Consider the following 288,358-nt stretch of genomic DNA (forward strand, 5'->3'; position numbering starts at 1 on the left):
CTGTTGACACTTAAAAAATGAACCATACTTATTGCCTAAAGAATAAATAAGCACTGTTTCATAAATGTCATTAAGGTTTTATTTTTGTCAGTAAGCATTAAAATGAATAGAATGAAGTGTTAATTTTCTTAAGATTATTTTAAGATTTCATACAGGTGAGTCTCCTGAGTTAGTGGGTATACAACTGAGAATAGCCACATTGACCAAATCCTGATAACAGTTCTGTGTTATCTGAAGTGATCATCTAGAAATGGAAGGAATAAATATGAGAAATAAATTGTTATTTCCAAAATGAAAAACCCGTGGCTAAATTTAGTTCCAAGATTCATACTGTACCTTGAAAAACATGTCTCCCCAAAAGTTTGTGTGCTCAGTCTTTGTATCCATCATCCTGAGTGAAGATAAAATGTCTGGGGGGCACTCCTGATGAGGGCTTATGCCATCAGAAAGGAATAAAGACTATTATGATGACAGATTGACATTTGTCTGATTTGTCTCATCCCTGTGACCTTCTGCATACCATCATGTGAGAATACAATGACATTTCCCTCCAAAGGACACAGCCACAAAGGGCTATGTCAGAAAGGCCCTAAATGATACTAACTCTGTTGGTGTGTGGATCGTCAACACCCAGCTTCCAGAACTATGAGAGATATATTTCAATTGTTTAGGCAACCTCAAACGTGTTTGTGATTGCAGCAAAATGGACTAAAAGTTTTCTAAGTATTGTCACAAAATTAGATCTTTCACAGATGGAAAGCTAAGATTCTGTGGTTACTTGCTGTCGAATTCTTATATTTAGAATTTAACACAATGTTTATACTAAATAAATGAATGTTGGAAGAGGAACAAGCGACCCTTTGGCAGTTTCTGGCATATGTCCCGGTCTGATCAAGATCTAAGCAAATCACCTCTTATCCTGTCAGGAGTCAACTGTAACCCACATACATTTTAAAATATCAGAGTCAGCTAGTGTGCATCTACTGCTCAAGAGCATTGAATCTTGGCAGAATTGAACTGAATTTTAATTAATTTTTAAAAATTAGGGTGAAATTAACCACTTTTCTCCCTCTAATCCTCTCACATCTCCCATATTTCTCCTTTTAAATTATATATGCATATATATTCCTAAGTATATATACACATTATATTCCTAAATATGTAAGTATTATATGGACTAAGCATAGTTAGGAGTTAGGGAGCATGATAAAATATATTGTATGAAAAAATTTTAATTAAAGTACAAAATTTTAATTAAAGTACAAAACTTTGAAGATTAGCTGAATTCTCAGTAACATTCACATTCTGACAGAATGTGTTTTAAATTTTGCTCATGATTACAAAATAATCATGAAATAAACTTACTTTATTTAAAACAAACTTAGTTTTTATTAGTTAAAGCATCTCTAGTCTGCTTTACACACACTAAGGAATGCAGTATTTTTAGATACAGAAAAAAAGTTTCTTTCTTTTTTTTAATTCACAAGTACCGCTAGAGGGACTGGCCACAGTTGTTCCAATACTCTCTCAAGTTACCTTCTGTCCTGGATGAATGTGGACATTGTCTTTTAGGTGAGTAGAGAGTAACCATTATAAAAATAGAATTGTTATCTTAAAAAAAAAACCCAGGAGTTCTTCAAAATTATATAAAACCTTCAAGATAAATGATATTGACCGTATTGATGGGGAAATCTCTGGGAAATAGAAACAGGTGGAAGTCAAAAATCGAAAGGAGCACCTTCATTGGCAGAGGGAGGAGGATTCTGGGGAAACCTTCTGGTACCTCGCTAAGGGTACCAGAAGCCACCAAGGGGGGAAAGAAACAAAAACAGAAGAGTGAATTGGAGAAATTGGGGAACTTGTTGAGTCAGCCTCTAGGTGGCTCTAGAGGCAAAGAAAACTCACTTCACGGCTCTCTTGGATCCAGAGCAAGACTCCTAGGATTATACTGAGACAAAAGCCGCTAAAGGCTAAACTCAAGCAGAGGATAAAACCGTGAGTCAGCGCCATACAGAATTCTAGGAGGCAGAAATTGCTCTGAGCCATAGTCTAGAGTGGGAAGTGCCGAGAGACAGCCCTGCAGCCATGCCCCACAGTGCAAGCCCCAGTCCCCTAAAGCAGGCCTAGTGCCCAGTGCCCAGTGCCCAGTGCCCAGTGCCCAGTGCCCAGTGCCCAGTGCCCAGTGCCCAGTGCCCAGTGCCCAGTGCTTGTGCTGCCTTGAGAAAACACCTAAGAACCACTCCTTCACACAGTGAGAGACTGCAGAGGAATTCCAGCCCCCTAGTGCAGACCTATAGACTAGTTGAAGCTCATTTCTCTTTCCCTCACCTCTGCACTTCTCTTACTATCTAATTTAAATGTAGAACTAGCTTAGTTGTGCCTTGTCCCCCTTAGCTTTTTAGACAAAATCAAACAACAAACACTGGTGTAGAGTTGAGGACCTTCTTGCAGCAGCCACCCAAGCACTGATTCTTTCAGTTGTCAGATTACATTTCTTTCCAACTTTCTCTTTTAACAGTTAGCAGGGGCTAACATCTCTTTGCAACATCTTTATTGTTCTGACTTCGGTGTACTTTTCCCTCTTGTGTTGGATTTTATTATTTTGTTTTCACTGTTCTTACACTGCTTGCTGGTTCCCATGGTAACTTGCTTTCCAATCCTATATTTGATGTTCACATCCTGAGAGTTCACTGAACTCTCCCATCTCTTTCACTCCTTCAAAATTATTGGAATTGAATGGGATACTATTTTATTTTTCCCTTTTATTAAAAATAGATTCTTTTCTCATATGGCATATTCTGGTTACAGTTTCTCTTGCCAGCTCCTCCCCACCCCCTCCCTTCTAGATCCACTGCCTTTCTGTCTCTCATTAGAAAATAACAGGCTTCTAGAAGATAACATCCAGACATAACAAAATAATAAGATTAAAAAAGACACATCAAGTTGGATAAGGCAAATCAGCAGAAGGAAAAGAACCAGAAGAAAAGGCACAAGAATCTGAGGCCTACTCATTTAAAATTATGAAACTGAAAACTATACTGTATATACAGACAACATGTGCAGACCCAAGATCAGCCCTACGCTTGTTTGTTCGCTTTTGGTCTCTGTGAGGTCATATGAGCCTTCCTTAGTTGATTTAGAGGGCCTTGTTCTAGTGTCCTCTGTCTCCTCTGGCTCTCACACTTTCTGCCTCCTCTTCTGTGGGGTTTTCTGAGCTCTGAGGGGAGGGATTTGATGGAGGCATGCCATTTGGAGTTATGCATGTGTGTGTTCCAAGGTCTCCATTTCTCTGTGTAATGTCTGGTTGTGCGTCTCTCTGTTTGTTTTTATCTGCTGCAGGAAGAGGCTTCTCTGATGCTGGCTGAATAAGGCCCCAGGAATCCTATTTTAAAATGACTATCACTGAATTTTTATAGTGCACCTACACATCAGTTATCATTGCTTGTGCTGGAGATTGAAGCCGACAGCCTGAACATGCGAGCTGAGGGTTAAGTTACGGAACTATACCCTAGTACAGTAAGGAGAAACACCAGCTCAACCTTTTTACCATTTAGTTCCTCTTGAACATTCTAAATACTTCCACTAAATGAAAGCTGGTCATTAAAAACAAAGTCAAAACAATAACTAGCCCAGATACAGCAATGACCAAACAGAAGCATAAAAAACATAAAAAAAATCAAACCAATATGACTTCTCTGATAATAACTAATTCCAGAGACTCCAATGAATTAAAGGAAATTTCTGACAAAAATTTCCAAAGAATAATTATAAGAATATTTAATAAAATAAACACACACATAAATTCCTTGGTGGATTTAAAAGCAATACAAACAGATGAAATAAGGAAGTCAACACAAGATATAAAAGGGTAACTCAAGAAGGAGAAATAAATTGAAAGTTTGAAAATAAAACTTCAATAAGTCACACAAAAATCCAGTAAAAAATCTTGTAAACTAGAAGATAGAATGTGAGGTCTTTAAGCCAAGGTAGGTGAGTTCAAACACTCAGACAATGAAAAGGATAAAAAAAAAGAAAGCACAAATGGAATGTATCAACTTGAGAAGACTAAACCTATGAATCATAGTCATGCAGCAAGATGTTCACGACTGATGCAAAGAAAATATATTTGATAAAACCATAGCCTTTTCCTTAAATACAGGGAAAGACACAGCCATCTAGATACAGAGGACATACAGGAGACCTTTAAAATTATAGACAAATATGACTAGAGAAGACCTTTGCCACATCATATTAAAATTGAACTACTAAAAATGTAGAACATAGAAAGAACATAGAGAGATACAAGTGAATTATCAAACTGCATCTAAAAGCAAACCCATCAAAATAACATTCGATTTCTCAACAAAAACTATAGAAGTCAGGAGGGAATGGAATTATATATTTTCTTCTTTGAAAGACAATGTATCTGACACACACACACACACACACACACAAATGCACAACCCACCACAATGATAGTATGTGTATTGGATATATATATATATATATATATATATATATATATATATATATATATATATATCAATTTGTCATAGCCAGGGTCATCTGAGAAGAGAGAACTTCAATTGAGAAAATCTCTGTATTAAATTGACCTGCAAAGGGACAAATCTGTGGAGGATTTTCTTAAACTTTTTTGAGATTACATCATTTCTCCATTTCCTATCTTCTCCTCAGACCTGCCCACATACCCGTCCTTGCTTTCTTCAAAATTTATGACATGTTTTCCATTGTTACTGCCTACATATATTCCTAAATATAAGCTACTCAGTCTGTATAATTTTAATCATATTTGCATTTTCAGCATTGGCCATTTGATAATGAATAATCAAAGGGTGTGCTCTTCCCTAGTGGGATTGTTTTCCCACTCCCAGCCTTCATTAGTTGTCTATAGTTCTTTCCTCCCCAGCACAATGCACTCCAATCACCCTCTCTTCCCATTCCTCCCAGGTCCACCCTCCCACCCCGTGCCCTTTCCCCCTACCCCCACAAAGAAGAAAACGCACCAAGTCCAATTTGAGTTGCCCATATATTCATTAAAACATGGTCAAGCTTCCAGTGTACAGCCTCGTAAAGATAACTGAGTCCTTCCCCACCCCTCCAACCCCGCCAGAAGCCATCAATTCTGAAGAGCTACACTTCAGCATCTTTCTTCTTCTTCTTATTGGATATTTTCTTTATTTATATTTCAAATGTTATCTCCTTTCCCATTTTCCGCCCAGGAACCCCCTACCCCATTCCCCCTCTCCCTGCTTCTATGAGGGTGTTCCCCTACCCACCCACTCACTCCCCACCTCCCCTCCCTGGCATTCCCCTACACTGGGGCATCTAGCCTTCACAGGACCAAGGGCCTTTCCTCCCATTGATGCCAGACAAGGCCATCCTCTGCTACATATGTGGCTGGAGCCATGGGTCCCACCATGTGCACTCTGGTTGGTGGTTTAGTCCCTGAGGGCTCTGGGGAGTCTGGTTGGTTGATATTGTTCTTCTTCCCATGGGGTTGCAAACCCCTTCAGCTCATTCAGTCTTTTTTTCTAACTCTTCCACTGGGGACCCCATGCTCAGTCCAATGGTTGGCTGGTAGTATCTGCCTCTGTATTTGTCAGGCTCTGGCAGAGCCTGGTCAGTGGCTTCCTATCTGGATTGTTTCTTTGTTCTTTGTTTTTATTTTGTTTTGTTTGGTGTAGGTAGTGGGGAGAAATTGACTCAAAAGTCTTCAATGTCTTTCATTCTCAAGTATGAGTCGGCAGGTCATTTATACTACTGCAAAAGAAGCTTTCCTGTCTATGACAGCCAGCCAGCAGCATGGACCATGGTTTCCAGTAGCAGCACGGACCAAGGACATCAACATTGCCCTCAAGTGCATCACAGACCACGTACCTCAACATGGCCTAAGGCAGCAACCCAGGCTATGAACATTCACATGTTCTCTGATGGTAACATGACCATGAACATCAAAATGGTTTCAGGCAGCAGTACAGACCATGGATACAAACATGTCCTCCAGAATCTCAACATCAACATGGCCTCAGCTGGCCCCAGGCCACAGACATCAACCTGGCAGCAACATGAATCACTGAACATCAACATGGTTCCTGGTGACAGTGTGGACCATGGACACCAGCTCAGCAGCATAGGACACGGCAGTCTTTCAAGGGGGCCTAATTCAGAAGATATCTTCATCTCTGATATCTTATTTTTGCTCAGAGCTAAGGTGATCCTGTGGCTGGGTAGGGCGTTTGTAGGAAAAGCCTGTATAAACTCCAGGCTGCTGCACACTACCTTGCTGACCCCTCTCAGCAATGATATGCTCCCTGTCTACACCTGTCACCACAGCATCACATCTCTAGTTCTGCCTTCCTCTGCTGGGTAGACTGCTCCATTCCACCCTTGTTCCCACCTCCCCATCTCATTCATCCCTCAAAATGGTTTTGCAAAAACTCATCTTGATATCCTGCTGTTATCCAGAGTCAGGTGACCTTGAGGATGGGGAACACATCTTGTGGCAGAATCTGCTTGACCTCTAGACTGTTGCAAACCTACTGCCCTTGGTGCCAGCCTCCATTGTACCACCATGCATGACCATCATACTTGCAGCCTGTAGGCAGTGCAAGCTGCAGAAACTCCATGCAGGCTGAGCACTGGAACCACTTAGCAAAAACATATTCCCCTGTCCTCCGCTTTGCAGCCACCACATCTCTACTTTTGCTTCTCTTTACCAGGTATATGGTCTTGCTCCGTCTTCTTTTTCTTCAATTTCAAGAAACCACTTTTGTTGTTTTTGAGACAGAATTTCTCAGTGTAGTTCTGGCTGTCCTTGAGCTCATAGACCAGACTAACCTCAAACTCAGAGATCCACTGGCTTCTGAAAGGCTCATGGAATGCCCCCCGCCCCCAAGGGGACCCCACTCGAGTCTCAGGATGGCGCGCACCCAAAGGACACACGAGAGACCAACTTGCTGCAAGTACATGAGATAGTTTAATGATGGAGCGCTCTGGGCTGACACATGTCTCAATGCAGGAGACAGGAGTGTCGACACCCCTGGCCCCCCCAGAGATTTAGGGTTTATATAAGCTCTGGGTGCAGAAAGGAGAAACTTTCACATAGGTGCACACGATTGGTTGTTTTACTATTTTTGAACATCAGCAGGCCGAAATCGGTCCACTGGGGCGGGATGCAGTTCCTGCCCTCGGATGTTTATCTCTCTTATCTTCATGGCCAGCCCATTCCTGGGATGACTCAGCAGCCTTTTGTCCCATAACTCTGCATTCTTTGTTAACTGATTAACTGGGCTTCTGGTTAGCAAACCCTGAAGGAGGCGGCTTCAGCTACTCAGGTTAGAGAGAAGGAATCTACAGGGCCCCCTTTTATTAGTTTTTCGTGGGACGCATTAAATTTTCTTTTAGCTTCCACTTGCACATCCATGTTTATTATAGTGGTGTTCACAAATACTACCATATGGAATTGGCTTAAGTGTCAATCAACAAAGAACAGTTAAAAAAATGCTGTGTATACATATGATCATATTAAATGAAGCCAGACTCAGGAAGACAACTATTACCTGTTTTCTCTCATCTATGGATCCAAGATTTTATGTGTGTATATGTAATACTTTCTATAAATCTCATAATTCATAGAAAAAGTAGAATCGTGTATGACATGAAAGCAGAGGGCACTGTGGGAAGAACAGAGACTATTGACAAAAGATAAAGAAGAAAGAAAAAGAGTGTGTGTACAGGAGACAAACATACTGAAAATACATCACATACTTGAAAGAAATTGTTTTTTGTGAAACCAGTACTTTTTACGATAGATGTACACTAATAAAAATGGAGATGGGCCAAAAATGGCTGCAGATATGTCTAGCAAATACAAGGTATAAACATCACTTTTCATCCTCATGAAAGCCACGGCAAAGACTTCCAAATATGTCTGTGTTTTAAAGCCTCTAATTTACAAACTGGTTCCAAAAGCAAAATGAAAACAAAGAATACTCATCTCCTTGTCAAACAAATGGTTCTGGGAACACTCTGTTTTGTAAACTACCCACACATGTTACAAGCAGTGAGGCACATAGTTGTGTACACACACCTGTACTTCTAGCACATAAGAGCCTAAGGCTAGAGTGTGGCTGTAAACTTGAGACAAGCCTGGACTATATAATAAGACTGGATCCAGAACAAAATAATAAATAAAACAAAAGCAAAAGTAGCAATTTAAACAAGAAGTTACAATTTCTTCATCCAACAAGTGGTCTAAGAGCTTCATCTCAAACTTGGCTACAAGATAAGCATTGGGTACCAAAACTGTCTGCCATAGCAGAAAGCTACTTAATCTAGAGAGATGAAAAAATTTAAAGTTATTTGCAGCTTTGGTCATTACACCTCACTTTCTCTACAATAATATGACATGTCGCGCCCCTGCTAGATCAGCAAGGAAGACGCGACAAACTGGATCCTTCTCAACAGCCTTTATTGGAAGCGCTCTTTTAGATTTCTGGGAGAGACCTCGAATGCCCAGAACGGGCTGTTTATATACCCTCAGCCCTGGGCGGGGCAAAGCGCATGGAGGTGCTCGATTGGTCAATTTGCAGTGCCTCATATGCATACACCTTAGCATACCCCGCCCGGGAGGGAGTGATTGGCCAGGTTCGTGGTACCCTAGTGGTACCTCATTTGCATGCCCCGTTTGGGAGGGGCTGGAGCCAAATTCCATGCGCAGTGCACTGCTAGTCACTCAGCTGTCAGCCGCTTTGAGTCAGCGGCCAACAGACCTGCTGCGCCATTCAGTCAGCCGGCGCTGCTTTACTCAGTCAACAGACCTGTGGCGCCATTCAGCCAACAGGTCTGCGGCTCCGTGTAGTCAGCTGACAGGTCGGTGGCTTACAATGACACTTTATAGAGGAGGTGGAATCAAAGCCCGAAAATATGAAGATGTATGTGGTATGCTAGCAGAAGCACGTTGGAGTACACAGTGTATTTCTAATGCAGAACAAGACCCATTCCTGTTAGGAGTCATTTAAATCTATGAGATTGGTGTTTTATGAAGGACAGTCTTGTGTCCCCATGCTCCTGGTTGGTGGTCAGCATGGCTTCTTATCAGTGGAAGAATTCTCCAGCACATAGTTGTGCACACTGGAGCACAGCATATACACCAGCATGCAGTATGACTTGTGAATATTTCTGAAATATGAACTCCTGGGATGGCTCAGTGGTTAAAGCATTTGCTGCAGAAGCCTGATGACCTGAGTTTGGTCCCCAGAACCTATGTTAAGATGGAAGGAGAAAACTGACACCACGAAGTTTTCCTCTGACCTCCACAGGCCTCTCTCTCTCTTTCTCTCTCTCTCTCTCTCTCTCTCTCTCTCTCTCTCTTTCTCTTTCTCTCTCCAAGTTGGATAATGTGAGGAAAGGGAATGGGGAAATGATCTAAGTATGCTCCAGCAACACTCCAGTTCCAGCTGTTCCCTCAAAAACCCCATTCTTGACAGTTTCAAAGTCACTAGCCCCAGATAGTCCAGCCTCACAGACTGATCCAACACTACCTCCACTTCCCTAGCCCTAAATAGTTCTGCAGAGCCTGGACAGAGTCAAACAACCAGCTCTTCCCAGACCTGTTCTGCATTCCAGCTCCTTTGAGTCCCCAATGACAATGGCCCAATATCAGCAGGAAGTAGTCATTGAAGATTACCTGCCAACACTTATCATTCATTTATTATCAACAAAAGGCTGGGGTGGCAGGTTTCAAAAGGCTGGGGTATCTATTCAGCATATCAAAGTAGACCGGGCTGCCCGGTTCTCCTAGTATCCTTCAGTCCCTACCTGTTCCAGAGCCCTCTTGTCTGGCATAGCCTGCCCCCTTCTTTAAACTTCTCCAGCACAGAGGCTGGGCTGCTCTTCCCCAAGATACTCTTCCCTATATAATTGAGTCATTTTGGCTACCTCTCCTTTGTTGGGTCTCCTGGCTGCTGTACCTGGTCCCCCTCTCTTCCCCCTCCTCCTCCCCCTTCTCCCCTCATGGCTCAGGGTCCTGTCTACTCTGGACTCTCCCAGACGTCCCTGCCTCTGGCTATGCTCTCCCTTTTATCTACAATAAACTTTCTCCTCCACCACACTTAGAAGCAGTCATGTACTTTCCTTTGTATTTCTTTTCTTTCTTTTCATTCAATCAGAATCTCACAAAATAAAAGAAGTAACAATTAAAAATAATTAAAGATAAAAAAGTATAAAGCAAATTCTCTGAAATATATGTGTCTGAAACAAATATTGTGAACAGAATAAAAGTAGAATCCAGAGTTAGAAGAATCTAGGTAGCTTTCAGGGAACCCCGTGTAAGAACCATTATTATTATTATTATTATTATTATTATTATAGCTTCTGAGCCAATGATTGTCAACCTTCCTAATGTTTTACTCTTTAATACAGTTCCTCATGTTGTGACCTGGCAACCATAAAATTATTTTTGTTTTGCTACTTCATAACTGTAATTCTGCTACTGTTATGAATCATAATGTAAATATCTGTGTTTTCTGATGATCTTAGGCAACCCCTGAGAAAGGGTCACTTGACATCCCCAAAAGGGTTGAGAACCTCTGCTTTAAGCTTTACTTACTTTTGGGAGGTCTGACACAAATGACTCCATTCTTGTTGATTTTAAGATAAGGTCTGTTGTAGTTGACCTTTAGTTTATAATCCTGTTTCAGTCTTCCAAGTACTAGAATTATAAACAAGCACCACCATGCCCGACTTGACTTTGTCCTCATTCTGAGAGCTTCCTCCACTTGTCTCTGAAGAACAATCTCCCTGATTACCCAGCTGATGGTCTCACTGATAAACCATCTGATGGTTTGTTCTCTACTGCTCCATCCCTTGTTGCCAGGCTGAGATCTGTCTCAATTGGACTGATGTGATCCTGAAAGATACAGAAAACTTATGAAGGGTATTGAAAGTTTTTATGACCCTACACCTGAGAAAGAGAATGCAGGCCAGCTGGTTCACTAGTTCCACAAAGAAGGCAGAACTAAATGTGAGATTTTAGGTCTTCACTGCCCTGGGATACATTCTACATTCCGGGAGGAGCACATTATTCCTGAGTCAGAGGACACTTGCTGGATTAACATTCAGGAGAGGAAGGGAGAGGCTGATTAACATTCCTCAGACCTTAGGAAAGAGAACCCACCTGCAGGTAGGAAGGCCCAAAGCACAGAGACATATTCCACAAGGTGAATGGTACAAAGAAAGATGCAAGTCATCTGGGTGGTTCCAGGAACTACCTGACCACAAGATGAATGGTTGAACAAGATTGCATTCTTGATGTTCCCTTGGTTACCCCCTCACCCCCCTGGTTTGTGGTTTTACCCTTTAAAAGTTCCCCTCCCCTGGGCCGCTGGGTCAATTCCTCTGCTCCTTTGTGAGTTATGAATTGACCATCAGCCAGTAGATACCAAAATATACCTCTTGCTGATTGCATCTAGATTGGTGTCTTGTGAATTATTGGGTGGCTGTGACATCCCAAGACTTGAGTGAGGGTCTCCCCTCTTGGGGGTCCTTTAATCCCAAGTTGAGGAGGAAAAGAGAGGGGACAGATAGCTGTCAAGTAGTTAATTACTGCTCCCACTAAAAATATCAAAACCACCTATTTATGGCCAATTAAGAAAAATAGAAGAAATAGCTCTTGGGTCAGGTCTATATGGAGTCTAGTTTTGAATTTTGTCTGACATATGGGTGATATTATATATATCAGCTATAAATGGATGAGCAAAAGACAAACAAACCATTGTTTAGGTTTCCATATTGAAGTCGAGTCTCTGCAGAATTCCACTGGACAACCGTTATAACTCCATAAGTGGAGCACACAACACAACTAAATATTTAAGGAAAACTAGCTAAAAATGTAATATTTACCTATACCTGTACTTTTCAGTTGGACAGTGTCCAATGCCTATAATTATTAAAGGTACATAGAGTGCAAACAGTTGGGGGAATGTCTAAGTATCATTGTTAAAAGAAAGAGTACTTATAATGCAACCAGGAACATGATTATAAGCCTGGGAAAGGTTAGCATCATTAACAATTCTGGTTCAGAGGACACCAGCTTCATAACTTGATGTTTTGGAAAGTATTACATTGTAGAAGTCTTATGTAATTGCAAAAGATTTAAACACATGTAAAAGAGTTGGAGACAATTAGCATCCCTGCACAGAGGAGCTGTTCAGAAGTGTGTGTGTATGTGTGTGTGTCTGTGTGTAAGAGAGAGAGAGAGAGAGAGAGAGAGAGAGAGAGAGAGAGAGAGAGAGACAGAGAGACAGAGAGACAGAGGCAGAGACAGAGAGAGACAAGGAAAGACACACAGAGAGACAAAGATAGATATACAGTGAGATTATATAGCCCTAGATGGCTTGCTCATTGCTTTGTGGACCAGGCTGGCCTCAAATTCACAGAGATCCATTTGTCTCTGCCATCTTTTTTTTTCCTTTTAAAAAATTTGATATTATATTTACATTTCAGATTTTATCTCCTTACCCTCATCCCCCCCACCACCCAGGAACCTCCTATCCCATGCCCCTCCTCATGCTTCTATGAGGATGTGGCCCCACCTACCCCCCCACTCCCACCTACCCACTCTCAAATCCTCCCACACACTCCGTGTCCAGCCTTCATGGGACCGAGAATCTCCTCTCCCACCTATGTCTGACAAGGCCATCCTCCCCTACATGTACAGATGGAGTCATGGGTCTCTCCCTATGTGCTCCCAGGCTGGTGGTTTAGACCCTGGGGAGCTCTAGTTGGTTGGTATTGTTGTTCTCCTCATGGGGCTACAAACCCTTTCTGCTCCTTCAGTCTTCTCTCTAGCTTCTCCATTGGGAAACCCTTGATCAGATCAGTGGTTAGCTGTGAGTATCTGCCTCTGAATGTGTCATACTCTTCTGCCACGCCACTATCTCTTAAGAGCTGGGATTAAAGGTGTATAGATCCCAGAAGGGTCTCAAGTTCACTATGTAACCAAAGCTGGCTATGAACTTTCGTGTGTGTGTGTGTGTGTGTGTGTGTGTGTGTGTGTGTGTGTACTAGAGATTCACCAGCTGGCCATATTAGCTGGTCAATATGACGTAGAAACAGGAAAGCAAATCCTGATGAGGTTATGGAAAGAACCTTCTTTCACTGATGGAGGGAATACAAATTGCTGCCAACACTCTAGACATCCTCTATGGAAAAATCCTCAAGAAACTAAAAATAAATCTACCGTATGACCTAACTATACTTCTCTTTGGCATGTGTGTGAAGGACTCAACTACTCCACAGATAATTTGAACAACCATATTCATTGCCCATCCTATTCTCAATGGCCAGGAAATGAAAACAACCTAAATGTCCTTTGTAAATTCAAATGGCCGAGGAGCACCTTAAGAAATGCTCAACATCCTTAGTTATCAGGGAAATGCAAATCAAAACAACCCTGAGATACCACCTCACACCAGTCAGAATCACTAAGATCAGGTGATAGTAGATGCTGTCGAGGATGTGGAGAAAGAGGAACACTCCTCCATTGTTGGTGGGATTGCAAGCTGCTACAACCACTCTGGAAATCAGTCTGGCGGTTCCTCAGAAAATTGGACATAGCATTACCTGAGAACCCAGCTATACCACTCCTGGGCATATACCCAGAAGATGTTCCAACATATAACAAGGACATATGCTCCACTATGCTCATAGCAGCCTTATTTATAATAGCCAGAAGCTGGAAAGAACCCAGATGTCCCTCAACAGAGGAATGGTTCCAAAATATGTGGTACATTTACACAATGGAGTATTACTCAGCTATTAAAAACAATGAATTCGAGAAATTCTTAGGTAAATGGATGGAACTAGAAAATATCATGCTGAGTGAGGTAACCTAATCAGAAAAGAACACACATGGTATTTACTCACTGATAAGCAGATATTATCCTAAAAGCTTGAAATAGCCAAGATTCAACTCACAGACCACATGAAGTTCCTGAAGAAGGAAGACCAAGTGTCAATGCCTCAGTCCTATTTAGAAGGAGCAACAAAATACTCAAGGGAGCAAATATAGAGACAAAGTGTGAGACAGAAACTGAAGGAGGGGCCACCTGGAGACCATTCCACCTGGGTAGAATCAGAGATGGGTATGAACTTCATGACCCATTCCTAGTGGCTTGTTTCCTCCAGCTAGGCATCATGTCCCACAGGTTCCATAATGTTTCAAAATAGCACCATCATCAGGAATCATGTCTGGAATAACTCGTGCAGCTAACATTTCACATTCAAATATAACACTGGCTATTCATAGGATGCTGGGAGGGGCTCTTCAGTGAGTCTATATTCCAATAGACTCCTAACTACACCACAATGCCATTACAAAGGTATGCTTATTGTGGGAACAGAATAGAACCTATGTACTCCACATAGCACCTTGTTTGCTTAATTTATGCTTCATATAAATTTACTTTTTATCTTCACACTATATATTAGTCTTTATTACACATTCTTCTGGACCCTGCATTTAGTTTCACTGCTGCTAAAAATATAAATCAGTGCAACTTCTCTAAATCTGGGTCTCTGAAAATAAGACATATATGTGTACTCTTTCCCTCTATTTTGGGCATTTATTTTCCATATAGATATTTTGTGATGGGCCACCTTCACATCTTTGTTGTCAACTTGCCTAGACCAAGGAAACACCAAGGAAACATGCCTGGGTGTGTCTATAAGTGTTTCTCCAGAGGATCATCTGAAGATGGAGGTCTGATCCTAAGTGTGGGCAGCGCTATTCTACAAGCTGGAGTACCAAGCTCAATACAAATGAGAAATGGACAGATGGTTCAGAGGAAGAGCAATTCTCAAGACACACATGGCAGCTCATGCCCATCTGTACCTCCAGTTCCAGGAGACCTGATACCTTCTTCTGGCCACCAAGGGCACCAGCAATGCAGGTGACACACAGACATACACATAGGCAAAGGATCTGCATGCATACAATAATAATAAAAAGTTGTTGAAAAGAAGGAGAAATTGGGATGAACAGCAGCACTTACCTTGTTTTGCTTCCTGACTGCAGCTGCAATGTGACCAGATGCCTCAATGTCCTGCCATCATGACTCCCTCCATGATGGATAGTATCACTGGTCAAACTGGGTGCCAAAATAAATCTTCTTCCCTTAAGTTGATTCTTATGAGTATTTGGTCACAGCAACAAGGAAAAGCAACCTATACACATTTGTGCAACTATAAACATATATCCAACATGATTCTGAAACAGTTGAAAGTAACCCAAGTGTTCATCAGTAAGGGGTTGGTTAAATGAATCAGAGTCTAACGCTGGGAAGGAATGTTATAGAGATAGGAGAGAAGATATGGACGGTCTCTGCTTCTGTGGAATGGCAACCATGGAAACAGGGTTGCAACTGAGAGAGAGAGAGAGAGAGAGAGAGAGAGAGAGAGAGAGAGAGAGAGACTATAAGGTCATATTTTCTCTTAAGTGTGCAAAGAAAGATTGGAGGCAATGACTAGAAGTTATTACTTGTGTCTAATTGGGACTAGGAGTGAGGCTATCTTTTATTTCAGCTACGTTTACATTCAATGTATTACCTATTAAATGATAAAATAAGCTAAAATATGAGTTTTTTCCTCCAACTTGGAATAATCAATTAGTGAAATCTTTTGAGAAGATCACCATAGATATAAGTTGATACAAGATAAGCTTTTATAACTGGCACACATCTCCAGGGACCTGCCCAGAAAGCCACCCTGTTGTCTTTAGCCACTAGTACAGAAATCAGGCCACATAGAGCCAACACTCCAGGAAGACACATTAACCCTTATAGCAGTGACTGGTAAGAGCTAGGATGAGTCCTACCTGACTTTCCCTCACTTTCACCCCAGTTTCCATCTTTGGATCAAGAGAAGAGAGCCAGATGTATTTCCATAAAAATCACAAAGAATGTCCCACTGTGGGTTAGCTGCTTCCATCATGTTGTCTACTTAGTTACACACACAGCATGCCACTTTTCCCACTGTAAAGCCTTCCCATGCCATTGTAGGTGAGCTTCTGCCAAATGTGAGAGATGGAGGGGCTGGCTCTCTTGCTACACTGTGCCAGCATTTTGTCAACTTGACTTGGTACCTGAAATAAAATAATTTAAAAGGGAAAAGGTCTGTGTTGTTCTACACTTACAGAAGTTTTAGTCCGTGATTGCTTTGTTGTTTGAGGTGTGGTGGTACAGTCCAGCCTCAGGAAACGGGAGAGAGAAAGAGGAGGTACAAACTGTTAGGGCTAGCAAGGGAGTTTGGCTGTTAGGAGCACTGGCTGTACTAGAGGCTTTAGATCTGATTGCCAGAACCTGCATGACCGTTAACAACCTTCTGCAACTTCAGTGCTGCATGCATGTGGTACATGTATGTACATGTAATTAGAACACACATGATACAAACTGCAGAGTGTTCATGTTCTGGGTCAATATAATTTTGAGTATTTGTAGGTCTTCCCATTTTTTTACCTTTAACCCACAACTAAAAACGATTGCTAAAATACCCCTGTGTTTATTATTATTCACTTACTATATTTAACATGTTCTGAGGCAGTTTAAAAGAGTGTTGGATTCTGGGAACCTAGGGATTATTGTATGTGTATATATGTGTGTGTGTGTGTGTGTGTGTGTGTGTGTGTGTGTGTGTGTGTTAATTCTCATATGGTGGGGCTTTAAAAAGCCAACTTGAAGTTTTTAATATTCAAGAGTATCATATATTTAAGAATATAATTAAAAACCCAAGTTTTTTTAAAGCCCTATCCTGTGAGAATTAAGACAAACATATATACATACATACGTACGTACATACAACACATGTTTCATGTGCTAAAAGATACATTTTTTAAAAAGAAACTTTTAGGGCTATTAGTGTGAATTTTCAGAGCAATAGAAATTCTAGGAGGTGGTCAAGGGTTTGAGGGAATAATACTGGCCTGTCAATCAAGAGCCTCTTTGAACTGAGGACCAAATTGTAATTTAGGTAAAAGCGGTAATACACAGTTGCAGTTTTTCATCTTTGCCACCAGATGGTGCGAACACATCTTTACTGGTTTTTCTGAGTAGCTTTGGTATCCTGTTCTTCAGAGGTGAGGAAGATTGAAATTGAGTTATGCACATTCTTAACCAAGTTAAGGTTAATTATGAAGTCACCTTTAGTTGTAGCTAAGTATATTTACAAGTGCGACATCTGAAGGATGTGTCCTTCAGAAAAACGTGTGCCAAAAAATTAAGCAGCTGAAATGGAGTGTTATCTATCACTTCTTACCTTGTGTTTCTCACCTTGTGTTTCTCAAATCCCAGACTCCACAGGTTATCTCTATCCAGATTTCTACTTGCCCAGTGTTTGCCACAGTGTGGACAAGCCATAAGTTTGTTGTGAGGTGTGTTCTCAGAGTAGACTGCCATTCTCATATTGAATACCTTGACTTTATTCATCTGTCCTATGGTGTCCTGGAAATAAAGCACGTGTGGCTTTTCCTCCTTAAAGTCTGTGTTCTTGGGACTCCAGGGCTGGAGAATGCATTGCTTAGACACTGGACTTTTTGGCCCAGAGAAATGGTTCAGAGGGTAGAGGCACCCAACATCGACTTGATGGCTTGTGTCCAATCTCTGCGACCCCCCTAGTGGAAGGAGAGACCTGATTCCGGCCAATTGTTCTCCCACAATAATAACATATGTGCCACCCCCAACCCATGAGCACAAAACTAATAAATAAAATGAAATTAAAAATTAAGAAAAAAGAGAAGCAATCACTGGAATGTTGGGAATGCACCGTGAAGGTGCCGTGGTCATTTCCCATAGACTCAGAAAGTCTGCAGAGACTATGCACTGGAAGACTTGGAGTTCAGTAAATCGGAAACAGAGAATCTATAGAGAAGTAATTAGGTACATTGTCTCTTACCTACAATTTTGTGCCAGATATGCTTCAGAACAAAATGTTTTAAATTTATAGAGGAGCTGAAGCGATAGTGTAGGGGTAAGAGCATATTCTGCACTTTCAGAGGACTTGCTCAGTTCCCTGCACCTACTTTTGGTGGTTTACAATTGCAGTTCCTCCAACAACAGGTGCAGGTGATCCAATAATCTTTTCTGGCCTCCAAGGACACTACACACACACACACACACACACACACACAGTTAAACATAAAAATGTTTTCAAAAAGTCATAAAGTTAATCTGATGTATAAATTATGTATAATGTGTTATGTCAAAGGATCGAGAGAAATCTCCCAAAGCCCCCACTTTTCTGGAGGGAAACATAAATGCTTCTGTTGAGAGGGCCAAGTAGAGACCAAGTGGTGTCATGTGAGCAGTGTGTCATGTCAGCAGATGAGGATTTGGGTTCAAATGATTTGTGGTTGTTAGAGAGTTTTGGATTGAATATGTAGTCAAGGTTCTGAGGACTTGAAGAAGTAGGTGTCCTAGATAGGTGTGTTATTTCATGCAGCACTCACAGAAATCACTTAGTAAAGATAAAATAGATGTGCATGGGTTGGTGTGGGCAAATGGCTTTCCCAAAGTCACACAGCTCAACTCTCAGTGCATATGTTACCACATTACATCGCCTCCGATACGTTCTAGAATGTGAAGTGTTACATGGTGGCCAACATTTGGTATTTGCTTATCTTATATGTATTTTTAAATTTTGTTTGATGTCATTGACAAAGAATATGATGCCACAGTGATTATTCCAGCTGATGGGCAGAACCAAGTTGTGGCTGGCACTTCTGCTGAGCAGCCAAGTATGGCAGGGGAGAAAGCAGAGAGCAAGCAGAGCCAGCACGCCAGATGGCAGCATAGCCAGTGCTACCATTCCTGCTGTGCGCGTGGTCTGGGCAGCTCATCCGCCTTAGTGCTGTGGCAACAGAATCTGGCGTCTAATTAATGTCTTTTGCCTCCTTTTGCAAAATGTGAGCGGACTCTGCTTCTTTAAATGACACAGCAGAAGTCACTGGCTTAATAAATGTGTTGGCAGTCCAGGGGAAACACTCTGGCTTTGTTCTGTGCAATTTGTCAGGTTGGGAATGAACTGAAGTAGTGGAATTGTGAAGTTGTACTTTCAAGGTGACCCCCTTTCTATAGCCCAATTATGCCTGCTCCTTTCCCTCTACCTTCCATATTTTCTAAATTATAACACTGAGGTTTAGGAAGGTAAAATTTTATTTTGTCTCATGTATCTTTCTTGTAACGAAATCAATAACTTAGTAAAAATGCAGGCACACAAATCTTTTTATAATGCTTGTAAAAATATTGCAGGCCACAATAAACCTTGTAGCATTTTAATAGACTTTCCCAGTGACCCTTTATAGACTTTCAAGGTTTCTTAGAAAAATGACCTGACTATAGGACTTCCTGTATTAGTGTCAGTCTTAAGGTCTTTAAAATTCCGTATTACTAACTTTGATCACGGTGAATGGCATCTGCATGCATTCATGCATCCTCTCTCTCATCATCCCATAAAACTGGTACATAACAAAATAACACTAATCATAAGTGTTCCAGTTCATGAGTTTTAAAAATCAATCCCTCCACAATTTCACACGCATACATAATGCATTTTGATCTTATTCCTCCCCATTATCTGTATAGTCCCTTCCCCCACTGACACCCTTTTACTTTCCAATAGTCCCATTCCTCCTTCATGTCCTTTGTGGGGGGGGGGCGCTGTACTTAATTAGAGCAGTCTAGTGATCATGGGTGGGAGGTTTTTTTCTTGACTGAGGAAAAAGTAACAGTGATGATATCACTGAAGAATCTGACTCTCCATTAGTGACTGGTAACTGCCCACAGCTTCTGTTGGGGCATGCATGTGCGTGTGTGCGTGTGTGTGCATATCCCTCTTCCCAATGATTAACTTCTCAGTGAAGGTGGGGTAGATTAGCAGCTGGAAAGCTGAAAACATGGACCTGGGGCCAAGCTTCAGCTTCTTGCTTAATAATTTGTGAGATGTGGCATCTTGAGCAAGCTATCTAATTGTTCTCAGGCTCCATTTTCCTCCATGTAAAAGTAGAGTTATTGCAGGCCTGCCAAGTGGTAAATGTTAAATGAGACAACACATGCTCTATGCTTGTCATTTGCCCCTCTGCAAGTACAGCTCTTGCCAATGCTGGCAGTAGCATCAAGATGCTACAAGCATCACTTTGATATGGGTAAGACTGGCATCAGGGTCTAGAGAGATGCTCAGCAGTTAAGAATACTTGCTGTGCTCTTCCAGTGGGCTTGTGCTCAGTTTCCAGGACCCACATCTGACAACCATCTGTAACTCCAGCCATAGGGGCTCTGACATCTTCTTTTGGCCTCTGTGAGCACCCTCCCCGTTATATAATTGCCCTAAGCACAATAAAAATAAACCTTAAAAGTGGGTGATGGAAAGATGGCTCAGAGACTATTAGTGTTTTCTTTTGTTCCAGAGGACCCAGGTTTGATTCTCAGCACCCACACCATGGGGCACAACTGTCTATAATTTCAGTCCCAGTGAATCCAATGCTTTCTTCTGGACTTGGTGGGCACTAGGAGACTAGATACAGATGTGGTGCACATGCATATATCCAGGCAAAAAGCCTGTAAAAATTAAAAAATAAAAATACATTACATTTATATATTACATCTCTCGGGGTGTATGTGTGTGTGTGTGTGTGTGCATGCAAGTATTCTGAAGCACCAGTCCTTTGGCCTTACCACTTCCTTGGATTTGTGTTGCCATGTGCCCCTTCCAGGAGCCCAGAGAACAGAGACTGTCCTTTCCATGATGATCTCCACACAAGTGTTATCAGTCCTCTGCTCCCCTGGCATACTTGCTCTAAGACCTGGCTTCTACTGATATTTGCAGAGCTACAGTGTGGAAATCACTATAAAAATACAAACACCTCAGGGGCTTTTTGAGCCTGTGCAAAGCACAGTGAAATGGAAAGTCTCCTGGGTCTGGAGTGCCTGGAGCTGGCCAGAAGCCCTTGGTGCCACCTTCCATCCAGCCTGTCTCTGAGGCGTATATACCTGGGCTTGTTGAGCTCAGAAGATATACTTGCAGAGTTTGGAGGCTGCAGTGATTTCTGTAAATGTTCTACTTGATATTTAAAATAAAACAGGCATCCAAAGCACAGCCTCTAAGAAACCCTTACAAGCTCTGTTATAGCCTTGGTTTCTCCCCATTTCTTACCCATCCAACAGCTTCAGAAGTATAATCCTCCTTAACCATTGATTCCTGATGATGAGACCATTGTTTTTTGATATTGTGGTTTTAAGACATGCCCCAGAAAATGGGCTTAAAAAGCAACCCCTCTCCACTCTAAGCAAAAGACCAGATTAAAAGAGTCCCCTGTCTACATGAATATTTATCCTGGAACCTTTGCCAAATCAGATTAAGGAAGTTCATCCTGTCGGGCAAACATGGATTCTGTACTCAGATTTAATGAGAAAGTGACATGGAATAGCATATTGACTCATCCATTTATCCACACAGCACAGAGAATGTGTACTATGCAACCCGGGGCCCAGGGGAAGGCTGCCTTTGGTAGTTCTGTTAAGGAAGCAACTGCCATGGAAGAGGATTCCAAAGATATCTTGCTTCATAATAGACATGACTTGGACAGGCTGGTCTTAATGTACTGGGAAAAGCTCTTTCTTGATGCTACCAGGAAGTAGATCAGACAGGAACTAATCCCTACAAGCAGCATCTCCCAGGGGATTTGCAGAGAACATGAGGGCACAGGGTGCTGAGGTTTCATGAGAGGATGAAGCTCAGGTCAAAATGGTGGATAAAGAATGAGCCAAAGGGCCTTGTTGGCTCCAGATCTTCAGTCCTGTGATCATCCAGGAGACTCTTTCAAACATTTCAGACAATGGATTTCCTCCTTCTCTTTGCATAAGTCTCCAAAGCAAGAAATCTTTGTGCCATCCCATCCCCTGTCCCTGACACACGCACACGCATGCACACGCGCACGCACACGCACATGCTGGAGTAGCCTCAGGTTCCTTTTTCAGAACATTTATTCAGTTATTTGCAACACAGTCTTGCTATATAACCATGGCCAGCCTTGAACGCAATCCTTTTGCTACCCAGTGGCCACCATGCTTGGCTAGTACACATGCTTCTATTGGAAGGTGGTAAACAACAAAATCCAACAGTGGCTGTAATAATCTCAGCAAATTTGAAGCACTGATGGCTATGAATGATGTTTCAATATAAAAATAGATACTTATTACTCATGGATTATGCATTTGGGGATTGTGTACTTGCTAAAATTTGTTTGGAGCACGAAGTTAATACTTGGGGTTGCTTTAGCAGCTATTCACGGCTATGCTGAGCAGTGAAAACACGTATCCCCAGCTGAGTCTAAGTAGACATTCTGATGTTTGCTTTTAGCTGCTCGAGCACAAACAGGTGTCCTTTTCATGCTATATTTAGTGACACATTTTTGTAGCATGTGTGTGTGTGTTTGATTGTGTGATTTCACCGTTTGATTGTCCTCAAACAGTATAACAGTGCATTTGTGCTGTCTGGTGTTCCTCAGTCAAGAATGCTGCATGTCTGAGAGACTTCATTGAGGTGTGTCGTATAGTGCTGCCGGGTTGTGAATTTAATGTTAATGAATCAATGAAATCTTAAAGAAGGCATCTTTTAGGAAAAAGCCCACTGAAAGGAAAGCTGTAGATTGATTGGCTGCTGAAATGCTGTGACTGCCTGCTGTAGCCTGAAACCAGGGCGATGTGTGTTTCCTCTGCTGGAAGCAGCCAAGCCAGTGTTTGGGAGGACACGTGACTCTCAAGACTCCTAAGAGCTGTCTCTGTAAGAACTGCAGGAAGGCTTGGAAATATCTGAAGCAAATTCAGCTGCCGAATTCAGCTGAATTTTGTTTCTTACGTGTATGATGAAAGGCAATGTTCAAGTATAGTTCAAAGACAGAGACCTAATATTTTCTCACTGGGGTTCTGGTTACTTTTAGTTAAGCTCGTTCCTATGGTTCCCAGATAAACACACCTTTTCTAGGGAGATTACATAAGAGTAGAAGTGGGCAGGGAACTCTCATTCTGCTGTATTAATTTACATTTTCTTCCCGTTTACCAGATCCCAAGCCCATAAGACTTTTGTGGCTGGAAACTGGAAACAAGTGGACACAGAGGCTCTTATAATTGTTTTGAATGGAGCATGATCAACTCCATTAGAGTAAAAGGGCACTGGACAGACATGTCTTTTGGTAATAGAAGAAACTAATTATAAGAAAATTTAGGGATGTATAGAGGATACCCACACAGCAGACCCAGGTCTTGATAACCAGGGTACTTTGGGAGGAAGGCAACCTCTCAGTAGACAGATTTTCTTCCTTCATTTTCACTACACAGACCAAAATCCAATGGGTTTAGTTTAAATGTATCAACAGAAAGTCTTTTTATATAGCAAAAAAGAAAGCATGACTATTAACCATTAATTAATAATTAAATCAATTCCTTCATGGGGTGGCACTTGTGGTGGGTCAGTCATCATTCTAGTGGCTATGAACACAAGAATAAATATGGCAGCTACATGTTGTCTCTGGAGCCTCAGTTTAAGCTCAGGCATTTAGACTTAAGACCTTCTGGCCTCAGAGCTGAGGAAGAACATGGAGAGAGGGGCAAGGCACCAGCTGTGTCTCAGGAAATGGTACTCACCATCATGATTTTGACAAATCTAAGGTTGAATACAGGACCTCAGGGTTAACCAAAGTGGAAATATTGGGTAGGAGCTGAAACTTCACATTTGGCTGCAAATGATAGGAGTCTAAATGCTAGATGTGTTCCCAGCACCAAGAGAGTCAGAATATTTCAAATCCTGGAGGAAGACTTGGGAAAATCTCAAAGAAGAAACCTGAGTGTATTTTGTCATCAGCAGAGAAGATGAAGACAGAAGTGGTCCCCCATTGACTCCTGTGATAGTTGATATTTTCAAGTTGATAAAATCTAGAATCATTCAGAAGACAAACCTGATCAGGTCTGTCAAAATGTTTCTAGATTGAGTTAACTGATGTGGGAAGACCCACTATGGGTGTTGGCAGCACTGTTCAATGTGCTGAGGTCCCTGGACTGACTGGCTGACTGACTGACTGACTGACTGACTGACTGACTAAGAAAAAGTGAGATAAGAACCAATAGCTATCATTCTCAGCTTCCTGACCATGCTAGTCGTCATCATCATCATTATCAACAACAACAACATCATCTTGACATTATACAGCCAGAGTAGTCTGGAGAAACAGAACCTCAATTGAGAAAATGCCTCCACCAATCGACATGTAGACAAGTCCATAGGACATTTTCTTGATCAATGACTGATGTGGGAGGACCTGTCTCACTGTTGGTGTTACTGCTTCTGGGTAGGAGGGTAGGTGGTCCTGGGTTATATGAATGAGCTGTTGAGAGGAACATAGGATGACAGGGGAAACTAATGGAAGTCAGGCTTCATGAAATGGCTGCTACTCTTGCCCTGAAAACATGGAGAAGAGAGCTAACAGGAAGGCATGAGCATGGGCAAGGCAGAACCAATAGGGAAACAGTGAGGACACAGGCGCTGTATCTGTTTAACAGACTTTCATTGTAGGCTTTTCCCATGCTGGATATATAAAGTTGTTAATTTTCTTTCTCTGAGCCACAGTCTTCTGTCTTTCTTGGTTGTCTAATTCTTTGTTCATGCCATGGAATGAACTTCACAATCTGTCAGACAACTCCCAGCATCTGCACAAAGCCCGTGAGCAGGGCTCCTCCATGGTCTATGCTCATGAGCAGTGCTCCCCCACAGTCTAGCCCATGAGCAGTGCTCCTCCATGGTCTGTACTTCAGTTTCTGTCTAGAATTCCTGTTCTAACTCTCCTCAGTGATGGACAATGACATTGAAATATAAACCAAGTTAAATCCTTTTTTCCTTAAGCTGCTTTTGGTCAGTGTTTATCACAGCAACAGGAAACCAAACTGGAACATTAACTGTGGATTGGTGTGACCAGCTGCTTTAAGATCCTGCCACTATATTGGACTGTACCCTCAAACTGTATCCCAGATAACCCTTCCATCCTTAAGTTGCTTTTGTCATGTATTTTGGCACACCAACAAGGAAATAATAACCTAGACCCACACACCAGTTGTTGTTATGACAGTACTGGGATTCATTACTTATTTGCACTTTGTACTTATTTTATGCAGCATTGGTATTTTTTCAAAACCAGAGATAGGGTGTAGTGGTTTGCTTATGGTTGGCCCAGGGAAGTGGCACTAGTTGGAGGTGTGGCCTTGTCAGAATAGGTGTGGCCTTGTCAGAGGAAGTGAGGTCTCCTAGTGCTTAAGCCCTGCCAGTGTAAAAGAGACTCTTGGCTCCTGGAGAAGACAGTCCTGTAAGTTTAGTTCTTTCAAAATCTACTTTAATAAGGGTTCTTAAACACTTCAACCTCCACTCTAGCCCACTGATCAAAAGCAGGGAAGACAGATGGTTAATAGGAAAAGGGGGGGGGTGGACCTGTTTAGAAGTAGTTCTTTGGGGTTATTCCAAACATGAATCAGCAGCAGTGGCTCTATCCAGAAAAAAATTGAAAGGCTCTGACAATTTGGAATGAGTACATGAAGGTGACAAGAAGCAGCCAGAAGTTCTTTGGTGCATTTCTCTCTACGGAGTCACGACAAGCAGAGATCAGCAACAATTAGCCAAGACCAGCAAAGCATTGCAAAGTGAACCAATGAAAGGACATCACCACTGTTGGGTTCTACTTATATTCTTTCCAAACATTATGTGGCCCCTTTCAAGTGTCCTCTCATGTTGTCTGCCTCAGCAAAACATCCTATCATAAGGGAGCTTCTAGAAAAAACATCACATGGCACAACTGAGTATCCGAAGTAACCAGAAATTTCCACTTCACAGTCCCCTCCTGGCTGCCTTTGACTGTAGAACTCTTGGCTCCTCCAGCACCGTGTCTACCTGCACACTGGCATGCTTTCTCCTATGGTGATAATGGACTAAACCTCTGAAACTGTAAGCCAGTAGAAAATTTTTAAAAACGTTTGTCTTTCTTTATAAGAGTTGCCTTTGTCATGGTGTCTCACCACAGCAATAAAACCCTAACTAAGACAGAGTCGATGATTCTCTCATGCCCCTTGATTCTTCAGTGCCAAGTCCCAGGAATCTGGTCAGTCGTTAGTGACCTCCCGGACTGAGCCATTCTGTAGCTGGAGTTGCTGTGCTACTCTTAGGATGCTAAACATTCCTCAAAGGCTTAAATCTTAAAGGCTTGGTGCCTGGGGTTTGGGGGAGTGGGTTAAGTTTTAAAGAGGTGAAGCATGGTGAGAAGGCTTTAGGGTGGCTGGGTGCCTGCTGCTGTAGAATATTCTAACAGTCTGGCCTCTTGTTGTGCTCTTGCTTTCCAGCTCTGAGGTGAGAGGTTTTGCTCCACCACAGTCTTCTGACAAGATGTATGGCCCTGTTTTGGGATCTAAACAATGAGTCCATTTGAACATGTGCAGAACTACACAACTATGAGCCAAAATAAACCTTTCTTTATATAAGTTAATTATTACAGCTATTTTGTGAGAGTGACAGAGAGCAGAGTATGACATGGTTCAATTACACAGCAAGGTAACGCTGGAAGAGACTTTAGGCAAGCTTTCTTGGCAGTGGAGGGGAGAAGGGCCCTTGAGTGACTCCTTCCACTCTGACAGTCTTCTTATTCAGTTCTACTGTATTCCTCACAATTTTTTTCCTGAAATGTAGGTTTTATTCTTTATATGAGGACTGTTTTGCTTGCATGTATTTATATGTACTACACAAGAGGTCAGAGGGAGCTGGATTTCCTAGAACTGGAATTATGGGTGGTCATGAACAGCAGGTGCTCCTAACCACTGAACCATCTCTCTAGTCTGGTTCTTACAACTTTTAGCATAAGCCTAGTCCCTTTGGTCATCTGGAAGATAAGACCTTAAAATAAGTTCTGAGCTAGTTTTCCCTTCCCCTCATCCAGCAACAAAGCAATAAAAGATAACCAACTTCATGTGTATTTTGGGAAACAGAAGTTAGAACAGCAATAAGATGCAGTGGAAAGTTTAGAATTTTTAAAAAAAAATATTTTATTTGTAGGTGCTTCACTCACATGTATGACTAAGTACTACATGTATAGTAGTGCCTGTGGGAGCCCAGAGCAGGGTGTCAGATCCGCTGGAACCAAATTTACAGATAGTTGTGAGTTTTGATGCCGGTGCTGGGAATTGAATGTGGCTCCTCAGGAAGAAGAGTCAATCCTCTTAGCCACTAAGCCACCTGTCTAGCCTCAACTGTAAAAGCTTCTGAATGAGGAGAAGTGGATAGACTTCTTATTAAAGCAATAAGCAGTTTTAGTGCAGGACTCTCTGAGTTTTAGTGAGACAGAATGATTAAGATTTCAAATAAAACCAGTAACGAAATTACATCATAACAAGTACTGGTGCTTAAAAGTAATATGAGATGCCAAAACACTGAAATGAGTTATGTGATTGGCAAGATTGTATAAGAGGACACATTGGAAAGTGAGCACACTAGGCTTCCAGACTCACACCAAAGCCTCACTCTCAAACTCATTTTTCACGTTCTTATCATCTCCTTTAAAGAGTAGTCCCTGGCAGTAGGTCAGTGCCCTGGTGGATCTGCCTTCAGGGCATATGCTCAGGTTATGCTCAACCAAGAATGCTGTTGTGAGCAAAATGAATGATGTAACATTTTAAAAGTTTGCTACTGCTCCCTCCCCCATCAAAACTTACATATGACCTGGTAGATAACCCAGGAATGGAGCTGAACAGCTAAGATGACTGAAAATTCTCAGTGTCCCTTCCAAAGCCCCAGGAGAGACCTTCGAAATGTGTCCACAAGCACCGCAAAGCTTGTGAAAGCAAGGTGTTTCCAACATATTTTCAGCTTATGGGTTACAATCCATTGTCATGGGAAGCCAAGGCAAAGACATACAGGAACGGTGCTCATTTGCTTTTTTTTTTTTTTTTTTTTTTTTTTCTGCTGTTTTATACAACAGAGGATCACCTGTCCAGGGGTAGTAACACCAACACTGAGCTAGGCTTGTCCACTACAACCAGCAGTCAATCACATCAATCACTAATCAAGAAATATCCTATAGAAATGCCCACAGGCGAATCTTACGGAGACAGTTCCTCAGCTGAGGTTCTCTCTTCCCAGATAACTCCAGTTAGTACCAAGTTGACAAAAATTAACCAGCATGTGGGCCATGGATGAGGAACAAGGTATGATATGTATGGAACTGGAGGCTAGTTGGTGATGTTGGCTTCCAGTCCTTAGGTATGCCTGGTGAGTAGATTTGGTTTCTAATGGCACCCAGTATTTCATTGCTAGAAATACATTCAATGATAAAGCATGAATCATGAACTCTTAACTCATAATTTCTCTTGATTCATAATGAACTTTAAAAAATGACACAATTATGTCCACACCAACCTTAGAATTTTGTCTTTATTGAGACAAATACTGGGGTGCAGTCGGTTTATTTAGGAAGAAGGACAAGAGAATCAGGGCTATAAGGGGTGGTGGTGGGAGAGCATTGCTACAAGAAAGTGTTCAGTTCATGGCTGTGAGTAAAGGGGCTGATGCGGGGAAGTCCACAGAGTGCCACTAACAGAGGAGACTTGTACATGATTTCACTAGTCCCCACTTCCCACTGTGGGGCCAACTGTCTCATACCTCTGGACTACACCAAGCATAGGGGGACCTGGGCATACAAAGACTGAACCCTAAGTCTGTGGCATGTTCAGAAATGGTCAAGGAAAGTGAGACACAGGTAAGAAGGTGTTTGCTAGACTTGATCAGAATTTCTGTGCATATGTTGATCTCAATTTGTACTAGAGTCCTCTGATCTCTGTGGGCAACTGATTCTAGGGCTTCCAAAGATACCAGGTTCTGAGGTCATTTAAGTTCCTTGTAGAAAATGGTACATAGTACCTGTATATAACCTACATAATCCTATGTACTTTAAATCATCTCTAGATGATTTATTGTGAAGTATGTATCTTTCACTACTAGAACAAATACCCAAAATAATCAGCTTAAAAAGAAAGGTTTTCTGTGGCTCACTGTTTTACAGGGTTTGGCTCATGACTGACCCTCTTGCTTTGGGCCCATCCTAGTGGAAGCATGTATAGATATTCATCTCATGGCTGGGTACAAAGAGATGAAGGAGAAGGAGCTGGGTCTGACAAGCCCCTTTGAGGGCTTGGCCTCAAATGACCTCATACTTTTCACTAGCCCTGCCCTCTTAACTGTTTCCATGTCTCCCAGGGGCACTAAGCTGCAAACCAAGCCTATAATACATGGCCTCTGTGGGGCTTTCAAGATCAAAGGCACAGCATTTGGAATACCTAATCTAATGTGAGTGCTGTGCAAAGACTGAATTATTAGGAAACAAACAGTTGTGGTTTTTTTCCTTTTCTTTTGTAACTTTGATCTGTGGTTTAATGAGTCCAAAGTTGTAGAAGCTGTTGTGAGTTGACTTCTACAAAGAGACATTGAGCCTTTAGTAGCTTACTTCCTAAGGAAATTTGGTGCAGGTATGCTACTGTGATAACAGTCCTGAACATTTATATAACTTCACCCATACTGATTTATGTACTTGAAAAAGATTCCCCCAAAACTATCAATAGACCAAACTGTCTCTGGGGAAACTATTGGCCATTGATGTATGCTGGGGGTGGGGGAGTGGGGCAGGGATCAGAGACACTGTCTTCAGTTGTATTCCCACTGGTGATCCCACCACACTCCAGTGGATAGTTCCAAATTCATGGTTGTGAACCCTGGTTAAACTCAGTGGGTCTCAAAACAATTCTAACGGACTTGGATATAGGAAAAGAATTTGTAGGGAGGAGGGGAGTTAAATGGAGTTTGAGAGAAGTAGGAGAGGATGGGGGACGAGAGCCACCAGATGCATTGCATATATGCACAAACCCATGGGAGAATAATTTAATAAGAAACTGTCAATAATACCAATAATAGGGAAGATACTTTATTTCCTGTAGAAAATGACACAAAGTCATTGCTATAAGAAAGACAGATTATGCAGCTAAAGAATAGAGTGCAAGAAAAGCTTGTAAAAAAAAAAGCATCTTAATTTTGATGGAGTTCCTGGGTGTGTATGTGTATATGTATGTGATATATATGTAGAATACGAATAGGTATATTATATGATGTATATGTATACACACACATTTGATAAAGCTCTTAGTATACTGACTTCTGGGATTACTAGAAAGTGTTCTACTTTTAAGGAGAGCCCATGCACCTGGATTGTTTCTACCTACAGTCAGCCTGAAGCTATACTAGAAGAAGTCTCAGCTTCTTGGGACACCTTCAAGTAAACATCAGGGAGAGAGGCTCAATCTGTAGTGCAGACCCTGGTAAGCCACTAAGCGTCCTGGGTGCTCTACTACTCTAGAAGCCTCTTCAGAACAATAGACTGCTGACAGGCACAGATATTGCCATGCTTGGAAAGATTCCCCAAAGCACTTTCTTAAAGGGTGTTTCAGAGTTGAGCAGAGGAGAGACTTGCTGTGGGAATCATGGGCATCACATTGCCATTAAGGTCTGTCCCCAACTGAGAGGAAAGTGGTCTGCAGAAAAGTCGCTGAAAAAGGTCTTCTGGGCCTGTGGCATAGCAGCCACTGGAATGGGTGGTTGGGAGGGTTTAATCCATCATTCTCTCCTTCAGTGATGCTCCTTCTGGGGACACTCAGTGTCCTCCTTGGTCTCCAAATACCTTTTCAATCTGAGAATTGAATGGATTCTCCTTTCCCCAGACATGAGGCCATTGGAGCTGTATCTTCTTCCAAAGACGATTTGCTAGCAGAAGTGAAGCCACCTGCAAGAGAGCCAGAGGGAGGAGAGACTTAATGGTAGGGGACTGACCAGTAGGTGTGGGGTGCCGCTCTGCTGGCAGGGATTGCCTAGCACAGAGAAGCCCAAGGTTTACTCCATCCAACATGACAGATCATGAGGCACATGCCTGGTCCCACCACTCAAGACGTAGAGGCAGGAGGATCAGAAGCTCAAGTGCACCCTTGGGCTACATGATATGTTTGCGGCCAGCTTTGTATACAAGACAGCAACACACACAAAACTGAGCATCAGGATTCTGTAATTCTTAACTTCTTAAACTTACCACATCGACGCTAATATTACCCATGAGAAACAATTTAAAATATTCTCACAATATTACCCATGAGAAACAATTTAAAAGAGAAGAATTTCTTTTGCCCACAGGCTGCAGATACATCACAGAGCAAGAATATGGTAGAGGGAAGGTGTTCACCTCATGGCAAACAGGAAGCAAAGAGGAGACTGACTGAGGCCAATGGCAAGATGTTTTTAAAAAGCCTACTGTCAGGGACTCCATTGCCTCAGCCAGGTTCCATCTCCCAAGGTTTGCTTCTCCTCTCACAATAGCTCCAGCAGCTGGGGAGCCTAGAATTTAACACTAGCCTCTGGAGAACATTTCATGTTCAAAGCTCAGCATCTTCCATGGTGAGAAGACCTGAGGATCATTCCTGAGATCTCTGCTGTCATCTCTGTGTATCCAATCCCTTCCCCTGAGGTGGGTGGGGCCTATCACCTGTCTTAATCATTACAGTGGTGATGAACAGATGTCACCTCGGTGACTGTGTCTCATAAAATAGAACTTGGTCTTGCTGGTCTGATGCTATAAGCAGTAAGCTGATGCTAGCTTAAAGTCCAGCAAGAAGCTGAGTGCTTAGTCCAACTCTAAATCTGTCAGCTCAGGTGAGTGTGATGCTGTTTCCTCCAGTTTTGTCTCTGGATGATCCCAGAGCCTGGGTAACACACCTTGATTGTGGTTTGTGACATCCTAAGGACAGGATGAGGTCAGGCTATGGCTATCAAAAACTTCAAAGTAACATGTATATTATTTTAAGTTTCTAGATTTGTGACTTAGAAACATAGAATAAGCACATGTTTCTCAGAAACCCAGCCCTGTACTCCAGGAGACAGCTAACAATTCCTTCTGGTGGCCTAAGACCTGGGTGCTAATGAACATAGGAAACCTTCCCTGGAGGAGCTCCGGGTTAGCCCAGGAGCCACACAAGTCAAGTGCCTCACCCCTGGAGGGCTGTGAGGGAGAAGCACAAGCCAAAAGGGAGGAAATACCAACTTCTCATGGAAAGGAAAGGACAGACCCTCTTGGGAGAAGCTGAACTTTTAAGGCTACGTTCTGGATGTTTCTTGGGGAAGCTGTGCACCTGTGCACCCCTTGGCTGGAATCCAAGCAGGATGAGCATCATCTCTCCTGCCAAAAGCTACTTTCTTGGCCTTTGTAGCTTTATGTTAGATTTCCTTTGTCCTCAGTGGTAGCAGGATCTAGTCTTGGTTGTCCGGTTCTCTGCCCACCCCCCCGTGCATTGGATGAGGAGGCTTTTTCTTCACAGATGATGTAGTTAGCAAATGGGTCTGGCTGGTCCTTGGGCCAAATGGCTATATCTCAACAGCAGTCCTGAAAATAAGAGGACTGATTGATGAGGATCTGAGAGGGGAGCACACTGTGAGAAGGAGGGATGCTGCCCTCAAGGCACCATGCCACTTGACAGTGCTGTGTGACACTGGGTAGCTTTTTGGCACTCTGGGGCCAAATTACACTGTAAGTAGGACAAAGTCAATGATCAAAAGCTCTTTCCGGGTCTAAACTGTGTGTAATCTTTTAATAATTGTTAGAAAAAAACCAAAGCCGATAGAGTCATTGCATTAATCAGCTTTAGAGGTTTTATGGAGTGCCACAGCCTTCTGAAGTGGACCTAAAATGTTTCTATCCAATCACACTTTTACTTTTAAGGTATTGAGGCTCAAACTCAATACCACCTTGTGCATACCAAACAAACACTGTATCATGTGCCCACCCCAGCTATGCATTCAGTCAAACATGTGATCACTTTGTTTCTTATTGACGTTCTAGTGAGTATATATACTGGGGTTCCTCATGAAATTTTATACACACATTTCATCACACCTCACATACTGATCCCATCCCTCACCCTTCCCTCCTCCTCCTGTTCCCTTCTCCCTGAAAAGATGCCCTTCTGTATGTGAATAAGAACATATGAGGTCTGTCTTCTTTTTTTCCTTTCTGTATCCTTTGTTTTCTCCCCCACCACTCAATTAGGCTCTATTCTTTTCCATATAGCCTCTTTTCTATTTTCATCATATACATATATATTTAAATCTAAATCATGGAAATGGGAGAAAATGTCATATTTTTCTTCATGTGTATCACACATATTTCCCTTAACACAATGGTCTATAGTCACATCCACTCTTCTATGGATGATGTGATTTTGTTCTTTATGGTTGAACAAAACCCCATTGAGGACAATAACACGTTTTCTTCATCTGTTCTTTTGTGGCATCTAGGTTGCATCCATATATTGGCCATTGTGATCGAGGCTGCAGTAAACATGAGTGTGTAAGTCTCTGTGGTATGCTGACTCAGAATCCTGCAGGGGTACTGTAAGAATTGTACAGCTGGATCACAGGGCAGCTTTAGTTCTGAGAATCTACATATTGATTTCCTCACTGGCTATACTAGCTTATGTTCCCATAAGTATGAAATCTTGATAATATCCATATAACATGTTACATAAAACACATACATGAACTGTATGCATACAGCACACACATCATTTGTCCATACATCACACATCTACTGACATACCACACACTTTCTTTTTTTGTACTTAAAAGCAGCAGCAAGGCTCAGGATGACCACCAGGGTGGCTGCAACACTCTTTCATGAAAGACTAAGATTGTCTTTGAGGACAGGGGCCTGGTTTCTTTTCCTGAAACTCCTCAATAATGGCCAGGTCTGTGGAAACCTGCTGGTGTAGTTTTATTTATTTTTAACTTTCAACTTGATACATTTAAATTGTCTTTTTAATGATTATGTGGAAACGAGGCCTTTGTGGACATTTATTTTCCTGACATTAATGAGAAAAGAGATAGGGGTGAAGGAAGAGGAAAGTGAAAACCAATGAGCTCAGATTCGAGCTTGTGGTGACTTTGAAAGCAACTAATTGGTTGTCACTCTAACAGAGATGAATGCATTTATGAGTATGCACTGCTGAAATACTGTGTCTACAATGAGACTGGCATGCCAATATGCTAGAGAATTGTGAGGAAATGATCTACTATATTCATTCATTCATTCATTCATTCATTCACTCAATTCTCTTTGCTGAATATCCTCTGAATGTTTCTCCTCTATTCATTGTCTGTTACCACTCCCATGATGCACCACCACACCAGGAGCCACATAAGTATCTTTCATTTCCTTTATTCCAAGCCAGTTACTTCTTAAGCATACTGTGAGTTTTTGTCTCTGTTTATAGCTTAAAATATTAAGCCAGTATCTTGTCATTCCAGGACAAAAAATTTAACGAACAGAAAAATAGAATAAAAATTATTTGTAATTAGAATGGAGGAATCCTTTCCTAACATTGTAATCTTTTTAGATTACACACACACACACACACACACACACACACACACACACTCACATGCACACACTTCATGCATACAAAGGTATATTCATCTATATAATATTTTAAAATGTTTTTCCCAAAGTGTAATGCATAACTTATAATGTTAATTCTTTTTGGTGAACAGTCCCAAGAATGTGCAGAGTTGTGATATTGTCCATATAATTACTTGTCTTTCCATTATTGTCACACTTCCATATTGGGCTATGTCATGGTAAATGCAGATTTAGGTCACTGTCTTTACCCAGTGTACACACCGTACTCCATCAGGCTGCATTTACTTTACACATCAAACTTTATTACAAATTTTCCTAGTATTTGAGAGATTCTCTTCCTGACAATACCCACGTCCCAGTGCAGAAGAGTACATAGGCTGTAGGCTCACTCACAGATACACTGAACACATGCACAGAACTAAATCATGTCCAGTAGAAGGGGAGGGAGTTGGAGATTCCCTGGGATCTCTGGATTAAGTCCAAGTTTTTTCTTTGATAAACCTTTTACAGTCCTCTTCCTTGCTCAGATGTTGCAGTTACTTTTCTTGCTTTTGTGACAAAGTAACTGGTAACAATTTGGGCTGCTAGGCTTCCAGTTGGCCCATTTTCAGAAGATTTCAGCCCATCATAGCAAGAAAGGATGGCAACTGCTGGGGCCATTTCATCTGTGTCAGTGGGGGCTTGTGGCACAACCTGCTCACATCCTGATGGGTCAAATTCTAGGTCAATCCAGGAAACAGAGCACTCAAGCCCAGAACCAGAAACAGATGTAGCCTTCAAAGTGACCTACTTCTAAGTGACTTATTTCTGCCAGCTAGGGACAAAAGTCCCTAGTCTAAAAGTTTTCACAGCCTCCCCAAGCAGCAGTGCCAGTCAAGGACAAATCATTCCCACATTTGAGCCTGTGGAAGGCACTTCATATTCCAATCATAAGAGATGCACATAAACAGCAATCTAGAGCACGGTGAAACCAGGAGTGGTTTCTGAATTCAAGTCAGCTTCCTGTAGTAGAACATGATGTTTGGTCTAATTATTTGATGATCTGGAATTCTTCCAAGGGTCCTATTGGTCTGTGGTCACTGCTGAAGGACTCGGAAAAATTGACACCAACCCCAGGAGATACTGACATTGGATTTCTCCAAGGACATCTCACTGATAAAGAACTCACTTTGCTTTTGTATATACTTGCTCAGTTTGATGTTAAAACAGAAAACACCATTAGCTTAAAGGTTCATAAAGAAACCTTACTTCCCCTTTTTATTCCCTCCGAGAAGAAACTTTTCAAAGTGAGTTTTCTCCTTTTACCAAGATTTAGATGAGTGGTTCTTAAGCTTTCTAACTTTATGACCCTTTAGTTCCTCATGTGGTGGTGACCCTCAACCATAAAATTATTTCTATTGATACTTCATGACTATAATATTACTACTGTTATGAATCATAATGTAAATATCTATGCTTTCTGATGGTCTTAGGCAACCCCTATAAAATGGTTGTTGGGGTGGTGACCCACAGGATGAGAAACACTGATTTACACAGTGAGCATTAGATTTCACAGAGCAATGTGCATATGAGGTTGCCATTTTCCTTTATAATAGCAAAACCATATACATTTGTTAGGAAGGACAAGGCTTCAGGACAGGGGTTCTAAAAGTGTATCTTTCAACGTAAGTCTTTATCACCCAGTATACTTTCTGAAAGAACGCATTCTCTGAGCTTACACAACCCAGAGGATGAAATATGGAGAGAACAGAAGACACTCTGTGTTACATCTTCCCACTTTGTCCCTGATATGTGCTATACCTGAGAACCACTGCTTCTGAGGCTTGCTGGTCACACACAATGAATGTGTAGTTTTAGGAGGCCAGTAGTGGTGGCTTTGATCAGATTTCATTATCAGCTCTTCAAATGAGCCCATTTGAGTCATGAGATTTTGAATAAAGTAGTAAGAATGGAAGACTTCACAAAAACCCTCGTGCTTTCTTGGCAAGGATGGCGTTAGACTCAAGTCATGAGCAGTAAGGACACTGCTTCATTCACTCCTTGCCTCTGTGCTATTGCAAGGCCTTGATTGTGGTCATCCACCTCATATGCACTACCTCATGTACATGGCTGTTAGAGTATTTGGCTCCCACTCCAAGGTAAAGCATGTCTGAAGGGATTTTACTGCCCTGACAGGCTCCTGTCTACTGTCATTCAGAGGCCTGAATGTTGGTTAAACCATGATATCCCAGATCCACTGAACATTCTTTGTTCTTTCTTAAAATTCTCTTAGAAGAACCTACAAAGCAAGAAGACTTAACTCTCTATTGTCTTGGGTGGGTTTTCAGTGAAACGTCTCTTTTAATTTTTACTCATAAGCTCTGGTCACACCAGGTGAGAAGGGCAGTGGTAAGGAGGTGGTGGACGTCTAGCCAACCTAGAGCTTGCAAATTCCTCCTTCCCCAGATGACAAGCCTCAGACAGAGCATGTTTCATGGGCCAACTGAATTGCTATTGATGGGAGCACTTACCCAGGAGGTGCTCCATGCCCCGATCCCAAGCAAATGTATCTGTTCGCTTCCCAAAGTTGAGTAAGAAACACCAGGAGGACAGAATACCAGCAGCGATATTGGTATCTTGGCTGGAGATATTTGGAAGCCTCCACCCTTCCTCTCTATAACCCACTTCTGTTGTGTTGCTTTTTTTTTTTTTTTTTTTTTTTTTTTTTTTTTGTGAAATAACCAAAAGGTAAATACTAAGCAAAAAATGCCACCCTGTAATATTTTAAAAAGAGCAAATACAATTCAGAGCAGGACTATATAGAGTTCATTGAAAACTTAAAATGGCTTGACGCCTTTGAAGTTGAACTGCTGCTAAATTTAACATAGGCTTTACCAGACCAAAGCTGAAAATCTGCCCTGGTTGTGTATTATCTGAAGTCACAGTGCTCAGAGCTCTGTAGAGAAGCCAGTGGCCAAGCGCCCTCTGCTGGAGGAGACCATTGCTCTCTTCTACCTCCTCACCTGCCCCCAACACAGTCTCTTGGACCTGGCCATGTGTGGATAGAACTGATTTAAAATCTGCAAACTGAAAATATAAACACTTCCATTTAAGATGGAACTTAAATCACAGCTCCAGGCTCTCTGTGGTGAATGAATGATGGTTGTTAGTATAAAACAGTGAGCTAGATGCGACGGGGCTGCTGGTTTGCCAACAGGACCAGCCTGAGGTGGTGACTGCTTGGGAAATAGTTTCACTGGCTCAGGCTATTCTTCCTGCACACCCTAACCCCAGTCTGTGCACAGTTGCCATGTGGGGCCTCCTTAAGCCTTCCCAGGTATTTTATCTTATGAGCTTACAAAGCTGAGGCAAATGGAGACCTGGAGGCTTCTCAGATCTTTAAATACACCCATTGGTTCTGTCTTATGTGTCTCCAGCAGTGGTCACGTTCAGGGTTGAAGATAAATGAAGGGCTTGATTTATGGAAACTTCCTTGCTTGTAATGAAATGTTTTCTATTTTTCTCAGTTGGGTAGAGACTATTTATCTCCAGACATATACAACTGTGTTTGTGTGTCCTGCTCATGTGTTCACGGGCCTCTGACTTCTTTAACATGGCTGCTCTGTAGACAGTCAGATGTTGCCTGTGAGTTTATAAGGGAGGCTTTGAGTAATTGCCAGGATGGGATGGAGGAGGTTGTTTTGCAGGGTGTCAAGGGTGACACTGACAAGGCTCAAGGTATAAAAGGTGTTGACACGTTCCTGACGACCTGGGAGAAACTAGGTCTGGTGAATGCGTGTGGCTCTTTCAATGCCTTCTGATTCCTGTCATCTGAATTTGGGCCCAGCCATGTTTTAAGTGACTCTTCAGATGCTGTAACCTCAAAAACTCTCAGGCAGATGCCTCACAAAGCTGAGCTATGTGGGGTCCAGAGGTCATGAATCTAGGTCTTGAGTTTTTATAACATATTTTTCTTTGCCTAATTTCTTTTTATTTTTCCAGTTCCCTCCACCAAAGCATTGCCCAAATCACTACTGCAGATAGATGTAGTTGTAAATATGGACATAGACATCAATGTAGATATTCTGAGGGCATCAAACCCAGGACTTTATCTGCTCTGGGCAGACTCTGTATCGCTGAGCTACAGCCAAATCATACTATAATTATCTTCAAGGAATATAAGTCTAATTTCCGGCTTGTAAACTCCCACCAGCCTCATTCCCTATAGTAAAAAGATGAAACCCATGCAAGCTTCCTAGCATCCACTTTGAATGTCTTCTTCTTTCCTCTCTATCTTGCTCCCATTCTCTCCGAGCAAGCTGCACTGAAGCATGTGACCACCTCCAGCGCTCTCAGCCTTCCCTCATCCTCAGATCATTGCCTGTGCCATTTCCTATGCTCAAAACACTTCCCGTGGCTCTTCTCTGCCTCTTCCACTTTCTTTGCTATTCAGTGTCTTAGTTCTGTTATCTCATCCTCCGGAAATCCTTTCCCACCACCATCTTCTGCCATTTTCTCATCTTATCTCCCATGAAAGCATCTTGTTTACACACTTGGAGACAGTTACCACATTATATTTAATTATCCATTTCTTCATATCTCTCCTTCTATATGCTATAATTTTAAACAACAACATACTATTAGATGGCAATTTGTCAGCCTGGACTTTTCAGTTCAACATGTGTGATCAGTAGAAGATGGGTTTGAGATGGCATTCCACTGATGCCCACTTTAGACATGACTATGTCATGTTCATTTACTCATCACTCATTCATACCACTGTGGAACAAGCCCAATAGAAATCCTATGTTAAGACTATGGGACATACTGTACTTTAGGGCTCTGTTTTTAATGACTAATTTCATGTAAAGCAGATGTAGAACAGGATAGGCTTCTGGATAGGCTCTCAATTTGATAAATATTGAATCCTAGAATTATTTTAAAAGTCAAGCAGGGACAGGTTGATATTTGATATAGCAAACGAGTATGTCCCAAAAGATGAAGCAAAGCTGTCTTTGAGCTTTGAGCCTCTTCTTTGTGTTTGGTTTTAGGTGATGCCATAGCTGACTCCCTTTTCATATCTCCATCCTTGGTAGACTCAGACTGCTGTTGTTCCAAGAGGAGCCAAAAAAGTCCTACCTCAGTGAGAGCAAGTATCTTACATGACTTTAATTCTAACCAGGTGGGGATTGAAGTAGGGAGGGTCTTTGATCCCAGAAGCCTGAGGATACAGTGAGTTCTCACCTCTAAAAAAAAAAGGTAGTGGAGCCTTGCAATATTCCTAAAAAAGAAGACACCATTTCTGTAGAGCCAGATCCCAACAGCTAGTTTCTAGTCAATAATTCTCTGAATTATTCATCCATTTGATCCACAAAACTTAAATATTCTGAATGCATTACTAAGATTTTTAAAAAATTGGTTGTTTAAACAGTGAGGATACTTAATTTTCTCCAAGTTCAAAATGAGTTGAGGACTTCGCTGCCATTCATCCATTCAGCAGCACTGCTCCCTCTTTTATTCTTTCCTTTTGAGGTAATTCTTCACCATGCCCACGAACAGTTGCTGAGCCTAGGGCTGGGTCAGATTCTTAAGGGCATGTTGGGCTCTTCCTGTACTCAGCCAGGGGGTGGGGGTCTTGTCATTGCCATAGCACACTGGCCAAAGCTGGGTCAGAATGCCTATGGAGATAGAGGACTGCCTAAGGCAAATGGCCATCCCTCCCTGTGGAGAACCAGCTTTCAGGAGTTTCAAATGGCACAAGAACTCCCCCACGCTTTCTTCTCTTTTTAAAATAGAAATGTCACAAGCGAGTCAAGTGTATGGGACAGATAAAAGTGGAGCTTTTATGGCTGAAGGAAGAATAATGGGAGGGGAGTGGGCAAGCGTTATTGAGCTCCAACCTTGAGCTCCCATGTGCTGTATAGAAGCCGGAGCACGGGCACTTCATATGGTCTACTTGGAATCTGAGAGGAGGAAAGGGTCTTACTGCAGGACCCTACTAAAGGCATTGTTCTTTCACACTGTTGTTTTTAGAGACATCCGTACAATTTTCCACACATCCCACTTTCAGGAATCCTTGTAATTATTACTCTTTTAAGTGTAATATATATTTTTTGAAAAATGTGTACATGTATATGATGTTCTTTGATATCTTGCAACCATTATTTTTTCTAGGTATTGACTTTTTTAGTGGAAGACATGATGGCTCATTTCTAATGGGCCACTAGAGAACCTGGAGCAGGTTTTGTAGATCTCCTGGGACAGTTTCTCAGGACTGTCCTACACATATTCTATCAACTGTAGAAAATCAAAAATCCTGGTAAATTTTCTTTTTATCTTATTTTACTTTTTCTCTAATTTTCACATTATTTTATTGAATTTCTATGTTACTTATATGTGTACAGTATCTAAATATCCTTCTGGAAACAAAAAAGGACTTAAAAACCATACAAATACATTCATATATTTTAGAAAACCAAGCAGATAGACTCAGTGACCACTATGTGGTAATACTTACCTCATTGGGGTGGAATCCGTCCACAGGTTCAATAAGCTCCCATGGCTGGCCACCTCTTTTCTTCCAGTCTTCTATTACTGAAAATCACATAATTGGAGGATTACTGGTGAGTGTCATTATGCCAAGAACAAGGAGCTCATGTGATGTTGGTGTCCCCTTCTTTTTTTTTTAATTCTCATGTATGTGTGTTTTGCCTGCATGCATGTCTATGTACTTGGTGATAAAGGAGACTAGAAGAGGGCCTAAGATCCTTGGGTTACAAATGGTAGTGAACTAACATGTGGAACTGAACCCTTCTGGAAGAGCAGCCAGTGCTCTTAACCATGGAGCCATCTCTCTAGCACCCCCAGGCCTGGTTTTATTTCATCATGGCTTTCTCTGAGCTGTGCCTTGGACTGGGAGCTTTCAGAACAGTAATGATCTACCTGTTGCATGATTTTTTTTCTAAGTCACAAAGGACCTGTGCAACCCTGCTGGGTGAATGTGGCTCATGTAGCAGGGAGGGCAGGGGACATCAAGTGAGCACTAAATGAGCAACAACAATTTAGGTCCATCTGATCTTTTCCTCATCTGGTGGCACAGGCCTTTTTCAGAAGTGAGGATGGCATTTTGCTAACATCTCCTTTTATGTGCTGCCATTTGCAGACACTGCCTACGTGTGTCAAGCAATCACCTCGAACAATCACACAGCATGTCAGAAATATAATTGCATAAAATTATCTCAACATTGCATTTAGAGAGAGCATGGCTACAGAGAAAATATTATGAGCCCCAAAGTGATGAAAAGTAATAAAACTGTCTGTCAACAGGGATAAGACACTACGCATGTCAGTTCTTCCAGGGCAGCTGTGCAATTAATTCTATGTTGTAATATCACAAAGCCAGTAAAAATTCCTCATGGAAATTGCAGTCCCTAGAGAGCCTTCAGGCAGAACTATCGGAGACTTCTGTGCCTGGCAGAACATCTCACTTTCCTGGTGTTTATAGAACCTAGCAGTGTAGCTATGATTCCAATTGTTCTTTACACTCCTATCTCTAAGCCTCCCAAATCTCAAGGCCAAAGGATTGTGCTGGTCCCTCCTCCTCCGGTGAATTTACAGGCATGAGATTGGATCAATCCTCTGTAATTTTTGTGATTACTGCAGAGATGCATTCCCTTAGCTTATTCCTGACCAGTGTGACGCTAGGTAGCTCTTTTTCTCTTTGTATGTTTTGAGGTGGCCCTCACACTTGCTAGATATCCAAGAATGGTCTTGAACTGATCCTCCCACCCCTACATCCCAAGTACTATCCTATTTCCCACATGCCTAGCTCCTCGGAGTCTTTCATAGTGTGCTCCTGGGTTTCACTGGTAGTTGATGGAAGAAGCTGCTGTTGGTAAGTTGCATTTGCATTTCTTTAAGACTCAAAATGAGCTGTCCACTATGCTGTGCTGTCATAGTGTATTTATTCCCCATATAGAAACCCAAATCAATTTATACTGATAGAGAAGGGTTCTTTTTTGAGGAATGGTATGAATTTGTCCTTTCAATGGAAAGCTAAGAGCTGCACTGATAAGCAAGCCATACTCACTTTTACAAAGGAGGGGGCTCAGTTGGTTCTTCTAAACCAAATTGCACCCCTCAACCTTTTGTTTCCTACCTTTGGAGTGGCCCCAGAAAGCTGGCCTACCTCTGTTCTGGGGGCACAACCTTGGAATCAGACTTTCTGTTTTAGGTTCAACTCTGCTGCTCTAAATTCCCCTCTGCATGTCAAGGTGAGGCTCCTGCAGGCTCCAGGTCAACCCTCCTGACTGCCGGACTGCCTCTGCTTATACTGCGATGCTTCTAGCCCGTTTCCCACTGCCTGCTCATCTACTGTGCAATCTACCCATGCTTGTCTCACCCTTTTCCCTTTCCTTTTGTCCAGGAGAGGATGAGCCAGTTTTCTTCCCTTTTTGGGGACTTGCTTTCCAATTTTTGAGCATTATATTGATTGTCTATCAATCCCACCTCCGGCCTGAACATCTAACAAGTTACTAGCGATGAAAAAGCCAGGAATTTGAGGAGTTTCTGTAAATGCAGAGCTAAGGACCTTTGGGTACTCTTTATACTTCTATGATATCCACCTTCTTTCTTCTTGCACCCCTACAGAGGTCTCTAACAAGAAGATTGACAAGGAAGGTGTGAGGCAGGGATTCCACCTAGTACAGACTTCAGTCTTAGTCCTTGGGAACTTGGAGGTGACATTGCTTCCACTCTATATACTTTCACTTCGCTCTTCTTCCTCCATTTCTAGATCCAGGTCACTTCTGCTATGTAGATGTTTATGGAAGAAAGGATAAAGATTACCTCCAACAGAATTTGGACGAACTGATGTTGGGATCATTCTCAAGTTTATAGACTGAGAGCCTAACCCTGCTGAGATGGATGGTGACAAATCTTTATAGCTAGCTAGGCCATGAAGTGCAGCCCTCATGGATGGAATTAGTTACCTAATAAAGGGGTCCCAGGGAGCTTTTGCCATATGATAGTTAAAAATCTAGTGCAGGGCTCTCACTAGAACCCAACTGGTAAGCACTGTGATCTTGAATTTATATCTTCTAGGATTGAATAAACAAGACTCTGTTGTTTATGGGCCACTCTTGCTATGGTACTTTAATATATTAGGTCAGGAACACTAATAGATGTTCAGAAATTCATAGAGAGTGTTCATAAGACCAGGTTAGTAACTGCGCTTAACCAAGACCTCAGATACTGCCAGCAAGAAAATTGTAAGAGGTGAATGAGGAAAGTCATGAGTCAGAGACCTTTTTTATTGAGTAGATGCATCGTGAGCTGTGGACTTGACCCAGATCTCCCAGGCTTCTCTTGTGAGCTGGGGTAGGAAGCCTCACACAGGACTTTTTGACTCTCCTTATTTGCAGAGAAAGTTGACAAGTTCAGCTAAGATGGTTCCTTCTCCCACTCCTGTGTATAATTGATATGTACTAACAAAAACATTTGGCACAAGAATGAAACTAGAACTAAAACTAATAAGACTAATTTTAGTGCAGTTTGTAAACTGACTCTGAAACGTAAAGTCAACAGCTGGACATGTAGGTCCTTCACATTCATCTTTAGTAAGTGTTATTAATGAGTACTTTATGTGTAATAAATCATACATGTTTCAAGTAAAAACAAAACTTGTACCTTCAGTGGTCAAAAGAAAATCGATGAAAGAATTGCCATGATTAGGAGGCCAGGAAATTTTACAATGGAAGGCAAATGTGAGTTTGTTAAAGAAATGGCTTAAGCCAACATGGGATTCCTGGAGAAAGCCATTGCTAGGATTCCTGTGTGAAGAGTTCAGCCTCTCTTGTGTAGAGTTTCTTTTAGTGTGCTTCAACCTTGGCACTAAGGTTTAAAATTGTTCTAAAATATTTCCATTTTAATTCGAATTTTATGTGTACCAGTAACTGCCAAACTAGAGCAGTCAGAGAACCCTGCAGCCAGGAAGGACAACTTGGAGCCCACAGGATGGCATGCAGAAATTTAGAGCAGTTGGGATTGAACCCTCAAAGGAGTGAGGAGATGTTGACGGATCTCTTCACAGAACAGAGAAACAAAATTCAATCACCAGAATTAGTATCCCTTTTCAAAATGCACAGAGATGGTCATTTCCTCTTACTCTCTTTGGAGGCTAAGCAATCCTACAGCTGTCGAATTATGAATGGGAAACACAGCTGCAGAGTGTATAGCAACAGGAGGAGCATACTTGCTTGCTAAGTTTCGCCATGGAACGGCGATGTAATATAGGTAGGAAGGGGCTGTTTTCTTCTTGTCATCACCCTGCACATTGGACAGGGGCTTTAGCACCAAGTTGCTACCCCAGCCTAGAACTTCTTATTATCACCATAGGAAGCAGTTCTACTTGGAATCAATAGTAATATATTCCTCCCTGCAGGGAAGCTTTCCCATTCTTCCAAATTCTGTTTCAACCCTGTATTATAGTAGACTACCATGGCAGAGACCAGACTTCAGATTAACTGGTTTGCCATATAAAATAATAGTCAATACTAAAGGAACATGTCACAGAGTTACCAATTACACATTCATTCAATCCACAGGGGAAACAAATTTTTTCACACAACTATCCTGTTTCAAAGGTACTTGTTACCACATAGAAGGAGCCACCAGACTTATAAAACTTAAGGGTGGGTAATTCCCAGGCAACACTATGAGGTTTTATTTATACCTTAACTATTACTAGATGGAATGATTCTTTGTGACAATTTCAGGATAAGATTCTACTTTTTCAGGAGAACTGTAATAGCCAACATGGCATTTATTTCTTTCTCAATTGATTTTAGAGTGGGAAGCTCCATCAAGGTCAATGTGGCAAATTGATCTTTCACATTTGTGTGTGTGTGTGTGTGTGTGTGTGTGTGTGTGTGTGTGAGAGAGAGAGAGAGAGAGAGAGAGAGAGAGAGAGAGAGAGAGAGAGAGAGACTTTACATGGTTATGTGTGAGCACATATGTGTGCAGATAAGCATCTCTCTCTCTCTCTCTCTCTCTCTCTCTCTCTCTCTCTCTGCTAGAAATAAAGACAAGGGTTCTCATTGAACGTGCAGTTCATCAATTTGCTGTCTGGCTTAAGAATTTCAGGTATCTGGCCAGTGGTGGGATTATAGACATATGCTACTGTATGTGGGTGCTGGGGATCTGAACTCAGGTCCCATGTTTGTGTGGCTGGCACTTTACCAACACAGTCATTTCCCCACTCCCTCCTATTTGTGCATTGGAAGAAATAAATTAAGCAACTTGAATGATCATGGAGCATCTGTTGGGATTTGGTGCATGATATATTTTCTTTATCTGTAAGTCAGAGAAATTCCACTCACAGCCATCTTTTCAGAGAACCACAGAAGCAGTGGAGGAAGATTTATAGGGCATGTGCTAGCTCTTTCTTTGATGAATAGCAAGCTAGCAGATATTCAAAATAGAAATCTGCATTCTGATCAGCACCATGAGGTCACTGGCTGCTTTTGCAGGGGAGGAATGGAAGAGCCTAAGTTTACTACAGCTGGGATGTCTTTGAAGCCAAGAGCAGCAGGAGGTATGTTTAAGCTGTCTATGTGAAAATGGTCTTATCAGCCAAGTGGCATTTTTCTTTCACAGCTGGGGAGGTGGGGTAGAAAAGAATGTTACATGGCCAAATTGACATTTCTTGGCGGCAAATTTGCTACTTATGTTTAGTAGATAGCCAATTGGAGAATGAGTCAGCAAAAAGACAAACAAAAACAAAAAGAAAAACTAAAACAAAACAAAACCACAAACCAAACCAACAACAATAACACCGGACATCTGGCAACAAGCTGTTGCCTTTCAGTGCTGGACTCAGGCTGTCGCAGTGGAGAGCAAATAAGTGTTATGCCTGCCTTCAAGTGACAGGGCTGCTCAGCTATGATGTTTCTGTCATAAGAATGTGAAATTGTGTATTTCAGTGTGATGAGAAAGGAGAGCATTCATGGTGGGGAAGTCAGCTCTAATACAGTGTGCTAACAAGCATGATTTTCACAGGACTCCACACTGTGGATTTATAAATGCCTCCACTGGGTTCTTATTTCTGATGAAAGGAGACCTGGGTGATAATGAGCTACATCTATACCATATCTTCCTTGGGAAACTTGGGAAAACATTTCCTTAGGGATGAATGATGTCGGTAGGTGGTTGGACTCTGAAAGAGAATACTTATGAGGTTGACTGTGGGGGGTGCTTTACACTCAATGTAAAGGAGCCTAGTGGATGATGCCAGCTAACAGTTATCGGGTCCTGGCTGTTCTGCAATCCTATCATCTGTGTCTGAACTGAGATAAGAACAAGGCTATCAATTCTGGGCTCTTCCTACAGTTGCTCATTACAAGCACTAGGACTAGATTTCCAGGGTAATATGCTGCCATGATTTCTAGGATGGGAGGTTACTCCCAGAGGTGGATCTGGAATAGATGATCTTTCTACCTGCTATGATACATGATAGGATTTCAAGTCTAAAATTTTTTTAACTTGGCCACAAGTCAAGACATTATAATAGCTCCTGAAAGGGCAATAAAAGTTCTGTCCCTTTCAGAAGTAGACATGACAGGACATAGTCACTGAATATTGTGTGAGGTATTCATGCAGACAGGTCCCAGAACACCATCCTCTGCTTCCACTCTTTCCTTTACTATGTCTATCATTGTAATAAAATGTGTTAAATCCCACTCTGAGATTTCTAAGCTGCCTTAGCTATTTAAGTTCCTGGATGAAAGACACGCACAACCTTTCTATTTACAATAAGCCTTAAACAACATAAGAGCTGGGCAAATACTACCCTCTATGTTGTTAGAATCTACTTTCCTATCTATAATCTTCAGTTATTGCTTACTGTTTCATCTGGGCTGCTCTTAACTCCAGTTGGGCAGCCCTCAGGACCACATTCTTTTGACTCCTAACCCATGGTGGCCTCAACTTCCTCCTCCAACACTCTTTTTCTCCCTCATGGTTCTCACTCATGCACCTGTAAATAACCCTAATGAAACCATTGCATGCCACATAGACACAGAGATATGGAAGTAGAGGGGGCCAGCAGGGAAACAGAAGAGTATTAATTGGGTGTGGGAAGAGGACAAGAGACAGTAGCAGGAGGTGAATATGACTGAAATATATCATGTGCATGTTTGAAATGTCATAATGAAATCATTATTATCTATAATTAATATATGCTAATAAAAACATTTAAAAAGGAATCCCCTCTTGGAGGTTTGGAACCACAGAGGTTAGAGATACCCAACAAATTGCCTACAGCACCAAAGATAATAAACGACAGTTGTAGAAATCACTCCGGACAATAAAAAAATGTCCCACATGGATGTTAGACATTATTAGATTTTTAATAACTTTACTCATATTCAAGGATGGTAATGATCAAAGATCACTTGGTGGTGCATTTGTTTATATCAAGAATTCATTAATAAGTCTTTAACTCTGCATTTTAATGAGAGGCTATTTATCAAAAATGTCTCTCCCCATGAGAGAGATGTGTGTCATGTAGGCAGGAGACCTAGTAAAGACAGATCAGTCTTGTTGAAAGGATGTTCAGAGCTGAAGTATTAGAGTCTGTAATGCAAAATGTGTCAGCTAATGCAATATTCAATAATTCATGATGGCCATCTGCTCTATTCCAGATGCCTAGGCTGGGGGGCTGGGAGTGAGGGACAGAGATGAGAAATATTCCCTCTGTTGCACACACTGAAACATTTCATTAACATCATCTCAGTTGGCAGTCAATCAACAGGGTTTTTTCTCAGGTAGAAAAATTGCTTAACAATGAAAATGACTCTTGGGAGGGTTACAATCAATAAGTAGGGTTTTATTTTAGAGAGTCAAAATGTAAAGGCTAAATCAGTGGCTCCTACTAGCAAGCCTGAGTTTGTATGGCCACTTGTCAGTGACTCCCATGTCTGGAAAAATTCTCTAAAAGAAAAAAAAATTTTTTTCCCGGAGAGTTGGGACCTGACTTTCCTTTTCAAATGGCATTTCTTTAAATTTTACCCCTCTCTAAGTGATTTTGGTTAGTTTCAGGTCTAGGCCTGTTCAAGGTAGTCCAGCATTCCACCAGCGGAGGCACGACCTCACCCTTCCCTTCTGTCACTTTTATTTTTAGCATACATCTAAATAAGGAATTGCTAATCTGGCAAGAACTCTTGGGCAATCCCAACAATTGCTTCAGAGACTTTTCAGAGATGATGAAGTGAGGAGGTGACATTGAGTCTCAACTTGCTTTAGCCTTTTTTCAATGCTGAGAGTTATGTCAGAGAGTGAGGGGTGACCCTCCCTAGTCTGTTCTGTGTGCTTTGTAACACAGCCCCCTGCCCCATGCAGCTGCTGTGCTTGCCTACTGTCAAGACAAAAACAAGCCACTTACTTTTATGGAAAGCAAAATCCATGTAGAAAAGATCGAAGTTTGCAAATGTCTTGGTGGTTGCAATTTTTTTCAGTGTATTGGAGAGTTGTTCTGCTCTCTGAATGCAAGGGAAACAGAGAATCCCATGAAACCTCAACTTTGACTTTCATGAGACAATTCAGGCAGAAAAAGAAATCCATCTTCCTCACACCTCTCTACTTTGTTATCTCTAAGCCATCAGCAGAAACAGCTCTGCACATTACACTGTATTCATGTGCAAATGACCAATGAACACAAAAAATGTAATTGTTCATTATGAATCAAACTAGTATAAATTAAAGTAATAAGAACCTATTTTTCCTGTATGGGTTTGACAAAGATGAGACAAACAACCTTAATATTACCAAATGTCAGAGGCTGAATGAATGGAAACATTGGTTGGTTTCATTATTTAGACAACAGCTTGGCAATATGAACCAAATCTTTAATGTGACCAATATAACTTATAGCAGTTTGTATATAGGAAATAGAGATGATACAAAACATACATCTTGTTATTCATCTTGGTGAAGAATTGGAAACAACTATGTATCCAACTTCACAATAGAATGGAATAAATCATGCTACATTAATATGCTGGGCACTGTGAATAGTTGTATCATTATAATGTCAAGAAACAATTTATGAACATTGGAATGTGTAATCTCAATTAGAGGGTAAAACCCAAAATACCTACCTATGGAAATGGTAAGAGACACTTATATACATACATGGATACATGGATGATTCTTTTCCTGTGTACATGTGTGCACACATGTCTGTAGGTATATAGGCCCATGTGTATGTTTGTGTTTAGAGGAGAAAAGATAGCCTCAGACAATACTGCTTAGCATCCATCCACCTAGGTTTTAGAGGCAGGGACCTTCATTGGCCTGGGCTTCCTCATTAGGTTAGGTTGTCTGGATGGTTAGTGAACCCCAGGGGTTCTCCTGACTCTACCTTCCCAGCACTGAAATTACAGGTGTGTCTCTGCTTTGGCTGTCTCACATGGGTACCAGGGATCAAACCCAAGTCCTCATGATTACACAGCAAGCACTTCAATCACTGAAGCTATCTACCCAGCCTGAAACTTTGTGTGTATGTTATATGTGCATGTATGACTGTGTGTGTGTGTGTGTGTGTGTGTGTGTGCGCGCGCGTGCCAGCACACAGTCATTGAGGTCTGAGAAGAATGTTTGGTGTCCTGTGCTGTTACTTTGCCCAATTATCACAAGACAAGTTTTCTTACTAAACCTTGAGCTAGGCTGGCAGCCAGACAGCCCCAGTGATCCTGTCTCAGTCTCCCATAGCACTGAAGTTACAGGTATGTGTGCAAACATGCCCAGCTTCTTATATATGAGCTGGTGATTTGAACGCAGGCTCTCAAACTTGTGTAGCAAATGCTCTTAGCTACTAAGCCATCTTCCTTGACCCAAAATTGTAGCTCAGGCTTTAAACTTGTTATCCTCCTGTCTCTGCTGCTTCAGCATATCCTACCAATAGTGTGTAGTATCACAACTGGCTGCAGCCTCATTTTTATTGCTGTATTGTATAGATTTTTAAAAAATATTTTTCATGTTTTCAATATTAAAATATATATTTTAAAATTTTTTATCGCAGTGTATTTTTTTTTAATTTGCAAGTTCTCTACAATAAAATTTGGTTAACAAAATATGCAGGTGGCGGGTCATGCCTGCAATCTCAGTACTTGGGAAACTGAGGCAAGGAAGAACATTTCTGTGTGTTCAAAGCAAACCTGAGCCATATAGCCAGTCTTGTCTAAAAAAAAAAAAAAAAAACCACCCACTTGTTTCCATAATTTTTATGAAGTTAATTTACCACCTATGAACAAAGTAAAAGATATTTTGTGTGGGAAATGGATTCTTTCAGACATGTGAGGTGATCCTATCTGAGTGCCAAGTCACACATAAAGCATATCTTCCTCAGCGTCCCAGTTCACTCTCAGATCATTTCACAAGCTGTGTGTGAATATGTATTCACACATGAGAAACATGTGCACTTACAAGTAGACAGCAGGAGAGGGAGACATAGAGAGAGGTGGAGGCAGAAGGATACACAATTTCTTTTGGCTTCTTTGGCTCCCTAAATGTGAGATTTTGTTATTTGCCAGGTTGGTGACTATTATGCTGTAGAATCCTGTCCAGAGGAAAAGTCTGCAGCAAACACAAGGACAGGGGCAGAAGCTCTACCTCTGAAGTGAGAGTCCGGAGGGTCTTGTTGGAAGACATCCAGCCATTACAGGGATTGACCTGAGAGAAGATAAAGAGCACACTGATTAAAGAGGCAGAGCCACAGTAGGAGGTGTGTGTGCACATGCATATATGCATGTCTGTGGGTGTGTGCATGTGTGCATGTGTGTGTATGTGTGTGTGTGTTTAGCAGACCCCTGGGCTTACCTGGAGGCAGCTTAGAAAGGAGAAGACCTGTGCATAGGTCACATCTTTATTTAGCTGGCCTGGAAAACAGAGGTCTGATATATCATATGGAATCAAATGGCAATGCTCAGAGACATTTGTAGGTGACCTTGCCTCCCTTTCTGATGGTAGCATTTGTCACCCAGCATAGCTTTGAGGAAGGCCTATATTTTACTTCTGTCTGAGCCCAAGTTAGGAAGGAGTCCTAAGGAGTCTATACCATGTACTTCTTAGTCTCAGAGAGGACAGGACTAGAATGGTAGCCTCATTGCAATTTCTAGAGAAAGGGTAGCGTCTCCTACAGCTCCAATAGACCAGCGTGGCCTGAACAAAGCATATCACCAGACAACACCTTCTTCTTGGTCATAAAATTACAAATCTCTATGAAGCTCAGAGAGCCCAATTTGAGGGAATCGACTGAATCCTCCTTTCCAGGCTTGAGAAACACGTAGGTCTGATCAACTGTTCCCTGTTGAGGAACTGGCATTCAGAATGTCTGAAGTCCTGATCCAAATCCCTTTAACTAAGGATTTAGTTGAGGCCAACCTGGTTTACAGAGTGAGTTCCAGGACAGCCAGGGCTACACAGAGAAACCTTGTCTCCAAAAACAAAACAAACAAACAAACAAACAAACACCAAAACCCCAAACAGGACAACATGAAGGTCGGAAAGGTTCCTGTAAGGTGACAGAGGGGCTGGCAGTGGGCGGAGGCAGAGAAGACAGTGTGGAGGGGGTGTGAGAGTAAACTGGATGCACTATAGACACGTGTGGGTTAGCTCAATTACACTTGGGTAGGAAGGGGTGCCAGCAGAGATTTTTTGTATCTCTTAATGACAGTGGGTTAAGAGTTTCTCTGTGGTTGTCTTACTGAGTCTTAGTTAGGAAATATTCCTTATGGTTATTTTTTGGTTCAGGTTGAAGAAGTACACAAGAATGAAGGTGAGATGCTGCATAGATTATTATAATTTGTATATGAAATCCACTGAATCTCATGTCTGGAACACTTGTTCCCTAGTCTGTGACACTCCTAAGACAGTGTCTGGAAAATTTAAGAGGGGGGCCCTAATTGGAAGTCATAGGTCACTAGGAAAATATCTTTAAAGGTTTCTGTCTAGTTCCTCATAGCCATCAGGTAAAGAACCCCTACTCCTTCCACACACCTCCGTTGCTATGACATCTGCGGAAGTACATGGGACCAAGCACTAGGGACTAAATCTTCTACATTATGAGCCCAAATAGACAATTCTTCCTCTATACCATGTGACTTTGGTATTATGTTACAGTGGTGAAAAGTCTAATGCATTGGGGTCCATCCAGAAACCATTGAAACACTAACTATAGACATTGAAGTACCTTCTTTCTTCCCGTGCTGCCCCTCTCACTCTTTACAGATAGATACACTACCCCAGATACAGTTAGTTTTCATGCTGTGACTGACATAAAATTCAGCTACCCCACCAATCTCCAGGATGAACAGATGATGCTACATCCATTAAACACTTGTCATGCTCTCAAAAATTAAAAAGGATAACAGAGCATCTCAGAGTAAAGAGAAAGATCAATAGAAACAGAGCTATACTTTTCACTTGTACCTTAGGTAAGTTACACTGAAAAGTAGAATGGGCTTGTTCATCATGAAGGAAACACTCAACCTCCCAGTGTGGTGAGAGAATGCCAGATCTATAGGGTCATAGGCTACTACCGCTAGAAAAATCTCAGTCTCTCTCTCTCTCTCTCTCTCTCTCTCTCTCTCTCTCTCTCTCTCTCTCTCTCTCTCTTTGTGAGCGTAGGCCAAAGATCAATGTCAAATACATTTCCCGGTTACTTTTCATCTTCTTTCTTTGAGAAAGGATGTCTCACTGAATCTAGAGTTCACTGATTCCAAAGATTAGTTGTCAGTGAGCCACAGAGATCTTGCCTCCACTCCCTTCTTTGGAGCTGGGGCTAGATGGATCTCTAATCATCTTTTCCCTTCCTTTACTCTCACATACAATGCCATTTTTGTTTACTGTTTTTTTTTTTTTTTTAAGTCTACCATAAGTACTCTCAATCACTCTTCTACTTGAGCTCCCCAGAGGTACCCAGGTCCATCTTGCCCACCTGACAGAATTATGCTTCTTCTGATAAGAGCACAGGGGACTTAACTGCAGCCTAGAACTTAATTGTGGTTGTGCACCTGTGTTGACCCCTTGAGCATGGAGGCATGCACTTTTATATGGTGATAAGACTAATGGCTGGTCCAAGTCAGGGTTGTCTTCTTTTGTTCTGGGAATTCAGTCTAATTTGAGGTCAGCAGAAATTTCTCAGCATCCCTAAGCTTCAATTATAGTACACATTTTCGTTCTCATAGTTTCTAAGAAGCCTGGTTACTATACTACTTATCTTCCAGTTGTATTGGAGGCAGGTCTCCTTTACTTAAATTCTACTAATTGAATATTTCCTAAGCAAGTTTTTTTAATGAATCCTTTATAGCATAAATTTTAGTACTTCAAATTTGTTCTGTATTAAACTCATATATACATATAACACATGTCACACATATAGTGCATACATATCAAACATATCACACATACCATACATTCACACAATGCACACACACATCATATGTATGCATTTGCACATATATCATGTACACACACATGCATATCTGCACACTCATACACATAGTTAAAGAGGAAAAACATCTGTAAACATAATATACCTAGAGGGTGGTATTTGTTGTGCAAGCTATCCCAGAGAAAAGTTCCATCTGGTAAGCCATATAGAATAACATGGCTGCCATTGGGCAGGTGGGAATTTAGATGCTTCAGAGTCTGCATGACGTTGGCGTACATTTGTTCAGGAGTGGTCATTTCTGATACTGTGTCAGCTTTCCTATTGATGGAAAAAACAAGAAGTATCTTGATTATTAGGACAGTAACATACAAAACACACTGTATGTCCTGTTATTTGTACTGTTTTGAAAAATCCTTATGACTACCTATTTTTCTGGCATATAGCCAGACTGCGTTTAATGACTTCTGCATAGTGATCTATAGAATTGGTGGGATAAGAGCCTTTGGAATGCTTTTTGACTATAATGCTGGTGTTGCTGGTGTAAGCAGTGTTCCAGATAGTTATGTCACCAATTTGAGTTGAGAGAGAGAGAGAGAGAGAGAGAGAGAGAGAGAGAGAGAGAGAGAGGAAAGAGAGAGGTTTCTGAAGAACATGCAGGGTGTGCAAGAAGTAAAATTTTGCAGCTTTATACCACTAAGATTTCAGAGGGTTCTTAAAGGATTTTCTGGTTTGGAGCATAAGCTCATCTGCCCTGACTCGTGGCTACTGGAGAGGGCCTGGTATTACTTAGGACTTATTTGGAGCTTTGAGACCTAACATTTGCTTGTTAAAATTGCACATAGACCAGCATAGGGAGGCAAAGCATCTCTGAAGGATGGTGTTATTTTACTTGTACACACTCTCTTATCCTTTATTCTCAGTTTTGGGATTCTAAACTTGGGATTTCACCATTTTTCTGATAGACTACAATCCTTTACTTATTCTTGCAGCAGCATTTACCAAAAATGATATTTCATATCACTGTTGGGATGAAATCTATCTATTTGGTAGTAGTTGTTCTATGTAGAGCATATTAAAAAAAACAGAGAGGTTTCAAATAACTTAATTATATACTTAAGACTTTGGGAAAAGAAAGCTAAACCCACATGCAGGAGATGGACAGAAATAATTAGATGAAGGCAGAAATAAATAAACTACAAACAAACTACAAAGAATAATTGATACATAGATTTGATTCTTTGACAAAATTAACAAGATCAACAAATTCTTAGACAAATTAACTGAAATAAAGAAAGAGAAGATCCAAATTAATAAAATAGAAATAGAACAGGGGCTGTTACAACAGATACCAATGAAATCTAGAAAATCAGGAGGCTATACCTGGAAGATTGTATTTTACTAAATGAAAAAAAAAATCTAAAAGAAGTGGATGGATCTCTAGATACATATAACCTATCAAAGTTATACCAAGATGAGACAAATCATTTAAACAGATCTACAACCAATAATATTACAGCAGTAACAGGAAGAACAACATCCTTCAGAAACAAACAAAGAAAAGTCCAACAATCCTTCAGAAAGATCACACATCAACACTTCTCAGATTATTCAATAAACTAGTAAAGGAAGAAACTCCCACGCTCTTTATGAATCCACAACACTCTAGATAAGGCCTCCCACAAAAGAAAGAAAAATTACAGGCTAATCTCCATGATTGACACAGATGAGGATATTCTCATCAAAATACTTGAAAACCAAATTCAAGACCACATAAAAAATGTGATCACCATGATCAAGTTGGCTTCATTCCAGAGATGCAGAAGTGGCTTGATATATGCAAATCAGTAAATAGAATAATTACATAATTTAACTTGGCCTAAGGAATTAAATAATTTTAAATGAAATGGGCAGTAAATAGTTTTCAAAGTGCCCAACATTCTCAGCTACCAGAGTAGTGTAAACTAAAACTCCTTTCATCCCAGCTAAAATCAAGGGTAAAAATGACAATAGATGCTGGTAAAGATGTAAGGGAGAAGCTGGTATTCCCTTTCTGTGGGGATGTAAATAGGTAGGGCCACTGTGGAAAATAGATAGCATCTCCAAAAATTAAATATAGAATTACAATATGAACCAACTATACTATTCCTGAGCATATACCAAAAGAATTCTGTATCCTACCACTGGCATATTTGAACATTTTTGTCTATTAATGCTCTTTTCATAATAGCAAGGAACAAAATTATTCTAAATGTCCATCAGCTAAGGAATTAAATATGTACTTCACATACACAGTGGGATTTTACTGACCATCCAAAGTTTCTGCTCCTGTAGCTCACACACATTTGCTCTCTTTCAGGAGGACAGGATGGTTAAGTTCAAGATAAATGAAATAGCACCATAGTGGAAATACTAGGTACCTCCAGTTTGCCTTTCTTCCCAAATTCCTAATGCTAAGTTGTCTTCCAGTCATACAATCACTTACAAGTACTTACTGAATAGCCACATGCAATTAGAGAACTGAAAGACCCGTGGCTGCATTACTTTAAGAAGAGCTAGCAACATCATAAAAAAAAAGTTGAAGGTATAAAAAAAGAGACAAAACAAACTCTTGTGAACCTTACTCCTGGAGAGACCTGTTATGCAACCCTCTGGCTTGGGCTTTGTATAGAAGCCCTTTGTCCATTCTGGGATATCTACTCCACCTTGATGTTCTGCCATCTGTCGTTATTTTTCTAACCCCTTCATGGGACATCGAAAAGTGGGCACTGCAGGGGCACCCCACACAGCCAACTCTGTTACTTCATCCAAATGCTTGCTGCTTCTCTGCCCAGATAGATCCTGGCCTGGGGGAGTTTGGCACGGGCCTCTAGCTGATGTGTCTTTTGGCTCTTTGGAAAAAAGGAAAGCAGGAATGTGTTGGAGGGACCTCTGGAAAAACACACTCTTGGTGATTCTGACTTTTGGAGAGAAAGCTCCTCTGCAGGCATTCTATCCAGTTGTAACCTGTTTGCTGTCTGTACCCGGGGGAACTTGATGCAGAAACTGAAGAGACATTATCTGGCCGGACCAGAGGTTGCTCTCTTTTGCAGTGAATGCTGGAAGCCACATCTGTTTCTCTGTTGTGAGCTCCCTGAAGTCAGGGGCTCAGGCATTTTGCCATTGGATTCTAGAGCCTGGACTAGTACTTTGCTCATTGGTAGTCATCAACATGTGCTTTAAGAAAGTGAAAGAATAATAGATTGTATGGAAGTCAGAGTGGGTCAGGGAAAGAAGATGGAATTCAGTTAGAGACCCTGTAGCTCCTAGCTTTGCTACTAAATGGGAGTATTCCTTTACTTTGTGAGCCTCAGCTTCCTCATCTGTAGCATGCAGACAATCATATTTGCCTCTTTGGGTTACTATACAGATGAAATGAAACAGAGAGAAACATGTATCTTGGACCAGGCACAGCAGGACTAAGGGGTATACACGCTTTACTGGAAAGTCCTGGGTGGCTCATCATAGAGGCAGATACCTAGGTCCTCACAATGTAGCTTTAGTTGCTTTGGAGTCCTGGAGAGACCTAGATAGGAACTGGACCATGAGTAACTATAGATCATAGAGTGGCATGTTCTGCCTTGAACTGGTTTATCTGTACTTCATTTAGAGTTAAAATACTAGACATATGGCCACTGGGAGCTACTCCAGATGCTGCCTCACTCTTTGTTTACCTTTGGCTACAACCACAGGCCAAATGCCTATATGCAGCACATTTTTAGAGGTGTACATGGATTTTGATACATCTCTTTAAATGGTGAGGGGGAGCTAACACTAATGCTGTAGTTTAGCAAAACCCCTTCTACCCTGGGCCATCAGAATAAATAGGATCAAATGTGAGATACATGTAGTTTCTTAGCAGATGCACGTCTATGCTGTCTCTTCTGCACAAGGCTGTGAGAATATGGGTGTGGTACGCATTCTTGTGAAATGACTGTGGTTCTGTTCTATGCTGTTAGAAATGACATGGATTCTGTCTTGGGTCTTGGTGAAGCATATGTTTTTGTCATATAACCCATGATTGTTCCTGGAGTACCTTTTTGTTATGATGTCAGAATTGAGAGCTAATGGATCTGATTCAGTTTTTCAGTTTCACAATCAGTTCCTGTTGATTTCACATAACCAGGACTTCTTCTAAGATAAACTTATTTGACGTCGTCACATTATAGCAGAATAGACTGGGGTAGAGAGTGAAAGAGGGAGAAAGCCAGAGCTAAATCCTAGCTAAATGGGCCCATTTTCATTTTCTTAGCACTGTTCTCATCCCTCTCATTGACTTACCCATTACAAACGTCATTTCCTATCATGGCATAAATGACAATGGCTGGATGATCCAACGCCTGGTTCCTAGACAAGCTGCGAAAACATAGGGTATAGTCTTCATTCAATTTCCTCATAAGAAATGGCACATCAACACATAATATTGAAGAGCAGATTGAAATCCCAGCTAAGTAGACTCACCACCACCTTCGTAATATCGTTCACAGCCCTTATTATCCACAAGCATAGATGGGTTTGTTGAGTTACTTATGCTCAGTTTCATAGGAAATCCTCAGAGCTGTGGAGTCTACTCAATTCACAGAGAGCAGGGCTTCCCAAAGCTTCTATTTGGACACTACAGCCTCACTTCTGAATTTTAATATCCAAATAGAGGCAAAAATATTAACCAGCCAGGCATGCTGTATCAGCAGTTAGGAAGCCGTGGTGGAAGAATTGCATGAGTTTGAGATGAGTCTGAGTGAGAGAGTTAGCTCTGGGGGCTACTGCATGAGGCTCTGTCTCAGAAACAGAAACAAATCTAAAAAAAAAAAGTAACTTTCTTACTGACAAAGCCAGACTATGATGTGATCATTATGTTTTTTGCAGTTACTTCTTTCAGAACTAATTTTTACTCAGTTCAGATTCATTTTATAATCCTTTGAGAACATGCACTTTCCAAGATTACTGGCCCAAGAAAAGGATCCCCAGTGTCCCAATAATGACTAATGAACTGTTGATATTCAGTAGAAATAATAATGAGGTAATAAAGGAGAGTTTTCATTCCTTTCGAGATAAGTTAAGCATATTTAAAACAGTTTCTTAGATTTTTCTTCCACTGACCTTTCAATAAAATTGTTCAGATTTCTGGAAGATGCACCTAGATAATTACAATTAAGAAAGTAATTGTTAGTGAGTTTCATTCAGTGACACCATTGATGGGTGAGTCTAACTGGCTGTCCAGACCACATTGCTGATGGCGATTGCTTGTTTCTGGTGATTTTCTGTGGTGTATTATCTTGGATCTTCATTGTCCTGGGTTCTCTGCTCACTTGGCATTGTACTAACCGAGCCCAAAGCCCTTTGGATTGGTGGGTTGCCATTGATGAGTAAATGATTTAAACATAAGGAACATAATAAGGAAACAGTACTTATGTCTACAAAGAGGCAGAGTACCCCCAAAAGATAAGAGAGACAGGGAAAAGGACTCTCTGGGAGAGACACCTGCCTAGAAGCCCCCATTTGTATTCAGAACACTGAGTCCTGAAAGTAGAGACTCTCTAGATAGTCAGTTGCTCTCAGCTCAGGTGTCTTCTAGACAGAAGAAATGTACAACCTCCTGCTGGTCCAGTGCTGCTGGTGTCCTATGGTGGCTCCCATATCTGCTAGGCCCTTCATTCAATTCTACTCCAGGGCTCCTAGTCTCTCATTTTCAGAATAATAATAAATCAAGAAGTGTTATCATTCTTTAATGTTTTTCATAATGATAAATAACAATCAAGAAAATCTCAAATTTTGTTGCCCAGTCAACCTTGAGTCCAGATGGGAACTTGATGTGCAGGCCATCCACAGAGCCTCAGGAGAACAAGAGTGAAAAGTTGTCATAGCTGGCTAGATGGGTTGTCTCTTCCCATAAACAACATTATCTATGTCCCTTGTCTACTCAGGACAAGGATTGCCAATCAGTCGTATGTAAGTAATCATAGTAGGTTAAAAAAAGCAACCACAGCTGGAGGTAGTGGTCACCTGTAATATACCAGCATCCTGGAAGCAGAGCCTGGCCTGTGTAGTGAAGTCCTGTCTTAAAAGAACAAACAAACACACAAACAACAACTCCTGTCTTAAAAGAACAAACAAACACACAAACAACAACAACAACAACAACAACAACAACAACAACAACAACCCTACAAAACCAAAAAGTAGCCACAAAAAAGAAACAAGGAATTACTTATTCTTTGATTGAATGCTTATTTTTTCTTGAACAGAATTCTCTCTGCTATAAAGTCATTATTTTTCATCGTCTTCATTTCTTGTGGAATGTCAGTTTTACAAAGTTACCTAAGTAGTTTATGTCTATTTTTCTCTACTCTCTCATCTTCTCACTTCTTTCATTTGTGCTATGCTTTGGACAAACTCAGTTCCACATCTTTCTCCTGTCTAATCTCTATCGTCCTCTTCTGAAAGGGTCTCCCCAGCTGCTCACTGCTGACATGTCTGCCACTTGAGAAAATACAGCAGTGGCAGCTGGTAGGTAATAAGCAACATGGGTGATGTGGCAGAACAAGGCAAACATTTGAAAAATGTACACATTTTGTACCCCGATTATAGTTTCACAGATATGGAAAAGATTGACCCTGGAATAGAGGATTTCTATTTATTTATTAAGGTAATCCAGTAGAGAACCTACACATTCCCTGTTAAGAGAAGAAGAGTTCATATAGACCTTTAAATACTTTTTTTGTGATGTCCTTTAAGTAGGGTGTATTGTATCTAAGAGGATAAGGTCTCATGACTTCAGCCTCAGTTGGCCTTCACTAACTGAATTTCAATGTATGTTCACACTGCTGGGTTGGTGTGAACATCAGGTACCTCACATTCTATGTGTTCTTTTAACTTCAAAAATAATTTTGATGGTCTTCTAAGTGAACCTGTTAAACTTACTGCCTGACAGTAGGTTCCAAATTCTTCATAGAATATTTAAATATATCTAGAATAAGTCATTTTAATTAAATCACTACTTCAGCAAAACATATTGATTGTTTATATTGCTAGGTGTTGTAATTGGTTCTGAGTATAGATCAATGAATGGAAAACACAGCCTTGTTCATAGCCCAGGTTCAGTGCTAATGACCCCAATGTAGAAAGAGCAGCTGTCACTCAGCCCTGATGAATTTGTGTTGTCTAGAAGGAGTGTCTGTATTGTTAGACTTGTCTTCAAAATGGAGGTTGGAAATATGGGACTTTTGATGTACTAATTTTAGATATTTGCAAGCCAATGATTCTAAAAGATGTTTTGTTTCATGATGAAAACCCCATATAGGTTAGGTTTCAAAATGATTTAATCATTGAGAGAACCATAGGGAAACATATATGTCAAGGACAGAATGTTGGGTCTCAGAGGTTAAGAGTACTGGCTGCCCTTACAGAATAGCCAGGTTCTGTCTCTAGCATCTACGGAGCAGTTTAGAACCAACTGTATCTCCAGCTCCAGGGGATCTGATGCCTTTTCTAGCTTCTACATGTACTGGAAACAAATGGTGCTCAGATACATGTGGAGACAAATATACTCAGAAACATAAAATAAAAATAAATAAATCCTTAGAAAATTAACAAAGTGCCACATAAATACAGTATTTTCTGAGTTTATGTGAGGATATACCTTTTTCATGTGTGTGAAAACATCTGCATTGCCATTTCTAGAAAAATTTTATGACTTTTGCCCAGTTTTGTTTGGGCAAAATATACTATACTATATTATATACAAAATATACTATATATATAGTATATATATACTATATATATTATATATGTATATATACATATATATTATATATATGTATATATACATATATATATTGTATATATACAATATATACAATGTATATATATAGTATATACAATATATACTTATACAATATATACTATATATATTATATAATAATATATATGATATAGTATATACAAAATATACTATATATTCAATATATGTATAAATATGTATGTACATGTATACATATGAGTTTTTATATCTATAACAGATTAACTATTTGTATTGCAAAGAAAGCTACAGCATCTACAGAACAAAACACAGCTGTGGGTCATGTATGTCTTCCAACTGTCTGAGCCCTCTTGTGCTCAGGATGTAACTGCATCTACTTGTTTGGAATAACTTTAAGATCCCAGATTTTTCTTTGTGTATTATGACAGAGGACAGTACTTCTCTAAAAACTTAAGATTAAAATAATGATCTTTATTGCTTTCTTTTCTGACAATATGGTTCATAGGTGCATGTCACTATGCCAAGCTAAAATTTTGCTAGTACTCTGTTTGAAGGTCTTGGTGGTTCTTCAGGGGTCAGGGATGCTGCTCTTGACACTGAGTCTTTTGTTGGAGACAGAGTTAAGACAAAAGTCTCATCAGTGTCATTTCCTCATAGGTGGAGCCTCACATGACTGGTTACAGCCTGTAGAGCCTAGAGAAATTCTGGTAAAAATGTTTCAGCATACATTGCTGTGATACTTGCTATGAGTTTCCAAAGCATGTGGCTCATAGAGGTTCTGGGCCACCCAGCCACCCATGAAGCAAGGGTCTTTTAAAAATGGCATCCTATGGTCATTCCAGTATGACACAGAATGTTAGGAACACAGGGTTTTCTAGATGTCTCTTGCCAGTGAGGCTTCCACCACCTTTTGTCTGGATCCACCCTCTTTTCCTGATCTTTTGTGTGTACTATCCATAAGTGTGCAGATATGTGTGTCTGCATGCAAATGGGAGGCCAGAGGAATATACTGGAGGTTTCCCTCTACCATTCTCTGTCTGGTTATCTTGAGAAAGGTTGTCTCACTAAACCAGAAGTTGGGCATTTTGACTAGTCTGCCTGGCCAACAAGCTCTTGAAATCTACCTGTCGCCTCCCCTCATCCCTCCCCCACATTCCTGAATGCTGGGGTTACAGGAACAAGTAATCATGTCTAGCTTTAATATGGGTGCTCAGAATTTGAACACAGGCACTCATGCTTGCAGAGTAAACACTCTTACTTTCTGAAACAGCTCCTTGGCTCTTTTCCGCTCTTTAAAACTTCCATTACTGAAAGCACAGTGCTGATTTTCTGAGCCTTTCTTAAGCCAGGGCTCCTGCCATCTGCCACTGTTGCTCTTTCTTACCAGGAGCGGGAACGCCCCAAACAGTTCATTTGCTCAGGAATGGACTCTGGTATTTCCATATTTCTCTTTGCTTTTAAAGCTAGAAATATTCAGGCACCACCCACTTCTTCTGATAGCACTATCCTGTTTTCTTCAGTTCATTTCATGGCTATTCTAGTAGACCACGCCTGCACAGCATCTGCCAACTTCCTTTCTCCACAAACTAGATTTTAAATGATATTGATTTTTCTTATAGTTTTATAATTCAACAAGAATTTTCAGAAGAATAATTTGTTGAAAAAATGATAATTTTACTTTTTTTTCTCTTCTAAAAATGTTTGTTTGCAATAAACAGAACCATTCAGACTAAGATATTGATCTTGAGCTCCAGATCCCGAGCAGTTAACAATCGTATGTTGTGACAGTTCCTGACAGTGTTTCTACTAGTGAGACAGTTTCACATTACAAATGTTCCAGTTACAAACAAGATAAATTCCCTAAAAATATTTGAATAGGGTAGAATATGCTTCCAACTGTGGTTGTAATCTACCTCCCAGTGACAGGGCTTTGCAAGCACCCTTTACCTGTGTTGAGAGAGGGAGAACTCGGCATCTCCCCAAAGCTTTTTTGCTCTTAGGCCCTACCCACCACACTCACTGTCTCCTAACACCTTTGGATATTGCTTAAACTTTAACTGCGCTGTGAAATCTACTTCTCTAGAATTAGCTATCATTCACCTCCAGAAGGTACAACTTACTTTTGCTCCGGTGACACTTCAAAGAACTGTGATTATTTTCTTGTTCGTCTCCCTTTTGGTTTTGTTATGATCTCCATGGAGGTGGGGGCCTTTACCTTGCTCATCTTCCTATTCTAGAACCCATTGCAATACTGAACAGGAAGGAAGTAAAGGCCAAAGGCAAGGCATACCCAGGCTTACATAAATCCCAAGAGCGATTAAGATGTCAATAGATAGAGCAGATAGCTTTCCATTTGTTGTCTCTTATCTGAAGCTCTAAACAAAACAGATTATTAAAAGGAGATGACTGACATCTTCAGCACACTGGTAGGCACATTGATTTAAAGTAAAGAATTTGCAATACAGGTGTGCTGATCCTAGCTCAGTAAAAATTTTGATGACAGCAGGACCTAAATTTTTCACATGGTTAATGTCCTGAGCCTTGCTCCTTCCTGGACCAGTTTGTCTTGGCATCTTTTTTTTTTTTTTGGTTGAGGTGATAAAATACTCTGACAAAAGCAACTTCGGAGAGGATTTATTTTAGTTTACAATTCAAATTATAGCTCATCATGCATGTAAGTTAAGGCAGGAGTGTTGGGGTCCACACTAGCCCCACGTTGGGGTGGCCAAAAAATGTTGGGGTCCACACTAGCCCCACGTTGGGGCGGCCAAAAAATGTCGCGGCCCGGGCCACCCTGCGTTTGCCTGCTACTGTATCGCAGCCCAAGCTGCCACTCCGGTCTGCGGGTCGGGGTTCAGCAAGAGCAAGAGTGAGGATGGACTCAAAGAATGCAGACCAGACAGAGTGTAATTCAATCCCGTTTATTCTTCAGTCTAAGTCCTAAGTCTTGAGTTCCTAGTGCCTAGTCCCTAGCTCCTAGTCCCTCCAAGTTCCAAGTTACTTCTTCCAAGTGCCTGCTACCTGTCTTCTCTCTGCTGTGTCTGGTTCTCTGTTCTCTGTCTCCCTAATGTCTGATTCTCTACTGTCTGCCTCTGCCTTTTATATGTCTTATTTCTAAGCCACGCCTCTAAGTTACACCTTTAATCATGCCCTTAGGTCTTGTCTCTAAATCTGATCTCTACACTTCTAAGTCACACACCTTTAATCTCACACACCTTTAATCTCACGCACCTTTAATCTCAAGGTATCTAAACCAAGATTATCGGAGTGTACTCAGCCGTTGTAGGCTATTGTAATCCAAGTCACATGTCAGGGTATATGGCTCAAGATGGTTGCAAAGCTGATAGCCGCTTTCTGCTAAAAGTCGGCCCCCAACACAAGAGGAACTTGAGGTATCTGGTCACATTACATCCGTAGTCTAAAGCAGAGAGAAACTGAATTGATGCATGCTAGTGCTCAGCTCTCTTTCTCCACTCCTGTATAACGCCTGATCCCTGCCTAGGGAATAGTGCCACTCATGGTGGATGAGTTTTCCCACCTCAATTAACGGAATCAACACCCTAACCCAGAACATGACCATCTCGCAGGTTATTTTAGATTTTTGTCAAGTTGGCAATACTAATCATTACAAGGTTGTATGAATAAATCTAAAGAAATAGTTCCACTTGGATAAGAGTGTCTCCATTGTTTAAAGATTCATTGAGTTCCAAACTCTTACAAGAATTAAACATGGTGAAAAGCTAATACATATAAAAGAGTGATTTTTTCTGCATGATTTGTGTCATATTGAATTTTTCTCTTAAAAGATCATATTATTATTAAATACTGTATCTTTGAGATATATTGGATTCTTATAAGAAAACAATTTTGAGCTGTAGACATTGAGTACTTTTACATCATTTTGTTTTCAGATTGAGAATTTAAGACTTGGATACTAAAGACTCTCTCTAGTGCTCTGACCACATTATTTCAGGCTCCCCAAACAGAAATGTCCTAGATGTTCTGCTATAAATAATCTCTCCAATCTCCTTTCAGAGTTTTGGGTTCTGATCAAATACTCAATCCAATAGCAGTGCTTCCCACATGCTTCCTGGGGCCCTATTTCAGTGACACATTTGACCTCAGAAATTCCCTCCAGGGCTGTTCTTGTGGCTTTTGAAAGTATTTTAAACATTTTCATTTTGAAACGATTGCTAAAATTCTCCAAAAATAGGGCAAAGATATATACACATCCTCTACCTAAATTTTTCTAAATATATACATCTGCAATAATTACAATGATCAAACCACAAAACTAACATGGGTACAGTACTGTTGTCTAATCTGGATATCTGACCTAAATGTTATTTATGACCACTTTCTGGACTGGGTCTAATTCACTGTACTTGGATCTCAGGCTTCTTTAGTTTGCCTTAATCTGGAAAGATTGCTCAGTCTCTGTCTTTATGACCTTGACATATTTTGGGGCTATTGGCCAATTCTTAACTGGCTTTCAGTTTGGGTTTGTCTTAATGTTCCTCATGACTAAACTCAGGTTATGCAATTATTTTGGCAAAAATACAATACCAGAAGCTCAGTTAGCTTAAGGTACAAAACTTATTTTGTTCCAGAATAGAGATCATGGGAGGTCTAAAAATAAGGAGTCCTTACGTGTGTAAATGAATTCAGCTTAGCCTGCAATAATATACTTTTTATAGTTCAATTATAGTTTGTCTCTTTATCCTTTTCTCTTTTGCTTTTATTCCTTCTCAAGGAGACAAAAAGAACTAACCTAAAGTGTTGAGTTAAGGTATCTAATTCTGACAATTCCCCCTGGATTACCAGGACAATCTAAGACAGAAAGATGGCACTTTTTCAGGCCAGAATCTAGAAAGGGGAGTGTGGCATGGTTTTTAAGAATGTGACCTTCAGTAGGAGACAGACATGGTTAAAAGTCTATCACTGATGAGGTAATGCATCATAAGAATGTTATATAACTTTCTGAACCCCATTTTCCTCATCTGCAAAATAGAGTTGCTTTGAGGATTCACTGAGGACAGAGCACATAGCTGTAGAGCTGGTACTTTCCCCCCTTCGAGTTTTGAGTATCAGTAAGAAATAAGATGAACATTCAGTTGCTGGGTGTGGTGATGTATGCCCAAGGTGGGGATTTATGAGTCGGAGGAAGGGGATGGCTTAGTGTCCTGTGTTGGGGTTTACAGATATGGTCCTGTAAGCTTTGTTGATGGCTACCTTGTCTGCTGGTGGTGTGTTACTGGCAGCAGGAGACATAACTCACTGTTGCTAACTGTTTAGTCTCAGGGTTCCTTTTCTAGAACCCTGGATAAAGCCAAGATGTAGACTAACTTTACAGAAAAGAATTTCAGAATAAGTCAGTATTAAGAAAAAAAAATGGTTTTTTACTTAAGAAAAGGACAGAAGTGCACACCCAAGAGTAGATACATGTTTCTACTCTTGTGGAAAGTGGTTCTATACATGTGGAAAGTGGTGTTCTATACATGTGGAAAGTGGTTCTAAATGTCCTAAAATAAAGTATGTAAATACAGTGTGTGTGGCTTTTGAAATTATGTTGTTCAAAGTATAGAATAAAAAGATTGACTAAAAATGTTTTGATATAGTCATTTTTAGCTAATGATTCTATTTCGTAAATGATAAAGGAGTTCATGTAGTATTTCTGTACACATTTGTAGAAAGGAATGCTAATGATATGAAAATGTAAGTCAGAAAGGTGAAGGAAATTCTGAGGGTCCAGAGGCCACAAGGAGGTATATATATATATAGACTATCACTATAGCTCATAAGTATGTGTGTGTGTGTGTGTGTGTGTGTGTGTGTGTGTGTGTGTGTGTGTGAGAGAGAGAGAGAGAGAGAGAGAGAGAGAGAGAGAGAGAGAGAGAGAGAGAGCTACCTGGTCTCTTTTCTTTCTTATCTTTCTCTATTTTTCCTGTTTTTCTAACCTATCTCAAGGGTAGCGGTGTGCCAGGATAGCATAGTTTAATGTTCACTCTAAGGCTGAACTATTGACATCAGGTAGCTGCCAAGGACAGTTTCTCATTCTGTAGGGAAATCACTTTGTTGTCTCTCACTCCCCCATTCATCTGACCAAGGGCCTCCTTCCTCAGTCCCACTGGAGAATTATCTCTTTGCCCTCTTTGTTCTAGTTTCTTTCCTCTGGACCCTGTTTACCTGATATTTTCAACATTTTCTTTTGTTATTTGTATGAGTGTACGAATGTGAGTGAGTATGTGTGTGTGTGAGTATGTGTGTGACTGTGTGCTTGTATGTGAGAGTGTATGAATGTGTGTGTGTGTATGTGAGTATGTGAATGCATATGTGAGTATATGTGTGTGTGAGTGTGTGCATGTGAGTGTGACGGTTATTCCCAGTTTTCCACTTGACTATATCTAGAACGAACTACAATCTAGAAATGGAGGGAACACCTATGATCCAGATCTTGAATCTGGAGGACACAGGCTTTTAATCCAGATCTTGAAGCATGGTAGCCATGAAAAGCTTAGACCCAGGCAAGGTGATACATGCCTTTAATCTCAGGATACAGAGGTAGACATCTGAGTTCAAGGACAGCCTGGGACAGAGCAAGTTCCAGGTAAGGAACAGGTTAGGTCTAGTTATGGCGGTACACATCTGTAATCTGGGCCATACCTTCTGCTGGAGGCCTACATAAGGGCAATGGAAGAAGGAATGCTGAGTCCTTGTTGGTCATGTGGAAGAGACGGTGTGACAAGGTTTCTGCCCCTAAACCAGAGCCAGCAGGGAGTGGGCACCCACAAATGTTGATGAGGTATAAGGCTTGTTTGTATATTTTACTTTATGTTTTTCTTTGAAAGAATGTCCTCTCTGCCAAGGTTAATGACTCCATAATAGTCAAAGACAGCGTGAGTCTGGAAGGCCAGGGTGTGTCTAATGTTTCTGCAAAATGGTGGAACACTAACTTTCAGGACAGCCTTTAAGGCTGTGGAAGAAAACTTTAACATGAGTTCATGAGAAACATGAGTTTAAAAATATATAATTTCTTAACTATCCAAAGTATAAGAATGCATATAGGCAGCTGCACTATGATCCAGCTTGTCATAAAGATACAAAGGCAGGCAGATTCCTGAGTTCAAGGTTAGCCTGGAACAGAGAGAATTTATGTCCAGGCATAGTTGCAATTGTAATCTCAGGATAGAATTCCACCCAGCTAAGTTTATTGTTTGTGCTTTCAAAGGCAGGCAGATCTCTGAATTCATTTGCAATGTTAAAAATCATGCTTGTGCTTGTCTTTTTTTAAGAATGGGGGGTGCTGGGGTCAGAGAATTCTGATTTGTGGGTAATCAAAAGGAAACCTGGAGTAAATGACTGAACTGATATGTAAATAGAAGACTGGGCTTTGGTCTGCATGAGATGAACCAGCAGAGAGCAATAACAGTTCTTTTTTTAAAAGAATTTTTCTTAGCAAGAGTTGAGCTGTCTGGAGATCTCTGGAGAATAAACATAACTCTTTTTAGAATTTTTTCTAACAGGATTTCTGACCTTGGTCAGAAATCCCAAGAATTACTGAGAGAGCAAACACAGCTCTTTTAGAATTTTTTCTAGAAATCCCAATTTTCTTCTAGCAGCCGTTCTGATTTTGGTCAGAAACCTCATGAGCTATCCAGAGAGATTTAAAAATTTTTAGAGCATGAGAGAGCTGAAAGTTATCTCTAGCAGAAAGCTATCGCGAGCAGACTACAGAGCCATGAGCCATCTACAGGAAGCTGTCCAAGGAGCTATTTCAAGCACACTACAAGGCTGTCAGCTTGTACCCACTATTTGACTTCCAGTTATTCTTTTTACTGCTCTTGAGCACCCCTTCCTCAGAGTCCTTCTCCAAGCCATGGTTGGTTCTTGGCAAAGGAAGTCTTTCTTCTTTGCCTGCTTGTACTTATTTGCATCTGTTGAAATGTACTGCTTAAGGATTACAGTTTATACAGAAGACCAGCGGAAACACCTACACTCATGAGACTAAACAACTACTAGTTTCTTGGACTTCCCACTCATAGCTGTCCATTGTTGAGTTACCTGGACTGCAGACTGTTATTGGACTGTAAATCATTCCAATAATTTCTCTTAATATATATAGATATCCCATGACTTCTGTGACACCAGAAAACCCTAATACATTGCACATGGGAGTATGTGTGCATGTGCAAGTAGGGGTGCTTCATCACTTGTGTGGAGGTCTCTTCTGCTTTTGGTATCTGGCTTATCTATCAAATGCCTATATTGATTACCTGAATCTGTATTTCCCAGGCTGGCCTGACTTTTGCCTTTTTTCCTAGCTTCTCTAGGTCTCTTCTATTCACTCTCATTCTTCAGAGGTTTAAGCAAACTCAGAAGAAGGAACAGGTCAAGTAAAGTTTCTTCAGAGTGTGGAGTTTGTGGTGTTAGTGGAGAACATAAGACATTCATGACCAAATTAGCTTTGCAGCAAGGAGCCGAGTGGGTGTAGTAGGTGAGTGAAGATGCAAACTTGAACTTTGGCAGTTTACAGTCTCCAGTAACTAATCTTGGCTCTTCACAGGGATCCCTGCTTTCCACTATCTCTGTAGTAGGCATACTGGGAGAGAATTCCTCTCCCTCTGTGGTGGGAAGCTTGAACCCATGGGAAAACATGTCTTAAATATTTTAGCAGTTCTGAAAGCAAAAACCTCCTAATCCAGGTGTTTATATAAAAGTTTTGCTGGACTTGCAAAAACACAACGAGAAAGATTGTGTCAGTGTAGAGTAGTCCAAGCTTATAAAATCTCATTTGGCATCCAAAAAACGGGCTCAGGAGCATCCAGCAAACCCAGCAGTGTTTTCCTCTGTGGGCTGTGAGCTGGAGTAGTGGCAATTGAGGCTCAGGACTAAGGTTTAGTTGTTTTCTTTTTAAAAGCACAGGAGTCTTATATATTTCAGAAGATGACTTAATAGATGTTTTATTTACTTAAAATATGCTTTATGTCACCTCTTCTAGTCCCTGGTAATCACCAGATTGCCCTTTGCTTCTATGAGTCTGGCTACTTTAGATGCTTCACAGAAGCAGGGGTTCATTTATGTTGTTGGATAAGGCAAGGTTCCCTTTTTAAAAGGCTGAATAGCACTGTATTGCATTTATGTATAATATTTTCTCTATCCATTTACATGTTGGTGGACATTTAGCCTGGCTCTACATCTTGGCTGTTATGAATGATGACGTTATGAACAAGGCAATGGCAGTATCTCTTTAAGATCCTGTTCTTAATACCTTGAAAAAATATTCATAAGTGGGATTGGTTAATCATACAGTAATTCAAGTTTTCATATTTAGAGGAATCATCCTGCTACTTTCTATAATGGCTAGAAGACCTTACATTCCTTCCAATAATACATGACTCTGATTTCTTCACATTCTAGCCAATTCTTGTCATTAGTTTTATATATCTATAATGGCCATCCCAGCAGGTGTGAGGTGGTATTTCAGAGTGGTTCCTGCTTTTGATATTAAAGGAAGGAAATTACTGTATTCTAGTTGTAAAGGATCACTGTCCATTCTTTAACCCTCTTGAAAGGCTAAAAATACTTTGAGAGCTTTTAGGTTAAAGAAAAAAAAATGTTAGATGGGCAAGTCCCTGCTTACCAATGCTAACTAAGGTCGGAGTTAAACATATGGCTACTGGCCTTACATGTCTTGATTCCTGTCCAGCTGAGAACTAGACATAAAGAAAGTGACCTAACCCTAAGCCCAAAAAAGCTCAACTTCAGCCTTGACAAAGAACTTGTGTGACTTATTTGGCTCTCCTGGGTATGGAGGAGGGCATGAAATCAGTCACAAACATAGAGGGCTGAACTAGTTTCTGCATCCACTCTAAGCATGAATCCTGAGGACTAGTGAACACTCAGATGTGAAGAGTAGAGCACTTGGGTAAGACAGGTGGCTCAGGGCACCACCTTTTTTGTATGACAGCCTCCACAGATGGGTAGGTGCTAACTCCCTCCCTGATGGTCTAGTCTTTGAGCCATGAGCTCTTTGTTGGAGTCAGGGTGACATCTCAAGCTCAGTTCTCCTTCAATTTATAAAGCTTCTGCCCTCAGCATGGTCCTGAGCTCAAGAAGTGGAGGCTATTCTGCAGCCCCTCCCTTTAGCAGCTCTACAATCCTCTGGAATTCATTGCTTACCCCTCCAGTCTGCCTCCAGTGCCAGGAGAGTGCTGAGGAATAACTCTCTTGCTTCCCAGTCCTGGCAGGGTGTAGCCCAAGGACTTCCTGACCTCAGAACTCCTTTCCTTGTCTGGGTCAACTCTCTGTTTCCTACCTTACTTCTTGCTCTCAATCATAGACTTGCCATCTTTCCTGTCATTTCTCATTCCTCTGCCCTCCCGATATCTTCTTCCCAGGAGGAGGTACTTCTTCCCCCGGATCCCTCTGCTGTCCCTATGCATCACTGTTTTCTTCCTGCCTGCCAGTGTCTGCAAGGACCTGGATGCATAGCTCATGCACTGCTGCTCCATCTATGAGTCCTGGCTCATATCATTGACATATGTCTTTTACATTTATTTGCTATGTTTTAGAATCTTTGACATTGAAATGTGACTGTTTTAAAACTACTGGGTAAATAATAGTACAGATAGACTGGTAGTCATTGTTTCTATGGTGCTCTGATGACAGATGTTTGCAAATGTTTAAGAAGCTGTGTCTCCTGATTGTCTTGCTGCCCATCTTTCCATGCCAAGACCTGTGGCACTCAAGTATGCTACTGGCATCTCTTTTATGTATGGTTGTTACAGTTAATATTTAAAACAGTGGCACCCAATTTGGCTTGTTGTTATGGGGCCACCATGTTCCCAACTAGGCAAGGCCTGGGGCCACAAGTGGTGGTGTGTTCTCACCACTGCCATGGCTCAGGACGGCCAGAAGCACTGGTCCTGCCAGCCACGAGATTCCAGCATGGGAGATGGCTCTGCCAATCTACCACACTGTCTCCACAACATTTGGCTGAGCCCAGACCATCCTGCCATCCATGAGGTACCTGGTAGAAATGAGATTCTAATGTTTAAAGATTATCCGAAGGCTTTATATATTTGGTAATGCTCAATTAACAAGATGCCCACACAACTGGAAGTGTTACCCAATTAACTAACCTAGATATAAGTTGTTACCCAGGACTGCTCTTGATACATGTGTGGTTCTCCATGGCTCCTACATCTCCTCTTCCTCCTAGCTCCTCCTCTTCCTTCTCCTCTTCCTCTTTTTACTCATCCCACATTAGCTCCTCCAAAATTACCGAGTTTACTGTAAATTGTAGCAGGGGAAATATACTGCTACATATGGTGGCCTATCTGGGTCAAACATGCCCCAGGCTTTATGATGCTTGTACAATAGTAACATGGCAGGAAGCTAGAACCACAGTAGCCAAGGGGGCTATCCTCACTCATTACTACACTGACTTGGGATTCTATGTCTCACCAAAGAAGAGTGGGTGTAGACAACCTACTCAAGCAGGTTTGTCATCCAGGTCACCCAAGTCAAGATTCTGTATCACATCCCATGTCCAATCCTAAAGCCAGATCTATTTTTATTATTTGAGGTAAGATTTTGTAAGTTAATCAGAGAGGGAGGCTTCTGCTCTCTATTTCCTGAATGTCACTCCCCTCTCTGAGAGGGATGATGAGGGACTAGCCAAAACATAGCACCCTGCAGTGCAGGGGCCCCCTCTTACCCTGTCTGTTCGAGCAGGTTGGAGCTGAAGGGGCCACTGCAAACTACCTCCCTTGCTGATTATCGAGAAGATAGGGTGGGGCCGCTGTTTCCTAAATTTCACATCAAAGCATTATTCCTAGAATAGTGGCTTCCACACTTCACATTTTAAAAGGCTCTGTACATATCTGCAGACATGTAAACAACCTTTTATATAACAGTCAAGATGAAAATAGGAGCTGTTTCTTTAATTCGTATGACACGATTTAAAAGAAACGCTTTAATATTCTATTCAACCATTTCTTCCCCTTTTTCTCTTTCTTGCTGGTTCTGAAAAGTAAAAGCAGCCATAAATATGCAGAATGTGGAGAGCTGACTTTTCCGATATCTAATAAAAACCTTGGGGAGTAATTGAAATAACTTGGTGTGGGCAGTCAGGTTACACGCTGCATAATATCAAAAGAAAATGTACAGCAAGGAAAAGCATCAGAAAATAAAAAGAGGAGCTGGAGAATAAAAGCAGGACATTAGATAACGGGTAACTATGCAAAACTAAAAATATCCTCTTATAATTCCGTTCTTAGAAGATCTGATGAGACATGTATTCAGAGAAGCAATAATTCGAGACAAGGCGAACATTTGTATAATTCTGAAGAATGCAAATCGAAGAAAGCAAAATCTCCCCTTCTCTTGAGCTTCCATTCACTGCACAGACAAAAGCTGGGACTTTGCACTGAACTCACTGTGCATTTCTTTGTGATGAGTCTCTCCTCCTACTTCCCTTCGCCCTTTGCTGTGGACAGCCTGGGTTTTAAAGGAGTTTGTATAGTTAAGGCAGCAGAACACACAAGGGGAACTGGCTAGCCTTGGTTGCTGGGGGTACTCTTTGGAGCATCTCACTCTGGTCATCATGAGTTTGTCAAAAGATTGCCGTATTTTAGGTGGGATGTTGACTATTTGGGTCTTGAGATAGATAGAAATGTTGACTCTGAAGTCACACATAAGGAGGACAATTAAAGCATGCATGTCTGAAGAGTCAGACTGCTCATCCTACTACCTCAACTGCATACCTTTATCCAATTACTCTTTCTAGACTCAATTTATATATATGAAACATTTCAGAAAAGTAGAGTTGAAGGGAAGAAAGAAAGCAACCACTCAAAATGTCTCAATGATTCTTGGGTTTGTCTTACTGATCTTTCTTCTTAGATATAGTTCTTCCCTATTTTCTTTTAAAAATATGATAAAAATTGAACTATAATATCCAATTTATAGTCTAATTTTCCTTAGTCTATATTTTATCTTTTTTATTTAAAAAAAAAATAGATGATTAGTCCTAATGTCCTAGAGCTGCATAATATTCCAGAAAATGAGCTTCTGTTGTTTTTCCAGTCTATATTAAAAACAAGTTTCAATTGCATTACGGGCAATTTGAGTCTCTCACAACAGCAGAGAAGTGAAGTAAGAGCTTGTATCTGTGGGATTTACAAGCAAGTCCCTTGTGCATTGTTTACTCTTTACTAGATGTGTTCACACATAGAGCAAGGCTAACTTTTCTCTATAGACCACTGAAGATTGCAGGCAGGAAAGAGGCCTGACCTTCATTGGTGTCTGAGTAGAGTTATACAGGGTGGGCAGAAGTTACTGTCATGTAACTTTCTATCTCTGTGACCTGGGACAAGGCTTTTGACTTGTCCATGTCTCCTCTTTCTAAGTTGTAGCAATGTGGATAGCCTCATATTTTTCTCATTCTGAGAAAAATGTTTTAACATATTGGGAAATTGAGTTGAGTGCTGTAGTCAAAGTGTACATTAGAAGTTTTCTTTCCCATCTCTACTATAATACTCCCAGAGTGACTGCACTCAATGATATCTTAGCTCTGAGAAAATACAATAATGCTTGCTGACAGTGTTTATTGTGTACAGGATTAACAGAAATCTACATAAAGATACATACTTAAAGTGAAATATGTTTCTCAATACTTGGTGGGAGTTCAGTAAATGCCAGCTACTATTAAATGGTTAAAACACCATTGTCTTCTTAGAGTGGTAGGGCATTCATTCCACATAGAGTACTTATTTTTAGAAATATAGAATTTTTAAGTAACACATTCAGTTAAAACCCATACTTCTTGGACAATTTCTGCATATCTTTAATCAGTGAAAGATGGTAACTCGTAAGCATTAGCCAGGCTGTGGCTTATTAAGCAGGAATCTTATGAGCCTCTTAAACCAGTATGGAGGGCAGATTCACACGAATAAAGTTTAAAACTCTGACCTCTGAAGAAATGTGGGAGAATGCTCTACTGAGCAGAGTCAGACTTTTGCAGTGACCTTAACTTGCCCTTGTTTAAGTAAGCTGTTGGAAGGGAGACTTCATTGTGTTCTGGTTGTCTAATGCTAATTTTTGCAGTAATTCCCAAATAAAGTCAGTTTTTACAGGTGACAGCGTAAATGACAGGCTACGCACCATTTTTTGAGATACTCTGGTAGTCTCTGTGATTGCAATGATTTCTTTTTCTCAAAAGACGGTAAATGGATTTTTCTTCAATTCTGAAACAAACACATGAGTATATATTTAATATCAAGATAACTCAATATTGTCAGTTTCTTTATGCTGTGAATGTATTGTTGGGTGAACAATTGTTGGGTACTCTCATATTGGAAGGGTATTGTTGCTATCGAAGTTTTGTTTTTGCAAGGGTTTCTGCAAAGTCACATTTTTCTAATTTTTCCACCAAGAATGGTTGCTGCAATTTTACAGCAGCCACTCATCTTTACCGTTCTCTTATTTGGAAGTGGAAGACACTCCTTTTCTAGGCTCCTGTGATGCTGTGGAAGATGCTCTTGCCTAGGGCTCTGATCTCTTCTGTACATGTGTGTGTTGCAGAGCTTGAAGTATTTGTGTCCTCATGGAATGATGATTCCATTTCCTGCTTCCCTGTGCCTAGACTGTCTGACTAATCCCTGGATAATACAAGTGAACTAGAAGTGTGAAGTGGTGTTTCCAGTAATCTTTATTGGGGAACATTCGGAAGGCAACACCTGTTATTTTTTTCTTAACTCCCTACCTGTAGTCTGCTGCCCAGAATAAGGACACTACTATTTTGGACAGTGTAGTCAAAGATCCACCTTAGAAAGGTGTAAGCTGGAGGACCCTGTGTCCCTGAGGAGACTAGGTAGAGTAGAACTTCAATACTCGTCCTAAATGGCATGTCTCTGAGCTTTTCTGTGCAAGAAAAGCAAACTCAATTTTTATCTTATTCAAGCCATATGTTAAATCTCTCCCACTTGGAGCCGAATCTAATATTAATGGACACATAGCTTGGAGACAAATTTGATACCAGTATTGGTTTATAATTATAAAAATGTTAAGCAATTTTCTTGGCTCCCTTTTGTACTATCTTTGATTTTCTATTTTATTTTGCCAAGATTTTAATTTAATTTGAATGTAATTTCATGTTATGTTGCCTATATTTTTATAGACTTCCTAAAATCCTTTTTGAAACAAGACTATATATAAACTAATGAATGATAATTTAACTCATAAATATTCCATTACTCTTAAAATACGTTTCCATTTTCATAAATTTGTGTTTAACATTCATGCATACAATCATTCTTCTTTCCAAGCATTATGAAAATTAAACTCATTGGATTACAGTACTTGATAAGTGTCTCAATTCATTCAGGAAGGTAAATATGGAACATGTTGGGTTTTCAGGATGCATTGAAAATAGCATTCAAGAAGACCTACAGATAATTCTTCTTGAATTATTCAAAAGAAGAGGAGGAGGAAGAGGAGGAGAAGAAGGAAAAGGAAATAAAAAATAAAAAATAAAAAATAAACAGATCATGAAGCCAGTTTCATGCTAATACTAAAACCATGTAAAGACACTATCCCTTTCCCCCTCGTCACCCCCACTCCCCCCAAAAAAACCTCTCCAAACTACAGGACAGCATATCTGATAAATATTGATTCAACAATGCTCAATAGAAACCTGCAAATTGAATATAAACATACATCAAAAAAATTCTCCATTACAACCAGGTTGGTTTTATCCTTGAGATGCAGGAATACTACACACCATACTAAAGTCAATAAATGTAGTAGACCACAAAGGCCTTTGACAAAATTCAACATGTTTTCATGATAAAAAAAAAAAAAAAAAACCCTAGAGAGAGTAGGACTGGAGGGAATAGTCCTCAACATAATAAGATATATATGAGAAACCTACAGCCAACTTTATCTTTAATGGTGAAAACTTAAAGCAATCCTTCTGAAATTAGAAAAGAGAGGACTGTCCATTATTCTAGTCTCTTTCAATATTGTGCTTGATGCTCTAGATGGAACAAAGGACGAGTGAAGAAAACCTAAGGAAGACAAATAGGAGAAGTCAAACTTATATCTTTGGTTGTGAGCCTACCTTTTAATGGCTGAGGGGGGAATTCAAGGGAGGGGAGGTGGTAGTCAGGGGTAGGTGGGGGTACACCCTCATAGAAGCAGGAGGAGGGGGGATGGAATAAGGGGTTCCTGAGTAGTGGGGGGAGTGGGGTAAGGGGATAAAATCTAAAATGTAAATATAATATCCAATAAAAAAAGAAAAAAAGGAGAAGTCAAACTATCCCTATTTGTAGAAAATATGATATTATTCCTAAGAGATCACCAAAATATTACCAGGAAGCTTCTACAAAATGATATACAATCTCTTTAACATGGCAGGTCACAGAATCAACTTGCACAAATTGACAGCTTTTCTATTCCAACAAACATACAGAGAAGGAGAACATAGACACACTCTTAATCACAACAGCCTAAAGGAAAAGAACGTATCTATGAATGAACCTAATAGAAAAGGCAAAAAACCTCTACAATAACAACTGCAATTTTCTAAAGAAAGAGATAGAGAAAGACACTAGCAAATAGAAAGATATCCCATCCTCATGGATTGGTTGAATTAATATGAAAATGATCATGCTACCAAAGTTAATTTATTAATTTAATTTAATGCCAATCAAAATTTCAATTTCATTCTTTATAGAAAGAGAGAAAATTATACTAAAATTATATGGAACCACAAAAGACCCTAGATAGATAAAATAGTCAAGAGAAAAGAGCAATGCTAGAGGGTTTACCATGCCATATCTCAAGATCTATTACAGGGCCATTATATATATAAAATAATATAGTTCTGGCACCAAAACAAACATGTTGACCAGTAAATTAAAACCAAAAACCCAAACACAAGTACACATAACTACAGGCACTTAGTATTTCACTATGATGTCAAAAATATAACTGGAGAAAAGACAGCATCTTCAGCAAATGGTGCTGGGGAAACTGTATGTTCACATGTACCAAAATAAAATGAATGAAAGAAAGACTATTTATCACATTGTACAAAAATTAACTCTAAGTGGATCAAATCCTAAATGTGAAATCTGAAACATTGAAACTCTTAGGAGAAAAGCATAGACAGTACCCTATAGGAGACAGGTATAGGAAAAGACTTTCTGACTAGAAACCCATTTACTCAGTAATTGATGCCAGCAACTGACAAATAAACCTTATAAAACTAAAAAGCTTCTGGACAGCCAAATTAACAGTCAACTGAGGGAAAAAGAAACCTATAGTATTGGATAGAAATTACTAGCTATACATTGGACAGAGAATTAATATTCAGAATATATAAAGAATTCAAAAAACAAAGAGAAAATAAAACAAAAAATAACCAACCAATCAAATCTAAATGACCCATTCAAAAACTGGGCTTGAACTTTAAACAGAAAGTTTTGAAAAAAAAAAAAGACATGAACATGTCTGAAAAATATTTTTTTAAAATTTCATTGTTTTTAGCAATTAGAGAAATGCAACTCAAAGCGCCACTGAGAGTTCATCTTACCCCAGTCAGAATAGCAAAGACCAACCAAACAACAGCCAGTAATGCTCGAAAAGGTGTAGTCCCCTAGTGAGAGAACCCTCACTCACTGTGGATGTGGCTGCAACTGGAAATCAATGTTAGGAACTTTTAAAAGGAACAGAAAACCCAACCTACTACATAACACAGCTATACCACTCCTAGCATACTCCTAGGGGGCTTGACATCCTACTCTACAGATGCTTGCTTAGCCATGTTCATTGCTCATCTGTTAACAATAACTTAGAAATGAGAACAATTGAAATGTCCTCCAGTGTTCTTCAATTGCTGAATAGATAATGAAAATGTGGCATATATACACACCAGAGTACTATTGATTTTTAAAGAAAACTGGAATTTTCAGATAAATGGATGAAACTAGAAAAAAATCATATTACATGAGATGACCCAGAAAGACAAACATTGCATGTTCTCGCTAATTTGTGGCAGTATATATGCTGGAGTAACTGCAGAATCCTGAGCATTATAAGGGGACCATGCATAGGGGGAGAACACTAGAGAGGGGAATAACAAGGTACATGTGATTTGAAGGAGGAACTGGGAAAAATGGGGACAGCACTTTTGTTAGAGAAGGGGAGAGAGATGAATACAGAGGAAGGGTAAAGTAGCAGTAAAGGTATCTAATATAAGTCATAAGGAATCATATTACTATCTAACTAAAATTAGAAATAACATTTGTAATTCTGTTTCTAGCCATACATATATAGTTTAAATGAACTATAGTGGGTTGACAATTCTCCCCACTAAAGTGATGGAGGTTACCTAATAAAATCCAAATACCAGGGATAAGAAGTTCTCTTTTGGGTTATTTGTCAAGGTTATACAAGAAACTCTGAAAATATTATAGGTTATTACTGTTGCCTTTGGTTGCCTCCCAGACATAGAAGTTAAGTCTTGATTGTTGAAGACACATACTTTCTAGACATGGGACCCAGGTGACCTGAGCTGGATCTGATTTTAAGTTTCCTTCCTGAAGACCAGCTTTTGTGGTATCAGATGTTCCCATATAAGCTTCCAAGTGAAGGAATCAACCAATACTCCTACCCAGCTATGATGCCTATGAACCACAACAGTGGCTAGCATGACAGGATAACCCCAATGGCACAGTAGTGGCATGCATAACTTGGTGGTAACCATAGCTCTTTAAAGTTTCTTAAGGTCTTTTCAACATGAGGGACACCATGCCTGGTACTGAACCTAACCAACTACACAGTATAAGAAGTCAAAGATCTTGGAAAAGAGCCAATAATCTCCACTGCACTAAAATAGCACAACTTCTATGTTCTAAATGTTTATCCTTATACTCACAGATACTTTTCACCCTCATCAAAGAATGTTGCATCCATTTTCAACAGATGGAGATGACTATAGAAAGCCACAACTGATCACAATGAAGAGAACAAGAGTTCATGTGGTACTCGGTCTCTACTGATACATCTGTAACCCAATTCCTGTACCTAAGGCTCAGGGAACAGTGTAGAAAAGGGAGTAGAAAGATTTTAAGTGTCAGAGGAACAGGAAATTTGCTGTGAGACAATGTCTCTTAGAAATGACAGAGAGGCTACCCTTAGGCAGCCTCATCAACATGGCAGCCTAGACAAGTCCTGATCATCAATGACACAGATGAACAGGCTAACATGGCTGGAAGAAATCTCATGGGACCTTAACCCTAGACAAAGAACTACAGACATCTCGGTAATGCTGAGGTAAAGATAAATGGTCTTCCTCAGTGAAGTTCCCTAATGGGTAAACCAATAACAAGTGGTCAGTCATGAGATCATATGGATGCAGGTAGCATTATACAGACAGAATGGGTTGTATTTATGTACTTAGGTTTGCATGTGATAATAATTAAAGAAAAAGAGACCATGAATTTGAAAGAGAACAAGGTTGGATACCCTGCAGGGGTTTTCAGGAGGAAAGAAATGGGGGAAAATGATGTAATTATAATTTTAAAAAATTATTATCAAAAAGTCTATGAAAGGGGCCCTAGAGAAGAAAAGGAGAGGGAAATGCGGTTGTAGTTGGTTATGTAAATGAGGTGTTGGTTATGTAAATGAGGTGTTTTGGATTGTCCTCCCCAGTTTGGTGAGTCACATTGAGTACTCAAAGTCACCAGTACATGAAAAAAAAATGGACTGCTCCAAGTGAGGATGCTTCGATCCCGCTTGGGAGGGAGGAGAAACCAGAGGGCAGAGAGGGGGAGGGAAATGCGTAGGAGAGAAGAGGGGAAGGGGCAGGGGAAAAGGGGGACATGATTAGATATGTGGGGGGGACGACAACCAGGAGCGAAGCTCTGAGGAACAGCAGAGTGAATATATACAACCTTGAGAGATAGGAGGTGGGATGACCCTCTAGAATGTACCAGAGACCTGGGAGGTGAAAGAATCTCAAGACTCAAAGGGAGGGACCTCAGATGAAACAAATGTCCAACAGTGGGGGAAGGAACTTGCAGAATCCACCTCCAGTAGAAAGATAGGGCATTAAGTGGAGGGATGTGGTTGCCATTCCACAGTCAAAACTCTGACCCAGAATTGTTCCTGTCTAAAAAAAACTGCAGGGATGAAAATGGAGAAGGGACTGAGGGAAAGAAGGTCCAGTGACTGGCCCAACTTGGGATCCATCTCAAGGGCAGGCTCCAAGGTCTGACACTATTACTAATACTATGGTGAGCTTACAGGAACCTAGCATGGCTGTCCACTGAGAGGCCCAACAAATAGCTAACTGCAACAGAAGCAGATAGTTATACCCAACCAACGGACTGAATTTGGGGTTGAATTAGGGGAAGAAGTTGAGAAGGAGGGTAACCCCATAGGAAGACCAGCAGTCTCAATTAACCTGGACCCCTGAGATCTCTCCGAAATGAGATAGCACAGTTGGCCACCTGTGTAGAGTTAAGTGATTATAAGTGCTGGATTTTCAGTCAATGCCAATATTTCTGCTTGTAGCTTTTACCTTTCTTTTTGCCGCCACTTGAATACATAATCCTCTACTCCTGAGAGGAGTTTTGTTTTAGAGGGTAAACTTTGGTTGCTGGCCAACAGTCCCCCTCAACAGCTTGGGATGCAGCACTCCGGAATCTGCCATGAGTTTCCTATTTGTTGTGTTTCTTTCTGGCTGCCTACAGTCTCTGGCTGTTGACTCTTCCTGGCCTCTTTGTCCTTATGGATGAATTCATTTACTGTTCTTGGTGTAAAGCTTCTTGGGGAGAGAAGCAAGTGCTTGTTTCCGAGCTGCTCGCTCATCCAGAAGCCTGAAATGAAGCCTGTGATGAATACTGTGTGGTTTATGCCCTGTGCCTTGACTACTTTATTATATTTTGTGAAAACATATGGGAAGTGGACATTAGATGTGAGTTCAATGCTAAAATAATTTCACGGTCAATAAAGAGTGCTTATTTTCTCTGGGAAAGTAATTGTTACCAACATTTAGTCATAAATATATTTTTAATAATTCTAAAAATGAAATTTATGTACTGAAATATTGTTTTGTTCATGGCATGCTCAGCTCGTGGAGACTAAATAACATGGCTATTAATCTTAGAGATACAGTCATTTGCACTGTTCATTATTAGAATACAGATATCTTTGCCAATCACTGATAGATTCATTAACATTGTTGACTAAAAGCAGCACCTGTAATTTTGGGATTAAAGTCTTGACACTACATCCTGGGAGTAGTTAAATAACCAGCAGTACTATCCTCTTTCTTAGCCATTCCAAAAAAGTAATTTTCCTCATAAATTTTAGAAATTGAATTTCCTGGAATTTTGACAGATTTGAGGGTGGTGAAAGCAATTTTCTGAAATGCCTAGAAGTTAAGATTGCTGACAGGGGAGTTTTCTTTATGCAGGGAGAGCTGAACTATAATTTGAGAAAACTAACTAGGGTGCTAACCATGATGAGGCCAGACTACAAAGCCTGTTCTCATCTCAAAACTCTCATTTTGTTCTGGGATGTTCAAGTGGATTTGAGCACGCTGGTGTGAGCTTTTGTTCCGTTCTTTTTCTTTTATTGTACTACAAAACCAAGGGTAGCGGACTAGTAGAAGAGGTGATTGCTTCATGCCTGCATTTTGGTGGTGTCCCACATTTGGTCTACTGCCTGCAGTACTGACTGGCATTCTCCACTCCAGAAGCAGGTATGGAAAGGTGCATCAGGATGATTTCCCAGTATTATCAGCTCCATGTACTGGACAGCAGGCAGTGCAGGCTTTATAGAGTCCTATTTTGGATTCTAGCACTAAGTTAAGAATAGATACACGCAGAACAGAATGATTTCTAGTTGCTTTTCTCAACATTGCTCAAGTAGCAAAATTACTTCTCCAAGAGACTTCCAGGAGCCCACATTCCACTGAAGTCAAACATACCCTCCTCCCCACTTTAACTCTATTCCCTGGGGACTCTACCTCTTGGTGCAATCCCAGGGTCCCTCTAGCTTTTCTCATGGACCCTTCAAGCTCTCCTTTCTAGCCTATGTTATTCCTTCTTGTCAGTTTCCAACCCACAGAAATGCTTCCCACTATGGATTCCCAGTGGCAACAATGGATTGAGACACAGATGAGCACCTTAATTAGCCCACATCAGAGAAGCTTCTTCGTTAGATAAAAATTAACGGAGACCCACAAGACAATGTACAGAGAGTGAAACACTTTGGAGCACTCAGTTCCAAAAGGATGCCTTCATCAAGCTCTTCCTGTCAAGGCTCAGGGATCTATAGAGAAGAGGAGGTGAGAAGATTTTAAGAGCAAGAGGTGATGGACGACTCCAAGGAATGTGTCTCCAGACAGAACAGGACTGATACACATATAAACTTAAAGAAATTGTGGAGGCACACTCAAGACTTGCACCGGTTCAAGACAGATGGGGTACTTAAGTATTGATACTTAAGTATCAATTGCTAGGAAAATCAATTTTCTCCAACCGAGTGTCACTTGGTATATCAGCCATGCTCCAGGGTAGCCCCAATGCCCAGGGCTAAACAAACTCAATGGTATGTTTGTAAGCATTTTGTTTCTTTTTTTTCTTTTTTCTTTCTTTTGTCTTACTGGTCTGTGGCCTGTTAAATTTGCTTTTCAGTTCAATGATTTTTTTTGTATTTTTTTTTAATTTTTGAGAAAGAGAAGGAATAAAAATATATAATTGTGTGAGTCAGGTGGTTGGGAGAATCTGAGAGGAGCTGAAGGAGAGAAAATCATGATCAAAATATATTGTATGAAACATCGTAATGGAGAAAAAATCAAGCAAAACAACGTAAACTCAAGAATGAACCTCAAGAATAATGTAGATAAAAGTACAGATTTATGTATGAAAATGATCTTGTGTTGCCTTAAAATAGAACTACTTAGGGAAAGGGAAGGGCACTTTCCAAAAGTGTTAGTTGTTCTTCAGAGCTCTTCATGATAAATCAAATGAGCTGAGCTTCAAGCAACAGCCACCTACCGTGCCTGGTAAACTTTCTTATGCAGTAGTTAGTTTAGAGAAATTCATATATGAGGACAGCATCTATGTCCCCTCCTGACTCTCTCTATTCCAACTCCTCTGTGGCCCCTACCTTTCCCTCATGAATTCAGGGTCTCTTCATTATTTATTATTGTTACATATATATATGCAACAAACTATATATACCATATATGTCACATATGCTGTTATTATGACATATATATAATGTTATATTATAACATATAATATATATTATATATAGCAATATATTATATAATATAATACAATACATATTCACACACACATATATACATATAACATACTGAGTCCATTTGCATTGCTGGTCTGTACATGTATGTGTCCATCAGTGAGCATTGGACAACCTACATGAGAGCTCATCCTGGAGAAAACGGATTTTTCCTCTCTTGGCAGCCAGTCATCACTTTTAGCTTTTTATCTAAGGGTAGAACTATTTAGACATTTCCATTTATGAAAATTTCATAATTTTCATAATTAGTTGTTAGGCTTTATAGCTGGATAAAACCACAAGCTATGCATTATCCAATAAACCCCTAGTCACAGGCATGGGAAACCTCCCACAGTGTTGTTGAGCAGAGGAATACAAGAGTGTCCCATAACAAATAAGCTATTGCCATTGCCCTTGGTTGCTTCCCAGAGCTTGAGAGTAAACCCTATTGTTGAAGACATCACTCACTTTAAACACAGACTTGGATGAACTGAGCTGAGACTGAAGCCTCATAGGGAGAAGGAACTCCACAGCTACCAAGACACAGGTAGTCTTGGGCCATTTTTTATTCTTTCTACAAACAAAAATAGTTTGGATGTAAATTTTGAGATCATATTAAATTAAATCATGGGGAATAAGTCCCAGCGATGATAGAGAAGGCTAGGAATAGGCTGTGGAAGAGATAAAGAGCAATGTTGGATGTGAAGGCCAGGGCAGAAGAGTGGATTAGGATAAAACTGGACAAGTTAGAGACCATGCTGGCTGTATTGAGGAAGGGGCTTCTCTACCAGGTAACTTTTTGGGGAAAGGGTGGATTGTGTACTATCGTATGTGGATGGAGGTCAGGCCAGGGGGAGACTAAGGAAAATGAATGAGAGGTCTTTACAAATTCTTTTCTTTTGATACTATTCACATCTCAGAATCCTCACTTTACTTGCTGAATCACAGAGCCATTAAAATTAAGCCTCGGAGTGGGGTTGATGTGGACAGATGACCTGTTGAGTATTCAGAGACTGGCAATAGGCTAATTAATTCTGCAGAGGAAGAGAGGTGACTACAGAGATGAGGTTCTGGGGTTCAGACAGGAGAAAATCAGCAGGATACACAGAGTTTGTACATGGGAATAGACTTTATGGGCCTTATATTCAATATTCATGAGCTGCTGGACTCAGAAAGACAGCATGTCTATTAGATTAATCTCCCAGGAACATTTCTTCCTCTTGTACTGTTCTGTGAGTTGGGGAAATTACAATTCTCATCAACCTGGCTTTAACAATTTAAACAATTTATTCTACTGTGTTTGAGGGATCGCTAAAATATAAACACTGAGAGAATTAACAGTGTGGGTGCTTACGAATCTCAGCTATGACAGAAAAGATTGTTTTAATCTAGCACTGTCTCTTAGAGGATGTTCCATGGAGCATCAGTTTCTTTCTTTCTTTCTTTTTTTTTTTATTTACACTTCAGATGCCATCCCCTTCCCCCATTCCCCCCCCCTTAGAAAACCCCTATCCTATGCCCCCTTTTCCTTTTGCATTTATACATTTTTTTAAATAATGTTAATCATAAGCGTTATAAGTTTGGAATTGTTCAATCAGAGGTGTAACCCACTGACCGACCTAGATATAACAACTATCTTTGACTGGTGGAGATACATGAATATCTGCCTCCCTGTCTCCCCCCTCTTTCTCTCTTTCATCACCTAGCTTCTCCTATCCTTCTTCTCCTCCTCTTCTTACTCCTTTTCTTCCTCTCAGTACTCCTCCTACCTTAGCTCCTCCTACACATCACCCTTCCTGTTAAAATGAAACTTTTCTCTCAAAATACAATTAGAGCATAATTATGCCAATTTGTACCAGTGAGGTACAAGATAGTCCTAATACCCAGTCCATCATTTTGTTGACTAACCAGCACCTCTGTCATCTATCCTAACTAAAACATTTAGTTCTGAACCTGGCTTTAGGATGAATGTCAGCTGACGACCATCCACTCAAATCTTTTCTCTTACGGTAAATAGCTATAAGTTTTCAACCCCGTCAGAAATCCAGAATGACTGAGTTAACTATAATTGTGGGAAGCACAAAGCATAGCTTCTAAAACTTAGCCAATTTATAGAGACCTCTGAACACCTGAAAAGCCCCTATACTACCGAACGTTGGAGCATCAAATCTTCAGCCTTCTGGCCCAGAATCATCTGACAGACCTTGGTGATGCAGGATTATTAAGAACTGATTACTCTGTCTAGGCAGATATAATCAGTCGACTATTCTGCATGTGTGTCCTTTTCTGGACAGTAATTTGTCTGTAGATGGAGAGAGGCAATTCTTGCCTAGTGGCTGTTACCACACAACTGGAGTAACTCCAAGGATGGAGCATCAGTTTCTTAAGAAGACTATTTCTCTTAAACTCACAGTCCTACATTGTTGCACGTAAATGTATTTAGGAAATGTCTTATAACAGCAGCAAAGACAGACTAATAGACTATGTTGATTTTTAAAATATACAAAGGTCTTCAGCATGTTTAATGCCTCATAGTCAATGAATATGTTTCTCTTTATTTAAACTAGCATTCCCAAAGCTTGCTTGAATTATGAAGATTTTTAGAAAATGCATATAATGTTTAACAAAGAAAGCAAATAGCCAGTTGAAGAGATATCCTACAGAATGAGAGAAAAATCTTTGCTATGTATGCACATCAGAGTATTAACATTCATAATATACAAAGACCTCAAAAATTAAATACCGAAAGGTTAAACAATCTAATAAAAAAGGGGGCTAATGAAATGAGCAGATAGTTATCAAAAGGTGAAGTACAATGGTCAGCAAAGACTTGAAAGAGTGTTCAACCTCACTAGCCATAAAAGTAATGCAAAATAAAAAGAGCTATGAGATTCTATATCATCTTTGTCACAAAAGAAACTGCAGAATTTTCAATCCTAAATAAGATGTGTCTACTAAACCATCTCCTCCCGAGTTTAAGGGATCATTGTGGAAAGTGGAAAGATTGTAAAATTCACAGGAAACAGTATCCTCTAGACACAACAGGTCAGTGGTGCATGTGCACTCACATCATTTTGACAGCATACATGTGCTCTGCCCAAGCTCATGTAGAGAGGTAAGCAGGAAGTTCTATCCACAGTTGTGTGTGTGTGTGTGTGTGTGTGTGTGTGTGTGTATTTAAAGAGCATAGCTCTTTTGATCACACTCCAGTGGAAGGCCATATATCCAAGTATATATAGTCAGCACAAATTAAGTCAATCCCAGAACAGATACTGTATGTTTTCTTTTATTATAGGTCCTGGACATCATAAATACATAAAATTATGTAAATACTGATGACATAAAATCTGTCTGGGAGCAAAGATGAGGAATGGAAGAGGGGAGAAGAAGGAGAGTAGGTGTGGTATGTGGTGCTGTGCTTAAAGTACATCACGTATTTGCATGGTAATTGCCTTATACAACTCTGCATAACAAAGAAGAAACTATAAATATCACTTTAAAAAATGAAATTGCAGGCCTTTAATTCCAGCATTCAGAAGGTGGAGGCAAGTGTATTTTCATGAGTTCAAGGCCAGTCTGGTCTACACAGCAAGTTCTAGGATAGGCATGGCTACATAATAAGACCTTGTGTCAAAAAAAAAAAAAAATGCATGTAATAACCTTTGTCATCTAGTAGAATTAGTATTTCATAGAACAGTTTTTGAAGAAAATTGGTGGATTTTGTATTTGAACATTGGGATACTTTAAAAGTCTCATCCTTTTCGCTCGCTATAAGAATCCCATTAGAGAATTTGGAGGATGCTAATTTATTTTGATCACTGTGGCCTGAAAAGCAGAGCATTCTCTATAGAAGTTCACAGAGAGGCTTAATTTGTCTGATATTGACCAGATTCACCCCGTAACAAATATGCCCTTTCCTTTACCCTTTCTAGTTGGCCATTGAATTAGTAATTGTCCTTTAAACTCATTTCCTCACATTTGCTGATAACTATTCTCCTACTGTTGGCTGAAAGCTGCTAATTCTTACCCAACATTGCTTATAGGATACACTTGGAAGTCCAGGGGTTAAAGAGATGCTGATTGACTTTGGTACAGCTCTCATTATGCAGCTGGTGATTCAATTGAGCCTGTTTATGCTCCTCTTCCCTTGCCCCATCATTTTGCCTGAAATGCTAATTCCTGCAAATCTGGTTTGATTTGGACAATCTAAGAAAATGCATACGAAGGAGCTTTGTGACTATAAAGCATGCTACAAACGTAAAGGGATATAATGAACTAGGTTGGCAAGTCTTTTCAAGATTTGTTTTCATAATTATTTTAAATTATGTGCATGTGTGTATGTCTATGTGTAAGTATGTACATGTGAGTGCTGGTGTCTCCAGAGTCCAGAAAAGGTCATTGGACTCTTTCGAACTGGAGTTAGAGGCAGTCATGAACTGCCAAATACTGGGTATGGGAATTAATGTTAGGTCTTCTGCAAAAGCATTCAGCACTATTAACACGAATCCAGCTCTCTATCCCTTGGTTGGGATTGCTTTTGCTGAGTACCCACTATATGGCATACGTTGTTTCAGGCGCTAAGGCTACAAAATGGAGTAGTGTGATTTCAGCCTTTGAGATGCTCAGTCTGGGTAGAGGGCAGGTGGGCTTGAAGATAATGAGTAGACAGCTATGGTAAGCCAGACTTACCAGATGCTGGCACTGAGCATACAAATCTTTGTGTACATTTTTAAGGTGGCAGTACACAAAGTTCACTCTGTAGGATTATTGAGGAGAATAAAGCTTTGAAAACAAGTCGAATGTCCACAAGAGAAAAGAACCTTACTATAAAACACTATGTACTATTTGAAACGATCAAAGAGGTGCAATGTACTGTTAAAGTAAAAACTACTTTTAGTACATTATATACAACATATCATTTGTGGAGAAATTCTTACAACACACTTATGTAAGTATAAATGTCACTTCAATGGGAATGATCCAGTGGAATAGGAAGAGGCTACCTGGGGGTGGTGCATGGAGGGGGTAACCAGTTGGGATGAAGGTGGGGCAGATGTTTATGGAAATATGCTCAAGCTCCCTCATAATCAAGAGATTGAAAATCAGAACAATAATGAAATATTGTTAGATTGGAAGAACATTAAAAACAAGAACAAAAACCAAATAAACAAAAACAAAAAACCAACCAAGCAAACAAAACACAAAACAAAAAAACCCAATATACTGTATTGTCAAATGTGTGAAATCATGTTCTCTCACACAGCTGGGAGAATATTAATTGATAAAGCCCAATTTGGAAAGCTCATGAAGTTAATAATGCATATAGTTTGATTCAACAATTTTCCCTATAGGACTCTTTGTGTGCATTTGTAAGGTGGCAGTACAGAATGTTCACTGCAGTATTATTAAAGATAATACAACTTTGAAAATAACATGGATGTTCACAGAGAAAGGAACCTTACTATAAAACACTATGTACTATTAGGACAGATTAAGGAGGTGCAATGGATTGTTAAAGTAAAACACTACTTTTAGTATATTATATACAACCTATCATTTGTGGAGAAATTGTGACAACACACTTACTTAATTAAGTATAAATGTCAGCATGGGAATACTTAGAAAGCATCTGGGTGGAATTGCATTACACTGATCTCAGTACTTTCTTCTGGGAGGAGGTAAAATTCTTCATGCATATTCACACATGAAGGGGGACTTTCATTTTTTTACTCTCAGTAACTTTTTGTAAATCAAAATTGTATCATATTCTGGGTAATTAAATGAAATTTATAAATAAGTAGAGGGTGGGGGAAGTCATTGCAGGTGAAAGTATTTGCAGGATATGGTAGGGACAATCACTTCAGCTGGAGCCACTTCCCAGCTGGTCCCTTGGTGTGCCTGGATTCTGTCCTTCTTGCCTTTGTTAGCGTTTCATTCCTAGCTGTGCCCTTCTTTCTAATTTTTAGATCATCCTATCACTACAAGAATGCCACAGAATTTCTATAAAAAGAAAGCCTTCCTAGTTTACGATTCCCCCTCCAGCTCTTACTCACTTTGTTATGTAGCAAAACTCAATCCACTTGTGTTCAGGAGCATCTCCTGGCCTATCATTCATGAGCACTGGCTGATGGATGGCCAGGTCCTAGAAGCACCTTCTTTACCTAAGGCCCTCTAAATTCCTTTCTAGTCCCGTGAGCTGTCCCTGCTCAGTATTCTGCTCCTAGATCATCTCCTGCTCCTGTGGGTGGTCTTAACCTCCTTCCTCGCTGCTTCTTTGTTTCCCCTCCTGCCTTGGAGCAGAGTTCTCCAAGTTTTGAGATCAGAATCACTTACACTCTTAAAATCATTGAGGATCCTAACAGAGTCATTCATTGGTATGCATTAGACGGGTCACTATTTGTGAGGATATGTGAATGAACATTTACTTATTAATTATGTTTAAATAACAATAATGAATCCACTATATGTTGGCATAACTTCTATTTGTTTTATATGTTTGCAAATGTCTTTTCTGGCTAGCTTGGTAGAAAATAGCTTGGAGTCATTGCTTCCAGCTGTCCCTTGCTATCCAGACGTTATAAGCTGTTGTTTGTGGAAGTGTATGGAGAAATTCTGGCCTGGTGTATGTGCAGCTGGGAAGTGGAGTTGCATTTTAATATGCATTTTAGAAAATTATGGATAAACATTTTGAATTTTACATCAACACTTAGTAAGTGGTAGTTTCTTACAGATTGGTCAAGTGAATTGTGTAATCTGAAATTACATTAGTGATTCTTCTTTACCATATCCCATTAAAATGCTTTGGCCTACTTTGTAGTTTTAATGATCTTTTATCCTGTTAAGATTTTATACATTATATCATGGTTATCTGGAAAAACTATTGACTCACTGAGTTATAAAATATTATAAATACTAGTACATTTCATGATATCTTTGAGAAATTTTACTTTTTAATATTGTCATATATCTCATTAGATAAAATCTAAATATTAGGACTCAGTCAAGTTCATAGGAGGAAATACAAATTTTCTGTAATTAAGTTTTTTTCTCTTAAGTTAAAATTTTATGACTAGCATCTAATATTGCTAGGTATTTTTCTTGAAGTGACCTGCTTGTTTATTTAGTTTCAATAAAATATTTATCATATATCAAAGTTTTAAAAACATAGTTCATTATATAGTCATTTTTGTTTTTTAAAAAGTTTTGTTTTCTTTTTGGAACAAGATTTCTCTATATAGCTCCAACTGGCCTGGAACTCACTACAGGCTGGCCTTGAATACATAGAATTCACTTATCTCTGATTCCTAAACACTGGGATTAAAGACAAGTACCACACACCCAGGAATACACAGTTTGTTTGTTTGTTTGTTTTTTTTTTTTGTTTTAAAGAAATGGGGTTCTATGAAAAATAACTTCAGCTCTCAGCTTACTTACATGGGTGCTTTCCTTTTATACACTAACATCCTGTTAATACTTCCTTATGCAGTAGAGTAGAAGTTGTCACCCATATTTGTATTTTTACCGGATTAAATGATGAAGTCATAAAATAGCACTGCAGTTTTGCTGCTTCACAGGTGGTCTTGTTTTTGTGTTTGAGACTTGCTCTCATGTATCTCAGAATAGCAAAGATGACTTTTCCCTTCTAAACTCTTGAGCATTGAAATTACAGGTGTGCACCACCATGCCGAGTTTATGTGGTACAGGAAATCAAACCCAGGGCTAGGCAAGCTTCTTACCAACCAAGCCAAATCTCCAGCCCCATAGGTGACATTTTTATGGGAAAATGAGACCCTTGTGTCATAAGCTGGGAAGTTCAGGATAAAGAACACAATGGCTGTGGATGTAATTGGTTGGTGCAGGGTTCACCCTCACATGTTGCTGGTTTTTATCTCCCATTGCTGTTGGTTGTAGCATCAGTACAAGGGCTGCATGGCAGAGGCAAATTCTGTCTAAGACTTGTGAAAATAGGCTGTCCCTTGTGGCCCCTCTAAGAGGTCCTAGCAACCACAGGCCACGGTTGGAGAATTGCTGCTTCTGAAACATGCCCTTCAGTAACACACAACGCAAATGGCCAGCTCCATCGATAATCACTTGTTTAAACATATGAGCGTAACAATGACAGGGCTAATCATTTGCAATGGTATCACATGCAATTTGTGAATAATAGACTTAATAAGGTTATTAAACCCATTAGTGTTTAGTGCCTACCTGTCTTTTTTTTTTTTTTTTAACATGAAATTAGGTTAACAAATCTTAGTTGTAAATCCCTACTCTCCAATTTTCTGCCCCAAGTGACCGGGTTCAGAGTGAAGCATCGTTTTTCACAATTGCCCTTTCCATTAATGTCTGTGGGATGGAGAGAATAGATAACCTTTAACCCTAAGATTCTAGGACACCTCTCATTAAAAAATGTCCTTGGATGGCATGATTTTGCCACTTGTAACAATGGCTTTCTCTGTTTCTTTCTAAGCATTTACTGTGTCTCTAGTTTAATATACTAAACTTAAGGTGGAAGCGGGGGGGGGGGGTCAACATTTAAAGAAGACAACTCAGTCTGGTTTGATTCTTTATACTGACCTCATTCTTTGTGATGGAGTCTTGCTATGTTCTTAAGTGTGCCATCCTTCTGCTTCCATCCTCCCAGTGCTGGGTTTAAGGGTGTCTGCCACTGCCATCACACCTATTCTGTGGCCTTTATTCTTACCACTCTAGCTTGAGTCTGATACTTGCTAATTGATTTTGTCTTTAAAATTTTATGACTTTTGTAAATTCTTATGGCTAATTTTAGTTCCTCGGTGTGTGTGTGAGTTCTGAGATAAGATCTCTCACTGGAACCTGGGGTTCATTATTTAGGTTAAGTTGGCTGGCCAGTGAGCCTTAGGAATTTGCTTGCAACTGCCTTCCCCACAGAATTATAAGCACACACCACCTCACCTAGAGCTTTACGTGGATTCTGGGACTTAAATTCAATCCCTCAGGTTTGGCCATCATGCACTTTTCCCTAAGCCATCTATCTCCCTAGACTTCCTCCTAACTCCTCTCTTTTCTTTCTAGCTCTGGAGCCTACCCTACTCCACTCTTGCATTCTTATCCTCAGCTAGAAGCATTGTCATTTAGCCCTAGCCTGAAGAGTGCCACCTTTGGATAAAGGTGACTCAGATAGTCATTAATGGGTTCTGCAGGTTGTTTATTCATTTCTAAGAAAGACAAGTTTAAATCCTTCATCTCTTATGGTGGGAAGACATTGCCATAGGTGCTTAGTCATATTGAGTCTATTGTCAGGAAGCAGACAATGGACAAGAGTTGAGGTCCTGACTATAAAACTTCAGGGAGCTCCCTATGACTCACTTCTCTCAGGAAGACTCTATCTTTTAAAGGGTCCATGACCTTGTAAAACACACTATCAGCTGGTGTCCACGTGTTTAAACATATAAGTCAATGGATGACTTTCCCACTGAACAGCAAGAGACATTAAATTTAATAAAATGAATTTTTAATGCTTTTAAATAATTTGTAATGTTAGGTTTATTTTCACTTTCCATCAAGAAATAAATAGAAAAGATTTTAATAGTTTCAAAAAATATTTTTTTCTCAGTCCCCTCAACCCAGGGCTTAGAAAGCATCAAGGAAAGAGTGGGTAGAGAACGTAAGAACCAGGGGATGGGGAGGAGGAGGGCTGTGAGATGCTGGATCTGGAGGAGGGCTGTGAGATGTTGTCATCCGGCTCTTGCATGCACAGACTCAGAGCAGCCACTATTTTCTTTGTAAGAGTGGCACAAGACAGAGTCAGTTAAGATTCCAGCGGGCCCAGGGGAGAGGCCCACTAGGACCTACTCTGAGCTGAGGTGCTATTGGCAGGTAATGATGGCTGTTGTGGGAAGAAGAGAAACTCTTCTTTTGGGAAATGGCTACTGGCAGGTTGCTCATGTCCTACTTACTGGTTGACACTACAGCCATGCGCACATATATGAACAGAACTAATTAGATGCGGTGGGTTATAAAAAAGAATGAATACTTGTGACTCTCAAATAAACCTCATCAAAGTAGAAAGCATTTGCTTACTGTCATTCAGTAAATGCTGAAACAACTCTAGGCAGTTACTGTTGTTAAGAATATGGGTTCACTTATTTTCCTGTGAAAGAAGGGTATATACACCATGACAATAGTTGTGGCAGTAATGATAGGAGGATGTTTTTGTTGACATTCTTACAGCCATCCAGTATTTCACATGCAGAACTTACTGAATGTGAGCCTGTCCTTTACTTATCATAAACCCCGCCTTTGTCAAACATGGGTGTGAAAATGTTTCACACTGTTTACAACTTATCTTAAAGGACAGACTGGCTAAGACTTGAAGAAGATGTGTGTAGAGGAGAATGAGAAGACTCTTTCCTCAAGAATTGCCTGCAAAGCAGCTACAGTCCTGACATACAGCAGGCTCCTATCTCCTTATACCACTGAACTTGCATGCTGGGAGAACTTCAGTCCAACTCAGCTTTAGCACATAAAAGAGGCCAAGAGGGCAGGGTTTCCATCCTGGGTAGGAGATATAGAGGAGGATCCTGTAACAGTGAATGCAGGCTTTGCCACACTCTACTATGGGTGGGTTGGGATTTTAGATGTAGCTTTCAAATGAGAGCCCCACCCCACTAGTGGATGTTTTGGTGTTGCTTTTCATCCTAAAGATAGGATTTTTTTTTAATTGTTGCACAAAACTGCGTTTAAGTTATCTAAACTCGGGTATCTTTTTTATCTTATAAAAATATTTTTCATTTACACTTTGAATTCTACTTTCCACAACCAAGCTGCCAACTCCCACGGTTCTTTTATCCTGTTTACTTAACTAGTTCTTGAATCACAGTGGAGAACAAAGAAAAATCACATTATTCTAAGGTCAACTTCTTTCTGAATTTCTGAAGTGTGGGCCAGGGTAACAGATATTGTTAAAAGCAACACAATTAAAGGAACTCAAAATTCATAAGACTGAGGGGTCATGTTTGGGTTTTGAGGTATGTCGGGGCTATCATTTGTCTTCAGCTATGACAGACAATGTTCTGAGAGGCTAACACAGTTGACAGAGAAGGGAAGGATAGGAACCAGCTTTTCTTATGAACTGAATGCTTGTACTTTTATGAGGTATATTGTTAAGTATTATTGTTTATACTCATGCTACAAGGCCGATTGTAGATGCCAGGGAGCACATTCCTGAGGTAAGGTTGAATGGAGAACTTCATCAGGTCTGTCCTAAGTGCTCAAACTACATCTCCCACTCGTCTATACTACTTTTTCTCTTTAAATTATTTTCTTTGTGATGCTACGTATCAGACACAGTGTCTCTGCTTTCTACTGCTGTGACTAAACACTGACCAAATGCAGCTTGGGGTCCCAGTCTACTGAGGGAAGCCAAAGTTCCAGGCAGGGACCTTGAGGCAGGAACCGAAGCAGAGACTACAGAGGAATGTTGCTTACCTTTATAACCATCTGAGCTTTCTTTCTTATACAACTCAGAACCACCTACCCAGGAATGGTACTGAGCCCATGAGCCCCAACAGTGGGCTGGGACTTTCCAAGTCAATCAAGAAAATGTTCTATAGACTTGCTATAGGCAATCTTATGGAAAAATTTATCAATTGAGGTTCTCTCTTCCTAGACAACTCTAGCTTGTGTCCAGATGACAAAATATCAGCCAAGTTACTCAGGAACTTGTACATTCTAGGTAAGTTGTTTTTCTTTTTTCTACCAGAAGAGAACCTTGACCATACATTAATTTGCCTTGGATATTTTATATGTCCTTTAAACATTTTTTAAAAGATTTATTTATTTTATTTATATGAGTACACTATAGCTGTCTTCCAACACACCAGAAAAGAGAATTGAAGCCATTACAGATGGTTGTGAGCCACCCTGTGGTTGCTGGGAATTGAAGTCAGGACCTCCAGAAGAACAGCCAGTGATCTTAATTGTTGAGCCATCTCTCTAACCCCAAACATTTTTAATAATAATAATTTAAAAAAAAAAAACATCCCAAAGGCTGGAGACATTGCTCAGAAATTAAGAACACTGGTTGCTTGTCCAGAGGACCCTGGTTCAATTCCCAGCAACCATATGGCAATTCAAAACTGTTTATAACTCCAGTTCCAGGAGATCTGACACCCTCACACAAACATACATGCAAGCAAAACACCAATCCACATAAAAATTAAAAAGGAATCATCAAAAACATTTAAATAGAAGAATAGTCTTCTAGCATAGATTATCTGCAGGTATAAGTTACATGAAAGTATATAAGAAGATTGAATACTAGGGCCATCCATGAGGGGTCTATTGAATGGTGATACACACAGAGAGTGTCAGCTCCTAATGTTTCTCCTTAATGGAGGAATCTATTGTAACTGGGACTGCAAGCAGAGGATTTTCTTTTTAATGAATAGGAGTTCACCTGTTTATCATTCTAGCTGAATGACAGGGACCACAGGTGTAGCACTTAGAAACAGCTAGCGAAAAGATAGCCAGAGGCCCCACGGCTCGCAGAGGCACACGTTTAAAGCACAAGAACAGCCAGCTGTGCGGTGTGTCTTCCACTGCCTAAGAAATATGACAGACAACACATTGAGTCCCACTGAGCAAGCAGCACAAGCAGGCAGGTTTTTATAGATAACAATACTCAGAACAAGGATGACTTTCACACAAGTCACAGCTGGATGGCATTTCCAGAATGAAATGTTGCTATGGTTTTAATGTGTTCCCAGAAAGTTCATGGACTGGAAACTTAATCCCCAAATTCATTTGTTGATGGTATTTGGAGAAGGTGCTTTAGGGAGATAACTAGGGTTGGATAAAGTCACAATAATGGAGATGCTGTGGTGGAATCAGTGGTTTTATAAGAAGAGTGAAGAGAGACAAGTTAATAGGCTGCCTGGGACTAGTCACGTGATACTCTCCCTTGCCACATAAGGAGGGCCCACCGCTGAAGCTGGGGCCTTCCCCTTGACTTCCTGGACTCCTAAGTGATGAGGAATACGTATATTTTAGAAAATATGGATAAACGAGGGACTGGAATGGAGGATTAAGTGGGGAAGGGGAAGGAAGAAGGAGATAGAGAAACTACAAGGAGAAACAGCTAAAATTAAGCCAAATTATGAAGAGACGGAGCCCCAACTAGCCAGCTCATCACCACATGAAGCTCTCAGAATCAGGATTGGGTACATCTCGTTGGGTTGTTGGCCAAAAGGGTCCCAGGCAAACTGGCAAAGAACACAGGCTGTTGCCAAGATATAGTTTACTCTCCGGAAACTGACAGGAGGCCCCCATTGCTGAAGACAACATCTAGGCAGCTTGATGAACATGCAGAATTCAAGTTGGTGCCTACAGAGAACTTTCTTTTTTTAAATTTTTTTTTATTTTTATTGGATATTTTATTTACACTTCAGATGCCATCCCCTTTCCACATTCCCCCCACCTTTGAAAACCCGTATCCCATGCCCCCTTTTCCTTTTTGCACTTATACATTTTTTAAAAAAATGTTAATCAAAGGCTTTATAAGTTTGGTATTGCTCAATCAGAGGTGTAACCCACTACCCAACCTAGATATATCAACTATCTTTGACTGTTGGAGATACATGAACATCTGCCTCCCTGTCTCTTTCCGAGAGAAAGGGGGGCCTCTTTCTCTCATCACTTAGCTTCTCCTCTCCTTCTTCTCCTCCTCTTCTTACTCTATAGAGAACTTTCAGTTCTACATTCTAGAGTCTTTACTAGACAGAAGTACTTCCCACACTGCGAAGAACCAGCCTGCCTCCATTTTAAGCTTAAAGCCCATCATTTCTGTTAATGATTAAACCCCTGTTCCTCAAAAATTGGGCCATGCCCTCCGCCCTCTACATGTAACCTTAACTATAAATGGTTCTGTACTACATGTTCTAGGAATGGCAATCATAGTTTCAAAAAGTTGTTTATAACCATTTTGCAACCCTACTTCTGTTTCAAAAGGTTATATGAGCACCTATGACTACCTTATTATGACTACCTGTTGAGATTACCTTGTTTTGACCCATGTTATGGTCTGTCTGCTCTTATCATCCCACCTATTTTCCCCATTTGGAAACCTCCTACCCCTGAGTTATAAAAGCCTTGTCTTCCTTGTTAGAAGCTGACTCCCCTATTCCTGCCTATACTATTGATTTTCATATGGTTTAAATATTAACAGGACCCCCATTCCCTCTGTTGTTCGGCTTGCAGACTTGTTTCCAAAGTCTTGGCATTTGAACTTTTATTTCTCAGGTAAAATAAGATTTATGTTTCTATGGTGCAGACTGTTTTTCAAACCAACAGACCACAAAGACCTTCTGAAAACCAGGTTGACTTGACTTAAAAACAGACTTTCCAAAAGAGCTTTCCACAATAACATTAAAAACTTGTAACAGTGTGATTATGTTAAATGTTAGTCACAAAAGTTTCACTTCTGTTAAGCTTTGCTTTGTTTGCAAAAGTCATAAAGGACCTGCATAAGAATTCCTCTGCTACAGCTTGGATGCCACTTCACCCTCCTACTAAGGGGAACTGGAAGTTTGGCCTGGCCATAAAAAATAAAGTTTTTTCCTTGCAATATCTTGGTGTTAGCTCATGTTTTTTGACACTATAACATTGATCACATCCTAGGCTGACCACTCAAACTCTGGTTTAGGGAGAGAAAGACTGTGTACATAAATAAAATAGGTTGTTTTGATTGGTTGACCATAATGATTTGGGTTGGTGGTGTTTCTCCTCCAATTGTTGTGATAGACATGTACCAGTGGAGAAATGTAAACAGCAAGCTGATCACAAGCCCTTTAATCTACAATGATGTCCTGCCTGCAAGATAGTCTAGTGCAATGATGTCACAAATCTTGTGGCAGTAACCAAGCAATATCTGATTTGACTTAGGGTCCACTCCATGAGATGGACCCATACATGACACTGTTTGGACAACCAAGAAACTGAGACTTAGGGTAAAATGAAATATTACTGTTCTAAAAACAACCAACCAAACCAAAACAAACCAAAACAAAACAAATGTAGTATAATTTGTGTAGTTAGATTTAGGAAAAGCAACTGCCGGAGTGTTTGAGTTATATGTCAAAAGAGATGAGGAAACAGATTTGTACATTTTTCTGGAACTCAAGGCAGGAACCTGGAGGCAGGAACTGAAGCAGAGGTCATAGAGTAATGCTGCCTACGGGCTTACTCGTCATAGTTTGCTCAGTTTGATTTCTTCTGCCACCTGGGGCCATCTGCCCAGGGGTAGCATCTGATGCCTAGCTCCACAAATTGCTTCATTTCAGATTCTGAGTGAGTCTAGTGTTGGGGTGCCTCACAGATCTCATAGCCAACGGGGCAACAGTGTGCACAAGGTGAAGAGTGAAACTCGAGTCAGAACCATCGTAGCAGGATCTGGGTCAAGACTTCCAGAGACTGACCACCAAAGGCTGACCTCCTGGTTTACTCTTCTTCCACATTTAAGCATAGTAAGACTTTTGAAAAATGTTTTCACGTGGCAATTTTATTACAGCAAAGCTTTAGGCATAGCTACAGAGAAACTCCTTAGCAAGAGAGCAACATACCTGTGACCTTTCCAACAAGAAAGAATTCTATTCCTATTCCCTTCTAGGCAGAGCTCAGGGCTGGGATCTAGAGGAAGGATCTGTGATAAGCATAAGGACAGATTCTTTCCTTTCCTACCCTACCCACTTGTATTAGCTTTGTGACCTTGGGCAAGCTTCTTAATACGCCTACTACTTTAACTTTAGATCCTTAGCTGCAAAGTGAAATAAAATATGATAATCTCTATGGGACTCTGTATGGTGTGTGGCATATAGTTAGTTACTTCTGACTTCTCGTAAGGGTCCCTCTTTACTAACACCACTTACTAATTATTAGAAAATTTACATGGATGACAAGAACTAACTTTAAAAACAGTTAAGTTTGATAGTGAAGCACATTGAAAGGCAGCCCTGCATTTCTTATCTTCACAGCTAGGTCTTACAGAAGCATGGGTGTGTTTTCTTAAAAGTTGGTTATATTTTCTGGTTTCTTCTGTTTTGGAGACTGGGCTCCTTGCCAGGTACCTCAAGAAGTTATTGATCACGTTCACGAGCACTTTCCCACTGAGCCCAGGGGCCAAACCTACATTGGCATATCTACCTTGTGTTTTGACTGTAACTCCTGTGTCGGATCTACCTTGTTACAGTAATTGACTTCTGGAAATGACACAACTCCTACGGTCTCCATGTCCGATTGGTGATAACTGTTTAATGAGTATTTTTAAAGTGAATGAGAACAGGTAATAAACACATTACTTATAAGAAGTGATGGTCTTTGTCAAGCCAAATAAATTACTTTTTAAAACTATAAATATAAGACTCTTGAGATTCTACTGATTGCAGTTTGGGTAAATGAGGTATGTTCACATTTATCCTCCCACCATTACCATGGCCTGACTTCTGGTGCCCTCTGGCTCTCTGGGCTGTTGCCTGAGCTGGAAATGGCTGGCCATGTCCTGCCATTGCTCATGCCTCTCTTCTGCTTACACAAAGAAGGTTCTAGACATGGCAACATTCCCTATGGTTATTGCCAATGGTAAATATTGGTATGTTGGGAAAGATGTTACATCTTATTCCTGGGACTTTCTATCATGAAGACATGCTTGCAACTCTCCATAGCATCTTAGGTGTCCCTGCTGGGTATGGTCCTGGGATACACACTTTGGGTCTCAGTCAACATCCATCAGACATAGCAAACTGACTTATAGAAATATGACCTGCGTTCAAATCCAGAGCACTGAAGGTAGAATAATTCACAGACCCCATGACTTCCTAATTAATTTTTATCAATTTTTTGTTACTATTAGTATCTTAAATTAAACATCAAGTAACCTGTTCTGTCTCTTGAATCAGAAAAACTCACTGATGTGTTTGAGTATTTTCTATCAAATGTAAATTGTAGCTACCAGTAGGAACATTCCCTCCTCATGGAGACCAGACTCTGTTGTAGTGTTTGGACCATGTCAGTGGCAGGTTTTGTATATGTCATTCATGGTCTAGAAGCAACTCAAAATAATTTTCATTTTAATATCTTGGGAGCAAGCTCCAGATCCTATTCTCTCTTTATACAGGTGAGCCACAGTGTGCGAGTATGTAAACAGTATGGGAGTGTGTCAACATACCCACTCGTGGAGTCCAGAAATCCAGTAACACCAGAGAGTTGGGGCCAGTTGAGCTCATCCGTAAGAGCTGACGGCAAGTTGAAGAAGGATTTCTAAAGGAAAGAAGTAATAAAGTAGTAATTGTTAAATGGGCACTTTGTTCCAGAGCCTTTGGCATTTAAAGAAGATGCTTCATCTGTGACTGCCACCTGAGAATTGACAATACTCAGAATCACTGGCTGTCATTAGTCCTGTGAAGCAAGAGGACCATGTGAAGCCTCACACAACTGAGAGGGACGCTTTGGGACAAAGAACCTTCCAACATCTTTCAGTTGAGAAGATGAAAAAGTTGACTGCTTAAAAAGTAGTTGCTCTGAAAAACAATACTGAAAGTCAAGCAAGAATGTCCCTAGTCAATAAGCTGATGGAGCTGACCTTGGGAGTCTGAAGCACTTCTGAGAATCAGATTATGGCTTCTTTCCTCATAAAACGAAGCTATATTCAAGATGGCCTACTGTGGGAACTGGAAACACAATGTGCTGTCTTTTCCATCAGAGGGTTAAACAGGACAAAACTCCACTTTAAAAATTACAAAGAAATTACTCAGCAAATATTCAAATTCTCCCCTCATAGGCACATTTTGAAATCAATATATGCGCTCAAGGCTGCATGCCGTTCTTCTCGGCTGCACGTCTGAGTTAACCAACCACTTAAGAGTGTGAGGCCCAGCTCTGACTACTCACAGTAAGGCACAAGACCTCTCTGAATTAGGAATAAAAACTGCTGCTGGATGTGCCTGCCTGCTTGACTTGACATGACTACATTTCTGCAGAACTAAAACTCTTCTCTAGCCAAAAGACTTTGGGTTTTATACTCATTTTTCTGGGGTCCCAAGATCCATTTCTCACACTGTCATCTCAGCACATTTATTCACCTGCTGTGGTGTGAATATGGTTTGTAACCCCTGAGAATCATATTAAAATTTAATCTGCAAGGTTACAGGGTTCATTCAGGAAACAAAACATAACCGGACAGACTGGTGTATAGAGGTAGAATTTTTGGGAGGTAATTAGGTCTGACAAGGCTGCTAGGGAAGAAATCTATGATTGAATGCTATCGGCTGTATAAGTAGGGACACATACATGGTCACCATAGAGTCACACACATATATGCTCTTGGGCACCGTGTGATGTTTATACCACCTCAGCACTGCCAGCAAAGGCACCGTTACTACATGTAGCCTCTAGACCTTGAGCCTCCAGAGACAGAAGCTAAAATCAACTTCTTTATAGTGTATCTTGTCTGCAGACATTATTAGCATTAGAGAACAGACATATGCCCCCTTGTGGCTATTGCAGGATGTTGAGAGCACATGGCCTGGAGTGTTGATAAAGCAATGCTCATTTGAGTCACATTTCTATGGTTGGTGTGAACTTGAGGAAGAAAATGGTGTCCAGCAATTGACTGCTTATTAGCCCTTTTAAAAATGGCTCCTAGCACAAATTCTTCTAGGGACCTAATTTCTAAAAAGTGCTCACCTAAACAGATATTGGAAACCTATTATGTTGATTAATTAGCCAAAATTAGCCAAGTAACAAACAGCTGGTTAAGTACAGCCATGAGCCTGTCTTGCATTGCATTCCTTCCATCCTAACATTTACCTCAAGGTGCTTTCCAGCATGATGTGTGGAGGTGGGGGTGGGGTAGGAGGTGGTGTGGAAGAGGAAGGGCATGGCCAGGAAGGGTCTGCTTCTTGACACATGCCGGCCTGATTGTGAGTTACCTCCTTTAGAGGCACAGAAATGAATTCTTTTAGGCTTCTAGGCTATTTCAGAGGAGCATGAAATCCCTAACTAAAACTCTGTTGCCCTTTGGTGATTTGCTGACACACTTTCTCTTCTAAACACTTGTATTACTGTGACTCAGTAATAATTACTGTGACTTGTATTACTGTGACTCTACCTTACAGTTCTATTCCTTCTACTACCATGGAACAAAACTTTCCTCCGTCTGTTATGTTTTTCCCCTTTATCTTTTTGCTTACAATATATGTTTGTTGTAGGATTTGAGAATATTCAATTCTGCTGGAGAAGGCAAGAAAGGCAAATAGAATACATAAAGCTCTTAAGCCATTTTAAGCAGAGAGATGAGTAAGCAAATGGCTTGTGAGATATAGGTAGAATTTATGAGCTGGTTACCCATAAGACATGTTAAAATTTAAGAGAAGGATGTACTCCTCCCTTACCCCTACGCTCTCACCTCTTTCTGTGTCCACAAAGTGGTGACTCCAACTTAGAAACCCAAATGGAACTAATGGGGCTGCTCTTTCTTCTAAAGGAAGCAATGAGATGGGAAGTCTGCTCCCATGGTGAGACCTGTCTAGTACTCTGTCTTAAAATAATAGCAGAGAAGGGCATCTGAAAAGTGCCAGCAACGGAAGGGCTTCACTCTGGGAACTATGTCTGTTCTCCATGTCCAGTTCTACAAATGCAGTAAAACTGTACAATTTGAATACAGCAGCTGAGACATGGCTTCCATACTCCATGTGGGCACTATTCTGTCAAGTGATGGAGGAAGAGGACGTATTGAGTGGAAGTGTAAGATGGATGGAGAAATGGCAGTTCATAGTGTCTTTGGAGTTAAGATTCTCAAGCCCCCAGCATTCCCTCACTCATTTCTCTGGAGAACTGGGCCTCAATTACTTGCATAGTTCCTGAAATCCTTGCTACTATCCAGGAAGCTCAATCTGCTCTGACATCACTCTATTAGCATTTAAGCTGTGGTGCACAGCAGCTGGTGCTGAAATGCAGCTGGAACCCCTGTGAGTTTGCATTCCATGGCTAGAGTCCAGGCTAGATGCATCCATTAAACCTTGGTGATTTGAAATGACTTCAAAATAATGCAGAGATATGCTTTCCTCATTGAATGTTTTAGATTTCACTCGTGGCATTTTGCCAAGGCCTGGCTGTTTCTAGAGAAGCATGTCGGGAAGATGCTAGCAACTCCTCCGGTTCGATACGTTCTGATTCAGCAGAGCTTTGGGGATGATCCAAAGACAGAGTGAGGAATGGGGTAGCCAATTGAAGGACCAGCACAGTGCAAAGCCTGTGCTTAGGATGCCACCTCTTTCTAAAAGGATCATCCCAGGCTTCAAGGAGTGTAGTTTCTTGTTAGATAACAGAAATCATTTGAGTAGTTCAACTACAGCCTCCACAGATTCCCTCTTCCTCTCCCTGACTTCTTTAGTAAATTTAGTAGACAGACACGAAAGCAACAGCCATTAATAACAAATGTGTGGAAGTCCTTAACAAAAGGAGAACATTTAAATCATATTAAGCACTTAAAGCCACATTCATGCAACATCATACCAACGACATTTTCGGCATTTACAGCAGGAGAACCACAAATGGAGATTTTCCTCATCAAATCCTCGTTATTTCTTCTAAGCATTGATGTTCTCGAAAGTTTTCTAAATGTATCTTAAATCATATATGTGAAAAGACTATGTTTATCAAGAAAAAAATACAGTTAAAAGGACTCACGATGCTCAGTGAGAGTCAGGCTGATTATGGCAGTGCTTGGAGTTTTCATCTGTGTTTTCCAAAGACATGACCGAATTATATATCATAATTGACATATGTCCACTACTTTGTGTAGTAGTCCCATTTAACATTGTTTTGTGTGTGTTTTCTTACACTGAGAAAAGCACTGCTTTTATTCTTAATAATCATTAAAGATACAAGAATTTGGATTCATGACTAATTTTTAAAGGGTATTTTTTTTTACTTGCTCTTTGACAATTTCATAAATGTGTACAATGCATCTTCAGAATATCCAACCAAAATCATCCCTGGTTCATGCCTATTTGAAGCCATCATATTATCAAGCTGGTATTATGTTCTTTTGCAGCTTTGTTAAGTGAGAACAATGACATCAATTGCATGCTAGCTGGCTTTTTTTTTAATCTTCCAATGTCAGAGGAAGCTCTTGGTGGCATTTGGTTTGCCGACTGGTCTTCCGCATCCCACAAGACTGTAGACAGCTTTCACAGTGTGTTCTCTTTTCTAACGTGCCTCACTGGGCTAGACCTGATCATTCAAATACAACAGCTTGAGACATGGCTTTACTGTTCTCGAATAGTACACTGTCATTTGAAGGGATATGCGGGTAACCATTATCACAAGAGGATATAAAAATACCAGTTAAATAGGCCATTTATATTTACTTATCTGGAATGAAACTGTTAAAAGAATACAAAGAGGAATTGTTGCTCTAGAAAAAAAAAAAGAAGTAGCTATTGTGTTGGTGTTTCGATAACAGAGAGCCTAAGTCTGAACTAGCAGAATCCAAAAACCTATTGAGACCATAGATCCCGGACTCCATTGGCCTGTAGTTCCCTCATCATCCTGAAGGTGGTGGACGTGAGCTTCTCTTGTTAAAGGCTTTTCCGTCCTAGAGTACCACCATACCGCCTGTTCAAGTCTTCTACCCACATCGCTACCAGAGTGTCTTTTCTTATACAAACATCAAATTATCCAACTTTTAGATTCCCCCTTTACTTTCTTGAAAACTTCCCTGCCCTGACCCTACACGAACGTGTTCTGTAGCCAAATGGTACCGACCTACTGGAGAATATGCTAGAATGCACTGCTTTCTAAGTGATGCTTGCATTTTTCAGACAGAGTGTCTATCACTGAATTCTCTTTATATGCCAGGCTACAAGACAGGAAATATGCATAAATTGTTTAAGTAATAACAGATCACCGTGGAGCAAGAATTTTCTTCTCCCTTTCCTTCGTACTTTTGCCCTCTCCTAGAACATCTCAGCTGGATCTGTAGGTCCATAGCTGTATTCCCAAGCAGTATTGCAAGTTTGAGGTCAGTCTGGGCTACACTGAACCTCTATCTCACCACCACCACCACCACCACCACCACCACCACCACCACCACCACCACGACTACCACCCCTTACCACCACCACGTGAGGGGGGAAAAAAAAGAAGGAGAACTTTGTGAGTAACACACCACCATGTGTCTGGTCCTCAATATCCCCTTCTGAAAAGGAGCCCAGACATCCCCTTCAACCAAACAGCAGTACACTGATGTCTAATCACTAACGAATGAGAAGTGTGGGAAGGGTCCCTTTCCACCCTGGATCCTATGGCTGCTGGTGTGGTCCTCAGAGGATCTCTATATTCTTTTTTTTTTTTTTTTTTTTTTTTTTTTTTGGCAGAAAAATCCTTTATGATGTGTGGTCTAGGTACTGAGCTCAGCTGAATAAGACTGAGGAAGTTTGGATGGTATGCCCAAGCAATAGAGCTGACGAGTAACGGAGCTGGATGGAACAAGGAAGGGAAAGGCTTGGAGCAGATATGATCTTTGCTATGCTCAGTCTCAACACTCATTTGTGCATACACAGCTGTTGCTTTTACCACAAACTTCAAAATCCCATGGAATCAGAATCAGCCGAATTGGAGTGCTAGTTGTTGGAGACAAGACTCCTTGGTTGCTTTGGATGCTCTGTCGGTCTGAGTTTTGAGAATAAAGGTCACAGATCTCAATCACCCCTTCTCATCTCCATTTCTATGGAGGCCACATTTAACATCTGTTGAGTGCAGAGTGAGTACCTTGGGGATAAATACCAAAACATTATGTGACCTCAAACAGACCCCTGCTTCAGATGCTCAGGATCCATTCTGGCCTCTGATGGGGACAGGAAGCACTTTGAACAAGCTACATGTCATTGTGGAGGTGGTGATGGGGCATGAAACGCTGGGAGAATAGAAGGAGAATATATCACCTGATTCCCTTCCCTGTGATTTCAAGCTGCATTAAGTTCCACAGTTGTAACAGAATAACATTTTGATGTTTAAGTATCAGCAAAGAAGTTTAACTATGTGCTTGCTTTGTATGCTTTATACACTCCCAGATGTATGAGACTGAAAGAAGACTCATGCCCAGGAGTTAAAATTCACCACACACACACACACAGAGAGAGAGAGAGAGAGAGAGAGAGAGAGAGAGAGAGAGAGAGAGAGAGAGAGAGAGAGAGAAAGAGAGAGAGAGATCTCAAGCACCAGAGTTGCCACTTTATGGAATAGGTTGTATAAGGGATGCAATCAAAGAGTATTTCCTATCTTTTAAGACATTCTAATTGTATCACTAATAAAACTAAATTTAATAATGGCATCTACTGGTTGGTTGAAGTGCTTAGAGAATATGTACATGCACTCAGTTTACTTTACAACCACTCAATGAAAATTAGGGAAGTCCAGGACACTATGGCAGTCCCCGGAAAGCAAATTTGTGTCACATATGGACGTGGGGAAGGAATCTTGGAAACATATATCTACTGTGAATGCTAACATATAAGTGGCCTCCTCAAAATTCATATGTTAAGCTCACACCTGATGCTAGGAGTGTTAAGAATTGGAGTCTTTAGAAAGTGAGTGAGTCACTGGACTGCCACCATTGTGAATGGAGTTAGTCCCCTTGTAAGAAAAGCTGTCACATTCTGCTTTGTCTCCTCTCACCAACTGAGAACACAGCTAAAAGCACTGTCTTTGAATCAGATGCACAGCAGACACTAAAGATCTTGTGTATTGACCTGAGACTTCTCAGTGTCCATAGTTATGGAAAATAAGATGCTATTATCCATGACTCACCGAGTGTAAGATACTTTGTTACAGGGTCTAGAACAGACTAAAGCAGTGAGTCCTATCAGGCTTGAAAGAGAGTGCTAGGCAAAGAGGAGACAGGGAAAGTAGTTTAAACAATGGCAGTGCCAGATGTAAACAGTAAGATTAAATGCATTGTACTATGTGCAAAGACCAACATATCTAGTACAACAAATTGTCATCGAACTTGTTAGCTTAAAACATGCTACAGTTAAGCCGACCAATAGCAACAGCAGCTCAGCATCTATCATAATGTCCATTAAAACTTCAACTGTAGGTCATCCATCATGGTGCCCATTAAAACTTCAACGATGGAGTCTTCTCTCTCATCCCATGGCTAAAGATGGCAGTAAAAATAGTCAGATAAAAAGTATGAAGAAAATAGAATGATGGGGAGCATTTAATATTTCAATATTTTATCTAATTACATTTTCTTTCCTTGTGAAATCTTTGTGGAGTCTCTGTTTTCTTTTTTCAACTATTTATCATTTAAGCTCCAACCTTATGGTTTATTTGTCCAATCAATGAGGTGAAGGATACATGTATATAACCACTTCATACCAAGTAAGAACATTGTACAATTGGACTCCACAAAGCTTCATTCCTTTCACTGGTATTTTTATTTTTTCTAAAAGGGTGATTGGAGAATTTTATCCAGATTCATAAAAACATGAAAACAAGATTTTTAAAAATATCTCACTTTTATGCAAGGAATGAATGAATCAATCAATCAATCAATAAGTTAGCTCTTTTGTGGAGCCAGTGGTTCTCTTTATAAATGGAAAAATAAATTCCTCAAGGCTGAAAAAGAAACAATGAAAGGAAGGAGAATGAGAGAAAGAAAGGAAGCTAAATGGTTTATCATAAAAATTTAATTTTTTGATCTCTGTAAAGGTTTGGTTATTTATTTTGTCTAATCTTTGCTTTGTTTATTTTATGTGTATAAGCGTGTGCCTAGTGCCAGCGGAGGTGAAAAGAGAGAATCAGACAGACTGAACCCAAGATAATATCCGGAATTTTGTGCCAAATGAGTCCATGATTCCTTTCAAGTTAGGGGTGTAAGAGATCTTAGTAGGTCCACCATGCCCACCTGACCTGAGTTCTCTCTCCACACTATACTGATCATAAACAATGCTCTCACATCATTCTTTCCTTCTATCATATTATAGGCTCACACAAAACATTGCTGCACACTGTGGTGGTTGGTTTTTGACTTGATGCAAACCCAGACGTATCTAGAAGATGAACTCACTTGAGAAAATACCTATGTCAGATTTTCTGTAGGCAAGACTGTAGAACATTTTCCTGATTAATGACTGATTAATGATTGATGAGGGAAGGCCCAGCTCACTTATTTTAAAAATATTTTATTTGTTATCTGACAGTTGTGTGTGTGTGTGATTTATCTTGATCAGATCCACCCACATTAGCCCTCCCACACTCCCCTGAGTGCCCCAATATGTTACTCTTCACTAACATGTCTTTTCTTTTTTTCTTTTTTAATTTATATTTATTTTTAATTGGATATTTTATTTATTTACAATATAGATGTCATCTCCTTTCCCATTTTCCCTCCCTAGAACCCCCTATCCCATCCTCCTCCTTCCTTTTGCTTTTATACCATTTTAATTACATGCATGTATTAATATTAAGGTCAGTTCTAGGTTGAGGGTCTAGCAATACAATAGATGCAAATAGTCAAGGAATAAACAAGGCAAATAAACACAAATAGTCAAAGAACAAGCAAAACATTAAACCCAATTACGTGAACACTCCCATGATTACTGTTTCTAAGAGCTTATCAGGATGACCAAAATATCTGAGCCTACTTCCCTGTCCTAGTCCAAAGTCATTTTCATGTCTGAAGCCTACTTCCTTGTTCTAGCCTAAAATTTAGATTCCTGACTGAAATTACTTCTTTGTTCTAGCTTAATGTCAGATTCCTGCCTGAAGTCTACTTCCTTGTCCTTGGCCAATGTCATATTCCTTCCAAAAAGCCCATTTAAAGGCTTTCTGCCTCTACCCCCTTTTTTATTTCCTTAACAAGACTGAGCCTGTCTTAGGTAGTTCTGACAAGAATCCCTTCCTTACCTGACATGGAATATGCATTATCCAAAGCAATGCACTTCTGTCTTAGATTGGTAAGGCTCTGTGCAGAATCATACCTGTCCTTGGTTTTCGAGCTTGTTAATTTAATAACTCTGTCTGGGGAGGTCCATTTTCAGGTTCAAGCCATGTTCTTTGGCTGCCAACATGTTGATGTTGTTAAAGACAAAGTTTAACATGATGGGTAGGAATAAAAGTATTCCCAGGACAAAAAGGGCTACCATGATCAAGCTATACATGCCATTCTTGATGCTTGACCACTTTTCTTTTTTTAAAGGCATTGAGTTGAATTAGTGCTGCTTGCAGGCATATTTACAACCCTGTGAATGGCCACACCCCTAAAGAAAAAGGATTGCTTCTCCTCCACTACCAATCAATTGCCAGTAGCTCCTCTGCAAGGGGTGGAGCCTCGTGAATCTTTTCTCTATCCATGCTAGCATTTTTGACTACCTTGACCTTGTCTAGGTCTTGTGCAGCTAGCCCCATAGCTACAGTGAGCTCATTGGTACAGACAGCAAACCTGTAGCACTCTTCTCCGTCCTGTAGCTCTTGTGTTCTTTCTGTCTCCTTTGACACAATGTTTCCTAAGCTTTACAGGGGTAGGTACAGATATACTATTTAGGGCTGAGGCTCAACAGTCACTTATTCTTAGAACTTTGGCCAGACTTGACTCTACGTAATGACTGTTCCCTACCACTAAGAGAAGCTTCTCTGACCAAGGTTAAGAATATTACACATCTATCAGTACAAACATAAATATTTAGAAGGCAGCTTGACACATCTGTTTAGCAAAACAGCATGCAGAGGCTTCTTCCCTGTATTGCTAGCATGGTGAGTGCAATTAGAGAAGCATATACATAATGTGGATGATAGCATAGAAAAAGACATGCAAGGAAGGAAAGTTGATCAGTCCAGGGAGGACTCGGAGAGGGACTCAGAGTAGGGAGGACTCTGAGAGAGACTCTGGGTTTAGCTGACTCCGCTTCTCGAGCTGCAAATGACCAACAGAGACTTTGTAGTATGAGGAAGAATTTATGGTAAGGCCTAGCATTATGAAGGGGCAGTAGTAGACTCCACATCAGGTCTCAGAGAGCCTGTACCAGTTTATTGTCCTGCCCAAAGTGCATCAGGTTCTTCTTTATCCTCATCCTTGACAACACTCTTGATGACTGCCATTCTGATTTGGAAGGCAAGAATTCAAGATGATTCTTCTCAAAGAAGTTTTAACTTGTATTTTTCTGATGGCTGAGGAGGTCAAACACTTTTTTTCAAATACCAAATTACTATTTTTTTTTAAAGTGGCCAAGTTTCTTCTTTTCATGTCCCAATGGGTTTGAGATCCTTGGGGGTTTCCCTGAGGTGCACTAATTAAATGGGATCCATCTAGTGGTTAATTTGGAGGTAGGTGAAGCCAAGTGTAGACATGAGTAACCTGAGGACAAGGAATTGTTCTCTTGTCCTAGTGCTCACGGGGTAGCACAGGAATGGACTGGTACGCTGGGTCCTCGTGGAAACTGGCACCTACTGGCTGGAAGAACAGGCATGCAGGCTGAGTAATTATAAATGCCTTTTCTTTCAGAGGTATGAGGCTTAAAATAATTCCATCTCGCAGATTTTCATTACCATGGATGGGTACTCAGCATTTTAAGCCTCTCAGAAGGCAGTGGGGCTGAAATATTGAGTCTAGATTTGCACTTTTACTGGAAGGAAAATACCCACTGACTTGCTCGCCTTGAGCATCACAAGAAGGCACAGAAGCCAGGAATGAGCCATGTTGCCCATGCCCAAGAACAGAGAAGGGAGCAGAAGAGCAGTCTTTATCTTGTGATGGCTGCTACAGAAAGAACCTCACTGTGGCTAACACAATTGTCTTTCTCTGCCAGAATAAATGAGTGATAACTAGAACTGAAGAATTCCTTCTCACTATTTAGCATCTTTCACCTGCTGCCCTGCAAGATGTGAGACAAGCAGGAAATACAATTTTGTTCAGTTTTTTTTTTTTTTATCACACAGCAGCCTTTCATCATCTTAAAAAATAATTTTAAAAAGTACTGAAAATGCTCAGATATTTCAGGAGTAGACATGAAGTTAACTCACACTGAATTTCCATATTTTATGGGCACCATGAAAATATGCCTTTATGCACCGTGGAAGCTTTTTAAGTACCTGATAAATCCAGAGTACAGGAAGCAAGGGGAGTGGGGAGCAAGGGGAAGCAGGAGCCCTGATCCTGTCTGCGTTGTCTGTGGGCTAACAATGAGTTGCTGAGCTGATACAGAATCATCTCAGAGAAGAATGAAGCACACAGGGCTTGAAAGACCTTGCTGCAAGCTCTCAGGTGAATATGCATTTTCTGCAGCCAGATTAAAGATTCATTTTGTCCTTGACACAGCACAAAATTCAGTCTATGCTCCTTACCCTGCAGACAACAGCATAGCCAGGGTCACGTTAAGATGTTATAATAGGACAGGCAACAGTTTCACAAGCAGAACAAACATTTGAGAAATTGAATTTTTTTTTCAGAACCTCTTCTCTTCCTCCACTTTCTTCCCCAGCCCATCATGCAATTCCAGTTCAATGAGAGACTGCATTTATTACTTTGAAAATAGCATTTGAGCAGATGGGTGAGCAAGCAGGAGGTTGGTACCTACTGGTGGCCTCCATGATCTTCTAACTATGCCTCCTTTTCTGATAAGGTAACCCAAGCTGTTATTGTTTTAACTTTGAAAGGAAAAACAAAAATCCAAACAACAATACCATCTGTGTTCCTTGATTTACTCTGGTTTTCTTCGAAATCTTTCTAAATTGGGGTCTTCCTCTTGAGACAGGTAGTTTGATTTGTACCTGATCACTAAGGTTTGGATGCGCTGGAGAAAAGCCAAGGCTGTTTAACAAGAGAGGAAAGAACAGAACCACCTTCTAGCCCTCAGGGGAATGAGGCCTGGAACCACGAGGGTGACTCTCCCTCTCTTTACTGAGTTACAAATATCTTTCCAGATGAATAGGCTCCTAACCTGATTTACTACTGAACAGGGCTCTGAGGTGTGGGCTGCCTAACTAGCAGGTGGCAGGTTAGGGTGGAGAGTCTGTTGCAGGGAGAAAATCTACACAGTGGATACTTTCCAGTGGAGAGATTGGGATAGGTTGTTTTCCATCTTATTGGAAGACAAAAGCAAGGCACACTGGATGTTCTCATAAGGAACAGAATAGCTTGCTATCCCATCGCCTTAAACATGTATGCTCATCAATTTCTCTTATAGGAAGTTATTATTGGACAGGGTCAGCACTTTATGCCCCATGGACTAAAACCTGGCCACTTTCTATGTTTTACAAGACCACCAACGTCCCTAAAGTCTTATGTGTTAAGTGCTGGGTCCTCAGTCACATTAATTTATATATTGTCTGTTGCTGCTTTCGTATGATAACAGCACAGCTAAGTAGAATTTTCTGTAATCTGACCAGTGCAGTTCTCAGCATTAAGCCCCTCAGGCCTCTGGATGAACTATGAACTATTCAATGCTCCAGGGCTTTCCAGGGCCCTGGAGATCCACTTCCCACACACCTCTCTAGCTCTAATCTTGGTTTCTCACACATTTGGTGAGTTTTCAGTTAAACTTCATCAGACTTGCTGCTTCTAAGCTTTTGTCCATGCAATCTTTCCACTGTTGAGTCTGAAACTTCTTGTTCTGTGAGCATGTGATTGCCCCAAAAAAATTATGCTTCCATTTAAAAGATGGGTTTCTTCCTCTATGAAACCTTCCCTTTACTGTGGAAACAGGTGCACTTCCCAGCGTAGGCTGCTTGGGAATTGCCATTGCTGGTATATGCTTTTTCATGAACTACAGAGGCTCAGGAGGACCTGGCTTCTATTGATCACAGGGCTCAAGGCACAAGAGGCTCTAGGATAGAGCCTGTTGACTTAATCAATGCATGGATAGTGCTCTGCAGCTGGACCTGCCTAGTGTGGCTTAGAGAAACTGTAACTGATACAATCAACACATGCCACAATCACTAAATGCCACACTACAGAAACCTGAGACCTCTGAACTCAACAAATTTCACAAATATCAACTAGACATAATTTTCATACCTAGACTGACTCCTGTCATAAACGATGAAATTATGTACATAATAATTCTTTAAAATAGGAAGTATTTATTTAAAGGATCATAATTCATAATAGTCCCAAAGCAAACATGAAGTGGCTCAACATGCAGTTTTGCATCTATGGTTTGCCACATTGCTTCATGTTTACTGAAAAGGGCATTGTAGAACATTAACAAAACTAATCACCTACACACTAAATACAAACATGGATAAGACAACAGTGAGTGCTAACTGACCAACTGGAAATTTCCAGTGACTAAACACATACATACACATAGATGCAGACATATGTATAGTGAAGATGCACTGGAAATAAATGGAGAAATAGCAAGAAAAATCTGAGATGTGGGTGACAGATGAATTTGAAAAAATGGTTCTGTTGTTATTATGTCCTCTTCTCTGATACAATATTTTAAAATACTTAAAAACTTGTTTGATATTTAAATGTTAAGACACTTTTATCTAGCTGGTAAAATTAAGAAGTCACTTAAAGGACTATGAGAGCCCATATCAAACTGTTAGGCTTCTAGGCGATGCCAACCGCCAGCCTTGATGAAGTACATGCCTGCAACAGTCTTATTGGTGGCTCCCTCTTTTCTGCAGAGAACACTCTGGAGAACCCTGTTAAGGTGCCCCTCCTTGGCTTTTGGAGAGAGATCAGGTATGGGAGGCGTGAGGATTAAAAGAAGGACACAGACCAGACTTAAGCACCCCAACTCCTAAGCCAGTCCTCTGCCAATATCCTTGCTCTGGTTTGAATCTAACATAAGTATACTGAACATTTTCATAGTCAGCTCAATGAAGCACATGGCCTTCCCTAAGACAGGAGCTATCACTGTGTACTGGCTTCAGTTAAATGACTCATTCAGGATGACAGAGATGGGAGTGATTGTGCCACTTTTAGTTGGGTGACCTTGAGAAGAATATACAAGTTCATTGAACATTTGTCTGTAAAATGAGACAGTGTGTTCACAACACCGACCAGACAGTGCTATGCTATGCTAAGACTAAGTAGAACAATAAACCAGTGTTTCAAAGCTCCTTTCCTTAGCAGTTTACCTTAAATAAACCCCAACAGAAAAAGAAAGTCTTCAAAGTCATGAATTTTAATATTTGTTCATAAACAATCCCAGTCCAGGAGAATTAGAGAGAACTATGCATTGTTTCACCACCTAAAGATACATAATGTCAACAGACTGCTCTCCAAACCAACATTCCAATTAATTTTCATTTGTACCAACATACTTACATGTTCAGAATGGTTTATATACATCATTTTGTAACCTGGTTTTGATCCCAACAAATTGCTATATTTTCTTGAAAATAAACATATCAATTACTATATATGATTTTATACAAGTTTTAATATATATTAAAGTCATATATATGTTTTAATATGTTTTATATAAGTTTTAATATATGAGTTTAATATATATTATATGAGTTTACATATATTGTATATATGAGTTTAATATATTAAAACTTGTATAAAATTACATTAATTTAAATAATTTTTCTTCCTTTATTTTTGACTTAAATTTTTCCTCATCTTTGCATTTATAAATTACTTTGATGATAATTCATAATTCAAGAGTAAATATTGTTTTTGTCCTATAGGATATAAATCTTATTTATCATCGTTTTCTCTTGGGCTATATAAGCCCCAGCTCATGGTTGTCAAGCTAGTTTTATTCACTCTGCTTGTTAATCTCATTAATGAGTTAAATAGCAATGGAATCCATGCTAGTCATGCATTTGTATGAGGCTATGAGCATTCAGAGGTGGGATAGTCCTTTTTTGTGTCAATTTGAATAGAGGCTCCTCTCTAAGCCAGCTTCCATATTTGTTTGTCTATTTTAAAGGTTAGAATGCAAAATAACAAGTTTCATGGTGGCATTTTCATAATATGTGTCCTTATGAGGGGTCTCGCTCATTGTCTTCCCTAGTGCTATTCCGTGTTCCCTCCTCCCACCTAGATGACTTCCTTTTTCCCCAGTTGGTCCCCTTTCTACCTCTCACAATCACATGTCTTCCATCACTCTGTCTATGTCCCAGTTCCTTTAAAATTTCTTTCTTTCCTCTCACAATTCCCTTATAGCTTTGTGACCTCCATCTCACTCATATAACATAATGTATATTTTTGTAACAGAGTTTAAATTCAAGTTCTTCATATGAGATAGAACATGTTGTATTTGTCTTTTAGAACCTGTTTTTTTTTTTCATTCAACATTATTACTTCTATTTGTGTTCATTTTGCTGCAAATGTCATGATTTAATTTTTCTCTATGGAGGTATAAAATTCCATTGCATGTATGCATCACACTTAAAAATGACACATTTACGTGTTGATAGGTATGCAAGCTGCTCAACTTCTTGGATACTGTGAATAGTTCAGCAATAATCACAGATCTCGGAGGCATCTCTGTGGTATGTGGACTTAGCATTCTTCTTATGTAAGATAGCTCGATCATATGGCAATTCTGTCTTCAGATTCTTGAAGAACCTTCCATACTTATTTTCATGGTGGTCACATCAGTTTACATTTCCACCAGCTGTGAATAAGGGTTCCTCTTTCCCCACATCCTTACCGGGATCTCTGTTCTTGATGATAGTCATTCTGACTGTGGAAAGATGGAATCTTTAAAAATTTAGTTCTTAGAAAATTTCAGTGACAAGGAATCTTAAGGCAGCTTAATTCACATCTCCTCAGTGGCTAAAGATACTGAGCTTTAAAAGTATCTACTATTGTTTTTATTTATTCTTCCAAAAACTGTCTATTCACTTCAGTAAGGCATTTCTGACGGCATGATTTGGCTTTTGGGATGTTCCATTTTTGTAGTTCTTTATATGTCTTGATATTAATTTCCCATCTGATGTGTAGGTGGGAAAGATTTTTTGCCATTCTGTGTCTGCCTCTTCACTTTACTGTGTCCTTTGATGCAAAGAAGCCTCTTAATTTCATGTAATACCATTTTATATCCTGTGCTGTTGCAGTCCAATTCAAAACATCATTATCTATGCCTGTATTTTGAAGTGCTTTCTCCTAGCAGTTTGAAAATTTCATATTGAGTGACTGGAGCAGACACCCAGCTGATCTGCTGTCCTGTGGAAACCACACCTGGAGGCATCCCAGAGTGGCCACTGTCCTCAGAGCTGCAGACATCCTAGAGAGGCCACTGACCTCAGAGCAAGAGACACCATATCCTGAGGCATCCTAAAGGAACAACTACACTTAGAGCAGCAAACACCTATCTGTTCTACTACCGTGGAGACATCATATCCTGAGATACCCCAGAGGAGCCACTGTACCCAGAACAGCTGGAGCTCAGGATCACAGAGACATCTGGACCCCGAGGAGTTTTGACACAACCAAGAAAACTGGAAAGGCAGGCTCCAGTCAGAACCAGTGAGTGCAGGTAACACTAGAGCTAACCAAATGGCGAAAGGCAAGAGTAGGAATGTAAACAGTAGAAACCAAAGTTACATGGCATCACCAGAACCCAGTTCTCCCACCATAGCAAGTTCTGAATACCACATGACACCGAAAAAGCAGGATTCAGAATTAAAATTACTTCTCATGATGATGATAGAGGACTTTAAAAAGGACATAAACAACACTCTCAAAGAATTTGAAGAGAACACAGGTAAACAGGTAGAAGCCTTTAAAGAAATGAAAGAAAACACAACCAAACAGGTGAAGGAATTACACAAAACTGTCCAGGATCTAAAAATAGAAGTAGAAACAATAAAGAAATTTCAAAGGGAGACTACCCTGGAGGTAGAAAACCTAGGAAATAGATCAGGAGTCATAGATGCAAGAATCACCAACAGAATACAAGAGATAGAAGAGAGAATCTCATGTGCAGAAGATACCATGGAAAACAGACACAACTGTCAATGAAAATGTGAAATGCAAAAATCTCCTAACACAAAACATCCAGGAAATCCAGGACACAATGAGAAGACCAAACCTAAGGATAATAGTTATAGATGAGAGTGAAGACTCCCAACTTAAAGGGCCAGTAAATATCTTCAACAAAATTATAGAGGAAAACTTCCCTAACCTAAAGAAAGAGATGTCGTTAAATATAAAAGAAGCCTACAGAACCCCAAATAGACTAGACCAAAAAAGAAATACCTCCCATCACATAATAATCAAAACATCAAATATACAAAACAAAGAGAAGATACTAAAAGCAGTAAGAGAAAAAGGCAAAGTAACATATAAAGGCAGACCTATAAGAATTACACCAGACTTCTCACCAGAGACTATAAAAGCCAGAAGATCCTGGACTGATATCATCCAGACCCTAAGAGATCACAAATGCCAGCCCAGACTACTATACCAAGCAAAACTCTAAATCACTATTGATGGAGAAATCAAGATATTCCATGACAAAACCAAATTTACACAATATCTTCCCACAAATCCAGCACTTCAAATATAATGGATGGAAAACTCCAACACAAGGAGGGAAACTACAACCAAGAAAAATCAAGAAAGTAGTCTTCTAACAACCCCAACAGAAGATAGTTACACAAACATAATTCCACCTCTAATACCTGTGTTATTAGATATATATAATAACAAAAATAACAGGAAGTAACAATCATTTTTCCTTAATATCTCTTAATATCAATGGACTCAATTCTCCAATAAAAAGACATAGACTATCAGACTGGATACATAAATACATATACATATAAAATACATATAAATACATAAATACATAAATACATAAACAGGAACCAGAATTTTGCTGCATACAGGAAACACACCTCTGTGACAAAGACAGACACTACCTCAGAGTAAAAGGATGGAGAACAATCTTCCAAGCAAATGGTCTCAAGAAACAAGCTGGAGTAGCCATTCTAATATCAAATAAAATTGATTTTCAACCAGAAGTAATCAAAAAAGATAAGGAAGGACACTACATATTCATCAAAGGAAAAATGTACCAAGATGAGCTCTCAATTCTGAACATCTATGCCCCAAATACAAGGGCACCCACATAAATAAAAGAAACTTTACTAAAGCTCAAAGCATCCATTACATCTAACACAATAATAGTGGGGGATTTCAACACCCCACTCTCAGCAATGGACAGATCATGGAAACAAAAACAAAACCGAGACACAATGAAACTAACAGAAGTTATGAACCAAATGGCCGAATGGACTTAACTGATATATATATATATATATATATATATATATATATATATATATATATATATCAGTTATAAAACATTTCACCCTAAAACAAAAGAATATACCTTTTTCTCAGCACCTCATAGTACCTTCTCCAAAATAGATCATATAATTTGTCACAAAACAGGCCTCAACAGAAACAAAAAGATTGAAATAATCCTGTGTACCCTATCAGACCACCATGGTCTTTAATAACAACAAAACAGTGGAAAGCCCACATACACATGGAAACTGAACAACACTCTACTCAATGATGACTTGGCCAAGGAAGAAGTAAAGAAAGAAATTAAAGACTTTTTAGAATTTAATAAAAAGGAGGACACATCATACCAAAACTTGTGGGACTCCATGAAAGCACTACTAAGAGGAAAACTCATAGCTCTAAGTGCTTACAAAAAAAAAAAAAAAAAAAAAAAAAAAAAAAAAAAAAAAAAAAAAAAAAAAAAAACTGGAGAGAGCATACACTAACAACTTGACAGCACACCTGAAAGCTTTAGAACAAAAAGAAGCTAATATTCCCAAGAGGAGTAGACCACAGGAAATAATCAAACTCAGAGCTGAAATCAACCAAGGAGAAACAAAAAGAACTATACAAAATGTTAACAAAACCAAGAGCTGGTTCTTTGAGAAAATCAACAAGATAGATAAACCCTTAGCCAGACTAATCAAAGAGCACGGAGACAGTATCCAAATTAATAAAATCAGAACAGAAAAGAGAGACATAACAACAAAAACTGAGGAAATTAAAAAAATCATCAGATCCTACTACAAAGGCCTATACTCAACAAAATTGGAAAATCTGGATGAAATGGACAATTTTCTAGACAGATACCAGGTGCCAAAGTTAAACGAGGAGCAGATAAACCATCTAAACATCCCATAAGCCCTAAAGAAATAGAAGCAGTCATTAAAAGCCTCCCCACCAAAAAAAGTCCGGGACCAGATGGTTTTAGTGCAGAATTCTATCAGACCTTCAAGGAAGACCTAATACCAATTCTCTTCAAACAATTCCACAGAATAGAAACAAAAGGAACACTATCCAATTCATTCTATGAAGCTACAATTATGTTTATACCTAAACCTCATAAAGACCCAAGAAAGAAAGAGAACTACAGACCAATCTCTCTTATGAACATTGATGCAAAAATACTCAATAAAATTCTCTCGAATCAAATCCAAGAACACATCAAAACAATTATCCATCATGATCAAGTAGGCTTTATCCCAGGAATGCAGGGATGGTTCAATATTCGAAAATCCATCAATGTAATCCACTACATAAATAAACTCAAAGAAAAAAACCACATGACCATCTCACGAGATGCCGAGAAAGCATTTGAGAAAATTCAACATCACTTTATGATAAAAGTCTTAGAAAGATTAGGAATTCAAGGTCCATACCTAAACATACTAAAAGCAATATACAGCAAGCCAGTAGCCAACATCAAACTAAATGGAGAGAACCTTGAAGCAATTTCACTAAGATCAGGGACCAGACAAGGCTTCCCACTCTCATACTGTCTATTCAATATAGTACTGTAAGTCCTAGCCAGATCAATTAGACAACAAAAGGAAGTAAAAGGGATACAAATAGGAAAGGAAGAAGTCAAAATTTCACTATTTGCAGATGATATGATAGTATACTTAAGTGACCCTAAAACTTCCACCAGAGAACTCCTAACCCTGATAAACAACTTCAGCAAAGTGGCTGGATATAAAATCAACTCAAACAAATCAGTAGCCTTCCTCTACTCAAAGGATAAACAGGCTGAAAAAGAAATTAGGGAAATGAAACCCTTCACAATAGTCACAAATAATATAAAATATCTTGGAGTGAATCTAACTAAGCAAGTGAAAGATCTGTATGACAAGAACTTCAAGTCTCTGAAGAAAGAAATTGAAGAAGATCTCAGAAGATGGAAAGATCTCCCATGCTCCTGGATTGGCAGGATTAACTTAGTAAAAATGGCCATTTTGCCGAAAGCAATCTATAGATTCAATGCAATCCCCATCAAAATTCCAAATCAACTCTTCATAGAGATATAAAGAGCAATTTGCAAATTTATTTAGAATAACAAAAAACCCAGGATAGTGAGAACTATTCTCAACAATAAAAGAACTTCTGGGGGAATCACCATCTCTGACCTCAAACTGTACTACAGAGCAGTAGTGATAAAAATGCATGGTATTGGTACAAAGACAGGCAGGAAGATCAATGGAATAGAATTGAAGATCCAGAAATGAACCCACACACCTATGGTCACTTGATCTTTGACAAAGGAGCTAAAACCATCCAGTGGAAAAAAGACAGCATTTTCAACAAATGGTGCTGGCTCAACTGGAGGTCAGCATGTAGAAGAATGCAAATCAATCCATTCTTATCCCCTTGTACAAAGCTCAAGTCCAAGTGGATAAAGGACCTTCACATAAAACCAGATACAGTGAAACTAATAGAAGAGAAGGTGGAGAAGACCCTCAAATACTTAGGCACAGGGGAAAAGTTCCTGAACAGAACACCAATGGCTTATGCTCTAAGATCAGGAATTGACAAATGGGACCTCATCAAATTACAAAGCTTCTGTAAGGCAAAGGACACTGTTAATAGGACAAAATGGCAACCAACAGATTGGGAAGAGATCTTTACCAATCCTACAACTGATAGAGGGCTAATATCCGATATATACAAAGAACTCAAGAAATTAGACTCCAGACAACCAAATAACCCTGTTAAAAATGGGGTACAGAGCTAAACAAAGAATTCTCAACTGAGGAAATTCGAATGGCCGAGAAGCACCTTAACAAATGCTCAACATGCTTAGTCATCAGGGAAATGCAAATCAAAACACCACCTCACACCAGTTAGAAATGCTAAGATAAAAAATTCAAGTGATGGTAGATGCTGGCGAGGATGTGGAGAAAGAGGAACACTCCTCCATTGTTGGTGGGAATGCAAGCTGGTACAACCACTCTGGAAATCAGTCTGGCAGTTCCTCAGAAAATTGGACATAACACTACCTGAGGACCCAGCTATACCACTCCTGGGCATATACCCAGAAGATGCTCCAACATATAACAAGGACATATGCTCCACTATGTTCATAGCAGCCTTATTTATAATACCCAGAAGCTGGAAAGAACCCAGATGCCCTTCAACAGAGGAATGGACACAGAAAATGTGGTACATTTACACAATGGAGTACTTACTACTCAGCTATTAAAAATAATGAATTCAAGAAATTCTTAGGTAAATGGATGGAACTAGAAAATAGTATCCTGAGTGAGGTAACCCAATCACAAAAGAACACACATGGTATTTACACACTGATAAGCAGATGTTAGCTCAAAAGCTTGAAATGGCCAAGATTCAACTAACTGACCACATGAAGCTTATGAAGAAGGAAGACCAAGTGTGCATGTCTCGGTCCTTCTTGGAAGGAGTGACAGAATGCTCAAGAGAGCAAATACTGTGACAAAGTGTGGGACAGAAAGTCAAGGAGGGGCCATTGGGAGACCACTCTACCTTGATGTATGTCCCATGTGCAGTCACCAAAGATAGACGCCGATATGGATGTCAGGAAGTGCATGCTGACAGGAGCCTGATGCAACTGTCTCCTCGAAAGTCTGCCGGAGTCTGACATATCCAGAGGCAGATGCTCAAAGCAACCCATTGATCTAATCAAGGGTTCCCAATGAAGAAATTAGAGGACTGAAGGAGCTGAAAGGGTTGGTGGCCCCAAGAGGAGAGCAACAGTGCCAGCCAACCAGAGCTCCCCAGGGTTTAAATCACCAGCCTGGGAGCACAAAGAGAGGCACCCCTGACTTCAGCTGTATGCTTAGGGGATGATGGCCCTGTCAGGCATGGGTGGGAGAGGAGATCCTTAGTCCCATGAAGGCTGAACACCGAGTGGAGAGGAATTTGAGGGTGGCGAGGGGGAAGTGGGGGGTTGCTGGGGGCACACCCTTGTGGAGGCAGGAGGGGGGATGGGATAAGGGGTTCCTGGGTGGTGGGGAGAATGGGGTAAGGGGATAAAATCCAAAATGTAAACATAACATCCAATAAAAAATATGAAAAAAGAAAATGTTATATCTTATATTAATGTTTTTGGTCCCCTTTACATTGACTTTTTTAATGGAAAATGATAATAGATCTAGTTTCATTGTATTATACATGGAAATCCAGTTTCTCCAGCACTATTTTTTAAAGAGAGACTGCCTTTTCTCCAGTGTATGTGTTTGATAGCTTGGTCAAAAATTAGGTCATTGTAATTGTGTCCATTTATTTCTGGCTCTTCTATTCTATTCTACTGGTTTACATGCCTGCCTTTGTGCTAGTAGCATGCTGTTTGTGTAATGTGAGTTGAGATTATATATTATGAAGTGTGGTTCTTTATGCTAATAACTGATGCTATTTGTTCCATGTAAACTTTAAGATTTTTTTTCTAGTACCCTAATGAATGGCATTGGGATTTTAATGGGAATTGCATCGAATCTGTAGGTTACTTTTGGTAGTACAGCCATTTTTTGTAACATTTTGCCTATCAATATAAATGGAAGCTCCTTCAATCTTTCTAATAATGTTTCCAACTTCTTTCTTCAACATCTTAAAGTTTTCATTTTTAAGGTAAGGTCTATCTTGGCTACATTTCTTCCTAAATATTTTAGTATTTTTGAAGCTATTGTGAATGGATGTTTCTCGGTGAAAGGTTTTCTATATTGGCATACAGAAAAGCTATATATTTTTATATTGATTTTGCATCCTGCTACTTTGCTGAAAATGTTTATGACATTTGAGTTTCCTGGTGAAGTATTTAAAGTCTTTAAAAGTATAAGATCATGCCATCAGCACATAGAGATAATTTAACTTCTCCCTTTCCAATCTGTAGGCTTTGGTTTCTTCATGTTGTCTTTTTTCCTCTAGATAAGATTTTAAGAGCCGTATTGAATACTAGAGAGAAGAAGCACTGTTCAGTCTAGATTTAGGGGAAATATGCTTTGAAGTTTCCCTCATTTAGAAATATGTTGGCTGTGTGTTTGTTATGTATAGGTTTTATTAAGTTGAGCCATGTTCTATTCCTAGATTCTTCATGGTTCTTTTTAGGAAGAGTTACTGAGGGCTGTTTGCTTATTCATCACTTGAGATGGCTGTCTAGTTTCTGTCCTTCAGTCTATTTACAAGTTGAATTGAACTTCTTGATTTGCTTGTTTTGAATCAACCTTGCATGTTTGGGATGAAAAGGTATATGATCTTTTTAGTGTATTTTTCAATTTGATTTGCAAAAAAAATTTTGGGACTTTTTGTATCTGTATTTATGAGGATAATTTATAGTTTTGTTTCTTTGTTATGTTCTTTAACTGGTTTTGACATTGGGGTCATCTGTCTTCACAGGATGGGTTTGGAAGTGTCTTACCTTCCTATTTTATAGGTCAGTCTGAGAAGAATTGGTGTCACTTCTCCAAAGTATGGTGGAATTCCACAATGAATTCATCTGCTGGAGTTCCTTGGGAGACTTTTTATTAGTGCTTCAATTTTAATGATTGATGAACAGCAAGCTTCCAGCATTCACCTCTCTCTGTCCTTCAATGCTGGGGTTACAGGTGTGTGACCACACATGGCCTATTACTTGGCTGGTGTTAATCCTAACTCAGTTTCTCAGATTTGTTCAGCCATTTCACTCACTAAGTCATCTTCTCAGGCCTTGTTTTTTTAATTTTAAAATTTTTTGTTATTGCAAATACAAAAAATTACAGAATTGTATTTAGAATTATTTTCTTTGGTTTCCTCTTATAATATCATGATAAAGACACTGGGGTGCTTCTTGAATGCTGCCTGCCCAGGGGTGGCATATGTCTGATATGTTTTCTAAGTCTGCAAATGATGTTGCACAGCTTTGTGAGAGAACTGTAACTTGTAGAGTATTTTGGATCCATATTCTTTCCTCCCAAAGCACTGAGGAGGTGACTTCATTGAGCTTTAAAATTCAGCATTGTGATGAAACACAAAGTCGAATGGATTGTTCCTGTGGTATACCATATCGTTCTTCTTTTGTTCTACCTCATTTTTTGAGAAGAACATCTGCAAGATTTCACCTGATCTTTGGAAATAAAAGAAAAGCAGGACATGATGAAGAAGAAGTTTGTGTTGTTACTTTGGCCTCAGTGAGAGTTTCTTTTTTTAAACGACATATTTATTTTATGTGTATGAGTACACTGTAGCTTCAGACACACAAGAAGAGGGTGTCAGATCCCATTACAGATGATTGTGAGCCAGCATGTGGTTGCTTGGAATTGAACTCAGGACCTCTGGAAGAGCAGTCAGTGCTCTTATCCTCTGAGCCATCTCTTTAGCCCAGTGGGAGTTTTAATTGAAGACAATAATTTTCTTATGTATGTGTGAATCACAACTTTCTCTCTACTGATGACTTTTCTCTTTCTGGGTTTCTTATTTAACACCCAGAACAATCTGGCATGGCTTTCATCCCAAATGCTTCATTTTCTCTGACTCCCAGTTTCGCAGGTCAGCTGACTTGTTTGCACATCCTGCTTTTGGTGCACTCCAGCTTCCTGACTGGCATTAGTGCTTCAGTTGTGCCTCTGGTAAGACCAGTTTTCCTTGACGCTACATTGCTGTTGACACATCTCTTGCCAATTATTGTCAATATCCGGAATTTACTGTTTTCTACAGATCACTTTCCTTCCTCTAGCCATTTCTCAAATGGATAATTAAAAATTCCTTCTAGATTTTTTCCTATTTTATGTGTAGGAATGTTTTACCTGTGTGTATGTATGTGAACCACATGTGTGCCTGGTACTTGAGGAAGTTAAAAGGAAGTGTCATACCCTCCGGAACTGGACTTACAGATGGTTGTAAAGCATCGATCATGTGGGTGTTAGGAATTGAATCAAGAGCCTCCCCAAGAGTGCAAGTGCTCTTAACCACATAGCCATTGCTCCAGCCCCACCCCCAAATTACCCCTTTTCCTCCACCCAAACATTTTGTATAATCAGATGTTCATATGTGCTTCCTTGTTGCTCAGTTTTTTTCAACGGGACTGGAGGATGGGCACTTGAAGAGTGTTTGTGTTAATGTTGGTTACAGTTTAATCTACTTAATTTGGAGAGAACATTTAATTCTGAAGTTAGATTACTTGGAATTGGTTTTAGCATTCTGGGAGACAAAAGAACCACATCCAGAGATGGCTATGTGACAAGTGCTTCCATTCTGCCTAGGTCTCCTATCCATCAACATGCATGCCATCTCTGGCTATGATGGACATGGTGGTTCTTATCATGAACCACCTGTTGTGCACCTCACATTTCTTACTACACTGCTTGAGCCAAGTCCAATCCAGAAAAAAAGTGCACTTGCAGTCACCAGCTGTCACTTGCAGTGCTCTGGGTCAGATGCATGCTGGGCTTCATGGGTACAAAATCACCTCTGAGCCCTGTGCTCAGAAGGATCTGGCACCTGGTTTAATGCTTTACTTAAGAGCTTAAGAATCATCTATTTGCATTGCAAGTATTACAGAAACATGTGCCAAGAAGGTAGCTGGAAGCTAAGCCCATACTGGATCCTGTCTTCTGCCACCTCCCAGGGAATTTGGCTACTCATTCTCCCAATACAACTCTTTCTTCTGCAGATGCTGTGTTCTCCAATGTAGTAGTGGCTATGTGGTATAATGGGAGAAGGCTTGTCTTCTGATGGTGCCCCCTGGCCCTGTGGGAAACTCGGCACAAGAAAAGTATGAGTTTGGGTTTGGAATGGTGACAGTTGTTTTCTTACCAGCATTGGGAAGATCTGATGAGCAGGGAAGGTGATTTCCATCTCCTGACCGAGAGAACTTACCTTGTCTAAGGGCACAAGTTTGAAGACTGTTGGGAGTCTACTGACTATTGCAGGCTGGGAATAGCAAATCATGAGCAAGGGAAGTACCTGGTTGAATTGAAATTCTGAGCTGTACTAGGAATGCCAGAAGGTTTAGGCCTGTGTATCTAAGGGAATGACTCATAGAGGTGATGTGTCTGCACTTGTCCTGGGTAACTTCTGCCTGAGGAAGCATTTGGTCTGGTAGCTCTGGAATTATCTGAGCATCCTTGCAGCCTCTCTGAGTCTGGCTAGCCTTTTTCTGTTCTGAGCAGCTCAAAGCAACCTCCAATGATGAGTTGCCAAATAATTATGGATGGAATTCTGGCAGTTTCACACATGAATTCGATGCTTTTTCTATTGTATGTAAAAACACCATTGCATAACAAAAAGATGAACAGAATATTCATGCTGGTAATTTAAGATTTAAAATTTGTTAGAATGCTTAATGGTAAATTAAAGTCACCATGTCAAAGAGGATATTGCCAAAGAAACTGAAAAGAAGAGAACCTCATAGTTTAGCATCTATCTTCGAGTTTCTATTCCTGTGGTAAAAAGTAACTTGAAGGGGAAAGAGCTTACTTCAGCTTGTACGTTTGTATCACAGTCCACCACTGAGTGTAGTCAGGGCAGGAACTCTTAACAGGAAAGAAACCTGAAGCCACAAATTGATGCAGAGGCCATGGAACAATGCTGCTTGCTGGCTTGCTTCCCATGGCCTGCTCAGCTTGCTTTCTTATATCTCTAAAGCAGTGTTTCTCTCCTGGGTGTCCCCATCGCCACATATCACACACCCTTCATATCAGATAGTTACATTACAGTTCATAAAAGTAGTAAAATTAAAATTGCAGTTATGAAGTAGCAATGAAATAACTTTGTGGTTGGGGGACATCACAACATGAGGAACTGCTCTGCACCATTAGGAAGGTTGGGAGTCACTGCTTAGAAACATGAGACAGGAGTAGCACTAACCACATTGAGTTGAGCCCTCCCACATCATCAATCAAGAAAAAACATTATAGACTTGTCTACAGGCCAATCCGATGGGGCATTTTCTCATTTGAGTTTTCTTCTCCCGATACGGCTCTAACTTGTAGTAAACTGACTCAAAACTAATGAGCAGAAATTGACTCCTTTCAACTTGACACACAAACACATCTTTCAACTAGAACCTTTCCTTTTCAATTTATTCCCAATATGATATGTCACTATTAATATCACAATATAAAATATCCCAAAGTTTAAAAATATCAGTCTCAAAATGTTAAAAGTCCCATCCTTTTAATTATCCAAAGTCTCTCTAACCAGGAAATAGTAAAAATCAAAGCAAAGCAAAAGCAAATTCAACAGTATAAAAAGTTCAGTGTTTAACATCTGGAGCCCACTCATGATCCTTGCAGCCTCTATAGGGCCTAAGCAGCTAGCTCTTCCCAAGCCTGCCATGTGAAGCACACATAATTTGTCTTATTGGCTCTCCAGTTGTGGCTGTCCTTTGTGGTCATGCTATGGTACTGGCATTTTCTGCTGCTACTTGGCTGCACTTTCAAAAATAGCCTTTTCTAGGTTTTCTTTAGGGATGTGGACTCTGCAATATGGTGCCAAGTCTCAACTTTTCTCCATGACCCCTTCAATCCTAGGTATTCTACTGTAACTGTGGCTGCCCCTCTAACAATAATCTCTCCCAGTCTTTTTTCTTGGACTCCAGCTCTGCCACACTGGCCTAAGTCTCAGCTGACCTCCATCACTTCTTCCTGTCATTAAAGCAAACACACTTGGGTGACTTACACAACCAAGTTTGGCTGCCAGCATGGGATGGAGCCTTGGTCTCCTAGGGACTGTAGCTTCTGTATGCTGACCTTGAGGGAATCCTTCCAGATGTATGATCCTCAATGATACTGTTCTCTTCTTAATCACAGATAATTTCTCAGCTTCAGCTAGCTAGCACCAATTGGTACAGTGAAGCAAAGATTTTTCTCCAGTGGCACTCATCTCTTGTTTATTATAGCCAACTCTTCAACTCAGATGATCAGATGCCACAGATACTTAATTCAAAATATTGAAAGGCCTGATAGAGTGTGGTGCCAAGTTCTGCCTCTCTCAGGGTATCCAGGTGCTCAGAGAGGAAAGAGCGAAGTCTGGAACAGGTCAGGGTCCATAATCTGCCTCACCCTCTGGGGTGTTAGATGCTGCTGCCCGCCAGACTTGGGAGGGTGAAGCAGAGTCCACGATGAGCAGGTTCTGTTCCAGGTACTGTGCTACATTACTGAGTACTTGTGACCACCTTATTGGGGGTGGGTCTTTGAGTATGTTCCCTGAGACAGGCATGGAAACTCAATATGTACCTAAGGCTAGTCTTTAATTCCTGATGCTTTCCACAAATGATTACATTACAGATGTGTACTCCCATGCACATCTCTATTTTGCATTTTTATTAAAAGCATCTCTACCTCGATTTTGCACTGGGCCTTGACAGTTGTCTAGATGGCTCCAGTGCAGGTATTGGCACATTCTCTCATGACAACTCTCACTTTAGGAAGCTAAAGCTGCAGATGACAAAGCCTTTGTTTGCCTGTGACATTCAGACTACCCTGCCTTGCTCTCTTGGTCTTATCCTTTGTCACATAAGTCCTAGGTGTTGGCACAGTTCAACTGAGAAAGGTAATGATCTTTCTGAGAAGCTGGCAGGTGTGTGTGCCCAGGTGATAACCCAAGAACAATCAGTTGTCATCCTGTTTCACCTCATATTGTAGTCCCTTGGCATTGTGAGGAATGGTTTCTGAGTACCTTTGAATACCACATTTTTGTTCAAGCCTCTTATATAACATAGAACAGTGTTTGCATATGACCTACACTCCTCCCCCCCCCAACACTTTTAAATAACCCCAGATTACTTATAAAATGCCAATACAATATGAGTGCCATGTCAATGGTTCATGTGCTATATTGTTCAAGGAATAATGACAAGAAAAAGTCTGTGCATGTCCATTACAAATGCTGTCAGCACAGCCAGCTTACAGCTTCTATCTATAGTTGGTTGATTCTGTGGGTGTGGAACACACAGGGATGGGAGGTTGCCTGTATTCCTGATCTGATCATATAACCCATGAAGACCCCTCTCACACTGCCCAGTGTTTGATAGGGTCAGTGATTAGTGGTGTCTTCCTCCTTTCTGTGTTGTCTGTGAGTCTATCATTTATGATGACTGTTTCATTGTGGTTTTTTACTTTAAAAAATTTCCAGAAATGTTCTGTTCTTCAGGAAAGGGTGGGAGTTTTCTCTGTCCCTGATGCTTTCCCTTGGAGCAGAGGAGTGGCTATCAGGAGCCCAGCAGCCTGCTCTGCCTAGCCTCATCTGGCTTATAGACAGCATCCAAGCTGGAAAGACTCCCCATGCTCCCGACTTCCAGGAGAATCTAACCCATGACTGTATTCCTTCTGCATACCAGCTGTGCTTGACTGCCATCTTTACTTTTTTGCTGGTGGGAGTTGGGTAGAGGCTGGGAAGGTGAGGAGGAGAAACCCTTTGCCTTCATTTGCCTGGAACTGACAATGGAGATCTGCCCCCACCCCCCACCCCACCTTTATAGTAGCAGTAGTGATTTTGCAAAGGGAAATTTGCACCTGTTTGGAGCTGGCTTCACATTGAGAACACAGAGAACAAAAGCAAAGGCCAGCGCATCCGGATTGGGTACTGCCAAAATTACTTACCACAGACATATGTGAAGGTGTCAGCCATTCAGGGGGGATGTGAAAATGAGCCCCAGCTGAGTCTCCCAGCAAAATGATTCCTCTGGGCTGTGAACCTAGGAAGCACAATTTATTTATGTTATTTATATACTCAAGCAGTGGGCAGCCTCCAGAGTGAGTAGCTATGTGAACAGATAGCCTGGTGTGTATCGAATGCATAGTACATCCCAACAGCGATACATTGCCACTTTCCATGTGTTGGAGACTGTGAGGGAAGCATTTAGGAGGCGGAGGGAATTTCTCAGCTGTTGGAACTGCTAGCTAAGCTGCACAAACACAGGTGTGCTTCCTGGCTCAGCATAACAGCAACTGCTGCACAACATCCAGAGCGAATGATGGATGGACACATGAATCAGGCTTGATCTGAGCTCAGGAATACGCCTTACATTTTGGTTCTGGAAATTGCTTTCTTAGTGAACACAGTGATTCTCTTTAAGAGCTAATGACCTCATGGAGCAATTTTGATAGTTTAAAGATGTGATCGTCTCTTAAAGTCTTTAAATTCACATACACAAAAGGCACTGGATGGACAATTCTGACTGATTAATAGAGAGGAGGAGATAGAAAGGTCTTCGTGCAGCCTGGATGTCTGGATGTCAGAATCACTTAATCAGATTCTGAGATCCATCTACACAAATCACTTACTGGTGGATACACCCTTCTAACCACTTATGGGTCTAGAAAAATCAAATTATCCCTTTAGAGTCAGATCAGTCTTTTTCCTCTATCCCCAAACAACTGGAATGAGATGAGGATGGCCCAGCCTTGCTGTAGTGGCTCCCTAGCCTTGGCTTCTATGGAAGCTGCCCCTGGACCATAAGAAATAGAGACCAAGAGGGTCTAGGACATCTAGGAGGAGGATGTGTAGATTTGCAGTTTTTCCTTCCTAGGCTCACTAGCCCAGAAGGTTCAGAGTTTCATCTAAGTCTGCACTTACTTATTACTATTGTTGTTGCAATAAACAACAGTTTACTGCAGCCCTGGAGGTTGAACCTTGGACCTCATGCATACTAAACTAGTGTTTTAACACAGAGGCAGTCCCCAAACTCTACATTTATTCACAACTTTATCTCCTCCTATCTTCTTATAGTACTGAGGATTAAGTTTAGGACAGAGCACATGGTAAGCAAATGCTCGACCACCCACTCTGCTAGACCCTCAGCCATCTTTTTACTTTTTAGTTTGACAGAGGGTCTCATTAACTTCCTCAGACCAGTCTGAAATCACCCTGTAACCCATATAGGACTTGAAGCTTTAATCTCCTGACTTGTCCTTTTGAGTACATGGATTACAGACCTGTGTCACCAGGCTTGGTTATAAATTTATATATATATATATATATATATATATATATATATATATATAGTTACTTAACAAATATTTCTAATTTGTATACTTATGCAATGGGCCTTTCAATTTCCTATTCTCTTCTTTGCCCCTCTGAGAGCTTAGAAACAATTAGGTTTTAGGTTGATCTTTGTCAGTTATACTTTGACTAAGTGTAGCCCTTGGGATAAAATTAGAGTAGTTATCCAGGTAATACCTGTTGAATGAGTGCTTGACCAAAAAAGCATCTTCAAGGAGGGGAAAAAATATTGACGAACATAAACCGGGAAGAAGATGGGGAATGCCTTAGTTTTTTGTTTACCGCCCCCTCTCCCGCCCCCCAGTGAGTTTTCAGATTGATGGCTCAGATGCCCAGGCTTTTGGAACAGGAAGCTTTTGCAGAAGTATCTACAGGCTGGAGCTTGGCTTCTCTCTTAGGTCATTCAGATATTCATCTTTGAGACTGTCTCCTCAGTATAGGGTGATTAACCTTGACGTATGTTGAAAGGACATGCAGATGATTAAATATTACTTCCTGCATTGTTATTTGGAAAAGTCCCAGACTTTTTATTACTCTGTCATCCACCCTGCAGTCTTCTCTAATGTTGTCATTAAGGTTTCCAGTCCCCAAGTGAAAGAGCCAATTAAACAAATTACATTCTGCATCTTCTAGATCTGCCTTCTCTTCTATTCCTGTCTTTTTCTGATTGGTTCTGAAAACTAATATAAATGAGGTACTTTAAAGTAACTGCTAACCTCGGACACTGCTGCATAAGGATATATATTTATATTTTCTCTTTCATTTGACTCAACTAGAAAAGAAGCATCTACTGTAGTAAGGTGCTCACTTGTAGTTCCTACCTTCACAGAATTTCTTCTCATATGGAATTCCATCTTTTGGATCAATACCCTTTAAAAGAGAAATGAAGAGATTAGCAGTGTGGTTTTAAATGTATGAGGCACATACACTAAATCCTTCCCAACTGAATTTAACATGCAAAGGCAAATCAATATATAAAAACCTTTCAAGCCTTTTGGGCCCCTAATCCAGCATAGCCATACTCTCTGTAATGAGCTGAGTTTGAGAGGAATTGGGGATAGTAAAGGAAGATAACAGAAAATGAGGCCCACAGATTCAAAGCAATCTGGGCCAACCATTTAGAAGAAGACCTGGTTAGTAGTGACTCTTCCTGGAGCACCGAAGTCTGACTGAGTCTTGAAGACAGAGTCAAGGATGTGTTCTGCAGTCTCTAAGCTGGAGATCAAAGTGTCCAGACATCTCAGGAACAACAATTGTTATTCATTTCACTCTTTCACCCACACTCATCCCAGGGGACATTGATGAAAAGTGGAGACGCTTGTGGTTGTCACAATGGAATGGCATGCCCTTGATATCTTGTGGACAGCACCATAGGAGGCTGTAAAATACCCTACAGTTTATAGGATGATATGTTTAACTCAAATGTTGGTAACTCTAGGGGTTAAAAAACCCAAGAAGGGCAAGTTGGTCCTGAGTGGGACTAAGTCATCATAATCAAAGTGAAGTGAAACAGTCAGTGGGCAGTCTCTTGGAAGAGACATTAGTAGTATTTTAAGACAAAAGTGCTTGGTAGCCAGGATAGGATGGAAACAAGGACCACACCCCCACTCATACACACATATTCATACCACACGCACACTCACACACAGTCACACACCACACACACACTCACACACAGTCACACACCACACACACACACTCACACACAGTCACATACTGCTCACACTCACACACACACATTCATACACACATAATCACACATACACACTCACACGCACATTTACACACACATTCACTCACACATTCACACACACTCACACACATTTGTACGTACACTCACATACATTCAAACACACACTCATACACATTTATATACACATACTCACATACACTCATACACACACATGCATACTTATAATATACCCTCACACATATTCACACACATACACACATTAACACACACATACATACACATTCACATACAAATTCACACACACAATCACATGTACACACACACACACACACACACACACACTCAACACACTAGGCACACACACACATACCACAGTCAACATTGGAGCCAGTGGCTACTGTGTAATAAAGACTGGCCTCCATGGCTCCAGTCTCCTTGTTCCTGACTCTGTGATCCTGAGACAGTTTTCTTCTGCAGAAAGGGACAGGTGTGAAGATCTGAAGATCATGTCTCTCTCTAATTAGGAATGATGAGCTTCAGGTTTTGCCTCCTGACTTTGCTTGGCCATCTCTTTATGGAGATGGCATACCATGTCACAAAGAGTAGAGACAAAGAAAGCATTCTCACATACTGATCCTTGGTCCGGAGGTAAGATGACAAAGCTCAGGTTTATCACAAAAAGAGCTACCTTGGGTCCTCTGCACCTTAAAGCTCTAGTGCAGATATTCTATCCCATAAACAGGTAGCAGGAGTGAGGGTAGTCCTCAGTTGGTTTCTTTTTTCTCCACAAAGACCCTCAAATCATGTAAATTTAAGACGACTGCAGCATATGAATTTGTAGCCATTGTTGCACACAGGTAAGTCTTGGGTTGGCTTTCTTCTTTCTCCCTGTTTCTCTTCTTGAAAGCTACAAACCCGTTACATGTACAGAACTGGGCAGCAGAATCAGAAGCTTTGGGGAGTGAGTGGTACATGCAGGGTAATTCCCATACTCCCTGGCAAGGTTTATGAAAGATGACAAATGGCTATAACAAAATGGCTCCAACAGCTGTGTGTGTACTGAAGGATGGTGAACACCAACTCCCCTTTCACCACACTGTTCAAACAGAATGTAGGCGTTTGACAGGGGCTACCACAGCATGGCTTAAATGGACTGTGACTGAGGGAGCTTCACACCACCACCAATGCTCTTCCTGTGTGTTAGAAAATCTCTATTCCTCATGCAAGTAGCCAAAGAACAGTTTCTGTAGGCTCTTAGCTTCCTGATATGGCTCTAGAAAATACACACTGGGGAGGGCAGAAAGTAAGACATGGTGTTGGCTTTTAAGTCATTGCTTACCCAGATGCCGTTACAGTTGGAGTCCTGATGGATATCCCAGTTGACTGGCCTACAAAGAAAACATCAGCATTGGTTTTGGGCACATAAAGAATGCTCAGCAAGTGTTCCATGGACACGGTGTCACAGAAAATGGCACTATAAGATAGCAGTGTTCTTCAAGAGCACCCTAAATGTGCTGTGTATTCTTGATTTCTGGAAACCTAGCTTTGAAGCCAGCTGGTTGTTCCTCTGGATAATGTACATGTGGTGGAGTGGTGAGCTTAAGAAATAAGTCTGCAGACCATTTTCTTTAGCAAGGTGAAGCCACCAGCATTGCTACGAGTTGTGTAGCACCTATCAGCTTACAGTTCTTACACTGGGATTAGTGTCAGCAAAGGGTGGCACAGCTTTGGTTATTGTCAGCTAGGGTTCTTGGCCATCAGGACAGGACTCAAGCAGGATATGTGTCATATTACATGAAGTCCACACCTTGCTCTAAGGGGACAGGACATAACTCCTGGGTCTAACTGACTGGAAGAATTCACTTGGAGATTGTGTCAATGTCTACACAACTTTTTGTATAACTTGTATAACACTAGACTACTGTGCCATGAAAGAGGCAACCCTCAGTTTTGTTTAGTGCCTAATTAGCTACCCAGTGTGCTTTGCAAGTATCAGGGTTATGATAAGCATATTTGGACAAACAGCTGTGTGCTGTATGTATGAATAAATGCAGGTCTCTTCTCTAACAACTGGGGTTCGCCAGGTTGGGGAAAGCCATCATGTCTCATTTCAATAAGAGTTACCTTCTGCCCGGGTACACTGTCTTGTCACTGTCATTACAGTCACGCCCTCGCCAGTGGTAGCCCCGCAGCGTCTGAAATTAAAGAGCACACACAGGAGGCGGGTTAGCCTGCTTTGATGTTGCCCATAGTGAAGGTTAATCAGGGCTGTATAAGAGATATTGATATCTGCAATTTGTAACTCAAATATTGAAGATGGGTAGGGAAATTACAATTATATAAGACAAACTGTGTGAAGGAAAATGCAGTATGACACCAAACCCATAAAAAAGTGGGAGTGTATGTTTAAATGAATGTGTGTTTAGGGGTGACATTGGGTGTGTTCCAGTGTGGAGGTGTTAGGGCATATGCATATGTATGTACTTGTGTATACGTATGTATGTGTGCCCTTACATGTATGTGTGTGTGACAGGTGTGTGTGTGTGTGTGTGTGTGTGTGTGTGTGTGTGTGTGTGCGTGTTCCTGTATACTCTTAGAACACATTGCTGAGTTGTTCTGTTAAACACCAGTCTTCTCAGGGTATAAAATAATTTATCTATTTTGCCAGTAGTAAATCTTTTATTGGATAATTTAAAAATAATCTATGCCAACTGCCAACCATTTAGATTCCTATGTTGCTGGATAGCTTTAAACAACCAGCAAACAAACAGGCATGATGGCCCACATAAATCAAATCAAATCTATTATATCAGATAATGTTCCTTCTCCAGGTTTCTCATCCTTCAGTGAGTTCAGAGCAGGGCACCTGGTTGTTTGCTTTCACAGAAACCTCATTGTCATCGTAACAACTCTAAACCAAACCCACACATGCACACACTTAAAGAGTAAGCTCAAGCAGGGTTATGAATTTCCAAAATAAGTCCACCACCCTTTTAGGAAATGATGTTCCATGAAGAACTGTAGCTGGGACCAGGAGGAGCAAGAAACAGAACTGGGTGTATGGTTTACTTTAATGACTGATGACTTTAGGAAATCAAAAAAACCCTTAAAATTGTGAACTGATGTCCGTTCATAAACAAGTTCAGTCTTGTCTTATTAAAGGAGAGAAATTTGTAGATGAATCACAATGTTCAGTGAACAGCTGTTCATTCTCAGTAATACTCACGGGGAAAACACTGTGTTTGTCTGAATCGTCATCTTTGAATGGCACAGTCTTCTTTATAGATCTAGGAAGGAAAACAAAACACCTGGTGAGCTAAGAAAATAGAAATGATGTTTGTGAAAATAAGCATGTTCAGATGCAGGCTGTTTATGTGACAGAAGCTGATCTAAAAATAAAGCCCGAAGTCTGTGGGTGTGTGAGAGCATCAGCTACACTTGGCCAATCACTGTTCTTTATTTACCAGGACAGTTTTTCTCTATCGTTTAACTTGGGTCATTTTGGGAGGTAAAATAAATGAAGTGGAGTTGTAAGGGACATGGGATATTGATGTTATAGAACCCAGGAAGTAGGAGGAGACTACATGTTGAATCTACTCAGTGAACTGGCACTCCTGTGTCAACTTGAATAGGAACGACCCCCATGGGCTCAGAGATTTGAATGCTGGGTCATTAGCAGTGCTACTTGTCAGAGATTAGGAAGTGTGGTCTTGCTGGAGGAAATGTGTCACGTAGGGTGGACTTTAGGGTTTCAAATGCTCAAGCCAAGCCCAGTGTCTTTCTCTCTTTCTGCTGTTGGTGGATCCAGATGTAGAACTCTCAACTTCTTCAGCACCATGTCTGGCTGCATGCTAGAACTCTCCTTGATATGACAATACATCAAATCTCTGAAGCTGTAAGCAAGCCCCAGTTAAATGCTTTCCTCTATTAGAGTTTCTGTGACCATGGTGTTCTTCACAGCAATAGAACACCGACTAAGACATCTCTAAATTGTCTTTGTGGCCTTAGCATACTCCATTAAGGAAATCTTTCCTTTTAACCACTTACTCTAAGAATCATGGGTATTTAATGGGCATTAGCTGGTAACTTACACTCCTCCTTATGAGACTGAGTAGCCAAGAACACAGGCATGATGGCCAGTATAAATCAGATCAAACTTCTGGATACTCTGAAAGGAAGAACATTCTTGTGCTTTGCTACAAGAGAGATGCTTCCTTCTTCAAAGTGGCAGCGCCGCTCTCATTTAGAGGGGAATTGTATATAAAACAGAAGAGGAATGCAGCCATGGAGCAGGATGAGGTTGTTCCTGGAACCTAAAATTTAGACTTAGTAACGGGACTGTCTGGGCTTTTGTAATGGTCTTCTGAATCAAGGGCATCTAAACAGATTTGAGAGCTTTGAGGCAAATGGAGGTGAAAACAAGTGCAATCTATTTATTCACCTTAAGAAGAGGGTTAGGAGTCTTGAGGGCCAATGAGAGCAGAGGCTGAATCCAACTGTTGTCAGGTTTATCCTATGCCAGATCTGTGGCCAATGGAGAGTAAATTTACCTGTCTGAAAAGGATCATAATAGTGCCTGCCTCAATATATACAATCATTCTTGATGCATAGAAAGCATCAGCCAATTTTGTTATGATGATGATTTATGATTGTTTTAAGGAGCAAAGGAGGCTGCACGTATGTTTCTATTGTAAGCTGTGAATCACCAAATATTTTATGGTATGGTACAAATTATCATTGAATTTTTTTTAAAGAAAGGGTTAAAACATGCTATTTCTCTTTTATCATAACAGAAAAACTTTCTTTTTAAGTTGGGCCAAGAAAATCCATGGTTCCAGACGCTCCTGAATTCAAAATTTCAAAGGTGGATCAATTATAGAGTTGTCACTTGGATATCACTGGAAACTTCAATGATGCCGTTAAAGAAGAGATGAATGTCTCATAGCAGCTTGAGGTTGGCACGATGCAATGATTGGACACCTGAGGAGCTGGATGCACCCCAGCTTCAAAGCATCTTCTTTCATGTCTGACATTCTCTTCTTCTCATAGCCTGAGGCTCCTGCACCTAACCCCATCCACAGAAAAGGGTGAAGTTACCGGGATCCCAGCCAGATGGTTGCGTGGCTCTTGTTGGCAGATGAGCTGGGAAAAGTTTGTAGCTCTTTGACTCTTAAGAGACTCTAAATGTGGGTCAGAATCATAGCAGCTTTCTCCTTTCTCCAGCTATGCTAATAGTGGCCTAGAGATCTTCAGCAAATGTAGGCGTAGTGAAACTCAAGAGATGATAGATGGTGGAGCACCAGAACACTTTCATCATGGCTTAAAGTATGTTCATCGAAAGTATGAGTTAAAGTTGCAACTCCCAGTAGCTGTGAAGTTGGACTTAATCCAAATAGGTCTTTGAAAATGTAATCAGGTTAATATGAGGTCCTTAGGATGAGCTTTTATCAAATATGACTGGCAAGTTACAAGAGGAAAAAAAAACCCAGGGAAAAATGAGACTATGAAAATTAAAGATGGAGATTGGAGGGCTGCAGCTATAAGGATTGATGGCCACTACAGCATCCAGGAAGAGAGGCAGGGGATGATCTGACTCACAGTATCTGTCAGAGGAGCATAGCTCTCATGCCCTTGGTTTTGAATTTCGAGTTTCCAGGCCTGAGAGAGCAGACATTGTGACACTTTGTTACAGCAGCAGCAAGAAACTTACACAGCCTCTCAGAGCACACCAGCAGCCTGTCTCTTGTACCTATGAGTATTCTCTTGTCTTCTCTTCCTATGACAGCCAAACTGGGTCAGAATGGAATAAAATAACAGGAACTTCCACAGGAAGGCAAGAGGACCAGGCTCTGGGAAGATGTTTTATGGTCTAAATGAGTGGCTCACATCCATTAAAGAATTATTTGTACATTCAGCTTTATAGCTCTGTTGTCTGACTTGCAGACAATTATTGGACACAGGCAACCAGGGATCATATTTGGGGACAAACCAACTCACCAGGAGAATGTTTGAGAAAATGTAGTGTTTTCTCTTGCTAGGTGTGGGGCCAAGGAATTTGGCTTTTAAGATTGCCAGATGGTTCTGAGGTAGCAAGGATTCAATTTACAGTTTGATTTTAGCTAAAGGAAAACAGGTCCAAAGGCATTAAGTGGCTCAAGTTCTTTAAATTAACTTAAGAAAATAAAATCTCTGAAAACAAATACAAAAGATACAGGGAACTAAATTCACCTGGGGTTGGGGGGAGAAGGTTGGGTCCTCATGGCCAGTGGGAAGTACTTCTTTAAGGCTTAGTGTTAGGCTTTAGAGATAGAATGTCCCCAGAGGCTTCTGTGTAGAAGGCTTGGTTGCCAACTAGTGGCACTGTTATAGGGTGACTGGATGGGTCCCCATTAGAGGCAGCCCCTCGAGAGTTGGCCTTTGACTGATGTTTATTTTCTCAAGAGTGGTTCGTCTACTCACTAACACAGAGAATAAGAAGAAAGCTAGCCTATTTTGCTCCTCTTACTGTTGCAGATACTAATTCTATGATGTTTAAACCCAGACATTGGGTGAGGCTAAGCTGAGATAGTTTTACTCTTGTCTTTTACAGCCCTGGAGACTGAGCAAAGGCCTCTATGCTTGCTGGGATAATGGACTCCTATTGAGCATCATCTCTCAGCCTGGGAAATGGCATTGTCCGTGAGTGTGTGTTGGGCGGCTTGTAAAATTTTTGGAAGTGTCCTTCTGTGGTTAGAGTTATGACCAGTGCTGACTGTGGGAAGTGGAGGAAGCCCTGAGCGAGAAAGAAGTCCCGAATCCTGAGAGAAGTGTGTGCTGCTGACATGGCACAGCTTGGTAAAGGACCCATGGGGAAATGGCAAAGCCTTCTCTTTTGGGTGAGGCTCAGAGACATAGTAAAGCCTTTCTCTGGTCATCTGTAGATGTTGATACTGTGTGCAGAAGACGTCCACCATTCTTTTCCCCTCCTTGATATTTACTGCCTAAAAACTACTATTCTGTGCTCCTACAGAGATTACCTAAACCTGTCTCCTTGATCTAACTGCATATTATAAATCCCACGCCCTTGTTTAACTGTATGTAATAACCCCTTTTCCTTGGTCAGCTGTATAGAATAGTCTCACTTCTCTGTTCAATTCTATATAATGAACACACTGAGCTTTAGTGGTCCTGAGGCTTCTCCATCAGAGAGCCAGGTTCACCCCGCCCCAGCTTTTCTTTCTGTCTCTCTGTGTGCTTGGTTTTCTTCATTCCCTCACAACCCCAGTCAGGTAAAGTCCTTGAAAGTCTGGAAGAATTTGTCAGCCTACTTTGTTTATATGTTATGTGGCATGGTGCTTTTCCTGAGTGTCACATAAGGCTTGCCTGAAAGCCTCACTGCTTGCTGGAGCTGAGAATGCCAGCGATACATTTCCAAACTTATTCAAAGCAGGCTTGTCTTTTAGTTTCTGTACAAGTCATGTATTGAGCAAGAAACATGATCAATTTCAGGAGGATGCCTTTTAAATATGAACGTCAGTTTAGTCCCCATAAAACAAGGAAAAGCAGAGAGATGTCATATCTGTTTGAACACTAGAAATAGTGTACGTACAATTCAATTTTCTGGAAGGTCTTGGTCAAAAATGGCAGTGAATAAATATTATGACCACTTCTAGGATATTTCTGGGGAGGTAAAAAAGACAAGAAAAAGAGAGTTGGTTAACTCAAGCAATGGTTCCTACCAAAAGACCCCTCTGTGGTCCTGATGGCTAGACCTGAATCTGGTTCCCTTTTGATTATCCAGATGCAGTGCTTGCTCTTGTTCCTACATCCCATATTCCTGCCTTCTGTACCATGGCCTGTGGTAGTTCCTGTGATTGGAACCCAGTTTCCCTCCACCCATCCATCTGCCTCTACTTTCATAGCCATCTTCAGGCTTCTTCCCCAATGGGTCTTGCCTGCTTTGGTCAGGTACTCAAACATTTCTCTTCTGGAATGCTTTTAAAATGGGCTTGAGAACACTTTCAAATAAAACAATTCCATCCTATTGGGATAGACTGGAAGAAACAGTTGATTCCCGTCATCCCTGAATCCCTCAGGTAGCTATGAGGTATACTTGTGGGTCGTAATGTTATTTTAACTCTGACAAAGAAGAGCTAGAACACTTTTCAGAATATAAATGAAGTATTGTATGGGTCTTTGTGTTACCTTCCCAGCGTTCTAGAAATAGAGGCGTAACCTAAATGAGTAACTCCCATGTCTATGCAAGGCACACAGATGTCTTCAGCTCACCAGGTGGGTGGAGCTTTTAGCATTAACCGTGGGGTCCAAAGTGGAGGCACTAATAGAGCTCTCTAAAAGCCCTGCAGAGAAAGCTGGTGACTTAGAAATTAGGCAGAAAGGGGATGGTAGGAAGTAAAGCAGACATGCAGGGGGCTTTATAACTCACGTTACAGTCTATAGCCTATGTGAGATGCAAGATTTTATCTGACATGTACTGAATTGGACAATCCAGGATGAATCCCGGAAGTCTGTCCTTTCTCATTTTTTAAAATATCATTTTCATGTCCATTTTCCTGAGTCAGTCTGCTGCCCACTAAGGCTCAAGAAAAACTATTTCAGGTCCTAGCCATTCAAGGTATGGTCACAGGGTCAATGCCACCTGGGAACCCTGAGAAACACATAGTCCTCCCTACCATGTATTGCAAAATAGTGTGTATTTCAACAAGATCTTTGATGTGCACACCAAAGCTGAATAAGTCTCAATCCTTACTCAGGGAGCACTCGGCCCCATGCTGAGGACATATGTGAAGGCTTGGCGCATTAGGGGATGATAAGACATTTCAGTGTTGCTGGAGCATTGGGATCCATAGAAGTCCATGAATCATGCAAGAAATAAGGCATTGTGACAGCTTAGGATGCATCTTCCCATTACTCTGAGGTCAGTGGAGAATCCTTGAAGTGGTCAGGAAGAGGACTATATTTGTATCTCAAAAGGATACCTAGGTATGTGTTGCCTTGAGGAGCAAGAAAGGGGAAAAGCTCATTAGAGACGCAAGTCTGGGCTTCCTAGCCTTAGGCTGCCTTGTATACCATGTGACAGCTTCTGCTTGCTAAATGCCAGCAACACACATCAGTCTCTAGACTGTGCCAAGTGCCCCCTATCCTGGGCTGGAGGTAAAGTGCAAAATTATACCAGTTAGAAACCATGTTGATGTGAAACGGGGTGCAAGGCAGTAGCAGTGGTAAAAGGAGTGCTTTAGAAGGTTAAAGTCAAAGACTTAGGGTCTGACTGAGATCAGAACTATAGACACACAATAAAGCAAACATCAGCAGGCCTTATACAAAACACTGGTGGCAGTCTGGAAGCATAGACACATTCTGAGACTTACGTCAGCTGCATTCAAATGTTGGAGCTACTTCTCTTAGTATTTACTTTAGTTGAAAGCCTGTCTAATTATTCTAATGACAATGTGGAGTTCAACATTCATGAAAAACAACCTTAAAAATTATGCGAAGTCTTATAATTACTACAAAGAGGTACAATAGAATAAAATTTTATAATTGCACAACTGTTCATTATCAAAATGCAGCTGGAAGGCTGCAGCTGCCTTTGATGTTAATTCAGCAGACACTGAGGTCAGGAACTGTGCAGTATACAATATAGCATGTCCAGAATCCCCCCCCCCATCCCCCTACCAGCTTCTTCTGTCCAGACAGGATCGTTCTTATCTGATTTTTTTGTATCACATAAGAGATAGACAATTGTCCCCAGGCCACCTTCCCAACTGCAGACAATGTGCTTGCAAAGATAAACTGAGATGGACATGTGAACCATACTACAGTTCTTGCTCACACACCTGCCAGGCCCCTCCTTTCAGTGTGAACTTTGCTAGACAGAGACAGGAGGGCTGTTATTAATGCAGAAATGGCTTTAAAATTCTGCATTTGGTTGTATTCAAACCCATCTGAAAGGAAGGTGTATAATCTAGGCAATCCCTGGGGAGAGTGCAGTCTAACCAGCTTCCCTCATCACAAGGTAAGTGATGCAGAACAACAAATGCATCTTGAATAAAATACATGGGAGTGCTTGGCATCAATGAAAGGTCAAAAGTGTGTGTGTGTGTGTGTGTGTGATTTTCAACCATTTTTCTATACACGGCTAACCTGAAATTGACTTTTCAGATGACAAAGTGCTTTTTGACTTTATGTGTTTTGTATTACCTGACTTAATTGACTGGGCTGGGTTTTGAACACACTTGAACATAGGCATTTGTTAGCTTCCCAGGTGACTAGATTGTCCAGAAAGGCCTGTGCTTATTGTTTTGTGTACAGATGAACAGGCTTTTCCCAGTATGATTTCATATCCACAGAGACCAATACAAAGTACTCCTCAGGTTCAGCACTGAGAAGGCCTGGTCAGAGAACTATCAGCATAGTAGTCTCATTGGATGTGCAAAGAGCTATTTCTGGATTTATGTAATGCATTGCTCACGTACTAGCTACATAGAGAAAGTGATTGTGTCTCAGCCTTCGCATCTGTAGATGAGACTGAGGAGAAAAGCTCCATCTAGTTTGTATGGGTGAGAATTAAACAAGATGTCCACAGCAGGTATTCTAAACAATTGACATTTGTGTTCTCTTATAAGTATGTGAAAAGCTCCCGAGGGGCCTCCATGGGCTTCCCTGGGATCCACGCCTTTTCTGGAGCTTTTGATTCCTTCGACAGCACATCACTTTTCTCCAGTCCAAATTTTTAAAAAGAGAATTCTTTTACTAAAGATTAATCCCTATCTTTTAGTTTTGTCTTTGTATGCATGTCTATGTGTGGGTTTGTACTTGAGAGTGCAATGTCCTCAGAGGCCAGAGGAAGTTGTTAAGTTCCTTGGAGCTGAAGTTACAGGAGATTGTCAGCTGTCTGACAAAAAGGCTGGGAACCAAGCTCCAGCCCTCTGCAAGAGCAGTACATGCTCTTAACCTCTGAGCCAGATCTCCAGGTCTCTCCTGTCCGTACTTGCACAGAAGAAGGCTATGAAGAAGAGATAGTACCATTTGCTCCACATTGCTCTCTGGGTCATGTCTAGTAGGTCTGCAGTTACACTAGCCATCATGTAGAATTAATTAGAGCCAATATCCCCCGAGCAGACAGTCAAAGGCACTCATACTTGTTTTCCTTCATAATTTTAATCTGGAGTGGAAATACTCAGGGAGATGCTTCTAGGATGTTTTCTTAATTGTTGAAACATTCAATAGATTTTTTTTTTGGCTTTTTGAAATTAGACTTCTGTCTTACCAATTATGCTTTCAAATCTGGTGACAGAAATTTTTAAAAAATGTAAAATCCTAATTAGCCTTTGAGTTCGTGCCAAGGCAGTTTGTGCTAGTGAAATAAACAATGCCTTAAAATAAGTCTTCACTCAGAGGAACAAAAGACAAACTTGTCTTCTCTATTCTGCTCAGATCTCTGAAGGTGCTGGCCATGGGGATTTTGTAGTGTTTCAGCTTCTTAGTCAACATATTGTGAAGACTAGATGAACTGGCGACTACCAATCTTTAATTATTCTGTGAATTAGGCAGTGAGTGACAAAGCTGACATCATAATTGATTAGTCAGTTATGTAGAAATGTCTCTGTGTTACCATTTAACTTAGATCAGTTTTGCATATCAAAACTCGTAGGACCTCTGTAGGTTGTCATATGGACATACTGCATGGGACATATAGAATAAAATTGATTATTATTTAAACTTAACTGCGGCATCTTATAATTTTTACTTGCTGAGTCTGGTCAGCTATGAGGTAAGTGATTTCCCTCCCCTTTGTTTCTCTGTTGCTAAATCGATAACACTTGGACACATTGCCTGATGGTGAATGATGAGATAAACCAGCAGGGAGGAGACAATGGCAGGGTCTGCGCCTCTCACAGCTGCTGAGTGCTGTCGCCAGCCTCAGCAGCCAGCCTACTTTCCTGCTTCCCTTTCAACTGGGACTGACTTGCCCCACTTACAAGAATTGAAGGAGTGATTGCTGAGGCAGGATTCCAACAGTTCCTTAGACAAGGAGCCTAAGTCAAACACTTAACTGGCTGATTCTTGCTAAACATTCTGTCTGTTGAGAGTCATTACAAAAAGGGCAAATGGCAGTGGTGGTGCTGGGTGCTGACTCCGAAGTCCTCGGCAGGACAGCAGCTGCTTTGAATATATAAGTTCCATTAGTCCCTTTACGGAAGAGGCTATCATTGTCCTAATCCCACAGCCGGGAAGCCTGAGGCTCAGTGTGAAGCACGGCCTGATACTACTGTGCTTTAGAGAGTAGAAGAGACGATGCCGTAACATTCATTACAACCGTCTGTCAGAAAGCACGGGTTCTCAACTTGGCGATGTCATGAGACATCTCTGGTCATCACAGCAGGGGAGGGATAGATAGTGCTGCTGCCAAGCACTGGGTAGACAATCGGGACGAGACAGTGTTTGATAGTGTTTGATGCCACCAAACACATGACAGTTCCTACAGAGGAGCCAGCCCTGAATGTCAGTCCTGGGGCTGATCTTGCCTGCCACAGAGTGAAGGCAGTGGGGCAAGAGAACAAATGGAAATGAGCTCATGCTCCTATTTCTGTCCAAAGCAATCACAGTATCACTGGGATTTGTCCAGAGAATCCTCTGGCTTTTGGAGTATGTGAGCAGCGCCTGTGAGAACAGAGCAGGCAGGGGGAAGGGCTGGCCTGCTACCAACTGCTTGCTTACCATGCTGGAGGAGCTCCTGAGGACTTGTCTCGCCTTCTTCAATGCAGACTCCCAGGCCTCCTATGGAAGCAGAATGAGGTCACACCGTAAGTCCTATCTCACTGGCGACTTACACATCTTTTCTAAAATTCCAATCATGGGCTACAAATGAGCAGTAAATGAGTCGCCCCACTAATTTTTGATAACATAATTTATAGAAAGGCAATTTCTTTTACCAGGTGCCCTCATTAAGACTTTACACCATTTGCTATGCTAATTATCTTGCAAACATTCCCCTGTGCAGTAGAGAGATGCGACTATTGCACTAGCAGAAGGCAAATGCACTAAAGCAGAGAAAGTGGCTCCAGGTCAGTAAGGAGAGCTGGCAGACACTCATCCTAAACCTCTGCTCCCTGAGAGCCATGGTGCAGTGACATGCCTGAGTGATTCTGTCCCTCTGCAACTTCTGTCCCCAGCAGAGCATCAACAGCCCTGTGGAATCTTGTAGCACTGCAGATGCAACCAATGCTACGTGAACAAATTCCACCTACCACTTACCTACTCCTTTCCTGGTTCTATACTTGCTGTTCCCTTCCATCCATTTCTAAAGCATTTGTGCACCTTTGATGTATACATACATACACTGCAAATATAAAGAATTAACTCATGGTCAGAAAGATGGTTATGAAAAATTCTAAAGGACCGCTGTATTTGTAGGAGGCAGAGAGGTACAACTTGAGGTGTGGGAAAGGATTGCCCTAAACACTGCTTCCTAGGAATATTATCCCATACTCAGTGTACATGTGCCAGCCCCAATGTTCCCATCCTTGGCCCATTGTTGAGTAGCTCTAAAATCTCCTGCTCAGTAACTAACACATTCATTGGGCTTCATTTCTTACCCTTCCTTGTATCCCATCTGAAGCATGAGTAAGTCACTGATAAGGTTATCCTTGTCTTGAAGCAGTGACCATATATGGAAAAAGGAGACTTCTGAGATGGAAGCAATAGCAAGAGCAAAGCCTCATGGGAGATATGGGCCTTGGCATTTTAACAGATATTCAGAAAGTGGGTCCCGCTTTAACTTTTTTCTGTTGTTCCTATAAATTCCTTTTCTTCAGTGTGGGCCTGCGTGTGGGGTGGCGGGAGAGGAGTAAGATGAGTTCCAGTTTGAACTGGAGTCAGAGTGAACCTTCTAGAAGGAGCTTCTCAAAGAAGCCAGTTCCATTCATCCTCTAAGGGTGGACACTGAACCCCACCCTTACCCTCACCCCACCCCACTGGTATCTATCTGAAATCTCATGTTCCTTTGGTTTGAGTTCAAAGGACACCAAGCATGTGCCTTAGGTCAAAGGCAGCAGGCTGGTGGGTAGCTAAGAGTACACAGGAATGACTTGAAGAAAGATGCCATCCTCTAACTGGTCTTGGTGGCCAGAAACTTGGCACATGGTATGCTTCTTAGAAAACTAAAGGGCTCCTGTGCACTAAAACAAACAAACAAAACCCCAAACATCAAGGCACGGAGCATGTTCTCTGCCATTCCTCTGGCCATTGAGCCTTATAGAACATCCTAACCTGCTTGTGATCGGTTGGCTAAGGCGTTAGTGTGATGGTGCCATATAGCACACCTCTCTATGCTGGCTGCCAATGCCATACCCACTGTCCATTTCTGTTTGTGGAAAGCAGGGTTAATAGAACTGATAGCAGTGATCTCTCTGACAGAAAGACTGATTAGAGGATAGCTACTAAGAACTAACCTCACTGAGTTCCCTTGGGCTTTGTCTAGGAATCCTGGAAGACCCTGGAAATTATACCTTTGTTTAAAGTCATCCCCTGTGGTGTGTCCAGAATAACAGACACCAGATCTGCATGTTGATTTCTTTTTTTTTTTACTGGCTCTTGTTAGCCTCAAGCTCATTCTCTACACATGAGTCTTTCAGGCTGTTTTCCCCACGTGCCCAGCTTTCATCTGGGGTGGATTCCCTTGCATGCCGAGGTCCCTTTAAACATCTACAGGGCCCAACACAGCATCTCATTCACATTCAGGTGTTCAAAAGATATTGCAATAAAACCCAAAAGAAAACTTTTATGTTGACTGTACTCTCTGTAACAGAGAGATGTGGGGGAAGGAGAAGGGCAGGAAGGGAGATAAAGAGGAAAGAGAGAGATAGGAAGGGAGAAGGAGAGATGGGAAGAGGGAGAGGGAAAAGAGAGAGGGGAGGGAAAGAGGGAGGGAGGGAAGGGGGAAGGAAGGAAGGAGGGAAGGAGAGGGAGAGGGAGAAAGAGAGGGAAAGGGAGAGGAAAGAAAATGGAGAGAGAATTAGAGAGAATTGCTATCTTTGGCAACTTCAGAGGAAGGAAAGATGAATCAGAAAAGAACCCTAGGCACATGCCCAGAACAGCCTGGAGACATCATGTTATTTGATTTAATTTTTTTTGTTGTTTGATAGCTTTATACTTTTATAGAGTGAATTTTAATCACTTTCACCCCATTCCCCTCTTTCTCTCTCCCTTCTGTGCTAAATCTCCCCAATAAAGCTCTTTCTCCTGTCAAGTGTTTTCTTCTTCTATGTTCTTTCTTTTGATTAAACCCACTTAGTTTAACTAGAGGCTCTTGACCGCACTTGGGTGGGAGGTTATTGACTGAAGCAAAGGTAACGAACTCATCAGTGCCTACAGCACTGAAGGAAATGAAGCCCTCATCCCCAGAAGTCACTAACAACCCTACCCACTGGTCTCCAGATCTTATATTAGTTCTACTTTCCCTACCCAAGGATGTGAAAGACCTTTATAATAAAAACTTCAAACTACCAAAGGAAAAACAATAGACGCTAGAAGATAGAAAGGCCTCCCATAATCCAAGATTGGAATACTTAATATTGTGTAAGTTATACTGCCAAAAATAGTCTGTAGGTTCAATGGTATCTCCATCAAAATCCAAAAGTCATTATACACAAATATAGGGGAAAATCTTAAAATTTATATGGAAAACCAAAAGACCTTGAATAATAAAATGATCATGAACAAAATAATACTGCCAGAGGTATCTCTATACCTGATCTCAAGTTATTCTGCAACAAAAATAAGATGGTGCTGGCAGAAACATAATGGAATAGAAGTTTTGGATATAACCCTATGTAGATACAACCACCCGATTTTAACAAAGATGCCAAAAAATACGGATTGGAGTAAAGACTGCTTCATCAGTAAATGGCTCTGGGACAATTGTTTACATGACAATGGATGTAGAAGAATTAAACTATGCACACCTCCTACCCTGTACAGAACTCAACTGCAGATGGGTCTTAATGCAACAGTAAAGGTTTTAAACTGTTAGAGGAAAAACTCTTCAAGATATAGACACAGGCAACAGATTTCTGAATGAAGTCTAGTTGCCTAAAAAGTCGATAAATAGTTCTGCATGAAACTGAAAAGCTTCTGTACTGCAAAGGAAATAGCTGACTGAGAGATAGCCTGCAGGATGGTGGAAAAACTTTTCTAGCTTTAAATCTGATAGAGAATATGTAGACTACAGAGAGCCCTCAAAAAACACAATCAATAAGAAAACAAACTACCTAGTCACCAATAAGCTAAAGGTATAAATTGGTAGTTTAAAAAGAATAAAAAAAAAAAAAAAAAAAAAAAAAAAAAAACCCAAATGGCCAATAAAAGCTTTAACAGTGCTCACTAGCCTTAACCACTGGGGAAATGCAAATTAAAACAGCATTGATATCCTATCTCACTGGTGTCAGAATGACACTCATTAGGAAAACAAATGAAACTACACTGCTGTGGGAAACAAGCTAGTTCTGCCACATTGGAGCTCCATATAGAAATTTAGCAGCCCTTCCATCTGACCCAGCTATACAAGTCTGGGTACCTGGCCAAAGGAATCTAAGGCAAACCCATCACAGAGATGCTTGAGCACCTTCTGCAGCACGATTCACACCAACTAAGCTGTGGAAACAGGCTACCTAGCCCTCAGAGAATTGGATAAAGAAGGAAATACATAAGATGTTTTCAGCCATAAAAGAGTAAACTTGTATTATTTGCAGGAAAATGGATGCAACTGGAGATATCAAGTGGTTCTTAGATTTTAAGTAGTTCGTAAACTATGTATGATGGCAGGACAGTTGAAGTTAGAGTCTGTGGGGGAACAAAGGGGACTACAGAGAAATCAAGCCTATAACAGAACTATAAACAATAGAGGAAAGCTAGGATCAGAGGAGGTAGTCTTCTTCAGGGAAAAGTAATAGCATCCCCACAAAATCTTATCAACACGATTGCTCAAAAGTGATCTGAACAAGGAGGCCACCATTGAACATGCCAGACTGGATGGAGAAAAGCACATGAGAAATCAAGCCTATAACAGAACTATAAACAACAGAGGAAAGCTAGGATCAGAGGAGGTAGTCTTCTTCAGGGAAAAGCACACCAATTGGTTGTCCAGTATCAAATGGTCAGCCTTGAAATATATATAAGTAACATTTAAAATATATATAAGTTATATCAAGGAATGTGTGTGTGTGTGTGTGTGTGTGTGTGTGTGTGTGTGTGTGTGTGTGTACATACCAATACATGCATTCATGCAGTAATAATTAGTGAAAATAGGCCATACATCTGAAAAGAATCAAGGAAGCACATATGAGAAGGTTCACAGGGAGGAAAGGGAAGGAAAACTGTAATTAAATTAGAATTTCCAAACTAAATAATAGATACATTCTGAAAAAAAGAGAGTATATCATGTTTAATGACAAACCCAAGTTAGAACCATGGGCCTGGAGAGATGGGTCAGCAGTTAAGAGCACTTGATGCTCTTCTAGGGGACCTTAATTCAATCCTCACTGCCCACGTGGTGCCCCATATGGTTCACAGACATATAAAACACCCATACACACAAAATAAAATATTATAAAATGCAATTAAAAATTAAAAATGAAGAAAGATCAAAGTGCCATAACCTCTCATACTTACTAACTCAAACTAAACTTTTGCCAAAATAAAACAGAAATTTAATAAAACGTCCATTTTTCATCTGGAAAAATAAAATGATGTGAAAAGTTAGAGACATTTAGGAAAGTAGATTAGTTTAATTGTTCTAATGACAAGCACACTGTAAGTACAGCTAAAAATAATTGCTATGTGCCCTTGGTAACTCTTGAATGCTGTCTTTGTTTATAAAGTAGGAAGACTGCTCTTTCATAGTCTGAAAAATTAGACTTTGGAGTAGAATACATATTCTAATGAATAGTTGAAGGGACAGTCAGGGCATGGAAAGTGGCCATATAGGAAAATTGTGGAAGCGATCCAGGATGCTGCTTCCAACCCAGCTACAGTGTTTGTTGGACAATGTAAGTAGATTCTATACCAGCAACAAGGGATATGGTTCTCAGTTTGAGCATCTACTTGATTCTGGTGTTAGGTACAGTCAGAGCTTTTCAAATCCTCTTTATATTGTTCATTTGGTTTCCTCACTCCAGCTTTAAATTATGCCTGGTTTGCTGAGGAAAACATCATACAGACTCACAAAGCTATAATCTTTTAAATTGAGCATATGGTTCAAAGAGCCATGGATATATAGGCTGGATGTCTACACTCAAGTGCTGGCAAAGTACAGAAGGGCAACATGGCCTGGAACACCAAAGATTTGTAAGAGGTGAGAGGAAGAGTCATTGTTTCACCATCAGGGCACTCATTAGTGTTTGCTAAAACACACTGTCTAATATGATTTAGTTATCAATCCAAATTAGAGCTCTCTCAAAGATTTCAGACAAAAGGGTGTTGAGATTATTGATTGATGGTGTCAATAAGATTGCATTTAGCCTAAATTCCTATGTTTAAGACCTAATCTTTCAGTATCCCAAAATATGGCACTATATAGAAACAGGGTCATTGCAGATGGAATTCGTTTAGATGAGATAAGGCCATACTAGAGTATAATTGGCCCTTCTATATTACTGGTGCTTTTATAACTTGGACCTGTGGAGAAGAAAAGACATAAACAGGACAGACAGCATGAAGACAGAGGGAGAATGCCATCTCTCTATAAAAAATACCATAGTTTGAAGGCAAATTTCTAGAACAGAGGGACAGGAGACTCATGTCCCACTCTACTCAGGAGGCTAATGCTGCTGACACTCAAATCATAGACTTTTAGTCTTTAGAACTGTGAGATACAAAACTCCCAGTGTTTAAGCTACTTGGTGTGCTACGGCAGCCTCAGAATATGACTACAGCTTCTCTCACTCTCCAGCGTGATGTACTGTACAGTGTGATGTACAGTAAGAGTACTTGATCTTGACCTAAGAGGACTTTGGATAATAGAAGAGCAGGAGCTTAGGGTCACTACCATCAGTGTCTTGGACAGAAGGGTAGCTTGTTGAGATTCTGACCAGACACAGAAGAATGGGAGCAGAAGGGAAAGCATATGGTATAATCTATAAACTCTGAGGTGACAAAGCTTACATCTTCAGTGGAAACTAAAAACACCGTACTGATCAGAGGCTATGATTCCATTGTTACTTGACATTTAGCATGAATTTGGAGCAGACAGTGATTGTAAGTTTGTGTCTCATCACTGGCTAGTTAGGGAATCTTGGACAAGTAACTTTAGTGTCTTGCCCTGTAATTTTTTCCTCTGTAAACTGGAGATGATAAGAAAAAGATAGTATACATGATATTAATCTGGCATCAGTCCTAATGACAACTGTGGTTTTTATTTTGGATTGTTATGATACCAATATACACTGGAAGAATGACAATGAGTATGTCAACCTATGTAAACTCATGAGTTTTTTCAATAATCCTGAAACTACTTAGAAACCAGTATTGTAGTCCATGTTTTACAAATGAGGAAAAAGAGACAGGAAGATTTTACAATTTAATGAGTGTCTTTCTGTGGAAAAAGACACAATAGACACTCAGGTTTCTATACCCAAGCATCTTTCCCACCACCACCATACTCTTTTCCAAGAATACAATTTTACCTGACATTTTAACTCTAGCAAGAAAACAGGATCAGCGAAGTTTCATCAAAACTCAGTGAATGTCAAATGCAACTCCCAAGGAGTAAGATGGCTCTAATGCAAAAGATCACATAGTCAAGGGAGAAGCTTGGTTTCCTTTGTCAAGAAGCCGTGCACCAGGCATAGAAATTCTTGTGACCCAAATGCAGATGTGGCAGCAAGCACATGGATGAGTGTGGAAGGAACATAGCTTTCTGTCCACCAATCATTTCTTATGTCACTGAACTGACCCATCTTAAAGATATTTACTAGATATATCTATGCTATGTTGTCTCATGAACTGTTTATTAGGGCCATAATGGGACATCTAAGATTTTTTAGTATGGGGCAAGGTTGACAGAATACACTACGGGAAGTGGTAAGTAGTGCTGATAGTATTTCTATTTTATATATGAGTTGAGCTGAGACTTTGAGTGAATAAAATCTTTAATCCAAAGTCACAGAAATGATGAAGGACACAGTCTAAATTCTATTCAGACTTGCTTTGCACATGATGCATGCTTTCATTTGCTCCGAGAGATGTTAGTAGGTGAGCTAAAACAAAACAATAAAAGCAAGTTTAGGAACTCTGGTAACCACATCCCTTCCTAGAGAGTTGTGGCCTGTGTTATGTTTGCAATTTTGCATTGCTTTGTGGGAATAGATATTATATAGGTGGAGGATTTCCCTAACTGAAAGGTTTCGTCCAAGAGCACTTGGCCTCATCAACTATAAAGGGAAAGTATAAAGAGAAGACAGTGAACAGGGATTTTTAGGCATCAATATTCTCCTCCTTGACACTATAAAAGCATTGGTGAATTGGACAAGATTAGGTCTCTAACTCATCCTTCTTGTGTTCCATGATGTTAAAGACCTAGATTCTGGAGTATGAGAGTGAAGGAAGTAAAGACAGTGTTGTTAGGCACAAGTTTCTACGGTGTCAATTTTTAGTGATCCAGTTCTGTGCTATCAATCGTAGCAGCAGTAGATTTGAAAAGTACCCAAAATGGCTTTTGTTCCCTTTACATTTTTGACAGTGGTGACAGATTTTCACAAAGGAGAAAGTTCCTGGGATGAAAAGTGATGATGACTGAGATGGCTGACTTTTTTTCTTTTTTTTTCTAATTGTCAAGATCATGCTGGAAAAAAAGAGATTTGGGGATTGGGGAATGATCATTCATTTACTCTAAATTTTTTTCTAAAAGTATATGAGAACAGGTCATTCCTTACATCGAATTCAATGTACTAGTTTACTTTTAAAGTGGTGCAACATTCAGAAGATGCTGTATTCAAGGTCATCGATGTCCCATTGGAGAGATAAGCACATAGATAACCCTAGCATAAGGCACCTCAGTATACTGAATGTGGCAGGACTTTCCTGCCCATTGTATTTGCAATGGATCTCTGTCATTGGACAGAGAAGAGGTAGGCAGAGCTAGGAGTCGGGAAGAGGGAAAAAACCAGAGGAGCAGAAGAGGAACAGGAGGAGAAGCCAGATGGAGACAGATGTTACCCTTGTGTCTCTAGCTATCAAAGATAGTTATTATTATCAAGGTTAGATATTTGGGAAAACAGTTCTAATTGTGTGGGCATTTTGTGGATTGAGTATTTGCTGATATATAAATCTATTTGGTTAATCTTAAACCTTAAGAGTCTTATTTCTATCAGATACTGGAATTGTTATATCTACTGCATGAGGTTGGCGGATATTCACTGGGTTTTGAGGGCTGGAGGCCACGGAGCTGATTGGTGGTGGCAATAGCCATGTCAACATCTTGTAGGCCCCGGGCTGGCACCACTGGCCAGCTGGTGCTGCCATTAGTGTGGGAATTTAGAGCGGGAACATGGCGACCAGGCCGGGAGCTAGCTGGACACACCATTTTTCTAATACTTCCTGCAACAGAATGCTTGTGTTCTCTCTCCTCTAATCCACAGGTTGAAATTCTTATTTTAATTTGGAGGTGGGGCTCTGTGGATATGATTAAGTCATGAGGGTGCAGCTGACATGAGGCTTTGTGATCCAATAAGAAGGCATGGTGTTTCAGCTCTGTAATCCCAGTCCTTAGATAGTAGGTGAGGGAGGATTATCAGTTTGAGGCCAGCCTAGGCTACACAGGGAGCACCTGTTCTAAAAGAACAACAAGAAACAGTGTTGAAGAAGATCCCATCAAGCTACCTTTCTCTCCACACCCGCTCCCAACCCCCGACATGATGATACACAAGGAATCTGCATGGTAAGACCCAGCCCTTCTGAGCTGCCATATTGATACGTGACTTCTGGATTCCACAACTGAGAAGAAGGTTTCTGTTATTTATAATGTGTAATACTTTTACATGATAGTTTTAACTTATTCTTTGTAAACTTACAAACACACACACACACAAACACAATCATAGGTTGCTTTTTTTTTTTTTTTTTTTTTTTTTTAAAAAAAACTCAAGTGGTAACCCAAGATGACTAAGACAGACTAGAAACAGCCAACCAAAAAAATACAAAACCAGATGTGGGGTGATTTCCAAAAGTAGATATATGAAGGAAAGACATCACATATTTTTTGAGTTTCCGTCACATTCAGGCAACATGGCCTTTGGGTGGAATTTGCAGGTATATTTACACCTGTGTGCCATGGTATCACACAGTGACTATTTGCCAATAACTAGGATTTAGCTTCAGCAAAGCCAAGTTTTATGTTCTGACATTTTCCAGCTTTGATAGGCATTTATAACTTTAAGATAAATAGAAAATAGAAAGTCAGATTCACATTGTTTGCTTCCAGGATAAGAGAATATAAAAATAAGACAAAAGGCCACTTCTTTTCAAGTGCTCTCTCATCAATGCACAATGCTTCATCTTCATACAAATTTCATCAATACCCATATTTGCTTCTTTCCTGCCCATGTTGTACTGAACAGACAGCTATGAGTACCACTGGCATATTTAATCATGGCTATTGCTTTCTTTCCTTAAGCAATGCCTTAAAAACTATTTTACTTAGCACGTTATCGACCCTGCTCCTTTTCAACTATTCACTGACTTTACCGCTGATACCACTGTAATGGTTAATGGTTAATCTATATTGTCAACCTGACCATACTTAGAATCACCCGAAAGACACATCTCTGGGTGTCAGCGAGGACACCTTTTCAGAGGTCTAACTGAGGAGTGAAGGTGTGTACTCTTATTGGCTATGGTCCCTAACTAAAGCAAAAGGGAAAAGCCTACTAAGCAACAGCATCTCTGTCTGCTTCCTGACTGATGACAGATGACAAGCTACCTCGTGCTCCCACTGCCATGCCTTCTCTGCCAGGATAGGCTATAGTCTCTCAAACAATGAGAAAATAGGTAATATAACCACCAGTTCAATTGAATTCTACTTTGTTAGAGATTGTCTTCCCCACTTTCATGACTTTAAAAAGAATGTTGAATTCTATGTATATGGGTACAGTTTGTGTGTGCACCAGTGTGTGTGTGTGTGTGTGAGAGAGAGAGAGAGAGAGAGAGAGAGAGAGAGAGAGAGAGAGAGAGAAAGAGAGAGAAAGAGAGAGAGAGAGAGATATCTGTATATGAATGCAGACATGTACGTGTCATGTGCACATGTAACAGATAACAACTTTTGGGAGTTGGTTTTCTCCTCCCACCATGAGTTCTAGGGATCAAACTCAGGCTTACATAGCATCTTGCAGTCCCTGTTTCCTGTTCTACAGAAAACATGGCATATGTTTTGTCACTAAACTTTCTATTAACTTTACAAAGTCAGAAGAAACAATTCTCAACCCCACTCTGTAGATGAGACCATTTTGCCAAGACCCCGTGTTGCCAAGGACATTGTTGAAGGCTTTGCCATTGGCAATCTCTGTTTCCTTTGGTTTCCTCTGTTGTACTGTCTGGGCATACACACAGCTCCCCAGTGCAACTCTAAGGTCTAACCATATTGATAGTATGCTGGCATGTTCCCTAAGCAAATGATTTCTGGTAAAAATAAACAGGTTAGTCAGATTGTGAGTATGTTCAGTTATAGTTTTATAACAGTATGTTGTTTTTGTTATTATTATTATGTTGATTATGATTTTGATGATGATGATGCCATTTTTCTATTTGCCCTCAAATTGTTAAATAAACAGTGTCCAATGTTAGACAACTAAGCAGTTTGTATTCTTATTACTTTCTTCTTTATGTGTGTATGGGGGGTGTGGGTGTACGCACACATGAGTGCAGTTGCCATGGTACACATGTGCAGTTCAGAGGAAAACTTGCTGGAGTTCGTTCAACTCTTCTATCATGTGGATCCTATGAGTTATCAGGCTGGAGGCCAGCACCTTCACCAGCTGACCTACCTCCTTGGCTATTTAATTATTTATTTATTCATTCTTGCTACTGTAACAAATTTTCTTAAACATTGTGGTTTAAGAATGAGAATTTATTCTCTTGCAGTTTTTGAGGTCAGAAATCCAGGCTAAGTTAGGATATCAGCAAAGTATGTCTCTTCTTTATGCACCCAAGGAGAACCTTTTCTTTACTTCTTCCAGTTATTAGTGTTGACATATTGTCTGATGGACTTGTTACTTCATTCCCTGCCTCTATTGACCTATTTTCCTTCCCTTCTCTATTCTCTATTTCTCTTTTCTTTTCTTGTATGTGTATGTATATATATGTATGTGTGTGCCTGTTTATGTGCCTGTGCATATAGAGGCAAAGGACAACCTTGGTCTTAGAAGCTATCTACCTTGGTTTTTGAGACAAGGTCTCTTCTTCAGTGGTACTCACTAGTTAGACTAGGCTTCCTGGTCAGTGAGCACCAGAGAGCCACTGTTCTTGAATCTGTAGTGTCTGTATTGCAGTCACATGCTACTGTGACAGGATGTACATGCACTCTAGGGCTTTCATTTTTATGTGGCAAGCATTTTCCCAACTGTGCCATCTCCCCAACCCCTATAGTTACATTTGCTTTTCTCACTCTGATCCTAATGTTTGCCTCTTGTAAGGATCCTGTGCTTATGTTGGACTGACATAGATAATCCAAGATAATCCTCCTATCCAGAGATTCTTAACTAAATCATATCCCAAAATTTCATTTTTCCCTAACATGCACCACACCTAAGCTTCTAGGTACTAGGGTATGGATTCTTCATGGATGTACAGAAAGGGGATTACCCTTTCTACCCTGATCTTCAGTCAGTAAATAGCTGTCGAGTGGTTAATATATTCAGGGAACTGTGTTAGGAAATTGCTGGAAATGGCCCAGCTAGACTCTCCCTCTTCTCATGGAATTTATATTCAAATGGGAGACAGATGTTAAATAATGACATGATTACTTAATACATTCCTAGTAAGTGATAGAAAGAGGTAGACTGAACAGAAGGAGAGTTTTATCACACAGGCCTGGCAATCCTTAGTGCTTTAGAAATACATTTTCACGAAGAGATGACTTCCAATTAGAACTCGGGTGTAGATGACTCATCATGAGAAGAGAAGAGTCAGGAGAAGTCATTAAAATTCTAAAGCTCAAAAGATCTTTTATAACTATTCAAATTTATCATGGTGATGAGCTTTCTGGAGCAAAGAAGGAAAACCATTTTCTTAGAGGTAGTTTTCATTCCTGAAATCCTCAAGAACAAGAGAGGAATATTTTGCCTTCATGAGTTGTTGTCATTTTATTATTCACATAAAAGTAAAAATAATAAAGTTCCTCAAGTAATATGTACACAGTAACTATAACTATAAACAATCATGTCCTCCCATTATTGTGTATACAAAGACTATAAGTAAAAGCAATCATGCACTCCAGTAATGTGTACACAATGGCTATAAGTATAAATAATAATAATGCCTTTCAGTAATGTATACATAATGGTTATGGAAACTATACTTTGACTTCTTAGACTTAGATGGGAATTTATTTTTTCTTTTGGTTTTTAGAGACAGAGTTTTTCTGTGTAGGCCCTGGAACTTGCTTTGCAGACCAGACTGGCCTTGAACTCACAGAGATCTGCCTGCCTCTGCCTCTGGAGTGCTGGAATTAAAGGCATGCCCCCCACTGACTACCTGGGATTTACTTTTTACCATTTCTTTTTATAGATATTGTGACCTCCTCTTATGTCCTCTGGTTCTTGAGTGTTTTCTATTTTACACTGTGGTGTGATCAGTACTTAATAACTTATTCGGAATTATAATCAATTGCTGCTACATTTAATTACAGAACACTCCTAAAGAGCACTGAATTAAAGACTTGGCTATAATGAGTGGTTTTAGGTGATTGTGGACATACCCTTGAGAGGGCTGATTGCAGGGCCCTGATCTCTAGGACCCTTTGATAGCCTGGCCATCACATGGCTTTACTGTGTGCTCCAGCCATGATTTTCCACCAGAAACCTAGAGCAACAAGATCAATCGGCCATGGACTGAAATGATCAAAATCATGAGTCAAAACAATGAAACAATTTTTTAAAAATATCTTGAACATCACATAAAAACTTTTGCCCTGGGTTCTTCTGATTTATCCTACATTCATGAAATCAAGGATAACTTATTTGTATCATTGTTTTTCTTCCAAGAGTGTTAAAATTTCCTTGAGTCTAGTGGCACCCAAATAAGCCTTTAAGGAAATCTTAATGGGATAAAATTCTCCAAGGTTCCACATGTGGATTAAAACAAATCCACCTTGGCTTCTCTAGTGAGATCTCTTAGATGCTTAGAGAAAAGACTGAGAAGTGAACCATGTCCCAGCAAGTGTTTTATGCTCAGTGTAGCGAGCATCCTTATACTTCAAATATTTATGGAGCAGTTTAATTTAGTGGCCTTTGGTATTTCTCAGATAACTTATTGCTTAAATGACCATCAAAGACTTATGTGGCAGCAAATACATGAGAAACAAAGGGAATCTAATTTAAATTTTGCCCTTTTAGTGATGAAAAAAGGTGAGTGAGTCTTTACCAGTGAGTTTTGGTTCTTTGAATTTTTTTTCTTCCTATGAATGATCTGTTCGTGGTCCTTAGTCATGTTTCTTCTTACTGGTTTTTAAGAGTGCTTTGGAGCATAGAAAAATAGTTTTTTTGTGTGGCATATTATAAAAACATTTTCAAGTTTTCCATTTGTCCTTTGGCATTGTGTAAATGGTAGATATATTAATATTTTTTGAGACTTCTTGGCTACAAAATATATGTACAACTTTTTAGGTTTTTCTTTGTTTATGGTATGGCTCTGATCTTTCTTAGTCAAACTTCAGATTATTTGGAATTTGTTTTGGCATCATGAACAAGTAAACATATAGCTTAATACCCCTCAACACACACACATGCACACATATGTAAGCACATCTAGTATTTAATTCTAAGGTGTAAGCAAAAAGTCCATGTTTGTCCACTGATTTCAAATGCTATTTTAATAAAAAGATATTAAAACCACATTTTGGTTTGATTCTGGACACCACATTCTGTTCTATTTTAGGCTAACCTTCTGTTTCTAAATGTCATTCCATTGTCTATTACATTGTTTTCAAAGACGTCGATGTTTAACAATCCGTGGGAAGTCAGTTAAAACATACAGCACACAACTTTCTCAATGTTTTCCTCACATGTCAAATTAGGGCACTGGAAACCGCATGGAAGATTTTGATAAACCAAGGTTGGATTGCCTCTTATTATTGACCCCTAATGTGTACCTATCGTGTAGTAACAGCTTTGGAAACATCCATCATATGAAAAAATGTCACTGTCTATGTCTTGAAACCTGTCGGCTCCTTCAAGTATGCTTTTGATTATTGTTATTTCTGGTCTCAGTACCCAAAGGTCTAGCAGGCATTCAGGCATAGCCATGGGTTTAGTTAATAAGGCTTAATTTAAATGGAAACACTTTACCTCTTCTAGACTATTAAGGAACCAAATGAAGTCCAAGGGTTGTAAATTGTTCGTTCTTTCCTTAGAAAGATCACCAGATTTTCTTATATTTTGCCAACAGTAGTGAGCAGCTACTACACATGAAGAGTCTCCAGTGCTGATGGTCAGATATCTAGCTTTTTCCATATAGTGTATATTTTCATCATTTCAATGAATAAAAAAATCCTGCTCAGACACTATGCACAGTTAAGACAGAACAAACATAAGCCTAAAAGGGTCACCAAATATCAAACAGGACAGAGAAAATGATTCTGTCTAGTTTGGGGTTAGAGCTATTATCTTTTAGATTGTGGGTGGGGGAGGGAGTCATGCAGTGTCAAGTGAGATGTTGATGAGAAAATTGATTCTGTTTCTTGACACAGGGATTCTGTTAAGATGAGAACATTTAATTCATTTTTTTTCTCAGCATCTATCACAAGATGGTAAGTTCTGATTACAGTGATGAAAGGGGTACATGTAAATGTGGGAGACTGGACCTTAGAAAACAGACATGAGTTAAAGAAATACAGAAACCCACACACAGAGACACACACACACCAAACTTCATCTTAGAATCAGAGATTCATTCTCTTGATTCAGAGAAAAGAACAATTACTGATTACTAGTGTTGGGGTACCGACTTTTAGCAGAAAGCGGCTATCAGCTTTGTAGCCATCTTGAGCCATATACCCTGACATGTGACTTGGATTACAATAGCCTACAACAGCTGAGCACACTCTGATAATCTTGGTTTAGATACCTTGGGTGTGTGAGATTAAAAGTGTGTGAGATTAAAGGTGTGTGACTAAAGAGTGACCTAGAGATCAGATTTAGAGACAAGACCTAAGGGCATGATTATAGGTGTGACTTAGAGGCATGGCTTAGAAGTGAGACATATAAAAGGCAGAGACAGAACAGAACTGAGAATCAGACACAGCAGACAGAGATCAGAGAATCAGACACTTTAGAGTGAACAACTTGGAGTTAGTTATTAGACATTAGGCACTTGGCACTTGGAAGAAGTAACTTGGAACTTGGAGGCACTAGGGACTAGGAACTAGGGACTAGGAACTTAGGACTTAAGACACTTAGAGGAAGAGAGACCGAAGAATAAATGGGATTGAAACACACTCTGTCTGGTCTCCATTCTTTGAGTCTGTCCTCACTCTCTCTCTCTTGCTGAACCCCGACCCGCGGACTGGAGCGGCAGCTTGGACCGGGATACAGTGGCTGCCAAACTCGGGGCAGCCTGGGCCTCAACATTTTGCTCGGGCCGAGACATTTTTTTGGCCACCCAAAGTGGGGCAGCTCAGGCCTCAACATTTTTGGCACCTAAACAGGGACTCGAGCTTGGGCCCCAACATTTTTTGGTGCCCAACGTGGGGCTAGTGCGGTTCTCAACATAATAGAAATGTATTTGGTTGTGAATAAGCAAGAGAGTATACTCCAGTCCCCCTTGCCAGTTTCATTTTATTTTTGATCCATGGATTCATTTCTTCAATAGCCATTTATTGAATACCTATTAGATTCTAAGAGCTATTGCAGCTCTGAGAATATGCACTCAGAAAGTTCTTGTTCAAGTGCAGGCTTCTCAGTGCACTGTCTGCCACAACAGGGAAATAGCTAGGACATATGCTCCCAAGGTGTAACTGTGGCCTGGGTCAAAGTGGCTCACTAGAAAGGGAAGAATAGATGCTCATAGATTTTCTGGGAACTTAGCTCCAGGAAGGCAGAAATCTAAGACTGCAATGAGACATTTCCTGGGCCACACTGAGTCTATGAAAATGAAGGCTGTGTGCTGGAAGTGCTAACACCAGCAAGTTTAGACAAGAAGCAGAGAGATACGAGCAACAAGAAAGCTTGAGTGTTCAAATCTTGCAGATAATGAGTTCAAATTGTAGCCCATTTATTTAATATATACATATAGGTATCTTTAGTGTGCCATTTCATACCAAGCAGTGGAGACAGAGTGCTGGGCAGGTATAGCCTGAGCCTCACATTCACATAGCCTAGCATTTAACACTTAGGAAGCCACTGGTTCTGTTCAAGGAAGGACAAGAAAGAGTTTGACAAATCCTTCATGATTGAGTGGAAAACAAGGAATGGCTGGGGAAAAGGATGATGAGGGTAAGTAAAGATTTGATTTTGTATATCTGCAATGTTAGCAGATAACAAATAGAAAGAGGGACATTGCAAGGGACAATGCTTTCAGGTCGTCAACAACATCTTTCAAGCCTGTGCTCCAGTATAACTGCTCCCACCTTTCAGTGTTCAGCAAAAGCTGTATAGATTGCAGATTCAGTACCAAGAAGACACTTAATGATGTTCAAGAGTCGGAATACTGGGCTGTTACTTCTAAAACCTAGTTCCCATTCTAATGTAAGTTGACCATTTTGAACTTTGGGATATTCTACCAAGACTGGAGTAATCCTCACAAGGAAGCAAACATACATTCAGCACTGCCCTTCAAATCTGATTGAATTCATCAAACACATTGCAAAATGCTTACAGGCCACCAAAGCCAGAAATGAGACAGTGAGGATGAAAGATATCTTCCCACCTCCAGACTGTGAAAGATTAAGGATGCTGTTGTGAGGGAGATGGAAAGGAGATCTTTCTCAATCAGGGTAGTCTGGCTGGTGGTGGATGAAGATGGAGTACTTTCACACAGAGCTACAGGACATAGTATCCTCTAAGCTGGGAGCTAGGAGACTTTAAACAAAGAATTATCCTCCTCAACTCAGGTACTACAGCAGGTAAAGTGTGTATGTGTATATAGGTGGTGTGTGGGGGACAGAGAGCCATTTCTACTTTCCTCTTCATCCTGTGCTTGATCAGCTCAGTTGGATTGATGCTGATGTTTTGCTTAGTTTGGCTTGTTAAAGCAACATCCAGACCAGAGAAATAGCTTTTCCTTAATGGACACCCGGAGAGATCTACTCATGGCTACTGTAAAAACAAAACAAAACAAACAAACAAACAAACAAAAAACTGCTAAAAATAGAAAGTGTACTAAAAAAAGAAGAGCTTAGGGACAAGAGAGCATGGCTTGAGCTCACAGCCTAAGTGCAGCATTATGAGCAGAAGTGCACTGTCACATGCACAGGACAGAAGTCACTGAGGACCGAATTTCAGAAGGAGTTCTACTTTTCTCCTTGAGATTTTAACCCTAAGTCTGTGCTTCCCAAGAACTTGAATTAGAGGAGATGGCAGATATTTACACATAAAACAAAGTCCTAAGCTAACTTGATTATTTTCCAGCCACACAAGAATTTGTCACATGTCACTTTCATATAATTAAAGAACAGATTCACTCTTCCTCATAACAGTGTATGTCAGCTTCTCAGGAACCAGATCCCAGAATAACTTCCTGTGTACCCAAATCCATCCTCTCAGTGCAAGAGAGCTTTCTCTGTCTGCTTTCTAAAACAGTGCTCATCCTCCAGGCAGAGAGTGAGAAGGACCTAGGTCTGTGAAGGTGGTGGAGGTGAACTAGTTAAATATGTTTCTTTTAATGTGGGTTGGGGTCAGGGAGAAGGGGAGGTTATACTTGCATGTGCCTTTGGGATATTGGTAAATACAAAAGGTAGCTGTAGCACATTTATGGTAGTTGTAATTGAGACTGGTCTACTAAAAGGGAGTCTGCTGGAAGTTTGGGAATGAGGATCCCAGAGGGTGCAGTTGGGGAAGGAAGAGCTACAGTCCAATTTTAGTTTGTAAGCTGTGACAGAAGAGGCCGACTTTATATACACAAACACACATACCAGCGCCAGCTATACTTCTGTTTTGAGAAAATGGGTGACGGAACACACCCCTAAAGACTATCTGTGTCGTCTTCATGCACATTTTACTTCTCCCTTCTCTCATTCCTCCTCCACCAACACTTATACCCAAGCCACTCCCCTTGTGCTTACATCTTAATAAGGAAATCCATATAACTACTATTATAGTCTATGAAATGTAGACAATACCTACTTCGTATGATCAACTGAATTGATGTATAGGAAACACTTGAATCAGTCATTAGCACATTGTAAGGACTAGAAGTTAGTTTATGATGGGACTTAAGAGGATAATCAGCAGTTTAAGGTGGAGAGCTAGGAACTGTTTTATGGAAAAGGTGGTAGTTGGGATGGGCTTGCAAGGCATGTACTATACGCTACCTTACTCAGCATTCTAACTTAGTTTCATCACTTTAAGAATCTCTGGGCACTTACATGTGCCTACAATGGGCAAAGATGTCTAAACCAGAGCCTGATTTATAACTGAGGGCTGAATATCCTGCATTTACAAAGATGAGTGTTTTGCAGACATAAGGAGACATAAAAACAACACGTACCTATCTGCTAGCAACAAAGTACAATAGTGCACAGGTTGGTTTCTCTCATGATTGCATAGCTGATTGAGAGATACAATCACACACACAAAAAAAGAAAATTCAAGATCTAGAATTCAATTTCTGCTGACTGCATATTGGTTTTTTGTACCATGATAAAATAGAAAATTTAGGTGTCCAACCATTGTGAGTTGAGGGTCATCTATCTGTTTTTGAATAATTCCACCAACATGAAATTCAAGAATATAATTTTATATAAAAGAGTAAATTTATGGTGCCATTTCAGAGTAGTTGCTATTTGGGGGGCACTGATAGAATTGTCATAGGGAAGCCTAGTGGCTAAAGATTCTCTACAGCTGCAGGTTTACATATTTGTATGAGTGACTTGAACTTCATGGGAATAAACAAAAAAGCTATGGATGTTTAAAAATACATGTTCAAAATGCAATGTTAAGTAGGAGACACAAAAATCAAACTAACAAACAAAACACAAAAACACCCTCAAAAACAAAACAAAGCAACAACAACAAACCTGACATACAACATTATCAGGAAATAAAAACTTCAGTGTAATCTAATTTTTAAAATTAAGTGAACATTTTAATGCTATTCCTTCCTGGTGATAGGATTCCAGTTGTTTGCTTTGGAAATACACATAGCAGTTTCAAAAACCAACTTGGTGGACATCAGGGTTGTGGAGACACCAGCTGAATCTCCAAGGGGTGAGGTGAGGATGCCAGCCCTACTTCTACTCATTCTTGCAACAATCTACTAAACCCCTCAGGGTCCCATTTTTTCCCTGTGAATAAGAGGTGCTAATGGAGTGGGTGTCTTAGGACTGCATAGACAACTAGACAAGATGAAGCGTAGCCTCTTCCCCCAGAGTCTGGGGCAAGCCCTCAGGACATGCCAGTTATTGATGTTAACAAAAAGTTCAATGCAGAGAACTGTGAATCTGGAGGGAATGTCCTGTATTTCTGGATCATCTGCAGAAATAGAGGCTGGTGATAGGCATTTATAGTGGAGGGAGAGGGCCTGGAGCAGTCCCTGAGGAGAGTGAAGAAAGTTTCTGGGACAGCTGCAAGAGGAGGGCTTCAGGCTGACCAGCAGCCCAGAATGCCCTTGAGTGGAAGCTGAGCACTTCTAGATGAATCCTTCCTGTTCAGTCCCAGCCAAAAAAGGTTACTGACATTTTTCTAAGTCAGCAGCTAAAATGGGGGGGGGGGGGAGGGGGGTGAGGGCTGGCATGGGAAAGGCCCAAGGCTCCAATCCCAGCACCACAAGCAAAAGCAGGAGGTTAAACTGGGGAAGATGAAATGAAATCTGGTGTATAAAATAACTGCAGATAGTATGTCTAAAACAGGTATACCTTGAGTTTCTATCCTGGCTTTCCTGGATATTGGACAACAAACTATAAGATAAAATAAACCTGCTCCTTCACAAATTCCTTTTGGTCCTTATATTATTATAGCAAGAGAAACTAACACAGTTTCTCAATGGCCTGGAAATTATTGAATAGGGGAGGCTAGTTGGGTAGCAAGCTCCAGGGATTCACTTGTCTCTGCCTCCCAGGAACAGTGATAACAATTGTGTGCCACCATGCCAGGCTTTTATAGGTGTCCAGGGTTTGCAACTCAGACCCTCATCCTTGTATGGCAAGTGCTTTAACAACTGAGACATCTCTCCAGCTCCCAGTATTTAATATTTTTACTCAGAAAAATCATATGTATTGTTTAAGCCACAGAGTATTATAGTTGACTTTACTTAAACATAAATAACATGTTTAAAACCCAAAACTTGTTATTATATTATATACAGGAAAATCATAATTCTAGAAAAAAGTGTATATAATTATTTGAATAGGAAGTTCATGAAAATCAATACTGTGAGCCTTAACTAGTTTTATATTGTACTCTGACCTACAGTATGTGGACAGAATTAGGTCAACATTTATAGCCTTGTCTAATCAAAATTGAACTAAAAGTTGTTCAAAATGATATGACTCAGGAGATTCTTAAAAACCATATCAAATAATTATGACAGTGACAATAATCTTCTTAGATGTCATTTTAGTAATATTCTAATGTATTTTCTGTGTATAGTATTGATGATATATATATATATATATATATATATATATATATATATATATATACTCGCTTTACTTAAGAAACTTGTGAGGGTAATATTTTATTATAGTCATCTTATGGGGCAGGACAGATAAGCTCATATGAGAGAAACCAGCTGACCATATTTTCTTAGGATGTGGAATTTTTAGTACTGATCCCTGAAACATTCTGGACATCTTGAGATGATTTGGTTGTCCTATAAGAGTAATTCATTTGATTTTTGAGGAGCAAAGATGGGTATAAATCCCTGATTTATTTATTTGGTTCTTCTATCTATCGCCAATACAGCTCAAGATTTTTGTTGATAGTAGAATAACCTAGACATTTTCTAATGGGAAAAGAGATCAAGGATGAAGATGAATATTTTACATGGATTAATTGAATATATCATCTAATAAACATTGTCAGTAAGAAGGTAGGATACAAAATTGTTATATAAATATCAGTAGCCCTCATACATACCAAGGACAAGAACACTGAAAAAGTAAACAGTAAAATAATCGCATTTGCAGTAACCACAAGGTAAAAATAAAATACCTTGGAATAAACCTTGCCAAGGAAATATAATAAACCTTTACAAACCTTCAAGACAAGAACAAAACTTTAAGAAAGAATTGAAGAAGACATTAGAAGATAGTAAGATACTCTCCTCCCCACCACACTCATGAATTAGAAAAATCAAAACGTGAAAATGGTTCTCTTATCAAAGACAATCTACAGATTCAATGTAATCTCAATCAAGATCACAGGAATAGTCCTCACAGACAATCATAAGTTTTATATGAAAACACAGAAGATCCTGGATATCTAAAGCGATCTTGAACAAAGAAACACTGGGGTGGGTGCCATCATATCTAATTTCAAATTACACTATGGAGCCATAGCAATGAAAACAGCATTACACTGGCACAAAAATAGACCTAGATCAACAGCATAGAATAGTGTACCCAGAAATAAATCTACACAATAGCTACCTGATTTTGACAAAGAATCCAAAAAATATACATTGAAGAAGATAAAATTTTCAGCAAATAGAAACCTGGACATTGACGTTTAAAAGAGTGAAACTTGAGCCCTGTATCTCACGCTGAAAAACCTTAACTACTCTTCTACCAAACTCTTCAGTGAGAGATTTGATACCCTAAAATTGCTAGAGAAAAAAGTAGGGATGACCTTCAATATGTATGTATAAGTAAGACTTTTCTGAATAGGACTCTGGCAGCATAGGAAAAATTGACCAATGGAATCTCATTAAACTAAAAAGCTTCTGTACAGCAAAGGAAACTCATAGAAGACAAACTCATAAAAGACAAAACTCATAGAAGAAACAACTTGTCATATATATATGACATATAAATATATATATATATATATATATATATATATATATATATATATCATTAATAACTACAAAATACCAGGGGAAAACAAGACTAATAGAGAAACAGCCTAACTTGAAAAGGGATATGGAACTAAGTGGTTCTCAAAAGAAATTACAAATCCTAGGAGACACTCTAAAAAAAGTGTCCAATATCCTTTGCTACACGGGACTGTAGATTTAAAGTACTTTAAGATTCCATTTCACCCCAGTCAGAAGGAAAGGCCATCAACATGGGACAATTGGCAACAGATACATGGATGTGAAAATAAGGGAATCCTTGGACATTGAGGGTAGTGTGTACATAAGTTTCCAGTCCACAAACCACTGAGCAAATGAAGCCCTGTCTCCCTTTATAATGTTTCTAATGTGCCTAAAGTCTCCTGGAAGGTGGCATTCAGAGCAGAGCCCACTCACCTGGGAATGTGGGTAGAGACGACACTGTGATTGGACAGCATCCTGCTTGCAAAATTCCAGAGCATGGCACACAACATCAGGCTTCATAGCTTTAGCGAGTCTGGTAAGAAATGGAGCAAAGCAAAAGCTATTAAGATCTCTCAGGCATTAGGGGGAGAAGCTCTATCAGAGAAAGTTAAATCCCCAGGATGGATTCTGATGCTCTCACAACCTGGCCTTAGAATCTCACCTGGTACATCTACTGGATTGTGTTTACCTACAACACTCCTCTCTCCTGCCTCTTGTATAAAGTCCTGAAAACAGGAGAGCGCACACAATCCCTGAGCTATGAGTTAGCCTCTCAGAACATGCCAGTGTTTTCAGGAAAAGACACAAGAACTACTGGAAAAGGAAAAACAGAAAGAATAGGATTAGACGAAAGAAACCTTTAAAGTTTACTGGACCCAATAGGAAAAACTACATTGCTATACATAGTTTTATGCACTTAAAATTGTTTGCTTAAGATTTAGTAAGAATCTTGGTTTCTTTAAAACCTCAGTTATGTTATGTGAATATGTTTTTGTTTTATCTATCCCAGGTATGGGATAGAGGGCTGCTTCAGATTGTCCACAACAGCTAACAATTATTTGTCTTGTTTTCTGGCAGGGGTGTGATTCTGCCAGCTGAAGATAGTTTACATTTGGAATTCTGGGGACTCTTGAGAGAGTATAAAAATGCCAGATCTCTGAGGGGCTGTGGTGGCTGCTGCTGCCCCTGCTGCTGCTCCCCCTGCTGCTGCTCCCCCTGCTGCTGCTCCCCCTGCTGCTGCTCCCCCTGCTGTTGCTGGTGGTTCCTGCTGATGCTGGTGGTTCCTGCTGATGCTGGTGGTTCCTGCTGCTGCATATGCTGTTTGCTGGATTGCTGGTTGCTTATTGGAGATATCCTGATGACAAATATTGTACTTGCACCAAGGAATTCAACACCACTAGTCAGCAGGAAGTAGTCTAAAGAGAGCTACAATCCCTTTCCCCTCTAACCTTCGTCACCTACCTAGTGTGTTGGGGTGTTATGAGGGATTAGGATGGACAAGGATGGTAGATATAAGAACTCAATAAAGTAGCCCAAAAGTATGATTATGCTTAGATACAATCTAAACAACCTCTTCCCTTTTAAGTTAAACATGCCTCTTAGTCTTGTAAACATTATTGTTGATTTGTTTCTTTTCTAGAGGATGCTATAAGGACAGTGATCCTCAAATACTATGGTTGTGTCTGAATTCAAAGGAGCTACAATAAAATGTAATTGTTCATTTTCATTGTCAAATTTAGTATACTTAAAACAATCTAGGAGAAGCATCCTCCATGAGGGCAACCACAGAGAGGTCATGGAGTGGTGTTATCTGATGACCGTGTGGTCCAGACTTGATGAGAGAGGGTAAAGGAGAAAGCGTGATGATCCCTAACATTTCCCCTTATGCTTATTAACTGAAGATGAACACCACCTTGACTTAGGCTTCCACCGCAGTTAACTGTAAATCCTCAAATCCTGAGCCAAAATAATTTCTTCTCCCTGAAGTTGCTTCTTGCCAGGTATTTTGTCAGAGCAACTAGAAAAGTAACTAGCTGAAAATTGTTATGGAGAAGTGAGTTCATTACTGGAACTTCCCATGTAATTCATAGACCACGTAGTTCATAGGCCTTCTGAACTTGTTTATAGCAGAAATGTAGAAGAGGTTAGAGCTGTGGACCTGAGTAAACAGAGAATAATGGGTAATTCTTATGAGAGTTCAAATGACAAGAATTCTTATAGAAATTGAGTGAATCAAAAAGGACTCTATTTATAAGGTTTCAGAGGCATAAGTACTACCTGAAATTAGAATAAATGTGATTTATATGATATTCTAGCAAATAATTGGCTGGGGTTTGTCCATTTCTTAAAAATCCGAGTGAAGCTTAACTCAAAAGTAATGAAATATATTGTTTTGTGGAAGAAATTTCATTATTTCATTGCTCTCTTCATTTAGGGAGGTTTAGAGTTCAAATCAGAATGCTATGGAACATATTCTGGTGGTGAATAAGACAAGGTGGTTGTGGACAAAGCATCTTTAATTGTTAGAATAGCACTATTGAAGATAAACTATGAGTTTCATAGTGACATCAGGAAAGGTATAAGTATCCCACCTAATAAAAGCTCCGTGGTGTAACAATGAAATTCGTTTTAAAAGAAGACATCTGAAACTTAGAGACTTCAGGTCAGTATTCTGAAAACAAGGGCAGACTAGGGAAATAATTTTCTAGGTTCATCCATCTACTTAGATGCGGCTACATCTGTGGTACAAAGGGCCAAGAATAAGTTTTAAACTGGCAACAGAACTTGGCATTGTTCACCTGCACAAACTAAGAACTACAGAGTCATAAAAGCTTGTACCAATGCCTTAGAAGGACACCAAGGTCAGACAATGAACAGTAGAGTCAGATTATGAGTGTAGACTCATGAATAGGCTGTGCATGGAGCAGTGGAGGTGAAGCCTAACTTTCAGTGGAGTCTCCAGAACATGAGAGAGACCAAGATGGTGCGTGTGACATTTGTTGAGGAAATCAGCAGGCATTGCATAGAGGCTGATCTAAGTGGGAGGTCACAATTGCTACAGGTAATGGGACTTGAAGGTTAACTCTAGTCAACTCCATTGGGGCACAGATACTATTTAAGAAGTGCTTTCTTTAGATCTTCCTTAAATGTTTGATAGAATTCAACATGAACCTGTCTAGTTCTGGGATTTTCTTTTGGGGGAGACTTTTAATAGCTGCCCCGGTTACGTATCTATTAAATTGTGTCTACAGGCATTAAATGTTGGTAGGTAATATGCATTTAGGAATTTAATCATTACTTGTAGATTTTTTATCATCTTGAAATGTAAGATTTCAAGGTATTTTCCAATGATCTTTTGGACTTCTTTGGGATCTGTTGTAACAGCTCCCTGTTTGTCTTCCATTGCATTAATTTGGTCATTCCTTCTCTTCCCCCTGGTTTGTCTACAGATTTGTCAACCTTGTTAATATTTTCAAAAAACCAACTCTACATAATGCTGTTTGTCATTTCAGTCTCTCTTTCACCAATTTCTCCCATGATGATGTTTATTTTTTCTGTATGTTGCATTTAGATTTGGTTTCTAAGTTTTCTAGAGCCTTGGTGTATAACATTAGATTATTTTTAGAGCTTTCTGATTTTTTTAAAAAATGTAAACATTTAGAGGTACAAACCTTCCTTTTTAACATAACTTGTCTATATCCTACAGGTTCTGGTAGGCTATACTCTCATTTCCACCTAATTTAGGAATTAAAACACATTTGTCCTTGATTTTCCTCTATGGTATGTTGGTTATTTAAAGTTATATTGTTCAGTCTGAAGATATTTATGTATTGTCTGAGATTGGCACTGCTAGTGGTTCTAGTTTTATTCCATTGTAGTTTTTTAAAATTCAGGGAAGTATTTCAATTATTATGTATAGTATAAGGCTTGCTTTGTAGATTCTATTGTGAGCAATTTTGGAGGTCTTCTTTATATCTCTGAGAAGAGTGTTTATTTCCTACTTGTGGCATGGAATGTCCTATAGATACCTATTAAATGTTGTTGATATGTGGCATGCTTTACTTATAAAGTTTCATTTCTGATTTTTAATTTTGAAGCCATATCTAAATGTGAGAGTGAGGTTGTTAAACCCTTCAGTTATTATCATATTAGGACATATGGTAGTTTATGTCTTTTAGTGTTCAAGGTTTTAGAAAATGGGCACCCATGAGTTGGTACATGCATATTTATAATAATTATATCATCTTGTTGAATTGTTCCTTTTACTAATGTGTGGTGGCCATCTTCATGTCTCTTGATTTTTTGGTTTGCAGTCCACTTTATCAGACATGAGAATCAGACCAGCTTAGATGCAGCTTCTATTTACTTGGTAGGTTGTTTTCCAACATTGAACTCATTTTTTAGATGTCCTTCTTCATTTTGTGAGTTTCATGGATGAAAACATTAATTGTATCCAGTCAGTCTACATGTTTAATTCATATGTTAAGGTCATTTATGTTAAAGATTATTATTAAACATTTGCTGTTACTGGTTCACTGCATCACTCAATCCTAAAAAGAAAAGCTTCTTGCAGTAGATGGAAATTACCCACAACCAGACAATGTGAAGACAATGAAAGACCTTGGAACACTCGGTCCTAAATGGAATATCTTTATGAAACCTCTCTCCTCAAGGCTCAGAGACCTATCCAGAAGAGAAGGCAGAAAGAATCTAAGGAGCAGAGGTGAAGTATGATGTCTGAGAACAGGAGATCCTGAAAAGAGCCCTTTAACTAAGCTAGTCGGGTGACAGGAGACAGGAGACAGCCTGCCTCATTTTGAAGATTCAGTCTCTCTCTCTCTCTCTCTCTCTCTCTCTCTCTCTCTCTCTCTCTCTGTCTCTCTCTCTCAACTTTTTATTGATTCTTTGTGAATTATACATTATATACCCCAATTACATTCATCCCCCTTCCCTTTCTATCTGTCCTCCACTCTTGCAACCTCCCTTCCTCCAAAGAAAGGTAGAACGATAATAATTTTTAAAATCTTGTTATGGAAGCTGCTATGTGTCACAGGGTATCACACAGTATACCAACTTGTCCACACATCTTTACTTGCAAATGTTCATTGCAATGAGTCATTGATCTGTTTTGAAGCCTCTGGCTTCTGCTGCACTATCTGTACTAGATCCTTATGGGGATTCCTCTTGGATACTCTGTTGTTGCCCTGTGTCATGGAGATCTGAAGCTTTGGATCTGTAGGACTGGCCCTTTCATGTACTCCAGCAGATTATAAATGGGATGGATGTTGAGGTGTGCCAACTCAGAGCCCTGGATGTAGGTCTGGGAGAGAGCTGAATTGGTCAGACTGCTAACTCTCCCGCTCCCATGCCACCAGGGTGAGCTCTCCAGCACTGTTTTAGCTAGCTCACTCAATCCATAGCTTGTAAGGGGCAGGGGCAGCTCTCCTGCCTTCAAGTACTCAGGGCAGGCTCACCTGTGCCTTTGCCACCAGGATCAGCTCTACTGTGCTGCATAGGTGATGTGCAGGGCCAGATCTCCTGAGTTCACACCCTTGGGGCCAGGTCCTTAACTACTCTACCACCAGGGCAGCTCTACTGTGCTGCCATGGTGAGGTATAAGGCCTGCTCTCTCAAGTGCTAAGGCTGATGAAGGGCAAGACCAACTCTTACACTCTCACAACCTCAAGGCCAGCTCTCCTATCTGCCTCAGGCAGTGAGGGGCAAGGAGGTAATGGCATCTCTCCTTCACCAAAGACACTTCTAGCAAACTAGAGATGGGCTCAGCTCTCCCTTACTTACACTCTTGGGGCTAGCTTATCAGTTCCCCATCTGTCAGGATTAGCCTTACTATGCTGCCCAGGCAAGGGATGGGGCCAGCTCAGCACAGTGCCTGAGGTAGCAGTCCAGATCAGGGTTATCTCATGGCCTTTCCTGGTAACCTGGATCTGGTACATCAACACAGACCCCAGCTGCCATAGGACCATAGACCCAGACACAGCCCCCAGCAGCAACGTGGGCTTGGGTGTTCTTGTGGCCTCAGATGGCAGTGCAGCCTACTCAGATCAGCATGATTCCCTCCACCCCCATGCTTCCCAGGCAGTATGGCCCTCAGATATCCATACCAATGGCATTCCAGACCATGCAAATCCCTTTGGGCTTTGATAGTAACTTCTGCTACAGACACAACACAGACCCCAGTTGCAGCAGGACCACGGCCCCAGACATGGCCCTTGGCAGCAGCCCTGGGCCAGGACCTCATCATGTTCTTATCAAATCTCTACCTTTCTCCACTATGTACAAACCTACAGCTTTGCTTTCTCTTTCTTCTCTTCTCCATGTACTCTATCTTTCCCATCTCTCCACCCATTCATCCATCATAGTGGTGCCTACAGCAGGCACTTGGGTGTCTTTCTCCACTCCTTTATGGGTCTTTATTGTGAACCTTTGATTTTTTAAAAATAAGGATGAGGTTAAAATGGTCCTCAACTTTCATAAATCATGCAATAAGATTTCCTACACTTGAGGAAATCTCAGGGCTCAGCACATTCTCATTGCAATTGGTAAGCCCTGCCCTGAGAAAATTACCTTCCTGATCACAGGTCTGGGGAATATTGTGGGTTTTCTCTTTTCTCACTATGTAACCCTGGCTGACCTGGAACTTGATATGTAGACCAGGCTGGCCTTGATCTCAGAGAGGGAGCCCACCTTGCCCTGTAGGAGTTGAGACTACAGATGTGAGCCAGTTTACCCGGTTTGAGTTTAATCAATTCTGTAATTATTTTGTGAAGAACATAGTTACAATGCTTTCTACTTTTTTAGGTCAATAAAAGCTATTATGTTTAAGCCATGCTATAATTATAATTTCTGCTCTTTAGTTTTCTTATGAAAATGTCCTTTCCTGATCTCTGAAGGCTACTGCACCTGAAAAGCAGGGTTTGTGACTTGCAGGGAAGCAACAGTGAGTACCAGGAAGCGAGATGAGACTAGGAGGGGCAGCAGCTGGTTTTTGTTGTTGTTGTTGTTTGTTTGTTTGTTTGTTTTTTTGAAGCACCATTGAGAACAGCAGATGTCAGGAGCAGACAGGAGACCCTGTATCTGGATACTGCCTAAAATGGGATTTCTACTTAAAAGGTAGATAAGGGGTCCTCCTGCATGTCATGGCCTTAATATTCACTTCCCAAAACTTACATGTTTAGACTTAACCTTCATGAATTATATTGAGAGTGTGGGGAGAAGCTCTGCTTATGAATAGAATTGGTGCCCATTTATAAAGGAGATTCAAGGAACTTGTTTGCCTATTTTGTCTCACGAGTTTAGAAAAACAAAACAAAGCTATCTATGGACCAAAGAAGGGACCCTACCAGGCACCTAATCCAATAACACCTTGGTCATGTAGCCCAAGTCTCTAGATTCATGGGTGGTAAATTTCTGTTATTTTTAAATTTTCCATTGTCAGGTGTTTTGTTATAAAAATTCAAACAGATTAAGACACTGCATGGCAAGTTTTGGAGGAAACGTCTTGTTTTCAGGTTTCCTCTTTACAGAATCCCATGGGTATGGCTGTGGATAGAAATGTAATTGCTACATAATTAGTCCATGAACTATTGAGAACTGACTAGTATGAGATAATAGGAAAAATACCCTCCAGGTCAGGAAATGTATTTAATATTGGAAGGCAGCTATTCAGGTTAAATTAAATCACGAGGCTGTCATTTTCAGGGCCTGAATCAACTCAAAGCAGTTTTTGACTATTTAAAACAAAGATCAAGAAGAGGATGCATGTAAGGAGAGATCCCCCATTAACATGGATCTGACAGGGTGCTAGCACTAAAGGGATGCTGTTGCTGAGGGATGCTGGTTTTGACAGTGTGCTGGCACTGCACTGATAGGGCACTGGAGCTGACAGGGTGCTAGTGTTGATCGGGTGCTGGTGAGAGCAGGTGCTGGCACTGATAGTATGCTAGATGTTTATGGGCAAACAAGTGGTGGACAGACCCATTCACTGCATCTGTATTTCTCTAAAACAGTCTCATCCTTCATCCCTCTCTGCTTCCTTCCTTTCCTCTACCCTATTTCCATCCTTCTTCTTTTGACTTATATATAGTCAGGATTTTTGCTAAATACCTGAAAATACACAGAGAAAGAATAAAATTTAGTCACAGGATTTTGAAAGCTGTCAACTAGTCAGGGACTCAGAACTCAGTAGTGTAGGCATAAATTTTTGGAACCTACTTTTAATAAGGGTTCAGCCTCTCCTCTAGCCCATTACCCTGCAGAGGTAGTGGAAGAGAAAATTTATTAGGATATAGGGAAAGTGGACCTGTTCAGCAATAGTTCCTTGGGGGTGAACTTGATCTTTGGCAGCAGTTCAGTCTGGTAGCAAACACCGAATATGACTTAGCAGCTGCAGATCAGTCCTCTAGGCAGCCGGACACCAGGCACTAACTGGCTGCTACAGTCCAGTCCTTCCAGCAAACAGACACAAGGCAGCTGTAGTTCAATTCTAAAGAAACTGCTGGGTTCTCCAACTGGTCTGAGATGAGGGCATGAATGTGGCAAGCTGCTGCAGGAATCTCATGAGCAGTTCTTGAGTGAGTTACCACAAATGGAGCTCAACAACACTATGTAAGGTGAACCAATACACATGTGTCTTTAGTGAAGAATAACAAACCAAACCAAAGTTCAGTGCTCATTTTCCACTATTTGTGGGGTTATACTTATACTCCTTCATCCTGAGTCCTTTCACATGTTTGCTGTATCTAACCATCCTTTCATTTGCATCTGCTTCTGGAAAAGTCTTTCACATGTTTGCTTTAGCAAGATATCCTTTCACATAACTAACTTTCCAAAGAAACTAGATGTTTCCATATCACAGTAGAGTGGTAATTAAATTATAAGCACAAGACCTAAGTGCTGTTTTGGAGGTTTGCACAGCATGTTGTTGGCACATTTGTGAATGTGTGTGCACTGATGTTCTTGTATGTGGTAAGAGTGGAATGCCCATATTAGCTTGGGGAGAATCAGGGAAGCTTCCAGAAAAGGTGACCAAGAGCTAGGATCTAAAGAAGTAGGGTATTGTGTCTGGGATAGCTTTTAGATGTATGAAACACAAGAAACATCTGTAAAAGTCTTTATACAGAACTGGCCTGTAGTATGAGCAAAACACTGTGGAATGTGGTGTACTGGGAGGTAGCAAGGGATGAGTTTGGATGGGCTGATAGGACCAGTTCATGAGTACCCTTGTGTATGGATCCAAAATCATGAGAAGAAAGTGGAGATCTTGAAGGGGATGTCATAGTTAGTTTTGCATTAAAAACACATTTCTTTTCTGTAAATTAGTAGATTTTGAAATATAAGGACAACTGTCAAGCCCATGGGTCTGACTTTAATTGGGGTATTGGGAAAAGGATAGGGGTCCTGCTGCATTCACAGCCAGAATCCAGAATAAACCATATCTAATAACAGATGAGTTCAGTATTAATAGAGATAGGTGCACACAAGGAACACTGAGTATCTCTCAGATCTATATGATTTTAAGCTTCTGTTTTTAAACTTCTCTGGCTCTAGGCCACACTATTATAGTGGGTGACACTGTCCTTTGAGCTTCACCATTATATATCCAACTCTCAAGTTAATGACACATTCATTATAGAAATACTCAAAGGAGTACTATATACAAGGAGGGATCCAGAAAACAGTCTTCATGGCCATTAGTCAGTGAGTACATGAATAGCACCCTAGAGACACAGTTCAGTATCCTACAGTCAAAGTTAATATGCTACAGTGATGACAGCTATATGGGTGATTTATATATATATAAAATGTGAAACCATCTAAAAAACTAAAAATATATACTTTAAAATATTACACATAATACATATTATGTAATATAGTATACATATGGTTATTATTATTATTATTATGTGTGCATGATGAGGAAGGCGTGTGCCATGGCACAGGTATGGCAGTCAGAAGACAACTTTGTGGAATCAGTTCTCTTCTTCAACCTTTACATGGGTCTAAGGAACTCAGGTGGTCTGGCTTATGTGGTAACTACCTTTATCTGCTAAGCCATCTTGCTGGCATGTGAAAATATATATACGTATGTATGTATGTATGTATGTGTATATGTGTATATGATGTATAAATGCATAAATGTATATATGTGTATATGTGTATACGTGTATATGATGTATAAATGTATATATGTATATATGTGTATATGATGTATAAATGTATATATGTATATATGTATATGTGATGGATATATATGTGTGTGTGTACACTGAGAGAAGGATGAACACAGAACCTAAGATGATGTTCTTAGGAGTAGGCAAGATAAAGGAGTTTATAAGGTTAGACTCTGTAGTGGGAAGTATTAAAAAATGAATGACCAGCAGCTTCCCGGCACCACTGCCAGCCACGTTCCCACATTGTAGCTGACACAAGCCAGAGCTCCAGAGCTCCAGAACCTCACCACCCAACTCACTAAGTTCCCTTTGGCAGGTCACTACCACCTCAGCCCTGTGCTTCAAATCCCCCATAGCCTTTGTGGTGCATATCAGGCAAACTCATGCTTTTGCTGCACTTTTCTCTCTGAAACTCAAGCAAGCAGCCACATGAAGAAAAACACCACACAAACTAGTTCAGAAGCAATGGTAACTCAATCTCTGGGCGCAACAACTAGAATCCTAATCTTGTATCTATAGTAAACCTAAATCCTCTGGTGGCAAATCCTGGTAGACCTGCCATAGAAACCTGGAAAACACTAGTAGCTGCTACATATTATCCTCATGTTGTCCCAGTCCAAAAACCATCTCTCTCTCCCCCTGCTTCCTCTCTTCCCCTATCCAACTTGGAAGTCTCTCCTACTTGCCCAGTGATTGGCTCCTTTATTCATTAAGAGATTTGTTCACTAGAAATCACCTGAGTGACTCACTCCTTGTCCACAGCCCCTCCCAGGAAAGTGGAATTAACATTAAAATACAAATAGTTCCAGGTCTTCCCACAAGACTCAGATGATTGTCAAAATCCTATTTGTGGCATGGGTTTGAGTGCATGTTATATAATTCAAGCTGGGTAAATGATTAAGTCAGAAACATAAGAAAATCATATATCGAGGTAAGCATGGCAGAAATGAAACTATTCTAAAGAGACACTTGTGTCCCTCAATCTTACTATCATATCAGATTATTTAAAAAAATGGATCCAAATAATGGGAATTTCACCAGTGATCTCATACTGGGAGAGCCTTGTTTCCTGGAAAAGAGATTTCAGTTTTCACCACTTGTTAGAATGCTTTGCAGAATGAAACTGCAGCCCAGACAAGGATGAGTCAATGGTGGGTTATACCTTGGCCAGCTTAGATGCTCATATCACTGACCCTCTGTTTAAACTTTATTCTCACATCAGAACAGAAGATGAACTGTAGGACATCAGTGCCATCTCCTTTTCCTCTTCCCAGTGTGGCCACATTGAACAAACCCCACTTTCTACTTTTTTGCTATTAACTTTGAAGAGGTCAGCTCAGGAACTTTGGAAAGGTCAATGGACACTTGCCCCTACAGAAGGGAGAGGCTAATTAACATTCCTCAGACCACGAGGGAGGGGGGGAACCTACCTTCGGGTGGGGACACATTTCACAGGATGGACCATTGGCCACCCACACAGAAAGGAAGTCCTTGCCACCTCATTCTCTAAAGACCAATCACTTTAAAAGTCACACTGTTCTGCCAATCATATTGTGCCTAGTTGCTGTTTCTCTATTCTACCCACTGGAAACTGTATAAAGGTCAGCCGAATGAGCTACCCTGGGTTGCCTCTCCTTTTGGATGCAGGATGAACCCAGCATGCTGGAACAGTAAAATTCCTCTTGCTTTTGCATTGATCCCCAGCTTTGCATTGTTCTCTCAGAGGGTCCCCATAAACTAAGGCCTGTCAGAGTCTTACATTTTGACCATTTTAATTGGCTTGGAGATAGATGGCCTGGACCAGTGACTGCACTGAGACATAAACTGTGACCTCAAATTGGGTTACATGGCTCATTGTTGAGAGATTGTCATGAACATGACTCCTATCTGGAGCTGTGAAAAATGATTAAAACAGAAGGAAAAGAATAATAAAGAAAACAAGCAACCAGACAAGGATGGCACAGAGGCACTGAGGCTAATAGGCTAGGAACCCTGGAGGACCGAGGGCTGAAAGCTACTGGAAGAGAGCAGAGTAAGTACTGGGAGCTCAGAAATAGAGCCAGTCACCCACTTTATCAGTGGATAACATAGGGTTATTGGTTGGTGGCACAGTTTGTAAATCTTGTGTAGAAAGTGCTTGGGAAGAAATGGAGCCAGATTTCCACACTGTTCAATACTCACATATAACTATACACCATACTCACAGTTTTATGATATCTGGGCCAAATGTCTGAACCAATAAATAACAGGACGTCTTCAAGAACAGCTTTTCTAAGAAAAATAAAAAAGGTAAATAGAATACATTTTGTTATCATAGTTTAGAACATGAGTTAGAGTTTATCTCTAAGAAGAACTAAAACTAAATGATTAATGGCAACTATTAGTTTTAAGGGTTCAGTAATTTTAAACCTACCATGGCTATTAAAGCATCACTTTGAGGGGTTGAAGCAATAGCTCCAGAAGATCCACATTGTGACTCACACCCATCTGTAGCTACAGATATAGAAGATCGGATACCCACTTCTGGACTCCTCTAGCACTAGGCACACAAGTGGTACACAGATATGCATGTAGGCAAGATACTCAGACCCATGAAAAATAACCCTTTCCATAGAATATTTGTGTGGATACTATTTTTCTGCAGACATTTTAAGTTTAGTTTCTTATAAAACTATAGATTTTGTTGGGTTTTTTTTTACAGCAAGGAATATAAAATGTTGGCTAAGATCTCCTTTGTTGAATGACAAAACAAAGGTATTGAGAAAGAATCAGGAAAACTACCTTGATTTGTAGCTTTTTACAATAGCCTCAAAAATAAAATGTCTTATGATAATGTTAGCCATGCAAGTGGATGAATACCAAGCTTATATAATAAAAACTCACACACTAAAAAATGAAATTAAATAATAGACCAAAATATGGAAAGATCTCCCATGCTTGGGATTGGTAGGATTAATAGTGTGAAAATGGCCATCTTACCGAAAATCATCTACAGATTCAATACAATCCCCACCAAAACTTCCAACACAATTGTTCACAAAAATTGGAAAACAAAAACCTTTCAACTTCATGTGGAAATAAAACCACAAAGGATAATTAAAAGAATCCCCAAAAAACAAAATCCCAAGTTATACTACAGAGGTATAGTAATAAAAACATCATGGTATTGGCATAAAAACCAGACACGTTGATCAATAGAATTGAATTGAGGACCAAGATGTAATTCCACACAGCACAGATACCTGATTTTTCACAAGTTGAAGAAAATCACATTGGAGAGAAGATGGCATTCTCAACAAATGATGCTGATAAAACTGTACCCACATAAAAATGCAAATAGATGCATACTTATCAGTCTATATTAAAATAAATCTCATGGACTATGGACCTCAACATAAGACCAGATACCATGAACCTGATAGAAGGGAAAGTAGGGAATACACTTGGACGTATTGTCACAGGAAATGACTTTCTGAACAGGACATGGATAACACAGGTATTAAGTCCAACAACGAGTGGGGCCTCATGAAGGTAAAAAGCTTCTGCACAGCAAATGACACCATCATTAGAGCAAAATGGCAGCCTACAGAATGGGAAACAACTGTATTAATTACTCATCTGGCAGAGGATTCATATCTAGAAAATGCAAAGAATTAAAACCCAGAACGTCAATAAAACAACCCAATTTTAAAATGGGGTATAGAACTGAACAGAATACTCAAAAGAATGAAACACGAATGGCTACGAAACACAAAATGTTCAATATCTTTAGCCATCAAGAAAACATACATTAAAACTACTTGATATTTTCTCTTATCCCAGTCAGAATGGCCAGTATCAACAAAATAAATAGCAGCACATAATGGTGAGGATGTAGGGAAAGAGAAATGCTTATTCATGACTGGTGGAAGTGCGAATGAGTGTGACCATTATGGAAATCAGTGTGGAGGTTATTTAAAAAGCTGAAAATTGATGCACCACAAGATCCAGCTATAACTCTTAGGCAGTATACCTAAAAGACTCTGCATCTTGCTACAGAGATACTTGCTCATTCATGTTTATTACTATTTTATTCCTAACAGGCAGAAATTTGAAATAGCCTAAATAGCCATCAACTGATGCATGGATAATAAAAATGTGGTACATTCAGCTATAAATAAAAATGAAATTATTAAATTTTCAGTTAAGTGGATGGAGCTAAAAACAATTGTCTTGAGTGATGTAACTTAAAGCCCCCAAAGAAAACCCAAGTAGTTCATGTTTTAACTTATATGTGGATGTCAGTTTTTAAGCTTTTGATATAAGTGTTTCAATTTCAATAACCACAGAGTTTAGGTAGCTAGTAGGGGACCAGGCAGAAGGAGGAGGAAACCTTCCAAGGAAGGAGAATATAGTGTCATAAGTAGGTAAAGGGGAAACTAGACCAGAGGACTAAATGGCAAGGGGATAGGAGGGCATGACAAAGAAGGAGATGGAGGAAAGGACTAACACTAAAGCAGTTTTTTTTTTTAAACAAATGTCATGGAAACCTATACTGTAGAAGCCTCCTAAAACATATACTTATTTGAAAATAAAGTAAATGAAGTCACCATATAATGGGGGAGATGATGCCCCAACTAGATAGCTTATGCCACCAAGTAAAATTTCCAGTGCTAGGAATGGGTTACATTTTGTTGAGTTGTTGGCCAAAGGGGTCTCATAGAGCCTTCATCTGAATATCACAGGAAAGTTCCAAGATTATTGGTTATTCTCCAAAATCTGATATAAGACCATATTGGTGAAGGCACACTTATGTTATCAAACATGGAGTAATTGAGCTGGTCCTCAACTAGAAGCTTGACCCCGACTTGTGAACAGGAAAAGGTAGAAACATAAGCAATTTCTTTCAGCTAAATATCCTGTATCCTACAACAGTGACCTGCCTGCAAGATATACTGGTGCCACATAATGGTACACATGTTATGGGAGTAAGCACATACTTTTTTGATTGGATTTAAGGCACAGTCCATATGATGAAATCCATATAACACTACTAAAGTGGCTAAGAAGCCCACACTATATGAAACACGGGCCTAGAGCAAAACCAATATTACTATTCTTCTGCTAAATAAACATAGAAATAAAATGACTCCTAGTGACATATTGCTATACACACAGAGTACAGCATCATTCAATGCTTATCAAAGAAGTTTCTTGTAATATATGGTAACTAATACAAAGACTCTCAACTTGATGATATGAAGAGAGTGAGAGACCTTGGAACACTCAACCCTAAATGGGATGTTTTTATCAAATTCCTGCCCTCAAGGCTCAGAGCTTTATAAGGAGGCAGAAAGATTGTATGAGCCAGAAGTGGGTGACTCCAAGGAAACAATGTCTTCTAGTCACAACAGGACAAATGAACTCCCAGAGACTATGATAGCACACAAGACTTGGACAGGTTCAAAGCAGACAAAATACAGCAAGGAGAAGTAGAAACAAAGTCTCTACTCTACCTGAGAAGCTTTTTGCAATTAATATCTGCTGGGAAAGGGAATACCAGTTTTCTCCAATGAAGCTTCACTGGGAAGTTTAACTCTTGCAAAGATCTTGTACCCAGAAGTAGTTTGCCAATACAAATTAGACTTCGCATTTTGTGTGTGTGCATGTGTGTGTGGACACCTTTTGTTTTGTTTTATTATTTTTTTAGTCTTATTTATTTTATTTTTGTTTGAAGTTTGTCTTAATTTTCTTTTTTGAGGTTTTTGTTGTAGTTGTAGTTGTTTTTCATGTTTTTGTTGTTGCTTTTAGGATAAATTTGAAATTGCATGGGTTGTAACATAGGAAGGATCTGTAGGAAGGGTCTGGGAGGAAGATCAAATGTACTGTATGAAAAAAATTGAATAATTGCTTTTAAAAAGCTACCTTTTGGAGTTAAAATGACACACAGCTTGTATTACTTTCTGTTGTTTATTTGGGGGAGAAATTGAACTTTGCCGATTAGTCAGAGCAAAAGAAGAGCAAAGAAGACCCACTCTTACAGGTGTTGCTAAACTGCATCAATGTCTAAGAACACACACAAAATATGTACATGTCCAGTTAGAAGATACCCTCTGTGCTGGCTGATTTTTTTTTAACTTGACACTTTAGAATCATCTTACAAGAGGAACCTCAACTGAGAAAATACCTCCATCATATGGCTGCATGGCAGCAGCAAAGAAAAAAACTAGATGGAGTAAGGAGATATCTTCAGAAATACATAAAATGCCAAATTGGTTTTGAGAATAAGTAAACATGTAGTATATAAAGCGACTGAAGCAGTAATCTAAAACTTCTCCAAAGAAAACTTTAACATGATGAGAAAGCTCTACTAGTAAAGTCTACTAACTCACCACATCTCTTCTAAAAATGGAAAGGCACAGAATATTTCTTAACTTCTGTGAGACTAGTATCAAAATATATCTCAAGAATATAGCCCCACATCTATTATAAATATAACGCCAAAGATAGTCAACAAAATGATACAAATCAAATACAACAATGTAGAGAAAATTTGTACATTCACAAAGTGAGATTTGTCCCAAAAATGAAAGATGTAACATTTGAAAACAGTTATCATGTCATACTACATCAATAATGGACAGAGATCACATTGTCATCAATAGATGAAGAAGATATTTGACAGAACAACATACATATGCTTGATAACTTCCACTTTCTGCAAAAAAAAAAAAAAAAGGCCACATCAAAAAAAACAACTAGTAATAAAAGGGAAAGTCTTCAATTTGATAAAGGCTACTACTACAAAACTACTAACATGATATTTAATGACAAAAGCCAGAAACCTTTCCTCATAAGCATTACTCTGGCAATACTAACCACAATAACTAGTTAACCAACAAAAAGAAATGCAAGGCACCCAGATTAGCAAGAAAAAAAAAACCAAGCTATTACACAGATGATGTCATCACATAGGTAGCAAACCCTAAGTGTTCTGAGCCCCTCCGTGTCCCCTTTGCCCACGAAAGAGACACGTGAGGCAGTGTTCGGGTGGTTACCACAGCGAGGCTTTATTCTTGTATCAGCAGAAGTGGAAAGACCCAAAGCCCGGAAAAGGCACTGCTTATATACACCCTAGAGTGACGTGTTCACTTCTGATTGGCTGTTCACTCATTACCCATAATATGCCCCGGGATGGGCAGTGACTTTGGTGCGCTTTTTGCCTTTTGCACCTGCACAGTCAGTTGTTTACTAGTGGGAGGACAGGATGCCTGCACCATCTTTTAATGGTGAATGTTGTCACGCTCACGCGGCTCCTAACACCTAAGGAGCCCATTAATAAATGATGAGAACTAATAAGTGAATTTAATGACATTGCACAATAAAAAAAACCAATAATGCAAAACTAATTGTTTTTCTGTGAAGTAGAAATGAGCAAATAAGAATGAAATTAAGAAAACTATTTTGTTTACAATGGCATCAAGAAGAATTAAATACTTAGAAATAAATTGACAAAATAAAAAAATTAATTTGACAAAGAAAAAGCAAACAAACAAAAAAATAAAAACAGTTTGGTGTGGGATGCACACCAGTAATTCCAGAACTTGGAAGTCTGAGACAGGAGGAATGCCATAATTTTGAGGTCAGTCTATGCTACATAGTGAGTTCCAGGCTTCCTGGGCTACTGTATGAGACATTTTCTTAAAAACATGCAAATATATTCTTTGAAATGATTTTACCAAAAGAAGTCAAAGATGACCCTAATAAGCAGAAACACATACCATGTTGATGGATCAGTGAGTCAAAGGTATTAGGATGGCAATATTCTTTAATCTGACCTACTGGTTCAATGTCATCTCTCAAACAATTGCAACTTCTCTGCAAAAATGGATCAACTGATCCTAACTATATATGACTCACAGTAGATTTATTTTTTAATCTTGAAAAAAGAAAATCAAAGTTAGAAGACTCATACTTCAAAATTACCAAACTACAAAATTGTAGTTGCCAAGATAGTGTGGTATTAAAATGGGAGACATGTAGGCTAATGAAATAGAATCAAGAGGGTATAAATCTTGACTTAATAGTTAAGACTTAAGTGTGCCAAGTTAATTTCAATGAGGAAATTTGAAAAAGCTGACAGCTATAAGCAGAAGAGTAAATGAAATTACTCACTGTGGTGGTTTGAATGATATGTCTCTCATAGTCTTGAGCATATTTGGTTCCCAGTTAGTGGCATTATTTGGGTAGACTAGGAAGTATGGCTATTGTGGTTTGAATAGAAATGGTACCCACAGAATCATGTGTTTGAATGTTTGGTCCATAGAGAATGGCACTATTAGGAAGTATGGTCTTGGAATAGGTGGGACTTCGTTGGAGAAAGTGTGTCACTGTGGGGGCAGGCTTTGAGGTCTCAGAAGCTCAAGCCAGTTCACTTCCTGCTGCTTGCTGATCCAGATACAGAAGTGGATATAGAACTCTCAGCTTTATCTCTAGCACTATGTCTTCCTGAATACTGCCATGATGACAATGGGCTAAACACCTAAAACTGTAAGCAAGCCCCAATTAGATGTTTTCCTCTATATGAGTTTCCGTAGTCATAATGTTTCACAGAAATAAAACCCTAACTAAGGCAGTGGCTTTGCTGAAGGGAGTATACCATTGGAGGTGGGCTTTGGGATTTTAAAAGCCATGTACCATTCACGGTTCACTCTTCTTCCTTGTGGCTTCTTCCTTGTGGCTTAACATGTGAACTCTCAAATTCCAGCTCCAGCACCATGACTGCCTGCCTGCTGCCACACTTTCCTGTCACATGGTGTTAGACTCTTAGCCCTAATGAACTTAAGTCCAAGTAAACCAGTCTATCTATAAATTGCTTCATTTATGGTACTTTTTTGTATACAGCAATAGAAAAGTAACTAATACATCCTCCTCACTAATACATTCTCTACAGTATACATTTTTGTATACAGTAGTATACAAAAAATTTATCCCAATGGACCCCAAACCTACACCTTAGAGCTAAAAATGATAAAACTCTTCATAGAAAACATGGGTATAAATCTTTGTGTCTTTTATATTGTGCCTATTTTTTAGGCAGGATTTCCTCAAATATGACACCAAGAGAACAAAAAGTACAAAAGAGACAATTGATAAAACTGATAGAAATTAATTGACATGGACCAGGCTTCTACACCAGACTTCATTAGATCAAATTAACACTGAGCTAAGTACAATAGCTGAGCCTAAGTTAAGAAAGGGAAACACATGACGAATTAGCCAATGAATTGGAATTGTTTCTTCACCTTGATTCCTTTCACTCTCAGGAAGTGCTGGGTGCCTCTGAATTAGCTTTAGTTCTGAATGCTGATTTATGAATTGTTACTTGTTTGCTTTTACTTTATTCTGTTTTGTAGATAATTGCTCAAGAAAACTATTAATTTAACAGGTACAAGGTATTTTCCTCTTTATAGATGTTTCCTATAAATTTTCTTCAGCCCATGGAATGCACAGCAGAACTTCATGACCCAAGGAATACCCAGTAACCAGGCACAGGTACCCGAGGCTATTATGTGCTATTTGTTTGCTGCCTCAGAGATCATGGGTAAATTCTCTCTGGGATTCTAAAACTTCATGAATTCATGCTTTGAGCTGATTTGTTTGAACAATTCTTTAAAAACTCGAAATGTGTTTGAAAGTGATTCTCCAATAATAAATTAATTAATTAATCTTTATTTGTGCATTAAACCCATGTTGAAGGTTTATCAGTGCAGTGAAAGAGCACATGACCTTGAAGTATATGGTATATAACCAGTTCAGACAGAAACTGAGTTGGGTTTGTAAGAACAGGACTGAAGCTTGATAATCAGACAGAAAGTAGAGGAGAGAGATAAACATGGGTTCTTTTGGACTAAAGGAGTCTAAAACTTTCTGTCTTAGGTAAACAAGACACAGAAATTCATCTTAATGTAAGGAGTCTAGAAATAATTTCTCCAACTCTAAGACTACAAATGGGAGACTTATCTTGGAATCTAAGTAGCTTCTGTGGGACTATTTTAATCCAAATAAAATTGTTTACTCTCTAGATACATCATAAGAGAGTCAGGAACTCCCCAAAGGACTTGCCTTGGTTAGAGTTTTAATTGCTGTGAAGAGACATCATGACCATGGCAACTCTTACAAAAAAAAAAAAAAATTTAATTGGGGCTGGCTACACTTTCAAAGGTTATCATCATGATGGGAAGCATGGCAAAGTATAGTCAGACAAAATGCTGGAAAAGCTGAGCATTCTGCATCTTGATCCATAAGCAGAAGGAGACTGTGTATAACATTGGGCATAATTTGAGCATATAAAACCTCAAAACCTACCCCTACAGAGACATACTTTCTCTAACAAGGCCACGCTTCCTAATAGTGCCACTTTCTGTAGGCCAAATATTCAAATACTTGAGTCTATAGAGGCCATAACTATTTAAACCTTCACAGGACTCTTCAGAGATTTCACTCCCTAGGCAATGATCAGTTAATTTAATTAGCCTTAGTGCTTTGATTAATTGCTTCTCACAGCAGAAATTCTTTGGCAGGACAACTTTTATCAATTCTCATCTATCTGTTCTGCCAAACTACATACTTTGCCCTGCCCTCCAGATTCCTGTTTGCAAAGGTTTCAAAAGAAGTGTCCATTCGTAAAGCCATTTCCCTCTCTGTACTTGGAAGAAGGGAACATTCTGTCTTAGAAAGCTTCTTCAATGACTCTGGGTCTATGTGACAAGCCTCTTCTGCCAAGAAACAGCCTCAGCTTGGAAAGGTTACTGAGGAAAGGGTGTTTGGGATCGATGAAAGAATGACTTGGAGCCAATCGTGGGTACAAGCAGACAGCCTCCGTTCAGCTTAAGATAGCTCTCCAGATAGATCTCTGTTCAAGACAGCTCTCTGCCTGAGGCAGCTCTCTCTTGAACAGCTTTCTGCTCTAGACAGCTCTCCAAGCAGTTCCCTCTGGATAGCTCAGCTCTTGCAGACAAAGTCATCCACTGCAGATTCCCTTTTGTTTATCCACGAATTAGCATTTTATGACCCTACCCCTTTATTCTTAGAAGACAGCAAGTACATTTTTTTTCCAGTCCGGGTCCTTTATTTCTTTTTTGTATATTAGGCCCTAAATTCATTCGGAATGAACTCTAGCAGCTCAGCTCATTTCTGTTTGTCCTCACAAATTGTCTTTCTCTGGGTGGTGCAGGTTGGTGCATCAGTTGGACCCACTTGTTCGTCTCTTTGGCTCCCTTTTTCTTCTGATCATTCTCCTTCACCTGCTTTGGGACTCTGTTTCTGCTCTTCCGTGAGCTTGATGTGCTCAACACACACACACACTGATCCTCTTGGCCAGAATCTTTCTCTTAACTTGCTTATTTACAGTGAGGTCCATGGCATGCATAGTGACATTGTAGACTCTTCTGGTTTGCTGTGCTAACACTTATGGGGCATTTCTTTATGAACAGTGCCCATTCCCTTGATGTCTACAATACTATCCTTCTTGTAGATTCACATGTATGTACCCAGAGGAACAACTCCATGTTTCCTAAAAAGCCTAGAGAACATATAGTGGGTCTGAAAGACATAGAAAACTTATGAAAAATACCAGTTCCACCAAGAAAGCAGAACTGAATGTAAGATTTTAGGCCTTCACTGCCCCAGGATACATTCTACATTCCAGGAAGGGTACATTATCCCTGAGTCAGAGGACACTTGCTGGATTAACATTCCTCAGATCTCAGGGAAGAGATCCCACCTGCTGGTGGGGAGGGCCCAAAGCAGGAAGACACATTCCTGACCACAAAGGAAGATGCAAGTCATCTGGGTGGTCCGAAGAACTAGCTGACCACAAGATAAATGGTTGGACAAGGTTACATTCTTGCAAAAGATAAGTGTACAAGATGTTTTCCACATGACCCTGACTAAATTATGGGTTGGGGACTTTCCACTGTTTTTATGTTATGTTTCCTTGGTTTCCCCCTCACCCACCCTGGTTTGTGGTTTTTCCTTTATATACCCTGTACTCCCCTGCCTTGTGGTCGACACCCCTCTGCCCCTGCGTGGGTTACAAGTCTTGGCCTCAGTTGACTGATCCCGAAATATACCTCTTGCTGTTTGCATCAAGAATGGTGTCTTGTGAGTTATTGGGTGGCTGCGAATTCCTGAGGCTTGAAGGAGGTCCTCCCTTCATGGTGGTCTTACAGGTACCCCCCTCTTTTATTTTGTGTCACATCTGGACCTAAAATCGCTCTGCTCTAGGCTGACCTTGACCTCAGAATGTCTGCCTTTGTATCTTTCTGTTAAGCTGACTCATTAATGAAGCTGCCTTTGTTCTTTTTGGTTTGAGAAAGCTCTCATATAATTCGTATTGGATCCTTATATTTTTCATGAATGAGAAACTATAATATTTTTAACTTGTGTTTTCAGAGTTCTTTCCCACGGCCTTAAGGTGTGTCCTGAATGTAATAGCACTGAAGAATATAGACACATTCACATCTCCCAGATTCATGTTGTTTCTAATTATCATAAGTCATTAACCTTAACAGGGAGAGAGATCCCTGAAGGAGGAACATGAAAATATGCACATTAGTATATAAACAAGCCTCACTCCCACAGCAATCAACAGCACTCACAGAGATCCACATCCCACTGGCTCTGCTCCAGGGTTGGGGCCCTGTCATGAAGTCTCTTCCATAGCCATGCAGGACTCAGCACTCTTCTGTGAATGTTCATCATAGTAGTGAAGCCTTACTACCCAGGCTCTTCAATGTCTTGGTAGGGGATGGTTTTAGTGCTGAAACCCAATAGGGAACTAGCTAATAGAAGTTTAGAGCAGTAGTCAATGATAGGTTATTTCTCTGGTGGTACAATGAGCCAGTTCAAACCAGATTGGATTATATTAAAGGCAGTTTTGTTGCAAAGCTGCTCTCAGGTAAGTTCACTGGCCCCAAGGACTAAGGCCAGGGGAGTTGCCATGGGGAAGGGGGTTAGGGAAAGAAATAAATGGTGTGCAACAGAGAAAGAAGAGGAAGAAGAGGAGGAAGAGGAGGAGGAAAGGGGGAGGAGGAAGAACAGGAGGAGGAAGAAGAAAAGGAGAAGGAGGAGAGAGTAAAATGTTTGGATTATATAAGGAAAAGCCTCTGGGAGAAGGGCAGCCCAATCCCTGGGATGGAAAGTTCAGGGTTGGGGCAGGGTATGCCAGGTAGGAACTGAGGGATGCTGGAAAGACCTGAAGACCAGGTCTGCTTTGATATGTAAAATATGCACCAAGTCCCTTGTCTTGGGGTCCAAAACCAAACAATTCTAAAGGTCCAGAAAAAGGACAAGAATTCCTTGACTCCACCCTCTTATTGAAGTGAGTAAAATACACCAGAAGGCTTTAAAAATACTCAGAATAAATGGTTTTGTAGGAATATGAATGGATCCCGATGTTGACTGATAGTAATGTTTTTCTGGGAAAGATGGAGTTCTCTTATCCTTGTTGTTGCTAATGCTATGACAAGTGTTATTTATAGAGGTTTGCTAACACTCAAGACCTTCTAGGACGTACATTAGCAATAACAGAAAATCCATACACTTGGAAACTAATAATTGGACATACTTTGTTTTGCTCTATTTATAGGATAGCTTTGTTTAGTGAACAGTTTATGCACGATTAAGAAAAAGGAAGTTAACTGGCTATAAATGGGATGGAAGTTTCTAGATAAACATTTAATACAATTTAATAATAAAGATAAATAGTACAATTAAAAATATGGAAAGCATCTGAATAGGTGTTTTCTTAACGATACACAGAGATGCTTGTTTTTATCTAAACTCATGAGATACAGCTCATACCTACCACATGCTACAATACAAAGTGATAATAACTGTTGAAAAATGAATCAAAATGAAAGGTATCATACAGTAATGGAATGTAAAATGGTGCAGATGCTTAAGTGAATAACTTCATAGTTACTCAAATTATTTAGCATAGTTAGAAGAGCTTTGATAAGATCCAGAAGTTCTACTCCTACCTGGAAACCAGAATACATGTTCAAACACTGAAGTAGCATTTTTTTTTTTTTTGTGGTTCCTTAAGTGCTCATGAGCTAACAAGCTAATAACCAAAATGTTGATGTCTATATACTAGAATACTACTCTAGCTCTGATCATGTGTCATGAATGTGACAGAAACCACTGTGCTAGGCAAAAGACAATGGCCACAAAAGAACAAACATTATATGGTTCAATTTTTATAAAATATAACAAACAAATATAAAACACAGGATGTGGATGAGTGGATCTTAGGTGCTAGAGAGGATGGGTGTGTATAGTTTATAATGGTTTGAATGAGAATGGCCCTATAGACTTATAAATTTGAATGCTTAGTCATGAGGGACCTATCTGTTTGAGAAGGATTAGAAAGATGAGGAGATGTAGTCATGCTGGAGTTAGTCTGGCTTTGTTGCAGAAAGTATGTCACTGAGGGTGAGCTTTGAGCTTTCTAAAGCCCATTGACATGTCCAGTTTCTCTCTCTCTCTCTCTCTCTCTCTCTCTCTCTCTCTCTCTCTCTCTCCCTCCCTTTCTTCCTCCCTCCTTCCCTCTATCCACCCCATCTTTTTTATGCCTGCTCCAGTGTCATCCTTGTCTGTTGCACTAAACCTCTGAAATCGTAAGCAAGCCCCCAAATAAACGTTGTCTTTTATAAGTGTTACCTTTGTCATGGTGTCTCCTGACAGCAATATGACATTAACTAAGACACTGGTGTTCTGAAATCATGATGATGGATTACAACTCTGAACATATAAAGAGCCACTGTGCTTACAGGTTTAATCAATGACATGTGAATTTTATCTCAATATAATGGTAAAAATCCATTGACCTCCTCCCCACCCCCACCCCCCCCATACTGCTTCATTTGAAGGTTACTACAGTGGAGAGGGTCTAATACTGTGATGTCACTGAACTCAAGAAACTTGGATTCTAGCACCAGCTCTCTGACCTCAGACTTAGGTAAAGTGCGCCCCCCCCCCCCCCGGACTTGGCCTTCTTTATCTGACAACCTGACCATGCCAGTCATGGTAGAACACATCTTTAATCCCAGTGCTCAGGGTGGCTGAAGCAGATGGGTCTCTGTGAACTTGAACCCAGTCTGGTCTACATAGCTAATTCCCAAACACCCCGAGCTACATAAACTATGTCTCACCAAACAAAACAAAACAAAACAACAACAACAAAAAAAAAAAAAACAAAAAAACAAACAAAAAAAAAAACCCAAAAGAAAAAAAAATGAAAATGTGGCCATGGTGTTTGGTTGGTTATGTTGTAGCATTCAGATGGTTTTAAGGAATGTTTTTAAGAGAAGTTCATAATTAAGTAAGGAGGGTGGCAGCTTGGAAATGTTTAAAGTAATGCTAATGTTGAAATAGCTTAGCCTGAAGCAGAGCAATTTAAAAGATGACATTAGTGTGTTCTTTGATTAACTTGCATTACTGGCTAAGAGGCAGAGAAAATCCATCTCCCTTTGGTTTGATGAGAAGCAGTATGAGTGTGTTTCTGTGATTGTGTTGCTCCACTCATAGCAAATGCCTGGAGGGTTCTCATTTGGAGCAGGCACCTCTGCAATCTCTTTCTTCAACTGGATTCTGTGATTCTGCTAACTCGGGAGGCCCCTGGAGCAGTGCTAGATGTGGGAAAAGACAGGATGCCCCCAGAGCTAAATGAGAAGCTCTGCATGGGAGAATGAAGAGCAGAAACATGTAAAACCCCTGGGCAAGAGAGAGATTTACCCAGGAAACTACAATTAGATGGTACCCCAACTGTCACTGCAACCCAAGGGGTGACTGCCATAGGAATGTTGATAGGAATCAACTGTGGTTCTTATGTGTCCCTGAAGTTCCTGTGTCAAGATGTTAGTCCTCATGCCACAGTGTTGGACTCTGGGGCCTAATGAGAGGTCCTTGCCCCTGTGAATGGATTACTGTCATGTTATGGATGACACAGCAAGAAACATGACATTTGGCTCATCCACTTGTACTCTGGACCTCCAGAACTCTTGAGACAAATACATTTCTGTCCATTGTAGACTGTATTGTTTTGTTTTTAGTACCACCAGATAGTGGAAGATGCTTTAGGCAAATGCTGTCAGGTGTGTGTGCACGTGTATGTGTGCATGTGTGAGTGCATATGGTATATGTGTGTGTGTATGTGTATGTATGTGGTGTGTGCGTGTGCGTGTGCATGTGTGTGTGTGTGTGTGTGTGTGTGTGTGTGTGTGTGTATTTTACTGGGACCCAAGACCAGGACCTTGTACATGCTAGGCAATCTTTTCTATCATTGAGCTACATCCCTAGCTCTGAAGATAAGATCCACAGTAGAACCTTTACTATTGGATCATGCTTGGGAGCTAACAGATATGAAACTATTTCTACAAATCTAGAGAATGAAGACTTAGAAGAGCACATCAATAACAGAAGAAAGCATGGCCATTCCAAAGTCAAAGAAGGGTTTTCAAAGGATCACTAGGCAGCCCTTGTGCACTAAGATAACACGTGTATTTGCAAATGAAACCTCTTCCCATTTTTGAGTCATGCTCACTTTGGCTGCCACTGCCTTGCTATTCAGATTCATCTTTACTTTCATCCTATAAGCAGGAACACCAAAGGTGAGAGAGCCAAAGTCACAGGAGTAGTCAACAGTTCAGCTGAAGTTAAAGACTTCCTTTTTTAAAAGCCTTCCTAAAGATTCTGAAGGCCAATGTTATTTGTAATGTACATTTCAATATGCTAGAAATATTTTACTTGATGCCCTCACTACCCCAGGCAGAGCAGGTACTTAGAAACACTAACTGTGAGTACCTTGAAGCACATCGACAATCAGTCCTTCTGTGGCTGCATATTTTAGGATGCATGTGTTTCTTTGTTCCTTTTACGATTACACGAGCTCTTAAATGTCATATTTAATGGAAATAGAATTTCTGAATAGGAGATCAGGGAAGTGAAGTTCTGGCATGATACTCAGAATGTGGAATTCTGTTGACTGCTGACCACAGAGATTCCATTAACTGGTTCCCCATTTATGATTCTGAGATCATTCTAAAGAGAACCATTTTAGGTGTCAAACCTGGGACAAATGGCTGAGGTGCCTCTTATCAAAGTGGACACGGCTGCCAGATTCTCCCTGCATCCCTCAGTCGATCAGGGACCTCCTGGCTGGGAAACCCAACTCTCTACCTTTAACTCTCCAGCAGGGGGCTGTTTTGTTCTTCCCTGTGCAGTCCAACCATTTTGGTTACCTACCCTCTTTTGTACCTTTGGGCCTCATGTCTGCTGTACCTAGCTAGTTCCTCTGTTCTCCCTTCTCCCCTCTCTTCCCTGTTTCCCCAGATTGCATAGCTCAGTCTGCTCATGTTCACTCTGGATTCTTTCATATGTCACTGCCTCTGGCTATGCCCTCTCACATATCTATAATAAACTTTCTTCTTTACCGTATCTAGAAATGGTTGTGTTTCTTTTCTGTTTTATTTCTTTTTTTTTTCATTCATCTAGTGCTGAAACTCACTACCAATCACGTTTCCTTTTCCTAGTTTATTTCTTTTTCTTTCTTTCTTTTTTTTTTTTTTTCATTCAAATCATAGGTAAAACCTCAGGTAGAAGCAAAGGTCAGAAACACGATGCACTATTTAAAAACACTGGTCTTCTCAGGCATTGAAAGCGCAGTGTGATCTATGCAGGGATTACTCTCTGTCAAATGGCTCATGTGCTATGATCACTAAGGCTAGGGATTTTGTGTTTGTTTAGCTTTAGATGAAAAACAATACTTAGATATCATTTTTAAATGAATGTGTGCTTATGTGCATAATATCATCTTCATCTATTCCTCCTGCATCTGGATTATCATGCAGAAGCCAATATTAGACCCAGGGAGACACTATGGGCCGGGACTGTTATGTTTTCTAGGAGAAATATTTAGCTAGGAGACAGACTCTTCATTATTCTGTAAAAGTCACGTAGTTATTCTATGCAGGTTTTTCATAGTCACTAAATCAGAACAAACTGTCCAGCCTGCCTTTAAGTCTACCAAGTGGTGCGACTGTTTACATTGAACAGGAGCACCTGGTTTCCATCCAGAAGTCCAACATTTCTCTGGTAAGATCAAAAAGATCCCAAAGCCTTTTTTATTCACTGGAGATTCTCCCCCCAAACCCTGGAGTCTGCTTTGCATCCTCCTGGGACAGGCAGGCTTTCTGTTCACTAGGCTTCCACCTTCTTACCTTTGGACAACAGAGCTTTTCTTAGAAAAAGAAAAATCAAACTCAAGGTGTAAATGGTTCCATGTGACACCGAGACCTGTAACATGGAAACAGGAAGTGGGTGGGCAGGGCTAGTGATGACTTTGACTCCCTGCAAATTCCTCCTTCAGAAAATGAAAGCAATGTTTCCCTCTTTAACCCAGAGAGGCGAAATGTGTCACTCTAACCAACACATGGTGGTGTATACTTCAAGGAGAGACATCTTTATCCAGCTCTCTCTTTTAAAGGTTAAAATGGTTAAGATGGTTAAGATGGTTTTAAAAAGTTAAGATGGCAGAAGGTTAAGATGGAGTGGCCTCACTCATCTGTTCATTTCTGTCTCTTTTCTGTAACACAACATAGCAGGAGGGAGTCAGCACCCACACAGACAGATCAGAACTTGCCTTTTATAGAGTTGTTATTGTTGTTCTCTCTCTCTCTCTCTCTCTCTCTCTCTCTCTCTCTCTCTCTCTCTCTCTGTGTGTGTGTGTGTGTGTGAGAGAGAGAGAGAGAGAGAGAGAGAGAGACAGAGACAGAGAGAGGGGGTACATGACATGAGGGGGTGCATGTGGGTTCTAGGGGTACAACTAGGTTGTCAGGCTTGCGTTGCAAGCACCTTTACCCAGTGAACCATCTTACTGGCTTTCACTTGCTTTTTATTTTGCAGCAGAGTTTCAACATAGAGCACAAGATACTTTAGCACTATCTCATGGGTTTTATGACCTCAACCTTTCAAATAGCCGATAACTCAGGTATGTGCTAAAATGCTGAGTCCAGCTGTTCTTTATTCTGACAACTTGGTTTCAGGTGGTAGTTCTCTTCGTAATATCAGCGCTTCCTGGGGTGATGCCCATGGCTGAGTCACCTGTATTTGGCTGTGACATATAATGTATCACCACTCTGGAAACCAAGCCTCCAGTATAAGAGTCTAGGGGGGACACATTTAAACCATCCCCAAACCACAGAAGTAAGACTTTGGATAAAGTCTGAATGTCCAATAATAGGGGTATAAATCAAAGACATAGATATAAGAACAATTGAGGCATTGTCTTAATGAGTATAGATCTTTAAAACATAATGCTGAATGAAAACAGGATGTTGAAAAGTGATGCCTAGTTATTGAGGTAAAATTAAAGCCTTCACAAGAGAGAATACTGGAAAGGTGATGAGGGAAGCAGTGGAGCTTTGGAATCTCTCTGAGCCTTGCTGCCTTCCCCCCTCCAACAAAGTACTTGGCTAGCAGGTAACATGGAAAACAGTTAAAACAAAATTAGGAGCCCAATGAACACAACATAGTGTAAATATAAAGATGTAATGTAATGTAAAGATGACCTATCTGCATCTGCTCCCAAGGAGAGACCAAAGGTGTTAGGTGCTGAGTGATCCAACCAGAAGATGGTAACTGAGGTCAAGAGGAATTTAGCTACAGAACCTAAAGTCAGGATTAGGGATTTAGAGTAATCTGATACCCATAAGCTGGAAATGGACTCCCAGATCCCACTGAGCAGGTCCCACAATCAGTGGAAACTGCTGAGCTGCCTAAAAATAGTGTTGAAGGAAGCTTCTGATGAAAGCGGCCAGGAGAAAGATGCAGGGTCTGAGCAACCAGCAACAGAGATGGCGCTCTGAGCATTCCAAAACACTCTTCCGCCTCTTTCGAAGAGCTTTTGAAGACTAATTTCACAAAAAAATTAAGCAACAGAAATGTATCTAGGTCAACTCCCATACAAAGCTATTATAAGAAAAAAAAAAAAGAATAACATTCCTACAGATAGTAAAGGCATGCCAGAAATCATGCCAAAGAAGAGATTAAAACAGGAGTTCAAAATGAGAGAAGCCATTAATAAAATGATATAAGACACAAAAGAAGGGAAGAAATCCAAGTTAGAAAATCTCCAATAAGGGATAAAGGAAATCAGGGAGGAATAGAAATTATTTTTAAAATGAAGTTTAAACTAGAATGAACACAAAGCAAGTTGAATAGACATTGACTTCAGAGAAATAAGGATGAAGGAGGAAGAGATTTAATGATATGACATCAAGGCAGGTGCTACAGTGTGGTGCGAGCACTTGGCTAGTGTACATGGCATCCTGGGTGCCACCCTAGCACTCAACATACACACCCATACACACAAATGGGAAGGGATTCACAAGGGTGGTAAAATATCAGATGGGCAATGAAGAATCAATACACACATAAAAGGAAATCCCTGAAGAAACCCAAATCAAGGAAATTGAAACATTAAAAAGCCTTTCCTTCAATTAAGAAATACATATCATTGAAACCACTACATGTCTAAGAACTTGAACATTCAATAATGAACACTGAAACACTTCTCTGCTTACATCACTAACTTTCACAGAAAGCAAAAAGTATCATTTGAAATGCTTGGCAAGCATAGCAATTGACCTGAAAGAAAAAGATCAGACTAACATTAAGCCTTTTATTTATTTTTTATTTTAAAAATATTTATTTACTTTTATGTGTATGAATGTTTTGCCTGAATGCATGTATGTGTACCATGTGAGTGCCAGGTGCTCAGGGAAGCCAGAAAAAGGCCTTGGAGCCCCTGAAACTGGAGTTACAGACAGTTGTGAGCTGCCTGATATGGGTTCTGAGAACCAAATCTGGGTTCACTGCAAAAGCAGTATGTGCTTTTAAATGCTGAGCCATCTCTCCAGCCCCATACTAGGCCTTTTGGTAATTAAGAGTTCCTTGGAAAGAAATCATATACCAAGGAGTTTTTGGTGTATATGTATGTATATGTGTGTGTATTTGTTGTATGTACATGTGTGTATACATGTATTTTCTATCTCTGTCCACAGAATAGGCCTAGAAAGATTGACTATTCAGTATAATTAAGATCCTCAAGTACCCAGCTTTAGTCTTATTATAGGACTTGCCACAAACAAACAAAACACTGCCACAACAAAAAACAGATTCCTAGGAAAAACAATTGATTTCAAGCTTTAAAAATGTTCCAGACAAGGCTAGAATGCCTGGCTTTTCTAGTTCCTGAGGAAGACATTCAAGGTTATTTGAGCTCATGGTCAAATTGAACAGGAGATTCTGACCTTCTGGTCAAAGAAGGGATTATTTGTGCTTGTATAGGATAACGGTTGCATTTGACTGAAATCTTCAAGCTGTGTTTAAATCATGACTTCATATAGCATTAAAGAAAACCATTACTTTGGGATGATAATAGAAAACTAATGTACTCTCTTGAAAACTATTAAATAAAGAAAAAGAATAATTTATCCTGATTTTTAAAATTGAACTAGGTACTCTAGGAAAATATTTAAATAAGATGATAAGAGAATAGGTCAAGGGTAGTTCAATTAAGAAATGATCAGTTGAAATATTCAATGATATACCATTCATTAAGTTGATACATTTCAACATGAAGCATCAACAGCTGCTAGAATTACAGAATGGAGGGAAGGAGGGAGGGGAGAGAGAAGAGAGGGGAGAAAGAGAAAGAGAGGGAGTAAGTGTGTGTGTGTGTGTGTGTGTGTGTGTGAGAGAGAGAGAGAGAGAGAGAGAGAGAGAGAGAGAGAGAATATATCACAGATCATTTGCCAATGGAATCAAACTGGAGTCTCCTGTTCAAGGTTCTGAACCTAGGTTCCAAGTCTGAGAAACTGTAGAGCTCAGAGGAAACATGTTCTGTTACACTGTAGGCATACATGAAGTCAGTAAATCCCAGGCTATAGAGAATGTTACAGGACTAATTTCACAGCTAAATTTTATGAGAAAGGAAAAGATTAAAAGCTAAGCTGTAGATTGTGATAGACCTCGGAAATGCAAAATGAGGGCATGAAGACACTTATGTTAAAAGTGCAAAGAAACATGAAGATACAATATTACAAAATCCAGATGTTTTCTTTTGCAGGTGGGTAGAAGAGTCATGACTATATGGAGTATGTTGAGCATGTGAGTCTGATAATTCTCTCTTCTTTCTGACCTGAGTTATTTACATAGGAGCTTACCTCTCAAAAGTGGAACACTATGCATTCACTTATTGTAGATTCTATATCTGTTTTGCTTTATGCAGAAAGGTTTTTTAAATTTTAAAAATAATTACAACTTACTTATAGATTCTTATGAGGGAATATATAAATATTAAATCCTGTAAAACAATACTCATTAAGTTCATTCCTCGTTCTAGGAGCTGGTGGAAGGAAACTAGTACTGGGACAAACAATGGTCTACCGGGAATATTGTAAGTAGGTATTGTATATGTTATTATCTCTAAGCCTTTCTTTTTTGAGTTCTAAATATTCTGTCCTGTAAATGCACACTATGAACAATACTATTCTCAGAAAATGATTATTTGCTATTGACATGGGATACTAAATAAATCAAAGATACAATCACCATTAGGCTACATACCATACTTAACAGAGAAAAAATAGTGTCAACCTTCTTGATGAATTAGTTTCTGCTAAGAGAAAGAAAATTTGGCTCTCAAATATGTAAGTATTATGTATATAAAAAATAGGGCAAATATTTTCTTTCTACTCAGTCTGAAACACAAATATACAGCTTTGTAAAATCACTTATCAGTGTCTTGGTTTGTAGGATGAACGAGATGGTTAACTGAGATCCAGGTGAGATAAAATGGGTATCCCTGTTACCTTCCCATTTGTGGTTCTGAGATCAGGAATCCTTTCATCCTAGTGTCTGTATATGTAGAACTCTGTGTGTGTGTGTGTGTGTGTGTGTGTGTGTGTGTGTGTGTGTGTGTGTGTATGTGTGTGTGTGTGTGTGAATGTGAGTACAAGCAAACATAGAATTGTTTATTATTTTGACTTCTTAATATTTAAGATGATTATTATCAGGTGGGAAAATCATTATTATTGTGATATGCTAATATTAATTGGCCATTTAACATTTTCTTCCTAAATAGCTACAGTGATGTGTGCCATGATCGAAAATGTCAGACAGAATCTACCTACAGTAGACATTTTATTTCTGTCTTTATAAATGCCATGAAAGTTCTCTTGCCTACAATGCAAGGAAGCCCTGGTGCACAAGTATCATTAAACCTTATGTTGTTACAGCGAATCCTGGCTGTGTGAGTTTCTGGGGGAACGAGTGCCCTGGTTTTGGATTTTACAGTCCAACATTTTGGAGGTCCCACCGAGATATGCTCTTTCAGAACCCCACGACGACTCAGGGATTGGAGGTTTTCGCTAGAGCAGGTGTGTCTTCTGTTTTGTGTTTTGTATCTATGAAATGTCCACGCCCATGGCAGGGCAACTGTCTGTGTCTGTGAGGTGTCTGTGTGCCCATGGCAGGGGCGACTGTCTATGTAGCCTAGTTTCTGTGCTCATGGCAGGGACAAGAACTGGGCAAGCCACAGAGGACAGAACCTTGGGATAGGGTCAGGACCCTGGAATAAGGGTCAAGTTACGAGTTCTCAGAGGAAATTCGTGGGTAGTGGAAGCAGTGGGACAGACATGTTGGCACACTGCAGGCCACAGTTCGCTGGGGGACACCCTGAGTTCGTTTGTATGGGAGTTAGGGTCAGGAATGACCTTTCTCTGTTTGAAGGTGGTCTTTGGCTACCGCTGCCTGGGATGGTGTTTGTTGTGCTCTTGTGGCAGTGTGTCTGTGTCTAATTCTGTTTGTGTTGTTCATTGCTGGTGGTGTTAGAAACCTGTTAGATTTGGTCCAGCATGGGCTGGCCAAGTTGTCTGAATTTATTAAATTAGGTCCAGTGTAGACTGGCCACATCATCTGGTAATTGGAGCCTTCTACTGGCAGTCTTTCTATGTCCTGATTGTGTAACCTAGTCTTGGTGCCTGTGACAGAGACAAAAATTGTCTGTATCACCTGGTTTATGCGCTGCCCTTGACAAGGGTGAGCTGTCTGTGTTGTTTTTCTGTTTTCTTGGCAAACTGTCTGTGTGTTGGTTGTTGTTCTTTGTGTTCTTGGACTTTGACTGATGTTATTTTGGACTGAATCTACTGTTTTCTAGCATATCTCCTCCAGGGATCAGTCTTTTGTGTGTCTCCTTCTAGTGTAGGCTTCTTCCTTGTCTCCTTGGTCATTTGCAGCCAGTTACAGCCAAGCTGGCTTGCCTGAAGCAGCAGGTCTGAGACCCTGCTTGCTACTGTAGCTCCTGTGTTCCTTCTCCCCCCTTGGGTGAAAATTTTCTTTTTTTGTTTTGAGACAGTTTTCTTTCTCACTGCTGAGAACTCCAAGCTGGACCGGGAGAAACTGTTCCCAAGAGCTGCTGGCTCCAAGCCAACCTCCATGTGTCTCTCTCCCATAACCCAAAATCTCACTCCTTCTGACTCTGACTCTCCTATCAAGCCTCTATGTTTCTTCCTTTAAGTTTTTCTTCAAAGTTGGCCTTTCCTTTCCTCTACATCTAAAATTTGCCAGTTTTAAAAAAAGGAAGGAAACAGGGAATAGAGGGGACCTCTCTGCTGGAACACCAAGCCATCACATGGTGGAACAGCCACCGCATAGCAGGGCAGGCCCCTCCCCCACTGCTTCTAAACTCACCATTGAGATAGATGCTGAGTTCCCACTGACCATACCTGATTGAGACTTCAACATACCTTACAGTAGGGAGCACCTGAAGGTCTACCACTAGACTCTAATGGCAGGTCTCCAGGGAGCTGCACAGTGCCCCACTAATTTGGATGAGATAAGAGAAATGGTCCAAGAGCCTACTGAATCCCCTTCAGCCTTCCTAGAATGGCTGATGGAGGCATTTTGCCAGTTCACGCCCTATGACCCTACGTCTGATAAGCATAAAGCAACAGTGATGATAGCCTTTATTGACCAATCTGCCAGTGATATTAAGGAAAAGCTACAGAAGTTATATAGATTATAGGATAAGTCTTTGAGGGATCTGGTGCAGGTAGTTGAAAAGGTGTTCTATAACACCTTTTTTTTTTTTCTGAGGAGAAAAATGAAGAGAGAAAGCAGAAAAAGCAGCAAGCTAGGAAACAAACAAACAAAAAAAGGACAGGAAGAAAACTTGACTAGAATCTTGGCCACAGTCATTAGGGAGAGTTGAGGGCCAGGTAAGAGAGTACCGGCAACTGAAGGAGGCCTTTAGATAAGGATTGGTGCACCTATTGCAAAGAAAAAGGACACTGGACAGGAATGCCTGAAGAAAAGTGGGGATAGACCCTGCTGAGCCTGAGAAGAAGCCCCAGGCCACAAAATACTGGCTGTGGGTAAAGACAGTGACTAGGGAGTATGGCTCTTGGACCCCCTCCCCAAGTCCAGGGTAACCCTGAGAGTAGAGAAGCCCACCCAGTTTCTGGTGGATACTTGGGCCCAACATTCAGTCCTTCTACAAACCATGGGTCCATCATCTGACAAGAGGTTGTGGGTCCAGAGAGCTACTGGCAGTAAACAATATTCATGGACCACTCGAAAGACAGTGGACCTTGGCGTGGGCTGAGTGTCCCACTCGTTCTTAGTCATTCCAGAATGCCCCTACCCTCTCCTGGGCAGGGACCTGCTTGCAAAGATTGGAGCCCAGATTCACTTCCTTCCAGAGGGCCCCCAAGTGAAAGACAGACAAGGAAATGTGTTACATGTGTTAACTGTAAAACTTGAGGATAAATATCACCTATTTGACCATCCAAAAGAAAATCCTGGGGATAATATACTAGTGGCTAAATCAGTTCCTTCAGGCATGGGTGGAAACCACAGGCTTGGGTGAGCCTGTGATCCATGTAGAGCTGAAAGCCTTAGCCACTCCAGTAACAGTCTGTCAGTATCCCATGAGTAAAGAAGCCTGAGATGGAATTAGACCTCATATCCTCAGATTGCTAGGTCTGGGGATACTTAAAAGATGTCAGTCAACATGGAACACACCTCTGCTCCCAGTACAAAAGCCAGGTACCAATGAATACTGACTGGTGCAAGACCTACATGAGGTAAACAAATGGGTAATTTGTTGAGCTCTCTTCCCTCAGAAGGGACTTGGTACACTGTACTAGATCTTAAAGATGCCTTCTTCTGTCTCCGACTGAGCCCAAGAAGCCAACCAATCTTTGCTTTCAAATGGAAGGACCTGGGATCAGGAATATCTAGACAATTAACATGGACTCGACTTCTACAGGGGTTCAAGAACTCCCCTACCATCTTCAATGAAGCTCTACACTAAGATCTTGCCCTGTTCAGAGCAGAAAATCTCCAGGTAATCCTTCTTCAATTCGTAGATGACATTAACTGGAAAAACTAGGTTACAGGGCTTCTGCTAAGAAGGCCCAGATCTGCAGAAAACAGGTCAGTTACTTGGGGTATCTGTTCAGAGAGAGAAAGCGATGGCTATCAGAGGCTAGAAAAGAGACTGTGTTTCACATCCCCCTCCCTCCAATGCCAAACATGTAAGGGAATTACTGGGGACAATGGGGTTCTGTCGGTTAGAGGAACCCACACCTCCATTCCTATATACGGTCCAAGATCTGGCCTTAATGACTCAAGTCAAAAAAGGAGTTTGATAAGAACCTGAGGGTGTGGAAAACCCCAGAAAGAGGCAGAAGAGAAGGTAAAACAGATGCACCAGTGGACCTGTCTAGGAGTCAAGAAACTTGTGGCCACTATATTAAACACCAAGTTCCACGTGCTTGGACTCACACAGCTGGTTGAAGATATTGTACATGCATGTATAGCCTGTCAAAAGACAAATGCCTGCGGAACCAAGGCTGAACCTGGCAAACACCTCCTAGGCCACAGACGGAAGCCTACATGTAGACATGTAGAAGTAGATTTCACAGAGATCAAGCCCGCCAGGTATGGTAATAAGTACCTCCCAGTATTTGAGGACACCTTCTCCGGCTGGGTAGAGGCTTTTCCAACAAAGAAACAGCAATGGTGGTGGCGAAAAAGATCCTAGAAGAAATATTTCCATGGTTCAGGGTGCCTAAGGTAATCGGCTTGAATAATGGGCCTGCCTTCATTGCCCAGGTAAGTCAGGAATTGGCCAAGTACCTGGGGTTTGATTGGAAACTTCATTGTATTTGTAGACCCCAAAGCTCAGGTCAGGTAAATAGAATAAATAGAAGCCTAAAAGAGACCTTGACTAAATTGTCCATGGAGACTGGTGGTACAGACTGGGTGGTGCTCCTTCCTCTGGCTCTTTTTAGGATTAGAAATACTCCTTCAAGGTTTAACCTAACTCCTTTTGAGATTCTGTATGGGGCACCCGCTCCTTTGACCACCTTAGGAGAGGTGACTGGACTTACTTGTCATAGTAACAGTAATTTGTATGCTAGGTTAAAAGGACTTCATGTGGTGCAGAAAGAAGTGTGGACCCTGTTGGCCCACACCTATGAACCGGGGAACCCGGAAACATCCCATAGTTTCCAGGTTGGAGATACGGTCTACATCCAGCTGAAAGGGACCGTTCCTGGTGTTGTTGACCACTCCCACTGCTGTGAAGATTAATGAAATATCAGCTTAAATCCATGCCTTTCATGTGAAACCAGCTCCAGAGGGACCATTGGCCAATTAGATAGTCCGGTGCACTCAAAACCCACTCAAGATAAAGATCCAAAGGCATACTAAAGCTGACGAACATGATTTCACCTGCGGTACTCGTGGTCTAGACCATGATCCTGTTCCTGGTGGGAAGGCCTGGAGTAGCCCTTAGTGGTAACCCTCGTGCCCCCCCAAAAGTTGATGCCTACCAGGTCCCCTCAGCCCACAGTAGTTCCAACCCAGAAAGCCGTACTACATGAGACTCAGCCAAATTTGCATGGGTCAGAACTCAGGCTGGTCCAGATGATAGAGCAGGCCTTTCAGGTGTTAAATTCTACTAACCCAGAGGCTACTCAGGCTTGCTGGCTCTGTTATGATGTAGCCCTTCCTTACTATGAGGCTGTGGGGCTCATGGGTAATTACTCAACCTCTGTTTCACCCTCAAGCTGCCGCTGGACCTCTCAAGGTGCTAAGATCACGCTAAATGTGGTCTCTGGACGAGGGCTCTGCCTGGGAAAGGTCCCACATACACACTCTCACCTGTCCATGTAGCACAGAAAGACAGTGTTAGTTACTTACTCCCCGCTGAAGATGGTTGGTAGACATGTAGAACAGGGCTTACACCCTGTGTTAATTTCAGGATGCTAAACCGAGCCCAAGACTTCTGTGTCATGGTCCTGCTGGTGCCTAGGCTAATATACCATGCTCAAAATGATCTCCTAGATGCCTGGGAGGGAAGATTCCACAGGTCTAAAAGAGAACCTGTTAGCATGACCCGTTAGCAGTCCTCTTGGGTTTGGGGGTAGCTGGAGGGGTAGTTACCGGAGGAACTTCCCTAGTTCTACAGCCTGAGTACTACCTGAGACTTAGTGAGGCTATAGATGTAGATATTCAGGTTATAGAAGATTCAATCTCTAAATTACAGGAGTCCTTGGCCTCTCTTTCTGAAGTAGTCATGCAGAACAGAGGGGATTAGATTTCCTTTTCCTCCAACAAGGATGTTGGATGTTGTGTATAGCCTTAAAAGAAAAATGCTATTTTTATATAGATCATTCAGGAGTAACCAAAGATTCCATGGCCAAGGTCAGAGAAATGCTAGCTAAGAGACAAAGAGAAAGAGAACAGAATCTAGGGTGGTTTGAGTCATGGTACAATAAATCTCCCTGGTTTACTACCTTGGTTTTGGCCATAAATGGGACCCCTTATAATCTTGCTTCTAATGCTCACTTTTGGCCCCTACATTCTAAATCACTTAGTTAAATTTGTTAAAGATCGTGTTAATATCATACAAGTGCTTATGCTTAGACAACAATATCACAGTGTATACCAAGATAATAGCTTGTGATTCCAAGATTGGAATCAGCCACAAAGAAAAGAGGGGAATGTTAAGAATTCAGTTAAACTTAAAAATTAACTGCCCCAGGACACATCCTGGGAGGAGCACATTCCTTAGTCCAGGGACACCTACTGGATTGCTCTGCTGGATTAACATTCAGAGGAAGAAGGGATTAACATCCCTCAGACCACAGGGAAGAGAACCCACCTGTGTGTGGGGATTGTCCAGAGCATGTAGACACATCCCGCAGGACAGACCAACCCTTGACACTTACAGACAAGGGAGGTCCTTGCTACCTCATTCCCCAAAGACCAATCAGTTTAAAAGTCACTTTGTTCTGCCAATCATATTACACCTAGTCACTGTTTCTGTAGTACACCCCTTAAACTGTATAAAAACTGCTCTTAACCTCAACTTGGGGTTCTCTTGCCTACAATGCAAGGGAGCCCTTGTGCACCAGTATCATTAAACCTCATGTTGTTACAGCAAAACAAAAACAAAAACAAAAACAAAAAAATGCCATGAAAATAACAATCTAAGGAAAGCGCAGTAAATTTTTCTCTGTAAGACTTCACAGGGTGCAAACTCCCTCTTGGTGATTCACAGAGGAGGAGACAAGCAGACATAGCACCAAGGCCCTTGTAAACTTACCAGGCATGTAGCTACAGAGTCTTTCCATCGCCACCTGGACCGAAGAGTTGTGAACTTCAGCCAGTTGCTCAATCACAGATACCACCAACACACATCCTGTGGGGAGCAGAAGAACATGTCAGCAGTTCCCCAGGGGCTGGAAGACCTAGTAGAAAGACTGGATGCTTAAGCATATCAATTGAGGTGAAAAACTTCCCTTGCTTTTGCCTTTAAATGTCTATTGCATACATAAACTCACTGGGATTTACAGAGAAATGAGAAATGTAATGAGAAGACTGTGGGTTGGTGGCTCAGAAAGTCAGGGGTTGCCAGAGTAGCTAGGCTACCAGTGAGCTATGTGACCTGGGGGAATTAATTAATCTGGCTTATTCTTCAGAGAAATTAAGAGAAAAATGTGTTTTCATGAGATAGGGCATGGAAAGTTGTGCATACTACATAGGTTTTAACTATCTTAGTTCACAAAATCCTGACCTGTGACCTAGAGTCAGATTTCTAATTTTGGGACAAGAGTGGAAATTTTCCAGAAGACCTGGGATTGATTGCTGACTTTACAACCTTGGACTCAATATCTTTCAGTTTTAAGCCTTGGTTTCCTTATAAAGCAGGAAATAAGATGTTTTCCAGAGTGCAACTGTGCTGATTAATAGAAATGATAACACAGCTAAGTGTGGCTTTGAAATATGACACCCCATGAAACACCCCAGGCCACAAAGCTAACACTAGAAAGTATGAAGCAAATATGCTGAATGTCTAGAAGAAAACATGGGCACAGTAGGAATGTATTCTTTCTAATGAATTCACCACCATTGAGAGTTTTCTTATATCACCATGGATTTAGCAGCTAATACTGATTAATATTCTCTGGCCTAAAAAGCATTTTCATGTATTTTTGTTCTGTTTTTAAAATAGAAACACAATGAAATCTCATTTTAGAAAACAGGATATGAAACAGAATAGCAAGATTATAAAATGCTCAACTTATCTGGTATGACCAATTGCACCTTCATTTTGAGTATATCAAGTATATTAAAAACTGTAAACTGCAAATGGAACATGATTTAAAACATGTTTTACTGCAATGCAGTTGGAAAGGAAAGGGCTTTGAATGAAACAAAGCATGGGTTTAACTATTGAATCAGCCATTGGCAAGTTCTGTGACTTTGAATGGTCTGCCTACGTTTTGAAACTTTATTCTTGAGTTTCGAGTGGACTCCAAGTTCCTTAAAAGTGAAATGGAGTCACTTTCTTTGTGACTGGCACAGGGTCTGGTTCATAAAATAGGGACAAGAATTGTTTACTGAGTTGAAGTGAGCCTTTTCAAGAGCTTGTCAGGGACACTTTGGTCACTAGTTGCTGGGAGTTTCCTGGAAAACGGTTAATGCTTACTTCTACAGCTACTTCCCAGCTCTGCTATCTTGCTCATTTATTTCAGTTCCCACTTCTGGACAACAAGTAGTTTCCCTTGAGCCTGACAGCAGATTCTATTGGAAGCATGCCCAAATGTGATGTATATAGTCAGCTCTCCATCAAACCAGTATGCAGTGCCCTGGAGCACTTTCTATAGATGGTGAGCCACATTGATTGATGCCTGAAGTGGACTCAAAGCAGGGTGCACATGGGGTTCAGAAAAGGTATGAGAGGGCTTGGTGCTATCACCAAGCAGAGATTTCATTGGGAATTGAGTCCAATACTCAGCTTGTTGCTATTATCATTCTGAACACCTTAAATAAAAAAAAAAAAATCCATTACTGCTCACAAAATAATTTGCTATGGTTTTATTTAAAATATTTTCATGTGAGCCCTTAAGCAGATAACAAAGAACTATGGGTGATTTTCACAAATGAAGTGTTCTAGGAGTATTTAGAAGTTAGATCAGACTCCCCTGCGAGGGTAGAGTAGATATTTATTAAAAGAATTATCTTATCTTGATAATAATTTCTTGTTGAAATTAAGATGATAAAGGAGCATAAACACATTTGTGAATTGTCATGCTGCCTCGGTTTCCCTTAGGACACCATTCTTTGAGATACTGAATCTTAAGAGGAATCTGAAATAGCATATTACTCCTTTCCCGTTGCATTTATACTGTGAAATTAGCTCATTTTAGTCCCACCCCTTTCTCAAAGGCTGTTTTTATAAGCTGTTTTCCATCCCCTCCCTTGTTAATCATCCCTTCATTTCTCTACCTAATCAGTAGCCACATCACTCTTCTCCCTTTTCTCAGAACTCTATACAGTCATCTCTCCTTATCTGTGACAGACACATTCACCCCACCCAGGTACCAAAATCTGTAAATGTGCAAGACCCTTAACCCATCTATACCCTCCTAGATCCTTTAAGTCACCTTTGGTTACTTATAATACCCAATGTGATGTGTACAGTCTGTAAATAGTTGTTAAACTATATTGCTCAGGGAATGGGACAAAAGAAAAAAGTCTGTACACGTTTAAGACAGACAATTATAACACATTTTGATCAGAGGTTGGTTGAATACACAGGTCTGTAAGCCATGGACATAAAAGGCCTACTCTACTAATGACCTTGGACTGGCATTAGATACTGCTCTGATATCAGCTTCCTGGAGAGAGAAGAGTTAGTTCCATTTTTCTTCTACTTCAGGAACACCATGCAAACACACGTTTACTAAAAGTGGGAGTAAAGAAAATCTTTGGAAGCATCCTCAGCACTCATGAGGTGAGGGACTGCTTCTTGAAGGAGACTTACCTGAGAAACCTACATAGGGTTATTTTGTGGCTAGAGAAACTACCTCACTGGTCCTCTCTATTTGCCAAGTATTTGGGCCAGCATAGAAGGGAAGATGACAAAATCTGTATACAGACAATTCTCAAATCAGAGGACTCTTGTAGCATCCTTTTAACAGAGGAAACATGCATTCAACTAAAGAAACTTGTCCTAGAAAATACTAGAAATTGGTGGGCTCTCAGATAAACAGTATGATTCCTATCTACGGGGCAGTCACACTTGTCAAATTTATAACAACTTTATGGTAATTAGCAGCTGAAGGACTACTGAGAGGCAACTTTGCAAGAGACCATGCAGAAGGGAGAAAAAATCTCTCTCAGCAGAGAATCAAGACCTGTAGCCTGAAAGAGTATGACAGAAAACTCATATATTTCACAATTTAATTAGCAGATTTTTTCCTTTATAATTGAGTATTATAGTTTGTTATAATTAATAGCCTAATAGATAAGCTAGGATGCAAGGTGTGAAAACCAGATCATCATTCAGATCAGCATGACTGTTGGGGAACATGGGACATAAAGAGACACTTCTTGGAGTCTGATATTCAGAATGTCCATTTCAGTGGACCCATGGATTGGGATTTCCCTTTCTTGAAAAATCCACTCCAACACTTATTTGCGTTTGTTTTAAACCATTGCTTAAAAGGATGCATACAAAGTGCCCTGGGCTCCTAGTGACCAGTCTGCTTCTTTGTAGTATAGGTACAAGCTTTCCTTTTGACTTTGACACAGAGAAATTCCATCAAAGACTGACAGTTGCAGCCCCTTAGCACTGCTGGCTAAAATTGGAAAATCATTAGGCAGATAAAAAGGACCAAGGCCCTGGGGGGTGAGGAGAAAAAAGACAGAGAACAATAAAATCCAGTTGTCTCTAAAGACCAGGCAAATCCTCCCATGCCCATCACTTTGCCCAGTGAAGAGTTATGATCAAAAGGACCCCACAGACATGCAGGTAATGGGGTTTGAAGCACTGAACACCCTGGCTGCAAACAGCTTTGATGAGGAGGTTCATCTTCACCTCCCTCCAGTAGGCTGTACTCCCTTCCAGTTGAATCATTAATTTGGGCTCTGCAGTGAATGCATTGCATTCTTTAGCAGCAAGAATGGAGGGATGGGAAACGACTGAGTTATTTTTAAGGGGCTGGCCACTGGGAACTTGACCATGCTCCATTGAATATATGGGCAAACCAAATTGTACTTGATGCATTTGGGGGGGGGGTGGCGCACAAGGTTGGAGGGAGGATCTGGGAGTAATGGAAAGTGACTGTGACCAGGGTGCATTGTAAAAATTTTCCAAATAATCTATAAAGATATTATGTTTGGAAAAAAATTAAAAGCATGGAGGGCTTGCCTACAGTCTAATAAAAGATTTCACTGCCTTGACAAGCTAATGATTGTTTTCCTGGAAGAGACATGTGTGCTGAGTAATCTCTCCAAGTACAGATTACTCTCTAGCCAGTAATAAAAGGCCTGGCTCTGTTGAAGTGAGTGTTGAATTTGGAAATGAGGACAGGGGAGAACCATGCAATTTACTCAGTGGTCTCTGTCTGAGATCTTAACTGTGAAAAAAAGTTTTTTATCTGCTGTCTGAAAATAGTGAGGGTAATAGAAGCAGACACCCCTGATTTAGTAAGGAGAGAAGCAAATGGGCCTGCAAGAGGGGTCCACTTCTGGCCACATACCTTAAGCAGACAGCTCACTGAGGCCTAGAATTCTGCCTGTGTAGTACAGTAAGAATGTGGGCTAGATCAACAAATTTGCTTCTCATGAGAGGTGAAACTTATTTCGCAGTTCTTTAGAATGTTCAGGAAGTGAGAATGACTTGGGGTGGAACCCATCCCCCGACAGGCTCTGTGGCTCTTAGTGACATTTGGCCTCTTTTAGGTTGTAGCTACACGTCAGAGGCCTGCCAACTAAGTTTTATGAATAAGGCCACTCTAGAGCATCCATTCCTACCATTTCCCCATCTACCAGTTGTGTTCAGCTGCCCCTGTGGTCCCAGGTATCTCAGCTGCAGTCATTCAGTGAGACCCAACCCACAGAATCCTGCAAGTAAATGATTCCCATGTGTTTGTACCACAGAGTTGCAGGGCTACAGCAGACAATAACATGAACACAGTGCCTGCAGCGAAGACACATTTAATAAATGTTACTTCCCCTCCTATCAGCTGGGGCAGCCACATGGGAGAGACAGACAGACAGACTCCATGAACACCTTTTGAGATGGAAGTTCAGAATCTTACCTATGAAAATGTGTGGCATTATGAGTGTTTTATTTGTCTTTTCTAGGGCTGAATTTACGTTTGTTGTAAATAGCTAACCTTTCCCTACATTTGGGTAGATTCTAAGGCTCTGTGCCCTTAACCTAACTGCCACTTCAAATATTGCGTTTGATGAGACAATGCCCAGCAAGTTCCAAACTGCTGACTGTGCCAAGAACATTAGCAACAAGAGAGCACCATTTAGGTAGTTACTGGCAAATACAAGAGCTTGAGGCATTGAAAAGCAAGCAGAAGGCAAGCAAAAAAAAAAAAAAAAAAAAAAAAAAAAAAAAAAAAAAAAAAAAAAAAAAGAGAGAGAGAGAGAGAGAGAGAGAGAGAGAGAGAGAGAGAGAGAAAAATTAGACCCCATGGAGATTTAAGTAAGCATAAATACCAGTGATCTGCACTTATACACATTTGCTTAAAAAATACAAACAAGTTCTCCTTTTAACTTTGTGTTGATAATTCTATATCTTGGATTCTTTTTCAATTACAGCTCTATTTTAGTCAATTCTCCTACCATTAAATATTTTTATCCCAGTATAATACATCTCAATGGTTAAAAACTTTCTTGATCTAATTATTATAATTTTACATTAAATTTTTATAAAAATTTGAGTAAAAATTAAAATTTTAATGAATGTGACTTAAAATTTCTCTAGATCAGCTTTCTTTATTAATAAAGCTAACATAAAAACAAAATAAATTTCCAATATATGAGAAATTACTGAATGATAAGGTAAAATTTTATAAGTCTATTTTTTAATGAAATGGTTGGGTCTCCTAAATTAATACCCATATCTATTAATGACTATTATTTATCCATAGACAAAATTCAGCATAAAATATGTGTCTGTTTTCATTTTTACACATGCAAGAGCCAAGAAAGATATTTACATAAATAAATGGTAATGGTGATATTTTTCATATAGAAAAATCACTCAGCTCTTTGAATTTCCTCAAAGTTACATACCAAAAACTAGGATGATTTATCATTAAAAACTACTTGAAATGATCTATAACCTGAAAACTTTATTGTCTTCTCTAGTTTTTTGAATGAAATAAAAATCAACTAACTTGGAAAACTGTGTCATTCATTTATTTACATTTAAATGTATTTATGAAAATTTGGAGGAGGAGATGTACAATAACATTGCTTATTATTATTTTATTTATGATTTCACTATTTATTACATTTAATGTAAAATAAAATGTTTAATGTGTTAAAAAGAAAAAAAAGGAAAAAAAAGAAAGAAAAATTGTGTCATTAATCAATGAAGTCTTTCAGGTTTTTTTTTTTTGATAAATATACCCTTAAATTAACTAACACATACCTTTTAATTATACTTATTACTATTTTACTTATACTTGTTTAAACTAAAAAATTAAGAAAGGGAAATATCTCTATTTTCCTTTCATTTTGTATATATGACCTTAACAAATGCTTTTGTGTGTGGCATTGGAAATGGTGAGGAACCTTGTTCCTGATTTGGGAAGGAAACCATTGTTAAATCTTCAATAAGCAACAGAGCTTTCATAGATGCCTTTTATCAAGTTGGGGGAGTCCACTTTTTCTTTCATAATTCGTTGAGTTTATCTTAAAAGATCTTGTTCAATAATTCCCATTTCTGCTGGATTGGTAATGTATACTCTTTATTGCTAATTTAGTGCATTCTATTAATCAACATTCAAATAATAAGTTAGCCAAGAATTTCTAGCAAAGATACCATTTGGTCATAGGGTACCTAGCATTCGTTTAATTCTATATGTTGCTGAATTTATTTTGTGTTTTAAAATTTATTTAAGATTTATTTTAAAATTCATGTTTATACAATAATGTTATGTAACAGTATGAGCTGTTAACTTTTTCTTGTGGTGTCTGTCTGGGTTTAACACTAGAACAAAACATAACACAAACTGGGATATATTCCTTTCTCTTTTATGAAAGGAATTAATTACAGTTCATTGAAATTATTTCTTTTCTAATATTTTCTGGAACTCGTGGGTTAAAACAGCAAGTCTGGAGATCTTGTGAACTTGGCTGATATTCCTTAAACTCATGTTTTTCTTGGAATTTGATCATATAACTTATTTGGAAATGGGGTTTTACTGGAGCAATTAGTGGGGATAAGGTCATGCTAGGCTAGAACAGGCACATAATCAATAAAGCAAGCATTCTCATAAGAAGGGGCAATGACACACTCAGAGGAGAAAGGTCACAAAGAACAGGAAGACATGCAACCTCAGAAGGCAGGAGACAAGCATAGGTGACTTCAGACCCCCAAGCTCCACAACTGTGTGAGAATTCATTCTTGTGGTTGCAGCTAGACTAACTGTGGTAGTTTTGTTGTTTTGTTTGCATTCCAAGAACTAATCCAACTTCTAATTATTAATTTAATCTCTTACCTTGATATAGGTCCATTCAGGCCTTTAATTTCTTAAGTCATTTCCCAGTACTCTGGTCCTCTTTGCATTTTTCCCCATTGTATCTCAATTCTTGATCTTCATGACACAAAATTGTCCATAATGTTAGTGTGCAGGCAATTGCACTGGCCTGACCTCAGGGACCTGCTTCTGCAACCAACCACCTGGTGCCCCGGGTGTGTGTGTGTGTGTGTCTGTGTGTGTATAAAAGACCCACCACTAACTCAGCTTTCTCTCTGTTCTAGGGGTTTTCTCCCCGTCTCTGTTCTTGCTCCCCCTCCCTCCCTCCATCTCTCTCTCTCTCTCTCTCTCTCTCTCTCTCTCTCTCTCTCTCTCTCTCCCTCTCTTTCTTTCTCTCTTGATTTTCTCTGCCCTCAGGGCTCTGCTCCCATCTGTCTGCCTGTCCACATGTCCACTCATCTGCTTTATCTCTTCTCCAGGTCCTCAGTCCTCTTCCCTCCCTAATAAGCCCACTTTACACCAGGTCTGTTGCATGGCATAAGTTCTCAGGGGTGCTCCTTGGTTTAGGCTGCTAAAAGCACCCCTTACCACATTATATTTCATAACACATAATATTCTATTATAATCATTTTAGTTTCTTCTGAGTATATAGTGATGCTTTTGTTGAGTTTTTGAAAATTATATGTATCAATTTTAAGTGATAAGTTCACTTAAAAGGTCATTGATTTTGTGCATCTGCTCTAGTAACAGTATTTGGTTTTCATTAGTGGACCTGTTCTAATGTTATTAGTCTTTATTCTGATGTTTATTTTCTTTATTTTACTGAGTTTGCGTCTGAAGCATTGGATTCTGAGGATTCTCCGGATTCTTGAGGTAGAATGTACGTTCTTGGTTTTAAATCTTTCTTCTAAAGAAAGTTACATTGCTCTCTAAGCATGATTTAGCTGGTATCATAAGCCAGCTTCTTTTGTCATGTTTTAGAAATAAAATATGTTACTTTGCTTTCACATTTCTCATTATTAAATTTTAATTTGATAGATAACTATATGATTTCAATCCTTTAAAATAAATTTATGCTTACTTTACTGTATAACCTGTACTTCATCACAGGAATGTCTTAAAGAATACCATCTGCAACAGCCTCAAAACTACATCCCAGGATAAATGTAACAAAGGAGTGCAATGAAAACTTAAAGACACTGAGAAAAGAAATTGTAAAGAAGGAAAACCTTTCCATACTCATAGATTGATAGGACTGAGATGAAAATGGCCACCATTCAGCCAAAACCAATCTACAAACTTAATGGAGTTAAATTTAATATAGAAACACAAAGGCCTAGGATAGTCAAAGCAATCTTGAACAACAACACACCAAACAAAAAACTGTAAGAGGTATCACCATTCCAGATTTCAAGTTATATTAGAGTTATAATAGTGAAACATGCATGGTACTGGTATAAAAACAGATACATTGACCAATGAAATAGAACTGAGGACACATGTATAAGCTCTGAATACTACAGTCACCTCATTTTTGACAGTGGCCAACAATACATATTGGAGAAAAGAGAACTTCCTTATTATATCATGCTGGTCAAACTGGAGACTGCCTGTAGAAGAATGAAATTAGATCCTCATCTCTTACCCTACACAAAATTCAGCTCCAAATATATCAAGAACCTCAACATAAGACCTGATGCTCTAAATTTAACAGAAAGTAGGTAGTATTCTTTTACTCGTTGGCATAGAAAATAACTTTCTGAATAGCATCCTGATAGCACAAGCTTTAAGATCGACAACTAAAAATGGTAACTTCATGGAACAAAAAAGCTGTACAACAAAGGAAACTATCATTTCAGTGAAGAAGTACTCTACAGAATATTAAAAAAAAAAAAAAAAAAAAAAAAACTTTACCATATCTATATGATAGAGGGTTTCTATCTGCACTATACAAAAAAAAAAAAAAAACCCAAAAACCTACAAAACAAAACAACAAACAAAAAAATAAAAAGATTCCAAAAAACTAAACATCAAAAACAGAACAAAACAAAGCAACCAAGCCAATTAAAAACTGGGCATTGTGAGGGGAGGGGGTGGGCCCTTTGCAGGCAGGCTGAGCCCTCAGATGAGCTCCTGAGTATTGTAGAGTTCACAGCTTCCACCAACCCTGGAAGCCAGCTCTCCTGGTGGATGGCTCACAATTATGCATCCAGGACCACCCCCATAGGCATTGATGAGAGACAGTAGAAAAATGTACTCTGGTGAGAAACAGTCAAGCAGACTGCATATGCCGAGTCTCAGAGCCTCAGGTTCCCATTTCTTGTTTAGTGATAGATGGCCAAAGAGTAATAAAAGAAATAGGTAGTGCCATCCTTGGATGATGTTTCTGGGTTCTAAACGAAAGCAGGCTAAGCAATCTGTGATGAGCAAGCCAGTAAGCAGCATTCCTCCATGGCCTCTGCATCAATTCCTGCCTCCAGGGTTTTGTCCTGCTTGAGTTCCTGTCCTGACTTCCTTTGGTGATGAACAGTGATGTGGAAGTATAAGCCAAATAAACCCATTCCTCTAAAAAAACCAAACCAAACCAAACCAACAACAACAACAACAAAATCTGGGGCATTGAACTAAACTGAGTTCTTGAAAGACAAAAAACAAATTGTTGAGAAACATTTTTGAAAACGTTCGCCATCCCTACCTATCAAAGAAGTTAAAATTAGAACTACTTTAAGATTTTTATCCTTCTTCAGTCAGAATGCTAAGATTTAAAACCAATGACACTAAAGCTGGCATGATTCTCATGAAAGGGGAACATATATGGGTGGGAATGCAAACTGGTGCAGTTGTTGTGGCAACCAGTGTGGAGGCTGCTCAATGAGCTAGAAATATATCTACTCCAAGATCCATCTATACCACTCTGGGACATTACTCAAAGGACTCCATATTCTACTCTCGTCCTGCTTGTCCATGTTCACTGTTGCTTCATTCACAATAGTCAGGAAATTGAAACAGCCTAGAAGTCCATCAGCTGATGAATGAAAATGTGGTATATTTATACAGTGCACTATAATTCATCTTTTAATAAAAATGAAGTTGTAGTATTTTTAGATAAATGAATGGCACTGAAAACAATCATTGTGTGTGAGGTAACAGAGGTTCAGAAAGACTAACATTACATGTAATTTTTCTAATATGGTGTTAATTACATGTAACATTACATGTAATTTTTCTAATATGGTGAATATTAGGTTTGAATCTTCAAATTCTTGATTCTTGTGTTTCATTGAAATACCCATACAGGTTAGAAAATCACTGACAGTTACAGGGAAGGGCTGTAAAACACACTGGTATAAAGGCTTAAAAAGGGATAGTGGAATACAAAGGGTTAAACTTGGGTTGAGGAGAGCAAGGTAGAGAAGAAAGTATAGAGAGGGGAAAATAATACTAAAGACCATTCAAAAAGTTGTATGAAAATGTACTGTTGTAGAAGCTTCCACATGGATGCATGTACACACACATAGATATATGTATATTTTAAAGGTAAAGTTACCTTATAACTTGACAACAATGCTGCTACTAGACACTAGAGACTAATCACTAAAAAGCCTAGTGCTGAGAATGGGCTGCTTCTATTAATAGACTGTTGGCCAATGACGTCCCACAGACCCCCAAAACAGCACAAGCTATTGCCAATGCACTTGGTTGTCCTCTACAACATAACGGTGAGATACTGTTACTGAAAACACTGTATACTGGAGTCCTAGAACATGGAGAAGTCAAACTCTTACAGACCTGAATGCTTCATCCCCACTGGGGATGGGAGCACTAGCTTTCATGGTGCTAGAAGGGGCTGAGTAAGCTACCAGAAGAGGAAAGTAATCAGCAATTTTACTCAGCTGTGAACTCTGTGGCCTACAGCATTGACAAGCCTGACATGCCCATTGGTGCAACAGAGGCACGAATGCCACTGGAGAACCCAAGCCCTTTCTGATTGAAACTTATTCTTGGTCCACAAGGTAAAACCTATATCTTGCACCATTATCAGGGCAAGACACTATGGCTAGACAGCTCCTAGGCCATAGCGAAGAACTTACTATTATGCTGCTAGGTGGATATCTATGATTTATCTTATACCAGTAGAATAATGCATCTATCAGGCCTCATCATAGAATCTTTTGTTTGCAGTATATGGTATGGAGATCTACAATTGGCCAGTGTTGGGAAACCCTGCTATTTAAGGTCACAGTCTATTATGTCCAGATAGCTCCTCCAAGCTCAGCACAAAACGGAAGACTTCTTTTTCCAGCAGGGTTTCCTCTTCTCTGCCTGGCCTTATCTAGGTGCAAACCCCCCACACCCCCTACATGAGGCAGGTCACACAGTCCTTACCAAAACTACAATTCAGCTTCTCTTTCCTGATAAGAACATGCCCAGCAAGTACCTGGTATTCCTGGAATACCTCTTTATGCAAATCAGGCAATTCTCAGTACTTTAACCTCCAGTCAATGATTTATGTTCATTCTGAAAACCCCTTCCCACTTTCCAAGGTTCATATATAGCCCTTTATAAATAAAGAATTAAAAGTGCTTGCTGTGTAAGGGTGTTGACTTGAGTCTGACTCCTAGAACCCATATTATAAACAAACAAAGACAACAAACAAAAGGTCCTAAAGCACGTGTCTTTTGTTGTCATTGGGTGGAGGATTCTGAGATGTTGGCCAGGTCTCTTCTGTTGTCCAGACCCATATTCCTCAGTTTTGTTTAGTTCTATCTATTAAGATGCAAAAAACTATTCAAATCTTAAGGCATATTTCTGAATACATAATTTTCTTAAAAATTTTGTGACCATTTCCTATATTTTAAGTCTTCTATTAAATTCACATACATAGGGACAATACAATATGCAATAGAAATATACAATATCTTACCTCTTATCCGTATAACAGTCTCTTATCACTTTAAAATATACCTCTTTATTTTTATACTATCCTATAGCTTAAAGCATATTTTATAACACAAAGTAAGAAGTCTTGTACTTTCTCTTCCTTTGTCAGATATTTCTTTATCCTTGTATTTTCAACCTATTTATTCCTTTAAATCTAGGCATGTCTTTAGTATATACAATCTAGTTGGATTCTACTTTAGAAAGAACAACCTAGTTTGGATTATTTTGACCTTAGAGTGGTATGTGTGGTCCCCACAGAGAATGCCACTCTGTGAGATTTCTAGCTGCCTGTGTTGTTCACACGTGTTTTTGTTTTGTCTTCTGTCTTTGCTGGTTTTATTTTTCTTTAATGTGTAGAAACAAGCATCATTTGTTAGTATTATTTCATTCCGTTTATCCCTAGTGACTTTTTTAAAGCTAGAGTGTTACTTGAATGCTTGCCTTCCTCGTGAGTCCTGAATTATGTATAGCTTCAACCTATCAAAATTTATATCAAGCTAATAGCAATTTAATTAGCACACAAGTTTACAGCTTTGCTCCTATACTGTTCCACTTTTTACCCTCTTCTTTGGGATAATTCTCTCATGTTGTAGACCAAATAATACAGTTACTATCTTAAGTAGTCTCATTGCAAAAGCATATTTGTGTGTATAAATATATATCTTAAATATACACCATAATTCATGCTTTCTATCTTTTCTTATGACTCTAAGTTACCATATAGTATATTTTATCTCAGTTTAAAAGACTTTGTTTAGTCCCTTTTAAACTTTAATATATGTGTATGTACATGTGTGCATAGCATATATGTATGTACATGTGTATGTGGCATGTGTGTTTATATGAGTGTTTTCATATATGCACACAAATGTGTGTAGAAGCCAGGGACTGACTTTGTGTGTCTACTTTGATTGTGTTCCACCATATATGTTGAGGTACAGTCTCACATATGAACTTCGAGTTCAAGGATTTGGCTAATATATGGAATCACTTTGTTCTTGGGATTTCTTGTCTTCCAAGCAGAGGGATTAGAGGCCACACTTGCCCAATATTTACATGCATAGTAAAGACTGGATTATGGTCCTGACACTTGTATGGCAAGGGCTTTACTTCCTAAACAACTTTTCAGCCTTTATAGTACTTATTTTTTTAAGTTACTTATTTTTACTTTATCTGTATGAATGTTTTTCCTGCATTGATGTATGTGCAGTGTGTGTGTGTGTGTGTGTGTGTGTGCGCGCGCGCGCGTGCGCCGCCTGGTGTCTACATTGTTGTCAACCGCCATGTGGGTACTGGAGATTGAACTTGGGTCCTCTGGACAGTTATTAAGTTCTCAGCCACTGAGTCGTCTTTCCAGCTCCTTGTTAGTACTTCTTACATGACAAAAATGCTTCTCAGTTTTATTCATCAGGAAATGTGTTTATATCTTATGATCATTTTAAGTTGTAGTATAATATGGTATAGATTTCTGGATTACTAACTTTTGTCCTTTCTCAGCACCTTATGTTATTCAACTTCCTTCTACCTGCACAGGTCAGAAATGAGGTAAGTCGTTAGTTATACTGCTTTCTTGTGTGAGAGGTAGCACCTATTTCTATTGTGTTCAAGGGCTTTGTATTGTATTGGTTTCAGGAGACTGGCTATGAAGTGTCAGGATTCATTTTGTATTTATTCTGCTTGAAGTTTATGAAGAGTCTTGGATCTGTGGGTTAATATATTCCTTAGTTTTAAAGTGGTGTTGACTTTTACCTTTTCTTCAGACAACTTTACAAACTTCCTCTTTCTCTTTCCTCTCCTTTTAGAACACCCATTTCATAGACGTTGAGAAACTGGACATCAGAGCACTGGTTCCCAAGGTTTAGGTTATTTTCCTTCAAGTTTGGTTTTCCTTTAGCTTTGTTTTGGATAATTCCCATTGATCTGTGCTCAAGGACTCTTCTGTGAATTCAAGTCTGCCAGCCTATCTAGTGAATTATCATTGGTTTTTAAGTCTAGACTTCTCATTTGGCCCTTATCATCTTACGTGTCTGTTAGAAGTCGATTTGCTGAACGTTGGCAAAATACTTTCAATTTAGTTCTTTCCTATGGATTTCTGTGATTACTTTGAAGTTCTTGCTAAAACTAGTTCAAGATAAGGTAATTAGCCTCTGGACCTGTAACTTTCTGATTTCCCCACATTATTGAACTTCTAATCAACCAGTCTCTGCAGACACAGCCTCTGTCCAGGAGTTTGGTTCACAACTTGAGAGTTATAAAACAGGAAGTTTCTGTTTTACAGAAACAGAAGGCTATGTCACTGGAGCAATTTGTTTTTCTTTCCAAACTTGCAGAATGAAGTTTATTCATAAAAGCTTAAACATAAAAGCCCTGTCTTAGGTAAGATTGCTGTTTTGCAACAAAACACTATAACCAAAAAGCATGTTTGGGAAAAGGGGGGTTATTCAGCTTATACTTCCATATTGCTCATCATTAATGAAAGAAGTCAAAATATGAATTCAATCAGGACAGGAACCTAGAGGCAGGAGCTGATGCAGAGACTATGAGGGGGTGCTATTTACTGGTTTGTTTCCCTTGGCTTGCTCAGACTGCTTTCTTATAGAAGCCAGAACCACCACCAGTCCATGGATGGCACCACCCACAATAGGCTCTCCCACTGTTCACTAATTGAAAAAAAAGATGCCTTACAGCTGGATTTTGTGGAGGCATTTCCTGTACTGAAGCTTCTTCCTTTCTGATGACTCTTGGCTTGTGTCAAGCTGACACACAAAACCAGCCAACACAGTATACAAAACTGAAAAAATAAAAAAAAATCCCATAAAGCATACAGAATCTCACCAATAAATCTTATCCAGAAATCATTCTCTGTTTACGGATCTCTATTACACGTGCCAGGCTATAATGCCTATTTGGAGAATGACTTTGGGCATAAGTCAGAGGAGACCTTCTTACGTGCTATTACTATAGTATTCTGTTTGGTGGTCTTTTAAGCATTTTGATGTTTGTTAGGCAGACTTATCAGGCCTTCGTTCCTGGTGTAGTTCTCTGAGGGAGGGTTGGCATGTTTGATGTTACTTCGCTCACAATAACAAAGGGATTTGTGTATGTAATTGGGATGTTAGCCAATTTACTTTGAGTTACTATTTTTTCCTGAGTGGGCCTGAAATAATCAGCAAATCTTTTTAACTGCAGAATTTTCTCTAAATGGTGCTGGACAGGAAAGAAATCAGTCTGCTGCTAACTTCTTATGACGTACAACAGCCTCTAGTCATTGATAGCTGGTAGTTTTTAAGCAAAGGGACCTTGAGTCTACCAACGGGAGGTGTTGAATGCTGTCAGCAGCCAGTGAAAGGTTGGACCTAAAAGAGTTCAGCTCTGCAGAGGGAATGCACCCTCCCCCCTGGACCCCTCCCTCCAGAGGCTCACAAATTTGAATGTTAGGAAGGGTTAGGAGGGGTGGCCATTTTTAGAGATCGATGTTTCAAAAGCCCCCACCACAACCAGTAGCTCCCTTTCTGTCTCTCTTCAGTTTACAGATTAGAATGTAAACTCCCACCTGCTGCTCCAGCCCCAGGCCTTCCTGCCTGCCGCCATGTTCCCTGCCTGAAGGCCTTGACTCACCCTGTGAAATTGTAAGCAAGTCTCCAGTTAAATGCTCTCTTTTGTATGCTGCTATGGTCATGGTGTCTCCTCACAGCGATAGAACTGTATCTAAGACAAAACCCATCTGACATCTTGGTTTCAACACTTTTAGTCCTGAGCAAAAAACCCAGTTACACTATGTCTAGATTTCTGAAGAGCAGAAACTATGAGACAACAAATACGTGTAAATTTGAGCTTATTAGTGGAGAACAATTTGTTACACATCTATAGAAAGCTATGTGATGAAATCATTTTATTATTTATTTTAAAAATTCCTTAGTGTATGTTCATTGACGAGTATTGTGCTATGTCAGTATGTTTTCATAGCACAGTCTGTGTACAGAAGTCAGGGGAAAACTCCAGTAAATCATTTCTCTCTTTCCAGCATGTGGGCTCTGAGGATCAAACTGTAAGCTGGCTCCCCTCGGGGTCGGGTGGGTGCCTTTTTAAAACATCTCTTCACTATTTCTGCAGAGTGCCTAGGGGAGATTTGCAGCTGCCAAGCAAAGCTCCTGTCTTCCAGTCACCTCCTTTTCCTTTTCCTTTTCCTTTTCCTTTTAAAGTGTTGCTTCAAACAGTCTCTTAAGGATTTCCCAAGGCTCTGTCTTAAGTAGCTCTCCTTGCTTCCTCTCACTGAGATAGGGAAGCTCCCCAGATTGTGACAATCCCTTCAGAATGGACTCCGGATTTGTGAAGTTTCCTGTTTTGCTTAGCTAGTAAACTACAGTTTTACCCATCACCCACCTCTTCAGGCACCTGTTACCACAACTGTCCAGTTTTTTCACTGGAGACTCAAGGATGCTACATCTATATCTCATTCACATCTCTCAAAAATTGCTGTGAGATCTTTCTTTGTAGAGGACTCTCTGCTTTAGACCCCTCAGATTTACACAACATGTACTTTCTATATGGTAGCATTCAGTTTCCTTGGAGTCTGCTTTGCAATAGGTTTAATCTCTGGGCTTTTTAGAACATAATTTTGGCATATTTCTTTCTTGGTTTTCTGAGTACTTGTGATGTGGTATCTCTATGTGAAACCTGATCCCTCACCCTTTGGCATTCTCATCCTGCTGGGAAGGAAGGTGCAGAGGGTTAAGCAATGTCCCCACTGCCACAAGTGCAGAACGGCAGATTTCAGTTTCATCCATCTAAGAGCCTGGACTTTCTTCTCCTTGCTTTTGCAATTGCTTCCATGTGAACAGCTCGAAAACTCAGTAAAATGCTGGACAGAAAAATACAGGCCACGAGTGATCTCAGCATCCAGAGAGAACTGTGCGAGAAAATTGTAAACAGATAATCCTAGTTTCAGTCTTGTCTAGAAGGATCTACAGAGAGTGTACATTATAACACATAGACACATTATAACTTCAGGGGATTTCACTTAACACTCTGCAACTCTTTTGTTCCTTTTTCTTTCCCAAGGAACATCCATAAAGAGAAAACAATTATTATTAACTTTTCCCCTAAAGAGTCTTGTTTTCTAAAAGCTCTGCTCACGGTGTGACCTTGCCCCAAAGTCACAGACACTTTCTTTTCTCTGTTGTGTTTATCTGTTTTTTCTTTTCAAGATTTTGACTCCAGGACACTACAGAGAAGAAAGTAGGCAGGATGTGGACAACTCAAATGACCAGGAAGCTTCCATTTGTATAAAGATTGGACTGAAGTCAATGATAATTTAAAATTAAAGGCAGAGTGCTCGGGAGAGGAGGATTACCAGAGTGAGGAACAAGCAGAGAGGCCCCCACAGAACCAGGGATGACCTGCTAAACTTGAGGGTCTGGAAGTCCTTTGAGCTGCAGACAGGAAGCAGAATAGCCAGTGGAACCATAGGATTGCTGCAAGATGGCCCTGTGAACTCTACAGCCTTGAGGTGTTGGCTGCAGCTAGAGGAGTTCCAAGGACTAAAGACTAAGCCCACTAGGTCTGAGCTCTGCAAATATTGTGGTGATTCACGAACTAAATCACTGATGAGAGGGGAGGAAAGGAAAAGGAGGGCCCCTGCTATCCACAGGGAATGTGAATGGCAAAAGGAAATGTTTTCTGCTACCCACAGAAACCTGTAAGCTACTGCTCAGTTACAGAGAAACAGACTGAAATCTGTGTGTACCCAAATTCTGACCATGAATTTGCAGCCTTCCCTGCCACCTCTGTCTAAACCTCTTCAGTTTCTCTTAATGAAACTCTTTCCCCATTTATACTGTTTTGAGACCACAGGAGGACCTTTGTCTCTTCTTCCAACAAGAGTTTCTGAGAACTCTGTGGGGTGTGGCAGAGGGAAGATGGCCTGACTCTGAGGGCATGCTTAACAGATCATGAAGAGGAGCATGAATGAAGCTTTAAGAGCCTTATGGCTTCCTCAGATTTAACTAGCACCTTCAAACCCTCACAACTCAATGAATTAATTTAAGTGTCAATGTAAAAAGCAAAAGGACTATCTGGCCTGTAAATCACCCTGTACTGAAATTAATGTTTTACAAAGTGTAACCTGGCTTATTACTGATTCTATAACCTTTGGAAAGGAGACACAAAGTCCAGAGGGCAGATGTGACAACTAATGAATGACATGGAACTCCCACAGCTAGCTCTGTTGTAGGGTGAAGTCAAGACCCATGTTCGCAGGTATAGTATTTGGTACCCCAGTACAAGGCTCCTGTTTGCCTGTGATGGGATGTTGCTCAGTAGTCTGGCACCTTCTGTGGTGACTCCTTTTGGAGTGTCTGTTCAGTTGCAACCATCCCATCCCTCTGGGGTCTGTATCTGCATCTAGGCCTTTCCTTATTCCCATTTGTCTCTTATTCAGTGGTATGATGGCAGCCCAGGTATTCTCTGCTATAAAACTGGGATTGACAACCAGATGGAGTACCACCACACAGAGCTGGGCAAAGCTCAGAGAAAACAGCTCATCTGTAGAACAGAATTTGAGCCAGCACTGAGAGGCCAGAAGAGAGGATGCCCAGGTGCCTGGAGTTGACCATTTCCTGACACGTGGCTTGATTTTTAGGATTTATGATTTCTCTGACTTTTGATTCTTAGCCTCACTCCTTGGATTACCCAAGGAAGGATTTTTCTTTTCATACTCATCTTAATTCAGTTGGATTCCTTTATTTATTGGGGGAGCAGTGGGAATCGAATCTAGGGCTACACACTTGCCAACCATGCATCCAGCCCCTGAGTTTGTCTCAGGCCCAATTTGACTCTTCTTATCTTAGTAGGGATTGCATGCCTAGTTGCCATATGCTGCTTAGGGATTCAGTGTCTGGGAACAAAGATAAAGGAATAAATATGCAGAAAATAAAGTGATACATGGACAAAAGCAACTTAAATGGATCTATTAGATATGGCCCAGCAACACAAGAGATAAAAATAGGGACTCATCAAATAAAACATTTTTTTTCTAGAGGGGACACAGTTATAAAAGTGAAGAGAAAAATCACAGAATAGAGAAAAAATTAGCCACATATACATTTGACATGGGACCGTCTATGAAAACTCCATTAAAAATCATGAAATTTGGTGGTGAATGGATGGAACTGGAACATATTCTACTGAGTGAAGTAACTCAGACTCAGGAAGGCAAACATTGCAGGTTCTCATTATGGCTCTTAGCTATAGGATGTGACTAGGAAAACTAGAATAGCCACTGGAACTAGAAAAGTAAAAAAAGGACCAAGAAGTGGGGAGCTAGAGAGTGGGGAACATCAGGACATAGGTTATATGAAGGGGAAAGTGGGGGGGCTTTAACTGGGCAGAGAGGATGAAGGGCTAATATAGAAGGAGAGGGAAGACAGATAAATATATTAAGGATTCTTGGAAAAAGACAAAGGAGTCATTATTTTATATTTACCCCAAATCACATATGTTATAAATATTTATTATATGGACATGTAGTTTTTGAAGTGCTGGGTACTGCAGAACAAGAACAATCTCTAGATTTTTCTCTAAATTGGGTGATAACTTCCTGGAAGACAGATACTGCTAAGGTCAATAACATAAGCGACAGCTGGTGAGGATGCGGGCAGGGGGCGTGCAAACTTGTACAGCCACTCTACTTGTACTCCATTGCTAGGGATGTGCAAACTTGTGCAGCTACTATAGACATAAATATGCCAGTTCCTCAGAAAATTGAGAATCAATCTATTCCAAGACCCAGCTATATCTCTCTTGGGCATATACCCAAAGGACGCTCCATCCTACCACGAGGACACTTGCTCAGTCATGTTTATTGCTGCTTTACTTATAATAGCCAGAAACTGGAAAAAAACTAGATGTTCCTCAGCCGAAGAGTGGATAAGGAAAAGGTGGTAATCTACACAATGGAGTATTACTCAGTGGTTTAAAAAATGACATCATGAAATTTGCAGTCAAATGAATGGAACTAGAAAAAAATCATCTTGAGTGAGTAACCCAGATCCACAAAGATAAATATAACATATGTTCACTTGCAATTGGATTTTAGCTGTTAAATAAATGGTATTCAAACTATAATTCACAGGCTCAGAGAGGTTAAGTAAAGAGGAGGACTCTAGCAAAGATGCATGGACTCCCCTGGGAAAGAGAGCTAGAATAGATTCTGAGGGTGGAGTGGTGTGAATGGGAGCAGGAAGGATCAGGTGTGTGTGTGTGTGTGTGTGTGTGTGTGTGTGTGTGTGTAGAAGCTATCTTAGTTTCAGACCTATCAACCCAGTGACCCCTATCTACATGGCACAGAAAATTACCATCCTGGCTGTGTCCAAATTCCTTACCTACAAAATCATGCTGCAACAGATGGTTATTATTTTCATTTGTTCTACAGCAATAGATATATAGAGCTATGGGGTGGTGGGCTGTGAGAAGCAGCTGGGTGCTTGGTTGAGCATAAGCCTGGAACCCCGGGCTCTTATTGGATAGCAGGTGTTCGGCTCTGCTCCCAAGTCCTGGTTCTTTTCATTTAGCTTCAGCCCTCAACAACTCTTCCCACAGAGAGGTCTATGGCCATCAGTCACGAGGAACAGTGCCTCAGGCTCTCCCACATGTAGATGAGTTATCTCCAAGCTCTTAGACCAAGCCAATAGGCGTTATCTGCTGCCAGACCCTAACCCACCCTGAAACTGTGTAGAAGGGCTCTATTCAAGAGAAGTAAAAGGTGTGTGAGAATCATCCTGGTGTCTGAGAGTTTCTGTCGCAACAGCTGTAAAACTTGGAAAGAGATCTGCTCTCTGGAACCTGCCTGGGACACCAAGCTGCCTCCTTACCAGCTAGCTGGCTTCTTATCAGCTCAGCCCAGCCCTGCCGGCTCAGCACAGAAAGACAGGTGCAGCACCTGGGACTGACCGGGCATCGACAGCAGAGAAGTGAGCAGAGACATCAGTGGAGGCAGGAGCCTCCCTGCTCGCATCCTGTCCCCAGTCGGGCTGGAGATTATTGTGGGACACCCTCCGGAACAAGGGACCCACATAGAGCATATTCCTGGAACTCTCTTTACACAGTTTCCAACACTCCATAATCTTGCTGGGGATCTGGCAGGGAAGGAAATGGGAACCTTGTGTCCACTCTATTGGTGTGAAGATCTGGGGATATAATGGTAGATAGCTAGACTAAACTCAGAATGTCCATTTGTAGTCCCCTGGAAACGGAAGTGACTCCCAGAGACTTTCCCTGGTGGATTTCATTTGATAAGCTTGCGGGTTTGCTCTGAGAAAACAAAACGGCAGCAAGCTGCGATTTTAGGAAACCAAAGACTGAGTAAAGATGACCCTTCCCTTCCTAGACCTAGTTCCAAAGGAAACAATGAATCAGGTTCTTTGAGTTTTATTTTTTAAATTTATTTATTTTTATTTTTTCCCAATCTGATTTTATAACATTTTAATTACATGCAAGTATTAACATCAGTTCTAGGTTGAGGACCTAGCAATACAATCGATGCAAATAGTCAAGGAACAAGCAAGACAATAAACACAAATAGTCAAAGAACAAGCAAGGCAATAAACAAAGTCCTTTGATCACTGTTTTTAAGGGCTTATCAGGATGACCAAACTATCTGAGCCTACTTCCTTGTCCTAGCCCGAAGTCATTTTTATGCCTGAAGCCTAAGAAAACTTTGGTTCTAGAGATGGTTTCCCTGGTGTACATAATAAGATCATGGTTTTGTCAAAACCTGACTAAGTCATACTTTTTGTTATTGCCTCTACACAGCATTCCCAAGTGTCAGAACTTGTGCCCAAGTTCTCTTGTGTGTAGTAGTTGGCCATCACAGTTATCCCTAGGGTGATTTTTGGCCAGAATTCCATATTGAGTCTATTTACTAGAAATTGTTTCCTTAGTTCTGAGTCTGTTGTTCTACTGCCCATGCCATCTCAGTTCCCTCTATTGCTACATGTGCATTGTATAATATGAATATGGAAGTTGTCCTGGCTAGGGTTATTATAGCTGTGATGAAACATCACAATCAAAGTAACTGGGGAGGAAAGGGTTCATCTCAGTCTACACTTCCAGGTAACAGTCCATCACTGAGGGAAGTCAGGGCAGAAACTCAAACAGCAAAGGAACCTATATGCAGGACCTGATGAAGAGGTTGTGGAGGGGAGTTGTTTACTACTTTGCTCCTTATGGCTTGCTCAGCCTGCTTTCTTATAGAACCCAGGACCCCCAAGCCCAGGGAATGACCCACCCACAATGAGCTAGGGTCTCCTCCATGAATCCCTACTGAAGAAAATGCCATGCAGGCTGACAATCTGATGGAGTCTTTTTAATTGAGATTCTCTCCTCTCAGATGACTTGAGCGTGTTGACATAAAACTAGCCAGCACAGAAGGTATCACCTTATTCCCCATTGTCCTCAGAAGACACAAAGCAAATACAAAGAGAATTTGGAAATAAAATGTTTCTATGAAGAAGAAGTCAGAAAGCCATATTTCAGTCAATGTTCAGAGTTTCTGTCAGATCACTATAGCTAAATTCCCTAAAAGAATGAAGGAAGCTGAGGGGCTGAGCCCTTCCTGTGTACAGATGTCACAGATGTGCATGCAGGGTCTTAGTTTTCACAGTTCCCCAGTGAAGTACATGTTATTATCCCTGTCGACTAAGGAGAACACTTTAGAATCATAATTATTCTACATTACAACTATAACTTCTTCACTATGTAGGTGCTACCAATCTGATTGCTGGAAAGCAATAGGGAGAGGGCTAGGTAAGAGGTACTAACAGATCAGCAAGAGGAGAAGGAAGAGGATAGCAATCCAGTCCAGATGTCTGAACTCAGCACCATGTCAAGATCTGAGAATCTCAGATATAAAGGGAGCAGATCCAAAAGAAAATCTTCCCAATCACAGAAGAGGGCTTTTTGTTTGTTTACTTTTGAGACAGGGTCTCAGTATATAGCCCAGACTATCTTCCATCTGGTGACCTTCCTGCCTCATTTCCTTGAGTGCTAGGAATACAGACAGGTATGTGCTACCATATCTAATTTTGATGTTGAGGAATTATTGTGAAAGCAAAGGATCAGACCTCATTGTTATGAACACATAGAAAAAGTTAAAATGTACATACCTAAACAGCTTTGGCCATGGGAGTAGCTGGCGCCTGGCTGGTTCTCATAGGACACAGAAGCCAATGATTGAGAGAGCAGAAGAAATAGAAGGGTGGTCTTGAAGACTTTCCAGGGGGACTTCATCCTGAGCTGTGTACCAGGAGCCACAATCTTGGTCCACAAGATCACTCTACTTCTCAAACCTGCTTGGCCTCTCTGTAGTTACCACACCCCAATGCACACTGCCATGAAAACACTGTGCAGCAAGTGTGATGCAAGTGAGCCTGTGCACGCGCAAACACACACACACACACACACACACACACACACACACACACACAGAGTGACTATTCTGAGATGTGTGAGAGACGCTCAGATGTCCAGATCTGGGAATAGCTGGATAAGTCCTTGGTGAGCAGTCCCTCTGTGCAAAGACAAAGTAAAAAAGAAAAACCCAAGTTGTACGTTGACAGCAAAAGCACTTCCGGCCTCTGGCTGAAGTCAGTGACCATAAACCACATGAACCTTGAGGTTTGCCTGAAGCACTCTGTTGGGTTGGAAGAGAGAGGCCCTTCCCTTTTCATTCTTGCGAAATGAAATCAAACAAAAACAAAAGTCTAAAAAAAAAAAACTTAACACTACCTGCACACAGCTTTTCAGCAATCAGATTGGTAGCACCTACATAGTGAAGAAGTTATAGTTGTAATGTAGAATAATTATGATTATAAAGTATAATCCGGAATTATATTTAAACTTATTTAGCTTTCTTCTAACTGTATATGCGACGATGGACTCCTTGCTTTGTCAGAGAACCTTCTGGTCAGTGGTGACTTTCCTCTGGCAAAGAGAGATTATTCTTTGCAGAGCCCAGCTTTTTAAAAGCCATCTATTTGTTATGCAGAAAATAGTGAGCAGGGCTAGATCTTAAATCTAATAAGAAGAGAAGATGGGAGAGCTAGCTAGCTCATATTGACTTGCCTGGGCAGGCCGCATCCTTTTTCCCTGAGAATTTGAAGCTGCATTTATGTTTTCCACCTGACGGCCATTTGCTCACATTTAAGAGACTGATTTTTCTGCTTTGAAGTTGAGGATTTGGCACTGATTTTCTGAGGAAAGCAATCTGTGAAAAGGGACTTGAAAATAAATGTTTTGGTGATTTTTAATAGGATACACCAAACATTCAGACAAGCTCAGAGGATAAAGTACCTCAGTCCAGATAAGAGTCATATGACTGTCCACTCTTGCTTTATCGCAGAGAAAAACTTATTACAGACTTAGAATTATGCAAGTTAGTTAAATTTATTAACATTTTTTGTTTACAATTTCATACATGTATTCAATACATTGTACCCATCCTCAATCCCCATTCTACACACACTCTCTCTGGCCACTCCCTATCATGTCTCCTTCTCTCCCCCCTGTCCTCTCCCAAGCACAATTAGCACTGCCTTTTGATGCTGACTTGACCTTGAGTGAAGATGCTTTGTTTGGCCAAGTGCTGTTACTTTTGACCCTTGACCCTTGACCCTGTGTTTGAGGGAAGCTTTAGATGGAATGATAGAGTGACTGAAAAAATTAAGGCTTGTGTCCTATCTACCTTTACATGAGGAATAGATCAGGCAAGTGAGCCAACTTTCTCCATTTTCCTCAGCTACCTTGGGTAATGGTAGTATTACAGTATAGAGTTACTTACTAGGAGGATTCAGGTGATGTTGAACCCAAAGCATCATGCCAGGCAAGAAGTGGGTGTGTAGTAAATTAAAGCTCTGGCTACATCCTGGGTGGAGATTCAACTAAATCTGTGGCCCAGGGCAAGCATGGAAAAATTCTAAGGCTCTATGACAGTTGCAGGGCAACATGTAATGTTTGGGAAAATGTCACAGACACAAAAAGGCAGAAATTATTGAACATCTTTTCTGGGCCAATCTTCAAGAGTGTATGATCAGGTCTGTCTGACCCAGAGACTGAAGAAAGGTTCCAGAAAAGCATTTGGAATGGCCTCAAGGCCTGAGAATCTGGTAGTCTCAGTGCACAGCTGCATGCAAACATGAAAAACCTCCAGGTCAGGGGCTATGCAAGTTTTGTATGCTTCATCATTGATGTATGATCAGTCAGCTCCACCTGCAAGCATCCCATGGCTTGGAAGCTTTGAATACATCTGGTATTATCTCTTCAGCAGTAAGCAAGTCCCTTACACTCTCAGTGGGTGACATGCTTCTTTTAGAAAAGGATGGTTTCCTTCAGAGAGGTATGGCAGGGTAGTACCTACTATATAGCAGGCATTCAATACAAGGCTTTTCACACACGACAACTGAATTCTTAGTAGGCAATGTCAAAGGAACACAGTAATGGGCAAGCAGTGATACTGACACTATAAGCAGCATATACATGCACATCCTTCACTAACCAAATCTCAGTGGTCACAAAAGTCAGGGCTCTCAGAAGGGTGGTTACATTTCCTACCAGGACTCCATTTGTTCATTAGGTACTGAATACAAATGACTTATACCTCTCGTCAAACTGGTGAACTGGGCCACCTGAGGTTTGTAAGAACTGGTGGGCCCCGGTGATACCCCCAGAGGAGCACTGCTGTCAGAGGCTCCCATTTTGATTTTCTCTAAGTTGGTTCCGGAAAATATCATTTCTTCCTTGCTGAACTTTGTTTCTCTGCTCAGAGGCAAACCTGGGCCTTTCTCTCTGTAGGGCGAGGCTGGGGATTTGTGATCCTGAAAACTGCAGCTGTGGTTCAGGCTTGTTGTGCATGAATCAAGAATTACATCTGACCCGCAATGGTCTCTGCCTCTCATCAAGAAAAGAAGTAGAGAAAGATGTCAGTGGGAAAGACAAGATAGAAGCTGGTGTTGCTACAAGGCGCTCCTGGGCTCAGCTATTCCCTCTGTGCCCGGTTTTATACTGCTCTCTCCTTGGTCTGGCTCCAGGCCTGTCCTAGCTTGTTAGACCCAGACTCCCTGCTTAGTGCACTTTCCCTAATCTGAGACCCATTCTTTACCATGTCTACTCTGCTCAGGAGCTGGTAAATTAATCCTGACAAGGAAGTATGTAGACTTTCTAAAAGAGCTCCAGAGGTCAGATGGGGAAACTTAACCCATTGCCATGCCCCCCACCCCCTTAGAAACTATGCACCCTGAAGCCATCTATTTATTTCACTATAAATATTTATTCATTCATATTTTATGTATATGAGTGTGTGCCTGAATAGTTGTATGTGCACTACATGTAGCCAGAAGAAGGTGTTGCATCCCCTGGAGTTTCAGTTCTCCATATGATGTGGGTGCTAGGAACCAAACCTGGGTCCTCTGCTGGGGCAACAAATGCTCTTACCAAGTCATCTTTCTAGCCCTTTATTTAACTACAAAATGGGGTTTATCATGCCAGTATTATAGCAAGATTATGAGTATTAAGAGAGTGTGTTTTAAAATGTAGAATTTAATGCTAGTTAAATGTAAAGCTACCAACAAAGCATGCCGACCATCTGAGGTGATATATATGCCAGCTACCAGGATGTGGTCATCACCCACTGTATACACATACTGAAGTGTCACATGGAACCTCACAAGTATGTGTAATTGCTATTCACCAATTAAAAATTTATTCTTTTAAAATGTAGAACTGACAATGAGTCAGCATTGCCTTTCTATAGTGATAAACTGAATTTTAATATTTTACACATTAACTCAGGTCATTTCAAAAGCCTTGTTTTAATAATACAGGCTCAAAATCACAATGTTTAGTAGGGATTCAGAAAAGTCTTGAAAAATATGTTTTCAGTAAATGGTAGTGACCTTCATGCTTGAAAGGTGAGTTCTTATTGACGAGTTCATGGGGTGTCAACTGTGGGTACTCTTACTGGTGGAAAAATGTGGAGACCAGGGCAACCCACTTCTATTAAGCACATTAAGCACATCAATGAAGAGCCAGTTACCAGGAATGAGCTATATCCCAATATCTTCCCATATCTTGGGAATGTAGCAATAGAATGAGGGCCTTAAAACTAGCCAATAGGACTTGTGCTCTGATACTAACATCCTGCCTTCCAATTTATCACTAATCCAGTCATTCACATTGAGATTCTAGAGCTTTAGAATGAAGTTTTAGTTTAGAGCTTTAGAATAGAGTTTTAGTTAAGAGCTTTAGAATGGAATTTTAGTTTAAAGCTTTAGAATGGAGTTTTAGTTTAGAGTTTTAAGAATGGAATTTTATGATGCCTTTGATCAATTTTCAGAAACACACACATCAGAGGGACCTGGGGACATGGCTCAGAGGGGAAGAATAGTTGCTGTGAAATCAAGAGGACCTGAGTTCAAATCCTCAGCACATACATAAAAGTTGCATATCATTATGCTTTCCTAGAATCCCAGCACTGGGAGAGAGATCAGGGTAACCAGCTAATGCCGGTGGCTTGGTGGCTTTTGGCATAGTCAAAAGGCAGGGTGTGAGGGAGGGACTTACGTGTCAGAACAAGGCTAGTCGAGTTTAAACTACCCCGCCTGCCTCTCTGAGCTATAAAGGTAAGTTTAAATGCTCATAACTAAATAAAATATAGCTTTATTAAGAATGGAGTTCATTCAATTCATTTTACAGAAAGGAAATCCAGAGCTTATTCTATTTCCCTAGGACTGGCTTTTGTCCTCAAGAGTGGCTTCAAAATGGTTGCTGCACCCCAGCCACCATGTTTATGCTGCAGGTTAGTAGAATAAAGAAACAGAAAAGAGGGAGCTCACACGTTCCCTAGGAGCAAGATCTCCTTCAATATATCTGCTTATATTTTATTGGCCACACCCAGTTGCAAAGAGTGCTGGGAAATGGAGTCACATGTTTACTTATAATTGCAAGGAAAGCTAGCATGAATCTCTTTTTCATCTCCCTTTTTGAATGATGGGCAGATATTGGTGCTCCCTGGAAGCATTTAACCCACATCCTGGGTAGTTCACAGAAATGAAGCTGTCAAAAACCCAGGTGATAACTTCAGCTCAAGTTTGACTGTTGAGAGTCACCTGGGTAGGGCTTTGTGTATAAGTAAACCTCTATCTTACTGGGGGTTTGCATCTATATTTCAAAAAAAAAAAAAAAAACCTTTGAATCAGCTACATACTTCCCAACTATATGTTCATACAGAAAACTGGAAATTAGAAATGAGCAGAAAGCTAAAAAAAAATGCATTGTGTTTCAGGTAGATGACATAGAATCCTGCAGTTGTACAGGATTCTTATATTAGTTGGCCAGATTAGTGGTGGTTGAGTGGTGGTTACCATGCATCCTCTAGATAAATGAAGATATGTCTGCATTCCAGTGGACAGTGACAACTTCACTCCATCTGCTCAAGTGTTCATGTGAGCTTGAACCAGTGGGTCACAGGCTGCATTCCTCGTTTTACAAGTTCTTGTGACTGGATTTCGAAAGTAGACAGGATAAGATGGTCACAAAACTGCTTTGCATGTTGGGTAATAGGGAGCAGGTGGTCAAAATGCGGAACTTCTGAGCCCCAGTGTTTCCACTGGGAGGAAAAGCTGAAGCAAGTGTGGCTATGGATGATGAACTTCTAGATTTGGGGAAGTCAATATCCAGTACAAAGATCTCCCCATGTGACCTTCTACTGAGATAACATATGATCTGAGAGAAAGAAAGCCACAGGAGCACAGCTAGATTTGAAACTGGAGTGAAAGAAAAACGGGCATTTTAGTCTAAGGACATGCACCACTCTATTGTTAGGACTTCAAAGCTCCCAATGCTCATTGCATCAAAAGTGAAGGTGTCAGAGTCTCACAGACCTCTGAGTCATCTGGAGCCTGCTTATGTCTTCACTCATGTTTTCAATCACATTCCTCAGGTCTTTTGCATTGTGGTCATACTGAATGACTTATAAAGACTTATGTTTGCATAAATACATAGTTTCCATAAAGATTTGACATTTGCATATGACATTTGTATGCATATAGACTTATGTCTGCATCATACATAAAGACATGTTGATACCCCAAGATATGACCAGCTGCCCATGTCCCTTGCCTCTGCATGTTCTACCCCTATAATATCCTTTTTCTGGTCTTGCAGACTGCTCTTTTCCCTTCAAGCTCACTTCTCTTAGAAGGGCTCCCTCTCCTTGATCAAGCATTCTTTGCTCCAGTCTCAGTGTTCGTCAGATGCTTCAGCATCAGTGTACATCTGGGTCTCCCAGTAGCTGTGGGTTCCTGGATGGCAGCGTATTTGGTACCATCACTGCAGTGCATGTACTGGACTCTAGGCAGATAGATACTCAGGGAACACTAGAGGGACAAAAGCGAGTGAAAAGAGCAAAATAAAGAATATATGTATTAGATATTGCTGTCAGCCAAGTTGGGGAAGATATTTCTGGTTTTTTGCTTTGTTTTGTTTGGGGGAGTATTATTTATAAGAAAAGGATTTGAAGCAGTAAACCTGGGCCTCAGAACTAAAGCTTGGAGTCAATACTGAGAAAAAAAAGGTCAGCACTGGAGGCAGCATAGGCTGAGCATGAGGAGAGGACTCCACAGGGGGATTCCAGAGGCGGTCCCAGGTCTGTGTAGAGAGAAAACAGGAAGCCAGAGTGCAGAGCCTCAGGAGGGTAAAGTCCAAAGTTTCATCATTTCCTCAAGGTCTGTCACGTTATTTGTATCAAGATGGCAAAGTTCATTTCCTTAAAGACTTGTGCCTGGCAAGGCCAGCAGGGGTGAAAGGCAGCCCTGTTGACACTGTGCTGAGCTCAGATCCTCTGAATTCAAGCTACTTGTGGGATCAGAGGGGGGCATTACAGTCTGATTCCTAGTCAGGAGAAAGAAGAAAGAATAGCCTCGGTGTGTGCACCTGCAGCAGCAGGTTCCCTTCAGTGTAGAGATATGTTTATTGCACTTGGTGTGCTCGGTTGACATAAGAGTCCCGTGTGGCAGAAGAGAATGACTAACTGAGACCCAGGTTACTGTGTGACACCCTGTTGAAATCGGGTAGAGCTGATCTGAGAGGATCAGAGCTTTTCTTTTCCACCCACTCCCCAAAGAGAACTTTAAATGAGACTCTGGCCCCTACTGTAGTTTTCAAACATGTTGGCTTAAGAGATTCAACGGAGGGCAGGTTTTGATCAGTGAACAGGTTTCAATATAAACTAAATCCAGTTTCAAGATGTATATCAAAGATGGTTTTATTTTTATTTTTCTTGAGACATTTAATTTTGTGTGTGTGTGTGTGTGTGTGTGTGTGTGTACACCAAGTGTGGTGAGATCAAGGGTCTTGTGCATGCTTGGCAAGTGCTCTGCCTCTGCCTAGCTCTAGCTTTGTTCTAATTCATTTTAAAAAGAGAGTAAGGGGAGTCAGAGGATGAAGATGAGGGCTGACAGGGTCAGGGAAGTGAAAAATTACCACACGGACAGGAGTCCAGTCCACGTGGTGTCCATATGCCGTGCTAACTGTCACTTTCCAAAGTCATCTCCTCTGCTGCAGACGCTGGGGGACAGGAGACGTGACTCCAAGTATGCTGAAGCAAAACAAATTCTCCAGGCAGCCTTGATTCTTCCTAGGCCAGTACCTACTTAAGGGACTGAGTGAGTAGTTAGTTAAGTCACCCTGGGGATGAAGCCTTGCGCTGTGAGAATCTGTGCTATCATTGGTTCTACCATTTCAGCCATGGTGGAGGTGTGAGATGGGATCCCAGAGGTTAGTCTTGGTAAAGGATGGAATCTGTCACCATATGTGTTCCTATTAAGAATTTGCCTTTCTCTAAGTGTGTACAAGCCTGCAGCCAAATGCCTGGCTTTGTGGCATCATCTTTCTGAGAAGTCAAAGCCCTGGCCTTGGTGTTTTGGAGTCCAGACATTTGTGTGTGAAGTGTGTTTGTTTCAGAGATCATATGGATGCTAAGGTGACAGGAAAAAGGAGAGAGCCTGCTGGCCTGACCTCTCACTGTGCCTGCAAGGGAACCTGCTGGGTGATTGAATTTCACCTTTGACCTCCCAGACCAGAGAGAATTCAGTTTTGGCTCTCTAGACTTGCTGAGTTGCCAGGACATATGGTTCAGGTCCCTAGATAATTCTAATAGGATCTGAGAATCACACAGTTGAGCTCAGATAACACAACACAGTGTAAAATTATGGTTGTTTTATATCTCTGTCTTCTGGGAACATTTGTGTGTAACAACAGATAATGAGGATGGGCTGTAGCCATAGGGAGGGTTCACCAGTCTGTGCCACATCCAGGTTATTAAGGGTTTTACTCAATCTGGCCTATTTATTTAATGCTGTGTTAACCAACCCCAAAACACAGGCCATGTCTAGTGATCAGAGGTGACCTTGCATGTCCCAAAGAGATGATAAGCCAGACTAAGGAAGAACTACACATCCAGACCTCCAAAGACAAATCACTGTCAAACAGATCTCTTATCCATCCTGTCACCGAATAGCATGGCTACTGATTGTCATTACTGGAATGGGCACCTGGAAGGGAGAGAGAAGGGTCACAAAGTCATCTGACCAGGGAGGGCTGTTAAGCGTGTTGCAGCTGGAGTGGACAGTGACAATGAGGTTAGTGCACTACCCCCAAGCTGGCAAGTAAAGCATTTGCCTTAACTCCATTCTTTCCAGAGCTCAAGGAGCCCATGACTCTGGAATCAAGTTAGTAGCCTAAAACATGTGCAGACTACTATAGGAACAGATGCCAGAGAGCTGGGGATGATTGTCTCGGACCAAAGTGCCGGATGGGAGCCCTGTTCTTCATTCTGAAGCTAGAGTACCTGCTGTGTTCTCTCAGTGTTCTCACTTCCCACTTTTCCCAAAAGACCATTACGATATTAGTCACGCACATTTTAATTGAATAAATATTTTGCAAGAGGATGTAAAAGTAATATCAAAACTGTTGGCTGAATAGAAATCACATGCCAAGTTGTAATAAGAACAAAATAGGCTTTTTCTATCTAAGTGGCAGTTAGATTTCACAATTTGGAAAGTCGTTCTTGTGATATGCCTTGCTAAAACAATTACCAGATGGTTTCCTTTCTTTTGCTTCTATATATGTGGCCATTATGCTGGGATTTTGCCCCGAGGAAAAGGTCAAGGTTTGGCTTCAGCCTCATTGGTTAGTCAGATGTAGAAAAAGGGCAGCCTCTCTCATCTTATTCCAGAGCAGAAAAGCCCGTCAGCTATTCATACTAGAGAGGTCTGAGATGGTCCATCTCTGCAAGAAGTTCCTACCTGCTGAATCAGTACCTGGGTACGACTGCTTCAGCTCATGCCAAACAGGTCCAATCCTCCTGTTAATATCCATCTGCCACTACCGAACTCTTGTCCTTTCCTATGAAGCTAGGATGGCTACCGTCTACCACAAGTGTAGCTGGAGTCTCACTGGAGTGGCCGGGTCTCAAACCGCATCTTCCTGCATACCTGTCTTTGCATGTGGTCTACTTTGTTTTCCGTTGATGTGTCAAACACCATGTGCAAGCCTCCAGAAGCAACCTGGAGGAGGAAAGGTTTATTTAACTTTCAGATTCCAGTCCTTCATCGAGGAAAGCCAAGGCCAGAACTCAGGGTAGTTTGAAGCACAAACTGTGGAGTGACACTGCTTACTGACCCGTTCTCTGGCTTCCTAATACAGCTCAGGAACCTACTTACGGGAAGCACTGCCCTCAGTGGGCTGGGTTTATATCAGTTAATATTGTAAAAAGTGCCCCCACAGACATGGCCAAAGGGCGGTCTGAGCTAGGTAATTGTTAACAGAGCAGCCTTCAGATTATACATGGCTGTGTCAAGTTGGACATTCTCCCTGATAGAGCCTCACTTCAGTAGCAGTGCTGCGGTGACCTCCCCTTTGTCCTCCTGGGCTTGGGATTTTTTCCATCTCACTGGTCTTCACAACTGAAGGCCAGATGATCCCTGGATTGTTTGTTTGTTTGTTTGCTTGTTTGTTTGCTGTTGGTGCTGTCTGAGTTAAGACATTTCAAACACTGGAGTCACTGCAAGTTAGAGACATAATTTGGAGTGTGTTGAAAAGCCATCATAATTTTGCTTATGACCTGGTAACTAGTCATCCTTATGCTAATGCCACAGCTGGAATACTGTGGGAGAGATGTAGCCCGCCAAAGTCATGCCCCGTCCCTTGATCTGTGGCTTTTGTAACTTCGTGCTCCATAGCTCATGCCAAAAGACCATGGTTCAACTCTTCTGATGTTTCCCAGAGAGTGACTTTTAGGAAGATGTCTCCCTGCAAACTGGATACTGTGAGTAAAACACCCAACCAGAAATTCGATTCAGATATTTGATAAGACTTCTCTTCTGTACCACTGAAGAATGCCTGAGGCTTTAGCCTTAAAATAAGAAATCTTATTTGGGGTTTAAAAGATTTCCTGCCATTCTTTGATATGAAGAATTGCTTAGATTTCTAAAAAATATAGATTGGAAGGCTGCTCCTTGGAGGGACCAACATGGAGATGCATGTGGAGAAGCAATCTACACCAGCTCCTACCAATTACCCCAAAGGCCTAATCTCAACAGCTTTCAGAGCTCAGTACAGGAGTGATGAGGCACCTGTGCTTCCAGCACCTGTGTAGTGCAGTGGAATGTTCTCGACCACTGACAGCACAGATGTTTCATCATGTCGTTGATAACTCAAAATGTTCATTTTGTTCCCACCAAGTCACATGTTTTATATTTAGGTTATGAATATAAAGAACCAGACTGACCTTTTTTTTTTTTACCTCATTTTCTTTCATATGTGAATTTTTAATATAAATCCTAGGGACTTGTATACCATCCACTGAAATGTCAAAATGTTTCAATGAACAGCTTTTAGATTTTTCAGTATTAAAATTATTTATTATGAATAAACATTGTAATTTTGTGTTTAATGTGAGTATGTAGCTTTTAATATCATATATATGTAGTATGTTTCTATGCTGTCTATCTATCTATCTATCTATCTATCTATCTATCTATCTATCTATCTATCATCTATCTCTAATGGGAAAACAAACCAAAAACTGGTCCTAATTTAATTGGCTCAGCAGCCTTCACAGCGGGCTAGAAAACTGCACTGATTCAGTCACCCAATGCAGATTTATTGAATATCTCCAGGTAGGCATTTTTACAGGCATGAAAGTTAAGAAAATTTGCATAGATGTCTGCCATTACTGTTGACTAGCAGTGCCATCTGGCAAATTGATTCATTTAAATGTAGTTGAATCACTTTTGAATTTTGTTACTACTTAGCCACGTGATCAGAGCTGACAGCTACATGCAAAGCCTGACCCAGGGACACACAGGAGCCCACTGCTGCCGTAAACAGAAAGCTGAATTTAGATGACAGTATGCTTTGCTGTGACTGCGGCTGGCATTTAGCACCTGTGAACAGGATAATGGCTGTGTTGCAGCATGAGCCAGAGTAAAACCAAACAACCTCTCACAAAAAACTAATCACTGGGCTTTTTAATGTATTCATAATTATTCATAAAAAGCAACTTATATTGTAGTCATAAACCACTCTGACAATATTATGAAAGCTATCTGTCTTCCTTCTGGAAAAATGAACATAATACAAACACATTAAATATTAAAGTAATTTTCAAGTTATTCTTTGACAATTTCATACATGTATAAAATGGCATGCAAACATTATAGCTATTTGTTATATTTTGATTATATTCACTGTCCTTTCCATTTTCTTCTCTCCTTCCTGTTCTTTCTGTAGGCCTCATTCCAACACATACCCCCTCTTCTGTGTCTTACAAAAAAAATAAAGCCCACAGAGTTTAATTTATAGCAAGTACATGGCTATGAGGTTATTTACTGGATCATGGGCTACCTGCCAGTGGCTACATCTCAGAAGTAAACGTATTCGTCCTCTCCAACACATTATTAACTACAACAGCTACTCAGCTAAGGATGAGGCCTCACATACTCCTTCCCGTAACCAGGACAGAACATTGATGGGCACAATCTCATGCAGGTAATTATAGCGGCCATGAGTTCATGGGTGCAATGACCATGTTATATCTGGGAGACAGCTTTCCACAGTACTCTTGCCCATCTTTGGCTCCTACACTCTTTCTGCCTCCTCTTTGATGATCCCTGAGATTCCCTGATGTTCCCTGAGACAACTTAGAGCTGAGCACTCAACAGTCATTTCTTCTCAACATTTGACCCATTATGAGTCTCTGCATTAACCGCTTCCCACTGTAAAGAGAAGTTTCTCTGGTCAAGGCTGGCACAGAAATCTAAGGCTAAGATTAAATATTTAGTGTAGTAGAACTTATTTAACCCCAATCTGAGGTTTCTATTCCACCTTTGACTATTCAGTTCCTGTATAAAAGATACACACAACTTTTATATTTATAATAGGCCATAAACAGCCCAAGAGCTGGGCAGATATCTACCCTCTATGTTAGTAAAATCTATTTCCTCACAATGACCCCGAGTTATTACCATACTTCATCTGAGCTGCTCTTAACTCCAATTGAACAGACCTCGGGGCTGCATTTTCATGAATTCACCTGACCCATGGCAACTTTTTCTTCCCCCTCCTTCTCTCTTTTGTGGCTCTCCTCCAGTCCCCCAAGCAACATGTCTGTGTAGCCAAACAACAGGCATATGTTCTCCCATAGAGCCCATGACTTTCCCAGCCATGGGTTCTTAGCAAAACTTATAGTACCAGCCATGAATGAACTTACTACTGTGGAATGAGCTTCAAATCCAATCAGAAAATGTTTGGTTAGTCCCGTAATGTAAGTATGTACTATTTTAGTGGTAGACATATTGGCTGGAAGACAAATATTGTAGCATTCTCACAGTTGGCATCCACCACTGAGTAAGCCCATAGATGGGTTTTCTTCCTTAGTGGCCTGCATCGGACCTTCTGGCACAGTGAAAGCTACCAACAAGGAGAAAGTGCCCAGGTCATTTCCAGTTTGCTTTCTATATGTCTTGCAGCCAAAATAACCCATGAATTCTAAAAATCTTATCTTCTAAGGCAGTGGTTCTCAACTTTCCTAATGGTGTAACCCTTTAATACAGTTCCTTATGTTGTGGTGACCCCCAACCATAAAATTATCTTATTGCTACTTCACAACTGTAATTTTGCTACTGCTATGAGTCATGATGTAATATCTGATATGCAAGATATCTGATATGTGACCCCCCAAAGGGGTTTCAACCCACCGTCCTATTCTAATGGTTCATGAATCTTACCCAGCCAAGGTCTGTTGCCTGGAAGATCTTGCTTTCCTCAAGTATCTTTTCTCTATGCTGCAGATTTGAAACTTCCATGAATAAAATTCTTCTCTTTAAAGTTAGTAATTTGGGAGAAGAGATTGTGTAAAATCCCTGGGCATGCTGTTAGATTGTGGAACATTTCCTTCTTGTTGAGCAGAATCACCAGAGAGCACATGGTGAAGTGTATGCTATGGTGTCAATCCAAATGTTTTTGTTGTTGTTGTTTGACTTGTTTTGTTTTTGTCTTCTTTTTTCTTTTAAAATTTATTTATTTATTTATTTATTCATATTTATTTGCTTATTTATTGCAAGCTAGATGCCCTACAGGTGTTTTTACTTCATTTCTTCTTTCCAGTTTGGGGTAATAAAAAACATGTTCCTCTCTATATTTATTGCACATGTCTGAACATACTCTTTTGTGCAAGTTTGTATTCCTCATTTTGTTTTTGAGAAAATCTGCTGAAGGTAGGTACCTGCCTGCCCCTGTAGGTTTTCTCAGTTTCTCTGGTTGTGGGTGAGATGCTTCCTGAGGGTGGAATAATTTATATTTGATTATGGAAGTTATTGGTCAATGCGGGACCTGTACAATGGTTCCCCAAAGACATTTATTTACTATACCTGGAATCTGTAAGCAAGTTTGCTTACCTGGCAGATGAGATTTATTTGTTGATTTTAGATTAATTTCTGTCTTAAAGTCAGGGGACTACCCTGGATCCATCAATTTTAAATGTTATTATTTCAGCAGTTCTGAAAATGAAACACAGGACCTTGTACATGATAGACAGGAGTTCTACCACCTACCCACATCAGTAGTATAATCGGCATTATTAAAAAGAGGCAGAAGAGCCACAGTAAGAGCAGGAAATGTGGCCAGACAAACACACCTTCAGTCATGGAGAAGAAAGTGCTGTAGGCCAAAAACCATGGTGGCCTCTGAAAACTGAAAAAGCAGAGCACCTCCCAGGAGAACAGAGATCTGAAAATACCTTGATTTTGGTATATAAGAGCCTTTTGGGTTTCAGACATCCAAGTGTATAAGATGAAAAGTTTGAGTTTTAGCATACTTTTGTAATTTATTATAATAAGAACAGAACAAAATATGATTATTAATGATGTAATTTTGGAAGGATGAAAGGTTAAAAGAAGATCGAATGTGTAGACTCCCTGATAGGTATCCTTACAGTATTTCATGGATGAAGAAATTAGGATCAGACAGATTAACCTACAAGAGCACACGGGCAGGATTAAGACCCAGATGTGCAAGATTCCCAAGGCTGTTCATTACCTACTGGGTATCTGGGCTCCTCCTTGTTCAGGCTGCTATGTGGGTCATGTTCAATTAGTATTAACAAAGTAGATGATGAAACAATGAACAGCAAAGTGCTATCAAAATGTCTTCACAGACCTTAATATATGCCTAATGAATAGCAGAGTCCAACAAAGACTTCACAGTCACTTCTAATAACAAATGTTATTATATCCCATTTATAAGTGTACCTGTCTAAAAGATGAAAATAAGACTTCTGTCATTAGAAAGAAATAAAGAAGTCACATCTTATTAACCTAAGCAGCCAGGCTATTTATAGGATTCCTGAGCCCAGTACACATGGAGACAAAAATAGAATGGATGAAGCCAGTCCTCAAGGGGTGTGTGTCTCTTGATCAAACTTATGAGTGACTGAGTCTCGAGGGCTGACAGAAACCTGCAAGTGAGATAGGACACAAAGCCAGGAGAGGCTGTTCAGCTCAGGCAATGGTAAGCAGGAAGAGACCCAAAGAGGATGGCTGGGTTACTTAGCAGAGAGCATGCTCAAATTTTGTGAATGTGAGCATCTCCTAAAACATTAAATCTCAGTAGAAGAGTGACACACAAACTCATGCATTCCAAGAACAGAAACACCATTAGGTCCTAATGAAAGCATAAGACTGGAATTATCCAAGAAGTTAGTAGTTAATCCACCATGAAAGGGACCAGCAGCAGCTTATGGGTCTGGGTCTTGGGCTGAAGAAAAATGAGAAAGCAAGCAGAACAAGAATGTTGTCTTTCTACTTGCATATGCAGTGTGGTCATAGTTGTCATGGTCCCACTGCTCCAGCTATTAACCACTCTTGCAAGTATACCTTGCCATCCATAATGAAGGACCACAACCTCAAACTGTGAGCCCAAATGACACCTTCTTCCTGAAGTTTCTTTTGCAAGGTGTTTTGTCACAACAATGAGAAAAGTAATTAGTATCAAGGAGTGGCACTCCTTTGTGATAAACCATGGTGTGCAGCTCATAAGCCTTTGGGGCACCTTTGAGAGAGGAATTTGGAAGGATTTGAAGGTGTGGAATAGAGAGGACGTGTGTACTGTAAACAGATTTAGATGTTTATCCTGATAGGAATTTGAAAGGTCAGAATTGTATGAGAAATCCAGACAGCGGAGACCTGGCTCATGAGGCTTTAGCAGGGAACAAGGACTTAGGAATTGAGCTAGAAGACATTTAGGTTACATTCTAGAAATGAAGCTGGCTGCACTTTGACCATGTCCTGAGAATTTGATTGAGGCTAAATGCAACAGTAATAGCCTAAGTTGTTGGCAGAAGAAATGTCAAGAATAATAGCATTCAGGCTGTGGCATGGCTACTGCTGATTGTGTTTGATCAGAGTAACAAAGAGAAGAAGCAAAATATATATGAGAAAAATGTGCAGTTTGATTTTTTTAAAGGGTGTTTGAGCAAGTTAAAGTTTCAGACAATGTAAGTGAAGAGAAACCTTATGTAATTATTAAAAAGATTAGCATCCGTTGGGTAGTGATTTCCTCTTAATTGAAACATCTACTCACAGAGGGGAAAATGAAGCTAATAAGACTCAGGAAGTAAACAAAATTCACAAGTTTCAGGAAATTAGTGGAACAAACCAAATTTATGAGGCCCTTTCCCAAGGTTGTCCAAACATTTAACAGGTGCTGAAGAGAGAAGACACTCAGCGAAACTGCAAGTCTTGTGAGGATATCCAGGGATGCAGCTCTCATGAGTTATCACCTATATTGGATGGACTTTCCAATGATACAGTTTTCTTTGAGCCATCAATATTCCTGAAGGTATTGTTGTGCCAGGAAGCATTAGTGAAGCTCAGAAGACCACCAAGGAGCTGACTCAGCTGTAATTACATTAAGATCTCTTTGTTATAAACTCAAGTTTGGGTTTATTTACTGCTGACCCATGGGACAGTTTGGTGAAGCAGCCTAGAACTTTCATCAGGGCACGGTTTTATAGGAAAATGGGAGCAAGTGAGGGGTTGTCTAGCCCAACAGGTATCTAACTGAATGTCTATTATAAGCTGACAGGTGGGTGCCCTGAAACAAGACAGTATATAATCATGAACCATCTGAAAGTACATCTGAAACAATCAGACTAATCTTTGATCAACTGTTGTTAGGAAGTAGCTAGGGAGTAACTCTGCTAGATTGTGTCACCATTGTTGCTAACCTGACTCTACCAAATTAGACTACTGGTGTATGTGTGAAGTGTTTGTGAGTGGATGGAGTTGCCATGCTAACCTGTAAACTGAATGGCTGATTTCCAGATAACACAGAAGTTGCTCCAAAGAACCTTTCTAAACAGGCCCAATTCTCCCATATTCTTTCTTTCCTACTACCTCCAGTAGGTGGTGGGCTAAAATGGAGGTTAAAGCATTTAAGAACCATCATTAAAAATAAGGTTTAAAAAAGTATAGTTACAGCTACTGAAGAAGGGGACTAGACAACATTCTGAGATAGCAGAAAACCTAGCAGCAGCATCCTTACAGTTTTGCAGGCATGCAAATGTAGAAAATACAATCTCACAGAGGCTTGGACTAAGTTAAGGAAGACACTGAGGCTGGGAAATGTCTAGCAGAGTTGGATTCCCTGCAGGAAAGCTATTAGAGGTCATTGCACAAACATGTGAAAGTGAACCCCAAATCGCAAAGGAGACCCCAAAGATATTGAAGACATTAGGATCCAAAGAAGCCCGCTGAGGAAAGCTGTAGGCATCAAGTGCAGTTGGTTCAAGAGGAGACTGTATGTGCTGCAGGAAGCAGAACTGGATGGGCAGAGATACCCAAGCCTATTGGAGTCCAAATGGTGCCACCATAAGCATCCAGTATTGAACATGGAGCTGAAGAGTTTGATATTTTCTCTGCTTGGTTCAATATTGATGCAATCTGATATTTTTCCCTATCTTTCTTTCCCTCTCTTTTGTAAATCAGAAAGTTTATTGTGTTCCACTATTTGATAGAAGTATATGATTTTTAATTTTTATTTTATAAGGGAACACAATTAAGGGTTCGCATAAGAGACTTTGGACTTTCAAGCAGTGTTGAAATGGTTAGACCAGGGAGTCCTCAACTTGTGGGATACAACCTTTTGGGGGTCAAATGACCCTCTCACAGGGGTCACCTAAGACCATCTTGCATATGAGATATTTACATAAATATTCATAACAATAGCAAATTAGAGTTATGAAGTAGCAACAGTAATAATTTTATGGTCGAGGTCACCACTACATGAGAAAGTGTATTAAAGGGACACAGCATGAGGAAGGTTTAAAACCACTGTGTGAGACTGTGCATGGATTTGAAATTGGAATAAAAGCATATTTGCAATATGAGTTGGCTATGAGACTATGGGATCAGGAGTGAGATATAAAGGTGTAAAAATGATGTTTTCGATGTTAAAAACAAGTATGCTTATGATGGCTGTTATTTATTGTCAGTGTGGCTGAATGTTAGAAACACCTAGGACACACACCTCTGGGCATGTGTGTATTTCCAGACAGGGTTAGTTGAGGAGAGAAGACTCCTTAACCCAAATGTGGGTAACACCAGGGGTTTCAGACTAGAGAAAATGAGAACAGTGAGCTGAGCACAGATGTTTGTCTCTTTCTGCTTCTTGACAGTAGGTGCAATGTGAACAGCTGCCTCATGTGCTTGTCACCAGGCCTTGCACACCAGAAAGGACTATGTCGTCAAACCGTGAATCAGAATAGACCCTTCCTTCCTTAACTTGATTTTCCCAGTGTTTTGTCACAACACTGAGCAAAGTAGCCAGTTCAAACTGAGTCCTCTGTGTTTGCTCAGAGCTTCTGTTTTGTTTTTCTCTTAGTCTTTGAACTATCTAATGCTTTGGACCACAGTAGCTTATAACTTTATATGTTTCAGGGATAATGTTCTCGGTCTTAGTTTAAAATTCTCATGAAGAGTTTGGTTGGTCTCTGTGACACTAGAAAGGGAATCCAAGAATACAAGACTGCTCTCAGAGTGTAGGGAAAACCTGGTCTGGAGCATGGATTAGACAGTCTAGCCTCCTTCCTCAGGTTGCTTAAAAGGGCTGACATTCTCCCCAGAGCATTAAACAAGTTCTAGAAAAAGGAGAAGGGGGGAGGGTGGGCCTGAGTAGAAGAAATCCGGGACCATCTTCTTGGACTTGAACTTGAGAGAGCTGAGTCAGCGCTCTCCTGGTTTCTTAGTCAAGAAATGGATCTGCTGGGGAGGAGGGGTAGCATAGCTCACTGAGCCAAAGTCTGTCACTCTTTCATTATATTACAGTAAAGAAATTAAGGGAAAGTTGCAAAGGGAAATGGTGGACATATTATTTCAAAAGCAGAAAATTGGTTAACCCTTAGGCTGGGATTTCACAACAGGTGACTGGACTTATTTCTTCTTATCTCTTTAATGAGTCTTAGGGGAGAAATTCTTATTTTAATGTAGTTTTGATTGCTTTGTTCTTAGGTCAGCTTGAAATTTTTTATGATATTAAATTATGTTCATTTCTATAAGAAACACATATAAATAGAAGTGAAGTACTTAAGTGTCCAGCATGGCATTTCAAGATCTTAGGGGAGGGGAAAGAAGAAGGTGAGAATAAAGGAGAAGGGACAAGTGGCTAGAAAGAGTGGCTTTGATCATTTCCAGATCATGACATTATAGAGAGCTGACCTCCTAGGCAATTAGACTCTTGTTTGTATTCTTCAGCCAAGACCATCTGGAACATACCTAAAATCCACAAAGTTAGACCAATTAACATAGTTGCAAGGTTCACCGCACACTGAGGGATCTTAGGAATCTTCAAAGGGAGAATCGGGGAAATGGTGTTAGTTGGCATGGCTTGATCAAGTTTTGTAAGTTGGGGGTTTCTGGAAAGCAAGTGATCCTGTCTTTGCTGTGCATGGGTGTGTTCAGTAGCCACTAAATCAGTTACTCTGAAGTCTTACATTGGGACACATGGGTCTAAAGGGGCTGGCATTTAAGGACTTCAGGGTTTAGAGTGCCTGAAGTCTGTATAACCATCTGTTTTGTGATTGAGTGGGGCTTATATTTTTAAAACTGTAGCTTCTTCTTCATCAAGCCCTTATTCTCAGGTCTTGCTGCCCCCCCCCCATTCCAGGCTAGCTTCCAAAGGTATTTTTTTTCAGTGCCACCATTTTTTGTTGTTGTTGTTATTCTGGGTAGCTATGGTTATTCTTCTGAAATCCCACATGTGTAACACAAATAGAACTAAAGCCACAAAGCCTCCTTCTGTAATTTTCTCATTCAGAAACTCTGACCACTCCATAAGTCATTTCATTATCTCCTTCAAAATTCTATACTGGAGCTGTGTGTGGTAGATGTTCTTAGTCCTAACAAACAATGCAACTTAGCAGATGGCAATATCAGGGACATAGAATGAACTCCAAGGATTGCTGTCTCCTTCTAGTCAGACTCATTCTGGAGGCCCAGCAGGACACCTGCATGCCAAACTTCTTCCTGGGAATGTGTCCTGTAGAGTGTGCACCACCCAAGTAGCTAGAAGAGCAATGGTAAGACATTACCACACACTCATTGCCAGGACTGATCCTCCTAAACGTCAAAGTAACAGCTATTGGAAAGGCTGTGAAGAAATTGGAGCCACTGTAAACTGTTCAAGAAGAACGTAAAGCGGTGCAGATGCTGTTGGAAACTGTGGCTGCTCTTCAAAGATATGAGTAAGATTGGCACATGACCCAACAGCATCATTCTGGGTATCCTCAAAAAGACCAGAGGTGGGATCTTTAAGAGATACTATTATATCCAATAAAAGAGGGGAAAAAATAGAAAAGTGGGTAGAACCAACATTCTTAATAAAATGTCAGCCCTCTTAAAAAAAAACTATCTTGATACTAAAATTTGTTTTGAGAGTTGTATATTGCAGAATGATCAGCCTTGGTGTATCTACTCAACAAGCAAGCTGGGCAGACCTGCTCAAACCTCTGAGGTCCGGGAATTCCATCTGGAGGCAGTGAAGACACAGCATCAGAGGATTGTCAATTTGCTCTCCCCCCCCCACTCCTCTTCTAATATCTCAACGCCCATAATCAGCTTGAAGAAGCTAATGAAGAGTCAGCGCCCCTATTCCCTGGGCTTGGGGACTAAGGTGGTAAATGTTGGGCTGTCTCTCTAGGGAAAAGTAGTGGTTTTGTCAGAATAGAGAGGATTAGCTAGGGTTGCATAGCCATAATAATAGGTTGCATAGCCATAACCTATTAGTAGAAATCTGTATAATTAATATCAAGATGAAGATATAAATTCTTAAATGGCACCAATTTACTTTGTTTACAAATTTTAAGGTTTTCATTGGCATGAGATTCTTAGTGATATAAGAGTGAGATGAATATTGTTACTCTCATAGGCATTGTACCAGTATAACACATTTAGGAATACAAAGCTTAGACCCAGTCCTTCTTTAACTTTTTTTAACTGATTTGAGATGGTCAGCCTGTGAGTTAAGGGACTATAGCAAATTCATGACTTGGAGTTTATTATATCTTTGTTTTATTTAGAAATAGCTGAGTGGAGTTAACAGGCAACAGTCCAGATTACCTTACATGGATAGCTGGTTTTCAAAACATCAGAAATCCTTAGAATTGACATGACAAACATTTCAGTATTAATGTTCATTTTCATTAGAGACCTGTCTGCTCCGGACAGCTTCCTATATTGAATTCTAAGAAGAAATTGAGCATCCTTGGAGTTACTCCAGTTGTGGTGAGACAGCCGTGGTGAGACAGCCACTAGGCAAGAATTGCCACTTTCCTTCTACAGACAAATTACTGTCCAGAAAAGGACACACTTGCAGAATAGTCGACTGATTATATCTGCTTAGACAGAGTAATCAGCCCTTAATAATTCTGCAGCACTAAGGTCTGTCAGAAGATCCTGGGCCAGAAGGCAGAAGAACAGATGCTCCAACGTTTTGAAGTAGAGCGAGTGTCCAGGTGGTCAGAGGTCTCTATAAATTGGCTAAGTTTTAGAAACTACGATTTGTGCTTCCCACAATTATAGTTAACTCAGTCATTCTGGATTTCTGATGGGGTTGAAAACATATAGCTATTGACCTTAAGAGAAAAGATTTGAGCGGATGGTCGTCAGCTGACATTCATCCTAAAGCCAGGTTCAGAACTAAATGTTCTAGTTAGAATAGATGACAGAGGAGCTGGTTAGTCAACAAAAGGATGGACTGGGTATTAGGACTATCCTGTACCTCACTAGTACAAATTGGCATAATTATGCTCTAATTGTATTTTGAGAGAAAAGTTTCATTTTAACAGGAAGGGTGATGTGTAGGAGGAGCTAAGGTAGGAGGAGTACTGAGAGGAAGAAAAGGAGTAAGAAGAGGAGGAGAAGAAGGAGAGGAGAAGCTAGGTGATGAAAGAGAGAAAGAGGGGGAAGACAGGGAGGCAGATATTCATGTATCTCCACCAGTCAAAGATAGTTGTTATATCTAGGTCGGTCAGTGGGTTACACCTCTGATTGAACAATTCCAAACTTATAAAGCCTATGATTAACATTTTTTTTTTAAAAATGTATAAATGCAAAAAGGAAAATGGGGCATGGGATAGGGGTTTCCTAAGGGGGTGGGGGGAATGGAGATAGGGGATGCCATCTGAAGTATAAATAAAATATCTAATAAAAAAAAGAAAAAGAAAAAAATAAAGGCAATACATTTTTAAGACATAAAAAAAGAGATACTTACATATTCTCACTAACAATTAATAGTTCCACTGTTAAAGCCACCAAACAGTGGGCAAAGCAAGTGCCATTGATGCCTGAAGAGATAAACAGAATGCAGAATAGCCATACAGGGAAATTCCTGTTCACTTCAACAACAGAGTGGCAATATTATAGCATACAGGCACTTTGAGGATACTATCCTGAGTGACATAGGCTAGTCACAAAAGACAAATATATGAGTTCAAATAAGGCAGACTCACAGGGCAGGTAAATGCTCAAGGATATAGAATGCTGATTGTTGGGGCCAAGAAAAGAAAGAGAAGAGAGTTATGAATAGGTGTAAAATTTCATTTGGGGAAGAAGTTGTCCTTGAGATGAACTCTGGTGATAGTTTTAATATAGTGAGCAATACTTCATGACAAAAATGGTTGAAATGGTAACTTTCAGGTTATATGCGTTTCATCATAAATGTAAAGCTAAACAAAAGTACATGGCATATGCTGGTACACACCGGTAATTCTACCTACTCAGGAGGCTGAGGCAAGGGAATTGCAACTTTAAGCACTCCCTGTGCTAGAATAAGTTCAAGGCTAAACTAGACAATTTAGACACAGTCTCAAAATAAAATATGAAGTGGTTAGAAGACATAGCTCAGTAGAGATTACTTTCCCAGCCTGTGTGACAACCAGGGTTCAATTTCCAATACAAACAAACAAAAAAACAAAACCCCCAAACCTGAGGAACTTCAATTATTAGCAGATGATAGGCATTGAGGGCTAAGAAAACCAAATTTTCATTCGAAGTCCAGGGGCATTGCCTAAAGCTGAGACCAGAGGCTGGGTAGTTCTAGAACGAAGTAATTTGAGGGGTTCTTCTCTGAGGGGTAGTTGCAGCTGCTGTATAGTCAAGGGTAGTCAGGGTGAAGGATACAAAATCAGAATAGTTGAAGATAAACTTCCTCCTCTTTCCTCTCTTTTAAGAATGTTCAGTGAACTTGAGTGAATTGATTACTGCACATAAGGGGCATAGTTAAGAAACGGTTGAAATGTCCTGTAACTCCTGAGGAAATAGAAGCAGTCATTAAAAGTCTCCTAAGCAGAAGAAGCTCAGGGCCAGATGGTTTTAGTGTCGAATTCTACCAGACTTTCAAAGAAGAGCTAATAGCAATATTCTTCAAACTATTCCAAAAAATAGAAACAGAAGAAACATTGCCAAACTCATTTTATGAGGCCACAGTCACCCTGAAACTTAAATTACACAAAGAATCAACAAAGAGAATTTGAGGCCAATTTTTTTTTAATGAACTTTAGTGCAAACATACTCAATAAAATACTCACAAAGTAAATCCAAGAACATATCAAAAAACATCATCCACCATGATCAAACAGGCTTCATCCCAGGGATGCAGGCATGGTTTAATACATGAAAATGTATTAACATAATCCACAATATAACAAACTGACAGGAAAAGAACCACATTATCATCTCATTAGATCCTGAAAAAGCCTTTGACGAAATACAACACCTCTTCATGTTAAAAGTCCTGGAGAGATCAGAGGTTCAAGGCACATACCTAGAGACAATAAAGACAGTATACACTAAGCCAACAGCTGACTTCAAACTAAATGAAGTGAAACTTAAAGCAATTTCATCAAAATCAGGGACAAGACAAGGCTGCTCACTCTCTGTATATGTATTGAATATAGTACTTGAAGTTCTAGTTAGAGGAATAAGACAACTAAAGGAGATTAAGGTAATACAAATTGGAAAAGAAGTTGAAGTATCTCTATTATCTGATAGTATACATAAGTGACCCTAAAATTCTACCCGAGAACCTCTACAGTGGATAAACCCCTTCAGAAAAGTGACTAGATACAAAATTAAAAACAACAACAACAAATCAGTAGCCCTCTTTTATATAAATGATAAACAGGCTGAAAATTTTTAGAAAAACAACACATTTCACAATAGCCTCAAATAATATAAAATATCTGGGTGTAACTCTAACCAAGCAAGTGAAAGACCTGTATAAAAAAAAACTTTAAGGTTCTGAAGAAAGAAACTGAAGATGTCAGAAAATGGAAATATTTCCCATGCTCATGGATCAGTAGGATTAACATAGTAAAAATAACCATCTTACCAAAAGCAATCTACAGAGTTAATCCAATTCCCATCAAAATTCCAACACAATTCTTTACAGAGCTTGAAAGGGCAATTCTCAACTTCATATGGGGAGAAAAACATAAAAGAATCTCGTACAATAAAAGAACTTCTGGAAGTATAACCATCTCTGATTTCAAACCCTACTAGAGTATAATAGTAATAAATACCACATGGTCCTGGTAAAAAAACAGACAGATTGATCAGTGGAATAGAAGGCTCAGAAATTAACCCACATATCTACAGACATTTGATTTTTGACAAAGAAGCCAAACTATACAATGGGAAAAAAGAGAGCATCTTTAATAAATGGTGCTTGGTGCTTGTCTAAAGGGATGTCTGCATGTAGAAAAATGAAAACATATCATGGTTATCATCCTGCACACAGAATTAGAAAGATAAGGGGGAAAAGGAATGGGCAAGCTTCATACAGTTAATTAAGTCAAGACAGGCAGCACATTTATGACTTGTGTGCCTTAGTTACATAACAGAATAATGATAACTTCCTTCTTTGCATCTTTTCCAGTAGATGCAAGTCCAAGTGGATCAAAGGCCTCAACATAAAACCAGATACATTGCACAGAACACCAACAGCTCAGGTGGTACAATTTACAGTTAATAAATGGAACCTCATGAAACTGAAAAGCTTCTGAAAGGCAATAGAGACTGTCACTAGGACAAAATGGCAGCCTACAGATTGGGAAAAGATCTTTACCAAGCCTCCATCTGACAGAGGGCTAATATCCAAAATAGATAAAGAATTCAAGAAATTTACACCAACAAAACCAAATAACCCAGTTTTAAAAATGGGTACAGAGCTAAACAGAATTCTCAACAGAGGAATCTCTAATGGCTGAGAAAGACTTAAAGAAATGTTCAACACCCTTAGTCACCAGGGAAATGAAAATCATAAGGACTCTGAGATTCTATCTTACACCATCAGAATGGTTAACATAAAAAGCTGTAGTAACAGCACATGCTGGTGAGGAGGTGGAGCAAGGGGAATAATTCTTCATTGCAGGGGTTGGGGGGGGTGGGTGTGCAAACTTGTACAATTACTTTGGAAATCAATTTGGCAGTTTCTCAGAAAATTGTGAAAAGTTCTACCCCAAGACCCAGCTATACCACTCCTGGGCATATACACAAAAGATATTCCTCTATATCACAAGGACACTTGCTCAACTATGTTCATAGCAGCTTTATTTGTATTAGCAGAAACTAGAAACAACTTAGTGTTAGAAGATAGTTTGCTGAGTTTAGCCTTCTCAGAAACAAAACCCAACTTGCTGACAGGGTCAAAACTGAATTCATGTTCCTAGGCCCAGGAATTCAACACCTATTCTGCTTCTTCAGATGTTTCATGTTCATCTGTTAATCAGTAAAGGATACAAAGAGGAAAGTTGCCATTTTCTGTTATATAACTAAGGCACACAAGTCACAAATGCACTGCCTGTCTTGACTTAATTGACTACATGCACCTTGGCCACTCCTCTGTTCCCTTATCATTGGGAATATCATTCTGGGTCTCCTAGTTCAATAGACTGCCTGTTGATTGCCCACTCCTTTGTTCTGTTATCACTCTAGATTCCAGGTCAGAGTCCAGGAGGGGACCTGACTGCAAAAGCTGACTGAAGGACCTTAAAACCAGGTCACCTGAAGGTCCAGTGACCAATGTTAATCAATTGTGTCAAAATATGATTAGTTAATGCAATAGCCTACACTGTTCCCCCTTGTCTTGTGTTCTCATCCATTTAAAATGTTGTACGATCTCCCTTTGGAGTACAGTTCAGATACAGAACTACCTGTGTCCCTGCTCTCCTAGAAAGTAAATCTTTTATTTCAAGCTTCTGTCTCTAAAGTGACTTTTCTCAGCTTCCACCCTAGACACAACACTAGATGTTCTTTAACTGAAGAATGGATAAAGAAAAGGTTGTGTATTTTACACAATGGAATATGACTCAACTATTAAAAACAAGAACATCATACAATTTGCAGGCAAATGGATCAAGCTAGAAAATATCATCTCGAGTGAGGTAACCCAGACCCAAAAGGACATGCATGGTATATACTCACTGATAAGTAGATATTAGCCATAACATAGAGGATAACCATGCTATAACCACAGACCCAAAGAAGCAAAGTAATAGGGAAGGCCCAAAGAAAGATGCTTGAATCTCACTCAGAAGGTAAAATAAAGTAGACATGTAAAATAGATGGAAGGAGGAAACAGGGTGGAGATCAGGTGTAGGGATGGGGGAGGGCTGGGAGAAAACAGAAATAGGTAGGGTGGGGGAAGCTCTGCCATGGGAGGGACTCCTAGTAGTCTTTGGGGGTGACTGTAGCTGAGACTCCTAGCAGCAGAGAACATGGCCTGAAGAGGCCATCTACTATAGCCAAGCAGGGCTTCCAGTGGAGGAGGGGGAGACCAATCCACCCACAAAAGCTTTGATCCAAAATTTGCCCTGCTTACAAGAAGGGCAGAGATAAAGATGGAGGGACCAGTGACTGGCCCAACTGGAGACCCATCTCAATGGGAAAGAGCCAACCCTTGACACTACTATTAATACTCTGCTATGCTTGCAGACAGGAGCCTATCATAACTGTCTTCTGAGAGGATTCATCCAGTAACTAATGGAAACAGATTCAGAGACCCACAGGCAAACAATAGCAGATCTTAGAGAGTCTCGTGGAGGAGTTGGGAGAAGGAATGAGGGAGCTCGAGTGGTCAAGGACACCACAAGACCTACAGAATAAACTAACCTGGGTCCATGGTGGCTCATAGAGACTGAACCACTAACCAGAGAATATGCATAAGCTGGACCTAGACCCTTTACCCATATGTAGCAGATGTGCAGCTTGATCTTTATGTGTGTCCTCTCACAATTGTGTGTGTGTGGGGGGGCTCTCTGACTCTGCTGTGGGCCTTTGGATCTCTTTCCCATAGCTGACTGCCTTGTCTGACAGAGAGGATATGCTTAGTCCTGCTGTGACTTGATGTACCAAGGGTTGGGTACCCATGGAAGGCCTCCTATTCTCTGGAATAAGGGGCATAAGGGTGGGGCTGGGAGGAGAGGAGAGAGGTAGGCTTTGGTCAAGCTGTAAAGTGAATAAAGAAATTAATAGAGAGAGAGAGAGAGAAAGTCTTCCTACAAGGCTAACTTTCCTGAAGATTCCACAAGCTTTTTAAACCCAGCCAACTAGGTAGCAAGTGTTCAAATATGCCACCTATGGCGACATGCCTCGTTCACACCATAAACATAGTTACATGGTATCTAAAGACAATGAAGTCAGTATGTTAGCAAGATACCTGTGTGTCCATGTCCCGTGCACCATTAGTTACAAGGTCCATGATATGACAACAATCTAAATGTCCATAAATGGCAAAACCCCTAAAGGGAGTGTGGTAGGTAAACTCAATGGCATATTACTCAACCTTTCAGGGGGAGAAGCCTGCTGTTTGTGGCAACATGAATGAACCTGAAGAACATAAGTAAGCCAAGGATCAAGGAAAGTTCTACATGATTTCAGGCATGTAGACTGGCAAGTTAAACACAGACAAGTAACGGATAGAATGATGGTTCTGAGCTGAGGTGAGAGGAAGGGAGTGGTAATCACCTAACAGAGTTGTCCATATGGATGAGAAGATATTTCACAGAAAGATATTAGTTAATAAGAGACTATCATTTATTTCAAAATAACTAGAACAAATTTCATATGTCTCAAGATAAAAATTAGCAAGTGAGTCAATTGATATATTAGCTTATTTTAATCTTTTCCTCTGTATAACACATATCAAAATATAGCAATCCATATTGATATATTTAATTATGACTTGTCAATCACAAACAATATTAATAATACCCTTTTAAAAATAAAAAATGAATTGAAACACAGCCTATATATTTAACTGTGTTAGCTTGTAATGACATCAAATAAAAAACTTCATGCTTTTGGGAGGAAAGAAAGAATCTTCAGTGAAGATTTTAGGCAGGCTGTAGCTTTCCAGTAATATGTGGAGTGAGAGGTGAGGTCATAAATTGCACTCTCTCAGGGGTTCTCAACCTTCTTGATGCTGCAACCCTTTCATACACTCCCTTATGTTGTGGTGACCCCGACTCTAAAAATCGATTTTGCCTCCTGGCCTCAAGCTTCTGAAATAACAACTTTGATATTCAAAATAAATATTAACAAATACGTTGGCCAATTAGCCTTGGCTGGTTTCCCAATAGCTCTTAAGTTAATAACTCATTTATCCTAATCTAAGTTCTGCCACGTGCCTAGTTCCCTGGCCTTTAGCTGCATGCCAAAATCCTTTTCTCCGCGAGGGTTGACTCCTCCCCTCCCTGCCTCTTTCCTAGAATCCTTAACTCCTTTTGGATGTCCCACCTTCTATTTCCTGCCTCAGCCACAGTCAGCTTTCATTGACAGGTATTGCATCCATATAGTTCCTAAGAGATTTTTCTCTACACCCAATCATATAATTATTTTCGTTGCTACTTCTTAGCTGTAATTTTGCTACTGTTAAGAATCATCACGTAAATGGCTGACATGCCCGGCATCTGATATGTGATGTGCCCCCCCCCCCCCAAAGAGCTCACAAGCCACAATTTGAGATGCACTGTTCCAGACTCCTGCAGTTCTCCCCCATGATGAGCAGAGCCAGGTGGAAGTGAGCCTATGTTAAGATGAAGCTCCTGGGAAGGCTGTATCAGCTGATGGATCAGAGTTTTGATACTAACATGTTATTTTTGTTTTGTGTTTCTCTTCAGCATTATTTCTTTGAAACCCTTTTCCCTTTCCTTTGGACGAATATATTGCTTTTCAACCTTAGGAATGCTAAGATGTTGAGCCAGGTGAACTTGTTGTAAGGGCTGCTGTGTTCTCTACAGGATTTTAAGTGGTACCTCTACCTCTATCCAGTAAATGTTCTCTGCAGTCTCATTACTCCCACCACTGAGTGTGACATTTGCTGTCTCTATACATTTCAAAATGTCCCTTGGAGGGCAAACGTGCCCTTGGTTGGGAGCTATTGATCTAACGATTCTGATATTCATTAATTCCTACTGATGTCAGGTTTCATCTGACATAAGGACAGTTTACATTACTAACCCAATTTGACTCCTTCCTCTTGTTCTAGTGTCTCAAGGACATCCATTAAATGCTTTGTTATGTTTGCTGCCTAACATATCATATACAATATATTGAATTTCATATGTCACATATAATATATTAAATTTCATAAACATTAACATTGTTTATATAATACTCACTGAGGTTAACCTAAATTCAGGTTCTTCTGCCTTTATTAATATAACTCCTATGGAATCATTTTTACTCTGCCTGAAGGCTTACCTTTAATTCATGTGAACTTGCTTATGTTGGTTCTACCAGGGTTTTGCATACCCACCAATGTTATTTTAATCTCTATGTTGAAAGAAATGTCCTTAGCTGTCAGTTACTTTCTTTCAGCTTTTTAATGATATTGTCCCACTGTGTTTTGAATTCCAGTTTCTATTGAAAAAAGCTACAGGAGAGTTGTATTTCATTTGGATGAAATTCTTCTTTTATTCTCTGACTGCTGTGAAGATGTTTTTTTGTCTACAGGTTTCTATGGTTTATTTGTATGGGTATGGAGCTGGTTTTCATTGTGTGGATCCTACTCAGAGGCTGCTGGACTTTGAGAACGTGTTTCTATTTTTTATTTTTACTTATTTTTGTTGTTGATTTTTTTTTTATCATCAGTTTTGGAAATTAGTTTTGACAATGTACTCAAATATTGTATCTGCCTATGCTTATTCTTCGATTTTTGACATCAATTACATACTTTGGGGTTTGAGGTTTTGTGTTTCTAATTTTTATTTCCTTTTTCCCCTTGTTTCCTTTTCAATTTGGATCTCTTCTGCTGACCAGCTTTCTGGTATCTGCTTCGTTTTTCAGTGTCAGCTATATTACTAAACTTAGCCTATTTAGGAGTCTGTTGAACTAATAACATCTATGGATTGCCAATCCAAATTCCAAGTTTTTCACTTGAGTTTACCTGTACATTCTGATACTGTGGGGGAAATTCTCCACATTTAATTCGTTTTGTTTTGGTTTGGTTTGATTTTACAGTTAAAGTTATCTCGAAGTTGATATTTGGTAAATTATATACTTATAGTATTCTGGCTGTTATTCTGTTTTCTGGGCTTTGTTTGTTTGTTTGTTTTGGGGGGTTGGTTTTTTGTTTTTTCCAGACAGGGTTTCTCTGCTGTGTAGCCATGGCTGTCCTGGAACTCACTCTGTAGACCAGGCTGGCCTCGAATTCAGAAATCCGCCTGCCTCTGCCTCCCAAGTGCTGGGATTAAAGGTGTGCACCACCACTGCCCGGCTTTTTCTGGGCTTTTTAATCTCTTAAATTTGCACTGATTTCTTCATATTTCTTGTCATGCTTGTTAATTTTTCCACTAATATTGAACTATATAAAAATAGAAAATGGTTGTTTTCTGCATGCTGTTGTGTTCTTCTGGATGAGATTTTGTTGTTTGTTGAACAGATGAGAGGGAGAAGTCCTCTGCGTGCAGGTTAGTGCTGGCATTGGCCTTCTTTTGCTGGCGGCATCCTTTGAGAGTTTCAAGAACTTTGCTAGGGCCTCTCCCAGCATTCATGTCTTCAACACATCTTTTTCTCTCTGATGTATCTCAAATTGAAATTTCTGCTGAATATTTGCCCTTTCAGAAGTCACTTCTTCTTACGTCGTCTCACAATTTAAAGACCGTCAATATCTTGGGGGATGTTTCTTCTAAGAAGGCTTTCCCTCATCTAGAGCCAAGGAAACTCAGCTTCCTTGATGTCTCTCCAAAGTCTGCAGGTGAGCTGTTTTCTTCTGCTCAGTCTCTGTAATTCTTCCCAGTGGAATGTTCCTGAGGTACCAACCACTCCATCACAGTCAAAAGAAGTCTCACTGCTTTTATTCTGTAATTGAATCAATATAGTAGACTTAGAAATGCATGGAAATTTTTAAACAAAAAGGAAGAATATTTGTGTCGTTTATATGCATGCTTTTTGTCTGCTCTCACCTTTCTGAGTTATGCTGTATATAGCAAAATGTGCAGACTTTAACTTCAGTTCGATAAGATTTGACAGATGTGTATACTCATGTAAATATGCCATTTTAATTTTAAAGGTATTTTCTCTGTGTTAATCAATAGTAAAATCATTTTGGCATCACAGTCAAATTCATAAATCAAAATAAATTTTCATACACTGAGTTTTATACTGTTTACTTTAGCAACTGTGAATTACCATTTTAATACGCATTTCCATACCTGGCTTTTGGGAGGTGAATAAGTGTTTTCTAGATTTAAGCACGTCTCTAACTTTATTTTTAAATTAAGTTTCTCAAGTCTTTGCTTTCAGTAATAAATAACTCTCAGGCTGGAAATTTTGTTTATTTTTTAAACATTTTTAATCATATAGTAAATCATTTTATTGTTCAAAGATTAAAAAAAAAGTCAGAATGTTCTCAAATATACTTATCAGTAAGTCTAGTCTGAACATAACTAACATTTATAGCTCAATGTATTCTTCTTGATACTTTATGCATATAGCTTTTTAAAATAAAAATACTGTTCATAGATGTGTATAAACTATTTTCTCTTAAATATTTCCAGGAATAATTTTCCTCATGTCAACAACTACATTTTTTATTTAAATGAGAATTTAAACATGAAGAACCTTACTAGTGTTTTCTTTAACAGTACCCTGGTTTTGAATATGTATATTATTTCCAGTAATTGGGTTGTAGATTCCCAAACTGGGGGGAAAAGGGATTCTAATGCTTTTTAAGACATGTACCTGTAAGATTGCTTACTCGATGTTACACATATTCTTAGCTTTTAAATCATGAGTGTTGAACTTTGTTAAGGATTTTAAGTATAGATTTATATGATCATGTGTTTTCTGTTCAACCCCTTCAAATGATCACTCACACTGCTTGCATTTTATTCAAATAGATTTTGAAATAGGCTTGTTTCCACACAATAAACTAGATTTGGCTGTGCTATATGATTTTCTTTACATACTGTTGAATATAATTTTGGTAGGAATATAATTTCATATGTCTGCAGTCTTGAATGATATTAATTTGTGTCTTGTTCTGTCTGTTTTGAGTATAATAGTCACAAACACTTCTAAAGACACGTTATTTTTACATGCTGAGGTTCCTTATGAGACGTTCTTTGCCACTTTGTACTTCCTAGCTTGTAGGAAAGGCCTTATCCTCTTCCTCATTTCATCAACTGTTCTCTTCAACATTCCATCACTGTTCTCTTCACTATTGAGGTTGAATCTTTTTCTTTTTTGCCTCATATATATACAGATATATTTTTAAAGATTTGGATGCCCATTTATACCATTTATGGGTTTTGGATGTTCGTGGTTTTGATCTGTTAGAACACTTTCTATGGTCAAGTCCACAGATATCACCTGTGGACACCGTCTCTTGATTGTCCTTTGTCTTCTGGGTATACTTGGGGTTACAGCTCTAAACCTAAACTTTAACAGGTTAAGAGGTCTAAAACCTGAAGTCAAAGGGTAAGTCTCAGGCCAGGTCACTTTTGGACTGGCTGCTCATACAAAGGACTGGGGAAGTTCTACAGAACAGAAAAAGATTTCTAAACACAGAAGAGGTAGAGCTTTCATGTTCTACTGGCTGATAATAGATATATAGAGAAAATTAGTAGAGCCATAGACAATGTCCAGAAGCCTGGCCTGGGCTCTGTGTTGAATCCTGGTGCCTCAAAATGATCATGAATTACCAAGTTAAATCTGCTGGGCACAGTCCTTGATATCAAGTGGGCTGTCCAGTAAAAACTGAAACTTTTTTTTTTTCATATAAAACAAAATGAATCCATCACTAGACCCCATTGGGTACTATTATAATGTTCTCCTTGATAACCTTTGGACATCTGTGCCTGGTCGCACAGCAATTTTAATGACTTCAGTTGTTCTGCTTCTCAGGAATTCTAAAAACATAAACGTCACTACTGAGCCTCTGTATCTAGTAGCGGGAACTTTTTTGTAACTTGTGTTCTTTTTCCTTCTCTGTTTTGGGGTTTGTGTTACCTCCCCAACAGAGGGGTTTGTAGTTGGTTGAGTTCCTAGTGATCCCAGCAAGTAGCACTCAATTGAAGTTGTCAAAAATTGGAGAGATGGCTCATAGGGGACTTGCTTTGAGACATGGCTGAACGGTGCTGCTACTAGAGAGAGGCCACTCAGATTGACATTGGAGTTAGACCCTGTGGCTACACAGGCAGGATGGAAGTTGCTCCACAGTCTCCAGATTAGGGTCAGTGGGCAAGAGAATCTGCTTGCTATGAGAAAACCAAAGGCAGGGTTGTCACTGGGTGGGAGTAGCCAGAGAGATGGCAGGCAAGGACCTGAATAGAAAGCCTTGCAGAAAATTCAGAACAAAAGCCACTTCTCAATTCTATCATTCCCAATCCTCTGAGCTACTAAAAAAAAATTGACATCTGAATAATTTCACAAATTATTAATCACCCAACACAGACTCTACTAGACTTGTGGTCATATTAAAGCCCCACAAGCACCTTCCCTTTTATGTAGCAAGGCCGGTAAACATAGCTACAAATCTGAAGCGGCTGGCCCATGTAAGACAAGCTACTGCATCCAGTCTCCACTTGAGATGCCCAAGATGCATGTATGTATTGCATCTCTATCTTCCCTTCCGATTCTGTAACAGAGCTTGAGATCCTACATGTCCTAATCAAACTGTCCTGAGTCCTATGGAGGCAGAGTAAGGAAGTATTACTGTCCAATAAAGTATTAGCTGTCCAATAAATAAACCTTTGCAGTTCTGATTTTTTTTTTTTTTTGCACAGTTTTTATTCACACTTACATTGCCAGGCATCTTATTCAGATCTTGCCTTGACAAACCTGGGTAATTCCAAGATAAAGGAGCCCAGCCCATGTCAAGGAGAAGCCAAGAGTAGGTCTATTGTAATGTACAAATTGATGCCATTGTTGCTATGCAGACGCATCTACCAATCAAATTCTGAGAGGCCATGAAAAGAGATGCTCATAAGAGCACTGAAGTATCACATGGGACTTGGCAGAACTGCCCAGAGGATTTTCTGTAGTAGTCAAGTCTTAAAGGATGCTGGGAAATGGAGAACAACAATATGTACAGAGGCACAGCGGGATCCTGAGGTAATGGCTGGAGTCAGAGTTTCCTAGCAAGAAAGAACAGAGCTGTGGGGAATCAAACAGACTGAGAAGAGACCATGACACAGTGTCTATTTTTTTCTACAGAAAAGCAGGGCTTCTTGGGACTTGCTGGGCTGTAGGATAAAAGTAGGACATGGAAATAAAGAACTTTGCTGGGAAATTAGGTTCTCAACCTTAAATTCCATTTCATCCTTAACATCAGATGATTCTGAAGCCTCTATAAGGAAATGGGTCACAGAGTCAAACAAGACACAATCCTGGGGGCTTCAATTTGTACTTGGACACAGGGTGAACACTCATGAAAACTAACAGTGGGGCAGGCATAACATTCAAATATTATCTGCAAGGCTTTGCAGTGCTTGTTTATTTTGTTGATCTTGTACTACACTGGTTTTTAAAATTTTTGACTATGACTCAATATAAAAAACACACTTTATGCTTTTAATGCAGAGTTCATCCAGTAATTCCACTGAAAACTAGTTACACCATGATATCCTCTTATATTTTATTACTCAAAAATGCTAGTCACTGGCCCTCTTAATTTCATGCCTCACATTGGATAGAAAATGAGTCTTTCTCATGTAGTTGAGGGGGAGATATAGCTGAAAGCATGAGATTATAGCAGGGGAGGTGTGTGCTTGCCTTTGGAGGCAAGTGTAGCCCACAGGAAACTCCTGTACACAGAGAGACAACGTGAGCAAGGAGGCATCACTAAGGAGAGCAAGTGATTTGCTCAACATTAAAGAAAAGTTCAGATATCTAGTAAAAGTATAAAATATTATTGATGAAACTGCTACATGAACGATTTTGAAATAATAATAAATATTCCTTAATATTGTTGAATGATGAAACAAGTCTGAAGTAAGCAAAAAAATTTATTCTCAGTATAGATTAAAATGCATAGTAACAAAATCAACATTTCATCTTCTTTCCTTTGAGACAAAGTTTCACTTTGTAGGCCAAACTAGCCGGAACTTAGTATGTAGTTGTCTTAATTAGGGTTACTATTGCTGTGATGAAATACCATGACCAAAGCAAGTCAGGAAGGGTTTATTTGATTTATATTTCCTCATCACTGTTCATCTTGAGGAAAATCAGGATAAGAACTGAAGCAGGACTTGCTTTCCACAGCTCACTTAGCCTGCTTTCTTATAGAACCCAGGACTACCTGCCCAGGTGTGGTCCCATCTCAACAATCACTAATTAAGAAAATGCATTACAGGCTTGTCCACAGCCAGATTCCTAGAGGAATTTTCTCAAGTGTTGTTTCTTCTTCTCTGATGACTCTAGTTTGTGTAAAGTTGACAAAATGTTTATGTACTGTAGCCTAGGCTAGCCTCAAATTTGCAACAAACCTGCTTTGCCTCAGCCTTGTCAACCATGTCTGACTTGGTTTATCCCCTTGTTAAAATCCCAGGATTGGCTGACCTGACTGTAAAACTTCTGTTCTGTAGCATGCTTGCTCTGGGCTCTAGAGCAGTGGAGAAAGTGTAGGCATATAGACTGCTGCAAAGCAGTGTCAAGGCAAGGCTTCAAAAGACAGATTTGGTGTCCGGGACTGCTGTGTTTAGGAAGGGTCTTATCAGGCATTATTTTCTCCTAAAAATGATAATAAGTTTTAGGGTGTAGGAGATACTTTTTTTTTTCAGATACACATTACTGCCATTGTAATGTGGAAAGTCCTATTCAGAAAGCCCTTTCCTGTGCCAATGAGTTCAAATATAGTCCTTACTCTGTCTCTTCCATGTGGTTCAGGTCTTATGTTGAGGTCCTTGATCCATTTGGAGTTTTGATGTTGTTGTTAGTTTGTTGCTGTTTTGTTTGTTTCTTTGTTTGCAGGGTGATACATATTAATATTTTTTTTAATTCAGTCTTTCACTGACCAACACCATTTGTTGAAGATACTTTCTTTTTCCTATATTCATTATTGGTCTCTTAGTAAAAGATGAGTTGACTGCATTGGTGTGGGTTATGTACTTGCTCAATTTGATTTCATTGATCAGGGTATATGTTTTTATGCCAGTACCTTGCTGTTTTATTACCACAGTTCTATAGTATAAACTTGATACTTGGGATAGTGATACCTCCAGCTGTTCTTTTATTGTTCATGACTGTTTTGGTTATTCTGCGTCTTTGATGCTTTTGTTTAAAATTCTAAGATTATTTTTCTAATTCCTATGAAGAATTGTGTTGAAATTTTTGTTGGGATTGCATTGAATTGGTAGATTGCTTTTTGAAGGATGGCCATTTTCACAATATTAACCCTTTTGATCAAAAAATCATCTAGTTTGAATATTTAAAATTACTTCTTCTATGCATTGGGCATTAAGAGTCTATTTAAGTTGTTTAGTTTTTTTCATTTTATCTTTCCTATGTCAACTTAGCAAAAGTTAATGTCATCCAGGAAGAAGGGATCCTAATTGAGAAAATGGCCTGTAGGCAAGGTTACTTTTTTAATTGAAGATTGGGAGGGTCCAGATCATTGCAGGCAGTGCTACTCCTGAGTTGGTTGTCCTGGGTTCTACAAAGAATCAGGTTGAGCAAGCCATTAGTGTCAAACAAGTAAGCAGCGCTCTTTTGTGGCCTCTGCAACTGTCTCTGCCTTGAATTCTTGACCTGACATATACAATAGAATAAACCCTTTACTTTCTAAGTTGCTTTTGGAGGTGTTTTATCACAGCAATAGAACCTACACCTAAGCTAAAAATTGGTACCACATCATGGAGAATTTCTGTGATAGACCTGACCATCTGTTTTGAAGAATATCATGATGGAAATTTGGACTGGAAAATCCATTAAGTGTTCAGAGCTTAGTGAGCTGATCTGTGGTGGCTTGGAAGATAATGGTGAGAGCAATATGCATGACAAAGGTTGAGCTTGTAAAGTTTCAGAAATAAGCAAATACTCTACGATGTCCATTTGTGTAATATTTTGAATTAAAACTGTGGTTTTGGTCATCTGGGACTGAAGAATTGGATGTAATTAACAAGAGGCCAGTACCACTGAAATGAAACCATTACTTTGTTGGAACAATTGATGCTAGTCTTCTAGGGCTGGAGAATCAGCTATGATTAAACAAAAACCTGCATCATTAAGGCAATCTTTTGGGAAGTGTTTCCTCAGGGTCATCATATAGATGCTGTGGTTCAAAGGAGGTCAATGTTTGTCCTTTAGACTTCCAAATTTCTGATCATTTGCCTGTAGATCCCACCCATAGGTACCTCTGAAGAAATTGTTTATAAGCTTCTGAGGTAATGTAATCATTGTTACCTATGTAGCATGGCATTTCTCTTTTATATGTTAGAACATACTTGTAGTATGATGCTGTTTGGAAGTTCATTGAAAACATACATGTACAGACATAGATTTTTATGTCCATGTGTAATATTGGGATTTTTTTTAGATGTATTTATTTTATATATGTGAGTACACTGTCATTATCTTCAGCTACACTAGAAGAAGGCATTGGATCCCATTACAGATAGTTGTGAGCCACCATGTATTTTCTGGAATTGAACTCAAGACCTCTGAAAGAGGTACTAACCTTTGAGCCAATTCTCCAGCCCCATATAGAATATTTTGAGAACCACAGAACTCTTGGCACATGACTCAGACTTAACCTCTAGTTTGGCTTTTTGTATTATTATGCAGACACCCTTGGCCCCTAGAGAAGATTACTTAAATGTAGTTTATAACCAAGTGAAAGTCTTTAATCCAGCCATCTAGAACTAATTAGGTATTCGTGTTTGGAATGTAACACCAAGAATTTAGAGTAAGGGGCTTTTAAAGGCAAAAACTATACCCTGTTAACTTACTTGGCAGCTGCAATGGGAGGTTTTGTGTAAACAAGCAGCTTAACAGAAACTAAAGTAAGCAGTTAGTTGGAGTTGGGTGTTGCATAAACAGGCAGTTTAACAGAAGCCAAGATAAATTAGTTGAGGGATTTTACCCCAGGTTCCTAGACTAGACTTGGCAAATTTTCTTTGAGACTTTCCATCAAGAACATCAAATTTTAATCAAACCTAAAATGGCCTTAGCAAGAATACAAAATGAAGGAATTTCTGCACTGTCTTGCCCTGTCACAGTATCCATATGCTCAAAATGATCCTGAATTTCTCTTAGATTCCTGCTATAGGAAACTCAGAGTCCCTAAGTAATATTACTTTGGGTTCTGATGAATTATTCAGGTGTGATCCCTGCCTATTTTTTTTCCAAGATAGGGTTTCTCTGTGTAGCCCTGGCTATCCTGGAACTCACTGTGTAGACCATGCTGGCCTCGAACTCAGAAATCTGCCTGCCTCTGCCTCCCAAGTGCTGGGATTAAAGGTGTGTGCCACCACTGCCTGGCTACCCTGCCTATTTAATATGAAGACCATGGTTAATAAAAGAGTGATATACTCTTGTTTTCTGCTTCATGGAAAGATTGATATTGCCAAAATAAAAATAGGCAATAAGTGAGATGATAGCTGGTAATTTATTTCACTGTATTAACATTTTATTACATACACAAATATAGTTTGCATCTCATAGAATCATGTATATATTAAATATGTAAAATAAATTTACTAAGAAGATAAAGAACTTATATTTGTGGCAGTGAATCCCCTACAAAGCTGGGAAATCTCCTCATGACCTGAGAGACATTTCTTTGTAAAGCACTCATCAAGAAGGACAGAGCTGGCCTCTCCGCAGCTTCAGTAGGTTAGAGTTCTAACTTACACAACTGACAACTAAGGGACATAGCTTTTTAATAGCATTTCCATTAACCAACCTACTGTGATGTTTCACTTCTCTCTGCACTGAGCCTCTGCTTGCCCTGCTCTCTACTTAATCATTCTTCCCTTTTTCAAGACCAACTATCCCATGGGAATTCATGCAAAGCTCAGCTTTTCTTATATGAGACTTTCAATCAAGAACATCGAATTCTAATCTAGTGGTTCCTGAATAAAATGTTTCCCCATTTTAACCAATTTTCTATTGTGTTAAACAATATTGTTTTAGACAATGGGCACACACATTTGTATTTGGATATGTGTGATGTACATATGACTTTAAAGATCAAAGAAAAGAACCCAAGCCCACATAGGGAGATGTGGACTTATGGGGTTCCAAGTCAAGAATGTCAGGCATCAAAAAACTAGAGAGAAAAAAATAAGTAAATGTTGATAATTAAATTCTTTTTTAAAAGATTAATTTATTTTTATGTATATATGAGCACACTGTACCTGTCTTCAGACACACTAGGAGAGGGCATCAGATCCCATTACAGATGGTTGTGAGCCACCATGTGGTTGCTGGGAATTGAACTCAGGACCTCTGGAAGAGCAATCAGTGCTCTTAACCATGGAGCCATCTCTCCAGCTGCATAATTAGATTCTTTAAGGAAATAATCCAGCTTGTTTTGTTAGGTAAATCATTTTGATGATACACTTTGATCTACCAGGATGAATAATCTAGTAGTAGTGATTCAAGTAAGACAAAATTCTTCGGCTAGTAAGTGGGAAATTGTTTCTCTTTCCAAAGGTCATCCAAGAGGGAAGAATGAAGTTAAATGGGAACAGGCTGAATCTATGAGAAGAGTCATGAAATGAGGCTGCAAAGAGGGCAAAAGGCTGGAAAAGAGTACAATTCAGTGACAGATTGGACCAAGGACACTAAATAGCAGAGATCAATCACTCAACTTGTTGTTCACTGCTGTATGAGAACCCTAGCTCTAAATCTGAAAGTTGTAACCTGTCTGCCAGTGTACCAGCTTCTGGATATATTTTTGTCCCTCCTGAGGCCAGAAGCATGACTCAGCTCTGAGTCACATTCCCCCATAGGGAACCTGTCTCACAAAAAATCTTTAGTTTCAATAAAAGACTGTGAAAAGGACTTTGCTTTAAGCAGAGTCTCTATTAATTCTTCCTCAGCATCTCCCTTTTTGGAGGCCTTACTTATATGCTCTGCCTGCTTGTGACAGGATGGTGTTTGACTTTTCCTGGGCAGACACAAACAGGTTCTCACTCATCCCAGATAGGGGACAAATAACAGACTAAAGGATTAATTCTACCAAAGCTAAGTTGGTGACTCAATTTATTAGGGCTATTTACAGTTGTAGGGGTGAGTGGTTACTTACTGGAGCATGAATGACTCAAAAGTAGCTCCATCACTAAAAAAGTACACAACACTGATAATTATTTATGAAAGATGCATCCCTAAAGCTCTCTAGATGACTCAGGAAGTCTCCTCTCCACAGCAGTCCTTACTGTTTATATGACCTTCGTGAAGGAGGGGGCCTTGTAAATTTGGTAAGATTCAGGACTTCCTCAGACTTGTGAATTGTTTACTTGCTGTGCTAGTTTGTTTGTGTCAACAAACTGGAGTTAACTAGTAATAAGGAATATCAATTGAGAACTTGTCTTTATCATACTGATTTGTGGGACATTTTCTTTATTGGGGCTTGATGTGTGATTACTGTAAGCATCACTATTCCTGGGCAAGCAGGTCTGAACTGTACAAGAAATGTAGCTGAGGGGATCAAGCCAATAAAGAATATTTCTCCACAGTCTCTGCTTCAGTTCCTGCCTCCACTTCTCTTAGTGGAGAATCTATTCCCTAAGTTCTCTTAGTGATGGACTGCATACGATTCATCTCAGTGGTGGGAGTTGTAAGACGAAATCAACCCTTCCTTCCCAAGTTCCTTTTGGTCAGTATTTTATCATGGCAAAAGGAAACAAGCTAGGACATTTACTAAATTGTTGTGAGATTGCTTACAAAATAGACTTTCATTTCAAGGGAACTTGTCTTCTATGGTTAGTTCACCTTCTATAACCTGTGCAGTTTCATAGAGACCTGTGCAGTTTCATAGAGCTTAAGAAGCACTATGTGATTTAGTGTTGTCATTGTACTCTCTTAAAATTCTGAATAATTTTGATTTTGAATACTGTTTTGTGAGTAAGGTCTATGGGGTGCTGAAGAATGTGCAGAAGCATGGAAGATGTACAAATGTGTTCTCCTTATCCTCATATAGCATTGTAATGTACACAGAATGTCAAAGACTCATTCTGTGGCAGTTTAGCAAGGCTCTAAGTAAGGGTAAAAGAAGAATGTTACAGTGATCACTGAATAAACAAAGCACTCATACTCCCACTTTCTATTCACATCTGAGCTTGTATTCAACACAGAACAAGTCAGAGGAGCTTTAAAAAAATACAAATTACCAAGCTCCTTATAAGTCTTTCTGGAAACCATATATTAGTTAATATAAAAGGGAGCATAGGAGAGTCCTGAATTTTCCTGTAAGTATTAGAGCATATTGGCCTTTGAAATAAAAAAAAATCAAGGAACGAGGAGGCTCTAGCTTGCTGATGGATGCCTGGTTACCACTGTGTCATAATTTCCAGATAGAGTGTGTTGTTAGAAGTCAATTCTTGAACATAGTAAAAGTGCATTTATTCCTGAGGTAGAGTCCATGCAGTGATCTATCATCAATAGATGACTCTCCTTCATATGGTGAGGAAAGAATCTAGATGGCTTTCTTCCTAAGGCCTTTATTCCATGGAATTCTGGTAAGTTTCAGAATTTACTTATAATTTAGGAGAAGAGCTGGGAGGATGTAGGGTGGGAAGTCCATGTGGGCCATAAAGTACTACTGCTCACATTCTAGGGAGTAGAACTCAGTCACATGGCCACACCAATGGCCAGAGGGTCTTGAAAACATGGTCTTTTCTGTGTAGCTTAGGAGATGGAAGAAGTGGGATGAGCATCAGTTACTGAAGAGGAGAAGAACATCAGAGAAGTTCCCACAGAGAAAACAGTGTGAAAAAGTGTACAAAAGGAGGGATTCTGTGATGTAGGCAGGAGCTACGTGTGACTTGGGGTCGTAGGGAAGGAGAGGTTACAAATAGTATATTAACAGTATAGTACTCAGTTCCCCTTCCTATTTTGGGACCAGCAATGGCTATGCCATGTAATGAAAAGCAGAATATAAGAGCATTTACAAGCTGATAATGATGTCTTATGCAGTAACCAACCACATACAGGAGGGTGGCCCCATGGGATGATAACAGAGCTGGAAATTCCTGTTACCTAGTGATATCACAGCTGTCCCATGATCACAGCATAACATCTCATGTATGCATCAGTAGTTGTTGTCTGTAGTGGTAGCAGTTATAGAGAAGCATTGCATTATACATAACACTGGGTAATGATCACAAACAACTGTGTTTATGTTTTTCCTGTTGTACTATTTATCATTATTTTAGAATTTACTCCTACTTATAAAAAGGTTTATGGAAAAAAAAAACCAAAACAAACAAACCAAAAAAAAAAAAAAAAACAAAAAAAACAAAACCAGTCTGTTGTTCTATGCTGCTAGCAGCCCTACATTTCTAATGTTTGCCGCACTGAATGACTGACCTAAGCCATCCATGTTAGTTTCATAGCTCTGATGACTACACAGTGAAACTATCTGATATGATGCTCAAAGTGCAGTTCCATCCTAAATGACACTTGCCTACATTTGTGCATCGTTGTATTTGTGAGGGTGGGGAATCTGCCCTTTCCTTTTTCCTCTTTTGCCTTTAAAGTATGAAGATGAGAAAGGGAGTGGGGGCTGGGAGGAGGAGTCCTGGAACAGAGGGCAGACCACAGCTAAGTCTGTAACAGCTCAGTCCTGCAGACACAGCCTAGGAGTTGGCACTCCAGGTGTGAGGAATCTGCAGGCAATGGCACGTTCTTTGGGTTTGTCTTTTTATGTGCACTGGCTGATGTGGCATTTGTGACTGATTTGGGGGTTCCCATTTTAGCATGATACCCAGCAGGCACATTACTAACCTAACTGTTCATCCAGGCACACTCACCCCCTGTCGGTGGATTTCATTGTACTATTTAATTTCTTCTACAAAATTCCTAAGGAAAGAGCCCAGGGCCTTCTTCTGAAACAGTGACATCCTCCTGGGAGTGTAATCCACAGCCAGTGTGAACTGTATTAAAGGGTAAAAGAACCAGCCATCTGCATTAACTAAGTCTAGCCAAGGAAATTGTTTCTGTCTGCCCAGGCTTGACAAATCAATTGATCTATTGCATCATTCCTTGGCTTTTCTGAGAGTGAGCATGGCAGCTTTTTTGTAGAAATTCATTCCCCTATCGAACTTGCGTAATCAACAGGAGGTTATCAAGAGATCATAAGAGAGAGCCTTTCTCCAGCGTTACTTCTCAGATGAAATTGCTCTGGCCCAAAGTAACAGGGGACCTGATCTTTATGCTAGCTTTCCTTGTTTTGTCAGGTTGCACTTGTTCTGTGCAGCCTGTCTGAAGTGCATTGCAAATGGACACTAGCTAATGCCACCATCCAGATGGATTTTCCCCTTTCTACAAACCCTTTACAATGGTCATGTGATTTCTGAACTTTCATTCCTCCTTCTTCATATCATGGCTCAAGTGTCCAAAGCACAATGAACTGATGTCTGTGTGTTCACAGCCACAGGCTTATTGCCTAATCGATAGTTCCCAGTAAAAAGGGAAAAAGTGGGGTCCTATGTATCAAAAGAGGAATAAATGTATTATTAAAATTCTACAACAAAAGCCTTTTCCTACTTCTATAGTGCATTTTCTGTATTAACACTTAAAAATTTTGTTTGTGTACTATCATTCTAAAGGTAAAGAAAATTAAACACTTTTATTGTTATCTTGAGTTTTTGCCATTTCTATTTGTTTTGTTTAATAAATCTTTAAATGTAATTATAAGCTTGTTTAAGTTTACAGACTCTCCAAAATCATAATTCAAGTTTCATAGAATATACTTGCATAGATCCCACCTTCCCAGAAGCACTGCACCAACAGAAACCAATAAAAAATCTGTTTTTATTTTGTGTCCACGGAAGCTTATGTTCCGACAGCACTAGCCCCTAGTCTCGTGACAAGGAAGGCAAGACTGAAAAGAAAGAAGACTCTGGTTTTATTGTTCTCTTCATTTTGAGGTCATGTCTTTCAGTATATGGTCATCTACTATGGGAAAATATGGAGGCAAAGGAAGTGTTGACAGAGCACCTTGACTGCTCATATTTCTTGGAAAGTCATTTCCTTCTTTTTCCTTCATGGCAGGCTCTGAGAGGAAGAGGGAGCACACTCTCCCTCTGCTGTCTGCACCTCATCTATTCAGCTGTCGACATAACACTGACTTTGTACTCACTTGTATTTAATGAGCTTCCAGTTACATGGATCCTCTAGGAGTCTCCCCTCATGGTGTGCCTCAAAATGTTCTATACTGGAAACACAGCACACTGGTTATTGCCCATGCCCCAGTGGGTGTGCAAGACACAAGTTCAGAGAAAAATATTAAAGTTTTCAAGACGACTATAGCAGAGCATGAAACAAAGCATGGTCTTTCTGGACTTGGCTCTTTGCTGTCTGCTTGGGAAGTCAGCCCTGTTGGTAGACTGTGCCCAGACATGACAGAATGAGGTTCCATGCAGAGCCATTCCTGTCTGCTTGGCTTTTCCTAATAAAAATGTAGAAAGCTGTAGTTAGGGTGTTTATATATCTTTCCTAACTTCATCCTTAAACTGTTGTACATATATTAAATGCATTAGTTATTAGCTCCGAGGAAAGAAATAACAGCACTGCACTCCTGGAGCAATTTAACCAAGAGAGCATCAAGATTTTATTCTTCACTTCATGTTCCCTCTCTCATTTGCCCTCCATGTGCCCATGGTCTAAGTCTGAATCTGGGCCTGCCTGAAGGCTGTCTTGTGAATCTGTTCCTGCATCTGTATTTCTCTGTATGTCTATCACTAACAAAGGACTTTGCTTTATTGAATAGAATAGAAAGCATCCCATAGCAAAGGAATAAAGATACTTTACAGAAATATTTAATAGGGTTTACAAGGGATTAATTCATTGATTCCAAATGACCCAAGTGACCAAGACAACAAATAGTACCACAAATATTGTTTATCAAGCAATGTGTTCAACATTTATGAACATAACATTTATGGCAGATATTCATTTTAGAAGGAGATTTCAACCTCTGTATTTGCTGCTTTCAGCATTATAAGTGCTGAAAGTACATTGTAAGATTACAGCCATGCATTAGCTCAGGTTGTAAAAGCAGATTACATGGGAAATACAAGACAAGTAAGGTTGACTGTTACATCGTTCCCTCAAAAAGCAGGTTAAACAAAAAGGCTGGATGCCCAGGAGGACAGCAGTCTTAAGGTTTAAGTGACCTCAAAGTGTATTGTTAACTCTGGCTAGGAGGTCCAGCAGAAGTTCAGTCTCTTAGAATATAAGACATATTTTATCACAATGCATTGCCATACTATTGGATCTTATGGATACAATAAAATATAAGGAATGAAAATAGCATAGAGTTATGGCATTGTTAACTTAGATATCATTATGCTCAATATTTTTTAGAAAACCCTACATATAATTTTAATATTAATTTCACTGAAGAACTGGTAAAAATCCCTAAACTAGTATTACCTGGGAGGGAGAAGAAAGCAATCATAGGGTGGGGACAGAGGGAAGCAGGGACCTGGGTAGGAGAAGGAACAGGGAGGGGAAAAGTGAACATGATCAGGTATTGGGAGGGGGAAACAGGACTGAAACCTTGAGGGCCAGCAGAAAGAATGGAAACAGGCAATCTTGGGAGGTAGGAGGTAAGGTGACCCTCGAGAATATACCAGAGGCCTGGGAAATGAGAGATTCTCAGGACTCAAAGGGAGGGACCTTAAATGAAATGCTTTACAGAGGGAAGAGGGAACTTGTAGAGTCCATCTCCAGTAGAAAGACAGGGCATCAATTGGAGGGATGGGGTTGCTATCACACAGTAAAAAATTCTGACCCAGAGTTGTTCCTGTCTAAAAGAACTGCAGGGATAAAAGTGGAGAAGAAACTGAGGGAAAAGAGGTTCCATGACTGGCTCAAATTGAGATCCAGCTCAAGGGGAGGCTCCAAGGCCTGACACCGTCACTGATGCCATGGTATGCTTACAGACAGGAGTCTAGCATGTTTTCCCTCAGAGAGGCCCAACAAGCAGCTGAAAGAGTCAGATCCAGATACTTACACCCAACCAATGGACAGAAGCTGGGGACCCCTGTAATTGAATTAGGGAAAAGCTGGAAGAATTGAGGAGAGCAACCCCATAAAAAGACCAACAGTCTCAACTAACCTGGACCCCAGAGATCTCTCAGACACAGGCAGCATACACCAGCTGATATGAGCCCCCCTACACATATACAGCAGAAGACTGCCTGGTCTGGCCTCAGTGAGATAAGACACACCTAACCCTTGAGAGACTTGAGGCCCCGGGGAGTGGGGAGGTCTGGGTGGGGAGGTGGGGACATCTTCTTGGAGATGACGAAGGAGGTATGGGACGAGGAACAGTCAGAGGGTGGACCATGAGGGGGATAATAACTGTACTGTAAAAGAAGATTAAAGACTAATAGTAATAAAAAGAATGAAAACAAAAGCACAAGAAGCACATACAGATGCTGAATCACACACATTCATACACACAGAAAACCCACAAGAATAAAATCAGAAACCATAATATATAAACAAAAGATTAGTAATGTAAGAAATCAAAAGAAAATGCCAAAGTCTTGTGATACACAAACCTCCAAAAATATCATTGAATTTGTTTTGCCTTGGCCACCTATTGCTCAGCATGGGGCCTCCTCTTAAGTGTGATTTGTATATTCAGTGAGACTCCACTGGAGAAAGCTAGTTTTTCCTTTGTGAACAGTTACCAATTGGAGATAGCTTCTGGGTTAGGGATGGGGCTATGTCTACTTTCCCTCTTAGTGCTGGGACTCTGTCTAAACCCTACCCCCTTTTGTCACTAGGCAGGTATAACAAGACAGAAGACTTGCTTAAACAACAGATATTTCTTTGCTCAGTATGAGAGTTGACAATTTGCTTTCCTCCACACAGCTGGCTGGCTGTGTTCTTACTATTCTGACATGGCCTGTTCTCTATGCCTGTATCCCCACTGCCTCTAATGAAGACATCTGTTTTAGTGGATTAGAGTTCCACCCTTATAACCTTGTCTAAAGGCAGTACCTCCTCATACAATCACATTGAAAAGAGATGTGTTAAACTATAAATCCAGAGGGGGCACAATTAAATCCATAACATTCCCTAAGTAAGATATGCCATTATTGCATAATGAAGAGAAAGACCTGCCAGGCAGGCAGGAGTGGTGGGTGCCTTTTATTTTGCTCCCAGAGTTGTCATGACAGACACAAAAGTTCTTGCTTCACCTGTGCCCTTGTTAATGGCATCTTTTTGTTTCGATGGTATGTGTATATTCAGGTTGCAGGAGTTTATCAGACTACAGGAGTGACTTCTTCCTAAGACCTTCCACTCCATTTGTTGCCCATGTATACCTCCTCCCTATACTATCAGCTGAGCAAAGAAGAAGGAAGTGAGCAAACTGAGAGCAAAGGACATTTGGGGGAAAAGGAGGACTCAGAATCATTTCACTGAGCTGTATGAGCCATTTCAAAGCTGGTAAGTTTTCTTCAGTGAACCTGCAGCTTAACTCCTGTGCAGCTCTCTGGAAACAAGTCACGTGAAGTCCTCCCTCTCTCCCCTGTTATGAAAACTAAATGTTTACTATTGCTCCCTTCACGTTCTCTTTTTTTGGTATTTTCCCCCAAGTCCTAGAACAACGCTAACACACAATCAAGTAGCTATGTCAAGGCAACTCTCTTTGCCTACCTAAAATGTGTCACTTCACTCATCATTACATATGTATGGATTACTTACCCTATGCCAGCCACCAAGCTAGGCCATTTGGAAGTGTCTGGGAACAAAATGAGTAAGTAGATGCTAGGAGAGCAGGCGTCCCATCTGAAAGACAGGGGGATGATGTATCATGTCATAAACCAGCACAGGCTGGTTACATGTGCAGATAACCATGAGAGTCACATGAAGGTAGAGGCAATGAGGAGGATGGGAAGTGATGGAGGGCTCAGGAGAAGCCTCTTGAGAGAAAGATCTACTGGATGACTTCTTTTAGCACCTCCAGAACGATCTGTTGTCTTTGCTCTACTCTGTTCTCTACATGGACTGAACTAATAGCCCTTCTGGGTTGCTCTCCCACTTAAAGAATGACACTATAAAAACAATGAAAAAGTTGGGGCTAGGTAGATAGCTGATTCAGTGATATGTTTGCCACACAAACATGAGAACCTGAATTTGATCTCCAGAATCCATGCTAACTAAGTGGAGCAGGACCATCCCAAATGCTGTTGCCTGTATATAGGATATGTTTTTCTAGCTGGGCTGCCTTGTCTGGCCTCAGTGGGAGAGAAAGCACCCAGCCTTGAAGAGACTTGAAGATACCTAGAGAGGCCCTCACTTGCTTAGAGATGAAGGGGAAGAGGAATGGCGGAAGGATTGTGAGAGGAGGGTGGCTGGGAGGGGAGCAGTGAGAGAGATGTAAAGTAAATTAAATTAGTAAAAAAAGAAAGAGAAAGAAAGAAACATAGATAACCACAATTGTCAAAATAAATGAATAAAAAAAAACAAAAACAAACAAAAGCTGGGCATGGTGGCAGGTGCTGGAAAGACAGAGGTAGCTGGGTCCCTGCCATTCACTGGCCAGGCAGCCTAGCCTACTTAGTGGGTCCCAGTCCAGTAAGAGACATTGTCTCAGAAAACAAATTGGGTAGTGCCTGAGAAATACTCAAGATTGACCTCTGGTCACCACCTGCACACACACACGCACACGCACATGCACACACATACATACACACACACACTTGAACAAAAACCACAAAACCTAGTAGCATACCAAAGTGAGGCTGTTAATTCTAGTGTAAAAACATTCCTGACACTAAGTTCTTCTCTTGCTAGGCCATAGGTAGGACAATGGATACAGTCTCCGTCAAGAGCTACAAAGCCTTCTGAGTTCAGTAATTTTTCCCTAACTCCCACTTATGTTGACCCCCATAGTACTTCTCCAACCTTCATTGGCTTTCTTTGAGTCTACCATTAATTGTAAATTTCCCTTTTTGTAAGCACCCAGATTGCCATTAGAACATGCAAACTGCTTCCCACTGGACTCATCACACCTTCAGCGATTACTCCTGTGTAGAATAGCCCTTGGGTATAGAATTCCTCAACTACTGGAGTGCCCATTTTAGGAGGAGAGAAGGCATGGAACTAGCATGTTTCTCCACACATATTGATCGTGGTATATTTCTATGTAACTTTATCAAGACCAGAATACCCAAGAACAACTTAAATAGAGAAAATTTTATTTGATTTACATTATTAGAGACATTGTCAGGAAAGCATGTCGCCAGAGAAAAAACTTACAGCATTGAAACCAGGAAACTGAGAAGACATGGGATTGGGGACCCGGTATAACCATCAAAAGCATGCCTTATGTCACTACTTCCTCTTAGCTAAGCCCGTATCCTTAAATATCCACAACTTCCTAAGACAGTGATATCAGCTGGAGACCAAACATAACTCATAAGGAGCATTTCATACTCAAATCCAATTCTATGGAAAGGTACTTCATTTTACTCAGTTCTTATGTTCTATTTGCTTTTATACTCTCTCAAAATATAGTGAGAGCTAATAAACACAACCAGCAGAGTGTCACATCATAGATCCACAATGGATATGAGTGAGTTTACTTCAGATTATCCATTAAAACTCACTACTGTCATTTTTATATGCATATATGGAAAACATGTTTTCTACTACATGCAGTTTGTTCTTGTGGTTATTATATACAGCTTGAACTCACAAGAACTCTACTCAGGTGACCTTCCTTAACACTCAGGATGTAAATTATCTGATGCTCTGAATAAAGTTGGCTGTTTCATGAGACTTTATTCTACCTCATTTTTAGGCTCCATTCTAGAAGAATAAACATCAGAGTTCCCACTTAGTTCCCTACTCTGAGGAGTAAGGGTTGTAACTATGCAACAACTCAAAGAGAAGTTCCAAGATAATAAACTGAAAACAATGTGGTATCTCTAGAAGCATTGGAAACGTTTGTCCACCATCAGAGACCTGAGAGAGGCAAGGACAATTATTCCTTGCACAACCCCTTCCACTCTTTGTTTGGCTGCTACAAAAGGCAGATGGGTATCAGAGAATAATTGCAGATAGTCCCAGGCTTAACTAGGTGATTACAGCAATCACAGCTGAGGTTTTGCATATAATAGCATCATTGGAGCAAATTAAAGCCCAGTTTTGTCACCTGGTCTTCAACTATTGGTTTGGGAACATTCTCAGAAAACATGCAGAAAATGTGGCTCTCAGCCAGCTTTCTTCCTTGGTCCTACTGGTGTTTGTTCAAGAAGCCACAACCACAGTGGTCAAAGATAGAGAAATGAGAGCTTGACATGAACATTTTTTCCTTGCAGGCATTTGGCTAGAATCACTGCTGACTGTCCAGCATTCCAATAACTGAGACCAACTGTCCCTAGTAAATCAACTTTCCATGAAGTGGGACAATCTGTCCTCATGGAAAGAAATTGTATCATAAATACACATTTGTCTTCTATTCTTAAAATTCTTTTTCTTAAGGTTAGTTGCTCCTTCTTTTTCTTAAGGTTAGTTGCTCCTTTAAACACCTCTCTCTCTCTCTCTCTCTCTCTCTCTCTCTCTCTCTCTCTCTCTGTGGCTCCCATAGAGACCAGAGGGTATTTGGACCCCTGGATCTGGAGTTAGAGGCAGTTGTGCTGGGAACTGAAGTCTGATAGTCTTCAAGGGCTGCAAGCTTTGTTAACCTCTGAGCTATCTCTCCAGTGTAGAGGAAATTCTGATGCTAAGGTCCTGCTCCCCAATTGGTTCTTTATCTGTCAGTAAAGAAGCCATGGTCCAATTGTTGGGCAGAAGGGATAAGCAGGACTTCCAGGTCCCTGGAAGTAAGCAGAAAGACACAAGGAGAAGAGGAACAGAGTTCTTCATGCTTCAGAGAGAAAAAAAGCCAAACAGCCATATGAGGTTTCTGGCAGAGCCTGTGGCCTCTCCTACCAGCAGATGGTCAGGCATGTTTAGCAGGGAATAGGTGTAACTGAGCAACTAAAATTTAGGGCAAGTGGAGAGGTTGGGATTTAAGAATATTGACAAGGGCACACTTTTCCTGGTGGGAGATAGTAGCACCCAGCAATTGTGTCAGAAGGCAAGTTGAAAATGAGCAACCTATGTGTGTGTCTTCTATCTGTGGATTCAAGGGTAGCTGGGTCAAGAATGGTAGTGTGTCCAGTTCCCAGAGCTTAGGTGGGGGTAGTGAAAAGCTACATGCTACACTCCAGCCTTGTTTCTCAGAATTCTTAGGCAAGCATTTCTGCATGTGGATCCACAAATGCACTATCCTTTGATGTAGTTACAGGATGTCATGATTATCTAAGCCTCTGATGTGGTGGTAAAAGTGGTGACAATGGATTTTTTTTCCTTTCATTTTTCCTCCTCTTTTTAGCATTGCTGTTCTTTTCTAGCTCCCTGAGGCTTATAGGAGGCATTCAAACAGCCCGCTGAAGAGAAGCCTTGAAAACGTATGACTTGTATGAGCAGCCAGCATCTGGTGCCATCATCCCTGTGAATAGAATTTAAGGTCTATAATCCAAGAGAAAATAAGAGTGACTGGGTTAAGGTTTGATGCTTTATGTGCTAAACGTTAAGCCTATCTCTAGGCCATTTTGAGGCTCTTCATGTCATTGAAATAACAAAGAGGCTAGTGTTCTCTCTACTAGCTAGGCTGGCTGATAGAGGAAAGTTTTAAATCAACTTCTGAATAATACTTTAAATCTATAGCCAACTAAAAATACATTTAAATAAACCAGAGTTATCAATGTACCCCCAAAATAGGTTGTTGGAAGTAAAGGGACATTTCATCACCTGTGATTTCACCTTTAAAGAAGCAGAGGGCAAACATCCTAAGAGTTAGTACATAATTATCTTACCCAGTCTCTTCCAAGAGCAGCTTTTGCCAAGATGCTCTTCCATTCTGGCACCCATTCTTTGGAACCTGTAAAGCTTCCATAGTCATCTGTGTAATTTGTTTTTTATATTCTACATAATCTTTATTCATAGTCACATCAGAGTTTGATGATTGGCCCATAAAGCAAACACAAGCCAAAAATTATATATGCTTTAGCCAAGACTAAAACAATTGCCAAAGCATTTTGTTTGAGGAAGTAGGCATTTTCTTTCTATTTGCCACACTTTTAGACTGCAGTCTTTTTCAGGATGTGTTAAACACCATGATTCTGCACTAACACTATGCTGACTTGACATTAACAAAAGTCACCACCAAATTTTCTACCCTGCTATGTCTTCCAGATACGTTATGGTTGCAGTTCAATAATGTCAAAATCATAGGGACAGAAGTGGTAAAGTCATAATAGCAAAGGAACGATGTGATTGGATGTTGTGTTTTTGTCCATTTCCAGAGCCAAAGGGGCTTGGCAAGACGGAAGTTCAGCTGTTTTTTTTCTGAGATTAAAAAATGGCATCCAGGAAATCCAGAAAGCTACACTTAGAAACCAAGGGCGAAAGAGATCTGTGATTATATCAGCTGGAACTGACCTTAAGCTGCAGTCTGTAGTTGCTGGAGGGCGAGTGTCAGTTTTAAGATGGAGCTATACCTGTTCAGCTCTGTCCTGGGTGATCAGATCCTATAGATTTAAATGGTCTTTACTGATTTTTTTCTCCTACAAATGCAGCATTGCTATTTGGTTAGAGCTTTAATAAAGCGTATAATGCTTACTCTGTCATCTGTTGGCGATGGTCCTGTCTTAGGTTTCTCTTGCTGTAATAAACACCATGACCAGAAGTAACCTGGGGAAGGAAGAATTTATTTGGCCTATGTATCCCACATCACAGTCCACTGAAGGAAGTCAAGGCAAGAAGTCAAGCAGGGCAGGAACCTGGAGGCAAGGACTCAAGGAAAGGCAATGGAGTAGTGCTGCTACTGGTTTGGTCCCCATGGCTTACTCAGCCTGTTTTCTTATACAAGAAAGGTATCCAAGCCTACCTGCCTAGGAGTGGCACCAACCACAGTGGGTTGGGACCTCCTATATCAATCATAAAACTAAGAAAAATGCCCTATATTTGATCTTCTCAGTTGACTTTCCACTTCCTGGATAACTCTAGATTGTTACAAGTTGACAAAATAGCCAATAGCAATCAGGATGGTCATTTAAGGCTAGTTGCATAATCATTCTCAAATTTGTATTTTTCTCAAAAAGGGAATTCATATCTATATCATAAGGATATTATATGGAATAAAAAAGATTATTCTAACAAAGCATGTTAAATACTACCTAGTGCCTACCAGAGCTCAGTATATGGTAGTGAGAGCTATGATATTGGCAGTGGTGATAATGTTGGTGATGAAGGCAGTTTCTCCAGACTGCAGAAGGATGAACAATTCAAGTAGTCTTGAAACTTTTCTCCTTTTTCAAGTGGTTTTTCTTTACTGAATGAGAGCATCATTAAGAGAAGCCAAGATGATAAAATTGAGAGGCATATGTCAGAGTCATTAATACTGAATATGGTTGGAGTCAGAAGGTGAAAGCATACCCATGTGAGATAAGGTAGAGATGTGTTTCATGGCAATAGATACTCTCAGGAAAATGGTCAAAGGTACAGAAACAAGAGCTAGAAAAGAGAGAGAGAAGCCTGGAAGAGATCCAGAAGGCTATTTCCAAATCCAGAGTAGAAGCACTTAAGGGTAGTGTTAGAAGGGAAACTCTTTCAGATGAAGGCTGAGACTGATGACTGGAAGGAAGAAATTCTAGTCTCATCAAAGGAGCATTTCCAATGATGATAACATACACCAGCCAGGGCTCCATTAAAGAAACAGTTTCACTAGGGTACTAGTTATACATTTCAGTAATTGACAGTGATAT

The 288,358-nt window shown here is 40.2% G+C and overlaps 1 protein-coding gene and 1 non-coding gene across 3 annotated transcripts; one reads left to right on the forward strand and one right to left on the reverse strand.

The window, feature by feature from the left end:
• Positions 1–30,045: 30,045 nt before the first annotated feature.
• On the reverse strand, positions 30,046–234,425 carry Aoah (acyloxyacyl hydrolase). Of its 2 annotated transcripts, XM_034510444.2 has the most exons (21): positions 233,913–234,425; positions 210,402–210,497; positions 182,881–182,947; positions 170,919–171,018; positions 147,807–147,866; positions 142,675–142,745; positions 138,313–138,373; positions 137,211–137,281; positions 136,426–136,474; positions 134,215–134,263; positions 131,989–132,083; positions 102,341–102,432; positions 75,985–76,067; positions 59,160–59,196; positions 58,341–58,415; positions 54,169–54,341; positions 51,449–51,507; positions 51,242–51,301; positions 49,014–49,110; positions 41,091–41,167; positions 30,046–30,919 (listed from the first exon to the last, which is right to left on the reverse strand). In XM_034510444.2, the coding sequence occupies exons 1-21, from the start codon at positions 234,034–234,036 to the stop codon at positions 30,791–30,793; spliced, it is 1,725 nt and encodes a 574-aa protein (XP_034366335.1). In that variant the 5' UTR covers positions 234,037–234,425; the 3' UTR covers positions 30,046–30,790. The 2 variants fall into 2 exon arrangements, with proteins under 2 accessions (XP_034366335.1, XP_076795435.1); XM_076939320.1 differs by lacking the exon at positions 147,807–147,866.
• LOC117714509 (U7 small nuclear RNA) lies at positions 69,308–69,369 on the forward strand. The gene has a single exon (XR_004607575.1). It is a non-coding gene; the product is annotated as a U7 small nuclear RNA (small nuclear RNA).
• Positions 234,426–288,358: the final 53,933 nt, after the last annotated feature.

The sequence above is a fragment of the Arvicanthis niloticus genome, chromosome 8 (genome assembly GCF_011762505.2).
Source record: "Arvicanthis niloticus isolate mArvNil1 chromosome 8, mArvNil1.pat.X, whole genome shotgun sequence".
In the NCBI taxonomy this organism is placed as follows: Eukaryota; Metazoa; Chordata; class Mammalia; order Rodentia; family Muridae; genus Arvicanthis; species Arvicanthis niloticus.

What these genes read in the sequence shown, in the direction of transcription:
- Aoah (XM_034510444.2), bottom strand. Translation starts at nt 234,036, where the DNA reads ATGAAGTCCCCCTGGAAAGTCTTCAAGACCACCCTTCTATTTCTTCTG. An exon ending in ACAGTGTACCCGGGCAGAAG is followed by an intron (nt 136,475 to 137,210) that starts GTAACTCTTATT and finishes TTTTCTTTGTAG; the next exon opens with GCCAGTCAACTGGGATATCC. An exon ending in TCCGGACTCTCACTTCAGAG is followed by an intron (nt 49,111 to 51,241) that starts GTAGAGCTTCTG and finishes CCTTGCATTCAG; the next exon opens with AGAGCAGAACAACTCTCCAA.